Source organism: Hyperolius riggenbachi, chromosome 6 (assembly GCF_040937935.1).
Source record: "Hyperolius riggenbachi isolate aHypRig1 chromosome 6, aHypRig1.pri, whole genome shotgun sequence".
Taxonomy (NCBI): domain Eukaryota; kingdom Metazoa; phylum Chordata; class Amphibia; order Anura; family Hyperoliidae; genus Hyperolius; species Hyperolius riggenbachi.
The window spans coordinates 52,411,234-52,699,591 of NC_090651.1; the positions used below are offsets into that span (position 1 = coordinate 52,411,234).

The 288,358-nt window shown below is 45.6% G+C and overlaps 2 protein-coding genes across 2 annotated transcripts; one reads left to right on the forward strand and one right to left on the reverse strand.

The window, feature by feature from the left end:
• Positions 1-24,707: 24,707 nt before the first annotated feature.
• GNG12 (G protein subunit gamma 12) lies at positions 24,708-229,634 on the forward strand. Its single transcript, XM_068239261.1, has 4 exons — positions 24,708-24,849; positions 113,552-113,611; positions 227,318-227,422; positions 229,490-229,634. Exons 3-4 carry the CDS (start codon positions 227,330-227,332, stop codon positions 229,613-229,615), a joined length of 219 nt encoding a protein of 72 aa, XP_068095362.1. The 5' UTR covers positions 24,708-24,849; positions 113,552-113,611; positions 227,318-227,329; the 3' UTR covers positions 229,616-229,634.
• A 30,910-nt stretch (positions 229,635-260,544) lies between these two features.
• On the reverse strand, positions 260,545-267,841 carry GADD45A (growth arrest and DNA damage inducible alpha). Its single transcript, XM_068239262.1, has 4 exons — positions 267,617-267,841; positions 265,323-265,424; positions 264,285-264,498; positions 260,545-261,231 (listed from the first exon to the last, which is right to left on the reverse strand). The coding sequence occupies exons 1-4, from the start codon at positions 267,655-267,657 to the stop codon at positions 261,118-261,120; spliced, it is 471 nt and encodes a 156-aa protein (XP_068095363.1). The 5' UTR covers positions 267,658-267,841; the 3' UTR covers positions 260,545-261,117.
• Positions 267,842-288,358: the final 20,517 nt, after the last annotated feature.

Consider the following 288,358-nt stretch of genomic DNA (forward strand, 5'->3'; position numbering starts at 1 on the left):
AACAGCCCCATTCACTACCATGAGTTGCAAAATTAATGCGAATTTTCTGCAAATTTTCTGAGAGAAAATCTGACTCAAAACGCACAAGTGGCAACCAGGCCTTACTCACCTGTCCTGCCGGGGCTGCAGCCATGTTATTATTGATCCTGTGAGTCCCCAGCTATTTGTAAATACTGGTGAGAAACGGTGACAAAGTGCCATCAGGTGACTGGAGTGCATTGATTGGGCAGGAGGAAGGAGAGTTGTGGCATGATGGGTAATATCACTATCCATTGCCACTTACTCTGCATTCAGAGAGGCACATATGTTTAGTAGTCACAGAGGCAGGACAGGTAAAACAAAGTTTATATCCAGCTGGAGGCTGGATAGTGTAAGGGCTCTGCCTCTGACATTGACCTGGGTTCAAATCTCGGCTCTTCCTATTCAGTAAGCCAACACCGATTCAGTAAGGAGTTCTTTGGGCAAGACTCCCTAACACGCGTACGTTAAAAAAGGGCGCCGGGAAAAAAGTGCGCAGGGTTTTAAACGATAAGCATGAATAACGTTTAAAAAAAATTGTGCTATATTTCATTTAAAAATAATGTTTTATAAAGTTATAAATCATTAAATAATGTGTATGAAATCGGCAATTGTAAAAACGTTAATCTTCCCTGTTTAAAAAGTCAAATGTATAATAACATTTTATAAAAGATTAATAAGAATTTTACTAAAACTATACCTAACCCTACTCTCACACAGAACCCTCCCTGTACCTACCCCTAACCCCTAGACCCCCCTGGTGGTGCCTAAACCTAAGACCCCCCTGGTGGTGCCTAAACCTAAGACCCCCCTGGTGGTGCTTAAACCTAAGACCTCCCTGGTGGTGCTTAAACCTAAGACCCCCCTGGTGATGCCTAAACCTAAGACCCCCCTGATGGTACTTAAACCTAAGACCCCCCTGGTGGTGCCTAACCCTAAGACCCCCCTGGTGGTGCCTAAACCTTAGACCCCCCATGTGGTGCCTAAACCTAAGACCTCCCTGTGATAAGCATTAATAACGTTTAAAAAAAATATTGTGCTGTTTTTTGTTTAAAAATAATGTTTTAAAAAAAATATTGTACTGTTTTTCGTTTAAAAATAATGTTTAAAAAAGTATAAATCATTAAATAATGTGTAATCATGAGAAGCAGTTATAAAACATTAAAAATCTCCGGGCGCCGCTTGTAAAACGTTATTTTTCTCTGGCGCCCTTTTTTCCTGTTGGGCGCCCATTAAACGATATTTATTATGGGAGTGAAAGGCAGCGCCCTTTTTGTAAACCTGCCTCATGCGCCCAAATTTCCTGCTTCCCCCTAACACTGCTACTGCTTACTGAGTGTGCTCTGGTGGCTGCCTTGCAACCACTTTGAGTCCGACAGAAGAAAAGCGCTATACAAATAAAGGAATTATTCTTATATACAGGATTCACCAGCCCTCTATGTAAGCAGCATCTCACTCTGTGTCTCCTAGCCAGCAGAAAACAGGAACCAATGACCCACCACAACAGTACAGATAATCTTATCAGTTTTACAAGTAGCACAGTGCCATCTACAGGCCGAATAAATGAATACCACAGCACAACAGCATAGCTAGGTAACTCTGAAATCTGGGGGGGAGGGGGGGGGGGGAGCACAAAGCCGATCTAATAATATCTGAGGGCCGAGATGGATTAAGATGTAATTGGTACCCTAAGCAAAGTAATGAATTTGGGGCCCCCTTGTGGTCTTTCTGGTAAGCTGAAGTGGAGAGAGGTCAAAGAAGGAGGCTGATGGGCCCCTTGACTCCCACTGGGCCCCAAGCACCCGCCTAGGTTGCTTGGTGGATAATCCTGCTCTCTCTGAGGGAAATGGTTCAAAGGCTACCTAAATGTCTGGGCAGGTGAGGGGCACAAAATCTACTTAGACTTAGTACTAACCTATATCTGAGGGGAAGGTGTGTGTGTATGTGTGTGTGTGTGCATTTCTGGTGCATAGCCAAATTCATGGAGAAGCATGTGATCATTCTGATCAGGTGATGTCTTTTTAAGGTTCTTATTTGCTGGTCTTGTTCACGTGTTGCTTTGGTTTCCTGTGCAGGCTAAAGCAGGAAGGAAGAGCTCGCAGCAAATCAGGGCTTTACAAACCTGTCACCTGATGTCAGAGGTCACATGCTTCGCCATGCATTCTGCTACATACAAAATGAGCAACTCTGGTTTGTTTCTTTTAAAAAGACGTCAGTGATGGCTCCCTGTCTGTTCCTCTCGCTTGTGGTTTGTAGAAAAGCCTGAATACAAATCTGCTTGGCATTGTACATGTTCACATCACCATGCTAGATCCTCCTGCGCACATAACATAATAAACTCCTATGACGTCAGCACTTTTGTCCAGCGTGCGTATTGTAAACCTTTTAAATGCAATCTATTGCTGGCTTGTGCTGGGCAAATAATGGCAGTTCTGCAGCAGCTAATTACATTTCTTTCTCCATTAAAAACAGCTGGGCGGCTTTTGTTATAAGGAGATGAGGGCTGTGTGATGGAAGAATGACATTTGATGAACTTGTGTCACATGAATTGTTTACACGGGGAAAAAATATATTTTGTATGCTAAACATTTCTATTTGAGTCTTTTGTGATTGGACTGGTTGGCACAATCTAAAGCTGGCCATACACTAGGCCTATTCCCCGCCGATCGACAGCAGATTCGATCACTGGGATCGAATCTGCTGTCACATCGTTCACGCTAAATTTCGATCTATTTCGTCCCGAAATAGATCGATCGCTCCGTGCGTGAAATTACCGTCGATCGCCCGTGGGTAGGAAGCGCGTCGCTAGCGGCGGTCGAGTGCCCGACGACCGACGCAATACAGCAGCAATACATTACTTGCTCTGCAGGCACGACTCCCCAGGTCTCCGCTGTCTTCTCCGCTCTGGTCTGGTCTCCTGGTCCGGCATGCTTCACTTCTTTCTGTCCCGGCAGGAAGTTTAAACAGTAGAGGGTGCTCTACTGTTTAAACTTCCCCCGGCGGAGCAGGTAATGTATGCGGGGGGGGGGGGGGGGGGAGCGGCGGCAGCACCACCACCGATTGTGAACGGCTTCATGCTGAAATCGATTCACAATCTGTTTGCAGTAAAGGCAGCCATATGATCCCTCTCTGATTAGATTCGATCAGAGAGGGACAGTGGCGGCGCCACACTGGGGCTTACCCAGGCTTCAGCCCCAGCTGGCGACTTATCAGCCCCCCCTGAAGCCCCCCCCCCCCCCCCCCCGCTGTGGCCACCGCAAGTTCCTTCAGGAGGAGGACTGTCTGGACACGTGAGGAGGGCCTGGCGCTGACTGTCACCACCAGCTATCAGTCACCGCCCCGGCCCGGGACATATACATAATGCTGGTACACTAGCAGCCACGCAGAGCGGCCTGCATATAAAAAATTCTGTCACGTGACGACGTCCAGCGTCACGTGACACTTGCAGCGCGCTTCCCTCGCCTGGCCCGCACAGGCAGCACCAGCAAATTGCCGCCGAAGAGGCGAAGAAAAGAGACTGCGTGTCTGCAGCATGCCCAGCACTCACACCCACCCAGCCCAGACACCCTCGGACAGCACAGGAAACGTCCGAGCGGCGTCGGACTGGAGCCGGGCCAGCCAGAGCTGAGGAAGCAGCAGCAGGAGGAACTCGTTACTCTGAGCGAGGAAGGAAGGCTCAGTCAAGGCAGCTCAAGGTGGGTGTCCTCCTTTCCTGTGTCCAGCCAGCCAACTGCCAATTTTTTTTTTTTTGCACAGGCCTGAGCTCAGCTGCCCTGGGGGGCCCCAGCCCACCACACCAGCCAGGCTTGAGGCCTTCCCACCCACCACCAGCCAGGCCTGAGGTGCCCCAGCCCACCACCACCAGCCAGGCCTGAGCTGCCCTAGCCCACCACCACCACCAGACAGGCCTGAGGTGCCCCAGCCCACCACCACCAGTCAGTCCTGAGCTGTCCTGGGGCCCCCAGCCCACCACCACCAACCATGCCTGAGGCCTTCCCACCACCAGCCAGGCCTGAGGTGCCCCAGCCCACCACCACCAGCCAGGCCTGAGGTGCCCCAGCCCGTCACCACCAGACAGGCCTGAAGTACCCCAGCCCACCACCACCAGCCAGGCCTGAGGCCTCCAGCCCACCACCAGCCAGGCCTGAGGTGCCCTGGGGCCCCCAGCCCACCACAACCAGCCAGGCCTGAGCTGCCCTGAGGTGCTCCAGTCCACCACCACCAGCCAGGCCTAAGCTGCCCTGGGGCCCCCAGCCCACCACCACCAGCCAGGCCTGCGCTGCCCTGAGGTGCTCCAGCCCACCACCACCAGCCAGGCCTTAGCTGCCCTGGGGCCCCCAGCCCACCACCACCAGCCAGGTCTCAGGCCTCCAGCCCACCACCAGCCAGGCCTGAGGTGCCCTGGGGCCCCCAGCCCACCATCACTAGCCTGACTACATATACATATACATTTACTCGTTTCCCCAGTAAATACATGTAATGAGAGACAGCGTTTCACCAGTTAATGCACATAATGACAGACAGCCAGTGTCCCCAGTATATGTAGCCAGGCGTATAGCTGTCCACGCCTGGCTACATATACTGGGGACACTGGCTGTCTGTCATTATGTGCATTAACTGGTGAAACGCTGTCTCTCATTACATGTATTTACTGGGGAAACGCTGTCTGTCATTATGTGCATTAACTGGTGAAAAGCTGTCTCTTATGTGCATTTAATGGGGAAACTCTGTCTGTCATTACGTACATTAACTGGCGAAAAGCTGTCTCTTATGTGCATTTACTGCAGAAACGATTTCTGTCATTACGTGCATTTACTGGTGAAAAGCTGTCTCTTATGTGCATTTAATGGGGAAACGCTGTCTGTTATTACATGCATTTACTGGTGAAAAGCTGTCTGTCATTACGTGCATTTACTGGTGAAAAGCTGTCTGTCATTACGTGCATTTACTGGTGAAAAGCTGTCTCTTATGTGCATTTACTGGTGAAAGGCTGTCTGTCATTACGTGCGTTATCTGGTGAAAAGCTGTCTCTTATGTGCATTAACTGGTGAAAAGCTGTCTCTTATGTGCATTTACTGGGGAAATGCTGTCTGTCATTATGTGCATGAACTGGTGAAAAGTTGTCCCTTATGTGCATTTACTGCGGAAACGCAGTCTGTCATTATGTGCATTAACTGGTGAAAAGCTGTCCCTTATGTGCATTTACTGCGGAAACGCAGTCTGTCATTATGTGAATTAACTGGTGAAAAGCTGTCTCTTATGTGCATTTAATGGGGAAACTGTCTGTCATTACATGCATTAACTGGTGAAAAGCAGGCTCTTATGTGCATTTAATGGGGAAATGCTGTCTGTCATTACGTGCATTAACTGCTGAAAAGCTGATTCTTATGTGCATTTACTGGTGAAAGGCTACCTGTCATTATGTGCGTTTACTTCATTTTTTTTTCCATGTAACTACGTTAGCTGGTACAACTACATTACAGTTAGCCCCGCCCACATGACATCATGACCACGCCCAATTTTTCGCTGCGGCGCGCTCAGGCGCCGCAAATTCCCCCCCCCCCCAGGCCCGGCCTGCCAGCCCTCGTGCCCCCTTTGACCCCCCCAAAAAAATTTGAAGCTGGAGCCGCCACTGGAGAGGAATCTATCTGTTGGTCGAATCTGATGGCAAATCGACCAGTGTATGGCTACCTTAACTTGTAAAAGTTTATTTTTTTTCCATTTGCAGTAGTGAATTGAGCATGGTGGTATCATCCTCATGGCCAGGGGTGTTGCTAGGATTCTAAGATATCCAGGGCACTTTTGGGTACTCCAGATGGAAAATGGGTGTGGCCACACACTAAAATGTGGGTGTGGTCATGGGTGAAGCTAAATTTACATGAACTTAACAGTGGTCTAAGTAGGCCTGCCTGCTTTGTTTACACAGAGGGCCAGATTTTGACAATTTACCGCCCAAGGCCCACTGTCACCAACCCCGCCCTCCCAACCAACTCATCCTGTGCACCACCCATTCTGTGTGCTGTCTCTGTCCCATTTGTTCCCTTGTTTCTGTGCTCTCATCTTGATCTCCATTGCTCACACCTGTGTAAGCAGGGCAGCCACTGACTGGGTATGTGACTGCTGTGGTTTACATGTTTGTCAGTTTAACTGCCTTAGTGTCCCAGCCCACCCCTTGGTTCCTGGTGCCTTAGGCCATGGCCTTTGTGGCCTTATCTCAAATCTTGCCAAGTTCACACACCTGATTTAAGTTGGCTGAGGTGGCTGATAACGACCGCCTCAGCCGAAAATCAGGGGTGTGCATGACACCTGACGACCTGATGACAGCCAACTAGTGAGGGATCCGCCAGACAGATCTACCCAACCCCAGCAATGCCATTGTCCCCACCTATCCCATTGTTCAAGCCGCTACCCCGCCCCAGTGATGTCATCCATGCACTGCTCATTGTCCCTCTGTCATCCCTTCCACCCCACCGCATAGAAACACAGTGCATTGTCAGCTACACAGCTGACACGCGTGTGTGCAGCCCGGCCCAGCGATATCGCCCAAGGGGATCCGCTCCTGATCCCCGATGGGCAACATTAGTTGGGCATGTGTGGGGGCACAAAAGGGTAAACTGGGCAATTGTTAAGGCCCTGAGCTACTTAGGGTGCCTCAAGTCAGGGATTGCAGTGGCCAACAACATTCATGTCAGTACAGTGCTGAAGTCTAAGAGTCACCACATTCATTTTTGCTCGGGCCTCCATTTTGCCTAAAACTATCCCTGACCACATTAAGCCCAGGGGACACAGTCAGCCATGGGGTTAGAATGGATATACTGTATATACTCGAGTATAAGTCTAGATATTTAAGTCTGATTCACTTCATAAATGTATACGTGTCGACTTATACACAAGTCACTGGGCAACACTGAGCACACTGAGTAATGTGTGTATTAATAATGGCATAATGTGGTAAGTGATACTTTGAGGAAAGGAAATGAAGTCTGAAAGTCCTGGCCACAACAATTAACAAGGAAAGGGACAGGGGGGAAATACTGGGCTGCATAAAAGGGAGAGAATAACTGCAGCACTTGGGGCCCTGGAGGCGGTATTAGCTGCTCTTAAGGGACAGGAGGGTTTAATGGCCGCATTACTTAATGCAGTGCAGTCATTAACCCCTGCTGGTCCCCAAGTACAACTATTAACTTTGCTGGGTAGACTTATACTTGAGTCAATAAAACATTCCAGCTTGAGAAGGTTGAATATTGGAGTCGACTTATACATGAGGTCGACTTCCCAAGTCAAACTGCCATGTACTCACTCCTCTAGTAGTCACTACTTTTCTATGCAGCTGCTCCATAACTGCTGGTTCGCACGGGCTTCTGCTGAGCTTCTGCTCAGCGTCTCATTCAAACACTGTGTTTTTTTTTTTCCCCAAGAATGTCAGCGGGTGTACCACAGCTTTAGGAAGCGGCCCCACCCCTCAGCCGGAGCCAAAGAGACAGTACACTATGGGAGAGGTACAGCATGATCCAAACCAGACCAAGACATTACCACTACCAGAAGCCATGTAAGAGCCTACCCATCGCTCACTACCTACCACTTACTACAACTTGGCAGCCAACCACTATTGTCACTTGCTACTTCACTTTCATCCACAACTACCCACTACTTGTCACTCAGTAATATTTGCACAACCACCTGTCACCACCACTACTAGGATTGGCCACCTCCGGCCAGTGAGATGCTAATCCTTTTGGCCTGCCTGAAAATGTAACCCTTTCCAATCCTATGTCGGAATATGTCCAACATCAACCTGTTCCAGCATAAGTCCAATGTCGGACATTGGGAAAATGGCTGCCGCTAGGGGGCGCTGTTTCCAGATCAAAGTGTCAGACTGAGTCTGACACTTAGATCACTGCCGCACCCATCTTCCACGTCTGTGCCAAGTAACTTAGATATTACTTGGGTGCAACTGGGCTTGTCACTAGGGGTGCTGCTGACAGCTCTAGTCTGATATAACGTCACCCTATGTGTTGGAAAAAGTCAGTTTCATCCCTTCCAGCACCATGCTGCATGGGGTAATTACCTAATTCTGCTGAGGCGTGTGCAATGGGGGCAGAGCTACGGCGCGAGAGATGGTGCCTGCCCCGCCCCTTCCCACTGATGCCAGTTCACCTTCTTGCTGTAGTGGGAGCAGGGGCGTAAAAGACCCTGCAAGGGTGCAGCCGCAGGGGGGCCCAGAAGCCATGGGGGCCCCATGGGGGGAGAAATTTATTTTCCCTGTCCTGAGAGACTGACAACTAAGGACACAGAGATAAAAAGCTTTCTGCTCTCTGCACAATTGTTCCAATGACTGCATCTGCTCAGCCACTAATAACTCATACAAAGTTTTGTAGACAAAAGATTTGTAGACAGTCTCTATTCAGTGTGCAGCAATAACTTGTGTACAACACCCCGCCCTCAGCCTCTCCACCCCCTTCACAAGGGCTGTGCACTGTAATGATGCTGGAGCAGTCTGCAGAGCAAGTTTTGCTTCATCAGAAGAGGTCAGAGTAAGCGTAATAAGCTGAGGCTGGGAGCACACTCCTTCATCAGTTTTTTGTATGCATTTTTTCCTGTATGCATTTTCTGCACACCATGTGTGTCTGCATGTGTGAAAACATGCACGTTTCATCACAGAAGCTAATGTAATTGATAGGGAAAATGCTCCCAGGGCTTCTATGCTGTTTTTATCTGCATGGAGAAAACACATTTAAGTGTGCACTACACTAGCCAATTGAATAACATTGTTTCTCAGTTTACCTGTTTAGAAAGTAAAGATGGGGGGGAGGGGGGACAGAGGGAAGGATCCAACGTTTTGCAGGGGGGCCCAGTGATTTCTAGTTACGCCCCTGAGTAGGAGGAGGTATAGACCAGGGGCGTAACTACAGGGGAGCCCCTGCAAACGCAGAGGTGACCAGAGCTGTAAAGGAGCTGCAACTACTATTTAATTCCCTCCAATATAGGGGCGCAGCCTTCAGATCAGGTGTTTTTGCGGCTACATTTGTTATGGGTGGAAGGATTAGGATGGCCATACTTGTTTTATGACCCTTGTAAGATGGGCCCCCAGGCCGTGAGTGTCAGCAGGGACTGGCAAGGGAAGGGGTGTGAACATAGGAGCACCACATCAAAGTTTTGCTGGCGGGGGGGAGGGGGGCAGGGGCGTAACTAGGCCCCACCGGGCCCCCCTGCAGAATTTCAGAGCGCCCCCCCCCTCCCTGGGGCCCGCTCGTGGCCGTTTTGTGGGGGCTGAAGGGGTGGCAGCATGAGGGGAAAGCCTTGGCCACAGTCGGCTGGGAGAGGGGAAGTTCCCCCCCTCTCCCTCACCTCGGGGCTCTCCCCTCTGCGCTCCCCTCCAGCTAGTTACAGTGTGGGCAGCGGCGGGCAGATACATACCTTCTTCCGTGCGTTCCACCGCATACTCCTCGCTCTAGCGGCTGACGTCACTTCCGGAAATGACGTCACTTCCGGAAGTGACGTCAGCCGCTAGAGCGAGGAGTATGCGGTGGAACGCACGGAAGAAGGTATGTATCTGCCCGCCGCTGCCCACACTGCAACTAGCTGGAGGGGAGCGCAGAGGGGAGAGCCCCGAGGTGAGGGAGAGGGGGGGAACTTTCCCTCTCCCCGCCGACTATGGCCAAGGCTTTCCCCTCATGCTGCCACCCCTTCAGCCCCCACAAAACAGCCCCGAGCGGGCCCCAGGGGGGAGCAGGGGCTGCAGGGCCTATTATTTCGCCAGTGGAGGGGGGGGACCATGACTTGTAGTTACCCTCAGGTAGAGACCCTCCTCGCCGCTGCAGCACTCCCTGGATCACCCCGTCCCCTGAAAAAAGTAAGTGCTGAGGGGGAATAAGGTGGTCCACAAAATGGATTTGAACGGATTTAGAGTAAATTGTACGCAGGTTGGCTAATGGAATGCACTTCCAACCAATTTTGATTGGCCCAATTCCAAACTGCAAAAAAATTGCATTAAATTTGCTTAGAGCTGTAATTATTAGCATCTCATTAGCCCATCTATAGTTGTCATGCAGTTGTCATGCACTAGTTAGTGTCACTGTCACCCAGTACTTTTCAACCCCTACTTGTACTCAGCATTTGTCACCTACAGCTTGTCACCCACTATTTGGCAACCCAATATCACTAGACAAATAGAAAAACGAAATAGATTTTCCGTTTCCCCCTCTCTGTATAATAAAACCAGAAGGAAGTAAATCTTTGGCTGAATTTGCACTTGAAGAAACCTTCCTGTGGAATACGATGGCTTGGCTGCGTTCCTGCAGGTTTAGCACGCAAGACATCATTCTCTCCAGGAACTGTGAGAGGCCACTGCGGACTCCATGAGACGTTACTGAAGACAGCGATGGGATTTTGGCTGCTGATCACTGAATCAGGTTCTGCCAGTTAGGTGACAGGGCGGGGCTTCCTGCATCGGACATGCTTGATCACTTGCAGTGATAATGGCCTGTTGTCATGAGCTGACATTTACAGAAACCACAGCACCAAGTAAAAGTGAGGGAAAGCTGCGGAAGTGCATCCTTTATAACTTTAAAGTGAACCACTCTAAATAAGTGCATGACAACCTAAAACTGAATACTCACCTTAATGACACATGGAAATGGATCACAGCAACGTACCCTGACGACAAGCATTCCCCGATCGTTTTTATTGCCCGCAGGAACACGCGATGGCACACGAAGGGCGCAAGCGAGAGTTCAAAGGACAACTGAAATGAGAAGAATATGAAGGCTGCCATATTTATTTCCTTTTAAACAATACCAGTTGCCTGGCAGCCCTGCTGGTCTATTTGGCTGCAGTAGTGTCCGATAGAGTGGGGCCGAACCTCCGATTTTCGGTTCGCGAACCGGGTTCGCGAACTTCCGCGTAAGGTTCGGTTCGCGTAAAAGTTCGCGAACCGCAATAGACTTCAATGGGGATGCGAACTTTGAAAAAAAAAAAAATTATGCTGGCCACAAAAGTGATGGAAAAGATGTTTCAAGGGGTCTAACACCTGGACCCCCAGGTGGAGGAGTGGGATACATGCCAAAAGTCCCCGGGAAAAATCTGGATTTGACGCAAAGCAGCGTTTTAAGGGCAGAAATCACATTGAATGCTAAATGACAGGCCGAAAGTGCTTTAAAACATCTTGCATGTGTATATATCAATCAGGTATACAGTGGCGGGTTCACTGAACAGAACAGGTATGCAGTGGCGGGTTCACTGAACAGGTATACAGTGGCGGGTTCACTGAACAGAACAGGTATACAGTGGCAGGTTCACTGAACAGAACAGGTATGCAGTGGCGGGTTCACTGAACAGAACAGGTATACAGTGGCAGGTTCACTGAACAGGTATACAGTGGCGGGTTCACTGAACAGAACAGGTATGCAGTGGCGGGTTCACTGAACAGAACAGGTATACAGTGGCAGGTTCACTGAACAGGTATACAGTGGCGGGTTCACTGAACAGAACAGGTATACAGTGGCAGGTTCACTGAACAGAACAGGTATGCAGTGGCGGGTTCACTGAACAGAACAGGTATACAGTGGCAGGTTCACTGAACAGGTATACAGTGGCGGGTTCACTGAACAGAACAGGTATGCAGTGGCAGGTTCACTGAACAGGTATACAGTGGCGGGTTCACTGAACAGAACAGGTATACAGTGGCAGGTTCACTGAACAGAACAGGTATACAGTGGCGGGTTCACTGAACAGAACAGGTATGCAGTGACAGGTTCACTGAACAGTACAGGTATGCAGTGGCAGGTTCACTGAACAGGTATGTAGTGGTGGGTTCACTGAACAGGTATGCAGTGGTGGGTTCACTGAACAGGTATGCAGTGGTGGGTTCACAGTACAGGTATGCAGTGGGGGGTTTACAGAACAGGTATGCAGTGGCGGGTTCACAGAACAGGTATGCAGTGGTGGATTCACTGAACAGGTATGCAGTGGTGGGTTCACTGAACAGGTATGCAGTGGTGGGTTCACAGAACAGGTATGCAGCCAGGAACAAGCTAAGCCTAACTAATCCTTCCCTATGAGAGACAGTCTGCAGCAGCTCGCCCTACTCTCACTAACGCAGGCACACGAGTGAGCTTAATGGCCGCCGCTGCCTGCCTTTTATTAGGGGGGAGTGGCTCCAGGGGCTAGTGTAGCCTAATTGGCTACACTGGGCCTGCTGACTGTGATGTAGAGGGTCAAAGTTGACCCTCATGGTGCATTATGGGGCGAACCGAACTTCCGCAAAACTTCGCCTGCGGGACGCGAACGCGAACCACTGAAGTTCGCATGGAACCGTTCGCAGGCGAACCGTTCGGCCCAACTCTAGTGTCCGAATAACACCAGAAACAAGCATGCAGCTAACCTTGTCAGACCTGACAATAATGTCAGAATGTCAGAAACACCTGATCTGCTGCATGCTTGTTCAGGGTCTGTGGCTAAAAGTATTAAAGGCGATATCCAGGCAACTGGTATTGCTTGAAAGGAAATATATATGACAGCCTCCATATCCCTCTCGGGTCACTTGTCCTTTAAACTACTTGTCATCTCTGTTTGCCAGGTAATGTCGTTTGACTGATGTTTTAAAAGCATGGATCTTCTCTCTGTCCTTTTCTTCATTTTGAGCATTGAGAAGACATCTACATATACAAGGCCAATTTTGGGGAACCCGATCAACTTATCCGCAATGTTTTTGGAATGTGGCAGGAAACCGGAATGCCCAGAGGAAAGACATGAGGAGAAGATACAAACTCTGTGCTAGTGGTGTCACAGGTGGTCACGGGTGGAGCCAAATTTACATGAACTTAGCAATGGTGGAATATTAGACTAGGACTATAGTAGGATTTAGATTGTGAGCACCTCCAACACAAGTGCCCCCAAGTTTGGGTAGTGACAAGTGCCCCGCAGTTTAGGTAGTGGCAGGTGCCCCCAAGTTTAGGTAGTGACAAGTGCCCCGCAGTTTAGGTAGTGACAGGTGCCCCCAAGTTTAGGTAGTGACAGGTGCACCCCAGTTTAGGTAGTGACAGGTGCCCCCCAGTTTAGGTAATGACAGGTGCCCCCCAGTTTAGGTAATGACAGTTGCCCCCCAATGTATGTAGTGACAGGGACCCCCACTCACCATCGTCTCAGCAGCCAGCCCAGCATCAGACCTCAGAATCAGCCGGCGACCAGTGAGTCGGGCGCACGGTACCCCCGTGGACATCACGCTGCATATGCGGAAGTCATGTCACCTCCGCATATCAGTGCAGTGTCCGCAAGGTCCTAGCGCCTGCCCTCACTGGTTGCCGGCTGATCGGAGGTCTGACACTGGGATGGCTGCTGGGACTTGGCAGCGGGACAGCCAGGGGGGGGGGGGGGGGCTGACGGCCAGGAGGGGGACGTCTGCCCCATTCTGCCCAGCGTGCGGACGCCCATGACCCCGAAGTCCCAAGGTCGTGGGGGGGGGGGGGAATCTGGGGACTTGGGGCTTTGCAACAAGGATCACCTGGTAGTGATGCTGAATTTGGCAAATACCGCATGGTGCAGCTTGGCGAAGGAACAGTAATGCTCAGCATTTGCAGGTTCATAAATCCTAACATAATCGTGATATTACAAAATCTATTTGCCTTGCTGAAACGCCATCTCTACTGCCACCATATTAGTAACACTGAATAACAAAATAATTTGTACAGAAACTACACAGAATTAATGCAAACCTGAACTGAAAATTAAAAGTCAGAATAAACGTACACACGTCATACTTGCCTCCTGTTTAGTCCACTCCTCAATCTCTTTCTCCTCTCCTGCGTCCTGTTTGTCCACTGTGATCAATGGAATTCTCTGTCCTCCATTTTGAAAATGACCATTACCCCATAATAGCTTCCTGGTCAGCACCCCATAAAGTTGCCCATTAACGGTACAATTTTTTCATCTGATGCAATCCTTTTATGTGATTTGTACGATCGTAACTAATGGGAAGGCAATTATCGATTGTTCCAACATTCCGATTCGATCGTAAAATCCAACTTTCGGATCGATAATTTTTCCTTTTCCAACCAACCAAACAATCGTATAACATCGCGCCACAAAGGGGCGTTTTTAATACAATTTGATCACAAAAAGTGTGTCGAAAAATCGAATCTGAAGGAGAGATTGTATTGTTAATGGGCACCTTTAAATTGTAATATCGCCCACTTGAGCCATAGGGAAACATGGACATTACCTTGCTCATCATTTGTCCTTTCAGTTATAACTGACAGCAACTGATATAAAACTGACAGCAATTGATATCTGACAAAATCTTGTCTGAACTGGAAGGGATCACTGTAAGAAGAATATGGTAAGCTTCTGAGAGGAACTGACAGTGAGGCAAGTATGTAATATTCACTTGCAGGTACATCACGTGTTTATTTTAACCACTTTATCCACCACTACAGTATATTTACATCCTCTGTGACTTCAACTAAGCCACGAGGATGTAGATATAAGTAGTGTAGCTGAAGCACAGCTGTGTACGATTGGGCATTGCTCCTGTGCACACCTCCAGCACCATCTGCTGCAGCACTGATTGGTGAAAAGGAAGATATGGTCCCTGAGCCAATAAAATTGATTTTACCATTCAAAATGCTTTGATTTTCTCAGTACATGGTGAAAAATTCACACTGTACCATTATTTTAGAATCAAATATCCTCACCATAAATTATGACAGGAACAAAATCTAAGTTTTGTGATAAACGGTAGAAATAGCAAAACATAAATTGTGTTTTTTATCTACAGAAGCACTTTTTATTTTTAAACAATTAGATGGTTACCTAGCGCTGGAGGGGATTACCTTATCTAATCAGCAGCGTGCACGAATGAGGGATCCCTTCAACCCTCAATTTAGGACTCAGTTAGAATTCACAATTGATCGAGCACGCGCTAAACGTAAAAATTAAAACACTCTTTATTGATTCAATTTACATAAAAAAACGTCAACAACAAGGATTTTCTACCTTCTCTTACACTCACTACAACATTCTTACATCCACACCATAGAAGGGCCCTTCTAAAAAATGTATGCTAAAAACCTTTTTCCTCTATGTGAAAAATAAAAACTCTAAAATATTTGCAAAAAGCAAAGAAAACAAACAGTCACCCCAATCCAGAATATGGGCAGCTCAAATAGATAAAGTGATCACTCGTTTTCACTGGGATATTTCCCACTAATAGTCAATGTCCCATATATTCATTCCACACTTCTCATAGAAAGGGATTGACCAGCTCCGTGTTACTAGCTGCTATTGAGTTCTTCCAAACTATACAGATTGTACAGTTACCAGCTCCCCCTATACATCCAACAAATGCAAGGTGCTGTTTACTCACTGTTCATCCGTATTTTCACGCTGGCGCCTTGTATCGCTCCCAATACTCACTAACGGTGCTCACAGCCGCAGGTCTTGAGCTGTATGCTCTAGGATTATGTGCACACTGCGCTCCCGCTGGACTTTCCGTAGAGTCCACGTCACTTCCGTATTGAAGATACTCCGTTCACCCAGCCACACTTCCGTAATGCTTCCTCTTACTCTATTGATTTCAGGTGACGTCACCACTCACGGGGTTGCTGGATCTTGGTTACTAGGTGGCTGCTGCGCGCTCCTTGCAGTACACCTACGTTCCACGCTCTCCCCCAATCTTATTTAGAGTTCTCAGGAGTCAAACCTCTACGCGTTTCAGCCACTAACGGTGGCCTTCCTCAGGAGGAATCTCATCCTGAGGAAGGCCACCGTTAGTGGCTGAAACGCGTAGAGGTTTGACTCCTGAGAACTCTAAATAAGATTGGGGGAGAGCGTGGAACGTAGGTGTACTGCAAGGAGCGCGCAGCAGCCACCTAGTAACCAAGATCCAGCAACCCCGTGAGTGGTGACGTCACCTGAAATCAATAGAGTAAGAGGAAGCATTACGGAAGTGTGGCTGGGTGAACGGAGTATCTTCAATACGGAAGTGACGTGGACTCTACGGAAAGTCCAGCGGGAGCGCAGTGTGCACATAATCCTAGAGCATACAGCTCAAGACCTGCGGCTGTGAGCACCGTTAGTGAGTATTGGGAGCGATACAAGGCGCCAGCGTGAAAATACGGATGAACAGTGAGTAAACAGCACCTTGCATTTGTTGGATGTATAGGGGGAGCTGGTAACTGTACAATCTGTATAGTTTGGAAGAACTCAATAGCAGCTAGTAACACGGAACTGGTCAATCCCTTTCTATGAGAAGTGTGGAATGAATATATGGGACATTGACTATTAGTGGGAAATATCCCAGTGAAAACGAGTGATCACTTTATCTATTTGAGCTGCCCATATTCTGGATTGGGGTGACTGTTTGTTTTCTTTGCTTTTTGCAAATATTTTAGAGTTTTTATTTTTCACATAGAGGAAAAAGGTTTTTTGCATACATTTTTTTAGAAGGGCCCTTCTATGGTGTGGATGTAAGAATGTTGTAGTGAGTGTAAGAGAAGGTAGAAAATCCTTGTTGTTGACGGTTTTTTATGTAAATTGAATCAATAAAGAGTGTTTTAATTTTTACGTTTAGCGCGTGCTCGATCAATTGTGAATTCTAACTTTTTATTTTTAAACTGGAATTGCTAAAACTGAGAAATAATGTGTTTTTTTTCAAATTGTTTCCTCCTTTTCCTATTAAAATGCATAGAAAACAAAATTGTTCAAGGGAAAAAATGCCATACAATGAAAGCCTAGTTTGTCTTGAAAAAAAGATATATATTTAATTTAGGTGTTGTAAGTAGGGATAAAGTTATTGCTGATTAAATAGGGACATAACTAAAATGTCAATACTGCTCTGATGCATAAGGGGGAAATAAGGTCTGGATACGAAGTGGTTAAATAATTTATCCTTGGTTCAGGTTCCCTTTAAGCTCCTCTGCAAATTTGGAAGGCCAAAATATATTGTAAATATTGTCTGCATTAACAAAGTGTCAACACATCACTGCAAATACTGGAATAGTTAAACCATCTATTGATCTTTATACACTGGCTCTGTATAGTTCAGAGGATGTTGCACCATCAAAGGAATCCTACTTCAAGGGGATGGAGCTCATTGAAGGAAAATGTGTATTATTAATGTCACAGAGGAAATGCCATTATCTCCTTCAGATCTCTCCAGGTCTGCCCACTACCTGTAAAGAACTACCAGCCGAGCAATACAAAAGACAAGAGGATACAAAAATAGCATGGGAGGCTGTGTGATAGGTCTCACACTATGTCCGCTGTTGTACATTTTGACAGACGCAAAAAAGAGAGGTTGAGGACTGCAGTGAATTTTTATGGGCCAGTTCACATGACCCGTTCCCTGAGTCCATGGCGGAAAAATATGAACTGCATGCATTTCTTCCAGACAGCAGATTGTGTTGTCATATCTCCCAACTTTTTGAGATAAGAAAGAGGGACACTTAAGCCACACCCCTGGCACACCCCTAATCTCACCCCTGACACACCCCTAGTCAAGCATTCCATAAAGTTTTCATAAGAAAAATAGGTTGTTTTATAATTCAAACCACACTGGTCCTTTCTATCCTGATTAATTTCCTTTCATATTATCATATGAAAATAAGAAATGTATTTGTAAGGCTTGGTGGTGTATTCTCCACAGTCAGCATGCAACGCATGAGCTGACGTGGAGGAGGTACACACACTAGCACAAGGAAACAGGCTATCCCTAGTATAGTGGAGGGGAGGACTGACTCCAATAGGAGATTGTGGCGCACAGAGCTGGTGCAGATCCGACAGCCACAAACAATACTTTCGCTATAACGTCTCAGCGCAAAGTAGCGCTGAGCGCATAAACCAGAACTGAGGAGATCAGGACAGGTAGACAGAATGAACGCTTGCTAGCTAGCCGCTACTTAGTGACAGCAAGCGTCCACAACAAGACAGACTGGAATGAGGCAGCCAATGCGTTGCAGCGATGGCGTGCCTCACAAAGACAGGACAGGATAGTCAGGAAATAGCAGGATCAAGATAGATGAACGTAACACAGACAAATATACAATAGGTATGTTTTCCTAGCGTATTACAATTACAGCTATCAATGAAACTATTTGTAACGTCTGACTAACATATGTATATATCGGCAATGAACCGATATATGACATAAGCAGGAACACTGACTTAGACTGGAGCAATACAGGGAACAGGACTCAGAAGGATTCGCTATCTCTTCGCAGAGATGAACGCAATCCACAAATGGTAACAGAACAGGATTCAGAAGGATTCGTTATCTCTTTGCAGAGATGAACGCAATCCACAAACGGTAACAGAACAGGATTCAGAAGGATTCGTTATCTCTTCGCAGAGATGAACGCAATCCACAAACAGAACCAGGAGCAGGGTAACTACCTCAGCATGGGTGATCACAGTACGCGCAACCTACCAAAACGTGCTGGAAAGCTGACTAACTGCACACAGGATATAAACAGTTCGTGTACGTATACATCAGCGACACTGATGTATCAACGTAACACGAATACAAGGAAAATAATAAACGTGCTGGTATGCATATATATTGGCAATGAACCAATATATGATGCAAAGACCAGCAAAGTATCTTTAGAACAAGAAACACGATCGGGGGCTGAAGCGACAGCAAGACAGGCTTAAACTGAAGCTATGAAAACCCGAGAAGTCCTGCAGGAAGCAGATCTTTATACTGAGGTCATCCAATGGGAGCAGACATGCAGATTCCCACACAGGTGAATGATAATCAGTCACAAGCTGACAGCAGGGAAAGGCAGACAAAGCTATGCAGCTTGCATGGAAAGAGATCAGAACTGCCTGAGCTGCAGCACTACTACTTCCAGCAATACCTGCTGCAGCAGCGATCATGACAGTATTAATTTAAAGGATTGGAATAAAGTATAGAGTCAGTTAAACACATTTTTTCCAGTCGAAAAATACATATATTTACATTAATCGGTACACCATTTTTAAAAGAGGGACAAATGAGGAAGAAAGAGGGACAGAGGGGTTTGGTCTCAAAAGAGGGACTGTCCCTCCAAAAGAGGGACAGCTGGGAGCTATGCATTGTTATTAAATTGTTGAACAGCACACCTGGGGTCTGGAGTGGTACTGGACCCTACTAGCAACAATTTCCCATCTGTTTAATATGGATACAAACAATAGCATAAACTGAGCCTGAAGAAGCCCACACACGTTACAATTTTTTTTTCGATTCAACAAAACTGATCCAATTTTTTAGTTGATTGAGCAGGGTAAACCTGTGTTACGTTACCCTATTTTGTTGCAAGGGGCTGCAAAAGCAATAAAAGTCTATGAAGACTTGCCCACTTATTGAGGTCTGTTGCGGTGCGCCGGATATGCCCAAGTCAAGGGCAACAGCGCATTACCACAAGCACCACACTCAGCGCACGATACTTGGGGTAATGGAAGGCAATGGGTGATGTACTATGTGTGAATGATGGAGCGCAGTGGGCATGCGTGGACCAATGGGAATATCAGTGACGTGCTTCCTGCCCAGGAGTACGTCACTGAGCAGGGGGTGGCGCTGTGTATGACCCTGTTGGCGCACTCTGCCGCAGGATCATAAGATTGGCGTTTCTTGCATTGCGGTGGGTAGCGGCAAGATCATCGCATCCCACTGCAACGCAAAAATAGGAGTAAAAATTGCTTGATGCCGGTTTCAGAAGCCAGCATTTTGGTTGCGGTGCAATTGCATGATCGCATTGCACCGCAAAGTTAAAAATAGCCTTTGGAGATTACCGCAGCAATGCGCGGTAATCTCCCTTCTGGATGCAAACCAAGCAATTAGTTAGGTTCTCTAGCGCTCACCTCCTGTGGCTGAAAAACAAATTGCTCGGAAGCGTATTAAAAAAAAAAATACGCTTATGCGCATGCGCACCACAACGTGAACAATAAAAATGTTAAAATACATGTGTCATTGACTTACAGGACTTCTGGTCGCCGCATGTCATTGCGCATGTTGGTAGGTAACCCGCTGTTGCTTTTGCGTCAAATGTAACGCTTCCGACGCATCGCAACGCACCACGGCAGGTATGTAAAGTCCCATAGGTTTTTATTGCTTTATCGTCACTCTGCAGTAAAATGTAACGAAAATGTCCCAATGTGAGAGGGGCCTCAAACTTCCAAGGAAGTTATTCAAAGTAGCATATGCGTATGTCTGAGATTGCCACATGTGGCAACAAAGTTGGTTGGATTGAAAAACATTTTACTCAATAATCAACTTTTGATTTTTTTGATTTTTAATTTATCACATGCCTTTATCTTTCTCTGTTTTAACATAACAATTTTCGCTGAATGCTACAATGCTACATAAGGCCTAGTTCACATTGGGTGTGTTGAGAAACGTGTAAAAGCGCATGATACAAAATGCATGCGTTTGTGCGCGCTTTAGTGCGCGTTTCACTGCGTTGCAGTGCGCTTCTTTTAAGCAGATTTTGCTTTTTGTAGCAGTTGTCAATAAAGCTTTGTTTTCATTTGAAAATGTATTTGTTTTTCAATTAGGGGTAAAAAACGCATGCACTTCTATGCACTAAAAATAGTGCACCCATTCACTTGCATTGATGTGTGCTTTACAGCTCAACGCACAGAAATGCATGCAACACTAGGTTTTATAGATGTGAACCAGGCACATTCAATTACATGGGAAAATCAATACCTTGCTAAACGCACAGGGCAATGCGTTGTGAAAAGCGCACAGAAATGGCCCTGGTGTGAACAAAGACTTAAAATTGAACACACTTTTTTATGCAACCACTCATTGATTTCTGTGTTCTGTTTATTAATTAAAATAAATAAATAAACCAAGTACAATACAATTACATTTTATTATAATTTTACTTAAACAAACACTTTTCCATACATATCATTTTCACATTACATACTATACTATTTCCATTTTTTTTAACTCATTTCATGTGCACTTGTGATTGACAAATTGCGTGTGATCCAAAATTAGATTGAAATCCGGCCAGTGAAAATGACTTTAGTAAATCAACCACTATGTTACTTACTTTGCTGCGTTCTTCATGCTGATCACTGCATAGAGGAGTACAGCTTCACAGAAATGGAGGGCTGTGTTACATAATGAGGGGACACTATAATGGGGACAATACAATGTTGGCATATTGTGGTTCTAATGACACAGCCTATACTGGGGGCACCGATACCTGGCTAACCTATACTTTGGGCACCTATGCTTGGATACCTACACAAAGGGGAACCTATGCTTGGCTAGCTATACTGGGAGCACCTATACCTGGTTACAAATACTGGGGGAACCTGTACCTGGCTACCTATACTAGGTACACCTATACCTGGCTTACCTATACTGGGGACACCTATGCTTGGATACCTATACTAAAGGGCACCCCTTTAGTCTTTGAGGTTAGAGATGTCCCGAATGCAGGCGAACTTCCGGTGGTTCGCGTTCGCCATGTAACGCAAACTTTTCCGGAAGTTCGGTTCGCCCCCATAGTGCGCCATTAGGGTCAACTTTGACCCTCTACATCACAGTCAGCAGGCACATTGTAGCCAATTAGGCTACACTCTCTCCTGGAGCCACTCCCCCCACCTTATAAAAGGCAGGCAGCGCTGGCCATTACACTCACTCGTGTACCTGCTGTTATTAGTGAAGGGACAGCTGCTGGCATACTCTCATAGGGAAAGATTAGTTAGGCTCTTGTGGGCTTATTAGCTTGCTGCTCCTGGCTGATTGTTATTGCTAAAATAGCACCCCTCAGCCCTCAACAGCTCTTTTGAGAGCTAATGTTCTCCTGATGTTTTTTTTTTTTTTTTTTTGTGTTGCCCACTGACACTGCATTATACAGCCCTATCTGTTGCAGCTGGACCTTGGTAATTGCTATTTCTGTGCCAGCCAGGCCCTGCCTAACTATCTATACTGGGACACCTACCTATGCCTACCTACCTACCTATACTGGGGCACCTACCTATGCCTACCTACCTATATGGGGTCTCCTACCCATGCCGAGCTAACTACTGGGGCACCTACCTATGCCTACCTACCTATACCGGGACTCCTACCTATGCCTAGCTAACTACTGGGGCACCTACCTATGCTGGGACTCCTACATATGCCTAGCTAACTACTGGGGCACCTACCTATGCCTATCTACCTATACTGGGACACATAGCTATGCCAACCTACCTATACTGGGACTCCTACCTATGTCTAGCTAACTACTGGGGCACCTACCTATGCCTACCTACCTATACTGAGACTCCTACCTATGCCTAGCTAACTACTGGGGCACCTACCTATGCCTATCTACCTATACTGGGACACCGACCTACCTATACTGGGACTCCTACCTATACCTAGCTAACTACTGGGACTCCTACCTATGCCTAGCTAACTACTGGGGCACCTACCTATGCCTACCTACCTATACTGGGAGACCTACCTACCTATACTGGGACTCCTACCTATGCCTAGCTAACTACTGGGGCACCTACCTATGCCTACCTACCTATACTGGGGCACCTACCTATGCCTACCTACATACAAGAAGATAATCAGGTCATTGCTTCATTGTGGACAGACCAAATTTGATCAGCTGGACAGTCACTGTTGTTCTATCATTGAGCTACCACAACCCGGCGACCATATGGGCTTGAAAACCGCCACGGCCTGCACTCTCGCCATGGTGCGCACCAGTCCAGCACGGCCGTCACTACGCAAACAGCTGTTTGCGGTGCGTTACACAGTGAGTTTGGTGTGTCAGTGTGAAGCAGTACTCTACACTCCCTGATTGATGTATACACATGCAAGATGTTATAAAGCACTTTAGGCCTGCAATTTAGCATTCAATGTGATTTGTGCCCTTAAAACGCTGCTTTGCGTCAAATTCAGATTCCCCCCGGGACTTTTGCCGTCTATCCCACTCTGCCATGCCCCCCTCCAGGTGTTAGACCCCTTGAAACATCTTTTCCATCACTTTTGTGGCCAGCATAAGTGTTTCTAGTTTTCACAGTTCACCTCCCCATTGAAGTCTATTGCGGTTCGCGAAAGTTCGCGCGAACCGAACCTTTCACGGAAGTTCGCGTACCGAAAATCTCTACTTTCTACTCCTCTTCCAGTCGCCTCCGTTAATGGCTTGCTCTCCAGTTTGAATCCCCTGCTGCAGGAGACTTCAGAAGTCTTCGGGAGACGAGTCCTCCCAGAAGACAAGCCGCTCCATACTGCGCACGTGCGAGTGGGTGAGAGAGGGCGTTTGCACGTGCGCAGGTTGTCTTCTGGAGCACTCGGGCTCCCAAAGACTTCTGAAGCCTCCTTCGGCAGCTGAGAAGCAGTATTTGAACAATTTGACCGAACACTATTATTCTATAGGACCCAGAGCCTTCCCTCTTCTGAGATATTTGCCTGTGTTTTTTTTTTTTTTCAGTTCCCATTGACTGTTGACTTTAGGTTACCGGACTGCCCTGTGTCAAAATGTGCTTTTTATGAGGGAAAACAAGTAACATTTTACAGAACATAGAAAAAAAAGTCTACTCCACCACTGAGGACTCCCCAAAAGCACTGCATGGGTGGGTCATTTGCAACTATACTCCCCCTAGTACCATACGTCTTGTCTGGTTTCATTCAGGTAATGTGGTTTTTTTTGCATTTTGGATCCCATATCTCGGTTGTTTTAAAGTGAACCTTAAGTCAGGAAAAAAAAAGAGTTTTACTCACCTGGGGCTTCTACCAGCCCCCTGCAGCAGTCCTGTGCCCTCGCAGCCCCTCACTACTCCTCTGGTCCCCCTCTGCCAGCTAGTATCATTTTTGCCGACAGGCCCGTCAGGACTGGCCACGCGTAGCTTTTTCCGCATTCCCGACTGTAATTAGCGCTATTGCGGGCCGCAATGCGTACATCTATGCGTGCGTAATGCGGCAACGCGTATTTTCGTATGCATTGCGGCCCGCAATAGCGCTAATTAGTCGGGAATGCGGAAAAAGCTACGCGTGGCCAGTCCTGACGGGCCTGTCGGCAAAAAACGAAACTAGCTGGCAGCGGGGGACCAGAGGATTAGTGAGTGGCTGCGAGGGCACAGGACTGCTGCAGGGGGCTGGTAGAAGCCCCAGGTGAGTAAAACTCATTTTTTTTTTCTGGCTTAAGTGTCTCTTTAAGTAAACAGTCACTTGTTTATGACAGTATTTGGCCACCAGGTGCCTTTAGCCAGTGGATGGTTCAGGCTGATTCCTTCTGCCACACACTCTCAGGTGGATTTCAGGAAACATGAGAACTAAAATCATAGCAAGCAAAAGCTATAATCATCCTCCGCGTCACTCGCGATGTCACTTTTACTTTTCTACTTTTGTTTTATATTAGCAGTCCAACGTCACACCCCTCTCACTCCTCCTTAGCTCCTCCCTTTCTTGCTACTCCGCCCTTCCGTACTCATCCCGCCCTTAGTCCCTCCCTTCTGTATTCATCCAGCCTAAGCTCCTCATGTCCTCGCTTCCTTCCACTTTGCTCCGCCCCCTTAACTCATCCCCTCTATGGCCATCAAGCCTCAGCTACTCCTCCCTCTCCCTCCTCATATTCGTACACTCCTCCCCCTCACCACCGCCTCCTCCCTCTTCTTCATCCCTCCTTGCTCCGACCACACCCCTTAAGGGCTGAGACGAAGGCGTGGCTCCAGGAGTCTTCTCCTGACGTAACAATCCTTCCCAGCATTCCCGAGCATTCACTGCCTTAGCAACGGCGGAGTGAGAGCGAGGCGCGGCCGGGTGAGAGGTCAGCGAGCGGAGAGACACCGAGCCAGGCAGCGGGCGGCGGCTCGGAGTCACCGGGAGGAGCTGAGGTGAGCCGGAGCTGTGTGCGTGTCGCCTGTGTGATGATCACCTGTAGATCGCCTGAGTGTGGTGGAGCAGCGCCGATCCTCCTCCTGCCCCTCTCATTACATACAAAGTATGCCTGCCTGTCACTGAGGGATCAGCCTCACCGCTCTTCCCCCTCATCAGATCACCTGTAGATCTCCTGTGTGCCTGTCACTGAGGGATCAGCCTCACCGCTCTTCCCCCTCATCAGATCACCTGTAGATCTCCTGTGTGCCTGTCACTGAGGGATCAGCCTCGCTGCTCTACCCCCTCATCAGATCACCTGTAGATCTCCTGTGTGCCTGTCACTGAGGGATCAGCCTCGCTGCTCTACCCCCTCATCAGATCACCTGTAGATCTCCTGTGTGCTTGTCACTGAGGGATCAGTCTCGCTGCTTTACCCCCCCCCCCCCCCCCCATCAGATCACCTGTAGATCTCCTGTGTGCCTTTTACTGAGGGATCATCCTCGCTGCTCTACCCCCTCATCAGATCACCTGTAGATCTCCTGTGTGCCTGTCACTGAGGGAGCAGCCTCGCTGCTCTCCCCCCTCATCAGATCACCTGTAGATCTCCTGTGTGCCTGTCACTGAGGGATCAGCCTCGCTTCTCTCACCCCCTCATCAGATCACCTGTAGATCTCCTGTGTGCCTGTCATTGAGGGATCAGCCTCGCTGCTCTCCCCCTCATCAGATCACATGTAGATCTCCTGTGTGCCTGTCACTGAGGGATCAGCCTCACCGCTCTCCCCCCTCATCAGATCTCTTGTGTGCCTGTCACTGAGGGATCAGCCTCACCGCTCTCCCCCCTCATCAGATCTCCTGTGTGCCTGTCACTGAGGGATCAGCCTCACTGCTTTCCCCCTTCATCAGATCTCCTGTGTGCCTGTCACTGAGGGATCAGCCTCGCTGCTCTCCCCCCCCCTCATCAGATCACCTGTAGATCTCCTGTGTGCCTGTCATTGAGGGATCAGCCTCACCGCTCTCCCCCTCATCAGATCACCTGTAGATCTCCTGTGTGCCTTTCACTGAGGGATCAGCATTGCTGTTCTCCCCCTCATCAGATCACCTGTAGATATCCTGTGTGCCTGTCACTGAGGGATCAGCCTCACCGCTCTCCCCCTCATCAGATCACCTGTAGATCTCCTGTGTGCCTGTCACTGAGGGATCAGTCTTGCCACTCTCCCCCTCATCAGATCACCTGTAGATCTATAGTGCCTGTCACTGAGGGATCAGCTTCACCGCTCTCTCACTCATCAGATCACCTGTAGATCTCCTGTGTGCCGGTCACTGAGGCATCAGCCTTGCTGCTTTTCCCCTCATCAGATCACCTGCAGATCTCCTGTATGCTTTTCACTGAGGAATCAGCCTCGCCGCTCTTCTCCTCATCAGATCACCTGTAGATCTCCTGTGTGCATGTCACTGAGGGATCAGCCTTGCCGCTCTTCCCCAATTGTCAGGTCAGTGGGGGAGGGGGGGTGTTATCAGTCCTCCTCTTCTCATCCACCCTAATGTATGGTCTGGTAACGTTGTATACATTTTATTCCATAAGTCTTTGAATTTTTGAAAATGATTTCTTATATTTGATTGGATCTCAGTTCCTTCTGTTGATGAGACAATTGCACCTGATCTAAATATTGTTCTTGTCAGTTCTGTGGATTCAGACGTGTCCGTTTCTCTTGCTCCACAATGAGCAGTTACTTCCCTGGGCTGAACCAGAACTATGCATCGGGCTAATCAGATTCGCAAGGTTAATGATTGATACCTGACAGTTACTAATCAGCTGTCAAGTGATTAATGATTAGTTTCTCAATCTGTTTTCCCCTTTTCACAGTTCCAGGTCTATCACAGGAGTTCTTCCTGTAGAGTAGAATACTCCATTCTGCATATGTTTGGATAAGTTTATTGGAGCTAATGATTTCAATTGAAAAGTGTGTTTCAGCATAATGTTTGAGGGCCTGAGCCCACTGCTGCATTTAAAAACAAAAAACAAAAACAGCAGTGGGCTCAGGCAACGTTCAGATCAGTTAGTTAATGTGGCTGTGTGATTGGAAAGCACTGTGTATGATCTCACACCATCTGCACTGCTGATCCCATTTATTATAGTGAATGGGTTAGCGCTGTGATTTCTGAAAAATGCATGGGGCAGTACGATAGCGCATCGCACTGCTGCGCAGAGCATATGATAGGAATGGTAGAAGGGCTGTCTATGCCCTTCTATCGTTCTTGTGTGTCGCACACTATACAAGCTGCTGAAATGTGCACGGCAGCCAGCGCGTATAGTGGGAACGAGGCCTCAATCAGAGCTGTGGAGTAGGAGTTGGGGCCATTTTGTGTACCTGGAGTTGAGTCTGTGATTTCATAAACGGAGGAGTCAGTCGGCTGATTTCTGTACCCACTCAATAGCCATGCAAGGGCTGTGGAGTAGGAGTCGGAGTTGAGGCGTCGAAGCAATTCTGGGTACCTGGAGTCAGAAGTTTCATAAACTGAACAGCTAAAATGAGTAAGGCCTCTTGCACACTGCATACATTTCCGATTCCGCTTTTTAATCTGTTTTTAAATCCGATTCAGATTTTTAATCTTTACTGCATGCTGCGCTTTTTGATCTGTTTTTCTGTTGAATGTATTCAGGGAAAATCGGAATTGAAAAACGGAATCGGAAACGGAATCGGAAAACGGATTTGCAGTGTGCAGGGAGCCTTACAGTTAACTTGTACTCTAATACCATGTTTTCCTGAGAATAAGACAATTATATTTTGCACCAAAAGAGGACTAAGGTTTATTTTAAGGGGATGTCTTATATTTCTATGAACCTTCAAGTTCCTATACCGTGTGTCCTGCCTTCCCCACTGCACTGCCTCTTTCTCTGCTGAAGCCACCTCTTGTGTTCTCCTGTACCCCCCTGTACCTTTAGTGTCCTCCTCTGTCCCCTGAGTCTTGTGTTCTCCTTCCCCCCCCCCCCATCCTCCTTATCCTCCGGTGTCTTCTGCTGTCCCCATGTCCTCCTGGTGTCTGTCATGTCCCCATGCATCCTCCTCTTACTCGCAGCTCCATTCTGCACTGTCCCTCAATGTGCCCCAGCATCCTCCCCTTACCCCCAGCTCCATGCCAGTGTGTCCCCAAGCTTCAGCCTATGAAGAAGTATGGCAACTTGTGTTTCTACCGGAGCAGATGGTCTCGCAGATGGGACCATGGCTCCATTATTGGGCCAATTACTGCAATCGCTGATTAGCAGTGAGTTCAGCGATTGGCCCAATGACAGAGCCATGGTCCCACCCGCGAGACCATGGGCTCCAATAATAACACTAGTTGCCACACCTTTTCCCCCTTACTGCTGCTAGGTCTTACTTTCAGGGTATGGCTTATATTTCAAGCATGCTTGAATCTCCTGCTAGAGCTTACTTTCGGGGATGTCTTCGTTTCGGGGGAAACTGGTACCACAACCACAAAGTAGGGCCAAGTTTTTGTGGCACGCGAATCTTACTTGCATGGCTTGTGAGAGGAAAGTGCCGAGGGAAATCACATGCACACATGAGGAGAGCGGACAGGCAGTGGCCCTAACCGGGATTTGGATCTAGGACTGTTCTAATTCAAGGTGAAAGTGCTATCCAGTGTGTTGCCATGTTTTGATAATTAGATCCTGGCCTTTGGCTGCACAGACAAGCAAAATTACATTTGCCCACTTCTTTATATGTCTGTCACTGATGGCATCATCCATGTGTCTGTAATTGTGGGGCTCATCTGCAACTCCTCCCCCAGTAGTCTGTTACTGAGAGGATCCCCTGTAGCTCCTCCCCAATGTCTGTTACTGAGAGGATCCCCTGTAGCTCCTCCCCAATGTCTGTTACTGAGAGGATCCCCTGTAGCTCCTCCCCAATGTCTGTTACTGAGAGGATCCCCTGTAGCTCCTCCCCATATGTCTGTCACTGAGTGGATCACCTGTAGTTCCTCCCCATATCTCTGTCTCTGAGAGGATTCCCTGCTATCCCTCTAGGCTCCCTGCACACTGCACATCCGATTTGCGATTTCAATTCCAATTTTCCCGGAATGCTATCAGCAGAAAAATGCAGAAAAAGATGCATGCAGTAATTTTTAAAAAATCGGAATCGCATTTAAAAAAGATTAAAAATCGGAATCGTGTGCAGGGGGCCTTATGTCTGTCACTGAGAGGATCCTCTTGCTTTTCTCCTGTCACTGAGTGATCCATTGTAGCTCCTCCCCCATGGTTCTCTCACTGAGGGGAATGGCCTCCAGCTCCTCCCCATGGTCCTGACATTTTAGCAGAAAGCTGGTTGAATATGGATCATAATTTACACTGCTTGATGTGTGGCTATTGGTGGCGTAATTCATATGTTATGAGCATGTGTATTTCACTTCAATCTAGTTTATCCTGTGTAAATCTATTTGTATTTTATTTTCTGGCTAGATAGCTCTTTGAATGGCTTTTGCTGATGTAGAAATCCATTCAGAAATGTAATTCGCTTTCAAGTCGTGCTAAATAAGGCATGGGCAAACTTGGCCCTCCAGCTGTTACGGAACTACAAGTCCCACAATGCATTTGCCTTTATGAGTCATGGCTGTGGCTGTCAGACTCCTGCAATGCATTGTGGGACTTGTAGTTCCTTAACAGCTGGAGGGCCAAGTTTGCCCAAACCTGTGCTAAATCCATTTTTTTATCTGCTTGTGTGTTTTTTTTTTTTTTTTTTATTTGTTTGTTTGTTTTTGCCTGTATTAAAGGTCCCCTGAACTGTCAGGGATATAAATAGAGCCTGCTTTATTTATTCCATTTTTAGCAATACCAGTTGCTTGGCAGCACTTCTGATCACTTTGGCTGCAATTTATTTATTTATTTATTGTATTTATAAAGCGCCAACATATTACGCAGCGCTGATTAGTGTCTAAATCACACACCTTGAAACAAGCATACAACTAATCCAGTCTGACTTCAGCCAGGGACACCTGATCTGCATGCTTATTCAGGACCTATGTAGAAAGTATTGGAGGCAGAGGATCAACAGGACAGCCAGGCAATTTGCATTGTTTAAAAGGAAATAAGTGTCATCCTTCAGGCTGAGGCTGCAACTCCCAGATCACGTACAGGATTTTATCCACTGGTTACGCATTACTGTAGTCTTGTGGATAGACTTCTTAAAGGGCACCTGAAATGAGAGAGATGAGATGACTGCCACATTTATTTTCTGTAACCCTCTGGGGACAGGCTGCCTGACCCCCCCCCCCCCCCCCCCCCAAGGACCAGACTATTTTACATGTGGGGAAGGGCGTGTTTGGAGGGGGGTCAGGCAGCCGGATCCCCACAATAGACAGCTAGGCATGGTGTCCCCTGTATTGCCATGTGTCCCCCATATTGCCAGCAGCCTTTACTCGCCTCCCATACTCCAGTGATGAGCAGCTCTAGCCCCCCCCCCCCCACGTTGTGGCTGGCATCCCCGCTAACAGCGCCGTTAAGTTCTGAGTCAGAGCATGATGACATCATCAAGCCGAAACCCGACACTTAATGCAGAGCAAGCAGGGATGCCGGCCAGAGTGGGGGGGTGGAACGTCACGAAGGTAAGTGGATCCTCTTCTTCCCCTCCTACTGCCGCTGTTCTAATAGTGATCACAGCGATCATAATGATCAGGAGACAATTGCGATGGCTCCTGATTACTGAGAGGAGATGTCAGCTGTCATATGACACCTTAATCTCCCCTCTCGGGTGCACACGATCGCATCTGGAGCGGTAGCGAACAGCCACAAGTGCGGCGTAGGATTTACTTGCGGCGGCCCCCAAAATGTTAAACAATGCAAATTGCCCTGCCTTTCCACTGCTTTTAATACTTTTATCCATAGACCCTGGACGAACATGAAGGATCAGATGTTTCTGAGGACTGGTGCACACGAAGAGCGCTTTTGAAAACGCCAGCGCTTCGAAAAGCGCTTGGCTAATGTATTTTGTATGGGAGGGATCACACCAGAGCAATGTGATATTATTTTATTTATTTTGTCCCAAATGCAGATGTGAGTCCTGCAGCATTTTGGAGGCGATCCAGCCTAAATGTTAAATATAGGAAAAGTGGAGAATTGCTCTAAAAACGCAGTTTTCAAAGTTTTTTTTTTTTTTTTTTTTTTTTTTTTTTTTTTTGTGCAAAAGCTGATCACTTCCAGCTGTAAAAAAATCTCGACACCAAAACACTCCAAAAATCGCTAGGCACATGCCTGGAATTGCTTCGAAAAATCACTTCTAAAAATGCTTAGCGTTTGCGATTATGCTAGCGATTTTTGGTGTGCACCAGCCCTGCCTAAAGTCTGGAGCATACTTTTTTCAGGTGTGTGTGATTCAGACAGTACTGATGCATGAAAGATCAACAGGATGCCGAGCAATGTGCATTGTTAAGGAGAAAATAAATAAGGCAGTCCCCAAATCTCTATCACTTCAGACTCCCTTTAACCTCCCTGGCGTTCTATTAAAATCGCCTGGGAGGCTGCGGGAGGGTTTTTTTTTATAAAAAAAAAAAATTTCATGCAGCCAACTGAAAGTTGGCTGCATGAAAGCCCAATAGAGGGCGCTCCGGAGGCGTTCTTTCGATCGCCTCCGGCGCCCAGAATAAACAAGGAAGGCTGCAATGAGCAGCCTTCCTTGTTTTGCTTGTATCGTTGCCATAGCGACGTCATGGACGTCCTGACGTCAGCCGCCTCCGATCCAGCCCTTAGCGCTGGCCGGAACTATATGTTCCGGCTGAGCAGGGCTCGGGCGGCTGGGGGGGAGCCTCTCTCGCCGCTAGCGGCGGCGATCAGGCAGCACACGCGGCTGGCAAAGTGCCGGCTGCGTGTGCTGCTTTTTATTTCATAAAAATCGGCCCAGCAGGGCCTGAGCGGCGACCTCCGGCGGTAATGGACGGATATACTCGTCCATACCGTCAAGGAGGTTAAAGAATTAATTACACCCATGCTAACCTAGAAATAAAAAACACATATATATAAGTAGATAAATACTAGTTCTACTTGCATAACAGATGCATTGCACTGTCCACCTTATGATTCCTGTGAATTTTATAAAGGAATAGCAGAGAATCCTATTCTAGACAGTTTCCATCTTGGTACCCTTTGAATGAAGCTAATCCTGACATCATTTCCTCCCTCTCTGTTTTCTCCTCTTGCTAATTGGGTATTCGTTACCCGTCCTCCTCCCAGAGTCTTCAGACACTCCCACTGAGGTCTGTACTAGGAAGTGCACTGTCTTATGTCATTAGAAGGGGGAATACAGGGAAGAGGAGGAATATATTATAGATAGACTCCTCAGCATGCAACTGTTTTGCCAGCCAATGGCAATTAAAGGACCAGCGCTCCTAAGGTATGTGATAACTCCAATACATAACAGCAGAAAAAGTTTTGAATGCAGGATTAGCATATTTATCACTTAATACACTCAGACCAGTTTCTGTTGATGTTTGATTTTGATGGTGACAATCCTGCTTTAATCCCCGTGTTGTGTTTGATCTTTTGGCTTGGCCACTGTATATGAGGAAGCCCAAACACTCTCTGTAGCGTGAGCTTTTTTTTTTTTTCCCCCTGCTAAACAAGTCTGATAACTGTCACCCAGTAGCGCAGGATGTCTTGTAATGGCAGGAGACCCAGGGCGTCTGTCACCTGTGTAACTGCAGCATGTCGTCTGCGTGCAAGCACATGTTCACCGAGCTGGCTGTGGTGTCCTGTTTTCCGTATGGGAATATCTGCATTGTGACTGATCTGACTTGTGCATGGAATGAAGTGCATCCATCTGTTACATTCCTGGAAATCTAACAGTGCTAAAGAAATCTCTTCTGCAATTTGTTATAATTTATCTTTCCACTGGATGGTGTACTGGTTATCTGCCTCTGATGCAGGAGACCTGGGTTCAAATCTAGGCTCTTCCTGCTCAGTAACCCAGCACCTGGTCAGAACGGAGTTCTTGGGCAAGACTCCCTAACACTGCTACTGCCTACTGAGTTCGCTCTAGTGGCTGTCTTTGCAAATTATTTGAGTGCAACAGGAGAAAAGCGTTATACAAAAATCAAAATTATAATTACAGGTAGTCCCCGACTTACAAACGCCTGACCAGCCGATATGAACGACATGGATTGTGTGTTTCCATGGGAACAAGTCAACATTTTTCAAATTGGACTTGTAGTTTTTGAGAAAATCGATTTTTAAAAAATTAAAAGAAAAAATGGCTTTTAATGTTGTACAGAGGGAGACACTGGAGGTACAGGGGACAGAGATGGCACAATGTTCCGACTTAATAACAGATTCAGGTTAAGAACGATCCTACAGTCCCTATCTCGTTCGTTAACCGCGTACTACCTGTTCTGTATTATTATTATTATTATTATTATTTAACAACTGGTCGAAGTGTGTTTTTTTTTTTTTTTTTTTTTTTTTTTTTTTCTCCTCCTTAGTGGTAATCCCGAGTCAGGCTTGGAATGGAAATCCACAGCTCAGAGCGGTAATCCCATGCCTGAGTGAGTTATATGCAGGAGCTGCTACAGGTGTCTCTGTGGTATTCATTTTTTGTTTTTAGGATCTAAAAGCTTGTGAAAAAATTGCACGGCTTTTAGACCCTAACTCTGGAAATGATCATAACGCCAGGGAGTTTGATCTAAGAACAGATTGTGTGAGTATGGGTCATACAGAGCAGGAGTACTTATTGCTTGTATGAAATGCATGCTTTAAATCAGCAGGGCAGCCAGGCAACTGGTATTGCTTAAAGGGTACTCACCTCGGGAGGGGAAGCCTCAGGGCTCGTTTCCACTACAGCAAATCGGCATGCAGGCACTGCATGCGGATTCGCATAGTCAATACAAGTGGATGGGATAGTTTCCACTTGTGCGGGTGCGTTTTGGCGTGCGGGGGAAATCAGATTTCGCGTGCGGCAGAAATGCGGGCGAATCGCCCGCAATGCTTTTAATAGGGAAATCGCATGCAGCTTTGTCATGCGGATTTCCCCGCGATTTTGCGTGCGATTTCGCATGAAATGCAATGGAACTTTGCACAGGCAGTGACATGGTTAAATTTGCCTGGCTCCTTGCCGTGCGAAATCACGGGGAAATCCGCATGCGGAAACGCATCCGCTTGCGATTTCGTCCGCGGTGGAATCCAGGCGATTCCGCACCGCAACAGTGGAAATGAGCCCTCAGGGTCCCCCATCCCTGTAGCTGCAGGCAATCCAGCGCTGGCTCCCCCGAAGTGTCCCGGAATCCTCCCTCGACAAGCCTGATAAGCGATGATTTATTTAACTTTTTTCCTGGCTCCAGCGGGGGCGCTGTTGTGGCTCTCCGCATGCAGATAGGCGAAAATTGCTGATCTGTCGGGTCCGCTCTAGGAGACTTGCGCCTGCGCAGTAGAGCGGCCCGACAGCGATCGGCTATTTCTGCCCATCTCTGAGCGGAGAGCTGATCCTGCGCTGGAGCCGGGAAGGTAAATATTTACATTCCCGCTGTTAGGGGAGCTTTATCGCCGCAGGACCGAGGAAAACTGGGGAAGCCTCAATATTATCCGGAGGCGAGGTGAGCACCCCCCAGGGGAGTGTTTTTTTCTGTTTTTTGTTACAGGTTTTCTTTAAAAGGAAATAAATATGACAGCCTCCATAGCCCTCTCACTACAGTTGTCCTTAAAGCTTTTAAAAGAAAAAAATAATGAATTGATAAGATCTTATGATCCTATTGTAACATATGGGGTAGAGAATAAATGGTGTTCTCTCTGGATCTGGCTTGCGTTGTACCTGGACGCAGCATGATTGTCAGCTGTGTCTCGCTGGCTCTGAGGAGGGGAAACGCCTTCTTTTTCATAGACTTGGATACAAGCAGACTCTTGTTTCTTTAGGAGATTATATGTTGTAATATTTCATTAATTATTATAACACAATCTCTGGTCTGTCTTGCAGCCCTTTACTTGGTATCGTACATCTGGCTGAGGCGTCTGTCGTTCTTGTGCGGCAATCACTTCGGGATTTAGAAATGTATAGAGTATGTTGAATCCAGGCAAATACACCTGCATTCCCTGCCAGGATATTAGGTTATAATTTGAACAGAGGCGCCAGTGTAGAGTAAAATATTTAAGAACAGTTTGAAAAGGGAGTTAGCGGTGGACTTGCCTCCCAAACCAGACTCAAAAGTCAGTTTTCAGTAGAAAGTTTTATTTTATTTGTAACTCCAAAATTCAACAGGTTTCGTGGGTCTATACCCGCTTCATCAGGTTATAACAGGAGCAACTGTTTTGTAGGTCTGAGCCAGCAAAGCGCCTCTGCTGACTCAGTCCCATATAACAGTTGCTCCTGCTATAGACTGATGAAGGGGTTATAGACCCGCATTAGGTCAAGTGACCTGCCAGGGGGCGTGGACGGATGCTGGAAAGCTGCTAGGAGCGACAGGAAGGCTAAAAACTGCACTGGACACTTGGTGGGTATTTGAATCCCCGCAAAACCCACCAAAAACCATCCCCATTATCCTCCCCCCCAGGCATGCCTGTTAGTTGAGACTTCCAGTTGCCTGAGCTCCGGATAACGGGGGTCTTTGCTGTATTTAGGGTCGTCTTTGTCAAATCAAGGGCAAAGAAAAGGGTAGTGGTTGCTTGTAGAGGCAGATTAGTTAGATTTAAAGGGAACCTAAAGCGAGAATATTAGGCTGCCATATTTCCTTTTAAACAATACTAGTTGCCTGGCAGTCCTGCTGATCTGTTTGGCTGCAGTAGTGTCTGAACCACACTAGAAACAAGCATGCAGGATAGCCAGGCAACTGGTATTGCTTAAAGGGACCCTAAGCAGTAGATGGGCACTTACCTGAGGCTTCCTCAAACACACCGTAGGCTGCGAGGTCCTCCTGGCTTCTCTCCCGGTCCCGCTGGTGACTTAATTACCGGCGACACCTGGGCCGAGTATTGGCCCAACACTTCCTGAACGGTGACTCTCCACGTCATCACACGGGCCGCTACGTGTTCTCACGGCGGCCGGCGTGACAGTCTTGTGCATGGGCGGTTTTCTAACTCTGAACCGTGCATGGGCAGGGCTGTCACGCCGGCTGCTGTGATGACCATTCAGGAAGTGCTGGGCCGGTAATGTCTTGGGTGTCGCCGGTAATGGGATCGGGAGAGGAGCCAGGAGGACGCAGGGGGACCTTGCGGCCTACGGTAGGCTGGAGAAAGCTCCGGGTCCCTTATAAGGCCTGTTCTCACTTGAGCGGGAATCGTGCGATTCACGCTCAAGGCAAACCGCTACATATAACACTATGGCAGTGTTCTCACTGCTGCGTTTGTGGTTAGCGTTAACCGCAAACATGATACATGTAGCGGTTTGCTGGCGATTCGCGATTAGTGTTTAGCGATTACCATGCATAGCACCGCTAATCGCGATCGCTCCAAAACTGCCGCAGTGTCCATTGATTTTTCCGTGTTAATCGTGGAAAAATCACCCCCGCAAAACGCCAGCAGTAATCGCCGGCGTTTTGCGGTTTTAGATGTGAACGGACCCTTAAAAGGGAATAAGGAAATTAATTTGGCAGCCTCCATATACCTCTCACTTCAGGTGTCCTTTAAGCTGAGGAACTTGCTGACTGATGCGCTAGACATCTGCCCCCTTTGCTCCAGTTCTCCTTGTATTGGTTATATGGTATTCCTGTCTCTAAAGTCAGCCATCCAACATTGCTATTGTATCCTGATAAATGCCGTGCCTGAATTGGGGCTTGAACTTACAGAGAGATGTGCGAAGACAGCGCATAAATGAGAGGTCAGTCTGTTGTCTTTCTCTGAATTTTTCCATTCAGGAATTGAGGTCAGGCAGCACAGGTTCCTATACTACACAGCTGTTGAAGCTACAGTTGCAGAATTTGATGGATACATTATTGTAACAGGCTGCTGGCTGTGTGGTCTAATTTATCGAACTCAAGACACATTTTAAAGGGAACCTGAAGCGAGAGGGATATGGAGGCTGCCATATTTATTTCTCCCTAAACAATACCAGTTGCCTGGCAGTCCTGCTGGTCCATATGGCTGCAGTACTGTCTAAATCACACAAGAAGCAAGCATGCAGATAATCTTGTCAGATTTGACAGGAATGTCAGAAACATCTGATTTGCTGCAAGCTTGTTCAGGGTCTATGGCTAAAGAGGATCAACTGTCAGGCAACTGGAAATAAATATGTCTGCCTCCTTCATTTGTTAGGGCCAGTTTCTACAAGGGCTGAATGAGGCCCAAATTTGTGCTGTATCGGCAACATTTCCCGCCCTCATGCTTGTTTGCTGTTGAATTGCGCTGTGGTGGGATTTTGGACAGCATGCTGTTTTCTGCAGCACGCACCTGAATCCCAAGCTGTGCATGGCAGGGCTAAGCAATCTGCATGTGTGCTTGCGTCACTTCAAGTGCTGCCATGCATGACACACCACGGCTATTGGAAGCTGGCCTTTAAACCATGCAAATGTGGGTTCGTTTTTCGTCTTTTCTTTATCTTGGTTAAAAACAGAATATTTGTATTACACTACGGGTTTCTTCTGTACTAAGCGGCAGAGGGAAGATGAGAAATCTGCCAGTCCAGTCACGGGGAGGGGGTTGAGGGGAGGCATTGGGAACCAATGCACACACTCAAGATTCTTGGAAAAGGTGGTTTTTAATTTAAAGAGACTCCGTAACAAAAATTGCATCCTGTTTTTTATCATCGTACAAGTTCCAAAAGCTATTCTAATGTGTTCTGGCTTACTGCAGCACTTTATACTATCACTGTCTCTATAATAAATCAACTTATCTCTCTCTTGTCAGACTTGTCAGCCTGTGTCTGGAAGGCTGCCAAGTTCTTCAGTGTTGTGGTTCTGTGATGCATCTCCCCCCTCCAGGCCCCTCTCTGCACACTGCCTGTGTATTATTTAGATTAGGGCAGCTTCTCTCTTCTCTCTTATCTTTTACAAGCTGGATAAATCCTCCTCTGAGCTGGCTGGGCTTTCACATACTGAGGAATTACATACAGGCAGAGCTGTCTGCACTCTGCAGGAAGAAACAGCCTGACACTTCAGTGGAAGATAGCTGCAGGGGGAAAGAAACACACAAATGATCTCTTGAGATTCAAAAGGAAGGGTGTATACAGCCTGCTTGTGTATGAATGTATTTTCTATGTGTGGACATACTGTACATCAACCTACTTCCTGTTTTGGTGGCCATTTTGTTTGTTTATAAACAAACTTTTAAAAACTGTTTTTAACCACTTTTAATGCGGCGAGGAGCGGCGAAATTGTGACAGAGGGTAATAGGAAATGTCCCCTAACGCACTGGTATGTTTACTTTTGTGCGATTTTAACAATACAGATTCCCTTTAACCATGGGTCACAGGTTTGCTTTTAAAGGGAACCTGAAGTGAGAGTGATAGGGAGGTTGACATATTTCTTTCTTTTTAAACAATTTCAATTGCCTGGCTGTCCTGCTGATCCTCTAATACCCTAAAAAGCCTGTATACATGCATGACTACAGGCGGCTGATAAGGACCTCCTCAGCCGATAATCCAGTGTTTGTGGCAGATCAACTCAGCCGAGCGATGGCGGATTGCTTTGTGCACGCTGCTTGCCACGTCTGCGCCTCTGTCGGCCCCTCGCCTCCCCGCATAGCAACAGAATGCGTTGTCAGCTGTGCAGCTGACTCCGTGTCTGTACTGCATCGGCCTAGCGATGTTGCCTGAGGGATTGAAAAAAGTCCTGCATGCTGCATATTTTTTTTTCTTTTCTATGCGTTTTTGGGCCTGTTTCCACTAGGCGGCGGCACTTCCTGTTGTGCGAGTACGCAGCCGAATCCAGGAAGCTGTGCCATGCACTGCCATGGCATTCGCTGCCACTTGCACGAAAAAATACTGCAATGTCTTCTGAATCGCTATGGCAAGCGATTCGGACGGCTGCTGCATTATCACCCTATGACCGTGTCCCCTCGCGATTTGCCTGCCAGGAAACTGTGGAAACGGGCCCTTTCTTCTTGTGTTGCTAGCATCCAGTGAAAAACGGAATTGGGATTTGCAGTGTCAAAGAAGCCTCAGGCCCTATTTACTCTTAATGGCCTGGTGCACACCAAAAACCGCTAGCAGATCTGCAAAATGCTAGCAGATTTTGAAACGCTTTTTCTTTTTTCTGTAGTGTTTCAGCTAGCGTTTTGCAGTTTTGTGTAGCGGTTTTGGTGTAGCGGTTTTGGTGTAGTAGATTTCATATATTGTTACAGTAAAGCTGTTACTGAACAGCTTTTGTAACAAAAAACGCCGGCAAAACCGCTCTGAACAGGCGTTTTTCAGAGCGGTTTGCGTTTTTCCTATACTTAACATTGAGGCAGAAACGCATCCGCAATCCAAAATCTGCAGCAGCCCGGGAGTATGCGTTTCTGCAAAACGCCTCCTGCTCTGGGGTGCACCAGCCCATTGAAATACATTACCCTAGCGGATCCGCACCCGCAAGCGGATCGCAAAACGCAGCCGAACCGCTCTGGTGTGCACTAGGCCAATCAGTTTGTACACTTTTTTTTTTTTTTTTTTTTTTCCTCCATAGCAGTGCATTATGAAAAATCTTTCAGTTAAAATGTGTATAGTGTGAACTGTGTGCCATAGGAAGAGAGGCCTTAGTCCTGGGGAGCACGTTTGGCGTTGGGTTGTTCTTCCCTGTATAAATGAATATTTGGCAGTATTCTGTGGACTGTGCTGAGCACTGGCGAACTGAGGGGGCTGTTCCGGGTGTCTGGAACCACCCCCCTGCACTGAGCTGTGTATTCAGCCAGGGAAGCCCGCATAATATAAACAGCCTCATTCTCCCTCCCTTCTTACTTCTGGTGCTTCCCTCCAGCTAATAGAATGAGAGAGGCAGCCCAGCTTCCCTCACAAGAAGATGCAGCCTGCAGTGAGAGAATGTTGGTTATGGAGTCCTGGACTCTCCACAGCACAGAAGTGTCCGACATGATGAAATTAGAGTGCAGGCAAGCTGGTAAATATGCACAGCATGATGCAGAGCTTGCCTGGACTCAGGGTCTGTGGGCAAACATCTGTCTGGTCTCTCCCCATTGTTATAATGACTGCATGTGTGGCAGGGGCGGCGCCAGGGGGGTGCAAGGGGGTGCTCGAGCACCCCCTAGAATTGTCCAAGCACCCCCAAAGCACCCCCTGGAGTGAACTGACTTCAGGCGTCTAAAAGACGCCAAGTCAGTTCACACAGCGGCAGCACGGAGCAGCAGGCAGGGCTACGGTAAGATGGCCGCCCGGAGCCCTGTTCTGCAGACTTCGAGTCTGCAGTGCATGGCTTCGGGCGGCCATTTTCCCGTAGCCCTGCTCTCTGCATGCAGGCAGGAAGTCTCGTCGTGACGTCGGGAAGGAAGAGGATCGTGGGCGCGCGGGCGCTGCGCGCCACAATGAGGTCGGGACTCGGGACAGGAGGTCGGGAAAGAAGGTCTTCTGGCTGTAGGTGAGTAAATGGGTTTTTCTTTTCTTTTTCAGGTGATGCTGATTGTGCATATTGGGGTCATATCTGCTACGGATTGTGCATATTGGGGTCATATCTGCTACGGATTGTGCATATTGGGGTCATATCTGCTACGGATTGTGCATATTGGGGTCATATCTGCTACGGATTGTGCATATTGGGGTCATATCTGCTACGGATTGTGCATATTGGGGTCATTTCTGCTACCGATTGTGCATATTGGAGTCATTTCTGCTACCGATTGTGCATATTGGGGTCATTTCTGCTACCGATTGTGCATATTGGGGTCATTTCTGCTACCGATTGTGCATATTGGGGTCATTTCTGCTACCGATTGTGCATATTGGGGTCATATCTGCTACGGATTGTGCATATTGGAGTCATATCTGCTACCGATTGTGCATATTGGGGTCATATCTGCTACCGATTGTGCATATTGGGGTCATATCTGCTACCGATTGTGCATATTGGGGCCATATCTGATAACGATTGTGCATATTGGGACCATATCTGCCAACGATTGTGCATATTGGGACCATATCTGCCACCGATTGTGCATATTGGGACCATATCTGCCACCGATTGTGCATATTGGGACCATATCTGCTACCGATTGTGCATATTGGGACCATATCTGCCACCGATTGTGCATATTGGGACCATATCTGCTACCGATTGTGCATATTGGGACCATATCTGCCACCGATTGTGCATATTGGGACCATATCTGCCACAGATTGTGCATATTGGGACCATATCTGCCACCGATTGTGCATATTGGGACCATATCTGCCACCGATTGTGCATATTGGGACCATATCTGCCACCGATTGTGCATATTGGGACCATATCTGCCACCGATTGTGCATATTGGGACCATATCTGCCACCGATTGTGCATATTGGGACCATATCTGCTACCGATTGTGCATATTGGGACCATATCTGCCACCGATTGTGCATATTGGGACCATATCTGCCAACGATTGTGCATATTGGGACCATATCTGCCAACGATTGTGCATATTGGGACCATATCTGCCAACGATTGTGCATATTGGGACCATATCTGCCAACGATTGTGCATATTGGGACCATATCTGCCAACGATTGTGCATATTGGGACCATATCTGCCAACGATTGTGCATATTGGGACCATATCTGCCAACGATTGTGCATATTGGGACCATATCTGCCACCGATTGTGCATATTGGGACCATATCTGCCACCGATTGTGCATATTGGGACCATATCTGCCACCGATTGTGCATATTGGGACCATATCTGCCACCGATTGTGCATATTGGGACCATATCTGCCACCGATTGTGCATATTGGGACCATATCTGCCACCGATTGTGCATATTGGGACCATATCTGCCACCGATTGTGCATATTGGGACCATATCTGCCACCGATTGTGCATATTGGGACCATATCTGCCACCGATTGTGCATATTGGGACCATATCTGCCACCGATTGTGCATATTGGGACCATATCTGCCACCGATTGTGCATATTGGGACCATATCTGCCACCGATTGTGCATATTGGGACCATATCTGCCACCGATTGTGCATATTGGGACCATATCTGCCACCGATTGTGCATATTGGGACCATATCTGCCACCGATTGTGCATATTGGGACCATATCTGCCACCGATTGTGCATATTGGGACCATATCTGCCACCGATTGTGCATATTGGGACCATATCTGCCACCGATGGTGCATATTGGGACCATATCTGCCACCGATGGTGCATATTGGGACCATATCTGCCACCGATGGTGCATATTGGGGTCATATCTGCTACCGATGGTGCATATTGGGGTCATATCTGCTACCGATGGTGCATATTGGGACCATATCTGCTACCGATTGTGCATATTGGGGTCATATCTGCTACCGATTGTGCATATTGGGGTCATATCTGCTACCGATTGTGCATATTGGGGTCATATCTGCTACCGATTGTGCATATTGGGGTCATATCTGCTACCGATTGTGCATATTGGGGTCATATCTGCTACCGATTGTGCATATTGGGGTCATATCTGCTACCGATTGTGCATATTGGAGCCATATCTGATAACGATTGTGCATATTGGAGCCATATCTGATAACGATTGTGCATATTGGGGTCATTGGACGTGTTTTTTGTTAAAATCTGCTCACATTACGTGTATTTTCTTGAGAAAACCTGCACAATTATGTGAATTTTCTGGGAAAAGGGTCACCAAAACTTGGGCCCTCTGTCTTTGCGTTGCACTTTTAAAGGGAACCCGAGGTGAGAATAATATTGAGGCTGCCATATTTATCTCCCTTTAAGCAATACCAGTTGCCTGGCTGCCGTGCTGGTCCTCTGCCTCTTATTCTTTCAACCATAGACCCTGAACAAGCATGCAGCAGGTCAGGGGTTTCTGACAATATTGTCAGAACTGACAAGATTAGCTGCATGGCTTGTTTCTGGTGTAATTCAGTTCACTACTACAGCCAAATAGATCAGCAGGGCTGCCAGGCAACTAGTATTGTTTAAAAGGAAATAAATATGGCAGCCACCATATCACTCTCACCCTGGGTTCACTTTAAATTACAGTTAGCCCCGCCCTCATCCGGTCATGACCACGCCCATTTTTTCCGCCATAGCCACACCCATTTTTTGCAGGTCGTCAGCTCCCCCGGAAATTGGTCCAGCACCTGCATAGCACCCCCTAAAAAAATTTCCTGGAGCCGCCACTGATGTGTGGGTAAGGTGTTTAACAAGCTGAAAAGTTTTTGACAGTCCCTAGACTCCAGGAGGGCTTCTTTCTGACTTGTGTGAGAGACTGACAGGGACAGGAGTCCGATTACAGGCAAGTAGCCTGTCTGATGTGGGACTGCAATACAGATAAGTTCTCTGCTCCATCTCAGGCTATTCTCAATTTCTCCACTCCTCTCTCTGGGCTAGTGCAACGCCAAAATGACAATAGCAATCGCTAGCAATTTGTGAGTGTGATTTTGTGAAGTGATTTTCAGAGCGATTTTTGAATGAATTGCTCAAAAACATGCTACATGCAGTATACCTGCGATTTTGAAAAAATCACAACGCTGCTGTGGGAACATCCACATAGGGTAACATTAGTCAAGCGCTTTTCAAATCACTGTTGATTTGAAAAACGCTCAGAAGCACTCTTGGTGTGCACCAGCCCTCCCTCATTCACCTTTGTTTCCCTCTTCCCCTAGAGCTGGCTGTGTGTTCTTGTCTTACAGGAAAGCTAAATAAAAGTGCAATCCTGGTGAGGCAAAATATTATTATTTAGTATTTATATAGCGCCGCCATCTTCCGCAGATGCATATATCCCTGCATCATATGGGTATCGCTTGCGCTATGTGACACTATGTAGCATATTCCACTGAATTGTCCAAACTAAGTCTATCTCCCGTTCCTCTCTTGGGGAGTTGTTCCAGCGCTGTACCCCGTTCACATTTGCTGCTACCAGAAGCCCTCAGAAACACTCGTGTCCTTGAGTACTTCCAAAGATAGGCAGCTCCGTAATACGCCAGCGCACGTTTGTGCATGGGCAGTATGGAGCCACCTGTATTCGGAAGCACTCGGGGACATACGTGCTTCTGGACCTTTCAGGAACCCCCCCCTTAAAAATCCTGCGTTTGCCCCTGCTGAGGTACTTGGCTCATCTCTGCAGTTTGTGCCAAGCTGGGATGGGAGACGTCGGCACTGCACTCTTGTTTGTTCCTTCGTCCTGTAGTGAATTGAAGGTTGCTGCTCGCTGAGTGAGATTTTAACCTTGAATAGTATTACGACACACTGGCCCGTCCCTGTCTTTGTAGAAAGGAAGCTTTCACTTTTGACATAAACAGTCTTCTTGAAAGGTCCTTGCGGCTTAGTCGTCGTGCTGGACAGTTTCTCAATGTTTGCTGCGTGGAGATTTCCACACAGAGCTGAGGCTTGGAGATTCAGCATTCTCTGTTTTGTCTGCTTAATCCAAGGCTGGCCAAGTCTCAGGTGTCAGGCAGGCAGTGTTTGTTGTTAGTGGAGCTGCGTACTAAAGGTACTAAAAACAGTTCCAGCTGGATCCGGAATCGCCCATCTGTATGTATTTGTCTTAAAGCGTTAGGTGTACAGTATATATTAATCTGCTTAACTGGACTGTCTGCCACAAAGTTAAACCCACTAACTAGTGAGGTGCTGGGATTTATTGGACAGTATTGACAGAGTTCCTGAAGTGCTGGCAAATAATGGCACACACACACACACACACACACACACACACACACACACACACACACACACACACACACACACACACACACACACACACACACACACACACACACACACACACACACACACACACACACACACACACACACACACACACACACACACACACACACACACACACACACACACACACACACACACACACACACACACACACACACACACACACACACACACACTCACTCTTCACTTGCTTAACTCTTTTGTTTAGTTTATCAAATTCCTTTCACTCTAATCTCAACCGCAGTGTGTGTGTGTGTGTGTGTGTGTGGGGGGGGGTGGGGGAGAAAGTCCCTCACAGTGCATCTGTTAACCCTGTGTGTGTGAGAGAGAGAAAATCCTGTGTCTCTGACTGAAGAGAAGTTGAGGAAATGAAACATTTGTAATTGTCTGTGACACCACAGCTTTTCATATGTTTTTTGCTTTCAGAGAAAAATGCTCTCTAGTCTGATGTGCAAAAAACAACACTGGCTGTGCATTGAAGCAGACACCCCTTTTGAAAATGATTTGTTCCACTAGAGCTAAATCCTACACACAATGAATTAAAGCTTTTGCCTCTGATATTTAACATGAAAAGTAGGAAAATGTTTACCCAGCTACTTTACACATGTACATTATTTGTACATTGTCATTCTAGAACACTTGGTTTGATAATGTTCCTTTAAAGGACAACTGAAGTAAGAGGGATTTGGAGGCTGCCATATTTATTTCCTTTTAAAGAAAACCTGAACTGAAGATTAAAAGTCAAAATAAGCATACACAAGTCATACTTACCTTCCATGTAGTCTACTCCTCAGTGTCTTTCTCCTGTCCCGCGTCCTATTTGTTCACTGTGATCAAGGGAATTTTACGTCCTCCATTTTGAAAATGGTCATTACACATAACAGCTTTCTGGTGAGCACACAGTTAAACTGTAACATCGCCCACTTGAGCCATAGACAAACATGGACATTACCTGGTACATCAGTTTTCCTCTCAGCTATAACTGACAGCAACTGATATTTTACTGACAGCAACTGATATATTTCAGATCTGACAAAATATTGTCAGAACTGGAAGGAATTCTTGTCAGAAGAAAATGGTGAGCTTCTGAGAGGAACTGATGGCAAGGTAACTATGCAATGTTCATTTGAAGTTACCTCATGTGTTTATATTAAATATTTTTACTCAGTACAGGTTCTCTTTAAAGTTTACCAAAGAGTTTCCAAAATAAAAAAGTTAGACACTTACCACCTTAGAGGTGTATCCTAGAGGTAGATCTGGATCCTCCTCCTTCCTGCGAGCTTGGGGTTCGATGGAAAAAAGCCGAACCTGATCGGTTCCATCTACTGTGCAGGCGACGTCGGAACTGGGGCACCGCTTTTTCTCTTAAGTCAGAGCGAAGTCTTGCATGAATCATTGACAACTCCTTGAGGACTGTTTTGCAATATCGCTGGAGAGACCCAGCGAAGGAGTACAGGAAAGCCCCTCACCCAAGCCTCGTACACCAATTGTGGCACTTTTTTCTTTTTTCCTCCCCTCACATGTTTCGTTTAGGCCTCTTTTCCACTTGCATTGAAAACATGCTATATTACACTGTTTTACCACAGGGTAACTCAATGGCAATGCAAGGTAGTGGGGCCTAGCACAGTTAACGCGACAGGTTGTACCGGAAGTACCTGATCCGCCACCAAGCCGACACGGGCAATAGTGCGTTATCGCCGGACTTTCGCGGCAGAGGTTATATAAGTCAATTGGCGACACACCCCTGTTAAAAAGGTTGCTGGCATTGTGGCGCGCATGCACCGAACTACTGAATATGACTGGAATCCCAGTGACAAACTTCCTGTCCAGCAGGAAGTATGTCACTGAGTGAGGGGTGTGCGGGTAGCGGTGCAGCTCAGCTTCCTGGCTACTGCCTACAAGCGCCATATATGGGATACAACTTAAAATGCACCCGAATGGCAGTGTTTGTAACACTACGCATGGCAGCACTGGCAGTGGTGTTACTAAGTGGCAGAGCATCGCGACATGTCACATCTGAGAGGTCTCCATGAGGGGAGGTACTGAGCGCTAACCAGTACATGGCCAGTGAATTCACCGCCTTCAGCTGATCATATGAAAGAGGCCTAAAACGGGTTATACGCAGGTCACTGACTTTCAGTTGATCGGTCGTGTTGGTAAATCGCAGTGCAGCGGGCGTTTCATGGCCTCATAGCATTGATGCTGAAATGCTCAAAATTGGGCTTGCCGCGTAATGTAGGAATTATTTGATCGAATTCCAGTTGGAGAGGGATCGATCAGCTAGGCATATCGGACCAATCACGCACGTTTAGCGGTAAGTGCTGTATGGGACGAGACCGCAAACACGTTGTAGCGCAATGGTGGTGTATTGCAGTTCAGTAAGCTGCGTTACTAAGCAGCTGTTATACCACACCGCGACGCACCACTGTGAACTGAGACTAATGCTGGGAATACACCGCTCGATTTTGAGCCATTAAGATGGCTCGATAGATAATTTCCGACATGTCCGATCTCCGGCATTTCGCTGCTCGATTCCTAGAAAAAGAAGTGGAAGATAAGAGAATTGACTGCAAAATTGAGCCGTGTATGCCCAGCCTTAGAGGCAGAAGCTCAGCTAGGCAATTGTGTTTTTTACAAGGAATTACCAGTAAATATGGCAGTCTCCATAATTCAGGGTTTCTCAATCCTTTCCTCAAGGACCCCCAATAGTGCATGTTTTGTGGAAATCCACAGAGGTAGATAATGGGCTTTGCTGAGACACGCTTTTTACTTGTGAATGTTTGTGGTTTTCTGCACAAGCATGCATGGTTGGGGGTCCTTGGGGACAGGGTTGAGAAACTGCTTCGTATCTTTTCCACTTCAGGTGTCCTTGTAGGGGCTGCATTTGTTCCATACCGCTTGCGTTAAAGGACACTTGAAGTGGGACGTATATGGGCGCTGCCACATTTATTTATCTTTAAGCAAAACCAGTTGCCTGGCTGTCCTGCTGATCCTCTGCCTCCAATACTTTTAGCCACAGACCCTGAACAAGCATGCAGCAGATCAGGTGTTTCTGACACTGTCAAATCTGACTGGATTAGCTGCATGCTTGTTTCTGATGTGATTCAGACACTACTGCAACCAAATAGACCAGCAGGACTGCCAGGCAACTGGCATTGCTTAAAGCGTACCTGAACTCAAACCTTCCTATCTGCTCTAGAAGATGAGCACCTGCATAATAACCTTTAAAGGACAACTGAAGTAAGAGGTACATGGAGATTGACCTATTTATTTCCTTTTAAGCAATACCAGTTGCCTGGCTGTCCTGCTGATCCTCTGCCTCTAATACTTTTAGCCATAGACCCTGAACAAGCATGCAGCAGATCAGGTGCTTCTGCCATTATTGTCAGATCTGACAAGATTGGCTGCATGCTTGTTTCTGGTGTTATTCAGACACAACTGCAGCCTAATAGATCAGCTGGGCTGCCAGGCAACTGGTATTTTTTAAAAGGAAATAAAGATGGCAGCCTCCATATTCTTTTCACTTCAGTTGTCCTAAAACATTTATTTGTTAAAGCTGATCTAAATCTGCAGTGTTTCTACTTCCTACTTTCTTGGAAGCAGAGAAATTAACATCCTGTGTTTACAAATTAGCTGTGCTGCTGTAGCAGTCAGGTGACACAGCTGAGGAATCAATTTACAACTTGCGAATAGTGACAGATAAGGGGGAATTAGGCTAAATTCTCTAAATACATACAGGGTGCATTTCTCGGTTTTCCTTCTGTCCTATGCAAGAGTTCAGGTCCACTTTAACAGGAAATAAATATGACAGCCTCCATATCCCTCTCATTTCAGTTGCCCGTTAAATTTGCAAGCAAGCCAGAGTTATTCGCATCTCATTGACCATCTTGGTTATCAGAATGGCTACATGTGGATTGTTTCAATATCCTGACCCCGCCCCAGATCGTGTTTTGAACTCTTGTGTGGGCGATACGACCTTCATTCACAACTTTGTGGTTTGCGTAATTGTCGAGCTTGTCTGTGATTATCGTTCATTTGTCTCCATTTTTTTTCCAAGCCAAGATTAATTAACATCTGCAGACCGTCTCATCTACAGCCTGATCATAATTAATCCAGTTTTCAGAATCATTCATGTGAATTCTGCGGGATTTAAATGGGGATTAGTATGCAGTTAACATGACTTTTAATCTACGCTGCACATATTAAACCAATTACAGATTGCTTTAATCAAATGCTGAGCTGTCAAAACATATTATTTATCTCTGTGCCCTGCCAAGCATGGATTTAAACACAAGTATTAAAAAAAATTATGCTATGCGATGTGTTACATATAGGGTTGTTTACTTGTTGTTTAATGATTGTTGTAGAATTATTATTATTATTATTATTTATTTGTATAGCGCCATCATCTTCCAAAGCACTACAATGTACAAATAAAGCGTACAAGTTCATTTAGTAAAGTCCATCAGAAACGCTAGGGGGAGGTCCCTGCCCTTGCAAATTTACAATCTAGAGGGGTGTAGACACTCTGGCCCATATTCACCCAAAAGGTGAATTGCATATGGGCCTCTGGGTGAATAGACAAAGGGGTTAGCGCAGTGTCCACCAACCGTGCATGTTTTGTACACATCCGAACAGGTAGTTAATCAGCTCTTGTGAGACACTAATTACCTCACCTGTGCATGTTTGTGGTTTCCTGCAAAACATGTACTGTTGGTGGTACTTGAGGACAGGGTTGGGGAGCTCTGGGTTAGCGGATGAAGCAGTAAGTTTTCTATTATAGCTATAATAAATTATAAGCTTGTGTGAAGAGGTATTTCTTGAGGGTACGTTAGAAAATGTCCATACTTGGATCATGATGGACAGGCATAATACTCATTGATAAGTAATTACAGCCATAAAACACTTTCCTGTCAGTAAATGGCTTCTGAGAGCAGGAAAGAGATAAATGGGGTCAATAATTCACAGATTTGAGCTCTGGCCTACTTCAATGAAGGTGTCATTGAGCAGAGTCAATGACACAGTCAAAACTTGAAAAATAGTTTTAAATATAAAACTGTGGGATAACTAAAAGTCATTTTTAGGAAAATGAGGACTGATACAAGTGTTTTTTCTCATCAGTTTATTTTCACTTCGGATGTCCTATAATCCTAAGGCAATTTGCTGGGTTCAGTTCTGTTTATTTAACCTTGGGGAGCGAGGTCCACTGGCTATATATTAGCTGATCCTATTCTAGTGTACATGTAGAAAGAAGCAGGCGTGACCTTCTGCTTCAGTAACCTGACCTAAAACTCCAGGGAAGAATGTCTTCATGTTCTGGTCCCTTTAACAGCTTGTGTAATGCGCTCCACAATAGAGGCAGTTATAAGGGGGCCAGCTGCAGATGTCTTTTGTCACAGTAATGCTCTTCCTCTGGAGATGATGTGAACACAGCGATTAAAAGCTTGCCACAGGCTGCAAGAATGGGAAAAAAAAGGGGAAAGTGACCGGTGTCCTCATTGAAGGTCCATAGAGAGCCACTCTGCTGCTTCATGCTAGCTGTTAAGCTGCACCTCTCTGGCGGAAGTCAGGCGCCCTTGGGGCAGCCCCCTGCCCTCTGGCTGCTGAGGTACTCTTTAGGAGGACAGATCTGTTAACAATCACCTGACCTACAACAGGCAAAACACCCAGCAGGCAGAGGGGGAGCCTTCCTCTGAGTTTCTGGATTGTGGGTAGAAGGCCACATGAATAAACCCCACCTCCATCTGATGTAGTGTACAACATACAAAAAGGCCTGTAATAAATAGGCCAGTGATTAAGTAAATAGGCTTTTGCTCTCTATTACACTTGTCGATTTCAGCATTCGATCGTTTGCAAAATCGATGCACGATTGAACAGCCGATCGATTTGCGGCCGGTTTTTGTTCGATTTGATCTATCTGTCAGGATGGAAAATCTAGGTTGATCAGCTGCTGGCAGCAGATCAATGGCCCATAGAGCTGCTTCGGATCTAATGGTGCAGTAATGCCTTTAGATCGTGTGTTTTTTTTTTTTTTTTTTTATTTATTTTGCTTTTTTGGTACGCTTTAACCCAGGTGCTTGGTGTTGCTATGGAAAAGTACTCATACAGTGTAACCGTAACGAGAGAACACAAGTAAATGGCTCAGTCATCCAGGCATTAGTGTTGCTGGATATTGTAAGAAATGCGATGTACTTTGTGTTTCAGCTGAAGAAAACGGATGTCTGTGTGAGCTTATTAGGTTTCCAAGCGTTCTGGATTAGCCTCTTTCTGCTTTGTTTGTTCCTCGGTTTTTGGATTTTAGATTTTTTTTTTTTCTTTCTCTTATTTAAACAGTAAATCTGTTTCTAGCTGCACACACCCTTCTCACACAGCTGCCTCAGAGAGTCTGAAATGAGGCCCGATGGGCTCAAGCTCAGGAACTGCAGACAAGCCTCAGTTCAGACTTAAAGGAACACTCTAGCGAAAAAGTAAGCAGTTAAAACCTGTCAAAAACAGGTTTTGGACTAGTCCATCTCATATGGGGGGGGGGGGGGCATTTCCTGAATGGCAATTGCTCAGTCTAGCTGACAACATCATATGCAAGGCAGTAGGGAGGATGGCAGGTATCTGTCTGTTTTGCCAGTTAAACTGCCATTCAAGAAATGCTTTTGAAAACAAAGAAAAACCTGAGCATTCCCCCATGTGGAGATGGATTAGTCCAAAAAAATTCACCATTTATGAAGGCAATCGATAAGTAACAGTTGTTTAGTCGATTGCTAAATAGGATAAAATCAATCCGAAAGTTGGATTTTATGATTGATTTTGAAGAAGGAATTGCACAGTAAATATGAGCAATCGATAATTATGTTCAGATTAGTTACAATCATTCAATACAGTTAATGGGCTCCTTAAACGTGGCCACACTCCATACTATTTTTTTAAAATATCTTTTCAATTTAAGAATTGCAATCACTGATTCTAACATTTCAAAAAAATCTGACCAATGTACCACACGAAACTATATTCAATTTTTTTTCCCCTCAAATTATGTAAAAAAGTATTTAAAACTCAGAAAAAATTGCTTGGGTCTGTACATCAATTAATTGACAATCTAGGACACACCATAGAATTTTGATAAAAGTTGATCAGAAAGAGCCAACACTTCTGATCTTCTTTCATCAAGATTTCTTGAACGAATGGGGAAAAAAAAAAAGCTTTCGATTTTTTTTTTTCGGGACAACAGATCGTAATTATCGAATTGGTATAAAATTGGATCTTCTATATGTTGTGTGTCAGAAAAAATGGTTATAAACCTGCTTATACTAGCATCTGTTTAAAACTGTCATTTTGTTGCTTTGTGCAGTGGACTGCCTGTGAATCTGTACAGGCGAATGAGTCTGGACAGGGATGAAATATAATAACCTAGGAAAGAGGTTTGTTGTCCTCGGCAACCAGTTACATTCCAGTAGTAAAAATGAAAGTGGGCAGCTGTTTGTTTCTGTGAGGAAATCTATAGTTTATTATTTTCTCACAGGAAGTGTGTTGTGTGTATTCCCCGGAATAGATTTCCTTTATTACCAGTAGGTGATATGGGCTGCGCGCTCTCTATCTATCTCTCGTCTGAGCTGAACTTGGTGCAAATAATGGGGTGTTTCCTGTATATTCCAGCATGATTCTTGATGCCGCTGCCACTTCCTCCTCCCTTATGACAACACCCTGGAAGGTTTAGTTTGTGTGTTTTGGCAGCGTAGGTTCCTCTGATTGCCTCATGAAACACTTCCTACACCCCATCTGTGTGTTTATAGCTTCTGCTGTGCCTCAGACGAAGCAGTGATATCATGTGTGAGTCAACTGCTCAGGCCTTCAAGGATATACTTACAAACTTAAAGAGAAACCATGACCAAGAATTGAACTTCATCCCAATCAGTAGCGGATACCCCCTTTTACTTGAGAAATCTATTCCTTTTCACAAACTGATAATCAGGGGGCTCTGTATTGATATTTTGGTGAAACCCCTCCCACAAGAAACTCTGAGGACCATGGTACTCCTGGCAGTTTCCTGTCTGTGAACCTTGTTGCATTGTGGGAAATCACTGTTTACATCTGTTTCCAACTGCCAAAAAAGCAAGCAGCAACATCACCTGCCAGCAGTAAAAATGTCATGTGATAAATGTCAGAATGTTAATCAGGGATTTAAAAGATTTCACAATGGGCAAACACTGACTAAATCATTTATACATCATTATTGTAAAAATGAAGCACTTTTTTGTATTACATTATTTTCACTGGAGTTCCTCTTTAAGTAATGGTTGTCCTTGTTCCCCTCAGTGTCTAGATGCTACTGCCTGCCCCATTACCATTACGTGTGGAATTAGTTGGGCGACACAGTTTGTATGTTCTCCCTGTGTCTGGGTATCCTCCGGGCACTCCTGTTTCCTCCCACAATCCAAAAACAAACAGATAAGTTAATTGGCTTCCCCCGAAATTGGCCCTAGTCTATGATACACATACTACACGATATGGACATATGACTATGGTAGGGATTCGATTGTGAGCTCCTCTGAGGGACAGTTAGTGACAAGACTATATACTCTGTACAGCACTGCGGAAGATGTCAGCGCTATGTAAATACATAATAATAATAATAATAATAATAATTTACAGAAGCAACAGGGGCAGGGCTTTGCAGATTTGCCTTTGACCATAACAATGGTGTGCATTGAGGGGGATTTCAGCTTCAGGCAAACTTTATTTGTTTGTGTTTTTTGCTTTTATGTAGTGTGTATATAGTCATGACTCTAACTGTTCCTTAGAAAAGCTCACAATCTAATGCCTGCCATAGTCAGTCATTGTCTAAAGGGGCCCATACACTGGTCGATTTCAGCGATCGATCGGCTGCAAATCATTGCACGATTGGCCAATTGATTTGCGTCCGCTGTCGATCGATTTGAAATCTAGGTCGATGTGCTGCTGGCAGCATATCTATGGCCCATAGAGTTGCATTGAATCTAATGGTGCAATAATGCATTTAGATCGATTTTTTTTCAAAAGATTTCATTGTGAAATATATTGGAAATCTGTTCCTAGTGTGTGGCTGATTGTCGAACCTGCTGCAAATCTATCAGTGTACGGCCACCTTTAGGATCCCATTGTATTCCAAGGCCAATATTTGAGGGACCAGTTAAAGGAAACCTGTGTGAGTTGTTGGTGAAAAAGATCAGATACTTGCCTTGGTAGAGCTCCTTTCCAACCCCCCCCCCCCCCCAAAGCTTTCAGCCGCGCTCCTGTACAAGAACATGCACGACCACACTGCACAGGACAGTTTGCACAGTAGCCGCCACTCAGGCTCATTGTAAAAGCTGAGCCCATTCGCCTCCATGTCAGAGCACAGGCGCAGGCCATGTGCACTTGCACAGTGCGGTCGAGTTCTGTGCAAAAGCAAACTCCATTCAAAACATTGTATTATCAATGTGCTGACACTACTGTGCAGATGTAATTGCTCAGGTGTGTGACTGAAGGTGTGCACTGCCTCAAAAATGTAGTCAAGCATGATAAATCAGTCCTTACTCCCTTGTTAGTGATGGTTGTTCCAGCTTGACATAGATGGCCTTTTACCCTTCATGTGAACCAGTTTTGTTCATCGAAAATGTGCATCTTCTTCCTGATTTGTAGTTAGACTGCAAAGCCTTGACCAGTTATATGCTGGGCCCGGCTCCTCGGGACACTGGGCTGCACACTCCAGGCTCCTCGGGACACTGGGCTGCACACTCCAGGCTCCTCGGGACACTGGGCTGCACACTCCAGGCTCCTCGGGACACTGGGCTGCATACTGAGCTGCTTTGTTTGTGTTTGGTTATCTGTCTCCAACCTCATAAGGTCGTCTGAGTCCCATGCCGTTCAGCCGCGATCAGCCCTGGTAACTGGCTCTGTTGCATCAGTCTCAGTCTACTGCATATGCGCAGAAGACCCAGACTGGACTCGACTGAGCCTGTTGCTGGGGCTGATTGGCAGACTGCGGGAGTACGGCAGGGAACTCAGACGAGCTTATGGGGCTGGAGGAAGCCCCAGGTAAGTATCAAATCTTTAGCCTTTTAAGTCTCTGGTACACTTTAAGGCCTCAGATCCACTCCTGACTAAAGTCGAGAATGACCGCTTTAGCCTATAGTCGGGCATGTGTACAGGGGCCCCTGACCAGTAACGGACGCTTGGCAAGTGATCCACCCAGTGCGTCAACTTGGCCGAGCGACAGCCAACTTTTTTAAAGGCGCTGCTCCCCCACCCACCTCGTGACGTCATGTGGCTCCATCATCCCAGCGATGTTGCCTAAGGGGATTGGGTCCCGAACCCCTGACATCAGTTGTCACATGTCTCTAAACATTAAAGCGGGATTGTCACCATAAAAAACAAATTTCAACAGCAACTGGTCTGTGTATTAAGTGATAAAGATGGTAATCCTGCATTCAAAACTTTCAGAACTTTTTCTGCTGTTATGATTTGGAGTTATCGCATATTTTTGGAGCACTGGCCCTTTGGTAGACGTTGCCAAACAGTTGCATGCTGGGGGTTCTTTTTATCTATAATCTATTCCTCCTCTTCCCTTTATTTCCCTGACTAGCTGAAACCTGACCCCCACTCACTTGTAAACTGTGAATACACGGGAATACACGGTACAGAATAATGCTGGTAATACACGGTACGTTTTCGCGGCTCGATTCTGCCGCCCGATCGATCCCCCGCTCAATACCGCAGGCGATTCTCTTATCGTCTGCTCGTTTTCCTTCTTTTTCCATTGTCCCCCATGCGGTATCGAGCGCGGAATCGATAGGACGGGTGATTGGACATGTCGGAAATTATCAATTGAGCCATCTACATGGCTCAATCGAGCGGCGAAAACGTACCGTGTATTCCCAGCATAAGGCAGAGGTGACTCAGCGGATTGGAGGAGAAAAGAAAAAAAGTTTAAGGGAAGAATGACCTCAGTATTTAGCCTCAGCTGTGAGCAAAAGACATGGCCCCCACCAGGAACAGAATTCTCTTCATTTTACTATATATAAAATGTACTAAAATCAAAACATGAACAGTACAATAGATGTGTTATGTAAGTAGATCAAGTATTTAACTATATATGTGTTTTTCTTCCTGGCGTAGTATGGCTAATCCTACTGCTTTAACATGTACAAGTTTGTCTCTGTTGCTAAGTTTGGAAAAAGTAAAAAAAAGTGAAGTTAAAGTTTCTTGGGACACTTCATTTCAGCCAAGCACATTAGACAATTAACATCTGCATAATGGTGTCAATTAGCTAAACTGCTGGCTGCCGTAAGTGGATTACTTGTACTTATGAAATGTCAGGGAATCTCAGCAACCTGTATTGGAACTGAAGGGGGAGTGACGAAACCTCTACAACACAAAGGTTTCTGTTTTAATTCACTGTACTTCTCTTTGGATGATGATAATAATGGCATTATGCATTAATAGAACGCTGCCACATTTTCCACAGCACAGTACGTTGAGCAGTCTGCAGCAGTAAAGCTAGTTACACTATGAAACATTTTGTAGAGAGATTGCCTTTGATACGATGTTGAATGTATTGAAAATGCATTAAAAGTGAAGACCCTCCTGATTCTAGTTTGATTGGGTTATTTTCTTTGATCAAACAGAAGAAGGGCCTTATCTTTAGCTTCTGCAAGGGTGGGGGCATGCAGGACAATGCTGGGAGGACTTCTGCATTGGCCCTGCGTTGCATTGTGCTCTGCCAGTGGTGCACACCATATTAAAGAGGAACTCCAGCCTAAACAAACACTGTCATTAAGTTACGTTAGTTATGTTAAAATAGATGGGTAATATTATCTCTTACAACAACAACAAATAACATTTGTAGAGCGCTTTTCTCCCATAGGACTCAAAGCGCATAAGCATGGCTCAGACCATCATGGTACAGAGGAAGAATTTTATAAGTCTGGAAATGCCAGGCTAAACAGGTGGGTTTTCAGTCTGGATTTGAATAGCTCCAGGGATGGTGCTGTCTTTACTGGGTGTGGCAGGGAGTTCCAAAGAGTAGGGGCAGCATGACAGAAGGCTCTATGGCCTAGTGCACACCAGAGCGGTTCTGCTGCGGTTTGCGATCCGCTTGTGGGTGCGGATCCGCTAGGGTAATGTATTTCAATGGGTTGGTGCACACCAGAGCGGGAGGCGTTTTGCAGAAACGCATACTCCGGGGCTGCTGCAGATTTTGGATTGCGAATGCGTTTCTGCCTCAATGTTAAGTATAGGAAAAACGCAAACCGCTCTGAAAAACGGCACTTCAGAGCGGTTTTGCCGGCGTTTTTTGTTACAGTACTAGTTCAGTAACAGCTTTACTGTAACAATACATATAATCTACTACACCAAAAACGCTTCCCAAAACCGCAAAATGCTAGCTGAAACACTACAGAAAAAGAAGAAAAAGCGTTTCAAAATCTGCTAGCATTTTGCGGATCTGCTAGCGGTTTTTGGTGTGCACCAGGCCTATCTCCAGATTTTTTTAAGGTGCACTCTGGGAGTGACCAAGTTTATGGAACCTGCTGATCTGAGGTTATGAGAGGTGTGGTACAGCTTCAGCAAGTCCTTTATGTATCCAGGGCCCAGATTGTGCAGGGATTTGAATGTCAGCAGTCCAATCTTGAAGAGTATTCTCCATTCTACTGGTAGCCAGTGCAGTGAGCGAAGGATCGGTGTAATGTGACAGTGGCGAGGCTGGTTTGTTAGCAATCTGGCAGCAGCATTCTGCACTAATTGCAGGCGACGCAGGTCCTTTTTGGGAAGGCCAGCATAAAGGGCATTGCAGTAATCCAGCCATGATGTGATGAAGGCGTGAACTAGGGTTGGAAGATCCTCTGGGGGAATCAGATGTTTAATCTTTGCAATGTTCTTCAGATGAAAGTAGGAAGATTTAACTACAGATGAAATTTGGTTTCTGAAACTCCAATCCCCATCGATTAGTACGCCAAGGCTGCGCACAAAGTTGGAGCTGTTTATGTCTGAATTCCCAATCCTGATTGGTGTTGCTTTAGGATAGAGCTGTTTTGATGGCGAGCACTGGCTTTGAACAAAAGGGGCCTCAGTTTTGTCAGCATTCAGTTTCAACCAGTTATCATTCATCCATGCCTGTAGCTCAGCTAAGCAAGAGTTTATTTTTGGAGTAGGGTCTGTTCCACCAGGTTTGAAGGACAGGTATAGCTGTGTGTCATCGGCGTAGCAGAGGTATGTCAGGCCATGACGTAGGATAAGTGTACCGAGTGGCAACATGTAGATTGCAAACAGCAGAGGGGATAGGATTGATCCTTGTGGCACTCCGAATTGTAGAGGTGCAGGTTTGGACATTATCCTAGGGATACTCTTTGTTCTGTCAGTCAGGAATGATCTGAACCACTGAAGGACTGATCCACTGATGCCACAGTACTCCTGCAGTCTGTTAAGCAGGATTTCATGGTCAACTGTATGAAAAGCCGCTGAGAGATCCAACAGGATTAGGATGGAACATTCCCCTCTGTCCCTTGCCATGAGCAGATCGTTGCAGACTTGCATGAGGGCTGTTTCACAGCTGTGGTGTTTCTTAAAGCCAGATTGTAGAGGGTCCAGGATGTTTACTGACAGCCTTGTTTCAAGTATCAGATAGACCGCCTTTTCAATAACTTTACCTTAAAGAGAATCTGTATTGTTAAAATCGCACAAAAGTAAACATACCAGTGCGTTAGGGGACATCTCCTATTACCCTCTGTCACAATTTCGCCGCTCCTCGCCGCATTAAAAGTGGTTAAAAACAGTTTTAAAAAGTTTGTTTATAAACAAACAAAATGGCCACCAAAACAGGAAGTAGGTTGATGTACAGTATGTCCACACATAGAAAATACATCCATACACAAGCAGGCTGTATACAGCCTTCCTTTTGTATCTCAAGAGATCATTATACACAGGCAGTGTGCATAGAGGGGCCAGGAAAGGGGAGATGCATCACAGAACCACAACACTGAAGAACTTGGCAGCCTTCCAGACACAGGCTGACAAGTCTGACAAGAGAGAGATAAGTTGATTTATTACAGCGACTGTGATAGTGGAAAGTGCTGCAGTAAGCCAGAACACATTAGAATAGCTTTTGGAACTTGTAGGATGATAAAAAACAGGATGTAATTTTTGTTACGGAGTCTCTTTAAGAAGGGGAGGTTGGAGACAGGTCTGTAGTTACTCATTGTATCTGGATCCATGGAAGGTTTTTTTAAGAAGGGGCTTGATGTTTCCTTTTTAAAGAGGTAGGAAACCTCCCTGCTTGCAGAGAGCAATTTACTATTTTGTGAAATGCTGGACCAAGCAGGTCAGGGCATTTCAGCATATGTTTAGTTGGTCCAGGTATAATCTCTTACCCACACTTTTTTAAAAGAACAGGCAAATGTTTGATTTCATGAGGGCAGCCTTTTTTTTTTTTTTTTTTTTTTTTTTTTTTTTTTTTTTTTTGATTGAAAGGAGGTGACAGGGAGCATGAGATACAGTTCCAACTGTCCTGTGTCCTGAGCACCTCTCCTAGTTGCTAGGCAACGTGAACAACATAGGAAATCCCATCATGCCCTGCACAGCAGCAGGGAAAAAAAGCCCGGGCTTTTTTTCTTTGATGGGTGGAGCTTAGCTAAAAAAAATGCAGCTAAAAATGATGCTTGGGTAAGAAAAACAAAGTTCTGATGCTGTGAAACTGTTAAAGAAACACCAAGTCTTTTCAGTTCTGCTGAGTAGATTTTTAGTCCGGAGGTTCACTTTACGTTCTTACTGCTGAGATCTGATAAAGCCTCAAGCAGGGAAATCTTCCCTATGTTTACAACTTCTAACTGTACACCTAGCCTCAGTGCCCTTCACCAGGACTTGTACTCTGTCTCCCCTGCAGTCTTAAAGAGGAACTCCAGTGAAAATAATGTAGTAAAAAAAGTGCTTCATTTTTTTTTTACCATAATTATGTATAAATGATTTAGTCAGTGTTTGCTCATTGTAAAATCTTTCCCTCCCCGATTTACATTCTGACATTTATTACATGGTGACATTTTTACTGTGGGCAGGTTATGTAGCTGCTCCTAGCTGTTTTGGCTGTTAGAGACAGCTGTAAACAGCTAATTCCTGTCTGTGAACATTGTTACATTGTGGCAGTTTGCCCAGAGTACCGCAGTACTCTGAGCTTCTTGTGGGAGGGGTTTCAGCACAAAATCAGTCATACAACGCCCCCTGATGGTCTGTTTGTGAAAATCATTACATTTCTCATGTAAAAGGGGTATCAGCTACTGATTGGGTTAAAGTTCAATTCTAGGTTGGAGTTTCTCTTTAAGCTAGCTGCACATGCTGGAGTAAACTCTGCTGAGGTGGCTGTTAAAGTGATCCTTAGTGTACCTGAGATGGTACTTGTGGTCCATGGGCTCCCTCCCCAGTAGCTGCGTTGTCCCGTGGTCAACTCCGGTTATTTAGCTAGTGGTGGTGTTGTGTGTTGGCTGGGAGCGCGATGGGGGTGCACACACATCTGTGCATGCCCAGAAGACCATTGCGTTCCAAATTTACTGGAGGTGACCATGGGACAAGAGAGCGCTAGAAGCTGCACTATCATGTGCTGCGCGTTGTTCCTCCTCTATAGCAACAGACACCAGCGATTACTCTGCAGGCTGTGTGAGGCCTGTCTGTATTCCCGGTCTGTCACTGTAGCTATAGGCGCACTGCAGTCTGTGTGAGGGCCAGTCTGTCACTGTGACTATAGATTAGTGTGTGAGGCCTGTCCTCATTTGAGAGCCTCTTTGTAGTTTGACAGATTTGTATGTTGCCCTTCAGGTTATCAGGCTGCATCCGCCTTCATCCAGGTATTATCAGATTACTGGCTGGAGTCATCATCCCCCTTCAGCGGGTCGGTGGCAGGCTCTGTCCCAGGCTCACACGCCCTGCTGTTTACATACACCAGCAGCACACAATGCTCACTTTCCTCTTTATGACACAGGCAGTAATAAAGCACTTGGATTTAATAGCCATCTTTGGTCTGGGATCCTTGCAACCCCTGGCTTTGGCAGAAGTTTATGAATGTTTGTAATAAAAAGTGTGTGCTGTGCAGTGATTCCGAGCGGTTTTAGCTGGAGGATCCTCCCACTTCTTGTCTTTCTAGCTCTGTTGTCAGCAGAAGGGTCGCATTACATGTGGTCACATTGCACAACTCAAGCAAAATGTAACTGCAAAGTAAAGGTGGCCACTAATGATCCAATCTTTTTCATCCAATCTTACCATTTCTATGTAATATAAGGTACTGCCCACAGTATCCATTCAAAATATTCACTCATTTTACTCTTCTACTACAGAGATTTGGTAAGATTGGATGAAAAAGATTGGATCATTAGTGGCCACCTTCAGATTACTGCTTACAGGTTAGCTTGAAAATGCACATTCATGTAGAGCGTTGGCTAACCTTGGCACGCCAGCTGTGGTGGAACAACTACAAGTCCCATGAGGCATTGCAATACTCTGATAGCTCTAAGCATAGCTTGGGGAGGCAGAGGCATGATGGGATTTGTAGTTTTGTCACAGCTTGGGTGCCAAGGTCAGCCATCACTGATGTAGAGAATGTGTCTGTATTGTTGCTTTGTCTTTTTCTTTTAATAGTTACAGTAAGCTTAAAGTCAAATTGCCTAGCTGGCTAGCTAGTGTAATGGTTAAAAAGGAACTTTAACCTTGGATTGGACTTCATCCCAATAAGTAGCTGATACCCCCCCCCCCCCCCCTTTACCATGATAAATCTTTACCCTTTCTTGAATAGGTCATCGGGGGAGGGGGGTCTATATGGCTGATATTGTGGTGAGACCCCTCCCACAGTGTGTCAGTGAACATCAATGCATTGTGGGAAATAACTGCTTTTTCCAGCTGCCCAGCAACTGGGTATCTCCCGCTGTGCATAGAACTCTGTGACGAACATTCCGTACAGATCACCTGGCAGGACTAAAGATATCACCATCGGTGATAAATGTCAGAATGTAAATGAGGGAGACAAAAGATTTTACAATGGGCAAACGCTGACTAAAAAAATCTAGCGATGAATCCTATACAATAAAACCTAACTTTCCCTGCGTCATTCTCTTTCCCTGCGTCATTCTCTTTCCCTGCGTCATTCTCTTTCCCTGCGTCATTCTCTTTCCCTGCGTCATTCTCTTTCCCTGCCTGTGTGTCCGTGGTTTTTTTGTACAGCGCATCTGCACAGTACAGTCAACCGTGGGGACAGGAGGACGGGCCAGGGAGCAAGGCAGGTGCGCGCGCACTGACTGGCAGCGGTGGCGCGTGAGGAGACCTAGAGCCCGTTTTTTAAACGGGCTTAGGTCAATTAGTATTGTATAAAATAAGCAGTTTTATTCATTGTTGTTTTCACTACAGTTACAGTGACACAGGCACAGAGCAATGACACTTCAGTGACATTCTTCCTGTCCAGCAGGCAGCACATCAATGAATGAAGGGCGGAGCTTTGCATATTATCCAGTTGGCACAGTTTGCTGCAGGCTAATGTGCTAGGAGAAATGGTGCGGTGTGATTGTCCTGTGGCAAGCTCTCCCGCCACAGAAGAATAGCACCACATCATGTAGGAAAGTAGCCTTAGCAATCCCCCATGGGGCAGTTGTATACATGTAATGGCTCATACACACGGGGTACGGCTGTCGCCGCAACCACGTGGCACGTGCGTGTTGCGGCGACAGGTCGCCCGTGTGTATGACGCGCGCGCCCCGAACCGTCGCCCGTCGGAGCTGTCGCCAGGTGATTGATATGTTCAATCGCCGGCTACAGCTTTCGCCGCAACTGTCGCTAGTCCGTGTGTGTAAGCGGACTAGCGACCGGAAACACAATGCAAGTGAATGGAGCATCCGGCCGGGGGATGCTCCATTCACAGACAGCTTCCGTCGCGTCTCTGCCTTTCTGGCGAGACGTGTGGATACCTGTCGCTCCCTGGTCCCTTGTAGCCATGCAACGGGGGACAATTGTCCCCCGTGTGTATGTAGCTTTAGATACTCGGTCAAGACAGACCAGAACTGCCTCTGGTAAAGATCAACTAGCGTGTACAAGGCCTTGCAGCGCCAGTAACTGCTGTGATTATTGTGGTTTTATACAGTTCATCAGACCTTTTTGGTACTTTGGTGATCAGCTGTGTTCTCGCAACAGAGAGAAAATGGATGCGGCCGTGCTGCATGCATCTTGAAACGGTCAAGCTTACCAAAGCTAGCTGGTGCTGTTTGTTTTTGGCTCCCGTCCTGTTGATGTCAGCACTATGCTTGTCAAAACCACGCGCTTTCTCTGAATAGTGAATTCAACTCCATTGTGAATCTACCTGTGAGGAAAACTAAAATGGATACCTAAGATGGTCCTTGACCCCCATTGTTGCTGCCCGGGAACGCTATTCTTGTTTATGGCCACAGTCCAATCAGTTTTCTAGCGCGGCTGTACTGTGCATGCATGAGTATGGTCCCTGCCTCTGCAGTAGCACAAAGTCGCTCTTGCACAGAAGGAGAAACCTCACAGACTCAGACCATATCTGCGCAGTGCGGACAGTGAGGGATAATCCTCTAGACCAGAGGTGTCAAACTCAAATACAAAGTGGGCTGAAATTGAACATTGGGACCTAGTCATGGGCCAACCTCAATGTCTACTGGCCACCTTCGTCCCTTATAAAGTTCTCTGGTGTCTAATGGCCCCCCTGACTCTCCTATACAGTTTTATGGTGTCTAGTGGTCCTTCTCCCTCTCCTATACAGTTCCCTGGTGACTAGTGCCCCCCACACCTCCCTTTTACAGTTCGCTTGTGTTTAGTGCTTTACCCCGACCTCCCCCAAATGGCTTCCCTGGTGATCTAGGGCTTCACCTCCAATATTGCTTCCCTGGTGGTTTAGAGAGGGCCAAACATAATGCAAAGTGGGTAAACCACTTGGTGGCCAAATTTAATGGCTCTGAGGGCCAGATTTGGCCCGCGGGCCGGAGTTTGACATGTATGCTCTAGAGACTATCCAGAGTCTACTAAGAAAAGTGTCTGATCATGATGTTCAGTTTACCTTAAACCTGAAGTGGGGAAGCTATGAACTCCAGAACATTGAAGATATGGATTCAGTGGCAAACATTCGCACAGCTGTTTGAGAAGACAACCAATCTAACGTCAAGTACAGCCAGCCAAGCGCAGTGAACACCCCTTATTCAACACCCCCAACTCAGGAACATTGTATCGCATCAGTGTTGGGCATGGTGCAAATGAAGAACAAGGTTCTTGGCTTTCCAGCAATATGTAGATTTCCAAAGGGGAGTAAATATCTTTTAAATAGGGGGCAGTCAAATTCGGGAGATGGTATAATATGTAAGTACCACAAACCTTTTAAAGGACCTCTGCCACAAAAATCTTACAATATAAAATATATGTAAACATGTACAATTAAGAAGTACGTTTCTTCCAGAATAAAACGAGCCAGAAATTACTTTTCTCCTATGTTGCGTTCACTTACAGTAGGAGGAAGAAATCTGACGGAACCAATAGGTTTTGGACTAGCCCATCTCCTCATGGGGGGGTTCACAGGGATTTTTCTTTTTTTTTTTTCAAAATGCACGTAGTGAATGGAAGTTGCTCTGTCCAACTGCCTAAAGTGTACGGTGAGCAGGGAGGCCTGTCAGCGTCTTTGTATAAATCTTTTTCAGACAGTGTCTTTATAAAGTATAAAGGCCAATGCGGAGACTCCCCTATGGAGAGATGGACTAGCCCAAAACCTGTCGGTTCTGTGAGATTTCTACTACCTACTATAAGTGAGGCCTAGTGCACACCAGAGCGGTTCGACAGCGTTTTCAGATCCGATTGCGGATGTGGAAACGCTAGGGTAATGTATTTCAATGGGGTGGTGCACACCAGACCGGGAGGCATTTTGCAGAAACTCATACTCCCGGTCTGCTGCAGATTTTGGATTGCGGAGGCGTTTCTGCCTCATTGTAAAGTATAGGAAAAACGCAAACCACTCTGAAAAATGCTACATCAGAGCGGTTTGCCAGGCGTTTTTGTTACAGAAGCTGTTCAGTAACAGCTTTACTGTAACAATATCTGTAATCTGCGGTACCAAAAAACGCAGCACAAAACCGCAAAACGCTTCAAAATAAGAAAAAACGCTAGCGTTTTGCGGATCTGCTTGCGGTTTTTGGTATGCACCGGGCAACATAGGAGAGAAGTAATTTATGGCTCATTTTACTCCGGAAGAAACTTACTTCTTATTTGCATGTGTTTTTACATTTTTAAGATTTTTCGCAACAGTTCCTCTTTAAGTAATCCAGTTTGCAGTCTTAATTTAAAGCGAATCTTAACTCAGAACTTCCTCTGCTCTAAAAGATGAACAGCCTAATACATTTTACAAAAAACATCTTTGTTACAGCTGATTGAAATCCTGCAATAAATCTGCAGTCTGTCTACTTCCTGCTTTCATGGGAGCAAACATAGGGTTAACATCCTGTGTTACATATTGGCTGCTCTGCCAAGGTAGCAAGCTGACACAGCTGAGAGATCAAATTACAGTCATACTTTTTTTTTTATAAGAATTTTTATTAAGTTTTTTTTTTAAACATACAAAACAGCTCCGGAAAGAGCATCAACACAAACAAAGACATGACAAACAAGAAAAATTAACCTGAGTGGGTTACAATCCGATCAGTTATAGAAGTTGACAGTTTTACACGTCATTAAATGTGTACAGATATAGTACAATGTCAATATGTGCCAATGAGGTATGCATAGGTAGCATGAAGTGCAGTTGAAATCTTAAACAAACATTAGAGACTCCTACTAAATTTGGGCTCAAGAAATGTATGCCATTATTGCACAGTATCCTGTACTGAAACAGTGATGTCTAGGTTGGGTATGGTTGTGTCTGAGGAGTCGACCCATTTAGACCAGATTTTATCAAATTTATGGGGTTGGTGGCTAGACTGGTAAGTTAGCTTAAAGAGGGGTAATGCTTGATTTACCAACTTCTTCCAGTGATGGAGAGTTGGCACCGTGTTTTGTTTCCACTGTAGAGCCAGAGTTTTCCTTACATAAAAAATTAGGATCTGGAGCAGTGTGGTTTCTCTCCGGCTACATGGAACATCTGATAGCATACCAAGCGTACAGGATTTGAAGTTAAGGACGTCAGGCAAATTTAAGGAGTCTCTAAGAAAGTGGGTTACCGCTTTCCAATAGTTTATTCACCTGAGGGCAGAACCATACACAGTGAAGAAAGTCAGCCTGCTCTTGACCGCACTTAAAGGGATACTGTAGGGGGGTCGGGGGAAAATTAGTTGAACTTACCCGGGGCTTCTAACGGTCCCCCGCAGACATCCTTTGTTGGCGCAGCCACTCACCGATGCTCCGGCCCCGCCTCCGGTTCACTTCTGGAATTTCAGACTTTCAAGTCTGAAAACCACTGCGCCTGGGTTGCCGTGTCCTCGATCCCGCTGATGTCATCAAGAGCGCACACCGCAGGCCCAGTATGGTCTGTCTGCGCAGTACACTCCTGGTGACATCAGCGGGAGCGAGGACACGGGCGTGCAGGCACAGTGGTTTTCAGACTTTAAAGTCAGAAATTCCAGAAGTGAACTGGAGGCGGGGCCGGAGCATCAGGGAGTGGCTGCACCAACACAGGATGTCTGCGGGGGACCATTAGAAGCCCCGGGTAAGTTCAGCTCATTTTCCCCCGACGATACATACAGGGTGCATTTTTGTGTTTTCCTTATGTCCTGTGCAAGAGTTCAGTTCCATTTTAAAGGTTTTCTTTTATTCTGTTTTTTTTCCCTGGCGAAAAAGTTTAGTGTTAAGCACAGTGTAATATTTTTGCACCTAGTAAATTTCAGTAGTAATACTACTACTAGACAGACTTGCACAGAACCTTGGGCCAGCCCTGCTGATGTCATCAGCTTGCAGTTTCCTCCAGGAGACATGTGAGCACACAGTTGGGCAGTCAATCAGTAAGCTGCATGAGAAGTCAGGACTCAGGCAGAATGTGTCATCTCCAGAAGATCCGCTGCAGATAGCCGATCCCCCTCTGCCTCACTTGCTGAAACATGGAGCTGCCATGGCGGATGCAATTATATAAATAAGGTCTGGGGAGAGGGACAGGAAGTGACTCCTGCTCTTATTTCTCCCCCCTCCCTGCCTGGAGCTGGTGGCTGTGTGCTCACATCTCTCTCCCATGAAAACTTCTGACAAATAAGAGTTTAAAGGAGCATGATCGTGAAAAATAACATTGTAAATCCACGCATATGAGCTTGGTTTTGTCCCAGTACAGTCATGCACTATGATTTTTTTTTTTCTTCCCATAAGAGTACTAAATATGGCAGCCTCCATAACACTTTCATCTCGGCTTCACTTTAATTTTTTTTTTTTTTTTTTAAAGATGGAATTTTACTGCAAAGCAGTATATTGTCTCACCTTTGCTCTTCTGTTATCTATTGTATTTTTCTGCAGAAAATCAGCCTGACTCCACTTCCTATTTGACATAACAGCAGTTAGTTATTGTGAATTTACTCTTAGCTATCATCAGATGCCCAGCAGTGCTACAAACTGTTGCCAGGTATTGCTAGCATTGTCAGCTAGGTATTAGCAGGGATCATGGGAAGTGTAGTCCTGTAGCTGGTGCAGGAGGCCACATTACCCACTGTTAGTAGCTCTGATGCTAGGAGGAAGATGTTACTAGGTATTGGCTGGGATCATGGGAAGTGTAGTCCTGTAGCTGGTGCAGGAGGCCACATTACCCACTGTTAGTAGCTCTGATGCTAGGAGGAAGATGTTACTAGGTATTGGCTGGGATCATGGGAAGTGTAGTCCTGTGCTGTACTCAGGAGGCCATATTACCCACTGGCAGTATATCTGATGCTAGGAGGAGGCTCTTACTCTGTATTGGCCAGGATCATGGGAAGTATAGTCCTGTAGTTGGTTCAGGAGGCAGCATTACCTAATACAGATGGCTCTGATGCTAGGGGGAGGCTGTTAATAGATATTAGCAAAGATCATGAGAAGTGTAGACCTGTAGTTGGTGCTGGAGACAGCATTACTTATTGCTGGTAGCTCTGAAGCTGGGATGAGGCTGTTACTAGGTATTAGCATGGATCATGGGAAGTGTAGTCCTGTAGTTGGTGCAGGAGGCAGCATTACCTATCACAGATGGCTCTGATGCTAGGAAGAGGATGCTAGGATCTGAAAAACCTTTCTGTAGCCCGTACAGTTGTCTGTCTTCAGGAAGGGGTTTATGTTGGGGAGAGGAAGTTAGGACTGTTTCCCACACTCTGCACTAAAACCACTGGTGCTGCTATTGGCTGTACTCGTGTACCAGGATTTTCTGTGCTGTCTGTACCCGGCTGGCACTGTGTTCTGCTGCCTCTGTAAACAGGTGTGCACGTTGTGCTAGCAGAGCAGGATTGGGCTGTGCTGTGTATACAAAGCAGTCTGTGCTTCCATGCTGCATATAAACAGGCCCAGAGAGAGTTGCTGTTTCCCAGCATCTGTTGTACTTGGAGAAAACATGCCTACCTTGAGGCTGGGTTCACAGTGGTCAGTTGCATAACGCATGCATTATGAGTGTGAACTGCAATGGAGATTGGCCATAGACTTTTTAATACATGCAGCGAGATAGAATAACATGATCTGTGACACCGCAGTATTGTGAACACGCCCATAGAATTGTATGGGCAGTGAGCTGTTATGCAGAATTATTCTGCAATGCAAGTGAGCACTGTGAACAGGGCCACAGGACCTGATCCTCGTACGAAAGTGTCTCAACCAGAATGGAGAGTGTGGGCTGATTGTTTGCGGGGAGATATTACTGGTATTTCTCTTTCGCCATGTACAGTAGAATCTTGTTATAGTAAACGTTGCTATAGTAAACCCAGGGCTGTGGAGTCTGTACAAAAATCATCCGACTCCAACTCCTCAGTTTATGAAACCTCCAACTCCGGGTACCCAAAATTGCTCGACTCCAACTCCAACACCCTGAGTAAACCTCTGGATCTAGTAAATTCAATCCTCAGGTCCCAGCAAATGCGTATGCATAAATACACAATGTATGGCAAATTCTGATATAGTAAACTATTTTCATAGGCTTATTTTCACTTCAGATTCCCTTTAAAGTGTAACGGTCGGGCATGAAATCAAAAATCATTTCTTTATTTTTTTTATCTTGTTTACTAGATAAATAAAATCAAAAATCAATTATTTTTATTTTTTTTTTTTGCTTCTTTAGTATCCCCTCAGACTTAAAGGGAACCTTAACTGTAAAAAAAACCAAACAAACAAAAAAAAACGTTTTACTTACCTGGGGCATCTACCAGCCCCCCTGCAGCCATCCTGTGCCCTAGCAGTCACTCATGGCTCTTCTGGTCTCCCGCTGCCAGCTAGTTTCGTTTTTGCCCACTGGGAGTCGGCTGGCCGCCATGCGTACGTTTTTACGCATCCCTGCTGGTGCAAGAAGCTATTGCAGACATCAACAAGTACATTTTTATGCGTTACGGGTGTAATGTGTAAAATGTTAACATTTTACCAGAGTAAGGGAGGAAAGGACATCAGGATTGGTTTCAGTCAGAGGGAATTAAGATGGCAAATGCCTGAAACAGAATTCTTTTTATTTACTACATTACATTCCCTGAAATCAAAACGTGGACATTACAATACATTTGTTATGTATGTAGAGCAAGTATTTATCTACTTATGTGTTTTTTTTTTTGTTTGTTTTTGGTTTTTTTTAAATGGTATAGCTGACAGCTCCTCTTTAAATCTTCTAGTCCAGAAAGGCAGCTGCGGAGCGATTCTGTCCACTTCCCAACCCCCATGAACATTATCCTGCTTATTAATACTGCGATCGCTTGATAAAAGATTTCTTGGCAGGGGGAATATGTTGATGTGTTCATGCACCGTGCCGTATCTGTTCCAGGGAATCGCTCAGATATGGGCACTTGTACTCTGACTTGACTTGCCAGCAAAATGGTTCTGACAGTGCCCCATTGTGCACCTTTAAAACTAGATGGGGTCAATTAGAGGCTAATGATTCCACCTTGCATGCAAATTTCATGCAGATTGCATGCCGCTTGGGATTGGCCCAATCGGATGCACTTCCTGTCCTCACTCCAGGTCCAAGTTGAGTACAATTTGCATGCAAGCTGTATTTATTAGCATCTCCTTGATCTCTGTGGATTGCCTAGCAACATCTGTTGCCTTCCGCATCCCAGCACACCACCTGCTCTTATGCCACCCACTGTCCCTCCTCCCCTCTCTGCCAAACAGGGCTATACTTTGCTCATTCCCGAAAGATCGTGAAGGGAGACTGTTATCGAGCATGTGTATGAGGGGTTTGCATTGGTTGGAGCAGGGTGAAACGTTTTGTTTTTGCTGCTTTTTGGACTTAATTTTTTTTTTCCCTCTTCCTGATTTATTTTTAAGGCTGGGAGCACACTTGTCTGTGTGGGAAAACCAAAAACATTTGTGTAGAATCCATGCAAGATGGTGTCATTTTCAAATGTAAAGATAGGACTACCCAGTTAGAGCAGGGTGACCAAGAACCACTATCCTATACAATAAACCCTGTGTCCCTGCATCCTCTCCTGTCCCTGTGTCATGCTCTACTGCGCATGGGTGGTGTGCGGGAGGCCTTTGGGACAGGAGGACGGGGCCAGGGGGCGTGTGCGCGGGCGTGTGCATGCATGCTGACATGCGGCTGTGATGGGCGGGAGGGGGGTTGTGAGGGTCGCCTAGAGCCTGTTATTGCACCGGGTTAGGGCCCTTTTCCACTAGCAATTGCAATCACAAATCGCCAGCGATTGTGATTTTTTTTTTTTCATTTGCATTGCATTATACCTCATAAAATTGCTCCAGAAAGCGATTTGCCATTTACAAATCAAATCACTATAGTGGAAAATACTTCTCATGATTTCTATGATAAAGTAGCAACCCTAGAGATTCGCAAAATCGCAAATCGCTAGTGATTTTTAATTCAGCTGTGTAGTGGAAAAAGGCCCTTAGGCCTACTAGTAAAAAGTATAAAGGAGTAAGAGACCAACAAGCCCTCCATGAAGGCTAGGTTCACAGTAGGGCGTTGCAAAGTACAACATTACAACGCAACACAACAAATAGTGGTAACGCAGATTAACACTGTGTTACTGTCTCATACAGTAAGTACAGTGAGGCATACAGGCAATGACAAGTATGCTTTCCTGTACCTGGTAACGTGTGCATGTGAAGTAACGCACTGCAGCAGTTACCATAACGCTACACGTTATAATGCAATGCTAACATTGCACTGGGAGCATCGGCTAGACTTTTTTTTAATTACAGTGCAGTAAGCTGCGTAGCCTAAAAAAGTGAAAAGTGTAATTTTGCCTTCTTAGAACAGATGGTGTTTTCAGTAACTCAGCTGTAAGTGAGCACCTGGTTTCCCATGAAGCATCACTCCCAAACAGGCAAATCCTCTCTCTATGTCCCTGAAAGCCAGGCTGTACATCTAGAACTGCTGGTGTGTGGTGAGCCTGTAGCTTATAAATTCTACAGAGCCTTTTATACTTTCCAGGTGGCTCTGAGTCATGAGCTATCTGGGTATTCCTAAAGCTTAGTACACACTGTCAGTTATGATTGACCAATTTTACCACCTCCACATAGTATAACGGTCAACAGATATTGAATACTATTAGCAGATTGTGTAGTTAAACCCTCACACAACACAGAGGTGGTAAAATTGGTCAGTGATTGGCCAATCCTAATTAAGGGCTGGGGCACACAGAGCGGCTTTTTGAGTGTTTCTGCAGCTGCTTGCGCCTGCGGATATGCTAGGGTAATGTATTTCAATGGGGGTGTGCACACCACAGCGGGAGGCGTTTTACAGAAACGAATCCTCCCGGGGTGAGGCATTTTTTGGATTGCGGAGGTGTTTCTGCCTCAATGTTAAGTATCGGAAAAACGCAAACCGCTCTGAAAAACGGCAGATCAGAGCGGTTTTGCAGGCGTTTTTGTTACAGAAGCTGTTAACAGCTTTACTGTAACAATAGATGAAATGTACTACACTGAAATCCGCAGCAGCAATCAGCAGATTTTGAATCGCTTTTTTTGTTTTGTTTCTGAGGCGTTTTGCTAGAATTTTGCGAGCATTTTGCGGATCTGCTAGCGGGTTTTGGTGTGCACTGGGCCTGAAAGTTTGTACCAGGTCCAAGCCCTATCCCATAGAGCGGTGGTCATCAAACTAATGCACGCAGGCCAAATGCGGTCCTGAGGCTTTTTTACCGCCGTGGTGGTATAATAGCTTCACATGCAGTGTTGGGGGGCATACTATCTGCACATGCAGTGTTGGGGGGCATACTATCTGCACATGCAGTGTTGGTGGGCATACTATCTGCACATGCAGTGTTGGGGGGCATACTATCTGCACATGCAGTGTTGGGGGGCATACTATCTGCACATGCTGTGTTGGGGGGCATACTATCTGCACATGCAGTGTTGGGGGGCATACTATCTGCACATGCTGTTGGGGGGGCATACTACCTGCACATGCTGTGTTGGGGGGGCATACTACCTGCACATGCTGTGTCTGAGGGCATACTACCTGCACATGCTGTGTCTGAGGGCATACTACCTGCACATGCTGTGTCTGAGGGCATACTACCTGCACATGCTGTGTTGGGGGGGCATACTACCTGCACATGCTGTGTCTGAGGGCATACTACCTGCACATGCTGTGTTGATTGCATAATATCTGTACTTGCTGAGTTGGGGACATACTGTAACATCTGCTGTGGTTAAATGGGAGACATGAGGGCTGCCCATGTTAATAGGCGATGTCTTCAATACCTAGGCTCAATGTTATGTTTTTCTACATCATTGCATGTATACTCCGGCCTCCTAGCAGTCTGAAGTATGTTGACCCAGCCCTTGACCAAAAAAGTATGGGGACCCCTGCCATAGAGCTATATTAGTTGAGCACTCATGAGGACAGATTGAAACGGTCTGTATGTATGTTGGATCGATGTTGCTCAGTAAAGTTTATTCTGTATGTGCAGCCTTGTGTTTAGGGGCAGCAAGAGCTGCTTTTTTATATTTTAGAGTGATGCATCATGGGGAACCACCTAAAACTGAATCAACACAAATACATTTTGTTTTAAAGTGGACCTGAACTCTTGCACAGGGCAGAAGGAAAACCGAGAAATGCACCCTGTATGTATCTAGAGAGTTTAGCCTGTCTTAATTCCCCCTTATAGTCTGTCTTGATTTCCCCTCATGTAACTAATCAGTGTTATATGATCTCTCAACTGTGTCAGCTGGCTGCCTCAGCAGAGCAGCTAATTTGTAAACACAGGAGGTTAACCCTATGTCTGCTTCCATGAAAGCAGGTAGTAGACACACTGCAGATTTATTGCAGGTTTTGTATCCGCTGTAACACAAATGTTCTTCTGTAGAGGTTATTATGCTGTTGCTTCTCTTTTAGAGCAGCGAGGAAGTTATGAGTTCGGGTCCGCTTTAAGAAGGCAGATATACACTTAGGTGTAAATGTATTTAACAGAGCATAAAAGCTTTCACGGCTGGTGATGTAGTATGGTTGTAAGCAAAGAGGTTAGCGCTGTAAGATTCTGTAGTGGCACGAGCTGCAATCTGCGCGCTTTCAGCTGCTCTCGGCGCTCGTTCCCTCCGTCTGCTCGTGTTTGGGTTTTCCCTGGAAATGTTTGAGCGGAAGCCAGTGCTGGGGAAAAACAGACGTTTGTCTGTATCATAATGAAATATTTAAACTATAATAAACATGCAGCATCTTGAGTTATTGGCTTTTGTGCTTCAGAAACCAAGCTTGACTTGAAGTTATGAGCGGTCATTTGACTGCGGTTGCTATGGTGATAGGTTCTCTTTTTAAAGCGACCGCTCCAAGCAACAGCTGAAACGAATCGATGAGCTGTGAAGGCTTTCCAGGAAACGTGGCAACTGTCGTAACCAGAAAAGTTAAAGAGTAACTCCAGGTGGAGGAGTCGGTGCCCAGTTATCCTTACCATTGGTTCACAATAGCAAGTTCAAGCTAGGTGGGCAACAGTAGTCCAACGGACATGTGGAATGGACTTTCTCTTTCTTATGGGAAAGCATGTACCTATTAACACACATTTTTGTCTGATGCTGTTTGGCGATATACAAACCTGACTTGCATGACGGACATCTGCTCCCAGAAGCTGGGGGACTATCATGGACCACCACACTGGAACAGCATATCTATGTTGTATAGATAAGCTACCGGTGACCTCGTACGTCGTGTTGTTGTTGTTGTTTTTTTTTAGTATTTATATAGCGCTGACATCTTCTGCAGCGCTGTACAGAGTATATTGACTTGTCGCTTAATTCTCCCTCAGAGGGACTCACAATTTAATCCCTACCATAGTCCTATGTCTATGTATGTATTGTGTAGTGTGTGTATTATAGTCTAGGGCCAATTTAAGGGGAAGTCAAAGAACTTATCTGTATGTTTTGGGGGGTGTGGGAGGAAACCGGAGTGCCCAGAGGAATTCCACACAGACATGGGGCAAACATGCAAACTCCATGCAGATAGTGCCTGGGCTGCCATTCGAACTGGGGGCACAGCGCTGCAAGGCAAGATCGCTAACCACTACGCGACCATGCTGCCCAAAAGCATACCTACAGTCCGTTCATTGTATTCAAAATCTGTTAGGCCTCATAGTACATGGTGTTAAAATTGGCGAGTCATCTACAGGTTAAAATTGTATGTGTGTACGGAGCCTAAAGGTATGTACACACGTCTGATATTTCTGAACGTCTTGTCGTTCAAAACAGATTGTTTAAAGTCGTTCAAATGTCCGTTTTTTTTTAACGACAATCGGCCATAAAATCAGACGTGTGTAGGCACCTGAAGGTTTGCTAGAAGGGCTCACATTGAACTCCTAGGTAGGGAGTCATGGCATACATCGGATGGTCTATTTCTGAAGCAAGTTGAGGGCCTGTTTCTTGGAATGGCTGAGAGGCAGCATGGTAGCCATGGGTGCTATTGAGCTGGATTAGGAGTAATAGATGTGTTGTGTGTATTTGTATAATTTCCTGTGCGAGGGCTTCCTGTGATATGGCACGGAGTGTTGGAGCTGTGCTCGCTATCGCTCTGCTTCTGGAAAGGTAAACACTAGGCGGAGTATCAGAACCTCACCTGACTCGCCTCAGAGGCTGGCGACAGCTGCTGCGCTCCCATACCTCCTTTATATTACCAGACGGTGATAGCTCCATGCTGATCAATACATGAGACCGCTAACAAGCACACTTATTTACGGCTAGATTACATAGAAGGGGAACTTGGACAAAAAAAACAAAAACACATTTAGTTTGACTCATTTGTTAACAGCTCTTTCCTGTTGTTTGCTTTTGCCGATGTTGAGGTTGGGGTGGATCTCAACTGGTGCACGACCACGTCAGGCCGATGGGCGTGATCGCGGCGGGACCGCCTAACGCCGATCGGCATAAAGTTCTGAGGCAGGGATTTGCATGTGATCGTGCGCACATCTCAAGTTGGATGACGAAGCTCTGCTCCGTCATCAGTCTCCCAGCGGCGATCGCCGCTAGGAGACTGTTAGACAGCGAAACTGCTGTCTATTAACTCTGTACATCGCTGCGATCTACTGCAGCGCTGTACTGGGGACAGCCGTATGACATGGCTGTCCCCCTGGGCGGCAAGGAAGCGATCCACTGTCATAGGCTGAAGCCTATGAACGCCGATCGTGCTGATTGGCTGGCGGGGGGAGGGAGGGCTGGGGAAATAATAAAAAAAAAAAAAAGCATTTATTTAAAAAAGAAAGAAAAAACATACTATTTAAAAAAATAAAGAAACCTCCTGGGAGCAATCACAGCCCACCAACAGAAAGCGCTTTTGGTGGGCAGAAAGGGGGAAGGGATCACTTGTGTGCTGAGTTTTATGGCCCTGCAGCGAGGGCTTAAAGCTGCAGTGGCCTATTTTGTAAAAAATGGCCTGGTCACTAGGGGGGTTTAAGCCCAGGGTCCTCAAGTGGTTAAACCAAATGGATCCTGGATAGTGATGGTCATGTCTAGGAGAACTCATGGAGACACGTGACCAGTTTGGTCAGGTGATGGGCATGGAAGATTTGCTAGGCATGATCACGTGCTAAAGCAGGATGTGATCACAGCAAATCCGACCTTGGCAAATCTATCAGCTGATCAAACAAATCACATGCTTGTCCAGGAGTTCACCATCTATATTCCTCGATTGGTAAAAGAAACAAAATATCGCTACAACCATCACACCAGCTAGACTAGGGAGCAGGATCATGGATCAAACACTCAAGAATGAAAAAATCGATAGCATAAAAGTCCAATCTTTATTTACGTATCTGTGGACATGCAGTATAACAGCTGACGCGTATAGGAGCAAAAGATGGCTCCTTAATCATAGCTTCATAGTATCATTCCTGGATAGGTGAATGCCTTCCCTGCACTGAAAATCCACTTTAAAGTGTACCTGAGACGGGCACACTAAAAGATTTTATACTTACCAGGGGCATGAGCACTGATGTGTCCCTCGCCATCCTCCCGAGTGCCTCTGTTCGCCTGGTATTGGTCCCGGTAATCTGGCTCAGCCGCGTGCCAGTTGGCTCTTCTGCGCATGCGCGGTCGACTGGTGCAGCCGAGCCAGATAACTTTTTTTTAAAGGGAACCAGATACGAAGCACCCTTGTGTATTTTACCATATATATCAGTAAGAACATTAGAGAAAACACCTACCCTGCTCTCTGTTTCATCCTCACTGCTAAGTGTCTTATCAGCTGTGATAAGAATCCCAGACTGAGCATTCAGTCTGGCTTTGCAGGGAATAATTATGTCTGAGTCATTATAGCAGAGCCACAAGGGGGCAGGCTTGGGCTTGAAAAGACAACAGAGAAGACACTCAGCTATAATCATTCCGTAGCAAAGCTAGACTGAGTGCTCAGTCGGGGATTCTTATCAGAGGTGATAACAGTCAGGTTAAACAGAGAACAATGAAACAACGAGCAGATTAGGTGTTTACTGTCATGTTCCCACTGATTTATAAGGTAAAATACAAGAGGGTGCTTCATCTCTGGTTCTCTTTAAGCAATAACATTTGCCTGGCTGGATCACTCTGCCTCTAATACCTTTAGCCATAGACCCTGAACAAGCATGCAAATCAGATACTACTGCAGCCAAAGATCAGCAGGGCTGATAGGCAAACTGATATTGATTAAAAGGAAATCAATATGGCCACCTCCATATCCCTCTTAGTTCAGCTTTCTTTTAACACCCTCACAGCTCTACCATCCAATAGAGGGGCACAATTTATCCCTGGGCAGCACGGTGGTGTCGTGGTTAGCGCTCTCGCCTTGTAGTGCTGGGTCCCTGGTTTGAATCCCAGCCAGGGCACTATCTGCACAGAGTTTGTATGTTATCCCTGTCTGTGTGGGTTTCCTCCGGGCACTCTGGTTTCCTCCCACATCCCTACATATGAATATGGTAGGGATTAGATTATGAGGTCCTCTGAGGGACAGATGTCGGCTAATAATAATAATAATAATAATAATAATAATAATAATAATAATAATAAGCAGGGTTGAGGAGTCGGGGCAATTTTGGGTACCTGTAGTCAGTGGTTTCAGTAAATTGAGGAGTCTGAGTCGGATGATTTTTGAACCAAATCGATAGTCTTTGTAAAAATGATTAGACTAAGGAGTCTGAGTTGAGGAGTCGGAGCAGTTTTGGGTACCTGGAGTCAGAGGTTCAGAGGTTTCATAAAATGAGTCGGATGATTTTTGTAATGACTCCATAGCCCTGATGAGAAGTATAGTTTGTTATACACTTTTATTTTTTTTATGGGTATACCGAATGTTTTCTTATGCCATCATTGTAGTATAGAACCATTTACATTAGTCCCAGTTCACCTAAAAACCTCTCATCAAAGATATTGGGATCAATAATTTCTTGTTCAGAGTAGCACAACTATGCGGAAGTATGACGGGTGCTGGAGATATGGAGAGAAGCAGACCTTCACAAGCATGATATTGTGCTTTTCTAATGAAAGCAGGTTTGCATTGTGTATGTCACAGATTGTCCTGCGGCTTTGGACTGTACTGGCTACACATTGCTGGGCTTTGTAGTACAACCTGATTCCTACAATATAAACTTTGTTGGAAAGCAGTTATTGGGGGTATTGGACGCCTCATTGGTCACTTGCATATGGAACATTTTATTCGTATTCATTGGCAACGGCGGAAATGTATTAAAGTGATGGGAAATCTGAATGACTTGTTTTTAGAACATAATTTGTTTAAATTGAGCATGTCTGTAATGCTTACTAAGTAGAAAAATGTGTTATTTTGCTCAGCTTTTGAGCATGGTGTGCCAAAATGTGCATGTGGGACTTATTATTTTTTTATTTTTTATTTCCTGTTGTCGGAGGTAGAAATTCTTTTTAGGGAAGACCTAGATGGCAACAAATGGATCAAAATCTAAGTGACCTTGTAGTATGAATTCATAGTTGTATTCTAAAACAATGGGGTTTGTTAAAGGCACTCTTACATTATCTTAAAAGGAACCTAAAGTGAGAGCTATATGGAGGCTGCCATATTCATTTTATTTTAAACCATACCGGTTGCTTGGTAGTCCTGCTGATCTCTTTGGCTGCAGTAGGGTTTGCATCACACCGCTGAAACAAGCATTCACCTAATCTTGTCAGATTTTTGTCAGAATCCTCTGACCAGCATGCTTGTTCAGGGTCTGTGGATGAAAGTACCAGAAGCAAAGGATCAGCAGGACAGCCAGGCAACTGGTATTTAACCACTTAAGGACCGCCTAACGCCCATAGGCGTCGGCGGGTCGTTAGTGGTATAGCATGGAAATGGCCGCTCGATCGAGCGGCCTTTCCATGCTAGTTCACGGAGACTGTCTCCCTGAACAGTGTGCGAGCTGCCGATCGCGGCTCGTACGCATAATGTAAACATGCGGGGAAGAAATCCCCCGCTGTTTACATCACACGGCGCTGCTGCAGAAGCCTATCCTATCAGGCGCAGGACGGATATCCGTCCTGCGCCGCTCACAGGGTAAGGGAGAGGGAGGGAAAGCCGGGTAGGGCGGAAAGCACTGCGGAGGAGGGCTTTGAAGAGCCCCCCCCCCCCGGAAAGTGCGGGTAGCCGGCGGCGATCAGACCCCCCCCCCCCCCAGCAGGAAATCCCCCTAGTGGGGAGAAAAAGGGGGGGGGGGGAAGTCTGATCGCCCTGGCTATTTCCTGATCGGTGCTGCGGGCTGGAGAAGAGTCCACGCAGCACCGATCAGAAGAAAATCCCGTGGTCCTTAAGTGGTTAAAATTAAATAAATATATCAGCCTCCATATTCCTCTATCTCCTAGTGGCGTATCCAGGCGGCCTGGGAAGACAGCGAGGGACCAATGAGCTTGAAGGGGGCTTGAAGAAGCCCCAGGTATGTATAATTTTTTTTTTTTTTCCCATCGATCTCGGGTGTCCTTTAAAGGGCAACTGAAGTCAGAAGAATATGGAGGCTGCCATATGCATTTCCTTTTCAACAATACCAGTTGCCAGGAAGCCCTATTGATCTATTTGGCTGCAGCAGTGTCTGAATAACACCAGAAACAAGCATGCAGCTAATCTTGTCAGATCTGACAATGTCACCTGAGCACCTGATCTGCTGCATGCTTGTTCAGGGGCAATGGCTAAAAGCATTAGAGGCGGCGGCTCAGCAGGACTGCCAGGCAACTGTTATTGCTTATAAGGATATAAATATTGTAACCCCCATATCCCTCTTGTCACAGTTGTCCTTTAACTAGTGTGGAAATCTGGAGTCCGCGGACAGACCTGCCCAGTCCTTCGGCCCTACCGCTTCAGGCTTTTTGGAGAATTCTTCCCTGAATAGCATGTGTGAAATCAAATGGCAATTTTACCTCCGATTTACTTAATCCCTTAAATACATGTTTACTGTAAGGGAGATTACACCGTGTAGTTCATGCCTCCTTTGCAAAATGTGTACTGTATATTTTGATGTATTACTGTAGTTTCCACTGTCACTACTTCCCTAGACATGACTCCTCCTTCGTGTTCTATGTACTGTGCATACTGCTTGTAATCTCGCTATGCTCAACTGTCTATCTGCAGTGTTTCCACCTTGCTCTCTGCAGTAAAGTTTTGTACACATGATTGATAACCCCGGGCTGAGGTGATCGATCAGTGCAGTCTTGGCTTGGAATCCAGCGTTCGCAGTTACCCCATGACATCACTTAGCGGCCTGCCAGGATGGTTTGTTAAACAATGAAATTATCCACCTGCCAGACGCTGCCCGGCCACCCCCCTTTTCATTGCTCACCTTGCAATAACTGAAGCTATAGCTTTAAAGAAAACCTAAACTGACAAAAGTCAAAATAAGCATACACAAGTCATACTTACCTTCCATGTAGTCTACTCCTCAGTGTCTTTCTCCTGTCCCACGTCCTGTTTGTTCACTGTGATCAAGGGAATTTTCCGTCCTCCATTTTGAAAATGGCCATTACCCATAACAGCTTTCTGGTCAGCACACAGTTAAACTGTAACATCGCCCACTTGAGCCATAGGGAAACATAGACATTACCTGGTACATCAGTTTTCCTCTCAGCTATAACTGACAGCAACTGATATATTTCAGATCTGACAAAATATTGTCAGAACTGGAAGGGATTATTGTCAGAAGAAAATGGTGAGCTTCTGAGAGGAACTGATGGCAAGGTAACTATGTAATGTTCATTTGAAGTTACCTCATGTGTTTATTTTAAATATTTTTACTCAGTACAGGTTCTCTTTAAAGATGTTTCTGTTTGTGATGCATTTAGGAAACTAAACTGGAGAGGAAAGATTACATAAGCATTTACATGAGTACATGGTGGCTTCTTGGCAGAATACATCTTCTGAGGGTAGGGGAGATAAAATAAATGAACTATTGACCCTTTTCTAACCCTGGACACTTAATAGGCTGCCACTGATTAGAGACAGTCAGGGCCTGTTTCCACTATCGCGAATTCGCATGTGTTTGCCACATGTGAATTCGCATAGCAAGTGGATGGGACTGTTTCCACTTGTCAGGATTCCTTTGCGGTTTTCTTTGCAGAAAAAATCTGCACGGCAGAGCCATCAGAATTTGCATACCGCTATGCGAATCGCATACAATGTATTTAATAGGGAATTTCGCATGCGGCATTGGTATGCAAATTTTCATGCGATTTTTGCATAGAAACAATGGAAATGCCATGGTTAAATTTGCATACATCGCAATCCATGCGAAATTGTATGCACATACCCATGAAAATTTGGATTCAACCGCATGCAAAATTCGTATCCGCATGCGAATTTTTACCGCGGTGACTCCCACCACAAAAGTGGAAACGGGCCCTCAGGGCTCATTTCCATATGTGCGAATTTAGCCACACTTATGGAAACGTGATCTCAGGGACATCACACATAGACTGCACTGTCTGATGTTTCCATACATGCCCTTCACCACTGAATCGCAGTGCATGATTGCCTGCATTTTGGCCCCTTTGCACCTGCAATCCCATTCATTATAATGAATGTGATCGCACGCGCCACCCCGCGGGGAATCGCGCGCAGCTCTGCATTGCATATGGAAACGAGTCTTTAAACATTCAACCTACTTTGTAAATGTTTAAATATAAATTAAAACCCTGCGGTACTTTAAAGTGAACCTGAAGTCAGAAAAAAAAAGTTTACTCACCTGGGGCTTCTACCAGGCCCCCCTGCAGCAGTCCTGTGCCCTCGCAGCCACTCACTAATCCTCTGGTCCCCCGCTGCCAGCTAGTTTTGTTTCTGCCGACAGGCCCGTCAGGACTGGCCACACAAAGCTTTTTCCGCATTCCCAACTGCAATTAGCGCTATTGCGGGCCGAAACACGTTGCCGCATATCTATACGTTCGTAATGCGGCAACGCATATTTTTGTATGCGTTGTGGCCCGCAATAGCGCTAATTACAGTTGGGAATGCGGAAAAAGCTACGCGGTGCCAGTCCTGACGGGCCTGTCGGCAAAAACGAAACTAGCTGGCAGCGGGGGACCAGAGGATTAGTGAGTGACTGCGAGGGCACAGGACTACTGCAGGGGGCTGGTAGAAGCCCCAGGTGAGTAAAACTCATTTTTTTTTTTTTCTGGCTTAAGTGTCTCTTCAAAATGGACCTTAACTCAGAACCCCTCTCTGTTCTAAAAGATATGCAACAGCATAGTAACCTTTACAGAAACATTTCTTTGTTACAGCTGATATAAATCTGCACTGTTTCTACATCCTGATTCATGGAAGCAGAAATGTTAACAGCCTGTGCTTTCAAACGGGCTTATCTGCCATCTCTGCCGTGGCAGTCATGTGACATTGGGAAGAGCGCAAATTACAACTAGAGATTATACACACACGAGGGGGAATTAGACAGGCTAAACTCTCTAAATACATACAGGGTGCATTTCTCTGTTTTCCTTTTGTCCTGTGTAAGAGTGCAGGTCCAGTTTTTTAAAGTCTTTTTAGGAGTAGCAGGATAAATATAAATGTTTATTTCATCAGTTTTATTTTCCCCGCGGGTTCACTTTAAGCATGTTATGAGTTATCAAGTTGACATGATATATCCATAAGGAAACTAGGGCCTCCAGTAGAGATCAGAACACGGTTTACCAAATGCAGCTGGGAAGTGAAATGACCAACTGGAGATGACCACTCTTAAGGTGGCCATACACTGGCCCGATTCCCGGCCGTTTCGACAGCAGATTCGATCCTGGGATCGAATCTGCTGCCAATCGTTCGCGGTAAACGCCGCCGACGATCCGATTTCCTCCCGAAATCGGATCGGTCCGTCGATCGCGCCGTGCGGGAAATTACCCTCGATCGCCCGCGGGTAAAGTGCGCGTCGCTAGCGGCGGCCGATCCGATGAAAAATACATTACCTGATGCGGGCTCCCGGGCGTCTTCTCCGCATCTTCTCAGCGCTGCACCCGCTCCATCCCGGCGCTTCCTGGGTCACTGCAGTGACCCAGGAAGTTGAAATAGAGGGCGCTCTATTTGAACTTCCTGGTCATGGAGTGACACAGGAAGCGCCGAGATGGAGCAAGAACAGCGGTGCGGTGCAGTGCGGAGAAGATGCCCGGGAGCCAGCTTCAGGTAATGTATACGGGGGGGGGGGGAGGACAGGCGGCAGGAGCAGCTGAACAGATTGTGATCGGTTTCAGGCTGAAATCGATTCACAATCTGTTTGCAGTAAAGGCAGCCATACGATCCCTATCTGATCAGATTCGATCAGATAGGGATCTGTCAGCTGGTCGATCTGATGGCACATCGACCAGTGTATGGCTGCCTTTACTGTTCTCAAGTGAGAGTGTAGAATGGGGGGAGGCATATCTGCACATCACATCTTACATCATCCTAGGAGGTCCAGTGTAGATCTTTGAGGTTTATCCTTTATGGATCGGAGCGATGCTTGTTGCTCTAGGTCAAGTGGTGTGGTGATCACACAGGGCTCAAGTCTGTCTCGGTACTTCATCATTGAGGGGTCCTGCTTTTCCTGATGGGGAATTTAGCTCATTTAGTCAGTTTGCATGCAGTTGGTGATTAGCTGAGTGCTTGTTTGATTTTAGAGTTAAAAGCTCTGGCATGGTCCTTCAATCAATAAGAGCCTTGTTTCGCTAATTGATTGTTGCTGTTCCTCTGTGCCATACTCGGCTATTGTACCAGCACAGGAAAATGAAGATGTCTGCTTGTGAAGACATTGATTTCGGTTTCCCAAAGAGGCTTTTGGCTGCGGTGCCGGGGGAATTCTGTTAATGGATACAGGAAGTCTTCAGCCCCTTCTGATGTCGTTCGTTTTAAACCACCTCCATTGTTGCTTGATATATTTTTGGAAGTATGGAATTTTTAGGGGAGAATGGCTAGGTGATGGGCATCAAAGGACGACTTCTTGCCAGTTTTGATCAGGGCTATGGAGTCGGTACAAAATCATCCGACTCCTCCTCAGGTTGTGAAACCACCAACTCTGACTCAAACTACCCAAAATGGCTCTGATGCCTTAGAACTTACCAGGGCTGTGGATTTGGTACAAAAATCATCTGACTCCCGATTCCTCAGTTTATGAAACCTCCGCCTCTGATTCCAGGTACGCAAAATTGCTCCGACTCCACAGCCCTGGTTTTGATAGGCGTTTAATGGGTCCTAAGCTGAGCATACATACACGAGTCTACGCTGCCATGTGTGCGACAATACGTGTTCAATAATGTTTTCTGATGGAATTTGCCACATACACTAGCAATTGGTCCCAGGTATTCATAGACCAGTGACAGGCAAACTTTACTCTCCAGCTGTTAAGGAACTACAAGTCCCACAATGCATTTGCATTCATGAATCATGACGGTGACTGTCAGGCTCCTGCAATGCATTGTGGGACTTGTAGTCCCTTAACATCTGGAGAGCCAAGTTTGCCGATCACTGTCCTAGACTGATCTTGCAGTAGCTGGTGATTTTGAGACTAGCCCAATTGAAAACTGCATACAATTAAGACCAGGGACAGAACATTTATGATGTGCTTTTCTCCTGACTGACTAGAAAAGTGCTTGAGCTGTAGCCACTAGGGCACGTTCTGTAGGGGAGTCTTGCCCAAGGACTCTTTACTGAATAAGTGCTGGCTTACTGAACAGGAAGAGCTGAGATTTGAACCCTGGTCTTCTGTGTGAGAAGCAGTCTCCTTAACTAGTACACTATCCAGCCACTGCTGGACTTTCTTATGTAGGTGATGGGTCATATACTTATTAACGTAAGTATATGACCTACTATACTTCCTGTTTTAGTGCCTTGGCCGGGAGAGCTTGGCGTGTTCTTGAGCTGTTGCATTTGAGTCCTCTGTGATTGGTTGGCATGTTTGCCTCATACACTGGATAGGAGAGCTTTGCTTATGTATCTAGTTCCCCTGTGGCTTCGGTGGGGGCCCAGCCAGACCACCGTGGGACAGAGGACAACTAGGAAGCCTACAATCTGATCCATAGGCTTCCTCCTCCCGAGGTAAGTACCCCCAGGGGCAATTTTTTTTGATACAGTGTCTCTTTAAAGATCCGATCCGCCGTGACCGATGTCATTGCCGTGCATCACAAATCGCGCACTAGTACCCTCATTGCGAGTTCACCGAAACAATTGCTCATCACTCAAAAAATTAGCGTTTGTCTGAAGAATCGTACACAAAATCATGACGGTGGGTATGAGCCATTAAAGATCCGATCCGCTGTGACGTCACGATCGTGAAAATGAACGCTCTTTGCTCAAATAAAGCGTCAGTTGTGAGAAGAATCTCCCACAAAATCGTGACGTGGGTATGAGCCTTAACACAGGATTGCTGCACAGAATCTGAGCACAGGTTCGCTGCAGGAGCCAGTTGACCCCGCATGGGAGCCAAGGACAAGTTTCCATAAATAAGAATAGAGAAGACCTGTAAACCAATGGGTGAAAGCTGTAATGTTTAGGTTACAGATGATCCCCCAACTCCCAATATTTATCCGTTCTATATTTTGGCAAGAATAAGGAATTTTTCCCTTCAGAGCTCTCTAAGCTCCAAAAAAACAAAAAGCGCCTTAGTCATCCTAACGAGGTGTCCCACTTCTTGTGCAGTTTTTGACACATTTTCAGGTCTAATTGTCTTTTTTACTCACCGTCTGCAGAAGAATGTCAGCTGAACTCCCAGTGATCCAGCCGGGCCCAGCCAACATCCTTCTGGTATTAATTAGTGTGAGCCCTCAGTACATTGCAGCGGAAAGGGGGGAGATGCATGGCAGACACCAGATCTTGCACGGGAGGCTGGGAAAGGACTTTTGTGTAACTGAGGCTTTTTTCCCCCCACATATGAAGCTGTCGGAGATATAATCTCCCCTGCCACAAACATCACACAGCCGTGCTCTCCGCTGTTCCTGATCCGATACTGTGAAATGTTTGTCGTTTTAAAGGAACACTATCAATTTGAAATATTTTTTTTTTCAATTAAAATGGGAATTGTTTGGGAAGTGTTATGTACTGGTGTATACATTTCACTGGAAACCTCTTTGTTTACTGTTATCAAAATAATTTCACACTTAACTGATGCCAAAACTGAGGCAGAATGAACCATGAGAAGGGGGGGGGGGGGATCCCCTCACACTTTGTCTGTTAACCCTGTGTGCGTGAGAGAGCTCTCCGCAGCTGCTGTGTCCTGTGTCTCTGACTTAACTGTCTGCAGAGGAAATGTGACTTGTTATAAACATTTGTAATTGTCTGACACCACAGCTTATCATACTGTTTTTGCTTTCAGAGAAAAATCCTCTGTAGTCTGATATGCAACACTGGCTGTGCATTGAAGTTGACACCCCTTCTGCAGTTGATTTGTTTCAAATAAAGCTAAATCCTACACTCAAATTAAAGCTTTGGCCTCTGATATTTAACATGAAAAGTAGGAAAATGTTTACACAGCTGCTCAGACAATAGTTATACATTGTCGTTTTAGAACACTTGGTATTGATTGTGTTTTTTAAATCAACTTTTCTCCTATTCTCAACTAGCTTGCTTTGTATTGAAACTTCAGTCTTCCTTAATTTAGTGCTGTATGATGCAAGGCTCAAGGGTAAGCATTTATCTCAGCACACTTGCATTACTTTTCCCCAGGCAGGCAGATGGGAGTATGCAAGCCATGACAGTCGCCTGGGCACATGTTGAATGGGAGTCACCAGGGCTCTTGTGCTGGGCAGCGAATTAATCCTGTTAATCGCCAGGCTGTCTGAGCATACATATGCCTGCTAAGAAATGCTGTTAGAGCTTGCTGCCAGTTTTTGGAAATTTGGGAATTTTATGTAACTGGCTGTTAGTTGAAATGGAAAAGTAAACTCCAAAATGGATACAGTACAGTAAAACCTTGGATTGCAAATAATTTGGTTTCAGGGCCATTTGCAAAATAAGCACATTAATGAAATTTTGACGCAATAAGCAAGCATCATCTTAATATACAAACATAAAACTTATAAAGTGTGTCACATCATTATAACTGAGCTGATTGCACTTAATTGTACTTCACTTAAAGAGGAACTGTAATCAAGGATTGAACTTCATTCCAATCAGTAATGCATACCCTCTTTCTCATGAGAAATCCTTACCGGTTTTCTGGAATACATCATGACGGTGGTCTGTATGGCTGATATTGTGGTGAAACCCCTCCCACAGTGTGATGTCATGTCTGGACCTTGGTCTTGACAGTTTCCTATCTGCAAGTCTTGTTGCATTTTGCGAAATTACGTCTGTTTTCAACTGCCAAGCAACCAGCCTCTCCCTCTATTCATATGTCGATCTATAAAAATACAGCCTTTTATCCTATTGCATTGTTCAGGGGGTGTGGTTATATATGATGGTAGTTTTTTTTGTTTGTTTGGTTTTTTTTTTGTGTGTGACTGCCAGTAGTAAAAATGATTACATACAGGCTCTTTGTGGATCAAACAATATGAACAAATTACAGGGCACCTATTCTATCTTTGTAACTTCTCACTTTGAAATGTTTTGATTTATTTCTGTAAATTCTTCCAAAAGTAGGCAAAAGCAACTATTGTTGGTTAAAGCCACACACACAAAAAGGATGAGTTGACCCAACAGATAGCAATAATTCTGTTTGTTAGTTATAGTGAAAGTCGGCACTTCCGACCGTGGACAAACTGTTCTACACTGGGCATGCGCGTGTAAGGTTCATGCCTGCACAGTAGAGTGAAGTGCACAGGGCAAGGGGAGAGGGTTAGAAGATGAGCAAATAACAGAATGATTGTTCATGATTGTTTCATGTTAAAACAATAAAGTTTTACATCTAAACATTGGCCAGCTGACCTGTGACAACAATCAGAATGGCATGTAAACCTACAGCGTGGGTCAGCCAAGCATCTCTCTCTGGAGAGCGGACGAGTGGTGGGAGGCAGAGGATGGTAGATCACTCTGTGTGTGGCCATCAGAAGTGCCTGCAGGACAGAACTACAACTGCGTGTTACATAACCTATAATCTAGCATGATGTTTACATTTGTACTCTTTACATACACCAGATTAGAAACCTTATATAACTTCACTGCTGATGCCCTTTCAAGCTGTCAAGGTTCTTGTTTTTGAAGCCCCAAAACATACTAAATCCAATTAGTTTCCTAATAGTTCTGCTAACAAACTCATCCCCCCCAATCAAACTCCTTCCTTCCCCTGAGGTTGGCTTCTGGGTGTGAGGTGAAATTTTGCGCTTTCATTAGCTTTGCTGGTAATTACACTTTGTTTGACTGGAGAAATACCTCAGCCCACTTCAGTAACGTCATCTCTGCAAACCTCTGGCTGTAACTCACGATGAGTCGGGGCCTTGCCCATTTTTATGTGTCCCAACAGGAAAAACTTGTATTTTCGCTTACTTTGCTGTGGTAGGCCGGACCTGCTTCGTAAGGTGACATGTTTTATCCTCGGCTCCAGACTCAGTAGGTTAATTGCCGCTTGTGCATTCTTTGAAGTGTATTTAAAATTCCATCCTCTACTGTTTCCCCCACACTGGGAGAATTTTAGCTATACGGTTCATGACCGCTCATAGACAAATATTTGTCGCTGTGATGGTAATTAGATTTTGTGTTTGCAGATGTGTGTGTGAAACCTCGGAGTCCAGGCAGAGATTGCTCCAGAGAATGTTTTGTGTATTAGTGTGCTTGCGTTTAGCTGTGAGTTGGCATTGCACAACCTTCGATAAAGACAAATTAGTCAGTGGAAAATAGTGCAAACTTCAAAAAAAGGGTTTATTTGTACACTGGCCAGCTGGAATAAGTGAAACCACCTGCCTAATACTGCGTAAGTCCTCTTTGTGCTGCCAAAAGCAACTCTGACAAGGCATGGTCTCGACAGGATCTCTGAAGGTGCTCTGTGGTATCTGGCACCAACACATTAGCAGCAGATCTTCTGAGTCCTGAAAGTTGTGAGGTGGGGCCTCCATGGATCAAGGTTGATTTTGCAGCACATCCCACAGATACTCAATCAGATTGGCCTAGACATTCCCCAGACCTCAAAGAGCTGTCTTGTATTGTTATCCGGAAATGTTTCACCAATCCATTTCTTGTTCCTTTGTGCTGTTCCTGGATTTGAAGGTATGCTACTGTACTGATCAGACACCTGCCTTGTCATCTCTGTACACAGCTGATAACCTTGTTGTGTGCTTGGATTACAGGACTGGTGCCTGACCAGCCCTGCACCACTGTGTCCCCACTTGCTGGCCGCCTCTTCCTCCTGTGCAATGTACTGATCATCAGGCACCTGCCCTTTCATCCCTGCACACAGCTGATAACGTGGCTATGTACTGGGATGACAGGATCGCTGCCTGATCAGCACTGCACTGTTGTCCCGGCTTGCCTCCTCCTCCTCCTTTTCACATCTGCAAAATGAGCCAAAAGGATCCGGTCTCCGCTTCACCGGATCCAGATGGCTCAGTCCGTGGCTCAGTTCGCATATGAAAATGGATCTGATCAATGATTGATCGGATCAGTTTTCACTCAGCATATACATACCTAATCTTCTGCAGCAGCCGGCGATAGAGGGCTTCTCTTCTTCCGCTGTGACTACACAGCGCCTCATGTTACTAGTCACATGACGCGGAAGAAGACTGAAGCTAGTACGGCCGGCTGCTACAGAAGATTAGGTATGTATAAACCCTCCCTAGCCCACCCGCCTGGCTGCTTCACCCTCCCGTCGCTAGATTTGCGTCGGCCCATGCCCCCATCCCCCGTGTGAAGAAACGTTCCGTTTCCCATTGCCCCCAATGCTGCTGCATTTTTGTCCGGATCCGTTCCGCTAAGCAGAACGGTCCTGAAAATTAGGGCCTGCAGCAATTTTAAGGTCTGGGGACCAGAACGTATCCGTACCAACGGACGCATGTGAATGGATCCATAGGTTAACATTGGAGCCATTCACTTCCGTTTGTACAGTATACGTTCCAGTGGACCGGACCTAACATCTGCTAGGGCTTATTTTAAATTTTGTGCTTTAAAACACGATGCATCTCTATTGGGTTTGGTTGAGCAAGAAGTAACTCCTGTTGATCAGGTCTGTGGAGTCAGTGCAGAAATCATAGGACTCCGACTGCTCAGTTTATGAAGCTACCGACTCCCACTCTAGGTACCCCAAAATTTCTCCAACTCCTTGACTCCGACTCCACAGTCCTGCTTTTGATGCATCACTTCTGCCATATGAACGTATATGCAAACCATTTCTTAATGAAACCGAGCATCTAGTGTTCCTACCGTGTATTTTAAATAATCGTGCCAATCCATCTTGCAGACAACTGTTTTAGGGCTTGTTTCCACTGTTGCGACGCGATTTCGGCCGCATTCCGACGCTTGTAAAAACGCATGCGGATGAGTTTCCGCATGCGTTTTTACCCGCGATTTCGCATGCGATTTCGCATGGCAGGGTGCCATGCGAAATTAACCATGACACTGCCAGGGCTAAATAAAATTGAAAAAGGTGCGAAATCGCACGCGAAATCGCGGGTAAAAACGCATGTAACAAACGCATGCGTTTTTACTATTAAATACATTAGCGGCGATTCGCACGGATTCCCGACGCAGGCGAAATCGTTGGCTCTTTTGTGCGTTTTTTTCACGCTGAAAAAAACGCACCTCAACAACGCTACAGTGGAAACAGGCCCATCCACTTGCATTACATGTGCGGATCTGCATGCGTTGGACGCATGCAGATTCGCGATAGTGGGAACGAGCCCTTAGGGTTAGGCTGGGTTCACATTCCAGTCGGGTTGTGCAATGGGTGGCCACAGCAGACCGAAGGTCCATGGCAGGACCTCGTGGTTCCCACCACTCCGTGTCTGTTGTAATGGACTTCTCATAGGTAGCAGTTGGCTGATGATGTAATGGTTAAGGGCTCTGCCTCTGACACAGGAGACCAGGGTTCGAATCTCGGCTCTGCCTGTTCAGTAAGCCAGCACTAATTCAGTAGGAGACCTTTGGCAAGTCTCCCTTACACTGCTACTGCCAATAGAGCGCGCCCTAGTGGCTGCTGCTCTGCTCTGGCGCTTTGAGTCCGCAAGGAGAAAAGCACAATATAAATGTTATTTGTCTTGTCTTGTCATAGGTGGGATTGCCATCTATGATGTATCCGACTTGCTTAAGCTGGCTTTTAGTGTGAACTTAGTCTTAGGGCCGGTTCACATGGATGCTTGGCGGGTGTTTACTGCCAGCGTCCGGGACTCATTGTTAAATGCTCCCGTTTCAAGTAAATGGGAGCGTTTGAATCGGGCGGCTTGTATAGTTTACCGGCATTTGCAAATCCAATCCCGCTACATGCGGTGTCCAGGGTCGATTATCGCCGTGTCTTCATGTCCACCTACGGGGATGAAAACCGCTGATCGTGACTGGAGACCACTGAAAGCCCGCGCACGCCCCCACGAATGAGACGCCGGCTAAAGTGATGCCGCTGGGAGCAGGGCAGAAGCCTGTGTGAACTGACCCCTAAACTGGACTCCTTCGGTGCAAGGTATGGACTGGTACAGTGCTAAGGAGGACTTTATCCTAAATGTAGTAATTGTCTGTACATGACTGCTTCTTCTGGTTAATGTATTCCACTTCTTAATCACTCACCATTCTACAGTGGTTACTCTGCCTTTCTAAGCAGGCAGTAAAATATCCTTGTACAGTCCTAACGATGAAATGCTCATTTTACCAAGCGTCTGCATTGCCCTTGGATGTGTTTATGCATTGTAATTGGCCTCCAAAGCTGTGTACAGATTCTCAGTACGTCCCTTGTGGAATAAATGTTGGGGGGTTCTGGGTGACTGTTTAGGAATGAGTAGTGTACAGACACACTGCTGTTGTGTTCTATGGAGAGAGAGAGGTGCAGAACCATAATGGAGCCTCTTGTTAGGCATTTAGTGGTCTTGCATGATATATCGCTATAGGACACCTACACTGATAGTCCTGTCATCTCAGGCATCAAAAATCAACTGCCTTTTACTTGGCTTAAAGTGCACCCAAGGCAGTTCTTAAAGCAAAAAAAAAGGGACACAGAGGCATATCCCCATCTGAAGGACATGCCTCTGTGTGCCCTCCTCATACCACTTGTCAGCCCCCTCCTGTGCTGCGCTAGCACCACTGATTCTGGCGAAGACGCGTCCCTTGCAGGAGAGGATTTCCTGCATAACGCCCCTTCCCCGCCTCTAAGACCCTTCTCATTGGCTCTCATCTGCCTTTTCCCCACCTCTCTCCTGCCCTTCCCATGTCGATCACCGCTTTATGTTGTCGGCGGAGAACACAGAGCTGTATTTGCAGCATCGTGACCCCAAGGGTCACAGAAATGAAACGAAGGTAAAACAGCACATTGGAGTGGTGGGGAGAGGCATACATATGAAATTGCTGCTGGGAAACTTGGGTGCATGATACAGCCAATATTTTGGCCGGGCTTTGACGATGGACTATCGTGTTTTTTTGTGACTTTGTGCAACATCATTTACCAAAAATGTATTAAACGATGTTTAAAGACGTCCAACTACCCATGATATGACAGTCATCATATCACAATCGTTAAGATTTCCATTGACGTTTAAACAATCTCTTGCGTCCCTTAGTTAGTTTTTGCCTTGTGCGATCATTATATGATTTTAAAAGATGGATCGGGCAACAATTGTTCGGCACAGATGCCCCAATCCATTTTTTCATTGCTACATAGCTTTAGACCGCCTTGACACGGACAGCAATAAAACTTCTAAAAGCCTGAATTTGGCTCCTATCTGTTTCCATTCTACCTCTAACTCTTTGAGTTTCCTTTTAATGCCAGGTGTCTTTAGCAAGCCATTGAAATGCTTGTTGTGTATTGAGCAATGATGTAGTTCCAGGTTGATCATCCATAATGAGGGTTTTCCAGAACAAGCAAGCTGTTTTTCTAGTGACCTGTGTCCTCTGCCCTCCTGTCTCTGCAGGGATGATTATGTCCATCGCCTTAGGTGATAATTGTACAGCTGTACTTCCAGCGTGGCCTACTGGCTGCTGAAGGTCATTGCTTCCCTATTATTTTTAATGACTTTTCCTTCTAGGAAATGCCATCCCATTTTACAGCCGCATCCACTGTGCAGGTCAACCAATAGCAGACATGGTATAATTGTGTGGCTCGGCGGGGTTACTGGTTGACAATTCCAGGCTGTGCTGTCCGTATACCATAATAATCACTTAAGGTCCATACACACATCCAACTTTGATTGCCCAAGTTTACCACCTCCATGCATTACGAAGGCCATCTGATTTTCAATACTATGAACAGATTGTGTAGGTAAGATCCTATACTACAAGGAAGTGATCAATTGAGTTTCAATTTGAACTCTGGTACTCTTTAGGTGCATACACCATGTCCAACTTTGTGCCTGATTGCCGTTTGGATCGGTCGTTTGAACTGCTTGTCAGGCAAACATGTCATTTAAACATCACATACACACGTCCAACAAAACTGCTGACGAAATAATGTACATGTCGCCTGACAGACTGGAACGTTCAGTCATAAAAGACCTGCGTCACCACGTTGATAGAAATCCTGGTATCTTGCACCTCATTACACGCATGTGCCGACTGATTAGTTGGTCAAACAACCACTGGTTGTTGGTACACCTGTATGGACCAGATAGTCGTTTGAACGACAGTTGGTCCAACCGATCCGCTGAGCGGGTCGGGCAAAACAGCTGTTATCAGTCCGACTAAGTTTACACACGTCCAACTTGCCACTCAAATGACAAGTTGGATGGAAAAGTTGGACGTGTGCGCGCCATATAAAATGTTCCTCTTAAAGTGGACCCAAATTAAAAATACAAGATTTCAGAAATAAAACCTATTTTCTAATTTAGAATAATAGCAGCCTTTTTTCATCTGCATGATGACAAATATGAAATATTTTACATTTATTGGAGGAACCCCTCCCTTCTTTTCAAATTGCCGGGATTTTTCCAGCAAACTGGTGGAGTAGATGGTGTCCGGCAATGGAGGAATTGCTAATGGCTGCCCCCAGTATAACCCTAGATATAAAAGGAGAAGGGTGAAAAGCATGCACTGAAATGATCATGGGCTTGAAGGAGTGTTTATTTATCTTTGTATGTGTCAGAGTGGTGCAACTATAAATATTTTTAACAAAAAAAAATGTTTGGTTTGGGTCCGCTTTAAATTGATTTGTCTTTGCCTTTTTTTTTTACTATTTTCCTTTTTTATTTTTATGTATGAGGTTTATTACTACATACAGCATAAAGATAAGTCCCATGTGTCCTACAGAGACCACGCTATCTAGACAGCGGTTGAAAGACATTCTGCTCCCCTTCTACCTTGTTGAACAAGTGACCGAGCAGGTGTTGTGGCTGTAGTTCCTCCCGGCTGATGCTGGGCCTCTGATAAGAGTGACCGTTGCAGTGACATTAGTTCCGCTTGTACAATGGTGACTTGCCTGAACTTCTGCATTTACAAATCAGCAGATCGCTTCTGTTTTTATTCCTATAGACAAGTCTCAGGGGTTACGTGTACATACCGGTAGGCATTGGGTTTAGGTGGCCATACATTGGTCGATGTGGCCAACAGATACCTCTCAGATCATAATCTGATGAGAGGGATCTATATGATGGAATCCATCCACACACTGTACACAGGAAAGTGTAAGCTCCACTGCCTACACCTGTCTGCTGGTGCGTGTCTTTACGCCAATGCTGGGCACACCTCCCTGTCTCTTCTTATCCATGGCGTCTGTTTTCCATGATTAGAGATGTAGGCGAACAGCTCACGTGCTGCTCGTTGCGAACAGCAGGCCTAGTACTACTTCTGGGTTGCAATGTCCCGGAGTAGTGCGCATGCCCCTTGTCTGCCTGGCGGTGCGCATCGTTGCAATCGGGGACGTGCACTGCTGGTCCAGGGCATGCGTACTACTCTGGAACATTGCGACCCGGAAGTAGTACGCGGCCAGACTGCCAATAGAGATTCGCTGGTGAGCTGTTCACCAGCATCTCTACCCATGATGCTAGAGGTCAAACACTAGAGCCACCATGGCACGTAGCTTACACGACCACTAGAGGCCTCTAGTGTTCGTCACAGGACACAGGCGCCCCAGAAGATGGGAGGAGCACCCGGTGGTGGAGAGAATACTCAGGAGAAAGTGCTGGTAGACAGGTGAGGGTAAGCTCTGCTGCTGCATGTGTAGCCCTGAAATTGAATGTCGCTAGCGACTCGCTCCCAACCTGCCGCCGATCAAGCAATACATTTTGTCCAATGTGATTGACTGAATCGATTGAATTCTGACGAGGATGGTTTCTGAATCGCTTGTGGCATCGATTTTTATCTGGATATCGATGGAAAATGCTGACCAATGTATAGCCACCTTGACACTACTCCAAGTTCCTTCATCAATAAGGAATTTACAGTCCATTCGGCCTTGTCCACATTGCATTCCGATCGTGTTAGCGTTCGCGTTGGGCATTTTTTGATATGATTTTGTTTTTAGATTCCCGGCGCATGGGTGGGCGGTGCGTTTTTTTTCTAAGCGCTTTTTTAATTCCCTTCCTGATGCAAGTCAGGAAGTGAACTCTTTGACCCAGAAAATAATAAATACAATGCATTTATTCATAAAAACGAGAACGTAATCGCTGCGTAATGCAATTTTGTGAGCGTTTGAGTTTTTCCTATATCTTCCATTGGGGTGGAATCGTCCTGAAAATGGTCCATGCAGTGCTTTTCAGATCGGAAAGAGAACGGAATGCCACAATCTGAGCTAGCGCATAGGAAAGCATGGTGTAAGCGCTTTCACAGCGATTTTAAAAAATCGCCAGCATTTGAAAAAAATGAAAAAGGCTCCCCTAGTGTGAATGAGCCCTCAGGCGTTTTTTTTGAAATTTTTAAACACAGGTAATTTGTAAAAATTACCCTAAAAGCGTTTACACTATGCTTTCCAATGAGAGAGTTTGCTTGCCACTGACAAAAGCGATGCATGGACCATTTTCAGGGCGATTAGCCCTGCATGGAAAGTATAGGGAAATCGGAAAAGCGCTTTGAATAGAGCTTTCCCCAGCACTTTAATGAATAAATTGTATTTATTCATTTCCGGGGGCAAAGTAATCACTTCCTGACTGACCTCAGGAAGTGATTTTAAATAATTGCTCTGCTAAAGTGCTTACAAAAGCGCTTATAACACGCAGAGCGATTAGAAGAAAAATAATCTCTCAGCGTGGGCGATAGTGCCAGCACAACGCAATGTGAACAAGGCCTTACTGTTACTCTGAAGAGAGCTGAGAACCCTCCTGGCTAGCTGTTTATTAGCCCCTCCCTTGCAGCAGTATTCCATCTGTGGGTCTGCCTGCTGAGTACATTTGAAATCGGCGCCGGTAGACTTGGGCACAGGACACAGCCAGTATATGGCTGATCCTGCTTCTGCACAAGTCCCGGCCGATTTAATTACTATTCCCCCTCCAGGCCGCCATGGATAGTGGGGGAATGATATAATTCGGCTTCCAGCGATTGCTGGAGGCCGAATTAAGTTTTTAAGCAACCTCGGCTCCGTCTGTTGATGGCTCCGACGTTACTCACTGAGCGCTGCAATAGGAGTGATTCCTATTGTAGTCTATGGAGGCGCCGGCTGCGCCCAAATCTAGCAGCGCTGAAAAGCACTGCTCCGCTGCCTGCTCCTTTGAGAGCCCATTCTGCCTCTTTGCTGGTTACCTCCCATAAACTGATTGTCAATGATATGCTAATCATTTCAAGTTGCTGCAAATATATGCAGTTGAGAAATTACCCAATCAGAAAATCTGCTCACATTTGCATAACATTTAATCAACTTAACATTTTTAGTTCTTCAACTATTTCTAGTGAACCAGCCCTATACCATAGCAGTTGTCCTGGTATGAAAAGTTGTGTTCTAGCGCAGTCTTTATGTAGCACTCAGTGTGAGCTTAACCTAAAGTAAACACAGCACTTATAGGTTCACTTTAAGGTTCTTTAACCCTCCTGGCGGTATGAAAAATTCCGCCAGGAGGCAGCGCGGCAGTTTTTTTTTTTTTGTTTAAAATCATGTAGCGAGCCCAGGGCTCGCTACATGATAGCCGCTGCTCAGCGGCATCCCCCCGCCCTCTTCGATCGCCTTTGGCGATCTCCGATCAGGAAATCCCGTTCAAAGAACGGGATTTCCTGGAGGGCTTCCCCCGTCGCCATGGCGACGGGGCGGGATGATGTCAGCGACGTCGTGACGTCATTGGGAGTCCCGAACCACCCCTCGGCGCTGCCTGGCACTGATTGGGGGTTACCGCCAGGAAGGTTAAAGAGAACCTAAACTGAGAAGGCTATGGATTGTTCCTTTTAAAATAATACCAGTTGCCTGACTCTCCTGCTGATCCTGTGACTCTAATACATTTAGCCACAGCCCCTCAACAAGCATGCAGATCAGGTGCTCTGATTGAAGTCAGACTGGATTAGCTGCATGCTTGTTTCAGGTGTGTGATTCAGCCACTATAGCAGCCGGAGAAATCAGCAGGACTGCCAGGCAACTGGTATTGTTTGAAAGGAAACATCCATATCCCTCTCAGTTTAGGTTCCCAAGTTTTTTTTTTGTTTTTGTTTTTTTTTAATGAATGAGGGTTAAGTCTGGTACACCCCATGCAATTGTAACTTTAGATCCTATTCAAACGAGCAATGTGATCGATATTCAAATCTGACATCAGTTGGATTTAGAAGAAAGCTAGCGTACACAATTATGCTGTTTTTTCCCTCCAAATTCTATTTGATTTTCCAAATTTTTATATTGATTGAAAATAAATCTAAAGCAAATCAGATCAAACCTGTCCGAAATTATCGTTTCGGACATCAATCTGATGTAAAATTTTCAGTGCAGATCCTATTCCAAATCGAGAAAATGATCTGATTGGGCTATTTTCTACTATCTGATGGGAAATTGCATGGTGTGCACCAGGCGGAGAATTTGCTGGATTTGCACCTGGCTCATTGGATAGATTAATTTGGAAACTGAGGTCTGTGAAGGGAGGGCAAGCAGAGGGATTTGTGATAATTCACCCTTGATAAGAGCTCTTGGTGAATACAGGTTGTCCTCTGACCCCTCAGTGACTTTCTGCCTGTCGACTCCTCCCATATCCGGTTCTCATGCTGGGATCCAGGCTCTCTCCATTACTGATCCAGCTCTGATTACTGAAGGAAAAATGCTAAGAAATCTGAGCTATACAGGTAGGACAGGACATCTCTGTACCAAGAGTTCTGCTGAGAAGGTGGAAAATGTCTAAAAAAAGAAAAAAGCTAAAGTGCGTCTCCGGTTCCAGAATAGAGCCTAAACCGCTTTCGTTGTGGACACACTGGATACAATAGCTTCTTATGATATGGAATTGTGATCCTTCAATTACCCTCTGAAAACTGCTGTAAACTGGACTGATGTACTATTTCCATAGCTTCTGAATGAGCAGCTGAATGGATCATGGCTTTACCTTGTGTGATCGTGTATACCTCAGCCCTGTGGCAATACAGCTGAGCTTGCCTTCACCTTTCCTGACCTGCTCAGGAAAATCCACGCAGGTGGAAGGAGAGAAAGGCCTATATACTCTTACAGCTTGAATGTCCGCGATGGTTCCCAGTACCTCGTCCACATGTGTGCAGGTGTCCCACAATATCTGCACGTTGGTAGTGGGGCTTGCTGGGAAGCTAATATACGATTGCCCGTCTACAATCTAGGTTATCAACGCGTGGTACGCGTACCCCAGGGGGTACTTCTGATGGTTGCAGGGGGTACTCGGGCTTGATATACTTAACCAAGAATAACACATTTAGAGTTTTAGAAAATGATGCATCTTATTTTAACACCAAATTAGTATTTAATAACAATAGTAAATGCTTGGAAATTGTTTAGAACCAATTATCATGTACTATGATTATATATGTGTCAAGGGATACGGGGGGGGGGGGGGGATTGGGGGCGGTTGGGCTAAAGTCCCTGGCCCATATGTTATTCACTTTTTCTCCTGAGTTTTCTCCTTGGTGGCATTTTCACAACTTGTCATAAAACGCCTTTTAAACCTCCAGTAAGCAAGAAAATAAAATCATTTTGATATGGCTTTTTCACCAACTTTTGGATCCATTTTTAATTGTAAAATGCTGAAAAGTTATTTTAAAGAGAAGGGGAAGATTATCACCTAGGAGAAAACGTTAATTGCATATGGGCTCCTGTGTCTTAAGGGGCCCATACACTAGTCTATTTCAGCCAGCCATCGATCAGAAATTGATTCTGTCAAATCGATCAATCGATTTGTTACCGAAAAAAACTGATTTGATCTGACAGGATGGAGAATGTAGGTTGACCTGCCGCTGGCAGCAGACCGATGGCCCATAGATTTGCAGTCCAATAATGCATTTAGATTGATTTCCAATAGATTTCATTCTGAAATCTGTTCCTAGTGTGTGGCACACATCAGATTCCTGTCAGATTCAACTTGGCAGGCATCTGCCAGAAATCTATCGGATGGACGAATCTGCTGCAAATCTAGAAGTGTATGGCCAGCTTTAGTCTGAATAATAGTTTGGACCAGTGCCACATGTTCCTCGATCAATCAGAGACTTTAGTGAATGGGAACGACATTTAAAAAAACGAGACAGATACTTACCCAAGGAGAGGGAAGGCTCTGGGTCCTATAGAGCCTTCCGGCTCCTCTCCTGGTCCCCTCGTTCCAGTGCTGGCTCGCCCGGTAGCAGTTTTTGACTAAATTAGTCAAATACTGCTTTACCCGGCCGAAGGAGGCTTCAGAAGTCTTCTGGGAGCCCGAGTGCTCCTGAAGAAGGGCGGCCCTGTACTGCGCCTGCGCAAGCACGCTCTCTTGCACGCTCACGCCTGTGCAGTATGGAGCCGCACGTCTTCGGGAAGACACGGCACCCGAAGACTTCCAAATACCCTTTCAGCGGGGGATTGAAACGGGGGGGGGGGGGGGGGGCAGCATAGGATAGAGAGCACCGAGAGAGGAGACAGAAGGTTCTATAAATCCCCAACCCTATCCTCAAGGCCCACCAACAGTGCATGTTTTGTGGAAATCCGCAGAGGTAGTAAATCAGCTCTGCTGAGACACTAATTACCTCACCTGTGCATGTTTGTGGTTTCCTGCAAAACATGTACTGTTGGTGGGCCTTATTACATTATTTTCCTCTTTAAAATAATGTCCATGTTTTCCTATGCTCAGTTCACACTATACGCCTTTTTAACTGAAAGCTTTTTCACAATACACGGCTATGGAAAGTTAAAAAACATACATTTTTCAGAGTGTAGTGTAAAAGAGGCCTAAAGGATTGAATCTGCAGGGAATCAAACAGGAAAATCGATGCGTGTATGGACACCTTATGCCTCTTGTTTGTTGGAAGAGGCTGCTCTCCTGGGAAGGTCAGTATGAAGATTGTGGGGTCCTGCTGGAGAAGGGGGGGGGGGGGGGGGGTTGAGAGTACATCATGCCTTTACCTTATGATGCCTGCAAAGTACTGTATCTTTATTGCTGTATACACCAGGGCTGTGGAGTCGGAGTCGTGGAGTCGGGCAATTTTGGGTGCCTGGAGTCGGGAAAAAATGCACCGACTCCGACTCCTAATTAATTTGTAACTGTAATTAAAATAGAAAATATGATAAAATGTTCTATTTCTCAGATAATAGTCATTAAAAATAATGTATATATACAGTAATAGCTGTGCTCAGTCCACAAAAATGAAATAAACCAATTAAAATTAGTTACTTGTGCTGCTTCAATAAAGCAGTCCCCGTATTTTTAAGGTCAGATATACATATCTGATTGTGACTGTATATATGATGTGTACACAGGAATCTCTTATATATACTAAATAACATCTATGCTGTAAGAATAAAGCCTGATGTGTAGCCGTGTCACTAATACAGATTGTCAATGAGATGGAAATAATTCTGCACTGATGCTGATTTATGCAAATGTATGCACTCCCTTTGCTGATGAAATCAAATAATTTGATATGTTGTTAAAATTTGGTTTGGTGACTACAAATTAAAGGGTACCTGAGACGGATGAAAAGTAAAGTTTTATACATACCTGGGGCTTCCTCCAGCCCCCTTCAGGCTACTCAGTCCCTCACTGTCCTCCACCACCCGGATCTTCTGCTATGAGTCCTGGTAATTCAGCCAGTCAGCGCTGTCCGGCCGCATGCCGCTCCCACAGCCAGGAACATTCTGCACCTGCGCAATAGTGCTGCACAGGTGTAGTATGCTCCTGGCGGCGGAGTGTGTGCATGCGCACTACGCCCGACTGGCTCAAGTACCTGGACTCATAGCAGAAGATCCAGGTGGTGGAGGAGGACAACGAGGGACTGATTATCCTGAAGGCGGCTGGAGGAAGCCCCAGGTATGTATAAAACTTTAATTTCATCTGTCTCAGGTTTACTTTGTTACACAGTAGTACTATACTCTACATATGCACTCCCCACAGAGCTGCAGGGAATCCACTGAGAATGATGTGCACATTGAACACAGAGGTGTTGTCTGTCACCCAGAATCTCCTCATTCCCCTGCAGAGTACCTGCACATCATTCTTACATGTACCCACACTTACATTGCTTAGGGCCTGATAGATGTTCTTTGTTCCGGTTTGTACCTTTTACAAGTACTCTTACCAAGGACTAGTTTTAGTGTAAAGGGAATAAATATAGTAGTCTACATATCCTTCTCACTTCAGTTGTCTTGTAAAATTCCTAAGCATTGGCAGTTAAGAGACAGATTTCATGTTACATACTTTTAATCAACACAATTGTAATATGCAAATTAGAGGAGTCGGAGTCGTGGAGTCGGAGTCAGTGGAATCCTAAACTGAGGAGTCGGAGTCGGTGGATTTTTGGACCGACTCCACAGCCCTGGTATACACTTTTATTTTCCCTTATTTTCTCTGCCTTCCTCTATACATCCTGTGTGCCTGGTGATCTTATGCTATAGACCTGGATGTCGGATCAGACCTCAACTTTCCTGTCTATCGACCGCTTATCCCGCTAATAAAGAGAAATGCATATCCGCTGCTGCATTGAAAATATCTTCAAAGGTTCCAGCACAGCCAGATTAATTGCCTCTAATGATGTCCATTTATGGAAAGCGCACAATCCATAGTCTATATTTGTGTCTATCGCTAATTTTAGCTTCAGAAGAGCTATACATTTTTATTATGGATAATACTGCTTCCAGTTGGTATTAAAGTGTCATGTAGTAAATTATTCAGACTGGCTATATATCTATATCTGCTTCAGGATCAGTTTTAAGAGTCTTTTCTTGGCCTACAAATCTGTTGCCAAGACCTGCCCAACTTGCATCTCTGAGCGTGTCCACAGATATATAAATACTGCCCGCCCCCTCCGGTCCTCTAATGGTCTCCGACTGACCGCCCCATGCATTTCTTACTCCCATGCATGCCTACAGGACTTCTCAAAAGTGTCAAGTCTTCTGTGGCTATAGCCACCAGCTCTGTACATAAAGGTTTTCTGAAACATCGAAATTACTGATACCAAAGGCAACTTTATTATTGTGCTAGTGTTGCGATGCCACACATTGCCAACAGAGGGAGCTGCAGGTGAAAAATACCCTGTGTTCACCTGAAATGACGATGGACAGGCTTCCCTTGCAAACCCCCTCATGGAGTCACATTTTGAGTGCAGCTGTGCTCAGACGTGACATATTGCAGTTTTCTGGTGCTGGGTAATGCCACCGCATGTCAGTGACTGACGCACTCGGCGTTACGCTGCTATTCAGCTGCGTTTTTAATGGCATCTGTGAGCGGGAGAAGGGGCACTGACCTGTCCGATAAGTGAGTAGTTCAGCCTCCCATCTGAAAGAGGCCTTGGGCTCCCTGCACACTGCATGCGATTCCGATTTGTAATCGTTACAGCATGCTGCGGGTTTTTTTCTGTGTCTTTTTCTGTTGATAGCATTAAAGAGAACCAGAGATGAAGCACCCTCTTGTATTTTACCTTATAAATCAGTGGGAACATGACAGTAAACACCTAATCTGCTCTTTGTTACATTGTTCTCTGTTTAATTTGCCTGTTATCACCTCTAAGATAAGAATCCCGACTAAGCAGTCGGTCTGGCTTTGCTACAGAATAATTATAGCTGAGACTGTGTTCTTTGCTGTCTTCAAGTCCAAGCCTGCCCCCTGCTGGCTTTGCTCAGGAATCATTTTAGCTGAGTCATTATAGCAAAGCCAGACTCAATGCTCACTCCGGGATTCTTATCTCAGCTAGATAACAGACACTTTTAGCAGTGAGGATGGAACAGAGAGCATGGTAAATGTTTTCTCTAATGTTCCCACTGATTTCTATGGTAAAATACATAAGGGTGCTTCGTCTCTGGTTCACTTTAAAGTGAACCTCCAGACTAAAAATCGACTGAGCAGCACTGAAAAGGCTTGGTGTTTCTTTAACTGTTTCACAGCATCAGAACTTTTTTTCTCTTATACAAGCCTCATTTTTAGCTGCACAGAAAAAAACTGCCCGGGCATTTTTCCCCTAATGCTGTGCAAAGCATGATGGGATTTCTGTTGTTCTCGTTCTGCTGTTTTGGTACAATTTTTTTTTTTTTTTTTTTTTTTTTTTTTTTTTTTTTACACTTTGAATTTGACATTTGAAGCCTAGCACGTGCAGCTGGGAGGGGTGATCAGGACACTGTCACCTCCTTGTCACCTCCTTTCAACCAAAAAGATGGCTGCCCCATGACAAAGATGGCAGCCCCCATGAATCACAAGCATTTGCCTGTTCTTTTAAAACTGGGTGGGTAAGAGGTTATATTACCTATCTATTCGAATTAACATAACTAATGTAACTTAATGACAGTATGTTTGTTTAGGCTGAAGTTCCCCTTTAAGGGAAAATCGGAATTGCAAATCGGAAATGGAATCGGAATTGCAAATCGGATTTGCAGTGTGCAGGGAGCCTATAGCTGTTAAAGTTCCAGGGATATGAGGGAAGGTCATTGCAGGAAGTACAAAAATGGCATTAAATCCAGATGCCTTTGCATCATCCAATGATAAAATACTTCCTCCCCCCCCCAACCCCCCCTGCAATTGGGATCAAAACTCCAACTGGAAACTGTGACCTGGGAGAAGGGGGACCTCATCCAGTATTGGCCGGGTCTCTCTGGTGTAACCCCCAGTGATTGGAGCAGGGCTCTATGCTGTCCCCATCTGTATCCATTACTATTCTCAGTGTTTCTGTTTGATTGAAGTCTTCCTTTAATGAGAATCCGATCCATTACTGGGCCGCGTTCCCCACAGTCCTTTCATCTCCCTGCCGAGTGTCACGCCAGAGCTAAGCGGGAGTGAGCACGGAGATATATCGAGCGGAGTCACCGCATACTGCATGGAATGCAAATGACTGGCGCAGGCAGACCGTTATTGTGTGCCCGCAGCTCTTTATGGAAATACATGTTTAAAATAAACAGCAGGAAAGCAGCTTTTCATTCTCGCTGTTAAGCAACATGCGGGAGAGGAATTCAAAGTCCTTTTAAAGTCAGTAGACTTCTGCATCGCTTTGTGGGTCCCTGTCAATTTTCTGCTGGCAACTCGCGGTCAGATCTATACTCTGATTGGATGAAATAGTTAGCGGCACTGGTTCCTGCAAACCCCAGCATGGAAGTAATGTTGCCTTTAGCAACCAATTACATCCCTTGGTTTTGTTTCTTCGTACAAGGTAGTGACTCTTCTCATGTTGTCCATGGGCTGTTTTGTTTTGAAGTTTTCATATAATTTTTGTTAATGTCGTAAGGGCACATTTCCACTGTGCGCATGCGTGGAAACGCGAAAGGATCGCCCATAGTGGGAATGGGCCCTTAAGGCTGCGGTTTTGTAGCATTTGTCACCCTGTTCACCGACAAACTGTCCCATCCAAGGAACAAATATAATTCTGGTTGATTTGACGTGGGGGGAGCTGCGGTAGATTGACTGCCCACATCGTTGCACGGCATAGAACAGTGCAGTACTGCTGTTTGAGCGATTTTTCAATGGAGCACTTCCGGGGTCCTCTTCACTCACCTGTCTGCTGGAGCACTTCCGGTGTCCTCTTCACTCACCTGTCTGCTGGAGCACTTCCGGGGTCCTCTTCACTCACCTGTCTGCTGGAGCACTTCCGGGGTCCTCTTCACTCACCTGTCTGCTGGAGCACTTCTGGGGTCCTCTTCACTCACCTGTCTGCTGGAGCACTTCTGGGGTCCTCTTCACTCACCTGTCTGCTGGAGCACTTCTGGGGTCCTCTTCACTCACCTGTCTGCTGGAGCACTTCCGGGGTCCTCTTCACTCACCTGTCTGCTGGAGCACTTCCGGGGTCCTCTTCACTCACCTGTCTGCTGGAGCACTTCCGGGGTCCTCTTCACTCACCTGTCTGCTGGAGCACTTCCGGTGTCCTCTTCACTCACCTGTCTGCTGGAGCACTTCCGGGGTCCTCTTCACTCACCTGTCTGCTGGAGCACTTCCGGGGTCCTCTTCACTCACCTGTCTGCTGGAGCACTTCTGGGGTCCTCTTCACTCACCTGTCTGCTGGAGCACTTCTGGGGTCCTCTTCACTCACCTGTCTGCTGGAGCACTTCTGGGGTCCTCTTCACTCACCTGTCTGCTGGAGCACTTCCGGGGTCCTCTTCACTCACCTGTCTGCTGGAGCACTTCCGGGGTCCTCTTCACTCACCTGTCTGCTGAAGCACTTCTGGGGTCCTCTTCACTCACCTGTCTGCTGGAGCACTTCCGGGGTCCTCTTCACTCACCTGTCTGCTGGAGCACTTCCGGGGTCCTCTTCACTCATCTGTCTGCTGAAGCACTTCCGGTGGCCTCTTCACTCACCTGTCTGCTGGAGCACTTCCGGTGGCCTCTTCACTCACCTGTCTGCTGGAGCACTTCCGGTGTCCTCTTCACTCACCTGTCTGCTGGAGCACTTCCGGGGTCCTCTTCACTCACCTGTCTGCTGGAGCACTTCCGGGGTCCTCTTCACTCACCTGTCTGCTGGAGCACTTCCGGGGTCCTCTTCACTCACCTGTCTGCTGGAGCACTTCCGGGGTCCTCTTCACTCACCTGTCTGCTGGAGCACTTCCGGGGTCCTCTTCACTCACCTGTCTGCTGGAGCACTTCCGGGGTCCTCTTCACTCACCTGTCTGCCGGTGGGGGCGGCTCTTGAGAAATCCTGCAGGCGCGCATGGGAATGGGGTAGGTAGGCGAAGGTTGTTGGAGGACCAGAACGGACAGCCTGGTATATACCTGTGAACAAGCTCCAAGATGTGGGTAGGGCAGGTTTTGTGAACAGATTTATAGACAAGGCATATGTGGTAAAACAAATGTGATTCAAACAAGCATGCTCTCTGCTTCAGTCTTCTAAAATTTAAAGAGGAACTGTATGACTATTCACGCCATTTTGTAAGTGAACATTATGGAGGTGCCGCTGGCACTGTGTGACGCAGGTGGCCCAGTGTTATACACACAGCTTAGCACAGATCCCATTCTAGGATTCTGAATAGGTCAGTGCTGCTGGCAGACATGTGCAGCAGTGCATACTGATGTATTGCCCTTCATTCATGGCTACACGTTGCTAACCAAAACGTCAGCCTGTTTAGAAAAAGGTCAGGCTTATTTGTTTGTGGCTTTTTTTCTTTTCTTTGTGAGAACGATCGTTTTATTGCCGTTGATTTAAATTGGATCAGTTGACATTGGAAATGCTATGGAATTTGAGAAACCAATGAGAGAGCAGGAGGTTATCCCGCCCCTCCTAAAAGGAAGAGCTGTAATTGGTGTTCGACCGAAGATCAGTTCTCTGGTAGGAGGGGCTTCTTTGTGCCCCTATAGACTTAAATGGCGTTCAACACTGTAGAATAGCTAAACGGTTCTTGCTGAGGAATGCATTTGGGCACTAGCCCTGTTCCTGTGACATCTTTGTAAATTGGACCCTGTTAATTCTCTGTATTACATTCACTATCAACAGCACTACCATCCGCCCTACCTCCCAGGCCCGCTGCCTGGGCGTCACCCTAGACTCTGCCCTCTCCTTCAGTCCACACATCCAAAATGTTACCAGAACCTTCAACTTCCACCTTCGAAACCTCTCTAAAATCCGCCCCTTTCTGATCCCCTTCTCATCCATGCCCTCATCATCTCCCGCCTTGACTACTGCAATGCCGTACTATCTGGCCTCCCCTTAAAACGCATTGCACCCCTTCAATCAGTCATGAATGCAGCAGCTAGACCGCTCTGCTTCCACTTCTCCCCAATGCAAAGCCCTATACTGGCTCCCTATCTGCTTCAGGATCAGTTTTAAGGTTCTGTGCCTTACCTAGAAATCTGTGCACAAGACCTGCCCAACCTACATTTCTGAGCAAGTCAACAAATATATACCTGCCTGCCCCCTCCAGTCCTCCAATGATCTCCGTCTGACCTTCCCACGCATTTCTCATTCCCACGCACGCTTACAAGACTTCTCAAGAGCTGCCCCCACCCTATGGAACTTCCTTCCACTCACCCTTAGACTCGCTCCTTCCTTCAACACCTTCAAGCAAACCCTCAAAACACATTTCTTTAAAATGGCCTACCCCACTTCTACCACGCTCTAACTCTCTGTCAAGCACCTTTTCCACAGTCCTACCTTATGTGTCCCTCCCCCACCCTTTAGATTGTAAGACTTTGGCAGGGCCTCCCCCCTCCCTTAGTGTGTCCTTCTTAATTTTACTACCCCAGCAATGACTCTCTTCTCATGGACTAACTCGGACTTGTTTTGCCGGGTCTCTGTAAAACTCATTTTATACCCTGATTGCATGTATAACCTCGTTGTATGTTGTATAACCGCTTGCTACCTCTCTGTCACCCCTTGTTGCAATGTATGTATCCCTATTTATTGTCCAGCGCTGCGTAATAAGTTGGTGCTTTATAAATACAATATATAACATTACATGCAGCCGTTCATACTTGGCTGTACCCTGTCCAGTGACCAGCCGATGGAAGGGCCAGTGTTGCCTGCTGCAAAGGCTTTTAGTGCTGTCTCCACTTGTAGTTATTAAAGCGGGATTGCCGGCCACAAAATCCAATTTCATTTACATGTTGCTCTGTGTTTATTATGTAGTCTTTCGTGCAAGCTTTCCAATGTAATTCTAACTGTTTCTGCTATAATGAATCTTATCTCGGTTAGCTTGGCTCTATTTGGAACATTGCCAGGGAGACGGAAGCTTGTCATCTCCCCTCCCACATTCTTGCTCCTCACTGATTAGCTGATGGTAGTTCAGTGTGATACAAGGCTGAGAAGGGAAATGCACCTCACTCTACTGCAGAAGCTGCTGAAATGCAATATATCCTGTGCTCACGTCTAAGTACGATCTATCCTGTGCTCACATCTAAACGCGATCTATGTTGTGCTCACAAGTCTTTGCAAAGCAAGCTAAATACTGTATGACAGTGCAGTTTCTAGGAGAAAAAAAAGAGTAAAGGAGGAAATTACATCAGGATTGGCTTCAGTCAGAGCCATTAAAGATGAAAAATGCCTGGGACCATTTTCTCTTTGAAAAATTCACTGAAATCAAAGAGTTACTTTTACTGTTACTTTTCTTTCCTCTCTTGCTGTCACTTACGGTAGGCTGTTAAAATCTTACCAGTTTTAGACTAGTATATCTCCTCATGGTGGATTCTCTGGGTTATCTTTATTTCTAAAAGCTCTAACTGAATGGCAGTTGCTCAGTCTGTCCAGCATCCTTTATATAAAAGCTTTTCCTTGGAGAGCTTTTGTAACGAATAAAGGAAATAGAAAAAAAGTCTATCTATTATGTTTGGTGCTGTAGATACACATGCTTATCGCATCATGTCACCTCAGGTACAGTTTATCATTTGTGTCTGGGTGGCTTTGCATTTAACGAGCACTGTACAGACGCTGTTTGGCTATACCTGAGCAGCATGTACTACGGAAAGGGAAGGATTGCAATGGGGTCTGCAGTGTGCAGATCAGGGCATTGTGATTCGGCAGGCGAATGCTATGCAGTCTTCTCTCCTCAGAACGTTCTAGTAACCTCTCATTACTATGAATGTTTAGGTGGGGTTGGTGTGACTACTCTACAAATAGTTGAGTTCTGTACTGTTCCCGTTAGAACCTTGTCCTTTCAAATGTTTTTTTTTTTTCTGGAAAAATGCAGAAACTGCAAAATACTGACCAAACCAACCTGACAATTTCCACAAATGAATTGTGTAGTGTGTTTCTTGTCAACTTCCTTTTGCATTGCTTTCTAAGTAGAAAGATTTTGCACATCTGTAAAAATCTTAGTACTCGGAGGGCTCGTTCACACTAGGGGCATTTTTGGCCTTCGATTTTTTTTTTTTTTTTTTTTTTTTTTTTTTTTTAAATCTCCCACAAAACGCTTGTGCAATGGATCTCTATGAGATGGTTCACATCAGCGCGGTTTGTACGCTGTGCTTTCAGCAAAGCGGTGCCTGTACCATTTTGGGGGCATTTTTGCTATAATGGTAAGTATAGGAAGAGCGCTGAACGCTCACAAAATAGCTTTTTCACGTTTTTTTAGAATACATTGATTGTATTATTTTCCGGGTCAAAGAGTTCACTTCCTGACTTGCGTCAGGGAGTGAATTACAAAACCACTCTGGAAAATCCCTTAGAAAAGCGTTTTTACCAGAAAAGCAGCGCGCAGTGGGGCGCTGGGAAGGGGGGAAAATCGCACAGTTTCTATTTTGGGTGTGAATGACGCCTGAGTCTCCATATTTTATTTTATTTTTTCATTTTAAGCAGTACCAGTTGCCTGGCAGCCCTTGTGGCATCGGTACATTCTGAATCACAAACCTGAAACAAGCATGCAGCTAAACCAGTCAAACATCTGATCCGAATACTTGTCCAGGGTCTATGGCTAAAAGAAAGTAGAAGCAGAGGATAAACAGGATAGCCAGGCAAAATGAAAAGGAAATAAATATGGCCGCCACTTAAGGGCCATTTTACATGGGCACCTGCTGGACTCTTCCTGCGGCCGTGGTGCTCGTTGTTAAAGTGCTGGCCATTCAGTGCCTGTTTCATGGTTTTCTGCCGTTTACCATCATTTGTGTGAATGCCATGCTCTGAGCATGATTTTTCTCATTTCTGGTGAGCCTGGAAGCAATGTTCTGCTTGCAGGGTCGCACACCACCGCATCCGTGTCCTTTTTTTGCCTGATTAACTCCCCCTCAGGCCATGCTGTGGAGCTGAATCAATTCATACCTTGCCCTGAGGAATGTCAAAACAGCCTAAGGAGCAGTCCACACTTGTGGCTGTTCTCCATAGGCCAGCCAGAGCAGACAGTGCGGTATCCACTCTAGTGGTCCTTTGTGATCCATTTGGAGTCTAGAGCAGGTGTTTCCACCATAGGCTTCTATGGGAAACTCATTCGCTTGTCAAGAATCAGGTCGGGCAGTTGTGTTGCGCTAACTGTGGCAGATACAAGGGATGTGTGAGCGGATCCTGATGCGGTGGCTGGATAGTGTGCTGGTAAAGGGCCTCTGACACAGGAGACCAGGGATCCAATCTCTGCTCTCACTGTTCAGTAAGCAGCACCTATTCAGTAGGAGACTTTGGGCTAAACTCCCTAACACTGCTACTGCCTATAGAGCATGTCCTAGTGGCTGCTGCTCTGGCGTTTTGATTCCGCCAGGACAAAACTGCAATATAAGTGTTACTTGTCTTGCCTTGATAAACTAGGATCAGTCGACCTATATCCATTTGGTAATCTGTAAAACGGTCTATTTTTTTTTAAATTTTTATTTTTTTTATCTGAAGTGCGAACCGAGCCGTGCAGCAGAGGTTTGATCAACTGGATGCAAATCATTCCAAGTTGATGCAGGATTATGCAAATTCTGGATGCAAATATATGTGGCTTGAAAATGGGCCAATCAGTATAAACCTTGGTGGGCTTTGATTGGTTCATATTAAAAGATGCCTACATTTGCATACAAAATGTTAAATAATCCTGTATCAACTCAAAATGATTTGAATCTCATTGACCATCCCTGCCTCACACTGTGGTTTGCAAGTTGTGCTATAATCCTGCTGTTGTGATTGTATTTCTGGCTTTCCAAGGACGTATAGGAACCATTTGTACGTCTGCTTGCTGACCTGCGCGGTGTTTTGGGAATCGTTGCTATCTTGCATGAAGCAGATTATTCACAAATACTTTCTATTTTAGGAAGGCAGAATTGTTTTTGTCCTACAGAATAGAAGCGAATGTGAATGGGTAACGTTGGTAACACAGTTGACGCTCTGTTGCTGTCGTGACTGTGGCTGTACTGCCACCTAGCTACTGAGAGGGGTCACTACAGATAGTTACTAAAAGATCAACACTTCTTCAAAGTCGCTTATCTAAAAAGGCCTACGATAGTTCTTCGCTAGCTGAATCGACTGGATCTCTATTTCCTTTTTTATATCGAGACAACGGCCTTTATTTAATATTAAGTTTACTCCTAGGTGATATTTTTACACCTTATCAATAAATTGCCTTTTAAAGTGTACCAGAGATGAAGAAAAAAATCATCTATCTCTATATATCTATGTCTTTATCTCTCCTACATACGTGTGTGTGTGTGTGTGTGTGTGTGTGTGTGTGTGTGTGTGTGTGTGTGTGTGTGTGTGTGTGTGTGTGTGTGTGTATATCTATCATTATTATTTATTTATTTTCATCTCTGGTTTCCTTTGAGCCACCAGCAAGCAGGAAAATACTCAGAATTATTGCCACAGAGCTTTTTCTCCTCCGGTTTTTGGTCCTGTGGGTTGTTGCTGCACTTAAACTGACTGTCTCTGCATGGAGGGAAATCTACAAGTTTTGCTTTTTTGGCTTGTACCAACTTTTCTCCTTAACCATTTAGTGGCATCCTAACGCATTAATACGTCATGCTTTACCCTATTAACGGCAACATGACGTATTAAGTCGCGCGTTCCCGCCGCTGCTACCGCCGTGTGCGCGCCGCTACGGCCGCAGTTTCCGTCAGGATCCCGTGCTAATGGATTGGGAAGGAGGACCAAACGGTCCTCTACCCAATCGCAGTGCCTGGAGTGAATGGACGTGACCGCGAACAGCGGCTACGTCCATTCACAAAAACAGGAAATGTAACAATTAAATAAAGTGTAAAAAAAAAAAAAAAAAAAAAAAAAACTTACTATAACAAGTGTTCACTAGCACCATCTTGTGGCCAAAAAGTATATGACACGTACAAAATACATACATACATTTACAAGTACATACACATGAGTAATAAAATTAATAAAATTCCACTTCCAACACTCCCCCTCCAAAAGAAAACACTTGTAAAAAAAAAAATCAGCTTAAAATAAATAAATAAATACTTGCCTTAGGGACTCAGCTTTTTTTAATCTATATTTTATGGGGGAAAATTAATTTTAATTTATTACATTGGGGCTTGTAATTATGGCCAGAACAAAAAAAAAACAGAACAGAAAAATAACACCTATATTTCAAAATAATATACTGTCGCCATACATTGTGATAGGGACATAATTTAAATGGTTTAATAATCGGGACAACTGGGCAAATACAATGTGTTTGTTTTATCCACAGGAGAATGTTTAATTTTAAAACTATAATGGCTGAAAACTGAGAAACAATGATTTTTTTTTTCTATTTTTTTGTTTTTTTTTCTCATTAAAATGCATTTAGAATAAAAAAATTCTTAGCAAAGTGTACTACCCACAGAAAGCCTAATTGGTGGTGAAAAAAACGAGGTATAGATCATTTTTCTTGTGATAAGTAGTAATAAAGTTATTAGGGAATAAAAGGGAGAAGCACTGACAAGTGAAAATTGCTCTGGTCCGTTAGAGTAAAAACCTTTGGGGGTGAACTGGTTAACATATGTAGGACTTTTGGTGTCACTACCATGTATGGGGCTTTGCTATTCACTGCCAAAGTCAGCACAAAATTACGTGAAATTTTAAGAGAAATTATGAATAACTATACAAAATCAATTGAATTTACAAATTGTAATTACATATAGTCGTAAATGCTAAAATTTACATGAAATTTTGCATAATCGTAATTCGCTGATTGAAATCATCATTGTTGAGCACACCCATAGAAAACGAATACAAAACTGACAGGACTGGACTGCACCAGAAATGTACAGATTTAATGTATGAACCAAGCCATAGAAACTCATACAAAACTGATGCCAACTGTCAAAAACTGACAGGACATATTTTGTGTGAACCAAGCCTTACTCCTTTATATAGTGACAAATGTGTGAAAATGCAATCTTCTTGTTTGTTTTGTGTTGGTCTCATTAGTTGGAGGTTTCTGAAAGATTAGTGAAGTCTGGAAGGTATTCATTGTGCCCCCTACAGGTCAGTTCTCAAATAGTCCTCTCCATATTACCAAGTGTCCAGTGGGAAGTGGCTCTTTGCACTTTTCTGAATCGACGTCTTTGTTTCCTTTGATTAGACATTTTAGCGTTGCGGCGTTGGCAGCTTGTCACGCTCCAGTTTCTTGCATCGTCACGCCTTTACAATTGGTTTTGCAGTAAACGGTCGATACTTTACATCCCTATGATCATCACTAACTGGTAGGGAGGGGCAATGAGACGCGAAGAATTCCGAGATGATGCAATTTTCATGCTAATTTTATGCATCTTGGAAATGAACCAATCGGATGTAGCAGCTGCTGCAGGTAACTTTCCTGGAAGTTTGCATTAGCTCTAAATGGTTGGCATCTTGACTTTCGCAGCTCATTGGTGGCTCTGGCCTGGCACTCGCTTCTGCCGGTAGATCCATTTTTTGGGCACTTGTAACAGTGCCCAGTGTAACTCTTGTGAATCTTGAAATAATGTTCTTGTGGTTTTTTTTTTTTGTGTGTGTTTTTTTTTTACTTTGTTTTTGCTAACCTTTGCATTTTTTCCATCTCCAGATTCCCCAGAAGACGAGGAGGCAGTGAAGGCATAGGAGCATCTGTTATAACCTCTTCTAGGTGAGTCTTGTTGGTTTTCGGTTAGTCGGGTGACACAATGACAATCATCTATAGCATTTGATAAAATAAAAAACTTGTTTCCTGGAACTTTAGGCTGAGAGCGCACTTTGCTCTGCAATATCGTAGGCTGTTTTTTATTTGTGCTTTGCTTAGTTATTGCCCTTTTTCATTTGCATTTCCTGTGCAAGTGTTTTTGGATTTTTCTTCCCTTTTTTTTTTTTTTTTTTTGCCTTCCACACTGTGGAGAAAAACGCCAAAAAAAGAATGTGGACGAAAGCAGAGAAAAATCCGGGTTCCCGAGCAGAGCAGCCTGTTGACTTTAAAGTGAACCAGAGACGAAGCACCTTGATGTATTTTACCATATATATCAGTGGGAGCATTAGAGAAAACACCTACCCTGCTCTCTGTTTCATTCTTTTCTGCTAAATCTGCCTGCTATCAGCCCTGATGAGAATCCCCGACTGAGCATTCAGTCTAGCTTTTCCCGGAATGATTATAGCTGAGTCAGTCTTCTGTGATGTCTTTTCAAGCCCAATCCTGCCCCCTTGTGGCTCTGCGTTGCTGCTTCGAGGATAAATAGCAGGAAAAACAGAGCCACAAGGGGGCAGACTTGGGCTTGAAAAGACATCACTGAAGACTGACTCAGCTATAATCATTCCGGAAAAAGCTAGACTGAATGCTCAGTGGGGGATTCTTATCAGGGCTGATAACAGGCAGATTTAGCAGAGAAGAATGAAACCGAGAGCAGGGTAGGTGTTTAATGTCATGTTCCCATTGATATATATGGTAAAATACATGAGGGTGCTCAGTTCAGGCGTGATGAAAAGAAACTCGCGCGAAATTCCCGCGATCAGCAGCACAAATCAGTGATAACTCTGCTAGTGCAAACGTTATCACGCCTAAAGTCTTAGGCGTATTAACTGGGTTATCACCGCTTTGTGAATCAGGCCCAATGTGTTTAATTTATATCTACAGTTCCGCTTTAAAGAGACTCTGAAGCGAGAAAAGCGAGAATAAATCTCGCTTCAGAGCTCATAGTTAGCAGGGGCACGTGTGCCCCTGCTAAACCGCCGCTATAGCGCCGCTAAACGGGGATCCCTTCACCCCCAAACCCCCCACTGCGACACTTGGTCGCAGACTTGGTCGCTCCTGGAGGCTAACGGCTGCAGCCCTGCCTCCAGTCGCGTCTGTCAGCGGCGCATCGCCACCTCTACCCCGCCCCTCTCAGTGAAGGAAGACTGAGAGGGGCGGGGGAGAGGCGGAGATACGCGCTGACAGACGCGCGTGGGGCAGGGCTGGGGCGGTTAGCCCTGCCCCAACCAGGAAGCGCTCCCCCGCATTACGGAGGGGATTTGGGGGATCAGGGACCCCCGTTAAGCCACGGGATAGCGGCGGTTTAGCTATCTATCTATGAGGTCTGAAGCGAGATTTATTCTCGCTTCAGACTCTCTTTAAAGCTTGGACGCACGTTACATAAAAAATAGGTAGGGAAAAACTCAATCCAACACAAAAAAAAAAATTATGATCAAACATGAGAAAATATTAGTAAAATGACACAACATATATGGTAACATTTTAACTGATTAGTAGAATAGATTTTAGGATGTTTTCGGGTTAAGGGCTATGTCTTGTGTATTCTTTTTAGTCACAAACTGTATCAAAAGCCATTAAATGTTTGTATATTCTGTACCAAAACCGAGACTTGTAAAATGAAAACTAAGAGACAGATTATAAAAGAAAATAACTATATTGCTACCTTAAGAACTTGGGTTTTTAAATATGTATGCCATGAGGGTATATTACTGTTATGTTTGCAAATGAGTTCTTGTAATCATCGATGGTATACAATAAGAAAGCAAAAACTCAAAACGCCTTTATTTCCAAATACAATATTGTTGCCACACATTGTCCTAGGAACATAATGCTAAATGTTGTAATAACCAGGATGGATAAGCAAATTAAATGTGTGGGTTTAACTTATGGTTAGCGTTTTTTTTATTGTAAAGCTATAATGGATGTAAAGAAATGGTGTGTTTTTGTTTTTCACTTTTCCCCTTATTTTCCCTTTAAAATGCATAGAAAATAAGGTAATTAATAAACAAAAATACCACTCACTAAAAGCCTAACTTGTTCTGAAAAACACAATATATAGATCATTTAGGTGTGATAAGTAGTAATAAAGTTATTGGGGAATGAATGGGAGAATTGCTGATATGGGAAAATTGTTCTCGTCCTGAAGTGGTTAAAGCTCGATTATGACCTTTTTTAAGCTAAACTGATCTCTGAATGGAATTTGGATAATAGATAATTTTCCTATCATAACATAACAATCTATTTGGCATCAATCAAGTGGCAAGTGTTGCCCTTTTGATGCAGTACAATGTTAGAGGCCATCAAATGCAGCAATATATGCGTATGTGTCCCACAGCAATGTTTATAGTTTTCACGTGACAGGCAGACTTAATATTCTCTGCCTGCGGCTAAATAACTGGATAGACCTGAATAATGTTTACACACCATTAAGGGGAATGAAATGTAATTAGAAACATATTTACTGTCCTCTGTGGGTGCGGTGCTGTGTTCTTAATCAGATTGCTTGAGATTCTCCAAACTCAGAGGGACTTGCATAACCTGGATAGTGATTGACATTGTCCTTTAATGTCCTAGCCTTGATTTATTTATTTATTTTTTCCCTCTCGCCCTATAGTAATTTCAAGTATTTGTACAGTACTTGTTCCTTTTTGTCCTGTAGATGGCAAGCTAAGCACTGCTTTTTTCTTTTTTTTCTTTTCTTTGAAAAGCGCTTGGCTAATTGAATTTATTTGAATTGTATTTGAATGGGATGGATCGCAACTGAGGAATGTGATTTTGATCCCCCCCGCAAACGTGGGTCCTGCAGCATTTGAGGCAATTCAGCCTCAATGTTAAGTATAGGAAAGTGTAAAATCGCTCAAAAAAGCGAGCTAGAATAGAATGATTTTCCAAGCGCTTTTGTGCTTTTTGTATTTTTGTAAAGAAAAAAAAATCAAAACAAAAAAAAGCTGTAAACTTCCAGCTCTACTGTGCAAAAAAAATCTCTACACCAAAACGCTACAAAAATCGCTAGGCATACCTAATAAATCATAATTCACACTCAAAGAAAACGAGCAAGCATAATTACCATTGTATTATCTAAATGATCTATATAGGTATCAATAATGGGGGGGAAGAGGTCATCGACCTCAAAAAATGACATTTAAACAAAAAAGAGAAAAAGAACCCCCTCCTTTGTGGTCTAATAGTGAATAAAAGCGATCAACCAGGTATAACTCAGAACACCAGGACTAACGAGAAATAAATCGTTAGGCATATTTTTGGAATCTCTTAGAAAAATGGCTACAAAAACGCTAGGTATGCATCAGTCCTTAGAGTGAGATAATAAAAACATTTTCATCTTTTTCTTTAGCTGTCATCGTAGCAGAGGCGCAGTTACTCCTTTTGCCAAAGGGTGGCAGTAGCAGACTAAGTTTGCAGGACAGAAAGTTTAGTTGGCTTGCCAAATTGATCACTTTGATAGAATCTGATGGTCCTCAATTGCCCCAGCAGGAAATACTTGAAGAGTCGCCTACAATAGAATAAAATAAAAACCGTTTAAAGAGAACCTGAACTGAAAATAAAAAGTCTAAAGAACCATACACAGGTCATACTTACCTCCTGTGTAGTCTACTCCTGAGGCCTCTTTCACAGTGGGACGTTAGTCGCACATTATAAAAATAATAAAAAATAAACGCAGACTAACGCACAGCAATACAACGTCTGTGCGACATTCACAGTGCACACGTTGCGTTGTTTGTAACGTGTAGCAATATTTAGAAAGTGCTGCATGCTGTGCGTTTAGCAATAAATTTGCTGCGTTATGTGTATTGCACATGCTCTGAAATTTTTTTTTTCTTTAATGTAACGCATGTGCTGTTTTCGTTCCATCAGTATGCGACAAAACGGAGCACCAAGGGACACAACGCAGTGCAAAATAACGTCCAATTTCATAACCTACATACGCTGCGTTAGGGGCACGTTGTGCGACTTTACCGTCGCATCAAACGCAACGTCCCACTGGGAAAGAGGCCTTAATCTCTTACTCCTCTCCTGAGTCCCATTTGTCCACTGTGATCAATGGAATTCTCTGTCCTCCATTTTAAAAATGGCCATTACCCCATAGCCGCTTCCTGGTCAGCACACAGTTACAGTATACTGTAATATCACCCACTTGAGCCATAGGGAAACATGGACATTACCTTGCATATTCAGTTGTAACTGACAGCTGCTGATATATAACTGACAGAAACTGGTATATTTCAGTTCTGACAAAATATTGTCAGAACTGGAAGGGATCACTGTAAGAAGAAAATGGTGAGATTCTGAGAGGAACTGACGGTGAGGTTAGTGTGTACTATTCATTTGCAGCTACGTTATGTGTTTTATTTTAAATATTTTTCCTCGCTTCAGGTTCCCTTTAAGGTGGCCACTAACGGTGCAATTTCTAGCGAAAAATCGTTCGAGCGATCAGAAATTCCGATCGGACGAAAAATCGTTCACTACACCATCAACTAACCAATCATTGCTTCCTATCGATCACGATCAACAAGAAAATCCAAATTTTGGTTCGTCAAATTCAATCTAATGATTTTTTTTTTTCTATAATCGTTCATTATCGATTGTGCCCATCAACTGAGTTTATTTACAACCAATCCGATCAAAATTTCTGATCGCTTGAACGATTTTTCGCTTGAAATTGGACAGTTAGTGGCCAGCTTAATTTCACCACAGAAGACTTGATTTTGTCCTATTCAGAGACGAATTGACTTTGACTCCTCCACTATAGCCACTCGTTTCAGTTTTGGACAGTTCATCCCCTGAAAGCGAGATTGGATATGTTGAAATGTTTGTGAACAAATAACGGGGGATTCTGGGAGATTGCTGGTCTCGGCGGTACAACTCCTGCAGTGCAATTCATGCTTGGTAGAATGTACCTGAAATCTTTTAAGATGGAGCGTGCCAGGCGTTGTGGGACTCTCCAACTGAAATCAGATCAGATTTTGATAGAGGGATTGGTTGGTTTGGCATATCGTGATGTAATTTCCCCATATATGGCTTGCTTTAAGCTACATTTTTACTTTAATTTGGTTAAAAAAAAAAAAAAAAAAAAAAAAAAAAAATCTGCATAAAGGGGCCCATTAATGATACAACTTCCCAGAACAATCAACCATCTGATCCAATCATTATGATCGATCACAACCCACCAATTGGTTAGCGATTCAGTCAGACACAAAGAATCTTTCTAAAATCCGGTTCGATAGAACGAGGAATAGAACGATCACTCGTCAGCAGTCGGCACCATCAATGTCATCCAATTGATTTTACGGTTGATCGTTCGGGAGATTGTACTGTTATCTCTCCCTCTAGTATGATAATGTTACGTTTCCACTAGAGACCTGTAAATTCACTGCTTAAAATGCATTTTTTTCCCTCTTCAGCGTTTTCAACCCTTTCAGACCCTACATGACCCAATAAGGAATGACTGGCCGACTTTATTGTATGCCAACATGCTCACGAAAATGCATGAAAAAAATGCACACTTAAAAAACGCACACAAATTTCCTATGAAATGTATTCAGGGCAGTTTTTAGGCTAAATTGTACCCATAGTGAGGGTGTGTTTTAAAAAAAAAAAAGGGGGGGGGGGGGGGTGTCAGGTGAGCCACAGCCACACTGATGAGACTCAGTCACGTAGAGGGAAGTTGGACTTCTCCCTCCCTCTCCCTGGGGCTCCCAATCAACCCCCCCCCCCCTCCCGTGCTTCCCCCCTCTTTACAGAGTAAGCGCAGTGGGAAGCCTCGCATGCACACCTCACCTCCCTGCCCGCTCTAATCACCGGCTACTTGCCGCTGATCTCCGTCTGCATAGTCTCTGATGCTCTCTACTTCCTGATTAGCAGGAAATAGTGTATCAGCGGCTATGCAGACGGAGATCAGTGGCAAATGAGTGACGATTGTAACTTGGAACGGGCAGGGAGGTCAGTTGCGCATACCAGGCTTCCCTGCGCTTACTCTGCAAAAGAGGGGGGGAGCCACAGGGAGATGGAGGGAGGGAGCAGTTGGACTCCCCTGTACACAACTGAGACCCATCAAATCAGACAGGTTGGAAATAATCGATCTGGCATGTAAATCTGCCAGAAAATTGTATGGTTTGTGTACCTAGCATAAGACTCTGGTCTGACTCTACGGGCTGCATACTTGCTGCAGGTGTGTGACTTAAAAATAAAAAAGGGATCCAAGAAACTTTTTTACGCATTGCACAATTGTGTTCCTTTCATATAGTTTATAGGGAATTCCTCAAGCCATATTTTTTTTTTTTTAATATTCTAATTCCCTATAAACTAAACAAGCCTCGCCCACAGCTCCTTTTGTGCCTTGGCACTGTAGCAATGGCTTATGGGAGCTCAGTCTGGGCAGGGGGAGGTGTTACTATCCAGAGGCAAAGGGAGGAGGAGAAGGGACTGAATTTACACACAGGCAAGCTGATGGCATCTCCAGCCCTCAGTCTGTGACAATGTGACAAACAGAACATGGCTGCCCTCATTGTATCACAGGAATAAATAATCACAAACTGTTGAAGCTGTTTGCAGTTAGATTTTCTGTATAAACTATCTAAACTTTAGATAAGCTGTATAGACAAGTTACTTGTTATAGTTAGTTTTTCATCTCGGATCCACTTTAAGATAACAGCCTCCCTTTTCTTCTCACTTCAGGTTCCATTTTATCTAGTCAGTGCCTTTCTCATTAGTGTGTAGTCAGTTTCAAACCTCCATGTTTAGGCATGGCAGTAAATGATCAGTGGAGATCTGTGGCTGCCTAGTTTTGTAGTATTAGAGAACTACAAAGGAAGGTGCAATTAAATTTCATTCCCTTTTCAACAAAAAATGTGATTGGCATCCAATGCTGCTCTGTAGTGGATTGCCATCAGATTGAACAATTACCTGAGTAATGATTGGTTGGGTATCAATTAACCTGTGTGTAAAGCCACCTTTTATCCTCCACCTTACATAGAACAGCGCTGCTGTGTATCTGTGCTCCAGCTAAATAATTACAAGCTTTGTAAATTGTCTGTTTGCAAACCGTCTCATTACCTGATGTCTAGACCTGAACTCAGCAGGTAGAATGCTGCATTCAGACGACCACAGCACCAGGTGTTTGGAGAATCCCATGACCTTTGCTGAACCACAACACTTGACCCATGGACCGTGCTGTATTGGCCTCAGGGTCTCTCCTCTCGGTGGGTCTGGCTGATCTGGACTACATGTTACCCACCGCAAGAATGTCCTCCTTTACAAGCCAAGTCTTTGTTATCGAAAACAAGCATGTCTGTATCGCTTGCCTGCAGATGGACCTGCTTAATGCAGAAACATTTGGTTGGATTCCTTTTTTTTTGTTTCTCTGGTGATTGTCGTCGTCCATCTGAAAGACAGGATATAAAAAGTGAAATTAGGAGAAGATAAGACAAGACACAGAACATTTATATCGCGCTTTTCTCCTGGCGGACTCAAAGCGCCAGAGCTGCAGCCACTAGGGTGCGCGCTCTATAGGCAGTAGCAGTGTTAGGGAAACTTGCCTAAGGTCTCCTACTGAATAGGTGGTGGCTTACTGAACAGGCAGAGCAGAGATTCGAACTTTGATCTCCTGTGTCAGAGGCAGAGCCCTTAACCATTACACAGCCCAGCCACTCTTGTTCTCATTGTATCGTCTCTTCTCACTCTGTGTTTTTGGTCTGACTCTAGACCAAAAAGTCCCACAATGCATTTGCCTTTGAGTCATGACTGTGGCTGTCAGACTCCTGCAATGCATTGTGGGACTTGTAGTTCCGTAACAGCTGGAGGGCCAAGTTTGCTCATGCCTTGTCTAGACTATAGTGATAAGAGAAGGGGACCAAGAGCTTAGCCTTGTGGCCCTCCCATCAGTGAGGGGACATGGGAAGAAGAGGCTGTGAGAATTGCCAGACTTTTTTCCATTGAGGTAGGAGTAGAGCCAAGATAGTGGATCGCTCCTAGAGTGATTTGGATTGTGTAACAATAAATGTCTTTACGGAGCATAGGTCTATACAATTCAGAGTGAACCCATTGGCTCTATGGACATTTATTAACTAGAAGTATGTGAGCAATGTGTGACTTCATGTGCTTCAGTCACCCATGTCATCCAGACTTTCCTCTGTACTCCCCGACCCTGACTCCTGCAGCTCAGAGCTCTCCCTGGTGTATATTCCACCGAGAGGTACCCTGTGGGCAACTGTACAGAAGCCTGAAATGTGGGGCGTGATTGCACGGTTTGCCCAGGCTTAGTCAGTACTTGCAACTGAACAGACCACTGAGGTTTCAAAGATAACCGAAACACGCCTACAGCTTTTGGTGACACCATGAGTTTGAAAGGACAACTGAAGTGAGAATAATATGAAGACTGCCATATTTATTTCCTTTTAATCCATACCAGTTGTAGTAATCCATTAGTTGTAGTAATACTACTGCAGTATTATTACACACCTAAAACAAGCATGCAGCTAATCCAAGTTGGATTTCAGTCAGAGCACCTGATAGTCATGCTTGTTCCGTGTCTGGCTAAGGCCAGGGTCACACTTGGCAGAATGCATGAGTTTTCCCATGGAACATAGTGGAAAAGTCATGTGATTCTGCCAAGCGTAACCCTGGCCTTAGAGTTATGCTTCACACTTGCCAACATTGCAGGCATTTTCCACAACACAAAAAAACAGCCATGGAAAAGAACATCATGCTTCCCAAATCAGAATGACCGTGCATTGGGAGCAATGTGCGGTTTTCTGCAGCAGGGGGGAAAAAAGCTGACACTGTTGCTTTTTCACCCAACGTGTGCAGTTCCCCTTTGCCGACAGTCAGCTGCGGCCGAAAGTGTGGCCCTACCCTTAGATGCAGAGGATCAGCAGGACAGCCAGGTAACTGGTATTTTTTTTTTTTTTTTTAAAAGGAAATAAATACATTTGGCACCCTCCGTATCCTTCTCACTTCGGGTGTCCTTTAAAGAGACACTGAAGCGAAAAAAAAATATTATGATTTGTATGTGTAGCACAGCTAAGAAATAAAACATTAAGATCAGATACATCAGTGTAATTGTTTCCAGTACAGGAAGAGTTGAGAAACTCCAGTTGTTATCTCTATGCAAACAAGCCATTAAGCTCTCCGACTAACTTAGTTGTGGAGAGGGCTGTTATCTGACTTTTATTATCTCAACTGTTCCTGGACTATTTACTTTTCCTCTGCCAGAGGAGATGTCATTACTTCACAGACTGCTCTGAAAGAATCATTTTGAATGCTGAGTGTTGTGTAATTTGCACATATTAGAAAATGATGCAATGTTAGAAAAAACACTATATACCTGAAAATAAAAGTATGAGAATATTTTCTTTGCTGCTAATCTTCTAGTAATTATTCATAGTACACAACCAATTCACTATATCATATATTTTTTTTCTCGCTTCAGTGTCTCTTTAAGGGTGCATACATACATCCAACTAAACACTGACCAATTTTACCTCCTCCATGTTTGAGGTACTTACAAATCAGACTGAATAGTATGAGCAGATTGTGTAAGCAAGCCCTCACACTACATGGAGCTGCTAATATTTGCCAATCAGAATTGCATTTTGTGTACCAGGCTTAATGTATTAGAAAAGTGATGGCCCAGATTGTGTTTTTATTTTTTTAAATTGCTTTATGTTATTGGAAATACTCCATGATATTTATTAGTTTTTTATTATTTGTATAACGCCAACATCCACTGCAGTGATTTACACACAAAAAAAAAAAATATTATACATACATATATATTACGCACACCACGCTCGCACACCACGCACACCATACACACACACTTCACACACACACACTTCACACACACACACTTCACACACACACACTTCTCACACACACACACTTCTCACACACACACACTTCTCACACACACACACTTCTCACACACACACACTTCACACACACACACACACACACTTCACACACACACACTTCACACACACACACACACACTTCACACACACACACACACTTCACACACACACACACACACTTCACACACACACACACACACTTCACACACACACACACTTCACACACACACACACTTCACACACACACACACTTCACACACACACACACTTCACACACACACACACACACACTTCACACACACACACACTTCACACCACACTCACACCACACTCACACCACATCACACACCACATCACATCACACACCACACCACACACCACATCACACACCACATCACACACACACACCACATCACACACACACACCACATCACACACACACACACACCACATCACACACACACTCACACCACATCATTCACACACACTCACACCACATCATTCACACACACTCACACCACATCACACACACACACTCACACCACATCACACACACACTCACACCACATCACACACACACACACTCACACCACATCACACTCACACTTCACACACCACACCACACCACATCACACTTCACACACACACTTCACACACCACGCACACTCACACCACATCACACACCACACACACACACACACACACACACACACACACACACACACACACACACACACACACACACACACACACACACACACACACACACACACACACACACACACACACACACACACACACACACACACACACACACACACACACACACACACACACACACACACACTACACACACACACTACACACACACTACACACACACTACACACACACACACACACACACACACACACATCACACCACACACTCACACCACATCACACCACACACTCACACCACATCACACCCACACTTCACACCCACACTTCACACCCACACTTCACACCCACACTTCACACCCACACTTCACACCACACACACACACACTTCACACCACACTCACACACACTTCACACCACACTCACACACACTTCACACCACACACCACATCATACACACTCACACCACACCACATCACACACACTCACACCACATAACACACTCACACCACACTCACACCACACTCACACCACACACCACACACACTCACACCACACACCACACACACACACTCACACCACACATCACACTCACACCACACTCACACCACACACACACACTCACTCACTCACTCACATCTCACACACACACTCACACACACACACACACACACTCACACACTCACACCACATCACACACACACACTCTCACTCTCTCCCTCAGAGGAGCGCACGTTCTAATCCTTACCATAGTCCTATGTCTGTGTATGTACCGTGTAATGTATGTATGATAGACTAGGGCCAATTTAGGGGAAAGCCAAATAAGTTTTTTTCTAGGTTTTTGGGAAGTGGGAGGAAACCGGAGTGACTGGAGGAAACCCTGCTGAAAAGCGACTGTTCTGAAAGCAAGTAAAAATTTCCTTAACAGCAACAAGCTATATATTTAAAACAAAAAAGCCTGACAAGGGTTGTAACTCTTCATCCTAAACTAAAAATTTAAGATGTGCCGTTAATTACTTATATAGTAAGGGAGAAGAGTTAATGGATAACAAAGGTAGAAGTTAATGGATAACTGTACTCCAGAGTAGTGTTGCCATGGTTGTAGAGTTGCTATGGTTTCAGATTGAAGGGAAAAGACCATTTTTAATTGCCTTTAAATTACAATTTTGCAGCACTTGTCTGTCTAGAGCAATTTTGGAAATCGATTTTAATTTACCTGAGCGTTTTGGCAGAAATGAGTAAGCTTTGAGACACACCAGGAACTTCGCACATAGGCATTCGGTAGGATATACCTACATGTGCACTAGGCCATGGTCACAACCACATTTCAGGGTCAGTAAACTCCTGAGCACGAACGCCATTTATACCAGACAGGATTTGCTACATTTTGCAACTAGTTTCCAATCCCATGAAAATCGCAAAACCTAAGGATATCTCAAAGTACAGGAGATCACAGGAACCCTTTGATACCACTGCGGTCCGATTTTGGTAGATTGCGGAAGTCGTGGATGCTACATTATAATATTATATGTATATAGTGCCATCATATTCCACAGTACTGTACAGGGTATATTGTCTCGTCGCTTAACTGCCCCTCAGAGGGGCGCACAATGTAATCTCTACCATAGTCATATGTCTATGTATGTATGGTGTAGTATCTTAGTCTAGGGTCAATTTCTAGGGTCTAGGGGGTAGCCAATTAACTTATCTGTGTGTCTTGGGTGTGTATGAGGAAATTCGAGTGTCCGGAGGAACCCCACGCAGACATGGGGATGACATGCAAACTCCATGCGGATGGTGCCTTGGCTGGGATTCGAACTGGGGACCCAGCGATGCAGCCAGAGTAAATCGCAGAACCCAGTTGTGGAAAATCGTCTTCCTGTTCATCCGCATAGTGACTACAGGCTCCAGATGGTGCGATCAGCACCTTTGAAGCTACGAAAACGTTATCCACCCCCCAAAATTCTCTCAAACGTTATATTTATATTGTCCACTAGATGGAGCCTTTGCTTTATAAAATTACCTTGTTAGTCTTGTTCCCATTGACTTCACTTGTGCCATGTTACTGTAATTTGTTGAGTTATTAGTGTTTTATTTTCTTACTGCCTTTCAGTGAAACCTGGAATCTGAAACTGCTGCAAGGCTTTGACGTTTTATGATGTATGTTCTCTTTATCAGTCTTTGAACTTGCTGTGAATGTTGCCCTGACTCCAGTTCTGCTGGGAGAAGAGAGTTCTTGTGTTTTGCTTTGTGTGTACTGTGATGGTTTTGGTGGGGATCACACAGGGATAAGTCCAGTCTGTGAACCCCGGGGAGAGGTCACTAACTATCTCACCAAATGTCCCGCTATTTATTCTAATGGAGGTGTGAAATTCTACAAGATCCCTGTTTGCTTTTTCTGGGCCCGCAGACTCAGATGTCATTAGCCGGGGCTGGGGGGAGAAAGGTGGAGGCCCACCACGCCAGATCCATTGCTCACAAGCACAAGGCTCCCTCCACCCAAAAGCTAACATTTTCAGGGGGTCACATAATTCGCAGCATCTGTTTCCCACTTTCCCACAGTCAGTGGCGTAACTAAGGAGCTTGGGGCACCAGTGTGAGTTTTACATGGGGCCCCAAGCACTCTAGTAATGTGCAGCCCCAAAACCTACTAAGGACAGCTGCAGTGTCTGAGAGGTGTAGTCAGTGTAAGGAAACTGTTTAAAGAAAACCAGTAACTTCAAAACCTCCCCGGGGGGGGGGGGGGGGGGGTTACCCGCCTCGGGTGGGGGAAGCCTCCGGATCCTATTGAGGCGTACCCCGTCCTCCTCGGTCCTACGGAGGCGGTGATAATGCTCCCTGAACAGCGGGATGTAAATATTTTACCTTCCCGGCTCCAGCGCAGGCGCAGTATCAGCTCTCCGCTCGGAGATAGGCAGAAATAGGTGAACACTGTCGGCTGCTCTCCTGCGCCTGTGCAGTAGAGTGGACCCGACAGAGATCGGTTATTTCTGCCTATCTCTGTGCTGAAAGCCACAACCGCGCCACCCGCTGGAGCCAGGGAAGGTAAATAAATCATCGCTTGTCGAGGGAGGATTCCGGGACACTTCGGGGGAGCCAGCGCTGGACTGCCTGCAGCTACAGAGGACTGCCTACCCCTACCGAGGTGAGTACCCCCCAGGGGAACTTTTTATTGTTACAGGTTCTCTTTAAGGATTAGCACTATTCAATGCACTTATAGAAGTGTTCATTACCAGCACAGTACCGACTAAAAACTAATCAGACGGATGAAGGAGGGCCCCTCTGGTCCATAAGCCCTGGTGCGGCCACAACCTCTACATCCCCTATTGCTACGCCGCTGCCCACAGCTGATAAATGTTCCCAGTTCAGGGATTTGTGTTGCTTCCAGCACAGCAAAGCCATAACTGTGTCACACGGGACTCCTCAGAATGATATATACAGATCTACAGCACATCAGTTAGGGAGAGGGCGACCCTATCAAGTGGCTTTATGATTGGGTAAAGACTAGGTAATCTCCCTGTGGTGCTTTTCCACCAATGGCTGCTGGCCCAGCTTGGAGGGGATTACCTATGTTGTCTGGTATCAGGGATTGGAGGATATGACTGCTGGGGGAGTCCTGCTCCATGGGATTGGAGGGGATGTCTCTTATAGGGATGATCAATGAGATGCAAATATTTCAGAGTTCAGGCAGGATTATGTAAATGTTTATGCAAATATATGCAGCTTGAAAATGGAGCATCAGTTTAAACTTAGGTGGGACTTGATTGGTCAAGCTGCATAAATGTGCATACAAAAGGATGAGGGGGGGGGGGGGGGATTGTGTTCTGCTCCCTGGGATTGAAAAGGATGCCTGCTATGACTGCTGGAAGGGGGGGGGGGGGGGGGGTGGAGTGTTCTGCTCCCTGGCATTGAAGAGTACGTCTGCTATGACTGCTAGAGAGGGGGAGGTGTGGGGGGGGGGGGGGTTCCTGCTCCCTCGCATTGAAGAGCATGTCGGCTATGACTGCTGGAAGGGGGGTGGAGTGTTCTGCTCCCTGGCATTGAAGAGTACGTCTGCTATGACTGCTAGAGGGGGGAGGTGAGGGGGGTTCCTGCTCCCCCGCATTGAAGAGGATGTCGGCTATGACTGCTGGAGGGGGGTGAAGGGGTTCCTGCTCCCCGGCATTGAAGGGGATGTCTGCTATGGCTGGTGGAGGGGGGAGGTGTGAGTGCGGGGTTCCTGCTCCCTGGGATTAAAGATGTCTGCTATGGCTGCTGGAGGGAGAGGTGAGGGGAGGGTCCTGCTCCTTGGGATTGTAGATGATGTTGGCTATGACTGTTGGAGGGGGTTCTTGCTCCCTGGGATTGAAGAGGATGTCTGTTATGACTGCTGGAGGGGAGAGATGTGGGGGTTTCCTGCTCCCTGGGATTGGAGGGGATGTCACTGATGACTGCTGGAGGGGAGAGTTCCTGCTCCCTGGGATTGGAGGGAATTCCAAAAACGCTAGGCTTATAAAAGTCAATGGAGGTGATTCCACAGGAGTAATTGTGATTTCCTCGAATCGAAGTCTTGGGTCCTGCAACATTTCTGGAGTCATTTTACTGCCCCCCCCCCCCCCAAACAAAATTCAATCGCTGTACAAATTGCTAGCATGAAGTTTAAAAAGCCCTTTATAATCACCAGAAATCGCTGCAGGAAAACAATGCTGACACATCTCTATAAAAAGCGCTGTGCAAAACACAATCGCTATTTCTTGTGGCCCTCAGCCCTTACTCTCTACTGGAGTCCCCGTGAGTTAGATAAAACTGTTATGATGTGTGGTTTCACAATAACATCTGAAATATCAGACTGAGGCGGAGTAACCCTTTAGTGTCTGCCAGTGACCTGGTACTGGCTGAGGAGCGGAGTTGGTTGCTATGCACTATCTGTGCTGTAATCTGACTCCAGCATAAGAAAGCACAGCTGCAATGTAGGTCATTGTCGCTCCACACCTCTCTGACTGTGCTCCAGATCTGTCACATGTGATGACCTTGTGTAAGGAGGCAGATTGCTCCTCTGGCGGCAGCAGGCCAGGCCTGCCGCTCCAATCATATGTTGCCTCTTTACAGGAACACGTGCCACAAATTGGCTGTAATTATCCGGCACGAGACCAGGGCTGGGGCCTTACATATATATATACTAATGAGTGCTGAGGTATGCCTGAAGTATCCATTCTTGCATATTTGTTTATATATGGAAATAAGGAATTCATAAAAACATGCAGATAGTTCATACCTCTCAATATTGATGCATAACTCTGAATATGAGCAAGCGTACTGCCCCTCCCTCTGCCTAGGCACAGATCTGCACGGGGATTACCACCATTCTCTGATGAGATCTGACAGTAAAATCAATATGTGTATGGCACCTGGCTGCTGGCTGCTCCTCTGCCTTTAATACTTTTAGCCATAGACCCTGAACAAGCATGCTGCAGATAAGGGGTTTCTGACATTGTGCATGCTTGTTTCTGATGTTGTTTTTTTGACACTATTGCAGCCAAATAGATCAGCAGGGCTGCCAGGCAACTGGTATTGTTTAAAGGGGAACTGAAGAGAGAGGTATATGGAGGCTGCCATGTTTATTTCCTTTTAAGTAATACCAGTTGCCTGGCAGCCCTGCTGATCCTCTGCCTCTAATACTATTAGCCATAGCCCCTGAACAAGCATGCAGCAGATCAGGTGTTTCAGACTTTAAAGTCAGATCTGACAAGACTAGCTGCATGCTTGTTTCTGGTGTTATTCAGATACTACTGCAGAGAAATAGACCAGCAGGGCTGCCAGGCAACTGGTATTGATTAAAATGAAAAAAATATGGCAGCCTCCGTATACCTCTTACTTCAGTTCCCCTTTAACAAGAAATTAATATGGCAGCCTCCATATCACTCTCACTTCAGTTGCCCTTTAACCTACCAACAAAGGCAAAGCAATACACATGAAGGGCTTGTTCACACCTAGGTTGGTTTGGCCCTCCTTTTTTTTTTTTTTTTTTTTTTTTTTTTTTTTTTTTATAGCGCCGACGCTTTTCAAAATCGCCCTAAAAGCGCTTGTGCATTGATTCCCTATGAGAGAGATCACATCTGAGTGGTTCGATTCCGATCTGCTCAGCAAAGCGCTGCCTGTACCGGTTTCTGGGCGGTTTGCCTCAATGGAAGGTACAGGGAAATCGCAAAATGCTTGAAAAAAAACGCTTTGTATAGCGATTTCCCGAGTGCTTTCATGAATAAATACATTGTATTTATTCATTTCCGGGTGAAAGAGTTCACTTCCTGACTGACGGCAGGAAGTGAAAAAAACCGAATCGCTCTGCAAAAGGGCTTAGAAAAGCGCTTTATACAAAATCGAAGTGCGCAGGCAAGTGCCTGGAGGCGCGAAAAAAATCAAAAATCGTTGGCGTCAGATTTCAATTTTAGATGTGAAGAAACCCTAAAGGTGCTTATTCATTAGAAGAGGTATGGGCAGATTGACCGAGAGACAGATCTCTCTCTGATCGAATCTGTTGCCAGGCAACAGAGATCTGTTGCTTGCTCATACATTGCAGGCCGATCCCCGATCGATTTCATGCTGAAGTCTCTCGGGAATCAGCCGCCTCACCGCTGTTCTAGTGTATAAAATGTACCTGTAATGTGTGCATTTATACAATACCTGCCCTGTGTCGCGGGTCCCGTCTGTCTTCCGAATCCGCCGCTCTTCATTAGCCCCTATACATGCTGCCGGCGTGGCGCGTGTGTGATGTCACACGCCGGCGTGCTATGCGTCAGCAGCGTGTATGGGGCTAAGAGAAGCCTAATGTATAAATGCACACATTACATGCACATTTACACTGTGGGAACAGCGCCGGGGGTTTAGCCGCATCCGTCACTCATCCCGATATCGCTCTCTGTTACCGCCGTGCACCTGGCCGACCACGACAGCCCTACATCTCGCAGCATGTCCGAACGACATGCTCGGTCCGAAATTGGTCACATCGTCGACTGGATGGTGGCCAAGTTGCCCGATGTATGACCACCTTAAAGGTGCCCCCCCCCCCCCCGCCAATCTGCTGGAGATCGGTGCCCTAACATGTCCCCTCCTTCCCCACCCTATTGGATTTTTACAGCTGGCTGTTCACCTCTCCTTCTTTTTGGATTTAAAAGTTTATCAGAGGGTTTTATTACCTACTTCCGAGGCCTGCCCAACCGCAGAAGTTTCAGGCCGATTAGGACTGATGTAATTATTTTATTACACACATTAGCAGAGAACAAACAAAAGCTTTCATCAGAAGGAGGTGGGTATGTAGGACACTGTGCTTTAAAGGGGAACTTCAGCCTAAACAAACATAATGTCATTAAGTTACATTAGTTATGTTAATTAGAATAGATAGGTAATATCATTTTTTACCCACCCTGTTTTAAAAGAACAGGCAAATGTTTGTGATTCATGGGGGCAGCCATCTTTTTGGTTGAAAGGAGGTGACAAGGAGCAGAAGACACAGTTCCAACTGTCCTGTGTCCTGATAACCCCTCCCAGCTGCACACGCTAGGCTTCAAATGTCAAATTCAAAATGTAAAAAAAAAAAATTGCACCAAAACAGCAGAACGAGAGCAACAACATCAGAACTCCCATCATGCTTTGCACAGCATCAGGGGAAAAAAAGCCCGGGCAGTTTTCTTCTGTGCAGCTAAAAATGAGGCTTGGGTAAGAGAAACAAAGTTCTGATGCTGTGAAACTGTTAAAGAAACACCAGGCCTTTTCAGTGCTGCTGAGTCGACTTTTAGTCCGGAGGTTCACTTTAAAGAGTTTAGACAAGTCACAGATGCTATCTTCACACCTTCCCCTGGATAAATAATGGGCAGCTAGAAGGGGAGGGTGGAACATGGAAGCTCCTATAGCTAATAGGATCCAGCAAAAAATAAGTGGTGCTTGGTTACCTTTAGAACAATCTAGGTGCATCCAGGGGCCAGAAATGAGATGCTGCAAACAGCGAAGGAAGTTGTCCCAAAATTGCTCCTTCTGTATTCTCCAACTATAAAGTAAAAATCATCCTTGGAGTTTGGATTAAGTTTGGGAGGAAGCAGCAAAAAGTACCCGATTCCTTCATGTTATTATTTCTAGCTCCTTGAAGAGCAGCGACAGGCATTTCTTAGAAACATTGGTCAAGACCACAAGCTGCTGACCACAATGACGGCATCCGGCCCTCCTGGGCACGTCAGAGTGTGGGAAAGATGCTGCGCTGGTTTGCTGAATTGCCAACCAGGGTGATGATGGGAAATGAGGTGACATAAATGTGTCAGCTTCCTGTTCTCTGCTGCTTTCACTGCTGTATATGCCCTCTTCCCTGCCAGATAGAGAAGCTGAACTCTCATCTCTTACAACAGGAGCGTGTATGTTTTTCCGTGTAACTGCGGTGATGAGCCACTTTTTGACATGTTAGAATTCTCCTCCCAGTAGTGCAGTGTCATTGCATCGCTGATATAACGCCACACTTTCCATTGCTTGCAGGCAGCTTGGCAGACTCATTTCTGTAGATCAGGCATGATCACTTGACTTGAAGTGTAACTGTCGGGCATAAAATCAAAAATCAATTCTTTATTTTTATCTGGTAAACAAGTAATAAGGATGCTAATCGGGCAATCCACAAGTTAAAATCACTATTACTTTTCTTGTTGATAAATGATCATTCCCCAGTTTACCTGACTCTTATCTGGTACACACAAAATTTGATACACAAAAAGGAAGTTGCAGGGCATGCTGGGTTGTCCTTTTTTGCTTCTCTACTTCCCCTCAGACTCAACTAATGCAGCCTGATTGGCTGAAGCCTCTTTCCCTCCTGTTTTCCCCTCCCACACCTCTGTTCCTCTCTGATTGGCCAATATTTTTCAGGCTGAGACAATGCACTTTTTATAGTGAAGAGCGGGCAAATCAGGCAGAGGAGAGTAAGGGAGGAAAGGACATCAGGATTGGCTTCAAAATAGCCACAGCTAAAATGGGAAAAGCTAAGAAGGATTCTCTTTTATTACTGTAGAAAAATCACTAAAAGCAAACCATGCACCTTGCAATACATATGATATGTAAGTAAAGCAAGTATTTACTTATATATGTGGGTTTTTTTTGCTGAGATCGTATGGCTCCTCTTTAAAAAGCAACTTAAAGGGACTCAGAGGAAAGATGACAAAGATGTTATACATACCTGGGGCTTCCTCCAGCCCCATCCGCCTGGATCGTTCCCACGCCGCCGTCCTCCACTGCCTGCAGCTACGAGAACCGGGTCCCGTCACTGACTTATTGGGAGCCAGTCTACGCAGGAGAAGTGCGCCCTCTACGTATCTCTCCAGAGGCTGCAGGAGAGAAACGCAAACCGCGCACTTCTTACGCTAGACTGGCTCAGACTGATGGAAGTGCGGGGACCCGGTTCTCGTAGCTGCGGGCAGTGGAGGACGGCGGCGTGGGAGTGATCCAGGCGGATGGGGCTGGAGGAAGCCCCAGGTATGTATAAAATCTTTCATTTTCAGCTCTGGTACACTTTAAACCCAGGATTGAACTTTATCCCAGTCAGTAGCTGGTACCCCCTTTCCTACAAGAACTCTTTACCTTCTCTTGAATAGATCATCAGGAGGTCTGTATGGATGATATTGTGGTGAAACCCCTCCCACAGTGTGATGTCATGACCAAGGTCCTGACAGTTGGCTATCTGAATCTCCTTGCGTTGTGGGAAATAACTTTTTTCCAACAAGCAAGCAATATCTCCCTCTGTGCATAGAACTTTCAGTAACGAACATTCCATACAGACCGCCTGGCAGGACTAAAGATGTCCCCACCAGTGATATTTCAGAATGAATATCTGGAAGAGGAAAGCTTTTACAATGCCATAATATTGACTAAATAATCTAAAATATTGTAAAAAAAAAAAAAAAAGAAATGATCAATTTTATTCATTGTTATTTTCACCACAGTTCCTCTTAAATACTATGTTTTTAGGATGTGAGAGAAAACCAACCACACAGAAATTGGGAAAACCATATGTGTGATCGGCATAGGGCTTGGCACTCATGCATGTTTGTGTGGGTTTCTTCAAGGCTCTCTTTCAGGCATGGGCAAACTTGGCCCTCCAGCTGTTAAGGAACTACAAATCCCACAATGCATTTGCCTTTGACTGGCTGTCAGACTCCTGCAATGCATTGTAGTGCTTCAACAGCTGGAGGGCCAAGTTTGCCCGTGTCTGCTCTATTTCCTCCTACATCCCAAAAACCTTCAGGTAGGTTAATTGGCTTTCCTCTGAATTGGACCTAGACTACAGTGGACATATGGCTATGGGGTGGGGTGAGAGATTAGATTGTGAGCTCCTCTAATGCTGGGAATACACTGCTCGATTTTGAGCCATTAAGATGATTGATAATTAAAAAGATTGATAATTTCCGACATGTCCGATCTTCCGCCCGATCGATTCCGCGCTTGATTCTGCATAGGGAACAATGGGAAAAGATAAGAAAAACGAATAGAAGATAAGAAAATCACCCGCATAATCGAGCGCGGAAAACGATCGGGGGCAAAATCGAGCCGTGTATGCCCACTATTAGGGACAGCTAGTGACAAGACTATATATTCTGTTAGGCTCTGTCCCACTACAGAGGTAAAGGGAAAGTTTTTGGTCTATTTTACCGTGTTGCCAAACGCATACTGAACGGATCCTATTTTATAAATCTGATCAGTTCATACTTGTCAGTCTGCAACAGATCTGTTGCTGCTATCAGACCGCACTTCTGTACTGTGCGCTATTTTCCCGGACAGGCGGATGCGTTTCCTATAGCTTATAGTTGAAACGCATCCGCCCTGCGCTCCGGCCAGACTGAGAGCAGATGCTACACTGTCCCCTCCCGCTGGCCAATCGTGGTCCAGCTGCAAGTTGGAACCAAGTGCACTACATAAATTCTAAATAATATAAACTTGCAGATTGTTTCCTGGTCGGGGACTGAGCTCAGGATTTCGGTGCTGCACGACAAACGTGCTCATCACCATTCCACATTACTCTCCATTTCTGTTTTGGGGTAAAGAATCCTCAGTTTATGTGATTAGCGCCTTGCTGCGTGTGAGAATCGTGCAGGAATGTGAGGAAGCGCTAATAAGCATGTGAACTCCTCTGTGCTGGCGTTCTGCTGTGCTCCTCGGCACTGAAGCCGCAGCACTGGTTCTGCAGACAATGCTGTGGAGATTGAGGTTAATAGGAAATGTTCCAGATTCTTGGATTGCGAGTCACGGCACGTGGCTGTCATTATTTGCATTGGACCCTGATCAGATCCAGCCCCATCACATGCAGAAAACATACCCGCCTGATCCCTGCAGCAAAGGGTACCTGTCCTGTGTACACGGGGAGTGTGACCGACATTTACTGCAAATCTGAATCCACATGATCTCATTCCTAACATTCCTAAATAACATTGTTGTACTAAATGCACATGGCTGGCCAGAGGTGCAGCATGCATCGTCTTTTATGGGGGCAGCCATATTCTTACTTGCATCTGACCTATTGTCTGACTTTAAGTAGACATGAACGGAGAGGAATATGAAGGCTGACATTTTTTAATGTATTTTTTTATGTATATTTATTTACTACGCTGACCTATTACGCAGCGCTGTACAGAGTATATTGTCTTGTCACTAACTGTCACTTGGAGCTCACAATCTAGTCCCTACCATAGACCTATGTCTATGCATGTATCGTAGTCTAGGGCCAATTTAGGGGGAAGACAATTAACTTATCTGTATGTTTTTTGGGTGTGGGAGGAAACCGGAGTGCCCGGAGGAAACCCACACATACATGGGGAGAACATACAACCTCCTTGCAGATGTTGCCCTGACTTGGAATCGAACCGGGGACCCAGTTACCTGGCAGCCCTCCTTGTCTACTTGACTGCGGTAGTTTCTGAAGCACACCAGAAACAAGCATGCAGCTAATCCAGTGAAACTTTAAGGGAACAAGAGGTATATGGCGGCCGACATGTTTGTTTCCTTTTAAATAATGCACATTGCCTGGCTGTGCTGCTGATCCTCTGCTTCTAAAGCCCCGTCTACATGGGGAGATGTTGGGGCGATCGGCGGCCTCTTGCGCGTCCCCCGCATTCGATTCCCCGCTCGTCCCCGCTCGTCCCCGCTTATCTCCCGCACGATTCCCTGCCATTGTCCCCTCGTGGGGATCGAGCAGGGAATCGGCGGTGCGGAGATCCGTCCTATCGGATCTTATCAATCGAGCCGCATCAGCGGCTCGATTGATAAGGAGCATCGCGGCCGCATCTACTGGTGTAGATGCGGCTTAAGGCCTCGTTTAGATCATTTGGTGCAGATGGCTGTGCAATCGCAATGCAACGCGTACGATCGCATGCCATCTGCGCTACTATGCACTGCAGATTCCATTCACTATAGTGCATGAGATCTGAGCTGTAATTCCTGAAAATGCATGATGTGATGTAGACCCAACTGGCCAGAAAGAGCAGCAGGACTGCCAGACAACTGGTATTGTTTAAAAGGAAATAAATATGGCAACTTCCATTGGCCTCACACCTCTGGTTCCTTTTAAGTCAAACATCCGATCTGCATGCTTGTTCAGGGTCTATGGCTAAAAATATTTAGAAGCCGAGGATCAGCAAGATGGCCAAGGAACTTGCGTTGTTTAAAAGGAAATAAATATGACCGCCTCCATATCCTTCTCACTTCAGGTTCCCTTTAAGCATGGTTACCACAATGTTACTGCTGTTGTGTGAATTGGGCAGGCCGCTGTAGATCCCCTCCACAATGTGTGACCGGCACTTTAAAGAGACTCCGTAACAAAAATTGCATCCTGTTTTTTATCATCCTACAAGTTCCAAAAGCTATTCTAATCTGTTCTGGCTTACTGCAGCACGTTCTACTATCACCATCTCTGTAATAAATCAACTTATCTCTCTCTTGTCAGACTTGTCAGCCTGTGTCTGGAAGGCTGCCAAGTTCTTCAGTGTTGTGGTTCTGTGATGCATCTCCCCCCTTCAGGCCCCTCTCTGCACACTGCCTGTGTATTATTTAGATTAGGACAGCTTCTCTCTTCTCTTTTACAAGCTAGATAAATCCTCCTCTGAGCTGGCTGGGCTTTCACATACTGAGGAATTACATACAGGCAGAGCTGTCTGCATTCTGCAGGAAGAAACAGCCTGACACTTCAGTGGAAGATAGCTGCAGGGGGAAAGAAACACACAAATGATCTCTTGAGATTCAACTTCCTGTTTTGGTGGCCATTTTGCTTGTTTATAAACAAACGTTTAAAAACTGTTTTTAACCACTTTTAATGCGGCGGGGAGCGGCGAAATTGTGACAGAGCGTAATAGGAGATGTCCCCTAACGCACTGGTATGTTTACTTTAGTGCGATTTTAACAATACAGATTCTCTTTAAAGAGGAACTCCAGTGAAAATAATGTAGTATAAAAAAGTGCTTCATTTTTATAATAATTTATCAATGATTTAGTCAGTGTTTGCCCATTGTAAAATCTTTCCTCTTCCTGATTTACATTCTGACATTTTATCACATAGTGACATTTTTACTGCTGGCAGGTGATGTCAGTGAAAGAAGTTGCTGCTTGCTTTTTTTGGCATTTGGACGCAGCTGTAAAAAGCTGTTATTCCAGCCCGCAACAAGGGTCCCACAGTGTGATGTCAGAACCATGGTCCTGACATCCCACTGTGGGAGGGGTTTCACCACAATATCAGCCATACAGAGCCCCCTGATGATCCTTTTGAGAAAAGGAATAGATTTCTCATGGGAAAGGGGGTATCAGCTACTGATTGGGATAAAGTTCAGTTCTTGGGGTTATGGTTTCACTTTAAGTTCTTGTCCTGTCAAATGTTGATCTTTTTGTTATTTGTGCCAACCAAGCCAGATCCTGGAAGCGGCTTTTAGTGCCTTGATATCCTGTTCTGGAGAGCGTCGGATGGCGTCAATGGAAAGGATTTATTCATGCCAATATTTTTTTTTTCTTTTAAAGTAAACCAGCGGCTATAAATAGAGAGTAAACTGTAGCGGTGTGACGGGAGGCACTACAAGGTGGCATTGTAGCAGTCACGCCTGGAGCACACATATCTCTGGCAACTGCAGTATCTGGTTACAGGCTCTAGGCTGGATTCACACCAGCATCTCCGAAATACAAAAATCAAATGCTGGGTAATGCCGGATCGATGATTGCCGTGCGTTCCACTACTGCAACAGATAACTTTAAGAACATGTGACAGGGGATTGTTTGAAGCCCAAATTAAAGGACCACTGAAGTGAGAAGAATATGGCAGCTGCCATATTTATTTCCTTTTAAACCATACCAGTTGCCTGGCAGCCCTGCTGGTCTATTTGGCTGCAGTAGTGTCTGAATAACACCAGAAACAAGCATGCAGCTAATCTTGTCAGATCTGACAATGTCAGAAACGCCTGGTCTGCTGCATGCTTGTTCAGGGGCTGTGGCTAAAAGTATTAGAGGTGGAGGATCAGCAGGATGGTCAAGCAACTAGTATTGCTTATAGGGAAATAAAAATGGCCTCCCTCTTGCTTCAGTTGTCCTTTACAGAACTACAACAAAAATGTAAAATGCATGCATACATATAAAAAGCAGATTTCTTCCAGAGTAAAATGCACTAGAAGTTACTTTTTGTTCCTGTGTTGCTGTCACTTAGTCAGGATAGAAATTCTGAGAGCTTTGGATTTAGTCCATTTCCTCAAGGGGGATTTTCAGGTGTTTATTTACTAAAGCACTTACTGAATGGCAGTTTCTCAGTCCAATTGGCAAAATAGCGTGCAAGCGAGTAGGCTAGCTGCTCTTCATCTTTGTATAGAGATTTTCTAGAGCGTGCTTTTATAAAGTAAAGGAATTACTGAGACTCTGCCGTGGCAAGATGGGCTAGTTCAAAATTTGACAGATTTCTACAACCTACTGTAAGTGACAGCAACCTAGGAAAAAAGTAATTCATAGTAAATTCTATCCTGTGAGAAACGTACATTTTAGTCTGTATTTTAAATTTTAGATGTTAGATGACTCGAAAAAGCCCAACTAAAGTAGTTACAGTGGTGGCTGGATGGTAGGGTTGCTGCTCCGGTGGTTGGTGGTATGCTATGAGATGCAATTCATTCCCGTTTGCCTGCAGATTGTATGCATATTTGAATTGGGCTAATCAAATTCACTTCCTGTTAGTTTTGATTGGTCCAGATCCAGCCTGCATTATATTTGCATGTAGGCCAGAATTATTTGCATATCATTGATAATCCCTAATCATGCTTTGAGGGCAAAGAGGGTGGGGCACACTGAGTTCTGAGAGGATAGTTGTCTGCAGCTGTAGAAGCCTGTGCTGAAGGAGTTAACGGCAGAATCTGTAGGTGGGACTAATGCTGTGTGTGGAAGCGGATATGCTAGATTGCAGCCTGCAGCTTGGTAAGTCTTTGCTACAGTAAATGGCTAGATAATGACTTCTGACAAAGTAGAACTGACAATAAATCTATAAATTGTCCACACCGGTGTTGGTATTACGGGGTGCTTATACTTGCCTGTCCCTCAGTTTGGCTTGATTTTCCTCTGTTAGCTGCACAGAGAGCAGAGCATACTCTGTCCACTTGTGCACCCAGTAATGTCATGCTCCTGCCCGGCTCGTGCAAGAGTAGCACTTCTCACAGTTTTGGTAAGAATACCTTTCTTAGGTGAGGTGTTGCGGTACTACTGCCTACCAAGCATGAGGTTGTGGGTCCAACTCCAAGCTCTAGCCGTGGGCTTGACCCACATCAAAGCTGCCTCTTGCTTTGTACCAGCTCCAGTCATGGGCTTGACCCACATCCAGGCTGCCCTCCAGCCATGGCCGTGATCCATGTCAAAGCTGCCCATGGCTTGATGCAAGCTCCAGGCACGGGCTTGACCCATGTACATGTTGGCCATGGCAGGAGCTGGGAAGTTGTGCTATTCGGACTCCTCCCACAAGGAGGTTTGAGTCACTCAACCTGGCCATGTAACAAAACAAAAAGCTTTCATGGCCCAAGTTCCTTACTGCTGCTGTACAACTTAGCTTCCTCCCCTCACTGGATTCAGCTAGTGAGCACATCGACCAAATATGACCATGTGACATGCAAAGTAGGAAGTATAAATACCAGATGACTTATCCCAGCATCCCTGCATTACAGTATAGAGCATATCTGTATGGGGGGCAGATGAGCACCTGGTGCACTGCTGCAGGCAAATAGATTTCAATTTGTAATACTTAGAAATGACACAAATATATGTGCTTGAGATTGGTAATTTTAGGTTTTAATTGAAATTTATCCACTTAACGACCGCCTAATGCCGATAGGCGTCGGCAGGTCGCAAGTGGTTTCCCATGGAAATGGCCTTTCCATGTCAGTTCATGGAGGGTGTCTCCGTGAACAGCCTGCGAGCCTCCGATCGCGGCTCGCAGGCTAAATGTAAACACGCGGAGGGAGAAATCCCCGCTGTTTACATCATACGGCGCTGCTGCGCAGCAGCGCCGTAAAGGAGATCGGCTATCCCCAGCCTCTGATTGGCTGTGGATCGCCGCAGTCTGATAGGCTGAAGCCTATTAGAGGCGGTGCAGGACGGATCTCCGTCCTGCGCCGCCCAGGGGAAGGAGGGAAGGACAGGGAGGCCGAAAATTGATGCGGAGGGGGGCTTTGAGGAGCCCCTAGTGGGGAAAAAGGGGGGAAATCTGATCTCCCTGGCTGATTCCTGATCTGTGCGCTGGAGAGCCCTCGCAGCACAGATCTGGTAGAAATGGCCTAGGCCTTAAGTCAAACATGGCAAAGTATAGAAATGTTGCAGTGGAGAAACTTTCTGTGAGATTTTTATGGCTCTCTGTGTCCCTACTGTAGGTGACCCCTTACTTCCTGTCTGTAGTAGCGCCAACTGAAATAGCGGGAACATTTTTGCTCCGCCACGCATCCAAAAGTCAAGATTTATTTTTTTTTTAACACGCTTATTTCCTTTTGTCCTTGTGGCCACATTGAACAAGCCATGCAGTGCTCCAGGTCGCGGCATGTTGCATTGCTCAAGTGATTGGGCAGCACAGAGGCCACACATACTGGTCACAGGTGTGTAGCGACTTCTGGGAATACGGTGCTCTGGCGGATCAGAGCGATCTGCTCTGTGTGTTCAGGTTGCGTGTTGTGAGCAGGGTGTGCCCGCTACCAGCGTGTCGGGTAAACATTGCTGGCTGCACAGTGCCAGGCTCTGCCTGTCCAAAACTTCCCTGTCCTCGCTTGGCAATAACTGCTTGCTTGCTGGTGCCTCTCTCAGACCAACTTCTTTTCACATGTACAAAGCAAACTGGTTGCTCAGGACAACAGTGTTAGGTGAAACGAGGATTCTGATTGGTTGCTCAGGGAAACTACCGCTACTCTGGTCCAATATCTTTCTGAACTTTTTTAAAATCGTCCACATAGGTTATAATATGTAACCAGTGGGGAGATATTTGTGTGCGGTGAGGATTCAGCCTGGCTCTGTCAGACGTAGTGCAGGTTCCCAATGCAGTTATTACTGAGTCCTGTTATTATAATAATTGCTGTTTTCATGAATGCAGATTAGCTTTACCAAATCACATTATTATTCTGAGTAAAATCTCTGCTGCTAGGAATTGAGAGGGAAAAATAACTGTATAAAGAGCTTTAGTTTTGTGTGTCTGCCACCAAGGCAACAAGGGAAGGCGGGTGGAAGGGTTTCCTGATTTTAGTGGCTGCCAGCATGAAGGCTGCCACATTCTAGAAAACCCTGCGCGGCCACAGCCCCTTCAGCACAAGTATACACTCTGAGGGGCCTTTCACACTGACGCGGTGCAGCATTTTGCTGCAGCCTAACGCTAGTGCAATGAGTCTATGGGCGGCACTCATGAAGTCATGCAAGTCTGTGGTGACCTGCATGTTTTAAACGACCGCCGCAAGTTTTACGCGTCGCGGTAGAGTATTTTGTGACTACACTTCCACACACGTCATCAATTCAGCCACAGGAAGTGAGCGCTATAGAGCCTCACTTCCTGCTGCCAGATGGGGATTACCGCTTATTAATGCGGTAATCCCTAAAGGTCTGTTTTTGGCGGTGCGGTGCATCCGCCAGACCGCCACCTTGCTGCTGTTACCTAGTGTATAAATGTGCATTTATACGTTACCTGTACTGTCGCGGTGCCCGTCCGTCTTCGGAATCCGTAGCTCTTCCATTAGCCCGATACTCGCCACTGGCTTGGCACATGTGTGACGTCACACATGTGCTATGCGCCCAGCAGCGTGCATAGGGCTAACAGAAGACTGACGGGCACCGTGACAGGACAGGTAGTGTATAAATGCACCTGTGTCCCTGCTATAAGCAGCAGCTGTAGTTGGAGTTGTTCTTTAGTCATGCAGCAATTGCATTGGCCACAGGCACGTGTTTGCATCAGCCACACAGAACAGAAGCCTCAAATTGCTCCTGTGTTCCTGCTATAAGCAGAAGCTGTGGTTGGAGTTGTTCTTTAGTCATGCGCTGCAGCGATCTCTGCATTGGCCACAGGCACGTGTTTGCATCAGCAGCCGCTCTTATTGTTTAGAGAGAATTCTTCAGCATGCTGTAATTGCTGAACAATGCGAGAATGCCATGGAACCGGCTCAGCTAAAGCGATCTGCTGGATTACATACACCGCCGGCAGAGTTCAGCTGGGGCGTTCTTCTGTCATGTGACTGATCTACTGCAATGTGCTGCAATGTCATCTCTGTTCCAGTGACCTGCAGGGGAAACCCCTGAATATCAATGCTGTGTCACCTGTCACAAGGTCTCTTACTGGAACCTTGCACCACCCTCCTCCTATCACCACTTACCTGCTATTGCTGAAGGCAGGCTGTGTTATCTGCTAGCTGGGAACATTCCTGCAGGATTGTAGCAGGGGGTAATTGAATTCCCAGCTTCGGCCACATGTATTTTCCATAGCTCTGTGGCAGAAGTTTTTGATTGGCTGATAATAAAATACTGTTTAAGATACCTGGTTTAGACCCCCCCCCCCCCTACCAGAGCCGGAACAAGGTCTACCAGCACCCAAGGCTGAGTCACCAAAGTGCGCCCCTCCACCCCCCCCCCCCCCTCACCCCAGCCATCACACACTGATTGCTATTAGACTAAAAGGTGCCCCAGGGCCCCCAATCCTCCCAACACCTTAATCTCTAGTTATCTGGCTTGCAGTCACTGCCATGTATCCCCTTTTCTTATTTCTCTCTGCTTCATACACAATAGGGGAATGGTAGCTGAGTGAGTTTTGTGCCCCCTCCTACACTGCGCCCTGAGACTGGAGCCTCTTTCGCCTCTGCCTCAGCTCGGCCCTGCTCCCTACACCAGCTATTCTCCAGCTGAGAATTGTTACTGACACCTCTGTCATGTTACTGCTGAGCCAATCAGTGGCATCAGCCAAGCTTGGAATGCTGCTACTAATAGTCATGTGGCCACTTTAAAGGACAACTGAAGTGAGAGGGATATGGAGGCTGCCATATTGATTTCCTTTTAAGCAATACCAGCTGCCTGGCTGTCCTGCTGATCCACTGCCTCTAATACTTATAGCCACAGCCCCTGAACAAGCATGCAGCAGATCAAAGTGTTTCTAACATTCTTGTTAGATCTGACACGATTAGCTGCATGCTTGTTTCTGGTGTTATTCAGACACTATTGCAGCCAGTAGCCAGGACTGTATCCAAAAATACTAAGTGGGCCGAAACTGAACACTGGGACTTAGTCGCGGACTAAACTCCATGTCTACTGGCGAGCTTTTTCTCCATTATAAAGTTCCCAGATTTCTAATGGCCCCCCTCCAACCACCAAGTTCCCTGGTGTCTAGTGGTCCTCCCTCACCTACACAGTTCCCTGATGTCTAGTGGTCCTCCCTCACCTACACAGTTCCCTGGTGTCTAGTGGTCCTCCCTCACCTACACAGTTCCCTGGTGTCTAGTGGTCCTCCCTAACCTACACAGTTCCCTGGTGTCTAGTGGTCCTCCCTCACCTACACAGTTCCCTGGTGTCTAGTGGTCCTCCCTCACCTACACAGTTCCCTGGTGTCTAGTGGCCCTCCCTCACCTACACAGTTCCCTGATGTCTAGAGCCCCCCACCCTCCCCTATACAGTTTCCTAGTGTTTAGTGCTTTCCCCCTACCTCCGCCATATGGCCTCCCTAGTGATCTAGGGCTTCACCTCCAATATAGCTTCCCTGGTGGTCTAGAGTGTGCCAAACCATAATGCAAAGTGAGGAAAACACTTGAGTGCCAAATTTAATGGCTTTGAGGGGCAGATTTGGCCCACGGGCCGAAGTTTGACATGTATGGCTTGAAAATAAACATGGCAGCCTCCAATTACCTCCCACTTAATTTGTCCTTTTTAAAGGAGTACTGTGGGGGAGGGGGGGGGGAAGAGTTGAACTTACCTGGGTCTTCTAACGGTCCCACGCTGACATCTTGTCCCCGCGAAGCCAGTCACCGATGCTCCGGTCCCCGCCTCCAGTTCACTTCCGGAGTTTGCGACTTCAAAATCAGAAAACCACTGCGCCTGTGCAGCCGCATCCTTGCCCCCACTGACCTCACCGAGAGTGTACTGCACAGGCCCAGGACTGCCTACGCAGTACGCTTTCCCCCCCTACCCCTCTACAGTAGTCCTTTAAGGCAGAGATTTAGCTGCAGATGCCTAATCTGACACACAAGGAAATGTAACCTTTTGTACATATTCACACTAAGATATCAGGTGAACTCTGGGCTACAGCCAGGATGTCCGCAATGGAATATCTGAGTCAGATTGTCAGTTTGCCATTGGTTTACATTTGGATGCTTTTCATTTGTGTGGTCGCCCCCAGGTGGTATAAAGAATGTTCAGCTGCCTGTCGCAGGTCTGCCAGTGGGCTTATCCTTCACACTCTAGGGCTGGGGCACACTAGAGCGATTTGGGGTGCGTTTTTGAAGCTCCGACATATGCTGCGCTTTCAAAAAAATAAAACCGATAGCGTAAGCCTATGCTGTTAAGTCCACTAGCGTGCTTGCCATTTTGGAAATCACAAACACAGGACATATGCAGATTTTTGTTTAAGCTCCAGTACATAATATATGAGAAACACAGAGAAATCCACCTTGGGTGTATTTATAGAGAACAGCCTGTCTATTCTCCATTCTCAGCAAGTAATCACCAAGTGTAATTTGAGCTGTCCGCTCTGTCAAGTCAGTTCTGAGCTAATAACAGGAAGTGAACCCTTTCTGGGCTCCCAGGTACCAGGAAGTAACCACACTGCAGTATCTCTGTTGGAGCTAGATTAGCCTGTAACAAGGATATGTTTTTCTCTAAATGTTGTTATGCTGCTGCTTATCTTTTAGAGTAGAGAGGAAGTTCTGAGTTCCTCCGCTTTAATCACTGGAAAATGCAGCAAAAACAAGAGATTTCTTCTTACTAATCCATTTCTTACTCCTCTCTCCAAACTTGCCTTTGTACACCTCACAGTGCAGCAGCCCCACCTCCTGAAGCCACCTCTGGGAGAGGGCGGGGCAGCAATGTCACCGCCCCCAACACTGACCTGCACCTCTCCCAAGTATATTAGTCTGAGAGAGGGAGCATGGCTGGTCTTTATTGGGTTCAACTGCGTTTACTCTGCTTTTACTCACAGCCAGTATTCCTGGAACAAATAGTTTTGGCATGTAGCTTATTGGCTTGTAACCTCCGTGTAATTTATGGTAATGCCCAGTCCATATATCCTAGCTTTGTAACGTAGTCTCCTACTATTATGTATGCAATAAATATGAGAGTTTCTGCTCTCAGTACATGAAGTGTAAGCAGTGCGTCGGCTGTGACGTCACTGAGCCGGGTTCCCGAGCTTGGCACACATCAAGGCAGCGCAGGAAATCGCTGTTCGTGTCCCTTCGCATGGCCCCCGTGCAGTGTGGGAATGAGAGGCTTGCCAGGGAATGACAATGAGCAGCCCAGCCTCCTCTCAGGATCCCCAAACACATGTGGAATACGCTGGAAAGCTTGCCTGTCCTGACTGAGGCGGATGACGCCATACGTGGGGACTCGTTCCTGGACCCCAGCGCTGATCTATTGAGATTTCCACCTCAGTCTCCTGAGGGCAGCTCATGTGAGTCAATCAGGGGCTTTCTGTTTCCCTGTCAGTGACTCACAGTCAGATGATCCCATTGTAGTCATCCTGCTGCTGCGACACAATCGCTTCAGACATCGCCTTGTACGGAAAGGTCGCACGGTGGCCGTCTGCGTTGTCTGCAGAATACGCTCTTCCTGACTTAACACTTTCTTTCCTATATTGCAAGACCCCCTCACGGAGACACACTCCCCATTCCTGCATACAGTGCCATAGAGGTGCATGCACTAAACTGCTTTAAAGGGAACCTAAACTGAGAAGGATATGGATTTTTCCTTTTGAAATAATACCAGTTGCCTGACTCTCCTGCTGATCCTGTGTCTCTAATACTTTTAGCCACGGCCCCTCAACAAGCATGCAGATCAGGCGCTATGACTGAAGTCAGACTGGATTAGCTGCATGCTTGTTTCAGGTGTGTGATTCAGCCACTACTGCACCCAAAGGGATCAACAGGACTGCCAAGCAACATCCATATCCCTCTGTTAAGGTTCCCTTTAAAGGCCAACTGAAGTGAGGGAAATGGAGGATGCCATATTTATATCCAGTTCCTGGCAGTCCTGCTAATCCTTTTAGCCACAGCCCCTGAACAAGCATGCAGCAGCTCAGGTGTTTCTGACATTGTCAGATCTGATAAGATTAGCTGCATGCTTGTTGCTGGTGTGATTCAGATGCTACTGCAGCCAAGTAGATCAGCAAGGCTGCCGGGCAACTAGTATTGCTTAAAAAGAAATAGGGCAACCTCCATATCCCTAGCCCTTCAGTTGTCTTTTAAAGGGAACCTAAACTGAGGATATGGATTTTTCCTTTTTAAAAGAATACCAGTTGCCTGACTCTTCTGCTGCTCCTGTGTCTCTAATACTTTTAGCCACAGCCCCTGAACAAGCATGCAGATCAGGTGCTCTGACTGAAGTCAGACCGGATTAGCTGCATGCTTGTTTCAGGTCTGTGATTCAGCCACTACTGCAGCCAAAGAGATCAGCAGGACTTGCCAGGTAACTGGTATTGTTTAAAAGGAAACAGCCATATCCATCTCAGTTTTGGTTCCCTTTAAGCAGAACACAGTGCCTAAAGTATTTTACAGCACAATGAGTAGAGCAGACTTTTGTCTCTTGCACCACATGCGATTCCGATTTTGATGCAGCTTTATGTGCAATTCTGATTTTGAATCTGTCCAGCATGTGGAGTTTTTCTTCTTGTGATGATGGCATCCAGGAAAAATCGCAATCGCAAATTGGCATTGGAGATCATATTTGCGGTGTGCAAGAAGCCTTGTGCACATCATAAATCACAATCGCTGATGCCAGCATTTAGCAATTTTGTGCGCAATTTCAGCGCCTCCCGGCACTTACCTGAGGGTTAGTGTGTTTTTTTGTTTTTTTCTTACAGCATGTTTTTTTTTTTTCTTTCTTTCTTACTGTGAACACTCTCATAGGGGATCATTGCACCAGCGCTTTTAGGGCAATTTTAGGCCCGGTTCACATTAGCGGTGGCCGTCCGGAATCGCCGTGCCGGAGCTGGACCGCTTGCAGAACGGAAGGAACGGACGCACGGCATAGCAATGAAAGCCTATGCGTCCGTTCACATGCGTCCGTTCTGCCGGGCCGGAGCCGGACCGGATCCGGACTCCGGCGTCCGTTCCAACATGCGCTATTTTTTGGTCCGGCTCCTCCGGCAGCCGTATCCAGAGCGGAGCCGGACTGCACCATCCGGCCAATACAAAGCAATGAGAGCCGGAGAGCGCACAACACACTGGCTACAAAAACCGGACGTTCTACCCCACTTCCTATGCATTTTGGATGGGGACCACATGGGCCCAGCGTTCAAAGAGTGGGGCAGCAGCGATTTCATGCTGGAGCTCTTTTTGGCAGCAACATGTCTGATATGTCTGACAAGGAGGCGAACAGGAAGGAGAGAATTCCCAGGTTTACGAGTAAAAAATGCCTGGATCCATGGTCCCAACTGCAGTCTCTGTATCCACGGATGGTCTCCACACGTCCACCTGTCTCCAACAATGACCCCAGACCCTTCTGCTGACCTCCCAGACCCCAGGTATTTACAGGATGTTATCTCCTTAAGAAACCGGATCCGGACCGCAACCGTGTTCACACCGCACGGAAACCGGATGCAAACGGACCGGATCCGGACCGGATCCGGATAGGAACCGTACGGATCAGGTCCGGTCCGGATACGGTGCGGTCCGGACATCCGGTGCGGTTTTTACTAAACCGCAAGTGTGAACGGGGCCTAACAAAATCTCCGGCATTTTAAAAAAAAAAACCCTAAAGCGCCCTTAGTGTGAACAACCCCTCACACACATTATTCTGCCTAGCGCAGTTTAGTGCTTACACCCCATGTCCTCTTAGGGCTGGTCTACACCATGCAAGCTTACTTCACATTCTATGTCAGGACTGAAAAAAAGATGGGATCAGGCAGGGAAACAAAATATACCGACTGCCATCAATTGATCCCTTTCTCGATAGGACAGAGATCTGACATGCTGGAAATTATCTATCTAAATACAGGCCATCGTTCTGTGTGCACGTCCTTCCAGTCCATTTTTAAAAGATTTCCAATTGGAACAATGATCGGAAATCTGATCAGAATTGGAAGAAAAATCCCATACATGTGTATGCGCACACCTTTACGTCCAGTCGATGTCTGTTCTGAATATCGATCTGATCACTTGCTCAAATTGGATCTGAAATAAATATTGCATGGTGTGTAGCAGCCTTTATTGTACTGTACTTGCAGAGGAAAAAATAGTTCAACACTAGAGGTGCTGTTTAGCCACATGCTGGTACAGGAGCAAACTGACTGCTGTCGGCTTTTGTTAGCTTTTGTAAATCATATTGAAAATACGACCCATCACCGGGTTAAAGAAAACCTGAAGTGATAATAAATACAGATTAATTACAAATTTGTATCTATACTACTAATCCAAAAAAAAGACAAAATCCATGGTCTTAATTTGTATCTAATGGTTAAAAATGCAGGTTTGACGGTTCTACTGTCTCATGTGAATGGCAACTGTTTAAAGGACACCTGGGGTGAAAATAAACTAATGAAATAAACAATAGTATCTTGCCTCCTTCTCCTAAAAATGACTTTTTAAGATAAAATACAACTGTGGAATATATTTAAATCTACTTTTTAAGTTTTTACTGTTTTTATTGTTTTTGCTCAATGGCACATTCATTGAAGAATGCCAGAGCTAAAATCTATGCACTATTTACCCTTTTTCTCTTTCCTGCTCTCAGAAGCCATTTTCTGCTAGGAAAGTGTTTTTATAGTTGGAAGTTCTTATCAGTGAGGGTCACACTGTAGTCTGACCCAGTCCTGACTCAGACAGGAACTGCCACTTACATACCTGATGTTTAAGGGCTAGTTCACACTGGGCGATTTTTCAGCGATATGCTGATCACGGCCGATCAGCAAAAGGCTTCGAATGCAAGTCAATGGTAGTGTTCACACTGTAGCGATTGCCAGTGATTAGCGATGTGCTGATGGTGCATGCAGCATTTTTGGAGCGATCGCATTTCAATGTTATCGAACTCTAAAACACGATCCCTCCTCAATCGCTTTCCTGTGCAGTTAAAAAACAGCTTTTTGCTGATCAATGGTGATCAGCACAACACTACCAAAGCGCCCAGTGTGACCTAGCCCTAACTCTTTCAGGTAGAGAAGAAAAAAAGGAACACAGCATAGTTATTTGTGTGCTAGACACTGTACATACACATGTCTATCTCATCATGTCACATGTCACTTCGGGTATCCATTAACCATTACACTATCCAACCAACCAGAGTAACGCTGATAGGTACGGGTTATAGTCCCCTGTCCTGCTTTCTTCAAGATCTGTAGGCTTCTTGACCTCAAGTCCAGACTCCATACCCATCACCTGGACAACCCGCATCATGTGACGCTACACATCTGGTATCCAGGAGACCAGTACTTATGGCGGCTAAACAGTGTTGTGGGGCACCTGAACACCCACTAAATCGACGACTGTCACCTCAAAGAACATTCGGCTCAGCCAAGTTTTTTTTTTTTTCTAGCATATGCAGAAGCTGTGAGATGGTTTGTTGGAAGATGCCCAGGCAAATAAAAATGGCCATGTCAGGTGTACCCATGTATGTGTGTGTATATACAGATCACAATCTGTGGAGTGCTTGAATATTGTATAGTTTCCTGCTTGTAATCTGCTCCTGTAAAACACTGTGTAAATTGTTGGTGCTTTATAAATAAAGGGTAATAGTACTAGTATAAGCAGCGCGGCCTCATTGGCTGGGGGTTCCTGGGAATTGTCACCTTGTGCTTGCTGTTTGCAGATAGGCAGGCGGGGGCGGTGTTGCATTCTGTTCCCAGGGAGGTTACAACCCCACATGTGTTTGTATAGCTGTGCTGAGTGAATGGCTGTTCACAGGTGACCAGCTCAGGGGGCTCACAGTCCTGCTGACCTTTTTACCCGCGCCTTAACCCCTTCACCGCTGTAAGAGTCACGCCTGGTAAACCTGTGGGAAAAAGGAAGAACCTTGCAGAATGGCCAAGTGCAGGGAAAGGCTGAAGCTATGTCCGTTGTGTATTTTGTAGATGGGGAGATCGACAGCTTGGGAGACCCCAACCTGCTGGTGTCCATCACATTCTCTTCATTCACTCTTTCAAGCCAAACCCCCTTCTGCAGCTCTGTGAAGGTGCCCATACATCAATGTATGGGCAGATCAACCAAGAGACAGATCACCCGGGGGGGGGGACAGATCCTGGGGGTTCTTTGCGCATCCCAATGTCGCTTGCTGTTACCACTGTGCGCCCGATTCACCACGACAGCCCGACATCTTGCAGCATGTTCAATCAACATGCTTGGCCCCGGAATTGGTCGCATCGTCAATCGGACATGCAAGTGGGGGCACTGATTTTCATCCAGTTCGATAATAATCGAATAGGATGGTCGATCGGCCGCCAGTTCTCTAGATATATGGACATTCTTACCAGTAAAAAGCACCCGTGACACTGACCTGCAAACTACCTCACTTCCAGGCACAAGCCTAATATCGTCTGCTGGCTTATCCCAGCCATGAAAGCATCCACTTTTCTTCTGATGGATTTCTGGATCACTTTGATTGGATCTGCTGGTCGTCTTACTCAGTTCCCCAATTGACTCACTTTTGATTGCTTGAGGTCTGATGAAATATTTTGCAAAATCTGTGCGGTGGGGGAGAGATTGCAGATAGCATTGCATCACATCGAATGCTATTACACTTGTGATTTGATCAATGTCAGATAGATTTCTGGTCAGCTCTATTGAAATTAAGTTTGCCTAGCAGTGTAAGATTCCATTGCTATGCAATCGAATTCCAGTTGATTAGAGAGTTCGATTAGTTTGGCATGTCAGACCTGAATCTACTCAATTATGGCTAGCTTTAATGTATAGAGTGCCTATATGTTACACAATGTGAGTGCCTGCTGCGTGTTATACAATGTGAGTGCCGGCTATGTGTTATACAATGTGAGTGCCGGCTGCGTGTTACACAATGTGAGTGCCGGCTGCGTGTTACACAATGTGAGTGCCGGCTGCGTGTTACACAATGTGAGTGCCGGCTGCGTGTTACACAATGTGAGTGCCGGCTGCGTGTTACACAATGTGAGTGCCGGCTGCGTGTTACACAATGTGAGTGCCGGCTGCGTGTTACACAATGTGAGTGCCGGCTGCGTGTTACACAATGTGAGTGCCGGCTGCGTGTTACACAATGTGAGTGCCGGCTGCGTGTTACACAATGTGAGTGCCTGCTGCGTGTTACACAATGTGAGTGCCGGCTGCGTTACACAATGTGAGTGCCTGCTGCGTGTTATACAATGTGAGTGCCTGCTGCGTGTTATACAATGTGAGTGCCGGCTGCGTGTTATACAATGTGAGTGCCGGCTGCGTGTTATACAATGTGAGTGCCGGCTGTGTTCTACAATGTGAGTGCCGGCTGCATGTTATACAATGTGAGTGCCGGCTGTGTTATACAATGTGAGTGCCTGCTGCGTGTTACACAATGTGAGTGCCTGCTGCGTGTTACACAATGTGAGTGCCTGCTGCGTGTTACACAATGTGAGTGCCTGCTGTGTGTTACACAATGTGAGTGCCGGCTGTGTTACACAATGTGAGTGCCTGCTGCGTGTTACACAATGTGAGTGCCTGCTGCGTGTTATACAATGTGAGTGCCTGCTGCGTGTTATACAATGTGAGTGCCGGCTGTGTTATACAATGTGAGTGCCGGCTGTGTTATACAATGTGAGTGCCGGCTGTGTTATACAATGTGAGTGCCGGCTGTGTTATACAATGTGAGTGCCGGCTGCGTGTTACACAATGTGAGTGCCGGCTGTGTTACACAATGTGAGTGCCGGCTGTGTTACACAATGTGAGTGCCTGCTGCGTGTTATACAATGTGAGTGCCGGCTGCATGTTATACAATGTGAGTGCCGGCTGCGTGTTATACAATGTGAGTGCCTGCTGCGTGTTACACAATGTGAGTGCCGGCTGCGTGTTACACAATGTGAGTGCCTGCTGCGTGTTATACAATGTGAGTGCCGGCTGCGTGTTATACAATGTGAGTGCCGGCTGCGTGTTACACAATGTGAGTGCCGGCTGCGTGTTACACAATGTGAGTGGCGGCTGCGTGTTACACAATGTGAGTGCCTGCTGCGTGTTACACAATGTTAGTGCCGGCTGTGTTATACAATGTGAGTGCCGGCTGCGTGTTACACAATGTGAGTGCCTGCTGCGTGTTATACAATGTGAGTGCCGGCTGTGTTATACAATGTAAGTGCCGGCTGTGTTATACAATGTGAGTGCCTGCTGCGTGTTACACAATGTGAGTGCCGGCTGCGTGTTACACAATGTGAGTGCCGGCTGCGTGTTACACAATGTGAGTGCCGGCTGCGTGTTACACAATGTGAGTGCCTGCTGCGTGTTACACAATGTGAGTGCCGGCTGCGTGTTACACAATGTGAGTGCCGGCTGCGTGTTACACAATGTGAGTGCCGGCTGCGTGTTACACAATGTTGGTGCCGGCTGCGTGTTACACAATGTGAGTGCCGGCTGCGTGTTACACAATGTGAGTGCCGGCTGCGTGTTACACAATGTGAGTGCCGGCTGCGTGTTACACAATGTGAGTGCCGGCTGCGTGTTACACAATGTGAGTGCCGGCTGCGTGTTACACAATGTGAGTGCCGGCTGCGTGTTACACAATGTGAGTGCCGGCTGCGTGTTACACAATGTGAGTGCCGGCTGCGTGTTACACAATGTGAGTGCCGGCTGCGTGTTACACAATGTGAGTGCCGGCTGGGTGTTATACAATGTGAGTGCCTGTGTTACACAATGTGAGTGCCTGCTGCGTGTTATGCCATGTGAGTGCCTGCTGTTTGTTACACAATCTTAGTGCCTGTGTTACACCATGTTCGTGCCTGTGTTACGCCATGTTAGTGCCTGCTGTTTGTTACACAATGTGAGTGCTTGCTGTGTGTCATACCATGCGAGTGCCTGTGTTACACAATGTTAGTGCCTGCTGTGTGTTATACAATGCGAGTGCCTGCGTGTTATACACAGGGCTGTGGAGTCTGTAAAAAAAAAAAAAAAAATTATAATAATAATCCGACTCCTCTAATTTGCATAGAACAATCTTGATAATTGAAAGTATGTAAGATAAAAGGCATTTCATTGCTGCCAAAGCTTAGGAGTTAAGTGATATTAAGATGGCATCTGCTTTTGGGAATAAAAAGCCTCTGGCCAGGTAGCTGACACTCTATCCATTTCAATTAGAAAAATTGGGAGACCAAAAACCATATCCTCAATGGTGCGCCACAACACCAATAATATAACCATAGAAGTACAAGGATATATAGTTAAAAAAGTATTTTTGAAGACAAAAGTTTCAAGATGATCTTAAATTTTAATGTATCAAAAAGTTATTTTGTAAAAACAGAGTTCACAAATCTTCAAGCGAATTCATCTTTGCAAACATCCCATTATCAAGTACCAAAAACATATGTTGAAATATGCAATTGTTTAAAAAGGCAAAAGCCAAAAACTTTTTGATTAAAATTTAAGATCATCTTGAAACTTTTGTCTCTTCAAAAATACTTTTTTTTACTGTATATCCTTGTACTTATATGACTCTATCCATTTCAACCATCCTGGCCTATCATTGCCAGTTTGAATACCTCAGCATGTTGTCTGTATAATAAGATTCTCCGGAGCCCCATCTGAGGTGGGATCCAGCATGTAGCCCTGCTATCTTTCAGGAAAAAGCCTGTAGCTTTTTATATCTGATACAGAAAAAAGGCTAGGGCCATTTTCTGCAAGGGGGCAGATCTGTGCACCAGAACCCAGCTGATACGGGGTTCCAGTGAATCTTATTAATTGTGTTGGGACAGCCGGGTGGCATGAAAAAGTAGCCGGGTGGGGACAGCCGGGGAATGCAGGGCCGACGCAACTTCCAGCCTCACGCTGGCGCACTTACTAATTCCAGCTTGAATAATGTATAGGGGAGGGAGGACCACTAGACACCAGGGAACTATATAGGGGAGGGAGGACCACTAGACACCAGGGAACTTTTTAAGGTAGGAAGGTGGCCAGTAGACATTGAGGTTGGCCCGTGACTTGGTCCCAGTGTATAATTTCAGCTCACTTTGTATTTGATTGACACCTTTTGATGTCAAAGGTGCAGACAGAAATAAAGAACATATATCGGGCCCTAGGCAATCTAACTGCGGATTCATCTTAAGCCCCGAACCCTCGGCTATCTGGATCTGGTAACGCTCAGTGACACGGCCTGAGGAACAAGCATTCCATGACCCATCTTCTTACCTGCGATAACAAGCGACGGTACACGACGGGCGTGAACTAGAGTTCAAATGATCGCAGCACTTTACATGTCTGGGATCTAAGATCCAATCTGCTGTGATGGTCGTCATCGTTGCGCATTGCACAGTGTTGTTTGCCTTATCGCGCACACTTACCCACGTTGTGAGAGTGCTTAAAGAGAACCTGAGGCGGAATACTGAAATCTTAATGAGACCCAGAGGCATGTCATTTGCACAGTGACATGCCTCTGTGTCTCTCTATTGCTGCCCCCCCCCCCCCCCCCGAGCTCTGCTGTCCCCCCAGAAAATAGACTGTCAATAATATTTCCAGCATCGCCTCCCCCAGATTGTAGCTTCTCCAATCAGAAGCTAAGCAGCGACCCAGGATTACTTCCTGGGTCGTAGCTTAGCTTCTGATTGGAGGAAGCTAGTGAGGCGGAGAGCAGCAGGGGGGGGGGGGCAACGATCTGGGGGAAGCGTTGCTGGAAATATTGACAGGCTGAAAGGTAAACATCAGGTTAGCGACAAGCAGATTGTCTCTATCTTGCCGATCTTTTCAGGGGGGACAGCAGAGTGCCGGGGAGGGGGTCTGGCGATGCCAATAGAGCGACACAGAGGCATGTCGATTCCATTAAGATTTCAGTATTGCGCCTCAGGTTCTCTTTAAGAATGATGTGCAGGTACTCTGCATATGGGGATTTTTCATCTACTACACATTCTCCATGCACAATCTGAACCAGGTTTACGGATGATAGACAACACCTCCTGTATTCAATGTGCACAACATTCTCTGTGGATTCCCTGCAGCTCTGTGGGGAGTGCATATCCTGTAGATATATGTATAGTACAACTGTCTAACTTAATTTGTAGCCACCAACCCCAAATTTAACAAATAAAATGCACTTCATGGTGAGTACATACATTTGCATACACATTTTGCCTAAGCCTGCATCAATGCAGACATTTTTGTTTCTCAGGCTTTATTGTTGCTGCAGAGATGTTGTTATATGTAAACGATTCCCATGTACACATCAGATATACAGTCACCATCAGATATGATTTTAATAATACGGTGAGTGCTTTATTGCAGCAGCACACATAACTTGTTTTTTGATTTTGGTTTATTTTGTTTTGCGGACTTGGAATTCCAATTACATTATGAACACTTTTTCATATTTTCTCTTTTAATTACAGTTTAAATGTATTAGGATTCTGAGTCTGAGTGCATTTTTCCCCCTACTCCAGGGCCCAAAAATTACTCCAACTCCTCGACGCCCACTCCATCTCCTACTCCACAGCCCTGGTTATGCAATGTGAGCGCCTGCTGCGTGTTGCGCAGTGAGCGCCCCTGCTGCGTGTTGCGCAGTGAGCGCCCCTGCTGCGTGTTGCGCAGTGAGCGCCCCTGCTGCGTGTTGCGCAGTGAGCGCCCCTGCTGCGTGTTGCGCAGTGAGCGCCCCTGCTGCGTGTTGCGCAGTGAGCGCCCCTGCTGCGTGTTGCGCAGTGAGCGCCCCTGCTGCGTGTTGCGCAGGGAGCGCCCCTGCTGCGTGTTGCGCAGTGAGCGCCCCTGCTGCGTGTTGCGCAGGGAGCGCCCCTGCTGCGTGTTGCGCAGGGAGCGCCCCTGCTGCGTGTTGCGCAGGGAGCGCCCCTGCTGCGTGTTGCGCAGGGTGAGCGCCAATATGTGACACAGTGTAAGTGCTTGGCTAATGAAGACTCCTCCCTGTAAATACAAACCTTGGCCTGCAGGTACCAAAGCCATGGAGACTGGCTGAACTAAAGTGCTGCAATGACCGCACTCCCTTGCCGCACTGGCAGCACTCCTTATTCTTTAACCATTTAATTAATTAAGATGTTATGGAGCCCTGGGCAAGGTAGTAGATTTGGGGCTGACTTGAGGTCCTTTTGGTAAGCTGAAGTGGAGAGAGATCAAAAAAGGTGGCAGGTGGGCCCCTGGACACACCCACTAGGCCCCGAGCACCTGCCTGGGTTGCCTAGCGAATGATCCTGCTCTGCTTATGCCTGGTACACACACATGCAATTTTCCCCTCCGAAGGATCCATTTCCAGCGTATCCGATTTTCTTGCGATTAAAGGCTCAGCCACACTATAAGCGATTTTCTGAGCGCTTTGTGATTGATTAGCGCTTTCTGCACGCTTTTTAAAAATCTCTCCCATTTACCTTTAATAAAATCGCTGTAAAAATCGCCGCAATCGCGTACATGAAAAATCGCTGCGATTTTTACGCAATTTTTTTACTAAGATTTTAATGAAAGTGAATGGGATTTTTTTTTTTTTTTTTTTTTTTTTTTTTTTTAGTGCTAATCTATCACAAGCGCTCATAGTGTGGCTGATCCATAAGAAAGGGATTGGTGTTGTACAGTACTGATCTCCAGATCGATCATTTCCGATCTGCCTCCAATCGAGAAAGGGATCGAACGACAGGAAATGTCCCATCAATCTGATGGGCAAATTGCATGGTGTGTAACAGGCATGACTTGGAGATCCTCTCTAGCAAAGATGGCGTCGGGCCTAAAAGTTCTGCAGAGCTCTGACACAGAAGCCTCCATACACCATATACTCACTTTCCCCAGTCCTGATATTTTAATTACATAAGATTGCCTGGGGACGCTGCAGCGAAACTTCCCATAGAATAGACCCGGCCACCTCCAGCCTGATTGTTGCCTAACCGGCTGACCCCTCCTGCTTTTATGATGCTCTTTCTATAAGCAGCAACTGAAAGGGACTATTTTTAGCAGTGGATAATTGAGACGCTTGGAATGGAACAGTTGCAGGAATGTCCTGGCAGAGCTGTGTGGCTGGAATTTATCACACAGGGCTTGGCAATGCCCATTCTTCTGCTGGTATTTCTTCGTTGGTTGCTTATTGGTGGCCTATATTATCAGTTTGCTTTAACTATACAGATTTACACATTCTTCTCTCGCAATTATGCATTTAGGCTGATCCACCTTTCTGGACACACCCCTTTTCCCTGTTGCTACAGGTGATCTTTGTAAACAGTGAAACCATCTTATGCAACATCGACCCCTATTATGTGCAGCAGATTCGCCCCAGATTGCAAATATAGCAGCTTCCTCTTGTACATGCAGCTGCCTTGAGGTGTAGCATTAACTACAGCATTTATCATGTGATAAATGAATTGTGATATGCTCTGGCAACACGTTTCGGGGTTCTGTGCCTGCTTCCTCAGGCCGATTAAAGTGCCTAGAATCATTGAACACAAGGCGCTCAAGCACTAATAGAACATATACATATACTGTATACTTAAAACAATAACATAAAACTGCAAATGATAATTCAATTGTAACACAAGGGAAACATGTAAAAATTGCAGCAAAAGATACCATAAAATCGGAGACAAATACTATCAGAAAAATAAAAAAAGAACCTCTCTAAGATGTGCATAAATCTCTCTTTTATTAAGCAGTCCTCAAACACCCCCTCCCCATAAGTAGACACACCCCTCTTCCATATGATTTACAGTATGCATGGACCCTCTTCATCTTCCCGGCCTCCCCTCAGTGTACAAGTGTGTCCCCACTGCACAGGCACCAGTGGGGTTGTGCGTGTGCAGCAGCACGGAGCCACGCCTACTCAGAAAAAAAAGCTGTGCACAAGCGGCTCAGTGGTTCTGCACAGGAACGGGCCATACTTTGCACTGGCGCAGTGCAAAGGGGAGGGCAGCTTTTGGCATTCTAATGCTGGGTACACACTGAGATTTTCTGGCCGATTTACTGTCAGATCGATTAGAAAGCAAATCTGACCTGCTGTAAATGATTTTCGAACATTTTCCGATCGACTTCCTATTAAAGTGAACGGAAATCGATCGCAAAATGCTCGGAAATAGATCGGAAAGCAGTTCGGACATGTTGGAAATAATTGATCTGACAGTAAATCGGCCTAAAATCTCATAGTGTGTACCCAGCGTTAGACTTTAATGTGGAAGATTGTGTTTAGAGACTCCCAGCACAGTGCAGGAGGGACATAGACAGACCTGGGAAGCTTCTGGACCACCCAGAAGCTTCACCTACTGAGGTAAGTATCCACACTCCGGATTTATTGCAGGATTTGTATCGGCTGTAACAAAGGAATGTTTTTCTTTAAAGGTTGTTATGCTGTTGCTTCTCTTTTAGAGCAGAGAGGAATGTCTGAGTTCAGGTCTACTTTAAAGGGAACCTAAACCGAGAAGGATATGGATTTTTCCTTTAAGGCCTCTTTCAGAGTTTGACGTTGCGTTTGATGCGACGGTAAGGTCGCATAACGTGCCCCTAATGCAGCGCATTGAAAGACTATAACTTGGACGTTATAGTACATTCTTTAGCCCTGCGTTTGGTGTGCGGTTTCGTCGCACAGTGATGGAACGAAAACGGCGCATGCGTTACATTAAAAAAAGAAAACCTTACTGAGCATGTGCAACACACAACGCAGCAGATTTATTGCTAAACGTACAGCATGCAGCACTTTCTAATAACGCCTCACGTTACACACAACGTAATGTGTGCACTGCGAATGTTCCACGGACTTATTGCTGTGCGTTAGTCTGCGTTAAAACATTTTCTAACGTGCGACTTCAACGTTGCACTGTGAAAGAGGCCTTAAACCAGTTTATACCAGTTGCCTGACTGTCCTGCTGATCCTGTGTCTCTAATACTCTTAGCCACAGCCCCTGAACAAGCATGCAGATCAGGTGCTCTGACTGAAGTCAGACTGGATTAGCTGCATTCTTCTTTCAGGTGTGTGATTCAGCCACTACTGCAGCCAAAGAGATCAGCAGGACTGCCAAGCAACATCCATATCCCTCTCAGTTAAGGTTCCCTTTAGGCCACTTGAACAGTGCGACGTTAGTCGTACGTTAAAACATTCAACGCAGAATAACTCACTGCAATGAAAAATTAATGCCCTGTTCACGGTGCACACGCTGCCTTGGTGACTAACGTTGCACGTTAAGTGAAAGTGCTGCATGCTGTGCGTTATACAGGTTATTAGCTGCGTTAGACTGTTTGCACATGCTCAGTAATAACTTGGAAGCATACTTTTCATTACCTGTATGTTCTACTGTATGCGACGATAATGGGGCATTAAGTTGCGAAGCGACTTTTTTGAGGCGTTGCATTGTAATTTGCATTGCGACTTTAACGCCGCATCAAAACGCAACATCCTACTGTGAAAGACGCCTCAAGGTTGCAGGTGCACTTTGAGTCCAGTTGCGCTCCTAATATTAGTAGTGCAATGCAAGCCCCACATCATGGAAATCTGTGTGGCGACAGGGTCCTATGCATAGCGCCACCCCAAACGATTGCCTATAACATCAGCTCGAGTACAGCTAGCTTGGAATTGTCTGTGTATGTGTAGAATCTGCTCTTTAGTCAGAGGTGTCAGGTAGCATGAGAAAGGATTATGAGGAAACCGAGACCTGTCTGTACATAGACCTCTTATCACTTCCAATTTGCATAAACGAATATCCTTGACTCCCAGCCTGAAGCCATGTAGGAAGGTACATCTTGTCTGACGTTACTCTGTTGTTTCTGCCATTTACTGCGTATCTGGCACCCTAGCCTGGATTTCCACAGACTGCCTCACAGACTTCACACGCAAGAGTGATGCCATTTATTGGCTAAGTGTAAAGCTCCTGCTTCAGCTTCCCATGTGTTTTTTTTTTTTTTTTTTTTTTTTTATTCTTTTAATGCAAATGATAATGGGCAATGCACACAGCTTTCACATTGGTACTTTTTTAGGCTGCATCCATCAGCTCTTTGTTGCTTTTAGCATGCAAGGTGCTCCCTCAGCACAGAGCAGATCACCAGACTCAGTCCACCACCTCCCACTGCTGATAGATTTTTTTTATTTTTGTTTTTACTTGACCACTGCAATGGTCAGAGCAGCTAATTTGTAAACACAGGATGTTAACCCTATGCCTGCTTCCATGAAAGCAGGCTGTAAGCACACTGCACATGTATTGCAAGATTTGTATCATTTTTAACAAAGAAATGTTTTTCTTTAAAGGGTATTATGCTTTTGCTTATCGTTTAGATCAGAGAGAAAGTTCTGAGTTTGGGCCATTGCACACAAAAAACGCTAGCGGTTTTTAAAGCAGTTTTTCTAAGTGATTCTAGGCATGTTTAGAGCAATTTTCTAAACATGCCTAGTGTTTTGGGGGCATTTTTGTGTAGCAGATTTGATATTTTGTTACAGTACAGCTGTAACTGAACAGCTACTGTACCAAAAACGCTTGGAAAATCGCTCTGATCTAGCGCTTTTTAGAGCGGTTTTCCACTTTCCTTTACTTTGAGGCAGTCGTCTCAGAAAACCTGCAGGACCCGAGTTTGCTTTTGGGGAAAAAACGAACCGCTCTGGTGTGCACCAGCCCATTCACTTTCATTAGCCAAGCGGTTTTCCCCCCGCAAGCGTTTAAAAACACTCGGAACCGCTCTTGGTGTGCACCAGCCCTTCAGGTCTGCTTTAAATGAAACTCCAGACAAGACTTGCTGCTGTTTGCTGTGGAAGGGGTTTGGAGAGTCTCTCAAGTAGAGACAGACAGCAATAAAATCCAGACAGGTGCTCTCCTTTTTTTGTCCTGTACAGAAACTGTGAGCGTTATCTGGAGTTTCTGTCAGTTATCCGGTCTCTGCTGATGTCTTGCACAATCCAGAGGTCTGCAGCTACAGTATAGGCTCAAGTAATAGACACCTAGGGATGCTGACGTCAATTTTATGGAGAAGTCTGTTATACAATAGTGCTAAGCCAAGCCCAAACTACACACACACATCTACGCACATAGCGGCCTTTGTCTGCTGAGGCAGTTGTTAATACATTAACCAGTGCATGCCCACTTCTGGAAAGCAGCTTCTATCTGAACAGGGATGAGTATGTAGTTGAAAGTGATAATTAAAGCAGGAATTATTGGAAGAGCAGTGAGTTTACAGTACAGCAGGCACCGAGTCTCCTGAACCTGCCACACTTGCATGTTTATAGATCTGTCACAGGCAGAATGCAGCAGCTGCTACCTGCCAGAGTACAAAGGGCCCAGTGTACTGTACCTCATACAGTGGTTTTCAGTTTATAGTCTTGTACACACATGCATGCGCTAGATGGTTCTTGTTCGGCGCCGCCTCTGGAGAGAATTATAACGCGTACATCGGCAGTGGCATAGCTAGAGATTATGGGGCCCTATAGCAAAACTTTCATGGGGCCATAAGATGTAGGCACTCTTGAGCAATGCCACTTGCCCCTACCCCAGTGATCTGCAAACTCTGCTCTCCAGCTGTTAAACTACAAGTCCCACAATGCATTTGCCTTTATAAATCATGACTGTGGCTGTCTCCCGCAATGCATTGTGCAACTTGTAGTTCCTTAACAGCTGGAGAGCCAAGTTTGCAGATCACTGCCCTACCCTATGAAATGAGTTGATTTGGCACAGTGTTCTCCCCAGGCTTTTTTAGCTGGGTGCTCCACCCGGCTAGTTTTGGTGAGCACCCGGCAGTCATTGGCTCACCTCCTCCTATTCTGTAAGCAGAGTTGTGTAGAGAAGCACCGGCCCTGCATTCTCTCATCTCGCCCCACACTGCTACTTTTTCGTGCCACCTGGCTGGAAAAAAATTTCTGGGGAGAACCCTGGGGCAATTTCCATTTCCGCGCAATCTACACTTCACATAGTCCATGGCACTAAGGCTATGTTTCCACTATAATGTGAAATTTTCACGTCCAAAAAATCGTATAAGATTTTTCTGATTGCTGAAAAATTGCGTGTAAATTTGTATGCATTTTATGCGGATTTTCGAAATTCGCCTTAGTCAAATATAACATAATCTGCCTAGTAACAGCTTAGTCATGACTGCTGACAACTTCCTGTTAACCATAGATCTAATGTTAATTTTTGTGCAAATAACGCGAAAATTTGCATTATGCAAAGCATTGTACACGAATCGTACGCGATGTCCCTAGCTGTTTCCCTAAAATGATCAATTTAACCAAGGACCTAAACAGATAAGTAGAATACCACTTCTTCATGCGGTTCATGTGGTGGACTCGGGTGCTTGTCGCAGTCAGTTCATTGTACCCCATTATTATTATTATCATTATTATTATTATTATTATTATTGATTTATAAAGCGCCAACATATTCCGTGGCGCTGTACAAAGTAAGAAACAAGCATGAGGTACATAATAATACAGACAATGGTGTACACTAATATACAAGATACATAATTAGTGACAAAATACAAAAAATGATACAGCATACAGAACACAAAATACAGAATTGGTAGTGGCAGTGATAAAAGTAACATGATGAATAAAATGTATAATGTTTTCCAAGACACAAAAGGGGGAGAGAGCCCTGCCCTTGCGAGCTTACAAATCTAAAGATTGTAACTTTGGAACTTTAGCAATGATACGTTGTTAATGAATGAAAGTGAAACAAGTATTTTAAGTTTTTCTTGAAGCTGTTAATTAAGAAATATGCTTCACTTAATTCTCCCCCTGACTCATTCACATAGCGCAAGTCTGAGTGATTCAAACTTCTGCAAACGATCACTTTTGATGGCCGGGAAAATTTAGAAGGCATTGATTAAAAATGATGGTATGCTATGAAGTTCCCATGTTGCTATATCCCATAATGCAGTGTGCAGGGAGTAAATTCTAGGTTTGTCTGAAATATAAAAGCAGTAACCCTGCCAGGGGAACAAACCACGTATGTTTTAGAATGTCCACAAGTAAATGGTTAATAAAATGCACCTTATATGGTGTAAAAAAAATAAAAATTAAAATTAAGCTACGCCCCTCTTCCATAAAATGGCACAGTGGTTATTTAGCCTTTGCAAGGCCTCTGGGAGTGACAGCAGCAGGTGTACTTCCATATATGGGAAGCAGAAGTGGTCTATGAGAGGCAAATCATTTTAGCTTGCGTGCTAATGACATGCAACTTGTATGCAATTTGGAATTGAGAACGGAGAAAGCAAAGAAATAGCAGCAGTGCAGTACCGGACACAGCACTGACATAGCAGCCTAGTGGAGAGCAGAGAAATAGCAGCAGGACAGGATCATACACCGCTCCGGCACAGCAGCCTAGTGGAGAGCAGAGAAATAGCAGCAGTGCAGTACCGGACACAGCACTGACATAGCAGCCTAGTGGAGAGCAGAGAAATAGCGGAGCAGCCTAGTGGAGAGCAGAGAAATAGCAGCAGTGCAGTACCGGACACAGCACTGACATAGCAGCCTAGTGGAGAGCAGAGAAATAGCGGTGCAGGATCATACACAGCTCCGGCACAGCAGCCTAGTGGAGAGCAGAGAAATGGCAGCAGGACAGGATCAGACACTGCTCTCCACTAGGCTGCTATGTCAGTGCTGAGGACTAGCAGCAGCACAGGATCAGACACAGCACTGACATAGCAGCCTAGTGGAGAGCAGAGAAATGGCAGCAGCACAGAATCAGACACAGCACTGTCATAGCAGCCTAGTGGAGAGCAGAGAAATGGCAGCAGCACAAGATCAGACACAGCTCTGGCATAGCAGCCTAGTGGAGAGCAGAGAAATAGCAGCAGGACAGGATCAGACACAGCTCTGACATAGCAGCCTAGTGGAGAGCAGAGAAATAGCAGCAGCACAGGATCAGACAGAGCTCTGGCATAGCAGCCTAGTGGAGAGCAGAGAAATAGCAGCAGGACAGGATCAGACACAGCTCCAGCATAGCAGCCTAGTGGAGAGCAGAGAAATGGCAGCAGCACAGGATCAGACACAGCTCTGACATAGCAGCCTAGTGGAGAGCAGAGAAATAGCAGCAGGACAGGATCAGACACAGCTCTGACATAGCAGCCTAGTGGAGAGCAGAGAAATAGCAGCAGGACAGGATCAGACACAGCTCTGACATAGCAGCCTAGTGGAGAGCAGAGAAATAGCGGTGCAGGATCCTACACAGCTCCAGCACAGCTGCCTAGTGGAGAGCAGAGAAATGGCAGCAGCACAGAATCAGACACAGCTCCGGCATAGCAGCCTAGTGGAGAGCAGAGAAATAGCAGCAGTACAGGATCAGACAGAGCTCTGGCATAGCAGCCTAGTGGAGAGCAGAGGACTAGCAGCACAGGATCAGACACAGCTCCAGCATAGCAGCCTAGTGGAGAGCAGAGGACTAGCAGCAGGACAGGATCCGACACAGCTCCAACATAGCAGCCTAATGGAGAGCAGAGAAATAGCAGCAGCACAGGATCAGACACAGCTCCAGCATAGCAGCCTAGTGGAGAGCAGAGAAGTGCAGGATCAGACACAGCTCCGGCACAGCAGCCTAGTGGAGAGCAGAGAAATAGCAGGTAAAGAGGTAAAAAGGAAATTTAAAAAAAAAAAAAAACTCCTCTAGCACTGCGTGCCAGTAGTAAGCATGATTTCTCCCATCATAATCCCCTTTATTTGCCACTTTTTTACATGACACCGACAGGGTAAGAGGATTTTTTTTTTCCTCTTTTGCTCATCTCTTCTTTTCCATTTCCTCAACACACTTTTCCTTTGTATTATAAAAAAATCTTATAGTTCCTCTTTAATAAGAATTCAGCTTCCTATTAGAATGGTAATGCATTGAATAGACAGTTTGTACTTTGCTGGAGGAAGTTTCACCATCCTCCGCTTCTAAGCCGCTTTACTGAAGGTGTCAATCTTCTGTGGCCTGTGATTATGGGAAAGTGCTGCAAGACGACTGAGAAGTGTTACACAGAGCACTGTTTCCACAGAACTCCGAGTCTTACAGAAGTGATCACTGTGACACCTGCAAATCCCTCCACACGTTCTGCACTGAGCCAGCCGTTTCACTGGTACATCTCTGTATCACTTCTTTCACAAGCTTTATCAGAGCATGGAAACAGCCATTCTTCCACTGATGAAAGCCAAAACAGCCTGAAACAACTATGTGCAAGTTGGGTTAAATGGCACGGTAACAGTAAAGCATATAAACCAGCAGTTCTGAATGCGCCTGGCATAAGGGAATTAACGTACGGCTCCTTCAGCTGATCTTAAGTAGTGTAGGATCATCCTTTTTAGCCCTGTGGAAGCAATGACCTGCAGTTATCGCCTGTATTTCCATTTTTCTGTTGTGTTTTTATGTAGAAAGCTAAGACTGTACTCCATGTTGCTTTCGGTGCGTTTGTAGGCCCCATTATGGTTCACTAGAACATTCCAGGTGCTTCTGATCCTCCCTTATGGCCCATACTCACAGGCTACAAAAGTGGCCTGTCGCCAGGTCCCTCCGCGTACACACGCGGAAGAGGGACCAGCGGTGCGACGGAAGCTGTCGCCGACGTTCCACCCCCCCCCCCTCTCGCCGGTAGCGCCGTCTTTTTGCAATTATGTTGCTGTCGCTAGTCCGCATGCTCACGCGGACTAGCGACAGTTGCAGTGGCAACTGTCGCCAGGCCATTGACCGCGTGTTGCGGCGACATTTGTAGCCCGTGAGTATCTTCAGCCTAAACAAACATACGGTCATTAACCTCTTGAGGACTGCAGTGCTAAACCCCCCTAGTGACCAGGCAATTTTTAGTAAAATAGGCCACTGCAGCTTTAAGGTTAAGCTGCAGGGCCGCACAACACAGCACACAAGTGATTCCCCCCCTCCCCCTTTTCTCTCTGTTGGTGGGGTCTGATCGCTCCCCCATGTTTGTTTGTTTTTTTTTTTTTTTTATAAATATTGTTGTTTCGTTTTTTTAAAAAACAAACAAACCCTGTTTCTTTAAATATCAACCCTCCCTCCCCACAGCCAGCCAATTATGGCGATCGGCTGTCATAGGCTTCTGCCTATGAGAGACGATCGCTCTCTTGTCCCCCAGGGGGACAGCCGTGTCACAAGGCTGCCCCCAGTGCAGCGCTGCTGCTGATCGCAGCGCTGCACAGAGTAAATAGACGGCGATCATGCCGTAAGTCTCCCGAGCGGCAATAGCCGCTCGGAGACTGAAGGTGGGGCGGAGCTCCGCCCCCCAAGCAGGAGATCTGCGCGCGATCTCCTGCAAAACAGAGTCCCAGGACTTTACTCCAATTGGCGTTAGGCAGTCCTGGGGCTGCCACCGCGGCCACGCCCGTCGGCGTGACACAGTCGGCAAAATGTTAAGTTACATGAGTTATGATAATTAAAATAGATTGGTAAGCTAATCTCTTACCCACCCTGTTTTAAAAGAACAGGCAAATGTTTGTGATTTCATGAGGGCAGCCATCGTTTTGGTTGAAAGGAGGTGACAGGGAGCATGAGACACAGGGGGAGATTTATCAACGCATTACCGACAGTTTTTTCTTCTTTATCTGTTCTAACCAGCAGGGAGAACAGTTCTGCATAAGAACCTTCTTAAATCCTAGGTAATAGTGGCAGTTTAGTGTGAATTTCTAGAGCTGCACTACATCCCTAAACTGCTGCAGATTAAGAAGTGCTTGATAGCAGTTCTACAGATGTAGAACTGCAGGGTAGACATGATTGTAGAGTGCAGGCTAGACATGATTTGTGATGTGCTCCTCCCCTGCTGAATTCCTCCTCAGAGCCTGCTGCTATCAATACAGCAGGTGTGCTGGTTACCTCAGCAACAGCAATTCCCCTCACACACTGCACTGTCTGAGAGACCTTCCTAGCTCCTCCTATTATACAACAGTTTTAGAAGGAATCTGCACTATGGCCCAGTGCACACCGAGCGGTTTTTGGAGCGATCCGCCGGCCGCATCCGCCTATAAAAACGCTTGTCTAATGTATTGCAATGGGATGGTGCACACCGGCGGTTTGCGGTTTTTGCCAAGCCGCAAACGCGCCTCCTGCTGCGCGTTTGCGGTTTTCGGAAGCGTTTCGTCCTCAATGTAAAGTATAGGAAAAACGCAAACCGCTCTGAAAAACGCTAAATCAGAGCGGTTTGCCAGGCATTTTTGTTACAGTAGCTGTTCAGTAACAGCTTTTACTGTAACAATGTGTGTAATCTGCTACACAAAAACGCACCCAAAACCGCTAGGTATGTTTAGAAAACCTCTCTAAACATACCTAGAATCGCTCTGAAATCAGCTCCCAAAACCACTAGCGTATTGCGGATCTGCTAGCGGTTTTGGTGTGCACTGGGCCTTAGTAATGATTTAAGATGCCTGAGACAGTTCTGCATGGATTTCTAAAAACCTACTAATATTTAGTCTCCGACACTCTTGATACATCTGGCACATTGTTCCAACTGCCCTGGGTCCTGATCACCCCTCCCAGTTGCTAAGTAACGAGAACATCAGAAATCCCATCTGCTTTGCACAGTATCAGGGGGAAAATGCCCGGGCAGTTTTCTTTGGGGCTGAGCTTAGCTTCTGTGCAGCTAAAAATGAGGCTTGGGTAAGAAAACCAAAGTTCTGATACTGTGAAGCTGTTAAAGAAACGCCAAGCCTTTTCAGTGCTGCTGAGTAGATTTTTAGTCGGGAGGTTCACTTTAACAATCCTGTAATCTGGAACTTGAAGTGAGACACCTATTGAGGCTAATATTTTATTTCCTTTTAGGCAATGCATATTGCCTGGCTGTTCTGCTGATTGTCTGCCTCTAATACGTTTAGTCCTAGACCCGGAACAAACCTGCAAATCAGATGTTTTGACAGCAATCTGACAAGAATATCTGCATGCTTGTTTCAAGTCTTTGATTCTGACACTACTGACCAGAGAGATCAGCAGGACTGCCAGGAAACCGTTCTTGTTTAAAAGCAAATATGTATGTCAGCCTCCAGATGTCTCTTACCTCAGGTTCCTTTTAAAGTAGAACTCAGAGGTAAAATAAAATGTCCTTTTAAGGGGAATCCCCATACATTGCATTGACTCTTCACAGGTCATGTGATCCTGCTCTGCCTAGTAAAACCCATCAGCCTCTCACCTTCACCCCACACGTCATGATGCAGGTAGGACAAGTGCAAGTAATTCTAAGCTGATGCAAATGTTATAATTGTAAGCAAATCCATGCAGCTTGAAAATGAACCAATCCTATTGGTCCATTTTCAAGCTTATTGACCATCCCTAGTTACAAGGTAAAAGACCAATGGCACTAATGGACAATGTGCTGCACTATCTTGCATTAATTTTCATCTAAACCCCCCTGTTGTAAAATCTTTCCTCTCCCTGATTTACATTTTGACATTTATCACATGGTGACATTTTTACTGCTGGCAGGTGATGTCACTGGAAGCTGTGTGATGTCAGTACCTCAATTCTGTGAGGCGCTGAAATCACACTGTGGAAGGGGTTTCACCACAATATCAGCCATACAGACCTCCCTGATGACCTATTTGAGAAAAGGATAAGATTTCTCATGGGAAAGGGGGCATCAGCTACTGATTGGGATGAAGTTCAATTCTTGGTTACAGTTTCTCTTTAAGTTCGGCTCTCTAGCGCTCACTTCTTGTGGCAGAAATACTCATTGCAAGCAAGTTTATTTTACAAACTATCGCACATGTGCACTGCAATGCGAATACAAAAAAGATTAAAAATAGTTGCGGCACCATTGACTTGCATGGCTTCCAGTTACCGCGGATGTTGACCCATAACGCGCTGATGCTTTTGTGTCTGATGCAATACTTCTGGCGCATTGCACTGCTTCGCATCATATATGAAATGTCCCGTAGACTTTCATTGCTTTAGTGTTACCCTGCTACAAAAACGGGTAACGCAACACAATGGAAACGCACTGGTGTGAAAGTGGCCTAACTGTAGTTCCCTCCTGGGTATGCTTTATTGGGCACCTGGAGTCCCTTGGCTGTGATTTGCAGGCTCTTGTGCACCGTTTACTCTTCTGTATGTTTGTCTTATAGAAGTGAGGTGTGGAGCGGCTGCAGCTCTCCAGCTGTTGTTGCTGGTCAGACATGCAGCGACTTATTCCACAACAGCTGGGGAGCGACCGCCGCCTGTCTTCTAGAGAACTATTAAGTTTAAGGATAAGATGCTCCCCGTCTGCTGCTGTGGGAACGCTGCCTGTCCGAGGTAACGTCTGCATGGAAACAAGCAGATTCCTCATAGCGCAGCCTCTGATTACAAGCCTACCTGAAGGCAAATGTGAGAAGAAATGGGAGGTGGGCCTTTTAGCCATGCTTGAAGCTGTTGATTCTTGCTGTGAAGCATCATGTGACTGGACAGACAAGCAGATGGGATATACGTGTGGTAATGGCTCCTTACGTTTTATCCATGTGGAATTTATACCCCTAGACGTGTAATGATTTTGGTGGATGAGGCAGCTGTCTTGCATATGGGGGCTTCCTGCAAACACTGATAGACCTATATCGCACCGGAGGATGAGCGGTGAAACCTACCATTACACCATGGGCAAGAGCTGGCCATTCATCACTCTATGTATGGGCAGATCCACCATTAGATAAATCCCTCTGTGATGGAATCTGATTAGAGATGGATCTATTGCCCACACACAGTGCAGCGGCTGCATGAAATCTATTGGAAATTGTCCTTGCGCTGCTGTTACCTCCCGGGATCCCATTTCTGTGCTCAGTGTTTGTTTCACCTCTCTACCGACATGACTCCTGGTGTCTGTCACCACAGAGCACCAGTACCACATGACTTGGCACATGTTGTGATGTCACACATGCGCCAGTACCACGTGATGTTCTCCTAGTGATGGCAATTAGGAGGCCAGGCGTCTCTCCAGCAGAGAGATGAGACTTTAAACTGAGCATGGAAACGGGGGACACTTTAAACATGGACCTCTGCTGGTTGTCACAGTATCAAACGATTTTACCACCACAAACCTGGTCCAGCCCTTGTGAAGCAGATTTTTCTGCCATTCCCCATCAATGCATTCAACTAATTTCAGCCAGAAATTGATCAAAATATTGATTGGGCAGCTGTTGCAGCACAGATTTTCTTACATTCTGCTAAACTGATCGAATCAGGTCAATTGGGCTGCAATTTCAAGGGATTAAGACCTCTTTTCCATGGACTGTTGATAGGCAGTGAAATGCCTCTCAAACTCTCTCAACTGCTCACAGCTGCCTGGTAACTGTTTGCTGAGCACACAGCTCAACAGTCCGTGGAAAAGAGGTCTTATAGGCACGCTAAGGCCCAGTGCACAACAAAAACCTCTAGCAGATCCGCAAAACGCTAGAGGTTTTTGAAGGAGATTTCAGAGCGATTCTAGGCATGTTTAAAGACTTTTCTGAACATGCCTAGCGTTTTTTGGGGCATTTTTGTGTAGCAGATTACAAATATAGTTACAGTAAAGCTGTTACTGAACAGCTTCTGTAACAAACGTCTGGAAAACTGCTCTGATCTAGCGTTTTTCCACCGTCTCAGAAATCTAAAAATTTCTGCAGCCCCCGAGTTTGCGCTTGTGGAAAAAACTAACCTCTCTGGTGTGCACCATCCCATTCACTTTCATTAGCCAAGCGGTTTTCCCCCTGCAAGCATTTTAAAAAAACTCTTCAGAACCGCTCTGGTGTGCACCAGCCCAAAGGGTGTGCATATGCGTTCTTATTTGATTGGCCAACAGTCATTGGCCAATTAAAATTGGATGATTGGAATTGTGTACAAACCCTAAAGCTGAATTCAAACGGATGAGAACTATTACCTGCAGGGCTTCGGAGTCCATCCCTTGTGTGACAGTTTGGGGCTTAAGCAAAGTACACACTTTCAATTATGATTGGCCATTCACTGACCACTTTTACTACCTCCATGTAGTATGAGGTGCAACAGATATTGAGGACTATGAGCAAATTGTGTAGGTAACCCATCATACTTCATGGAGATGGTAAAATTAGTCAGTGATTGACCAATCATAATTGTAAGCGTGTACCAGGCCTTATGTACAGACTTGTTGCTAGGGACTAGCGGCACATCTGTTTCTATGGTGCCAAGTGGTGGGACGACCCACAGTGGATTGGTTTCCAATGGGCAGGGTGAGCTGGGGAAGATGTCAGACGTTGCTACGGTAATGGCAGGAATAAGGGGGGGGGGGGTGGAAGGAGTGAATGTATCCTGTAGACATATTTAATTAATGGCTTACGTAAATAAGAACCTTTAGGGAAATTACTCTTAATTGCAATTAACAGTCACATTTCCTAATAGATTTGCGTTAAATTACAGCTCTCTGTCTGCTTATCTGCAGCAGACACCAGCAATGGTCTCCAGCTTGCACAGTGATGGATGTGGAAAGCAAGAGGACAGGGTCTCTTTCCCAAGACACTTAGCAGCCATGTGCTAATTGAGTCTTATCTGGCTGTTTGCAGGACCTGTAAAGAGGGGAGATGGGCTTTTAATGATCTCAGCAGGTGGTCGTCTGATGAGCATGTCTGAGCTGTCCCCCATGTGCTGGCTGCAGCTATGGCACACCCTGGAATGACAGTGACCACACACTGTACTGTGACATCCAGCCTGGCCACTGAAACAAAGGCTGCTGTGTTTCCAATCTGACACCCTGCTAATGGCGATAACCCCTCCAGCACAGATTGCATCAGGACAGAAGTGGGGTGTGTGTGTGTGTCCTGATTTCCACAGATATGATCATCTGTTGCAATGATCCTTTCTGCTCATTTTTATTTTAGATTCACAGATGCCAGCTTTCCAGGGTATGTAAATTTCCTTTTTGGACCTGAACTCTTGCACAGGACAGAACAAAAACAAGAGAAATGCACCCTGTATGCATTTAGAGAGTTTAGCCTGTCTAATTCCCCCTCATCTGTGACAAATCACAACTGTAATTTGATCTCTCAGCTGTCATCTGGCTGCTGCAGAAGAGCAGCTAATTTGTAAACACAGGATGTTAACCCTATGTCTGCTTCCATGAAAGCAGGAAGTAGACAACAAGGTTATGTCGTTCTTTATCTTTTAGAGCAGATAGGAAGTTCTGAGTGCAGGTCTACTTAAAGAGACTCAGAGATGACAAAAGGGGCTTCCTCCAGCCCCATAAGCATAGATGCGTCCCTCGCTATCCTCCCAAGTGCCTCCGTTAAGCCGCAATCTTCTCCGGCATTTGGCTCGGTGTCGTCAGCAGGGGGGCGTTCTGCGCATGCGCAGAAGAACCCGCAGGGGGTGACTGCGACTGGAGGATTGCGGGAGGACCACGAGGGTCGCATCTGTGCTTATGGGGCTGGATGTGGCACCGGCTAAGTAAAAAGGGCTCCTTTTGTCATCTCTGAGTCTTTTTAAAGGCAAGGTTGTACATGAGTTCACAAGTAGAAACGCAGCATTGCATAGTGTGAACGTACTGCTCATACAGATGTATCGGCATACTCTCATCTCTGCGTTGTAATGAACCTCCTACAGTGTGTGTGTGGGAATTCCTATGTAATGTGGTTGATTTATTATTTCAGCTGTCACTTAGGAGCGTGCGTAAGTAACCAGCGCATGCTGCGTGTAACGTGCGCATAACTCGCGCTTCTCTCATTAAGCTGCGCTGCTGAATCAAACCCCATTGTTTAGTTTCTGCATGCATTTATGCAGCTCTTTAGGAAAGCATTGTATGCGATTTGCATGCAGTATGAAAATAAGCAACAACAAAAAAGTACATTTTAAAAGGTGCATTGAGAATCGGAGAGCTGCGATTTACTGTGTGGCCCATTGATTTTCATGAAATGTGATTTTGAATGTATTTTTACTAAAGAGTATGCTCCAGCCTTAAAAGCTTTAGTGTTTATACTAATAAAAAGGATATATATAGCAAAAAACTGAAGAAACTTGAAGAGTTTATATGCAAAAATACAAAAGATTTTTATTGAAGACAACACTTGTGCAAAAATATTCATAAAAAGTTAAAAGCTTTAGTGCACAGCTCCCTTGTATTTCTTGAATCATCTGGTGCATTGTGTGATCAGATCTGCCTGTGTATGGGGGGGTCGGGCAGACCATCTGGCAGATACAGTTTATTGCTTGTCCCCTTCAGTCCTGGCATCGGTGTGACTGGTGCATTGTGTGATCAGATCTGGCTGTGTATGGGGGGGGGGGGGGTCGGGCAGACCATCTGGCAGGTACAGTTTATTGCTTGTCCCCTTCAGTCCTGGCATCGGTGTATTTGGTGCATTGTGTGATCAGATCTGGCTGTGTATGGGGGGGTCGGGCAGAATATCCGGCAGGTACAGTTTATTGCTTGTCCCCTTCAGTCCTGGCATCGGTGTGACTGGTGCATTGTGTGATCAGATCTGGCTGTGTATGCGGGGGTCGGGCAGACCATCTGGCAGGTACCGTTTATTGCTTGTCCCCTTCAGTCCTGGCATTGGTGTGACTGGTGCATTGTGTGATCAGATCTGGCTGTGTATGGGGGGGTCGGGCAGACCATCCGGCAGGTACAGTTTATTGCTTGTCCCCTTCTGTCCTGGCATCGGTGTGACTGGTGCATTGTGTGATCAGATCTGGCTGTGTATGGGGGGTTGGGCAGACCACCCGACAGGTACAATTTACTTGTCTCCTTCAGTCCTGGCATTGGTGTGATAGCTGCCTGATAAGATAACGAGCCATTGATGGTGTCACAGAGGATTCAGTTCCTGCAGTTGGTTTAGAAGCCGCCCACACTTGTCCTTTTAGTGGCGTTGATAAACGTGGTTGTGTAACTCTTCCCATAGTGTTCCATTCCAGGAACACAGCAGCGCTGATGCAACTACAAGTGCTAATGAGCAGGTGGAAGTGGAACTAAAGTTCAATAACCAAACTAATCTCCAGTCAGGCAACTTTTTTTTTTTTTTACACTAAAAATAGTTCAATTCTTGGTTACGGTTTCTCTAAGTGCTCGTGGCATTATGGGTTTCTGTACATCTGAAGCACCTGTATAGGAGAATGCATAGTTTAAGGGCTCTTTCACACTTAGACGTTGCGTTTGATGCAACGTTATGGTAGCATAACGTGCCCGTAACGCAACGCATGTTAGCTTTGAAGTTGGACGTTACATTGAACTGCGTTATGCGTCTCTTGATACGTACTTTTTGACCAATGCTGATCGAACGAAAACGGCGCATGTGGCACATTTAAAAAAAAAAAACACAAAACATTACTGACCATGTGCAAACATTCTAACGCAGGGAAATAAGAGTATAACGCACAGCATGCTGCACTTTCATTTAACGTGCTGCGTTCTACTCCAACGCAACGTGGGCACTGTGAACAGCCCATTGATTTTACATTGCTGTGAGTTGTTCTGCGTTACAGGCTGCTGTGAAAGCAGCCTTAAAGGGATACGGTAGGGGGGGCGGGGGAAAATGAGCTGAACTTACCCGGGGCTTCTAATGGTCCCCCGCAGACATCCTGTGCCCGCGCAGCCACTCACCGATGCTCCGGCCCCGCCTCCGGTTCACTTCTGGAATTTCTGACTTTAAAGTCAGAAAACCACTGCGCCTGCGTTGCCATGTCCTCACTCCCGCTGATGTCACCAGGAGTGTACTGCGCTGACACAGACCATACTGGGCCTGCGCTGTGCGCTCTTGATGACATCAGTGGGATCGAGGACACGGCAACGCAGGCGCAGTGGTTTTCAGACTTTAAAGTCTGAAATTCCAGAAGTAAACCGGAGGCGGGGCCGGAGCATCGGTGAGTGGCTGCGCCAACACAGGATGTCTGCGGGGGACCGTTAGAAGCCCCGGGTAAGTTCAACTCCTTTTCCCCTGACCCCCCTACAGTATCCCTTTAAGCAAACTTGTATAAAAATAATGGTCAAGATGCTAATTATCATTGCTCACATGCACATTTTATTCAATTGTATGCCGTGTGGAATCGGGCCAATCAGAATCAGCAGGAAGTGTTTCCGTTGGTTCTGCTTCAAGCTGCATGCAGTTTGCATTAAATTAGCATGCAAATTGGGAAAGAAAAAAATCGCTATTACTGACCTGTGTTCCAGGGGGTGATGAGACAATATGTCTAGTAGGGATAGCCAATGAGATGCAAATTGCTTGATGCAGGATTATGCAAAGGTATGCAAATTTATGCAGCTTGAAAATGGACCTTTCAGCCTCTTTTCCACAAACTGTTTGCAGGCAGTGAAATGCCTCTCAAACTTTCACAACTGCTTGCTGCTGCCTGGTAACTGCTTGCTGCTGCCTGGTAACTGCTTGCTGCTGCCTGGTAACTGCTTGCTGCTGCCTGGTAACTGCTTGCTGCTGCCTGGTAACTGCTTGCTGCTGCCTGGTAACTGCTTGCTGCGCACACAGCTCAACAGTTCGTGGAAAAGAGGCCTTAAGGTGGCCATACATCAGGCGACTTGGCCGGCTGATAGACCATCCAATCCGATGATTATAATCAAATCTGATGAAAATTGGTGCTGCTTAAGTGCATGCCCGATCGATGATGCAACTCATTTTGGGCTGAGCATTTCAATTGGACAAGCTGCTTGATGTCGGGCCATTGTGGTTGATCAGGTGTGTAGCGGTAATGGCAAGCGATATTGGGACGAACGACAAACACAACAAACCTCAGGCGCTGTTTCCCTGGTGTTTAAACGTCCATGTAAGGCCCAGTGCACACCAAAACCGCTAGCAGATCCGCAAAACGCTAGAGGTTTTTGAAGCAGATTTCAGAGCGATTCTAGACATGTTTAGAGACGTTTTCTAAACATGCCAAGAGTTTTTTGCAGCGTTTTTGTGTAGCAGATTACAAATATTGTTACAGTAAAGCTGTTACTGAACAGCTTCTGTAACAAAAACGCCTGATGTAGCGTTTTTCAGAGCGGTTTGAGATTTTCCTATACTTTACATTGAGGCAGAAACGCTTCTGCAAACCGCAAAAATGCTTCAGAAGCCACGTTTGCGGTTTGCTAAAAACCTCAAACCGCCGGTGTGCACCATCCCCTTGAGATGCATTAGCACAGCGTTTTCACAGGCGGCAGCGGTTTTGATAACGCTACCGAAACCGACTGGTGTGCACCAGCCCTATGTGTGTAGTTATATACTACCTGTCCTGTGTCGCGGTGCCCATCCGTCTTCCGAATGTCCCGCTCTTCTTCTATCAGCCCCATACACGACACCAGCGCATACCACGTGAAGCGCGTGTGACTGTACGCAGGTGGTGCCTCAGCAGCATGTATAGGGCTAATGGAGGCCCTGGAGATTTGGAAGACAGATGGGTACCGCGACACAGGACAGGTAATGTATAAATGCACACATAGGCCTAGTGCACACCAGAGAGGTTCTGCTGCGGTTTGCGATCCGCTTGCGGGTGCGGATCCGCTAGGGTAATGTATTTCAATGGGCTGCTGCACACCAGAGCGGGAGGCGTTTTGCAGAAACGCATACTCCCGGGCTGCTGCAGATTTTGGATTGCGGAGGCGTTTCTGCCTCAATGTAAAGTATAGGAAAAACGCGAAGCGCTCTGAAAAACGGCACTTCAGAGCGGTTTGCCAGGCGGTTTTTGTTACAGTAGCTGTTCAGTAACAGCTTTACTGTAACAATACATGAAATCTACTACACCAAAACCACTACACAAAACCGCAAAATGCTAGCTGAAACGCTACAGAAAAAGAAAAAGCGTTTCAAAATCTGCTAGCATTTTGCGGATCTGCTAGCGGTTTTTGGTGTGCACCAGGCCATACATGCAGTGCACATTTATACACCAAGGAAACAGCTGCAAGGAGGCGGACTTGGCAATACCGCCAAGTTAATAGTGCTTCCAGTATGTATGGGTTTGTAATGTAATTTGATGCTTTTCTGAACACATCTGCCTCTGAAGAAGCGCACTGTGAGCCGCGATACGCATGTCAGGCATTTATTAACAGCTGAATTGATGAACAAAAAATATATTTGTATCTGTACACAATATTTTTATTGTACTGTAATAAATTAACTCTGTTTAGTGCCAGTTAAGTTATGTTATAAACACTATTTTGTTCTGCTAACCCTATTTGTAGGTTGTGCATACAGCAGGTTTGTTTGGTTATTATTTGCATTTCCTTGACGATCCCTGCCAGGGAGTAATGTCAGCATGTGGGCAGATGGTGCAGAGCCAGCTAGTGGATCCGGATCGATTTCGGTGCGACCAGTGCTGATAAGTGTGTTTGCAGAGAACTCAACAATGTGAGATACTCCACTATACCAGTGATCTGCAATCTTGGCTCTCCAGCTGTTAGGCTAGTTACACACCAGGACGTTGCGTTTAGGGGACGTTATAGGGCACATAACGTGCCCCTAACGCAACGCCTGGTGCTTTCTGGTGTGGACGTCGGAGTAAGCCACGTTGTGCAGCTCTCTGGCGTCCCTGATGCGTACTCTTGGACGCATGCGGCATCACGTGGTCCCGCCCGGCTAATCTCCGCACAGAGCGGCCGCTCCAGGAAGTAAACCCTGCACGTCACTGAGTGCAGTGAATATTAATTAGCCATGTGCCTGGCCGCTCTCCGCTCCTCCCCAACATGACTGAGCATGTGCAAACAGTCTAACGCGGCTTAGCCACGGAGAACGTACAGCATGCAGCACTTTGCTGCGCTACAATGTAACGCAACGTGGGCAGTGTGAACAGCCCACTTGTGTTACATTGCTGTGCGTTGGGGGAGCGTTACAGGCTGCACTAACGTGCGCCTGTAACGTCCCTGTGTGGAAGCAGCCTAAAGGAACTAAAAGTCCCACAATGCATTGCAGGAGTCAGACAGCCACAGTCATGATTCATAAAGGCAAATGCATTGTTGGACTTGTAGTTCCTTAACAGCTGGAGAGCCAAGTTTGCAGATCACTGCAGTATACTAATGTGAGTCAGCCAAGTGGTGTCCATAGCCCTCCCACAGTACCTATAGGAAAGGTTGTGATGAAGCAGACACCCGCACGCTGTCTTGTGGCCACTTCTAGAGATAGTCAATGAGATGCAAATCATTACTGCTTGCATACAAATTGTATGAAACGTGGACTGGACCACTGAAAAGCTATTTCAGTAATTTTCAGGTTTGTTTTTCCCCTGAAACTAAATGCCCTGGCTGTCTATCGCTTACACTTCAGTTCTGCTCTAATCCCTTCTGAGCAGGGTGTAGCAGTATTCTCCTTGCAGGGGCTCATTCAGGCGAACATAACAGCAGCCATTCCCATCGACTGCACACTGCGTACCGCCAGTCTCTGCTACGCCTTCATTCCTGGAACTGCATTGTGTTTCTGAGGGCCGGGCGAAACCATACTACAAATGCAGGAATACAGGCCAACACCACGCACGTTCAGACGTCCGCTGCCCTTCACAGGACAACTGAAGCCAAAGGGATATGGAGGCTGTCATATTTATCTCCTTTTAGGCAATACCAGTTGCCTGGCTATCCTGCTGATCCTCTGCCTCAATACTTTCAAGCATAGACTGTGAACAAACATGCAGCAGATCAGGTGTTTCCGACATTATTGTCAGATCTGACAAGATTAGCTGCATGCTTGTTTCTGGTGTTATTCAGACACTACTGCAGCCAAATACACCAGCAGGGCTGCCAGGCAACTGAAAGGAAATAAATATGGCAGCCTCCTTATTTTTCTCACTTTAGTTGTCCTTTAATTTAAAGGACAGGTCCGAGGAGATTTAAAAAAAAATAAAAAATAAAAAATGACTACTTACCCGAGGTTTCCTCCAGCCCCTGGCAGCCGATTATGTCCCTCGCCACAGCTCCAGGGTCCCCTGCATTGGAAATGCTGACCTTGCCAGGTCGGCCTCTTATGCTCATGCACAGAAGATTGAGATCGGAATCTCCAACGGAGGGGATCCCAACTGCTTTGTTGCCATGCCTAATGAATTCTGTCCCCAAATGCCTGGGGGAAACTGTCCAATGTTCCCGGTGTTTACCCGTCTTATTTATCCGCCGCTCATTAGCCATGCACACACCGCCGACGTTCTACGTATGACATCACACACGTGGCGCGCGCTATGTGCTGGTGGCGTGTATAGGACTAGTGGTAGAGCGGCGGATTCGGAAGACAGATGAGCACCACGACACAGGACAGGTAATGCTGGACATTTATACACCGGGGAAACTGCGCTGGGGGTTTTGTCACGGTCGTCTCTATCGCTCGCCTTTACCGCCCGCCGCGCACCCAGTCGCCCACAACGGCCCAAAATCTTGCAGCATGCCCGAAATTTGTCGCATTGTCGATCGTGCATGCACTTGCGGCACTGATTTTCATCCGATACGATAATTATTAAATGGGAAGCTCAATCGGCCACCAAGTCGCTATATATATGGGTACCTTAAGGCCTGGTTTCCACTTGTGCGTTTTGTGTAAGATTTTTCTCTCAGAAAATTCGCATTGATTTTGCAACTAATGGTAGTGAATGGGGCTGTTTCCATGCAATGCAAATTTTTGTATGCGTTCATATGCGTGGAAAAATCTGAGGTCCTATATAATTTATTTGGACATCGCGTACGGTTCACGTACAATGCTTTTTATAGGCAATGTGACTTTTCGCGTTATTTCCCGGAAAGTTCGCATTAGATCCATGGTAACAGGAAGTTGTCAGCAGTCATGAGTAAGCCGTTACTAGGTAGATTATGTTATATTTAACTAATGCAAATTTTCACGTACAAAAATTCGCATAAAAACACGTAAAAATTTACATGCGAGTTTTCACCAATCAGAAAAATCTTATACGATTGTTTGCAGGCGAAAATGTTACGCTACAGTGGAAATAGTGATAGTGTTATAGCCCTCAGATGAATAAGCCCCTTCTTTCTCACCGCTCTCTGTGGCGACTGTGTTCCATTCTGGTGAACAGTAAATATTATGGATTAGGACAATTGACCATAAGCAGACCTGACTTCTCACACAGAGTCCCTCATAAAGGCAGTTCAGGGACAGTGTGTCAGTTGGGGTGTGTACACAAGCTCTATTGACTGTAATCAGCCATAGTTCTGTACGCTACAGGGGCCTCAGACAGGGCTGTGCTTATCACCTGGTCTTGTGTAAGGTTCCTGGAAGATGCTAGCGATGCTGTGAGCTACTGCTGTGTCGTGCCGGGCTCGCATGGATTTTTCCTGCTCTGTCCAGCTGTGGCCACCCTGTATCCAGCCTCCTAATGTGCGGTCATTACCTAGAAACAGTATGGGGCTGTTCTCAGGAAACCGCGGCTTTCAAAGATCCGAGCTTCCACGAATAACTGACGAGATGGACGGTTCCCCAGAATCTGGTCTGCTGCCAGGCTGTGACCATGTGACCCGTCCAGCCTGTAATAGATCACTCACAACACTGCTTCATGCTTCTGCTGTCCACACAAGATTTACCAACACACACCCTTCCACACATAACCAAATTTGTGTGCAATTTGTCTTTTGGTGAATTTGTGCTGCACACAGTGCCGGATTTTTACTTTTTACCGTCCAAGGCCAACTATACCGTCTGTTTGGTTGTTATGTATGTGTGCCCCAATGAGAATTCTACTTACTTTCCATCATTGGATGTCACAGACAATAACTATTTTAGTAATATGTGTATAGATTGTTTTCCTTAAGAACTTTTATGTTATGTTTGCCATCTCCTTAATGCTGGACCCATTGTGTCACCATGAGAGTTAAGGTACATACACACATCAGACTATAGTCTTTGGAAATTGAAAGATCACAGACCAATCTTACCACCCTTCATGTAGTATGAGAGCCATACCTACACAGTCTTTCCTATGGAGCTGAACTCCCCATCAGAAAAAAAAATCTTTGCAAGATGCTGCACACACAGATGATGTACACACTCAAAAGATCAGTAGCTGCAAAAGCTCTGTTCCTGCAAAAGATCCATTCCTGCAAATTGCAATGATAGTCTATGAGATCTGCAGATCATCATACACACATGATTTAACTGACATTCATCTGCAGATCAGATCCACCAGGATGGATTTTCAGATCTGCGGATGATTGCTTGATCTGCAGATGAATGTCAGTTTAATCATGTGTGTATGATCTGCAGATCTCATAGACTATCATTGCAATTTGCAGGAACGGATCTTTGGCAGGAACAGATCTTTTGCAGATACTGATCTTTTGTGTCTGTACAGCATCTGTGTGTGCAGCATCTTGCAAAGATTTTTTTTTCTGATGTGCAGTTCAGCTCCATAGAATAGACTGTGTAGGTATGGCTCTCATACTACATGAAGGGTGGTAAGATTGGTCTGTGATCTTTCATTTTCCAAAGACTATGGTCTGATGTGTGTATGAGCCTTTAGGCTGATGTGTACCTGCAGGATAGAGCTTAAAAGGTCTTGCAGGGACAACACAAGTACAGGACAGAGTTCAAAGGGTAAATCTGGCCTTGTAGATAGAGATGGCTGCATAGAACAGCTTTACTGCCCCTCACTGAGCCAAACCCTAAATTTCTGGTGCCCTAGGCCATGGCCTATCAGGCCTTGCCAGAAATCCGGCCTTGGCTGCACATCTAATGCAAGTCAATGGCATTGCATTTGATTTGCGTTTGATTTTTCAGATGCAAATTCTCTGCAGAAAAATTTTGGTTGGCATCTGTGCTTTTTTCCACTATGGAATGGTTATTCATTTATCAATGCAAATTGAAGGACAGGCAGAAAAAATGTAATTTATCACAATTAAATTGCAGCTGATATTTAAGTTGCATACAGTCTCATGTAGAGAAAGTTCAAGTGTGTGCAGAAGCGTTTAAGTAATAGGTCTTCTGTCATTAAGCTTCATGGATGGGACAATTGTATTGAGTCTCTCACTCAAAACTTGATCAATGATCTTGGATAAAAATCTAGTGCATTTAAACTGTACTTCAAATATTCAGTAGCAGTGTGCAACTAAAGGACAACTGAAGAGAAGAATATGGAGGCTGCCATATTTATTTCCTTTAAAAAAAATACCAGTTGCCTGGCAACCCTGCTGATCTATTTGGCTGCAGTAGTGTCACACCAGAAACAAGCATGCAGCTAATCTTGTCACATCTGACAATGTCAAAACAAATGATCTGCTGCATGCTTATTCAGGGGCTTTGACTAAACGTATTAGAGGCAGAGCATCAGCAGGATAGCTAGGCAACTGGTATTGCTTAAAATGAAGTAAATATGGCAGCCTCCATTTGACTCTTGCTTCAGCTGTCCTTTAAAAGGAAATAAACATGGCAGGCTCCATATTCTTCTTGCTTCAGTTGCCCTTTAAGGGCCTGGTAGCTTTGTATTGCAACAGTACAAAACTTGCAGTGTTGGAGGAACATTTCATACTAGTTCAGATTCTGTTAATCTGATTGACCATTGAGCGGTGCAGTGTAGTTATTAGTTACTTAATTGTTCCCCAACCCTGACCATCAGGCCCACCAACCGTGCATGTTTTGTGGTAATCTGCTCTGCTGAGACACTGATAAAGTTTAGTGAATTGAGGCCATATTCACAGGTGATGTAATCAAACACTTTATCGAACGTTTGATAATTTACCTCATGAGTAAAATCTAATTTTGAATTCGCTAAGGTGTTATACATTTGAACATTTTATCAATAAAACATTCGATCAATTTATAACACCTTAGTGAATTCAAAATTAGATTTTACTCATGAGGTAAATTATCAAACGTTTGATAAAGTTTAGTGAATTGAGGCCTATATAGTATGTGTGGTTCCCTGCAAAGCCTGCACTGCACTGTTGGTGGCCTTGAAGACATGGTTGGGGAACTCTGGTTCACCTGATGTACTATAAATTACTAGTGTATGGTCACCTTTAGCCTATACTAGGAACAGCACACTGTAGTGGAGTCGATTGTGTGCTCGTTTGAGGGACGGTTGGTGACATTGTACTGTGTAAAGCAGTATATAGAAGCATATTAATCTCCTCAGACTTCCTTGCCGGCTCGTAGGCGGCTGAGTACTAGATGACAGGACAGGTGACAGATTAACCAGAGTAACAATGAAATGCTTCACATTCCACAGACCATCCTGTTTCCTAGAAACTGCTATTAAGTGTTTTACAATATCAGCTTATTCCTGAGAAGTGTGTTTCCTGCTCTCAGCTTATCTCTTGCACCACAGCCCATGTGTGTGTGTGTGAAATACCTAAAGCTCTTTCCATTGTTAGTCAGGCTTGTCAATCTAGTGACCAGTGACACCGTCCATATGGCCAAGTGACAGAGACTTCTGACTCCAATCAGACCAGGTTTATGTATTTATGTAGCGCTGACAGTTTAGGCCAGTGTCACATCTGCAACCAGCGTTTTCATTACGGTGCGATTGGAGGATCGCACTGCACTATAAAAAACAAGCTCAGTAGATACCTGCATAAATGACTGGTAATATCCATGGTGGTGCAGTATGCAGTGACTCTGGTGGTACCGTCAGTTTCCACTCTCAGCACAAAATGGCTTTTAAGTAAAAAATTGTGCTCCTGACAGGAATTGAGGCAAACAGAGATATACTGTAGTCCGCTATCTTGCACATAATCTTTGGTAAATCGCACAATGTTGCTTTGTTCATCCTTATTTTAACTTCCCCCTGAGAAAACATGGGTGAGGAATTCGGTTAAACTTCTATGCTGGATGCCACTGTCCTGTGGGGGCTTACTGAGCATATGTGCACTGAATATATCGTGGGCAGCACAGTGCCATGGATTCAGCAAATTATGACGGTCATAAGGATTGAGTAATTTGGGTGCCGGTGATTGCCAGAGCTAAAGTTAGGGGGGAAAAGGGTAATCGGCCGCAGGCAATACCCACTGTAGGAATTACATGTCCCCCGAGTTGCAACAACATGGAGGGGGAATAGTATTTAACATGGTCCCCAGTTCCAGTGGGAGCAGGGTGAGCTGTCTTTCTTCTTCACCCTGCACCCAAATTTGCCTGCGGTCAGCTTAAATGCAGATGGAACTCCTAGCACTCGCGCCTTGCATTTCTCATCTGGTTTCCTCCCTGTGCCCAAAAACATACTGGTAGGTAGTTAACACCCCCCCCCAAAAAAAAGGGCTTTAGGCTCCCTGCACACTGCATGTGATTCCAATTTTTAATAGTTTTTTTTTTAATGCGATTCCGATTTTTAATTGTTACTGCATGCTGTGTTTTTCTGTTGATAGCATTCAGGGAATGCTGATAGCATTGAATCAAAATCTGAATCACAAATCAGATTTGCAGTGTGCTGGGAGCCTAATGCCGAGCATACACTGCTGCAATTATGCGCCGGATTGAGCCGCTGGCTCGATGCCGGCGCATCCCCACTCGTCTCCGCGGGCGACTGCTAATCAGCCGCTTGTTTATTCTATTGTTCTCCCAGCCGGTATCGAGCAAAGTATCGATCCAGCGGGGTATCGGACACGTCGGATATTATCAAACGAGCCATTAGGCTCGATTAATAATCCTCCCCAGCAGCCGTGTATGCCAAACATTAGACCGCAATAGGAACATAAGACAATGGCTAACTCGTGGTTCCGGCAATCGCCAGACCCCCAATTGCATCTTCCTCCAAGTGGCTACGACTCGGAGGGGGAGTAGTATTTTACACAGCCGGGGATTTGTATGGCAGCAGAGCAGCCTATCCACTATGTGACCATGCTGCCCACTGTATATGAAGGGGGCGGGGGAGGAGTACATGCTCAAGGCGAGCAGCCATTGTATCACCTTCACCAGTCAGGTATTTGCGATAATTCAGCTTAAATTGAACATCTGTGGTTACCCACAATGCGCTGAATATGCCAATTATCTCTTTATGCCCCTGAAGCTAGGCTTACATCCAGAACAGCTGGTGTATAGCAAGCCTATAGCTAATACATTTTACAGACCCACATCAGTCCAACATGGCTCTGTAAAATATATTAGCTATGGTCTTGCTATACACCAGCAGTTCTGGATGTAAGCCTGGCTTCAGGGGCATAAAGAGATAATTTGCATATTCAGCAGTGGTGGATTGTGGGAAACCACCATCCCTCACTTAAAGCTGAATTATGCAAATACCTTCTGTTTTTAAGGAGGCAAACTACACTAAGCATTGCTTTTTAGTAGGAGGGCTTTTCGGTGTCTTTTAGTCCCCTATACTTTCCTTGTGCTTTTGGGTCACCCCGAGCTGCTTGGGTACTCAATCTTCACCAGTCAGGTATTTTAAGGGGTGACTGAACAGGTTCAAGCCACGCATCTCCTCCCCTTCCCACCCCACTCACCCTGAGCGGATGTGAAGGGACAGCAGATACTCAATCTAGCGGTGTCCTCTGACATGATGATCCATAAGGTAATTCTCCAGTCAGTGAAGTGTGACTCTCTGTAAAAGAAATGCGGCCCCTTCCTGAGTTATCCAGCTCTGTTCGGTGTCTGAGTTTGACATGCCCATTTTGTGTGATGTATAGGAGGTAACCTCCAGCTAATGAGCTGTGCGCTCATGACTGGTCTCCCTGGGAAAGGTCAGCTGGTTTTCTTGTATAACAGGAGATCTCCACTTCAGCCCTCTGCTCTGGTCTGGATTGGACCATAGGTCTGCAGGCTTATGACTTATTGGGATCGCTTAAAGGACAACTTTAACGAGAGGGATATGGAGGCTGCCATATTTATTTCTTTTTAAACAATACCAGTTGCCTGACAGTCCTGCTGATCCATTTGGCTGCAGTAGTGTCTGAATAACACCAGAAACAAGCATGCAGCTAATTTTTTCCATCTATCTATCATTTCTATCTTGTGATAGAAATGTCAGAAACACCTGATCTGTTGCATGCTTCTACAGTGGCTGTGACAAATATTAGTCAGAGGATCAGCAGGACAGCCAGGCAACTGGTATGGCTTAAAAGGAAATAAATATGGCAGCCTCCATATATCTCACACTTCAGATGTCCTTTAAAGGGATACTGTAGGGGGGTCGAGGGAAAATGAGTTAAAGTTACCCGGGGCTTCTAATGGTCCCCCACAGACGTCCTGTGCCCGTGCAGCCACTCCCCAATGCTTCGGCCCCGCCTCTGGTTCACTTCTGGAATTTCAGACTTTAAAGTCTGAAAACCACTGCTTCTGCGTTGCCGTGTCCTCACTGCCGCTGATGTCACCAGGAGCGTACTGCGCAGGTCCAGTATGGTCTGTGCCTGCACCGTGCGCTCCTGGTGACATCAGGGGAAGCGAGGACATGGCAACGCAGATGCAGTGGTTTTCAGACTTTAAAGTCTGAAATTCCAGAAGTGAACCGGAGGCGGGGCCGGAGCATTGGGGAGTGGCTGCACGGGCACAGGATGTCTGTGGGGGACCATTAGAAGCCCTGGGTAACTTTAACTCATTTTCCCCCGACCCCACTACCGTATCCCTTTAAAGCAATACCAGTTGCCTGGCTGTCCTGCTGATGGGGGCATCTGGGCAAAGTGCTCGTATGCCACGTTTTTATGTCTGAGGAATCCGCAGATAAGTCCAGGCTTTTTTTTTAATCTATGTAGCTTGGTTCAGCCACATCAGTGTGTATTTCTCCTAAAGTTGGCCATACACTTATAGATTTCAATCCAATGTTCTAAAACGATCAATTTCTATCAGAAAGAAGAAATCGTTTTTAGGAGGACTCCTACCACTCGCAGGATATACATTTTGGATAGATTCCAGCAGGGAATTTATAGAAAATTGATGGAGCCAGAGCATTGCACTTTTCGATTCAATGCAACCCTATGACCTATCGATCGTCTGCTGCTCCTGCCCCGCCCCTTATCAACTTAATTTTCCATCCTCTCCGAACGATACTTTAGATCGATTTATGGTCAAAATCTATTGAACTGAACTTTAGAAGGAATAGATTCCCATCCCATTCTATCAAAATGATCCGATCTGAAAGGAGTCGAAAGGGAAAATCGATGTGGATGGGTGGAGTGGGCCGCAGGCGGGATGGGTGGAGTGGGCCGCAGGCGGGATGGGTGGAGTGGGCCGCAGGCGGGATGGGTGGAGTGGGCCGCAGGCGGGGATGGGTGGAGTGGGCCGCAGGCGGAATGGCGGGATGGGTGGATTGGGCCGCAGGCGGGATGGGTGGAGTGTGCCGCAGGCGGAATGGCGGGATGGGTGGAGTGTGCCGCAGGCGGAATGGCGGGATGGGTGGAGTGGGCCGCAGGCGGAATGGCGGGATGGGTGGATTGGGCCGCAGGCGGGATGGGTGGAGTGGGCCGCAGGCGGGATGGGTGGAGTGTGCCGCAGGCGGAATGGCGGGATGGGTGGAGTGGGCCGCAGGCGGGATGGGTGGAGTGGGCCGCAGGCGGAATGGCGGGATGGGTGGATTGGGCCGCAGGCGGGATGGGTGGAGTGGGCCGCAGGCGGGATGGGTGGAGTGGGCCGCAGGCGGGTTGGTGGCGGATGGATGGAGTGGGCTGCGAAATGATTGGCCATGAGGTGTAAATTTTCTGGTCATAAGCCAGTGACTTTCCTGCAGCTATAACTATAGTGAAGTCAGCTGCAGAGCTTTATCTGTGTATAAAGTCTATGATTAGCTCATAACTGGCCAGAGGGGACTGGGGAAAATATATTGGCTATTTTCCATATGATGTCAACAAACTTACACCACTTAACCTAATCAGATTTTATAACTTTCTATGACAGTCATTGCTGAGAGATAAGATTACATCACACAGCAGACATGACTCACATAGGAGGATACAGCCATCCCCTCACCGATTAAAAGGAAATCGGTTGCACTTGGGCTTACTCAGCCTCATGCAGAAAGGCCCAGTGCACACCAAAACCGCTAGCAGATCCGCAATACTGTATGCTAGCGGTTTTGGGAGCTGATTTCAGAGCGATTCTAGGTATGTTTAGAGAGGTTTTCTAAACATACCTAGCGGTTTTGGGTGCGTTTTTGTGTAGCAGATTTCACATATTGTTACAGTAAAAGCTGTTACTAAACAGCTTCTGTAACAAAAACGCCTGGCAAACCGCTCTGAAGTAGCGTTTTTCAGAGCGGTTTGCGTTTTTTCCTATACTTTACATTGAGGACAAAACGCTTCTGCAAACCACAAACATGCAGCAGGAGGCACGTTTGCGGCTGGGCAAAAACCTCAAACCGCCGGTGTGCACCATCCCATTGCAATACATTAGCCAAGCATTTTTACAGGCGGATGCGGCCGGCGGATCGCTCTAAAAACCGCTCTGTGTGCACTGGGCCAAACTTCTGTCACTGAATCTGATTGGCTATGAATAGGTGCGGTTGGATCCCACAGAGCCTTCCTGTTCCTCTATCTGTCCAGTAGTTCCAGTGCTGTCCCCCCTTTGAAATTATTTGAATTGCAGGTCGAATATGTCTTCGTCCACCTCAGGCAGACTTAATTTCAGGAAGTCGTCGTGTGCGCGTGTCTGTGCATGCATAGTATGCAGTAGAGGCCTGTGCGGGACTCAATTTTTCAGACCCGCTACCTGCACTGCATCCCACTTTCTGGTGAATCTGGTATTTTTTTTATTTATTTTTTTTCATTTTATTATAAAATATACATTGGAAGGCTGGGAAGTAAGTGAAACCTCTTTTTATACACAAACCAAACCAAAGTGTTTTTTGTTTTTTTTTCTCTTTTGACTAAATTCTCTCATGCTTGCTTGCTTTCACTACCCGCGACTGACACCTGCAAGCCACTACCAGCAACCTGATTAGAATCAGAACGGGTACCCAAACCCGACCCGCAATTTGGGTAACCTGCGGGTAACCGACCCGATGCAGGCCTCTAGTATGGATACACTCATCTCTGGAAGCACTCTGGGGATGTAAGTGCTTCCAAAGGCTTCTGCGGGCTCACAAAGGTCAGAATTTTGAAAAGTAGAAATTTCAGAGCAATATCTAGAAGGTATCAATCATTTACATCAGGGGTGTCAAAACTTTTTAGGCCAAGGGCCATATCCCTGTTGAGTGCTAGGGGGCCAAACTTGCGAAATTAAACACAATTATTTGCGGACTGCCGTTAGGTACACTATGCCTGTGATATTTTGTCAAATAAAACATTTTCACAGAATTAACCCATGTGCCGTGTGCAACTAGCATGTTCCTATCGGTATGCAGGTATAGTGATGAGGCCTAGTGGCAGCTGCTAGTCAGAAAAGGATTAATATGAAATGGCGCCATAGGCAAGATTGCAGTTTTTGCCCACCGCTGATGGTCACCTGGATTTTTTTTTTTTTGGAGGGGGGGGGGGGGGGGGGGCGTGGATTTAGAGGGAGCTTGCGTCCACCGGGCCCCTAGACTCTCTCCAGGCCCTAGGCAACTGCCTAGGTTTGCCTTGTGGAAGTTCTGGCTCTGCAGCTAATCAGTGACTGCCACTGCTACCGTGGTGGCTGATAACCTGCAGGCGTGCAAAGGGGGAGGCAGACACAAGGTGGGTACTGCATGTGGCGCTACAGCCTACGGGCCGCATGGAATTAAAGGGAACCTTAACTGAGAGGGATATGGATGCTTCATTTTAAAAAAATACCAGTTGCTTGTCAGTCCTGCTGATCTATTTGGCTGCAGTAGTGGCTGAATCAAACACCTGAAACAAGCATGCAGCTAATCTAGTCTGACTTCATTCAGAGCACCTGATCTGCATACTTGTTGAGGGGCTGTGGCTAAAAGTAATAGAGACACAGGATCAGCAGGAGAATCAGGCAACTGGTTGGAAAAATCGATATCCTTCTCAGTTTAGGTTCCCTTTAATGACTGTAGAAGACTTCAGAGACCACCAGAAAAGGCTTGGTGAGCCGCAATTGGTTCCCGGGCCAGACATGCATGATTTACCTGATCTACTACTAACTGAATAGTGTATGGCCACCTTTAGGACATGGGGGCGGATCAAAACCACTGCGACAAAACAAAAGCTGGAGCATTTTCTCAGTGTGGCCAGTGTGTGCTGGGTGTCTGCTTTATTGTTGCACCAGTTTTTCTGCCACTGTTTTGTTTATACACCTGCCCCATTGAGTTTACAAACATGAAAAATACTGAGATTCATATATAAGATGTTGTGAATCCCCTGCTGTCACTTAGAGGTGTGGCAGTGCTATTGCACATACTGCAGCGCACTGCTCGTTGTATTATGACAAGGAGAGGCTGGAGGGGAGACCTTGCCACAAGTCTCAGGAAGATGAGAAGCCAGAGGGAGAGGTTTATCCCATTCACATGTAATCCTATCCACAATACAAGCTGCAGGTGGGCTTGCCAGTCATGTCACCCATGTACAGAGGGCTGACCCTCCGCCCTGGCTGTCTGCCTGGAAGGGGTTTTGTGGGAGAGATGACAATGTATAGAGGAGGAAGCGCACAATCTCATGCAGGATTTAATATGCTTCCTCCCTTTCTCACTATTATAAAAGAGAGACTTCTTCTCTGGCCACACAAAGCCATTCACACGCTGACAAATATAGAATAATGGTGTATAGTCTTCTGTGGAGATTTCTCAGTATTCTCTCCCCGTTACCCAGCATCCTCTGGGGTCATCCATACACTCAGCACATTCTGACTGACAGGCCCGGACTCTGTGCAGGTGAGCTTTTTAAAGGGGGCACGTCGGGGTGTTTAATATTTATAAGCTGTCACTGGACATAAAGGAGTATTGTCCTATGTGGCAAGTGCCCTTCCATGCATCTCCTTTATACATTTTTGAATATCCCTTCTAATTTACTTGCAAAAAGGTTGTTAGAAGCAGAGATGTCATTGCTGGGGGAGGAGTCCCTGCAGGTGCAGGGGGCGGGTCTGTCTCTCCTATACAAACCTCTTTCTATAGCAGGTCTTGTGGCTTACCGATACAGACCATCCTCTGTAGCAGCTATTGTATGAAGGACGCTATATGTTTCCTCAGGCCATTCAGGTCATAGGGGGCCCCCAAGTGTAGCAGCTACCCCTCTGGCTAATATTGGGCTTTCTAGAGCCTGTAATCTTATGTCACTGTTAAGTCTTTTGCCACTTCAGGTTCACTTTAAACTTACAGGAGCGGTTTCAGTTGCACTTTCAAACCGCCGGTGAGTTCAAATGCGCAAAGCAAGTGAAATTGGAGTGATTCCTCAGGAGAGCCTGCAATTTGCTTAAATTGCAATTGGTTTTGGAGAGTTTGCGCTACCATACAATGTGTGGCATCATTGCAAAATCGCTTTTTAGACGCTGTACAGTGATTTTGCAGTGATTTTACTACTTTGAACCAAAAAGGAGAAAATAAAAGGGAAATCGTAATCACTGTATAAATCACCAGCAATTCATTTAAAAGCGCTTTAAAATCGCCAGAAATTGTTTTGAAAAAACCTGCCAAAGGTGCTTAGCGATTTCTTGTGGGCCCCATCCCTTAAAGGGTCCCTGAGCAGGTGATAAAAACAGAATTTACACTTACCTGGAGTTTTCTCTAGCCCGCCGTAGGCAGCGAGGTCCCCCGGCGTCCTTCTGGCTCCTTCCCTGGTCTCGGCTCCGGTTACAGGACAACTTCAGCCTGAAGTCATCAGGTCTGTTTCCCGCTTCCGTGGTTTGCGGCAGTACACCGTGAGAGTCCTGCGCATGCGCGGTTCTCTAAGATTTAACCGCGCATGAGCAGGACTCTCACGCCCGAAGCCGGCCGGTGTAATGCTGCATTCCACGGAAACGGGAAGCAGACCTGACGACTTGAGGCCGAAGGCGTCCTGTAACCGGAGCCGGGACCAGGGAAGGAGCCAGGAGGACGGCAGGGGACCTCGTGGCCTACAGTGGTTTGGAGGAAGCCCCAGGTAAGTGTAAATTCTGTTTTTATCACCTGCTCAGGGACCCTTTGAAGTGTACCTGAGGCAAACCTCGGGAACAAAAAATAAATGCCTAAGAAGGAAGGCTCTGGATCCTATAGAGGCCTCCCACGCTGTCTTCTGGTCCCGCGATGCCAAATGCAGACCCCACAAAAATTTGAGAAGGGCTTGTCAGTAGGAACCTCAGTGCCATGCGCCTTTTCAGGCACGAGCTAGTATTGCCACGCTTGCGCTGTGGGTGGAGCATTGCCCCGATGTTGAGGAGGGTCCCAGGCAGTGGCTAGTGGTTAAACAGTATTTTATTGTAATAGGTTTCACTGCATCCCCATTATTAAGTTTTACCCCATCATTGACCCGTGGTTCCCACCCCCTTCAAAAAGTTTTCCCTGAAAGCCGTATGCTCCCATGGCAGGGTCGGCCAAGGTTCTCCAATACCAGGGATTCTGTGGAGTCGGTACAAAAATCATCTAACTCTGACTCCTCAGTTTATGAAACCTCCAACCTCCGACTCCAGGTACTCAAAATGATTCCAACTCCTCGACTCTTTAGTCTAATGCTACGTACACACATGCGACAACGATCGTTCGTTAAGAACGACAAACGAACTTTTAATTGATGAAAGAACGACCTAAGTAAAGGTAGTTTTAAAATGTGTGTAACGATCTGATCGTTAGAACGAACGTTACATCACAGAAAGCAACTATTGCGCCTGCGCATAAAAATGAGAAGTTCCATGGAGAAATAGTGAAATGCGCATGTCAAGCCTAGTACGAACGATTGTTTCCAACGATGTACTACTTTTGCAAACGATCGTCGTTGGTTAAAATCCGCCGAGACAGAACTTTCTTTTGTAGCGATTTGGCTCGTTCGTCGTTTGCCTTAACCTCCTTGCCGGTCTAAAAAATCCGGCAAGGAGGCAGCGCCGCACTTTTTTTATTTTTTTTAAATCATGTAGCGAGCCAAGGGCTCGCTACATGATAGCCGCTGAGCGGCGGCATCCCCCTACCTACTCCGATCGCCTTCGGCGATCAGAGTATGCAAGAAATCCCGTTGAGAACGGGATTTCTTGCAGGGCTTCCCCGGTCGCCATGGCGACCGGGCGGGATGACGTCACCGACGTCAGAGGGAACCCCGATCCGCCCCTTAGCGCTGCCTGGCACTGATTGGCCAGGCTGCGCAGGGGTCTGGGGCGGGGGGGGCGGCTCGGCGCGGCGGGTAGCGGCGAATCGGCGGCGATCGCAAGTTACAAGCAGCTAGCAAAGTGCTAGCTGCTTGTAACAAAAAGAAAATTATGCAAATCGGCCCAGCGGGGCCTGAGAAATCCTCCTGCGCAGGTTACCCCGAACTGTGTTCGGGATAACCGGCAAGGAGGTTAATAGTCGGTGGTTCGTTTTTTGTAACGATCATCGTTGGTAAAGATCGGGGAACGATCGTTACAAACGACTATAGTCGCATGTGTGTACGCACCTTTATACTTAACAGGGATGTGGATTTGGTACAAAAATCATCCGACTCCTCAGTTTATGAAACCACCGACTCCAGGTATCTAAAATGGCTCCGACTACTCAACTCAACTCATCTGCTGCATCTGACAGTGTCGGGGGCGTACACTGGAGAATGCCCGATCGTGCACTGCTGTGCCTGTGCCCCAGATAAAAATTGTATTTCTATGTCCTTGTGGCTTGGAAGGAGTCACAGAGGACGTAGTTATACTGTATTGCTGGCTCAAGTGATTAAAGGACAACTGGAGGCAGAGGTATATGGGCGCTGCCATGTTTATTTCATTTTAAGCAATACCAGTTACCTGGCAGCCCTGCTGACCCTCTGCCTCTAATACTTTCAGCCATAGACCCTGAACAAGCATGCAGCAGATCAGGTGTTTCTGACATTGTCAGATCTGACAGAGTAGCTGCATGATTGTATCTGGTGTTCTTCAGACACTTCTGCAGCCAAACAGACCAGCGGGGCTGCCAGGCAACTGGTATTGTTTTAAAAGGAAATAAACATGGCAGCCTCCCTAGTCTTCTCACTTCAGTCCTTAATGACAGCGCAGGCTCTGGCATGACTGACGTGACATCATAACCTGTAGTGCTGTTGAAGTTTTGGTTGCCCTTCAGCTGCATTTCTCCCTTTAGTTTTGCGATGTAGGTTGGAACAAAAAGCAGGTACCTAATTGGCTGACGCTAATGACTCCTTTAGTTATTGCAGTCCAGTAAGGAGGTCTTGTGACTTTATCTGTGTTTGTTGTGAGTGAGCAGTTGATGTAAGCAGTCAGGAGATCAGTAATGATGGGGGTGACTCTGTTCATCATAACGTTGCGGTCACACCGGAGCAGGTGACAGAACCAGACGTGGGGTGATGAAACTGCAGGAAAGAGCCATTCTGTTCTCCCGTTACTCCACCTCTGGTTATAGTCCACACTGCGAAGTTTAGACATCATGTGACTCAAGTTATCTCCTTCTGACTCTGTTTATGGCAGTGATTGATTGATTGATTGATTGATTATGCACTGCAATTTGCCAGATCTGAAATGATTTGAAGATCAATGGTTTTATTCTTCTGACAGTTAAAACCCATCCCAAATGTTTTGATCAAAACTGTTACCCAACCTAAGTGAGTACATGATTGTTTATACTTTATAACTCACTTTAATCCAGTAAATTTTTTTATAGCAAATGCCATCTTCAGCGCTTTAGAGATTACATAGTCACGTCACTGACTGACTCCCTCCCTCAGAGGGGCTCACTAGTACTCGCTGCCACTTACATTTTTTTTTTGAGGGGGGGGGGCAGTAAAAGTATCTGTTTTTGACATGTCGAAGGAAACCCAAATAAACTGGGAGAGAACATACAAAATCCATGCAGGTTTGAACCAGGGACTCAGCTAGTGAAGAGTGCCATCCACTGCAGCACTGTGTCTTCAGATCACCCAGGGAATGAGCCCTGTATAGTCAACTGGTAATCATTAAAGCAGAACTTCCTCTCTGCTCTAAGGCTACTTACACACTAAGACGTTGCGTTAGGTGCTACGTTAAGGTCGCATAACGTGCATCTAACGCAACGTATGGTGGTGCGGGAGAGGACGGTAGAGTGAGCCGCGTTAGGCGGCTCTATCCGTATAAGGTCTCCCAGAGTGGCCCTGATTGGCCGGCGGGACCACGTGATGCGGAGCGAGACACACCGCATCACGTGGTCCCGCCGGCCAATCAGCGGCCGCCAGTGCAGTGCATATTAAGTAGCCATGTGCGCGGCTACTGTAGCGGCATCTCCCCGCCTCCTCTCTGCCCCCCACTGAGCATGTGCAAACAGTCTAACGCGGCTATAGCCGCTCTAACGCCGTAGCATGCTGCACTTTCACTACAACGTGCAGCGTTACATGTAACGCAACGTGGGCAGTGTGCACAGCCCACTTGTGTTACATTGCTGTGTGTTGGGGAAGCGTTACAGGCTGCACTAACGTGCGCCTGTAACGTCCCTGTGTGGAAGCAGCCTAAAAGATAAGCTACAGCATAATAACTTTTAAAGAAAAACATTTCTTGGGTACAGCTGTTACAAATCCTGCAATAAATCTGCAGTGTGCCTACTTACTGCTTTCATGGAAGCAGACATATTGTTAACCTCCAATTTGCTCTCTGCTGTGGCAGTCAGCTGACACAGCTGAGGGATCAAATTACAGTTGTGATTAGTCACAGATGAGTGGGAATTAGACCAGCTAAAACCCTCTAAATGCATACACAGGGCACTTCTGTCTTCCTTCTGTCATTTGCAGGTCCACTTTACAGCAGAACTTCGGGGAGGAAAAAGGATCATTTTGGATAAAGTGGAAATTAGTTAAAACCTCTAGGGGCTTTATTGCTGTCTGTTTCCATGTGTGACTGATGCATTAGTGTTCTTAAACTTAAGGCTGGTTTTACACCAGGACGTTGCGTTTTAGGGGACGTTATGGTCGCACAACGTGCCCCTAACGCAACGCCTGGTGCTCCCTGCTTTGGACGTCAGAGTGAGTCGCGTTGTGCAGCTCACTCTGGCGTCCGTGATGCGTACTCTTGGACGCATGCGGCATCACGTGGTCCCGCCGGCCAATCGCCGCACAGAGCGGCCGCTCCAGGAAGTAAACACTGCACGTCACTGAGTGCAGTGAATATTAATTAGCCATGTGCTTGGCCGCTCTCCGCTCCTCCCCAACGTTACTGAGCATGTGCAAACAGTCTAACGCGGCTCAGCCGCTTACAAAGTACTGCATGCAGTACGTTATATTATGACGCAGCGTTACAATGTAACGCAACGTGGGCACTGTGAACAGCCCATTGACTTTTCATTACTGTGAGTTGGAGTGCGTTACAGGCTGCTCTAACGTGCGCCTGTAACGTCCCATTGTGAAACCAGCCTTAAGCTGGCCACTAACGGTCCAATTTCTAGCGAAAAATCGTTCGAGCGATCAGAAATTCTGATCGAACGAAAAATCGTTCACTACACCATCAACTAACCAATCATTGCTTCCTATCTATCACGTCCACCAAGAAAATCGAAATTTTCGTTCGACGAAAATTCATTCTGGCAAAAATTTTTTCACTCGTTCATAATCGATTGTGTCCACCAATGGAGATTTTTTACATCCAATCCGATCAGAATTTCTGATCGCTCAAACGATTTTTCGCTAGAAATTGGACCGTTAGTGGCCAGCTTTAGTGTTAATAAAATGGGGCCTTGATCAGTAATGCAATTATTTGCTTGCATTATTTTTTTTTTTTCCTCATTTTTAATTCCGATCCAAATATAAAACTTGCATCCAGTCATACTGGAAGAAAGTGAAAGGAGCGCTCTATGGTGTAGTTGCCTTAAGACTCGACTTGCACTAATAAATATACATACAGAAAATGAAAAGATTCAGACCCGTATGTTACAATCGCAGGACCCTGTGTATGGTCAGGCTTCAACATTCTTCTCCAGCCAACCAAAATGTTTCTTTCAGAACAGTACAGGGAGGGCTATGGTGGCCACTAATGATCCAGTCTTTTCCATCCAATCTTACCATTTCTATGTAATATAAAGGAACTGCCTAAAGTATCCATTCAATATATTAACTCATTTACCCTTCTACTACATAGATTTGGTAAAATTGGATGAAAAAGATTGGCTCGTTAGTGGCATCCTTTAGACTCTCTGACTTTTCTGTGCTTGCTGTGGATACTTCACCTATTTCCTGTCCGAGTGATGAGGACTCTGAAGTAATTTCTTCAGTGAGAACACAGACGGCAATAAGAAAAAATATGTAGTAAAGGTTATGAGTTATTTTTATTTTTTTTTGCTGTCTATTCCCCTTGATATGCTAGACCTCCCCCTACGTCCCAGTAACCGTCACCAGGAAATCTCAGCAGTGGGGAGGCAGACCACATTAAAGCAAGCCTGAACTGAAAATTCAAAATAAACATATACACATCATACATACCTCAAACATAGTCTACTTATCACTTTCTCCTCAGCCACGTCCTGTGTATTCACTGTGATTGATTAAATCCCCCCCCCCCCCTTCCTCCTCCATTTTAAAAATGGCCATTACCCCATACCAAGTACATTTGAAATCGGCGCCAGTAGACTTGGGCGCAGGATACAGCCAGTATATGGCTGATCCTGCTTCTGCACAAGTCCGGGCCGATTTAATTACTATTCCCCCTCCAGGCCGCCATGGATGGTGGGGGAATGAAATAATTCGGCTTCCAGCGATTGCTGGAGGCCGAATTATTGTGTTTTTTAAGCAACTTCGGCTCCGTCTTCTGACAGAGCCGACGTTACTCACTGAGCGCCGCTATAGACTGATTCCCATTACAGTCTATGGCGGCGCTGGCTGCGCCCAAATCTAGCAGCGCTGAAAATCACTGCTCCGCCCATACCCGCTTCAGGGTCAGCACACTGTTAAACTGTAATATCGCCCACTTTAGCCTTAGGGAAATATGGACATTACCTTGCTCATCAGTTATCCTTTCAGTTATAAATGACAGCAACTGGTATATTTCAGTTCTGACAAAATCTTGTTGGAACTGGAAGGAATCATTGTTAAAAGAAAATGGTGAGCTTCTGAGAGGAACTGACAGCGAGGTAAGTATGTAATATTCATTTACAGGTACATCATGTGTTTATTTTAAATAATTTTACTCGCTTCAGGTTCCCTTTTAAACTTTGCAAGTTTTTACCCTTTTCCATGCCAGTTCAGATTAAAATAAAACGATTTTTGGGTGGAGGTCCACTTTAAAGTGGACCTGAACTCAGAACTTCCTCTCTGCTATAAAATATAAGAAACCGTATAATAAACTTAAATGAAAAAATGTTTTGGTTACAGCGGATACAAATCCTGCAATAAAACTTCAGTGTGTCTACTTCCTGCTTACATGGCAGCAGACATATTGATATCATTGTGTGTTTACAAATTTGCTGCTCTGCTGTGGCAGATGAGACTCCTCAGCAGACACAGCTGAGAGGTCAAATTGCAACTTGTGATTAGTCACAGATGAGGGGGAATTAGACAGACTAAACTCCCTAAATACATACAGGGTGCATTTCTTGGTTTCCTTTCTGCCCTGTGCAAGGGTTCAGATACACTTTAAGCAAAACTGTCCTGTTGTTGTAAACCTGTTATAAGCAGTTTAGTTTTGGTCCAGGTGACATGTATGGGTCGGCAATGACTAGGCATTATTGGAGTGTGACCGTAACACGGATCTGAACTCGGTGAACAAGCTTGGCTGTCTGCCCGTTCCATTTCCCGGCATCTACAAACTCGTATGACTTTTCCTCTCCGCTGCAGCCGCTCTGCCCGTCATTTGAATAATTGCACAACAGGAAACGGGAGGAATTTTGTTTTATAGACTTTCAGCTGTAACTGTTTTTCGGAGATGTTTCTCCAGGCAAAAACAAATGGCTGTTCTTGTACGCCGGTCTCTCGCACAGTTGGCAGCAATCCCCTTGTTCCACACTCAGGCTGGGATTGAGTCAGGCTAGTTTGTGCCTGAATTTAGGGCTCATCCAGCGCAAGTCGAGTTGATGCTCCTGTATTGCTTGGTTTGCCCAGTTTTTGTTGTGACTTTTTACTCCATGTTGCATTTATAGCAACTTCTGAAGCCAGATATTAGTGGTATTAAACTCAGCATTTCCTCTTTGTGGTAAAAGATTTACAGCATAAAATCTACTACCACAAAAAATTGTAGCAGAACAGCATATTAACTGTTAAACACAGCACTTTCTTCTTTAGTGGAAAACTTCTTGCTTCAGTGAGCTGCTTCTGGCCACGTCCAAGAGGAGATAACGTTTTCTTTTGTTTACATTCATTTGTCAGATACATTTAGTAAACATTAGCAAACTGCTAAAACTGAGCTCTCTCTGCATCTAGTATGTGTGCAGCTGAAAAGTGATCACTAGATAGATTTTAATTTAAAAATACAGCAGCTATGCAGTAAAATGCAATGGCAGCTTTCAGAGCAGATAAACTGTACTTTAGGAATTTGTAGACAGACTGTATTACTTGTGCACAAAAGCAAATATAACTGTATTACGGATAATTTAAAAGTAGTAAAATACATTTTTATTAAATGTTATGTTCGTTTTATCCCACTTTAAGCATTGTTACAGGCATTTACCATAAAGACACCTGAATCATTTGGTCTAGGGGCAGCACTGACCACATCTTAATATGCAGAAGGACCACAGCGCAATTACCTGGTCCTGGTGCTTTGCTGGTCTCCCACTATGTAATTTGTACCCCCAGTGCTTAGCCAGTCCCCCCCCCCTCATGCAAAATGTACCCCCAGTGCTTTGCTAGTCTCCCCCTATGTACTATGTATTCCCAGTGCTTTGCCGGACCCTCCAACCCATGCAATATGCACTCCCAGTGCTTTGCTGGTCTCCCCCTATGTACTATGTATTCCCAGTGCTTTGCCGGACCCTCCAACCCATGCAATATGCACTCCCAGTGCTTTGCTGGTATCCCCCTATGTACTATGTATTCCCAGTGCTTTGCTGGACCCTCCAACCCATGCAATATGCACTCCCAGTGCTTTGCAGATGTCCCCCATGGAACATATACCCCCAGTGCTTTTCTGGTCTCCCCTTCCCACCACCATGCAATATGTACCCCCATTGCTTTACCAGTAACCCCCCCCCCATGTAATACGTGTACCCCCCCTCCCCCAGCTTGCAGTATGTAACCCCAGTGCTTTACCGGTTTCCCCCCCCCCCCCCCCCCATGTAATATGTACCCGTAGATCTTCGCCAGTCTTGATGTTCTCTGCTCTGCCACCCCCACCACCCACCGCCGTGTAATATGTACCCCCAGGGCCAGTTTGAGACTTTTTGCTGCCTGAGGCAAACTTGTGAGGATGCGCCCCCTGCTCAGTCGGGACAGCAGTGCCACCTCCTCCCTTCTGCTGTGCAAGTCACATGAAACACTGCTGCTCTCCTGCCTCTCCCCTCCTCACTCACTGCCAGACTCCTCACACAGCACAACAAGCTGCTTTTCTCCAATGAACCTCTTCACCTCACTCTCCTCCCGCTTCTCCTCCTACTCTGACTGTATGCTGTTACAAAAATGCCGCCCCTGTAATCTCTGCATCTGATGCAGTGGCGTAAGTAAGGAGTTTGGGCCCTGGTGAGAGTTTTTTACGTGGGGCCCCATGCACCGTATTGATATGGAGCTTCAAAACTTACCAAGGACAACTGTGGGGTCAGAGAGGTGTATTTTGAGTAAGAAAACCGCGTGTTAAGGCTTACAACTGTGCAATGCACATAAAGAGGTGTCCATTAGCAGCAAAGCAACAATGAAAAGTTCATGAGATGGATAAAGGCGGGACCTTAGTGGGCCCCTCTTGTCCAGGGGCCCCGGTGCAGTGGCTACCTCTGCACACCCTATTGCTACACCACTGGCCTGATGTAAATGTTTCACCTTGCTTCATGAGAACCGGCCCTGTGTGCCCCCAGTGCTTTGCTGGTACCCCCCATGTCATGTGTACTCACAGTGCTTTGCTGGTACCCCCCATGTCGTGTACTCACAGTGCTTTGCTGGTACCCCCCATGTCGTGTACTCACAGTGCTTTGCTGGTACCCCCCATGTCATGTGTACTCACAGTGCTTTGCTGGTACCCCCTATGTCATGTGTACTCACAGTGCTTTGCTGGTACCCCCCATGTCATGTGTACTCACAGTGCTTTGCAGTGTGTTGCAGGCTCACCTGTTAGCCAGCGCGTGTGTACTAACTTTCTCCCTTGCTGGCGGGGCACCTGTACCATGTGACCCTGCTTCAAGTGCTGAAGCCCTGTGCATGCCTCAGGGTCACAGGGTCAGCTGGATTTTGAGGCCGCAAGTCAAGTAATATATGTACTCCTTAATTTGTGTGAGAAGCTTTACAGTCCTGCCAGCGGTGCAGCTTGTAGGAACTATTACCAGCTGTAGAGCTTTCCCCCCTCAGAGCAGCCTGAACCATGAGGGGATTCTGCATCGCTGAGAAGAGTCGGCGCTCAGCACTGCGTAGCCTGAAGGTATTAATCACACTTCTGATAATCTGAGCTTTCCCCTTCCCATCTGCTTCCACCAGAGTCTGGTAATGAGCCTGTATCATTTCCCACTCCTGGCCTCACACAGGAAGATTGCTGGAAGAAGCTGTTCTGTGGTGAAAACTGCTCACTTGCTGAGACAAGCTCTTAATAAAGATCTCAAGCTTAGTGGGCCCACTGGGGCAGGGCTACAAAGCATGCCTGTCATACTGGTGAATGTGTGAGCTTCTGTCCCACCGCCACACTGCTGAGAAACCGCCCTAAAGGGTAACTCTAACCCATCCATCTCACACTGGGGTAGGGATACAAAGCATGCCTATCATACTGGTGAATGTGCGAGCTTCTGTCCCACCGCCACACAGCTCAGGAACTCTAACCCAACCATCTCACACACTGGGGCAGGGTACATAGCATGCCTATTGTTCACACTTAAGTGGAACTAAGTATCCTCCTATGTCAGTCACTGTAAAGGGGAAACCCTCTGCATAGTGCCTTAAAGGGGAACTTTAGCCTGAACAAACATGCTGTCATTAAGTTACATTAGTTATGTTAATTAAAACAACAACAACAAATAACATTTGTAAAGCGCTTTTCTCCCGTGGGACTCAAAGCGCATAAGCATGGCTCAGACCATCGTGGTACAGAGGAAGAAATTTTATAAGTCTGGAAATGCCAGGCTAAACAGGTAGCTTTTCAGTCTGGATTTGAATAGCTCCAGGGATGGTGCTGTCTTTACTGGGTGTGGTAGGGAGTTCCAGAGAGTAGGGGCAGCATGGCAGAAGGCTCTATCTCCAGATTTTTTGAGGTGCACTCTGGGAGTGACCAAGTTTACAGAACTTGCTGATCTGAGGTTGTGAGAGGTGTGGTGCAGCTTTAGCAAGTCCTTCATGTATCCAGGGCCCAGACTGTGCAGGGATTTAAATGTCAGCAGTCCAATCTTGAAGAGTATTCTCCATTCTACTGGTAGCCAGTGCAGTGAGCGAAGGATCGGTGTAAAGTGACAGTGGCGAGGCTGGTTTGTTAGCAATCTGGCAGCAGAATTCTGCACTAATTGCAGGCGACGCAGGTCCTTTTTGGGGAGGCCAACATAAAGGGCATTGCAGTAGTCCAGTCGTGATTTGATGAAGGCATAAAAACAGGTACTATAATCTCTTACCCACCCTGTTTTAAAAGAACAGGCAATTGTTTGTGATTTCATGAGGGCAGCCATCTTTTTGGTTAAAAGGAGGTGACAGGGAGCATGAGACACAGTTCCAACCGTCCTGTGTCCTGATCACCCCTCCTAGCTGCACGTGCTAGGCTTCAAATCTCAAATTCAAAAAAAAAAAAAAAAACTTTTTGCACCAAAAGAGCAGAAAGAGAACTGTGCTTTGCACAGCATCATGGGAAAAATGCCCGGGCAGTTTTCTTCTGTGGAGATAAAAATGAGGCCTGGGTAAGAAAAACAAAGTTCTAATGCTGTGAAACTGGTAAAGAAACGCCAATCCTTTTCAGTGCTGCTGAGAAGATTTTTAGTCTGGAGGTTCACTTTAAGCTTGACCAAGAAGTAATGGTGTCTCCACTTTTCTCCGCCCACGTGAGATATCACTTCTTACCCACTGTCCCCTCATGAAGCGCAAATGGGCTGGAAGGATAGTGGACAGGAAGTGATGTCATAGAGTGGAGCTTGTGGCCACTGCATCTGGGTCAAGCTCTGGCGACCTTTGCATGGCGCTTTACTTAGGAAGTACTTCTCTATATTAAAGCTCGTCATACACTTACAGATTAACACCCAATGTTCCAAAACGATCAAATAATTTCTGAATTGCTACCACACACAGTACATCTATCTTTAATGGAGTTCAGCAGGGAATCTATTGAAAATCGATCAAACCGCAGTGTTGGACTGTTTGATGCAATGCAAAATCAATCAAATTGAACATTCCAACCAATTAGGTCAGAGTGATCGAATCTGCCGGGAAGCGAATGGGAAAACCTATGTATGCATGGTCACCTTAACTCAGATGAGTAAACAGAAGGCACTGACTGTACTATATGCTGCTGTGTCATTTAGGTACTTTTATGTCAGTGCAGGGACACTTTTTTAAAACAAACACAAGGTGAGAGACTTATGGAGGCTGCCATATTTATTTCCTTTTAAACAACGCCAGTTGCCTGGCAGCCCTGCTGAACTATTTGGCTGCAGTAGTCTGAATCACACACCTGAAGCAAGTATGCAGCTAATTTAGTCAGATTTGTCACAAACATTTGATCTGAATATGCTTGTTCGGGGTCTATGACCAAGGCCTTGTTCACACTAGGGACGTTGCTGTTTGCCTCTCATAGGGCATTGGGCTTTGCTAGGTACAGCTTTGAAAACATGGTAGCAATGGAAGTGAAAGGGTGCGCTTATTTAGCGCACAGAAGCGCACAGCAATTTTTAATTCCTTTCTCTGAGTAAGCAGCTTCTAGGGAATGAGCAAAAAAAAAAAAATGTTTAGAAGTATGGAAAACGTATAGGTCCGTTAAAAAAAACAAACGCACCAACGCATTGAAATGTGTTATGAAACGCGCATCAATGCATGCGGTTTTTAATCATGTGCTTAAATATGTTTCTGAATGCACCCAATGTGAACAAGGCCTAAAAGTATTAGAGGCAGAGGATCAGCAGGGCTGCCAGGCAACTGGTATTGGTTAAAAAGATATAAATATGTCAGCCTCCATATGTGTGTCACCTCAGGTTCTTTTTAAGTCTGTTACTATTTCTGTCCTGCAGACACACTCCCTTTGCTAAGAAGGCAACAAAACTTTATGTAACACTAATAAGTTGACCTGTTTCAGAAGGTAACCTGTTTCCCAGGTCATAAGTATGGAATAATGAAATAATACAGTATCATTGCAATCAAGTAGGTTAAGCGATGCCATACGAGAGTTGTATGCTTTTTTCCTAGCAACAAAGCAACCACTAGTATCCCAGAAATCTCTAGTGCTCATGGGAAGTCCTTTCCATGACATAAATCGTGTAATTCCGATCTCGGGTGGCCAAAACGCATATGGGTCATGACATTCTCTTAGTAGGTTAATCTTAATTCTAGTATGACCTACATTTACCCACGTAATTGCTATGATATAACTTCATTGTTTGGCTGCTTATCCCTGTGCATACCTGTGTGGTTTAAAGAAGTGGGTTATCCTGCATAAACGCATCTTCATCTTACTAGTGTGCCTTTGCATCCTATACAATAAAACCCCTGTGTCCTCCTCTGTCCCTGTGTCCATGCTTCCAGACCTGACAGTTTGCTGTCTGTGAACCTCATTGCATTGTGGGAAATAACAGGTATTTTCCAACTGCCAAGCAAGCAACATCTCCCTGTTTGATGTACTTCGGACAGCTGTGGGGGACGGGCGAGCGGGACCAGTCTATACACATGTTGCTGGGGGGGGGGGGGGTAGCGGCCCGTGGCCTATCGCCCATTTTTTTAACAGGTGGGCCTTTTTATGGTATTGAAGTAAAAAGGAGTGTGTACTTGGGATTTATAATGTAACTGTTAGATGCAGTAGAGTCTCGATTAGCCGGCACTAACTGGGATCGGCTGATGCCGGTAAAGTGCTTTCTGGTTACTTGAGAATCAATGTTAGAAATAGACCTGTACTCCACTTTATATGCATACCATGAACTTTGATTTAAATGGTAAAACACATTAAATTGGACCTGAACTCCTGCACAAGATAGAAGGAAAATGGAGAGAAATGAACCCTGTATGTATTTAGAGAGTTTAGCCTGTCTGATCTGTGACTAATCACAAATGTAATTTGATCTCTCAGCTATGTCAGCTGGCTGCCTCGGCAGAGCAGCTAATTTGTTAACACAGGATGTTTCTCCTATGTCGGCTTCCATAAAAGCAGGAAGTAGACACATAAAAGCAGGAAGTAGACACACTTCAGATTTATTACAGGATTTGTACAGCTGTAAGGGCTGGGACACACTAGACCAGCAGTGTCAAACTCATATAGAAAGTGGGCCAAAATTGTACGCTGGGACCTAGCCGTGGGCCAACCTCAATGTCTACTGGTCACCTTCCTCCCTTATAAAGTTTTCTGGTGTCTAGTGGTCCTCCCTCCCCTATATAGTTCCCTGGTGTCTAAAGACCCCCAGCCTCCCCTATACAGTTCACTAGTGTTTAATGCTATCCCCCTACCTCCCCATATGGCTTCCCTGGTGGTCTAGAATGGGCCAAACATAATGCAAACTGGGGAAAACACTTGAGGGCCAATTGAATGGCTCTGAGGGCAATATTTGGCTCACGGCCGGAATTTGACATGTATGCACTAGACATTGTAACTGCTTTGCATGTGATTGCAACTGTGATTTCTGGCGATTTGTAAAGAGTGCCAGCAATTTCATAGCGTTTGCAATTATCGATTCTCAATTTAATTGCATTGTGCTTCTGGATAATTCCAGCACTTTAAAATCACATGCAAATTGCTTGCAGTTACAATTTTATGCGCGTTGGCCTGTGCTCCTTGACTTCGCATTGAAGCAAAAGCGCTCCCCAAAAGCTGCCTGTCCTGCGATTGTCTCCTATCGATCACCTCCATACACTTTCATTAGCAAAATGTTTTTAAAGGTGCCGGTGATTCTAAAAAATCCAAAAAACGCTCAAAAAAGTGCTCCAGTGGGCCCCAGGCCTAACAAAGAAATGTTTTTATTTAAAGGTTATTATGATTATGCTGTTGCTTGTTTTTTAGAGCAGAGAGGAAGTTCTGAGCTCAGGTCCTCTTTAATTAAAAAGTCTATTTACCTTGGGGGAGCCAGGGAACCGCAGAGGCCACAAATAGCCTAAGAAGTTCGCTTCCACCACTGGGAGTACTGCCGGTGATTTGTGGTAATTGGTTCAGACTGCTGGTTAGTGGAGTTCTGCATAACTGTGACTCTACTGTGCTCACCTCAGTAGTTGAAAGTCTCTGGACAGTCCAGAGGCTTCCCCATCCTCCTCCAGCCCACCAATCCAACGCTGGGTCCTCTGAACATATTCCACAAGAGCTGCTAGAGTATGCTGCCATGGCCATGCTGCTGTGCATCTGTACTGGGCATGGGTGAATACAGTCCATGTATGCCGAGTAGGACAGATCCTCTCCTTGCACAAGCAGCTTTGTTCTTCGGACTGTACTTGCTCATGTACGGTATGGATGGGCTTGTACAACGTAGAAGGTCTTTGACAGCAGCGGTGGGTTTGAGGAGGATCTGGGAAACCTCAGGACCATCCAGTGGTTTCCTATTTTACTACTTGGGTAAGTACCACTACTCCTGGGTACTAGTTTAATTTCAAGTACCCTTGAACTGAGAGGTATGTGGAGGCTGCCATATTTGCCTCCTTTCAAACAATACCAGTTTCCTGACATCCTACTGATCACTTTGGCAGCAGTAGTGTCTGACTGGATTAGCTGCATGCTGGTTTCAAACATCTGATCTGCATGCTTGTTTGGGGTTTATGGTTAAAAGTATTGAAGGCAGAGGATCAGCAGGACAGCCAGGCAAAGTGCATTGTTTAACCACTTGCCGACTGCACGCTTATACCGTGCGTCGGCAAAGTGGCAGCTGCAGGACCAGCGACGCAGTACTGCGTCGCCAGCTGCAGGCTGATTAATTAGGAAGCAGCCGCTCGCGCGAGCGGCTGCTTCCTGTCAAATCACGGCGGGGGGCTCCGTGAATAGCCTGCGGGCCGCCGATGGCTGCTCGCAGGCTAAATGTAAACACAAGCGGAAATAATCCGCTTTGTTTACATTGTACGGCGCTGCTGCGCAGCAGCGCCGTAAGGCAGATCGGCGATCCCCGGCCAATCAGCGGGGATCGCCGCCATGTGACAGAGGACGTCCTGTCACTGGCTGCACAGGACGGATAGCGTCCTGTGCAGCCCGGATCACTGGGGGGACAGGTAGGAGAGGGAGGGGGAGGGAATGTCGCCGCGGAGGGGGGCTTTGAGGTGCCCCCCCCCCGCAACATGCCACCAGCAGGAGCGATCAGACCCCCCCTGCACATCATCCCCATAGGGGGGAAAAAAGGGGGGCGATCTGATCGCTCTGCGTGCCCTCTGATCTGTGCTGGGGGCTGCAGAGCCCACCCAGCACAGATCCCATCAAACAGCGCTGGTCCTTAAGGGGGGGGGTAAAGGGTGGGTCCTCAAGTGGTTAAAGAGGAGCTGTCAGCCATACTATCTAAAAAAAAAAAAAAACGTATACATAAGTAGATACATACTTGCTCTACTTACGTAACGTATTGCACTGTCCACGTTTTGATTTTAGTGATTTTTCTACAGTAAAAAAGAGAAAAAATATTAGCATTTCCCATTTTAAGTGTGGCTATTTTGAAGCCAATCCTGATGTCATTTCCTGCTCTACTCTTCTCTCTGCCTGATTTTCCCACCCTTCACTATAAAAAGTGCATTGTCTCAGCATGAGAAATATTGGCCAATCAGAGAGGAACAGAGGTGTGGGAGGGGAAAACAGGAGGGAAAGAGGCTTCAGCCAATCAGGCTGTTTTAGTTAAGTTTGAGGGGAAATAGAAAAGCAAAAAAGGACAACCCAGCATGCCCTGCAACTTCCTTTTTGCGTACCAAATTTTGTGTGTACCAAATAAGAGTCAGGTAAACTGGGGAATGATCATTTACCAACAAAAAAAGTCATAATGATTTTAACTTTTGGATTGCCTGGTTAGCATCCTTATTACTTGTTTACCAGATAAAAATAAAGAATTGATTGTTGATTTTATGCCCAACAGTTACACTTTAAGGTAAACCTGAGGTGAGCCTTACAACAAAAGCCAGATGCCTGCTGGAAGCTTCTGGACCCCCCAAAGGCTTCCCATGTCCTACTGCAGATCACTGCCGCTGCTCAAGACCCTCTTGTAAATCTAGACCGCACTTCTCTCCAAGCAGCTCTCTTATTGCACAGGCGTGGTTGTACTCTCTCCTGCATAAAGAGGGGCGTGGCCACATATACTATCCGATAAGCTCTTGTTGGTTGTGCTCCAGTGGTCTGTGCATGGCAACCGTGGGGGTTAGGAGGATGTAGGAAGCCTCTGTATATGGCTTGGTAATAATTAGTTTATGCCGGTACTTTACAAACACATTTACATTAAAAAATATTTTCCCTAAACTACCGATTTCTCATTGGTGCTCACAAAACGAATTGACGTAGGTACCCTCCTGCTCATGAAAGTGGGTTAGGGATACAAGAGTTGCCTTGTCTGGGGTGCAAAAATGGCCAGCAGCAGCCCTATTTCAGGTTTGTACTTCCAGGATAGAGTTGGCTGTTGCCATATGGGAACTATAGAAACCATGACCAGCTTCTGACTATGAACATTCCACAGCTAATTGTAGACAGTTATAGAGCGGTTCTCACTGCAGCGTGCAAGAGTTCTAAACTTTCCTGGAAGAGGATAATGGATACTTTGCAAGCCGGGAAAGTCAGAGGATTCCTAAGGTTTATAATTATCATTATTATTTTGGATCCATTGGTTGTGTGACTGCAGCACCATTTTGTGTCTTCCCCATTCCATATACTTCTAGGGCTGCATTTGCAATAGGACAGTTCAATGCACACAAACACATAAGAAAACCACATTAGGCCGGGCGCCCACTTGCGTTTGCAAAAGGCTGCAAGCGATTTTGCTGCGTGATTTGTGCAGTGATTTAGAGGAAAGGGATTTTGAGCCCCGCTTTCCTCTATTAACCCTTTAGCAGCCAATATATTTAGCAGCTTGCAAGTGCCCCAGGCCAATTTTATTTTTAGCACTGTTTTTATTTACAGTATTTATTTCATTTCCCTGCTTCTAATTAGTACTGCTGTAATGTGTATTTTGTGAGACAATAGCAGAGGACCTTGTGCTTTCACGTTCTATATTTTCTGCTAGTAGAGAGAGATCAAATCATTCTAAGAATTTACAGCACAATGAGTTCTGCTGACTGAGGTCAAAAGCACTGCAATCAAATGAGATAATTTTATTAAAGCTGCTAATGGGTTAAATCTTTGAAACTGCTGCAGGACCCGCAATTGCAATTAAGGCAAATTGCAATCACTGATGTGGGCTCACCTCCATATTTATTTTTTTTAATTTTTTTTTGTGTGCAATTGCAGTATGTTGTTTTTTTTTTTCTGGACAATGCTCATTTGAACAAGGCTATGGAGATTGCATGCACTTTAACACTAATGTACGAAAAACTGCCCACAAAAAACTCACCTGGACACTGCAGGCCCTAAGTATGGAGAGGAGTACCATTTTTTTTATTTTTTTGTTATATATGTCCCTATTGAGAGGGGAACACACACACACACACACACACACACACACACACACACACACACACACACACACACACACACACACACACACACACACACACACACACACACACACACACACACACACACACACACACACACACACACACACACACACACACACACACACACACACACACACACACACACACACACACCCTCTGCCCATATCCATTTGAGTAATTGGGAGCATTTCAAACTGAGGGCCAGTGCACACCTAAAAGCGCTAGCATAATCGCAAACGCTCAGCTCTTTTAGAATTAAATGCTCTTAATGCTTCAATGCAAATTGTATGCAGCTTGGAACTAGGCCGAACTATAGTTATGCTGATTGGCTCAATTACAGGCTACATACTTGCCCTTTCTAACTGCAATCTATTTAACTTAGCTAGAGCTTCTTCTAGCCCCCTGTAGTTATTCTGGTCCCTCGTAGTCTCATCCCTGCAGTAGCTGTAGCCTGCGGAAGGTTTGGCGACTGCGCCAGTCGTCAGCCACTGCGCCAGTCGTCAGCCACTGCGCATGCATAGGCTCTGCCGTGCACCTTCCTGTTTGCGCTCCCGTGGTTGGGAGGGGTTTGCGCAGCTAGTAAAAATTAGAACTGTGTATGCGCCATACACTCTCGGATACCGGAGTGTGATCTCTTAATATTCCCTTTATGGCCTTGTTTCCACTTTTGCAATTTCAGCCACAGTTTCAGCAATCCGCAAGGACATCACACAGTGCAGTGATTGCACTTCCTGATGTTTCAAACCATGTGTTGCGAATCACCAGGGAAACGCAATGTGTGATTGCCTGCAGTTCTGCATGTTCGCGGTGCAATCCCATTTGCTATAAATTAATAGGATCACAACCGCACCGGAGAGAGAACTGTGTAACACGCAAGCACGATCGTGGAAACCAGACCCGTTGCTATTATTGGATTGAGTGGTCAATAGTCTATGAAAATTGCACGGTTATTGTTCGCCTTTGGAGATTGAGCAGCCATTGCTGGGGCCCATTTGATGCAGAAGCCCAGTGCTGCACTGCGCATGCATAGGATCGGCCATGCACCTCCCTGTTTGCTGCACTGTAAACTCCAATCCGCCCCCCTTGGTTCCCCAGCTGCGTCAAAGGCAGTTGCCATTTACACAGTTCCGCTTCCCTCCCTACCCCCTCAGGCATCATGCTACTCGTCATGGTGTTTTTGTTTAAGGAGTGAGCTGATCCAGATCACCTTGCGTATTCCTATACACAGGCAGGTGTATTTCCAGCTGCATACCAGCACCTCCTATATACACAGCATGTGACATTATTTGTCACTGTACATATTCTGGCTCTGATGCATTTTATTTTTGCTTGTGTTTTTGTGAAGAATGAATCACTGGCCTGTGCGTATTGATGAGTATTACCTAGCAATCCCCAGAAGTGTTGTTATAAACAGTCTCTCCATTCTGCTGCTTTGTAAGCCCTGCTGGTTTATCGTGCCTTCAGGCCCATCAATGGCTTGTGTGTGTCGGTTATTTTTATCATGTTGTTCTACCTTTTAGGCAATATCCCATTTTCTGCTCCACCTCTGTTTGCGTACTTTCAGTATAGGCTTCCAGGCTATTCAAGGTGAGTGACGTAAAGCAAAAATGTCACCAAGGAGGGATCAAAGCCAAGCGCATGCGAGTCTCCAGCCAGCCTTTTTTAAATGTATTTACCGTATTTATTTATTTTTATTTTAATGTTGACTAGGGGAGAGGAAGGGGGAATTTTCAACTTGAGGGTTTTATTGTTGTTGAGGGTCCAGTTGGAGAACATTTTTTCTTCCTTTTATATTGTGACGTCTGTTGTTGTGCCCCTGGGAACACACTTGGGGCACAGTTTGCAGTGTTTCCCACACACAATTTTCCGCAAATGTTTATGATTTTCTGGGTTGTGTGACGCAATGGCCTCAATTCAGGTAGGGTTATCAAACAAATTACCTCATGTGAAGTAAATTACCTCATGAGGTAATGAAATTTAGCAATTCTGGTAGGTTTTAGTCATGTTTTACCACATGAGGCAAATTAACTCATGAATTACCTCAAAATGTACATTAATTTTACCGAAAACCGCTATCCTCATGGAAATTGGGGGGCATGTTAGCACATAACTTACCGATCAGTTTAAGACCTGCCTGTACCTGGAGGTAAAGTAAATTTGTATGCATTTTGCAGTTTTTAGTCTGCTTTCACAGTGGGACGTTACAGGCGCACGTTAGAGCAGCCTGTAACGCATCCCCCACCGCACAGCAATGAAAAATCAATGGGCTGTTCACAGTGCCCACATTGCGTTACACAGTAACGCTGCACGTTCGTTTGAAGTGCAGCATACTGTGCGTTTTAGCGGCTTAAGCCGCGTTAGACTGTTTGCACATGCTCAGTATAGGGTTTTTTTTATTTTATTATATTGTAGGCGGAGAGGAGGCGGGGAGAGGCCGCTACGTATCCAGGCACATGGCTACTTTATATTCACTGCACTTGCAGTGTTTACTTCCAGGAGCCGCCGTTGATTGGCTGGCGGGACCACGTAATGCGGAGTACTCCTCTCACGTGGTCTCCGCAGCGCATCCGACCGAGCAGGTGCACCAAGAGCTGCTTGTAACGTGGCTCTTGGTAGCGTCCTGCTCCAACACCACTAGGCGCTGCGTTAGGGGCACGTTATGCGCCCTATAACATCCCCTAAACGCAACGTCCTGGTGGGAAAGTAGCCTTAGTGTCGTTCCAATTCAGGCTGTGTAATAGAAAAGAATAGTTGAAATAAAACTCCAAATATTTACTGGATTTTTTTTTAAATAAGGGATGCTTATAAATATACTTTTCATAGGTTGTTACATGATCAATTACACCTCCCCCCCCCCCCCCTCAAAAAAAAAAAAAAAAAAAAACTCTTCCAAAGACTATCCTAACTTATGGAAGACGATTAAAGACTTTTATTTACTGCATGCTTACCACTCAAATACCTCATGTTCGGAAATGGAGAAAAGTCTTTCAAAATTGCTAAAAAGAAAAGAGGAAAATACCTAATTTACCTACAACAAAATATTTACCTCACATAGCTGCCAGAATTTAGGCCATGTAGTTTATTAAGAAACACATGGAATTAAAGAGAACCCGAGGTGGGTTTGAAGTATATTATCTGCATACAGTGGCTGGATCTGCCTATACAGCCCAGCCTCTGTTGCTATCCCAAACCCCCCTAAGGTCCCCCTGCACTCTGCAATCCCTCATAAATCACAGCCACGCTGCTGACAAACAGCTTGTCAGGGCTGGCTGTGTTTATCTCTATAGTGTCAGTCTGCTTCTCTCCCCGCCTCCTGCAGAACTCCGGTCCCCGCCTGCATCCCTTCCCTCCCTGCTGATTGGAGGGAAGGGACGGGGGCAGGGACCAGAGCTATGCAGGAGGCGGGGGAGCAGCTGAGACTGACACTACAGATGTAAACACAGCCTCACACCACGGCTGTGATTTATGAGGGATTGCAGAGTGCAGGGGGACCTTAGTGGGGTTTGGGATAGCAACAGAGGCTGGGCTGTATAGGCAGATCCAGCCTCTGTATGCAGATAACATTCTTTAAACACACCTCGGGTTCTCTTTAAGCAGAATGCCGTTTGCTTTAAAATCTATCAAAAAAAAAATGCAAACAAACCCGTACGGCATGCGATTCCCAATTGGGCTATTGACTTAAATGGCAAGTGTAATTGTGTGCGTTTGCTGAGTGCGGCAAACGTGCGCGATTCAAAACAAGTGTGCTGAGTAGAGAGGGGGGGGGGGGGGGGGAGTCATCCAGAGAGGAACACGGCTTTTGAACTCCACAAGAGGAATGTAGACCACCACTACCCCAGTCCTACCTCAACTTCTCCCACCCACATTGAAAGTCTGTCAGTCATGTCTTTGGGGGGCTTCCGTAAGCTGGGCATTAAATCAAAGCACCCATCTCTTTATGCAGCTTGAACATGAAACAATCAAATCCTGCTTTTCAGGCTGCATACATTTGCATAATGCTGCATCAACTCTAAATTATTTGCATGTCATTGACCATCCCTACCCATCTCCTGTGTTATCTCGTGGGAGGGGTAATGGCACTCACAGCCTTCTTCCCACTGCTGTCTATGGAGGGTGTGTGTTTACGACTCCTCTTCTCTTAGTTTCGCCAGATGGGGGGTCACTGCAAAGGCTGCCACTTCTCCTCCAACCTCTTTTCAGGCTGAGGGGAGAGAGATGGCACAAGGAAAGCCAGGCCTGGCAGGTTGTCACATGACCACCCAACTTTGGCCACAAGCTGCAGTTGGCATCTGCAATTGTGTAGTGGGTTCACAAAACTTGATACTACACAAGATACCCATGGGTCATGCAAGACCCATTTATCAAGTCATGTACTGTGCAACTTTCAGTATGTACATATACTGTAGAGGAATAATGGCAGTGCATGGAAAGAGCTATACAGGGTTTTTGATATAGCACCAGACAAACTCTGTATTCAGTCTGATGCTGGGGTCATCATTTTGTGAGGCTTTAGATTTTCCAGATCAATAGTTGTAAGTAAAAACTGCAATGTTTCTTCTTTCTATAAATTGTTTCTTTGTTTTGACTTGTAAGGTCACAATAAGTGGATAGTGGCGAGGACAGGAGGTAAGGAAAGTCAGAAGGCCGCCTATAATATAGTTTAGTGCCCTTTACTGCATAGCAGACGATGAAACCAAGGAATGTCCATATCTGTATAAGTGACCTCAGCCTGATTATATTACATTCACCTTTTTTAGATTTCTGTTCTAAAGGCTCATCTACACCATGAGTTTTTTTTCGTGCGATTCGACTTCCGATCGCATGATCTTCTTCGGTATGATCGAAGATCCGATCGAACGAAGAATTGAAGTGCCTCCACACGTATGCGTTTTTTTTAAATCAATTTCGATTGGTTTATCAATCGTAAAGGAATCGACTTTGGTTTTGGAAAATGCAATCTTTTTTGCGATCGATTGTAAAAGGGCGTGTTTAGACAAGGGATGGGTGGTGCTAAGCGACTGAACATCTGACTGGAAGAACGCCCTGAAGTGCCACAAATACTTACCTCCCATGACAATATCTTCTGAAAAGTCCCACGCCAATATCCTCTCTTGTTGATTGAAGAACTGCACGCTCCCGCCGCCGCCACACACTGCCGCTATCCGCACAGCTCTAACTATACAGAGTTGTAAACATCTTTACAATTGGCACCAAGGCTCCCCATTGGTCTATTCACAGACCAATGGGGATACTCCTGACCATGTGCTCCAGCCTTCCCACTTCCTTCATGAGCACCTCCCACAATTGATGAAAACAGATTGTGGGCTGTCTAACCGGGTCGAACTCATTAACGATCGATTAATCGATCGTTAATAAAATAGCATACTAACGGTTCAGTTTCAGCTATTGCATTTGATAAAATCAGATAACCTCCAACCTGTCCAATTCCATCTCGCTCGATCGAAATCGACCTAATAATTGCAAAGAAACATTTACCGCATTCTATCGCAAATTAGATTCGATCAGATGTGTCGATCGCAAGTAGGATTGAAAGACTCACATTGCATGGGGTAGAGGGGGCTTAAGATTTCAAGGGTAGGTGAGTGCTAACGGGGTCATGGGCATTCCAGAACAGGAGAGAGGCTCATGAGAAAATCCTGTGTGTAGCATCAGACAGACAACAGACAAGAGGTGGAGAATGTTTGTAAAGCAGAGGGTTTCATCTGGGGTGGTGCATGATTGTTGATGCACATTCCACAAATCAGACAAGTATTAGATGTTTAGGAGGACATTTCCATGGCTTGCATTATGGCGTAGTAACCTTAGCAGTGTACTTTGTGCTATTGCCCTGCAGTGACTTTGCAGAACTCCTGCGTACCTGGAACTGTTGACAGAGCCTAGTTTCACGCTGTAAGTAGCAGGCTGGGTCACAGCTTACGTCTGTTCAAACAGGTGGAACGACATTTGTCCGGGTTTTCTTGCACTTGTAAAGTGATGCAGTTTTCAAACAGAAAGCTTAGTTCAGTGTTAAATTGACAGGATATAAATTATGAGATGTCCGCTGGGATGGGCAGCTGACACAACCCAGTGCAATGTCTCCTGACGCTGTCACTGGTTTCAACTTTGGCATTTGTGCAGACTGTCCATGTGACAGTGGCCAGTAATTGGGAGAAAATCATAGTGAGATGGTGGAACCTTCAACACCTGCAGGTTTTTATCACTGTCTGTATTTTTGTTTGGGGAGAAAACCTGACACAGTTTGTAAAAAGCCCTTCTACACTCAATATGGGCTGGTGCACACGCTTGCAGGGGGGAAACTGCTTGGTTAATGAAAGTGAACGGGATGGTGCACACCAGTGCGGGTCGTCTTTTCCACAAACGCAAACTCGGGGGCTGCAACCTTTTTTCTGAGGCGTTTCGGCCTCAATGTTAAGCAAAGGAAAGTGGAAAACTGCTCTGAAAAATGCTAGATCAGAGCGGTTTTCCAGGCGTTCTTGTTACAGAAGCTGTTCTGTAACTGCTTTACTGTAACAAAATATGAAATCTGCTACACAAAAAATGCTCCAAAACATGCTAGGCGTGTTTAGAAAATCTCTCTAAACATGCCTAGATCCCTCTGAAAATCTGCTTCAAAAACCTCTAGTGTTTTACGGATCTGCTAGAGGTTTTTGGTGTGCACTGGCCCTATTTCACACTACAAAAGGCATGCGCAAATGTCATTTGAAGTATCCATTGCCGATGCATGCATGTCGCGGCTGCAACACAATAGAACCCGGCGGGAAATTGCTTGCGCTGTGCGATAGAATTCTGCCAACTGTGTTACGTTGCACCGAGCGGGTATGTGTATATATACACCACCGGTGAGCTGGTGGGTGCAGGGTGAGTCAAATGACTGCTCGCCCTGCTGCAGTTCAAATCCCCACTCGTTAAATACTATTTTCCCTCCGAATCGTAGCTACTTGGAGGGAGAAGTAATTTTATGGTTTAGCAATCTTCGGAACCCCGAATTTTACCTCGCGCACTGTAGCATTAATGCTATAGCTGCGCCTAGTTTCAGCGCCATGCACCAAAATAACCTGCTTCGCCGATCGGGAACGCTGAGCTCTACTGTGAACAGTAACATGAGTCTGTGGCCTTTCATGTTGCCGTGCGGATCGCACACTGTGTGCAACTATCAGCAATGCACTTAGGCTCACCACACCATACAATCTTGGTTGTTCAATCTTACCACCTTCATGTAGTATAAGAGCTTAACAAAACAATCCTTCCAAAGTATTTTCAATCTGTTGGCTCTTATACTACATAGATTTGGTGAATCTGTACTGTAATTAAGATTGCATGGTGTGTGGTGAACCTCAAGGTGGCCATACACTGGTTGATTTGCCATCAGATCGACCAACAGATAGATCCCTCTCTGATCGAATCTAATCTATGGCTGCCTTTACTGCAAACAGACTGTGAATCGATTTCAGCATGAAATCTATTCACAATCTTTGAAGCTGCCGCCGCCGCCGGCCCCCCTGCATACATTACCTGCTCCGCCGGCGCGAGTCCCCCGGTCTCCGCTGTCTTCTTCTCCGCGCTCGGCTCCAGCTTCACTTCCTGTCCGGGGAAGTTTAAACAATAGAGGGCGCTCTACTGTTTAAACTTCCTCTCGGGACAGGAAGAAGTGAAGCCAGCCGGAGCCCAGTGGAGAAGGAGCAGAGGGGACACGCGCCGGCGGAACAGGTAATGTATTGCAGCTAGCGCCGGTCATCGGACATTCGAACGCCGCTATCGTCGCACTCCCGACCCGCCGGCGATCGAGCGAAATCTTCCGGTCGGACGGATCGACGGGAACGATCGATTTCGGATGGAAATCGATCGTTCGGTCAGCGTTTGCGCAACGATTTCACAGCAGATTCGATCACAGTGATCGAATCTGCTGTATATCGGCGGGAAAATAGGTGAATGGGCCCCTTTAGAGTGAATGGGCCCTAAGGCAAATACAATTTTGTGCTTGTGTTTTCTGATGCGCTTTATAACGCAAACCTCTGTGTCCGCAATGCAATACAACTCAGCGAAAAATCTGTCATCTGCAAAGACTATTCTCAAGTGCGTTCATTTGCAACGTGTGGGAACACAAGACATGACCGGGAACGGTAAGTGCTTGGTTCACACGGACAGTTCTCTGACGTTACACGATGGCCTCACTGCTCGTTGTATTTAACGCTGGCCGTTTAGATGAATGAACAGCCATTGGTGAGATCACTAAACGGCGTTTGCGCAAACGCCGCGTTTTTATCCTAATTTTCGCCGTCTTCTGCCCAGTGTTCAGCCGATCCTTGTTGCTTCCAGCATTGTTTACCGCCCCACTTCCTTGTTCCCCTGCGTCTGTCAGAACCAGCCCTAACATGAGTGTCTATGACGTTTCATGTTACCATGAAGATGTGCAGTGCATCAGAACTGACAGCATCGCACGTAGTGTGAACAAACCCTGACGCCCCTTTTATTCTTACTGGGTCACGGCATACCGCAAATGCCTCATCCTGCTGCAGAACCGGTGATAACCATATGGGGCTATTACACTAGTGCGTAGTGCATTGTGGTGCATGCAGTGCGTTTCTGGCCAACTTGCATTGTCTGCGGTTACCGCTGACACAAGTGTGAGGCAGGTGTCGCATTGTCTGCTTTCGTGCGCATTTTCTGCACAGTAAAACTGAGAACTCATGTTAATCAATGGGTTAGGTCAACCCTGAATGCAGATTTTGCGCGCAGAAAAAGAACTGACAAAATGAGCAGAATTAGCCTGCCGGATGTCAGTTTTATCTCTAAATTACTTTAGTTGCTGTGAGAATAAAAAGTCTGTGTGTCTCTGTGTGTCTCTGTGTGTCTCTGTGTGTCTCTGTGTGTCTCTGTGTGTCTCTGTGTGTCTCTGTGTGTCTCTGTGTCTGTGTGCATACAAACGCATATGTGCTGAAAAGAAACATACACAGACAACTGAAAGACAAGTGTGACCCCTGCCTGATCCTTTCCGAACAGTTTAGTCTGTGCCCCGCCCCCTCAAATAGAGGAATGATGTTACAGCAGCAGCACTGCCTACAGAGCTTGAGGATTTAAAGCAGGATTTTTAGCTGCAGACACCTCCTTTGATACAAGATATAATTTGGGCACCTGCATACCAACCTGGCAGATGCTCTATTTAGATCTGTGCATCAAGATAGGTGATAGTAATGCTGGGTACACACGATGTGTTTTTTCGGTCGATTTTCCGTTTTGACTGATTTTCGATTTGATTTCCCATTCGATTCTCTTATCTTTTCTTATCGATTTCAATTCACTTCTGAGAAATTGAGCAGTAAAACGATCTGAAGTAATATCGGACATGATGGAAATGATCTATTGAAAGCAAAAACGCAACGTGTGTACCTAGCATAATGCTAGGTACACACCATACAATTTTCTAGCAGATTTAACTGCCAGATCGATTATTTCCAACCTGTCCGATCTGAATTTCGATATATTTTTCAATCTCTCAATTGTTTTTTAATCGTGTTGTTTTTTAATCAATTTTTCATGGAACTGAAATCGATTGATCGAAATTCCGATCGGACTTGTTGTAAATAATCAATCTGGCAGGTAAATTCCCCCACTATCTATGTGGACCTGGAGGGGGAATAGTATTTAACGCGGCCGGGACTTGTGCAGCAGCAGAATCGGCCATATACCGGCTGTATCTCCCGGTGGTGAATTCTCTCGGACACAAATCTGCCAGATAATTGTGTATGGTGTGTACCGAGCATAATCCTGGAGGCGGTGTAGTCTGCTGGGACTTGCTGTTCCTCAGTGGCTGTAGGGTGACACCAGTGATAAGTTTATGGCAGAGTGTGTTGTATTGGCGTCCTCCCCCTGCACTGGCTTTAATGGTATCATGGTGGGAGGAGACTGGCGCGGTGAGAGCGCTGCACGGCAGGCGGTGGTGATTCCCACACGCTGATAATGTCATGAGCGAGACAAAGGGGAGATTACTGGCACCTCTCTCCTGATGGTGATTCCAGTGATGCGGCCTCCATTCTGTCTCTACAGGTGTGCTGCGATCTGCTGAGGTTAGGTTTCCTCTCCTCTATTGTCCAGCATTTTTCCCTCCATTCCCGAAACTCCTCTCAGTTTCTGTGTCTGTGTGTGTGTCTCTGTGTCTCTGTGTGTGTGTCTGTGTGTGTGTCTGTGTGTCTGTGTCTGTGTGTCTGTGTCTGTGTGTGTGTGTGTCTGTGTGTGTGTGTGTGTCTGTGTGTGTGTGTGTGTGTGTCTGTGTGTGTGTGTGTGTGTGTGTGTGTGTGTGTCTGTGTGTGTGTGTGTGTGTCTGTGTGTGTGTGTGTGTGTGTGTCTGTGTGTGTGTGTGTGTGTGTCTGTGTGTGTCTGTGTGTGTCTGTGTGTGTGTGTGTGTGTGTGTGTCTGTGTGTGTGTGTGTGTGTGTCTGTGTGTGTGTGTCTGTCTGTGTGTGTGTCTGTCTGTGTGTGTGTCTGTCTGTGTGTGTGTCTGTCTGTGTGTGTGTCTGTCTGTGTGTGTGTGTGTCTGTCTGTGTGTGTGTGTGTCTGTCTGTGTGTGTGTGTGTCTGTCTGTGTGTGTGTGTGTCTGTCTGTGTGTGTGTCTGTCTGTGTGTGTCTGTGTGTGTGTGTGTGTCTGTCTGTGTGTGTCTGTGTGTGTGTGTGTCTGTCTGTCTGTCTGTCTGTCTGTGTATGTGTCGGGCATCCTGTGTGCAAAGGAAACTGCCTGTGATGCCCCCATACACAAATCCATACTACTGGTTATTTATTTATTTAGTCCGGTTATAGCTTGGGTAATGCAAAGTGCACCTTTAATCAGACATGTAAGCAGCCTTTGTCTTCTGGTCCACTTACAGGTCTGCTAAAGCACACCTGAAGTGAAAGGGATATGAAGGGTGCCATATTTATTTTCTTTTAAACAATACCAGTTGCCTGGCTGTCCTGCTGATTTCTTTGCCTGCAGTAGTGACTGAATTGCGCACTGGAAAGAAGCATGCAGCTAATCCAGTCGCATTTCAGTCACACCTGATCTGCATGCTGTTTAAAAGCGGAATATAACCCAGAATTTCTTTTTGTTTTTGTTTTTTAGTAAAACAGCATTCAAAGGGTTACATCACAGGGCTGACTCTTTCTTCTGCAGGGAGAACCAGCATCTGAACTGCTGTTAAGCTTATCTTGAGTACACATTCTTTACTTGATACATTTATGTAAACATTCTCTGGCTGTGCAGGACTTCAGCTGATGAGTCCTGGGGTGACACACAGGTCAGAAATCACTGCTGGCAGCATTCACAACAGAATGACAACCGTTATGAATAAAATGCACCAGCAGCTTTCAAAATAAAGTAACTGAACTTTGGGAAGTTATAATGTCTAAATGAATATTAATACTTGTGCACAAAAGCAAATCTGATAATTGTATGGGTTATAAAAAGGAGGAAAACACATTTTTGTTGAAAATTTTGTCAGTTTTAAACTGCTTTAAGGGTTAAATGTATTATGCTGGGAATACACAGCTCATTTAGATGGCTCGATAGATAATTTCCGATCTCACGCCCGATCGTTTCCACGCTCAATTCTGCATAGAGGACAATGGGAAAAGATAAGAAAAACGAATGGAAGATAAGAGAATCGCCCGCAGAATCGAGCGCGGAAAAACGATCTGGCGCAGAATCAACCAAAATTACAATCGATGTTGCCTCACAGAGAACTGTCAGATGTGATCATAGTGATCGAATATGGCAGTAAAAATCAATGCTTGTATTGCCAGTGCTACTATGCTAAGGAACGGACTGTGAGCTCCCTAGCGGGTGACAGAAACTGATTGCACTCTGTAAAGTGATGCAGAACATGTCCGCACTTCATAAAACTTACCAAGAGTTTCTGCAATAAGTTGCTCACCAATTAGTGCTCATGTTATCTGATAGGGATGCTAGCAACTATGGCAGGCCTTTTAGCTGTATAGACATACTGTAGCCACTGACTTGGCAGATAGTAAGTCGCTGGCTGTGACATGACCCATAGCTGTTAGCACCTGCTTGGAATAACATCGGCAGCTGCAGTCACAGCTATGTCGTCGTTCAAGTGACATCAGCCTGTGGCTCTCTAAAGCAGCTTGATATGGAAACTGGTTATAGCTGCAGAGTCTCTAATGTGACAACACACTTGCCAAAATCCTGACTGAGTTCTCTTTTCTTTTGAGGGACAGTTGGATTGCTGAGAGTTGTAGTTCCCCTCAGGTCACGGTTTTCCCAAAGCTCTTTGCAGCCTCCATACTATTACAGGCTTGTGTTCTCTTCAGCTGTGTCCACACTTTCTCCTGCCTTCCTCTTTGCTTTTATTGTTTAAACAAGCATTGTAAAAGTAAATGCCTCTTGCAGTAGTTGGCACGCATTCTGTCATGGGGTTTAGTTCTGTTTTCCTTATTCACCGTCACTGACTGTCCTCAGAGGAGCTCACAGTTTAAACCTTACTACGGGTCAGACGATTACCACTCTCATTTCTTTTCTATAATATAAATGCTTGTATGCATGTTCAATAGCTGTCATTGTAAACCAGGGCTGTGGAGTCGGCGTCAAGGAGCTGGAGTAATTTTGGGTACCTTAAGTTTGAGTTGGATTCAGAGGTTTCTTAAACTGAGGAGTCGGAGTCTGATGATTTTTGTACCAAATCCTTAGTTCTGCTGAGTATTAGACTAAGGAGTCGGAGTCGAGGAGTCTGAGCTATTTTGGGTACCTGGAGTCAGTTTGAGTCGGTGGTTTAAAGGAATACTGTAGGGGGGTCGAGGGGAAAATGAGTTGAACTTACCCGGGGCTTCTAATGGTCCCCCACAGACATCCTGTACCCACGCAGCCACTCACTGATGCTCCGCCCCCCGCCTCCGGTTCACTTCTGGAATTTCAGACTTTAAAGTTTGAAAACCACTGCTCCTGCGTTGCCATGTCCTCGCTCCCGCTGATGTCTCCAGGAGCATACTGCGCCTGCACAGACCATACTGGGCCTGTGCTAGAAGACTCCTGGTGACGTCAGGGGGAGCGAGAACATGGCAACGCAGGAGCAGTGGTTTTCAGACTTTAAAGTCTGAAATTCCAGAAGTGAACCAGAGGCGGGGCCAGAGCATCGGTGAGTGGCTGCGCGGGTACAGGATGTCTTCGGGGGACCATTAGAAGCCCCAGGTAAGTTCAACTCCTTTTCCCTCGACCCCCCCCCCCCTTTTAAAGAGGAACTGTCGCGAAAATCTTAAAATTTAAAACACATACAAATATGTACATTTCTCCCAGAGTACAATGAGCCATAAATTACTTTTTTTCCCCAAGGTTGCGGTCACTTACAGTAGGCAGTAGAAATCTGACATTACCGACAGGTTTTGGGCTGGTCCATCTATTCATGGGGGATTCTCAGCATGGCCTTTAATCTTCATAAAGACGTTCTCTGACAATTATTAATACAAAGACGCTGTCCAGCCTCCCTGCTCGCTGCACACTATTTTGGCAGTTGGACGGGAGCAACTGCCATTTACCAAGTGCTTTTAAAAATAAAGAAAATCCTCAGAACCCCCCTATGAGAAAATGGGCTAGTCCAAAATCTGTCAGTAATGTCGGATTTCTACTACCTACTGTACGTGACAGCAACATAGGAGAAAAGTAATTTATGGCTCATTTTACTCTGGGAGAAATGTACTTCTTATTTGTATGTGTTTTAAATTTTAAAGGATACCTCAACTGACATGTGACATGATGAGATAGACATGGGTATGTACAGTGCCTAGCACACAAATATCTATGCTGAGAAAGAAGAAAAGGAATATCAGGTATGTAAGTGGCTGACTCAGTCCTGACTCAGGCAGGAAGTGACTACAGTGTGACCCTCACTGATAAGAAATTCCAACTATAAAACACTTTCCTAGCAGAAAATGGCATCTGAGAGCAAGAAAGAGATAAAAAGGGGAATTTCTTATCAGTGAGGGTCACACTGTAGTCACTTCCTGTCTGAGTCAGGACTGAGTCAGCCACTTTCATACCTGATATTTAACTCTTTCAGACAGAGAAAGAAAAAAAAGGAACACCGCATAGTTATTTGTGTGCTAGGCACTTTACATACACATGTCTATCTCATTACGTCACATTTCAGTTCGGGTATCCTTTAAGATTTTAACGACAGTTCCTCTTTAAAAAAAAAAAAAACTTTGGAGTTGGACGATTTTTGTACGGACTCCACAGCCCGCGCTGATCGATCATTAGGACAACTGTTTGTACCGATGTTGTACTGTGCTGGTCAATGGCATGGTGATGGTGAGAGGGGCACGATGGAGTGGTGCATGAGTGAGCAGTGTTTGGTGCCAGTTTATCACTTGTCATTATCTGGAAGGGGCATTATTGGTCGTTGGAGAGCGGCCATGTGAACAAAATGATATGTCGCTTCTGCCCTTTACCGCGCACACAACGACCTCCGACGAGTCTGGACTCCTGTCTGTACAGTGTGTATGCTATTGTTTACCTGACTTCACTCACGCTTACTGGTAGCTGGTCGTTTGTTTTCACCGACTTCAATCTAGTGTGTACCTAAGGCTTCAGTTACATACAATTTGCATCAAACTTCATTTGATTTAATGATTTATTAAAGCGGGATTGTCACCATAAAAATCGAATTTCAACAGCAACTGGTCTGAGTGTATTAAGTGAAAAAGATGCTAATCCTGCATTCAAAACGTAAAAAAAAAGCTTTCTGCTGTTGTGGTTTGGAGTTATCACATACCTTAGGAGCACTGGCCCTTTTAATTGCCATTCAGCTGCATGCTGGGGGTTCTTTTTATCTTTAAAGGGGAACTGAAGAGAGAGGTATATGGAGGCTGTCATGTTTATTTCCTTTTAGACAATACCAGTTGCCTGGCAGCCCTGCTGATCCTCTGCCTCTAATTCTATTAGCCATAGCCCCTGAACAAGCATGCAGCAGATCAGGTGTTTCAGTGGTTCAGACTTATAAGTCTGATCTGACAAGACTAGCTGCATGCTTGTTTCTGGTTTTAATCAGATACTACTGCAGAGAAATAGACCAGCAGGGCTGCCAGGCAACTGGTATTGATTAAAAGGAAATAAACAGGACAGCCTCCATATACCTCTCTCTTCAGTTCCCCTTTAATATATTCCTCCTCTTCCCTTTATTTCCCTGCCTAGCTGAAACATGATCCTCTGCTCACTTGTGTTTACAAGCAAGGCTGAGGTGACTCAGCGATTGGAGGAAAAAAGTAAACGTTGAGGGAAGAAATTACATCAGTATTTTGCCTCAAACTGTGGGAAAAAGACATGGTTCCCAACAGGAACAGAACTCTCTTTACTTACTATATACAATTCACTGAAATCAAAACGTGGACAGTACAATACATGTCATCAGTAGATAAATACTTGCTCTACTTACATATGTTTTCTTTTTTCTTTTTTTTCCCTGGCATATTATGGCTAATCCTCCTGCTTTAAAGAGGAACTCCAGTGAAAATAATGTAGTAAAAAAAAAGTGCTTCATTTTTACAATAATTATGTATAAATGATTTACTCAGTGTTTGCCCATTGTAAAATCTTTTAAATCCCTGATTTACATTCTGACATTTATCACACGGTGGCATTTTTACTGCTGGCAGGTGATATAGCTGCTGCTTGCTTTTTTGGCAGTTGGAAACAGCTGTAAACGGCTATTTCCCACAATGCAACAAGGTTCAGACAGGAAACTGCCAGGAGTACCACGGTCCTCAGAGTTTCTTGTGGGAGGGGTTTCACCACAATATCAGCCATTCAGAGCCCCCTGAACAGTTTGTGAAAAGGAATAGAGTTCTCATGTAAAAGGGGGTATCGGCTACTGATTGTAATGAAGTTCAGTTCTTGGTCACAGTTTCTCTTTAACATATCCTAGACCACCTGTAGCTCTGAGGCCTGGGGCCCACTGCAAGGAACCACTGCGATTTGTGTAGCATATTTTGCAGTGTTTTCTGGCGAGATTTCGAAATGTATTTGAATGAAATGCCAGCGATTGTACAGCCATTACGATTTTGTTTTTTCGTGTGGTTTTGAGTAATAAAATCACTGCAAGATTGCTTTTGTATAGCAAAGCGATTTTGCAGCATTCCTATACTTTGTATTCCGAGCACAAAAGCTACAAAAATGCTACAGGACCGGATTCTGTGGAAATCGCAATCGCTACTGTGGAATTGCCTCCTTTATCTTTAATTAGCCTTGCGCTATTAGAATTGCCGGTGGTTCCAAAGTGCACTGAAACCACTCCTGCGGGTTCCAGGCCTGAGCGACGTGAGCTGTCCGATGTCTTCTGTAGAACGCTGATATGTGTGCCTGCTATAGAAATGCATAGCATCAGCACAAAGTAAATCAAACAGCAGTACTGTGGCAATTCATGACTAGATTTGCACATTAAAGCATCTGTGGCAGTTGACAAACCTTCGTGGCATTCGGAAGTCCAATGTTTTTGTGAGAAGGGACAACCAACGTCGTTAAACTGAGTAGAATCCAGTCCATTGTTCTGGAGGGGCGTGTCCTCTAAGTGGCACGAGCCATGTATGTCACATACATGATAATGGAATGTTTATGAATGCATTCTTCTCCCAGGCGTTGCACCTCTCCCTGGTGCCAGGAGCCGGGGTGTGGGTATGTGTGGCCTACATCAGCCTCATATGCCTCCTATCTCTGGAATGCTGTGATTACCGGCTATGACTCCAGATAACTCTCTCCTTCTTCTCTCTCTTGTCCTCAGACTCCACCAAAGATGTCTACCAAAACTACCAGCACGAATAACATAGCACAAGCAAGGAGAACCGTCCAGCAGCTCAGAGTGGAGGCCTCTATAGAGAGAATAAAGGTAATGCTCAGTGTGTGTTTGTTGCTCGTACCCCCGGCCGGTAAGGTGTTCTTGGGTTTAAACCGAATTGTTGTTATACAGTCGCTTCAGTATCACTTTAAAGTTATTTATCTATGAAGAACACAATACCCAAGCAGCTCGAAGTGACCCAAAACTACTAGGAAAGTATAGAGGACTGAAAGAGACCGAAAAGCCCTCCTACTAAAAAGCCAACGCTCAGTGTAATTTGCCTTCTTAAAGCAGATGGTATTTGCGATAATTCAGCTTTAAGTGAGCGGCTGTAGACTCCCACAATGCATCTTTACTGAATATGCAAATTATCTTTCTGCCCTCGAAGCCAGGCTTACATCCAGAACCGCTAGTGTATAGCAAGCCTATAGCTTAAAAAATGTACAGAGCCACATTAACCCAACATGCAGACAGCCTGCTTCGGACTTTTTGGTCCTCCTTAGTGCATGGCAGGCATTGATATTGCTCTATGGGATAGGGCTTGACCAGTACAACAAAGTAACCAAGCCGGTCTGGGTGACCCAAAACTACTATGAAAGTATAGGGGACTAAAAGAGATCGAAAAAAAAAAAACCAACGCTCAGTGTAGTTTTCCTTCTTAAAAAAGCAAATTTACAGAGGGAAGGCTCTGGATCCAATAGTGCCTTCTCTGTCCTCTCTCCATGTCCTCTGTCCAGCCTTGTCGCCCCCCGTGCAGTTATTTGACCAACTGGTCAAATAAGCCTTCAGGAATCCTTGGAAGTCTAGTGTCCCCAAGTGCTTCCGTACACAGGCTGCCCCACACACTCCAGTGCCCCACACACTCCAGAGCCTCCTGTCTTCGAAAAGCAAAAGCACTGGGGGGCACAAATGCTTCCATAGCCTTCCAAGGGCTACCAGAGGTGACAAATTAGAACCGGGGACAGGGCTGGAACGAGGACACAGAGAGAGGACTTGGAGGATCCAGAGCTTTCCCTCTCCACATCTGTGGGAGGCCAAACATCATGACCTCCCGCAGCAGGTAGAGGTAATTTTAACAGAGGCACCAGTATAGAATAAAATATTTAAAAACACTTTAAATAGGGAGGTAGTGGTGGATTTGCCTCCCCAGAAGACTAAACTGACAGTTTTGTCAGCAAACTTCACTTCATTTGTGACTACAGTTATTGCAACGCATGTCGTGGGTCAAAGCCCACTACCTCAGGCTAAGTTAAAGTTCTTGTAAAACATTAGAGTAACCAAGCAGCTCAGGGTGACCCAAACTACTAGGAATGTATAGGGGGATAAAAGGAACCAAAAAGCCCTCCTACTAAAAAAGCAAAGCTTGGTGTAATTGCCTTCTTAAAACAGAAGGAAATTTGCAATAATTCAGTTATAAGTGAACATTTGTGGTTACCCACAATGCACTACTACTAAATATGCAAATTATCCCTTTTCGCCCTTGTTAAGCCAAGCAAGCATCCAGAACCGCTGGTGTATAGCAAGCCTATAGCTTTAAAGAGACTCCGTAACAAAATTGCATCCTGTTTTTTATCATCCTACAAGTTCCAAAAGCTATTCTAATGTGTTCTGGCTTACTGCAGCACTTTGTACTATCACAGTCTCTGTAATAAATCAATGTATCTTTCCCTTGTCAGACTTGTCAGCCTGTGTCTGGAAGGCTGCCAAGTTCTTCAGTGTTGTGGTTCTGCTATGCACTCCCCCCTCAGGGGGGAAAGAAACACACAAATGATCTCTTGAGATTCAAAAGGAAGTCTGTATACAGCCTGCTTGTGTATGGATGTATTTTCTATGTGTGGACATACTGTACATCAACCTACTTCCTGTTTTGGTGGCCATTTTGTTTGTTTATAAACAAACTTTTTAAAACGGTTTTTAACCACTTTTAATGCGGCGGGGAGCGGCGAAATTGTGACAGAGGGTAATAGGAGATGTCCCCTAACGCACTGGTATGTTTACTTTTGTGCGATTTTAACAATACAGATTCTCTTTAAGTTTTACACAGCCACATCAAACCCACATGTAGACAGCCTGTTTCGATCTTTTAGCAACCCATTTCCTGTTATGTTCTTTTTACAGATTTCCAAAGCATCAGCTGACCTCATGCGTTACTGTGACGAACATGCCAAGAACGACCCTCTGCTCATGGGCATACCAGCATCAGAAAACCCCTTCAAGGATAAAAAGCCTTGCATTATATTGTAGTGTCCTTGTCACTAGCGAACATCTCTGACTTTGTGTTTTCACTTACACCAAACAGATCCTTACTGAAATTAGACTAAGGGTTCTGGTATCCACTAAAAAAAACAAAAAAATGAAAAAAGAAAAAAAAACGATATTCTTTAATCTATACCAATGATTTTGTTTTCTATTTTTTTTTTTTTGTGTTTTTTTTTTTTGTTTTGTTTTTTTAGATTTCGTATTCATGGGAACAGTCTTTCTAAAAAAAAAAACACAAACCAAATTGTAATTTACTTACTGGGGAAGTGTTGGGGGTGGTAAATCTTTTTGTCAGCATTTTTGGTCGGGTTGTATTTTATTATGGATCTATTATTTTTGTTTTTTAATGTGCAGTGTCTACTCGTCTTAGTTAGTCTCGCTAGTACTCTTACCAAGACCAAAGTTGCCTCCGCCTTCTGCGCAAATTAGCGTTGCAGGCCGTGAACGGTGTAGCGCAACTAAGGGTCCGTTGCCATGTAGAATTCGTAGCTCTTGATCTGCCATTCCAATGTCTTGTCTGGTTTTTACTTTCATTCCAAATCCAGGTGATAATGGACTGTTTGAAGGAAGGGTGTATATGTGACGTATGCAAGGTTTGGGCAGCCATTTTGTAAGTTAGGCTGGTCTTAAAAAAAGAGAAGGCCCAGTGTGCACAGCTGACTAGAGCGTGCTGTCATTGGACAGTTTTTGCTTCCCAGTTCTGGTGCTAGTCTGAAATAATTACAGAGTAACTCCAGAATTTTTTTTTTTTTTACTGTACGGAGACCATCTTGGTCTTACCACCAGATGTTTGTGTGATTGGCTGGGCCTTTATAACTTCACTTATTTGTGTAGGAAATGGAATATGGCCAACACCATGGAGTGGGCCATATACCCAAGCACTTGATATTGGGAGGAAGCCAGTTTGTCCTGATGCTAGTAGGTAGCATACAAAAATGGCCACCCCATCTTGCTGCCAGGTGGTAGCCTTCAAAATGGCCACCCCATCTTGCTGCCAGGTGGTAGCCTTCAGAATGGCCACCCCATCTTGCTGCCAGTAGGTAGCCTACAGACTGGCCACCCCCCATCTTGCTGCCAGTATGTAGCCTACAAAATGGGCGCCCAATCTACGTAAACAAGCATGTACACTTTGAATGTCTTTAGGCCTCAAATCTGTATTTTCCTCCCCCTTCCAAACCTTGCTGTTTGCCTAGTTTGTATTAATCCTATGTAAGATCTCCATTTTTTATTATATGGTCAGCATACCTATACAGTATGGGATTCTTATCCGACACAAAGGTGTACTCTAAAGCTGAAGCCTTGCTCACATTGAATAGTGTTGGCCTCTCTTGGGGCAGTTTAAGGTATCTATGAAATCGTATTAAGTAGTCTTCTGGGTCTAGCCAATGCCCAGCCAGTTTGTCCAGCCAGTTCAGAATTACGACACAATTTGTGGTATAAAAGTTTGTGGCATTGGAACTGATGTATAGAAGTTCCCTAGTAATATCTTGATCTGAGTAGTTGCTAGAAGGAGCACTGTGAGTTTCTATTTGACTCTCTTTTATACGTGAAGTCCACTTATGGTGCAACACTGGCTGCTAGTTCTCAGATTTCTGCACCAAAGAACGCCGTTCCCTCCATAGTTTTATTACTTATGTTTGCACAGTTTCTTCTGGTGAATGGACAAGAACATTCTGCTTAGAATCACGTTCAGTATGTCCACTGGGTAGAAGGCCACGGAATAAGATGTATGGTAAATAATGGCAATTTTTTTCATAATGTCCATTATCTGTTCCAAATGTCTGATTCTTGAGGGTGGAATGTATCATCCTACCAACGCTGGCGTTTTCCACTTTCTGGTAACTTAACCGACTTGTACAAGCCAACCCCACAGCGTTAACACGTAGCCTTTTACCACCGAATACAGGTCATCTGTTTGGTAAATCGCTCCTAAGTATTTCAGTAAACAGTATAAAGAATTGCACTATTGGAAGTTGCAGGAAAGCTTGTATCAGGTGAAGTTATTGGAAGGGGAAAATATCTCTTCTCTAAACTTAACCGTGGGCCAAAATTACTCACTTTTGCTGTTGGTTTGCTTTTAGCTTTGTATGTATGGTACCTGAAACCAAGTATTATAATCATGAAGCCAAAGGTCCTTTATCCTTGGACCAACCCCCCCCCCCCCCCCCTTCTTGTCAATAAGATTTAATATTTTTTGGGGCAGGTCTACGAGACTCCTAACCTTAAGACTAGTCTGAATTCAATTTCTACTCACAATACAGGATTTACATTGTTGCATGAATAATTATATAGACATAAAGCTTTTAACTGCACTTTTTGCATTGTGTTTTTTTAAGTATTTGTCAATTGTCTGTGCTTACGAGCACCCAAAATCAGCCAAGTAATTCCCTTTTTGGCAATAAGATCCCTCTAAAAAAAATAAAAAAATGAACTGTTAAAATCTACGAAGCAAATTGGTGCTCTGACCTAACGCCATACTGTATATTTGTTCCCAAAGAAGTGGTGACACTTCACTATATATATATTTTTAATAAAACTTTTCTCAGTGCGTGTGTGTTAATTGGTTTCCAAGGCATATATATAAATATAAATATTTTATGAAATGGCAAAATAGTTTTAAAATGGTTTTAAAAAGTGAGTAAATGTGAGGCTTTTAAATGGGCACTCTAGATTATAGCGTATCTTAAGGATTAGTTTGGGGAGGGTGGGGTCAGGGTTCATGTGTTTAATTAGTACACTCCTAATGTGCCATAGTGAACAGTGTTTGTGTATGTGTGCTTAACTCCGCCTCCTTCCTTCTTCCTCCTCCTTATCCTCTTCCTCCTCCTTATCATCTTCCTTCTCTTCCTCCTCTTACTTCAGTGTTGCGAAACTGGCTGCACTTCTGCTGCACAGGACTAATCCGGTTGTGAGTCATAGATGGCCATTGAGAGGGCCACAGAATACCTAATTTACTATCGGTATGAGTGGATATTTATATAGACCAGTGTGATTACTTTAATTGCTTCCAAAATGTTTCCACATCATCAGCCATTCCACTTCTTATTTTGAAAATTAGATTTAGTCATTATCCGCACGCAATGAAGGTAGATGTTCTCTGGGCGTGGTCAGTAACAGACAGCCTATCGGCTTCTTACAAACTGGTGATATCACTGAAGTAGAGAAGACAAGATCAGCTTTACTGTATTCTCAGCAACAAAATGGCCGCCTCAGTTACCTTTTACTATGCAGTGTTGGGTTAACAGTGTAAGAGTGTTCTTTAATAAATAAGCAGTTTAGAGCCTGTCTCTTGTTATGCCTAGTATTTAATATTAATTCAGTTAGGAATATGACTGTTCCTATAAAAAGCCTTCTTTGTCTACTTTTTGATATTTTAGACAAGTTTTTAAGTGAACACTATATCAGACAGCATTAATGTGATTGCATATTGAAGTATTGTTTCCATAATTAGTAGTAAGGCTGTGTAGTATACAGCCTTACTACCTCAGCAACACAGGCTCCTGTCACAGACGAGGGTCTGTTAAAGAGGACGCACATTAAAAATACAAGATTTCAGAAATAAAATCTATTTTTTAAATTATAATAATAAATGGCAGTTTTTTTTCAGCTGCATGATGACAAAAATAAAATATTTTACATTTATTGGAGGAACCCCTCCCTACCTTTCATATTGCTGGGACAGAATCCGACAGACTAGTGGAGTAAGAGGTGTCCAGCAAAGCAGGAATTGCTAATGGCTGCCACCTGTATAACCCTAGTTATGAAAAGAGAAGGGTGAAAAGCATGCACTGAAATGCTCATAGGCTTGAAGGAGCGTTTATTTATCTTTGTATGTGTCAGAGTGGTGCAACTAAATATTTTTTTAATTTAAAAAATGTTTGGTTTCGGTCCGCTTTAAACCCCTGAAAGTTGCCATAGAGGAATCAGACCAGACCAGATTGGGTCATCAACATGGGCCAGGAAGGGTGTGGTCTGCATGGGAAGAGGTGGGGCAGAAGAGGACATGGCTGGCCTTCCAAACCAGGAAGTCCAGCAGACTCCCAGGACTCGACAGAGTTTAGCTTCGTTAGTGGGAATAATGAGTGCAGTTAAGGTGGGAAGGGCGTAGACATTACTGCCAGATAGGGAAGCAGTGACCCACACAAAGTTACTATATGGCATGATCTCAACATGTCTTTAAACCGTATTGGCTTTTAGCATTAATCTTCTTTTTTTTGGGGGGGGGGGGGGGGGGGGAGGCATGTTAAGCAAAGTAGCTGCTGGCACGTCGCCATATGTCTGGTTTACTTCAGGTTATTTTTACAACTTTTAAGGGTATGGTCTGTAGTCCTTACCCATTTTCTAATTAAAGTTTGGGTAGATTACAGGTTGTCTCCTATTTCCTGTATTAGGTATATTTAGTTTCCTATTCCTTGCTATGTTCCTTGCCTGATGGCTTTTTCTGGCGTCCAAAACATGTATTATGTCTCTTAAATGTTAACTTGCAGCAGTTCACACAGAAAACATTTCTTTTGTGTTTAGTAGTTGTCTATTAGACATACAAATAACTAGGCTGTGTTCTTTTTGTGCCTGAAACAGTTCAACATTCAGGTATGCAAGTGACAGCTTCTTTCCAGTTGGGACCCCTAGTCTGACTATAGCATGGCCTCTCTGATAACGAATTACAGTCATAAAACTCTTGCTTGGCAGAGAACAGCTTCTGAGTGCAGGGGATAGATGGTAAACAGATCCTAGATTTTTATCTCTCTGAGACAGGTCGTGTCATTGAGCATAGACAATAAAACATTTAATCTGTTTCAAATTTTAAAAATACAATTAAACTGTGAGATGGCAAAAAAAACACATTTTTAGGTGTAGGATGATAGATACAGTTGTTTATCTCATCCGTTTATGGTCACCTCTGGTTCACTTTAAGCTGCGTGACATTGTACAGCCAAATCTGGTCTAACATGTTTCACGCACAGGGGGCTGGTGGGTGGGGGGGGTGTAGCCAGTATAAAAGCTGAGCAAAGCACATTGTAGATCTAAGCGCTTTGGTGGTGTTTATTTGTGATGCAACAAGCTACCAGGGTGGTGGTGCTAGGATGCTGCTTTGGTAATAAATTGATTAGTCGGGATGGCCAGTGAGATGTAAATAATTCAGTCAGTGTAGGATTATGCAAATTTATGTAACTTGAAAATTGACCAATAGAATCCCTTCTTGGTTTTATTCCATTGGGTCCATCTTCAGGCTGCATAAATGTACGTACAAAATTGGCTAAACTCTGAATCTGAGTCTCGGTTGCTTGAGACTCCTAGCCAATAAAGTACTATACCCCACTCTATACATACCATACCTATACATAACTGTGACTAAATGCATACTGTATTTGCATCTCATTGATCATTCGTAATAATTAGTTTTCCTTTAACTATAGTATGAGATTGAGGCATGCGAAACTCAGACATAAGTGGACTGTACTGTGTCAGCCACTTCTATCGCTGCTGTGTGACCAGCTGATTGGCTAGAGTTCCCCTTTAGAATGTGTCCAGCTTTTTGCTGTGTGCACATGTGGCTGAGTTGTGTGGGTTTGGCCCAAGCTGTAGGAATGAGAACAGAACAAAGCAGAGTTCTGGTGTTTGCAGTATAGTAGCGATAAAACTTCCGCCACACACAGCCAAATAAGGAGTTAGCTGGGAAGTGAAGCCGGATCAGACCTCTGCACCAGCCAGAGCGATTACCCGGCAAGTGCGAGATGTTTTCATACTTTGTGATGTAACGTCGGTTCATTTTCCCCTCGGATATCTACTGTAAACATCCCCCTTCTGCCTGCCAGCCCCGGATCCAGCCTTTCTACAAATAAGCAAGTGTGGTTTGCCTCTGTGCTGAGATTTGTCAATGAATCTCTCTCCCACTCTGTCAGGGCTGAGGAGGAACAGCGTTTAGGCGGGCTGCGGTTTCTGTACTCTTTATTTCCTGCTGGAAGTGTTAGGAGGTTTATACTGAAATGGGATTTTTGTTTTCCTATTTCACCAGCCACCGTAGATGAACTAGCGTGTGAACATGCTGAGTATTTGTGGTGCAGCCACTGAGCCGCTATTTTGTTGGTTAGATAAATAGACTATTATTGCCAGGGGCACAAGTTGTGTGAGAGAACGGCTGTCCTTTTCTCTCACAGTCTTATGATATTGCAGGTTCAAGAGAACTTTGTAGCATAGAGAACATTCTATTCATCTGCCCATATTTTATTACTTTATTCCTTTTACAATGAAACAAAATGGACACAGCTGGTTTGTGAAACTTGCTTAAAGGATACCCAAACTGACATGTGACATAATGAGATAGACATGGGTATGTACAGTGCCTAGCACACAAATAAGTATGCTGTGTTCCTTTTTTTCTTTCTCTGCCCGAGTTAAATATCAGGTATGTAAGTGGCTGACTCAGTCCTGACTCAGACAGGAATTGACTACAGTGTGACCCTCACTGATAGGAAATTCCAACTATAAACCACTTTCCTAGCAGAAAATTGCTTCTGAGAGAAAGAAAGCGATAAAAAAGGGAAATTTCTTATCAGTGAGCATCGCACTGTAGTCACTTCCTGTCTGAGTCAGGACTGAGTCAGCCACTTACATACCTGATATTTAACTCTTTCAGGAAGAGAAAGGAAAAAAAGGAACACAGCATAGTTATTTGTGTGCTTGGCACTGTACATACACATGTCTGTCATCAGGTCACATGTCACTTCGGGTATCCTTTAAAGTAAACCTGTATGGGGAAAAAACTGCCCCTGGGGGGTACTTGCCTTGGGAAGCGGAAGTTGATGCAGTATTATGCAAACTTTGCATGCCCATTTATGCTGCTTGAAAACGGACAAAGCAAGTCCCAAGGGTGACGTTCACCTGGTTGATTTTCAAGCTGCCTAAATTTGCATACAAAACAATAATCAACCCAAAATTATCTCCTCCCCATTGACCATCCCTAAATGGGCAGCTTCCTGATGACTGTCAGTATTGGGATTTACTTTGTGTACATTCCTCTAGATTACAGTCTCCCAGGGACAGGAAGGGGAGGGGCAATCTACCACTGGGGAAACAGCAGTTAATGAATCCGGTTCTGGCCCTTCCTTTTCCATCCAGAAGTAAATATAGATCTACTGTTGTAGTGAGACAGTTTTATTTCAATAATCAGGATAGGGATTTTTGTGTGTTAATGGACTTCTCAAAAGTGAAACAATCAGCAAAGTACCCCGATTTCTTTTTTTTTTTTTTTTTCTTAAACAAATATTTCATCCTCCTTTAACTGTCTACCACTCGGGCGGGTGTAACTAGATGGTGGCAGCCCCTGCATTTGCAGAGGGGCCTAGAGCTGTGGGGGGTTCCCATCTTACTAACCTTCCCTTCCTCCCATACTGGGGACTATACTTCAGATCAGGTGTTTTTGTGGCTACACTTGTTACAGGTGTTAGGATCATGATGTCCACACTTGCTTTATGACCCTTGTATGATGGCCCCTGAGACCAAGAAGGACACCAAGGGGAGGCAAGGGAACATTTTTATTAGCTCTGTGTGATTACAGTTATGTTCTTAAGTGATTTTCTAATAAAATATTTTTATTTTTGGAAATGTTGGTTACCTCCATCTTTGATGTTGCCCCATTTCCACCTTTTTGTTTTTTGATTCAACATTTTGGGGGCACATGACTTACAGCCACTGAAGAACCACTAATGACGGATCTGATCATTCGTTGTAACTTGTGCTAACATCCAACTGATCTCATTTCCTGTTCATCACTTCCTGTTCATCACTTCCTGTTCATCACTTCCTGTTCATCACCTGAATGCCAAGGATGACCCCTCAAGCAGCTTGTATAGTTCAGGCCTCTAGCTTTGTGTATGTTTCAGCGTGTATGTGTGTGTCTCTTCTATTCTTAATAAAGGTACACAGACTACAGCCATCTCTCTTACCAAAATTTGGATTAGCACCTTTCTATTCGTATGATTCTCACTATTTTTTGTAACGTTCCTTTTTGTAGTCCGCAGCGACGGTGTAATGTTTTAGGTTTTTAAACATATAACACTATTGCCATTTTGAATTGGATTCTTGGTCCATGTTTTAAACTTATTAAAATGTTGAATGTGATTTTCTAAATCCTGTTGTGTAATTGTGTTTTTTTTTTTGTTTTTTTTTACTTCTCGAACTTCATTAAAGTGGACCTGAATTCTTGTTCAGGGCAGCAGTAAAATCTAGAGAAATGCACATTGTATGTATTAAGAGAGTTTAGCCTGTCTAATTCACCCCTCGTGACTTATTACAAGTTGTAATTTGATCTTGCAGCTGTGCCAGCTCAGGAATCTCCTCTGCCACAGCAGAGCAGCTGATTTGTAAATACAGGATGTTAACCATATGTCCGCCTCATGAAAGCAGGAAGTAGAAACACTGCACATTTATTGCAGGATTTGTATCGGCTGTAACAAAATATTTTTTTTCTTTAAAGATTAATATGCTGCTGCTTATCTTTTAGAGCAGAGAGGAATTTTCTGAGTTCAGGCCCTCTTTAAAGAAACAAAAAAAAAATATTTCCCAGAAAATCAAGCGGTTTATGACATGAGCAGCCATGTTTTCCGCAACATGTGATTGAGCAGATATGTGATGTTATGCATACCTACCAACATTTTGAGATAAGAAAAAGGGACACTTTAAAACATGCCCCTACTACACCCCTAACCATGCCGCTGCTACACCCCTAACCTCGCCCCCACCACACTCACTACATACTACAAAGAGATCAGAAGCAAAATGTTTTTTTTAATTAAAACCCACACTGGTCCGTTTTATCCTCGGGTTGCATTCATTTTAACATTTGGAAATAAATATATCAATTTAAAGGGCCCCTGAGCTCTCCGTAAAATCGCAATATGGACTTACCTGGGGCTTCCTCCAGCCCCCCGTAGCCCGCGAGGTCCTCCGGCGTCATCCTGGCTCCTCTCCCGGTCCCGCTGGTGACTCCATTATTCAGCAACTTCAGCCTGAAGTTACCCATGCGCTTCCCCGGTGCGCACGCTATGCGTCATCATGCGGCTGGCGTAAGAGTCCTGCGCATGCGCGGTTCAGTCTTGCATATGGGCAACTTCAGGCCGAAGTCGCTGAATAACGAAGCTGCCAGGGGTACCGGGAGAGGAGCCAGGATGAAACCAGAGGACCTCGCGGGCTATGGTGGGGTGGAGGAAGCCCCAGGTAAGTCCATATTGTGATTTTACGGAGAGCTCAGAATTCCTTTAAATGATGGTTAAAAAAAAATGACTGAAACATTTGGACACAACAGAACACAAAAAAAAAATGAATCAACCACTTAATGCAAAATGGACAGTTATAAATGTCCTCTTGTGTGTGCACTAACTAGTGAAAATAGTGCTGTTAATAAATGCCCATTCTGCCAAAATGCACAAGATTATTTTAAACCCCTCAGTGGATGCTGTCAAGTGGCTAAACACATTTCAGTAGAAAAAAATGCATATATTTACACAGATCTGTACAGGAGTCTTGAAATGGGGACAAATGAAGAGGAAAGAGGGACTTTTCCCAAAGAGGACCTGTCCCTCTGAAAAAGGGACAGTTGGGAGCTATGAGTTATATCTGCAGCAGAGGATTATGGGTAAAGCTGGTTACACATGTGCAATGAAAGTTGATCAGCAGGGATGGGAATTTGCTCCCTCTGGTGAGAGTTTGGGCCATGTTCTGTACCCCTAGTGTCACGTTCTGTTGCTATGGAGAGCTGGGAGAAGGAGAGAAAATACCAACACATTAAGGGGGGGGATTGCTGCTATATAAATCAGTGATATATAAATACATAATATTAATCTGGTAGGACATATGACTATGCTAGATAAATACTTATAGTAATTAGGGTGACACGCTGTTGGAATTCTTTTAGAGATGGAGATATCAAGAGGGAATGAAGGTAAGATTAAAAATTGGGAAGGGAGGAGGAGGTAAAGTGGAGGGAGAAGCAGTAAGAGAAGGAGTGCAGACTGGTAGGGGATAAAGGGGGGGGGGCAACTGATCTGCTGCCTTAAGACCCAAATGCTAAATAACAAAATTCACTTATGTACTGCTATGTAATCTGACCTGTTGCTCCGCTATCAGAAGAACAATTGCATACACCCATCTTACAGGCAGTGAATATGCCTTCTGTTTATTTATGCTAAACATGTTATGTTCTGGTTTGGCTAGCCAGTGAATTAATGAGCTGATAACAGGGGAATTCAGCTCTGAATGAAAAAAAAAGTACAGGTACACAGAGTGCTGGTGGACATCATTTGTGTGCTTGAGTGTGGAATTCCTAATCTCCAAAGCTGAGACAGGTAGTTTTTCCTGCTGGAGCCTGGAAACCGTTCAATGTCTGTCACTCAACAGGGGCCCTTTACTCCTATAATAGGTGGTAACCCGTCTGACAGCAGCCCTGGGTTGCTGACCCAAACAAGCATTTACTGAAAGAGAACAAGAAAAACCCCCATTCAAAATCAGAATTCAGTATATGGGTATCCTAGACCAGAACTGAACCTGTGACCCCAGCTCTGCAAGGTCAGAGTGCTATCCACTGCTTTCTTGCAGCTCAGAATTGGGCCAATCAAAATCTACAGGAAGTGCATTTGATCGGCTTAATTACAAGCGGCATGCAATTTGCATTAAATCTGTATGCAAGATGACTGACCATCTCTGCTCACCTGTACAGGAAGTACGTTTATGTGCAATAAAAGCACACCCACAGGGCTAAGGTATAAAGGATGACACTATCAATGAGGTAATGTAAAACCACTTTAGAACTGGGCATATAGGTCACGTGACCAGCATTTTGAGGTCTGCAAAAACAGTTGTTTTTTTTGTTTTGTTTTTTCCATTTATAAAGCACCAACATATTATGTACAGAGTAGGAGACAAACCTGTGGTACAAAGTAGTACAGACAATGGTCTACACAAAATACAGATGTTAGGTGATTGGCAGAGATGTGCTGCAGCAGAGGAGAGGTGGATTAGGTAAGCAGCAGAGTTCAGTACTACTGGTCAATTAGACACCCACTAGGAGCGCTTTTCTGAGCGCTTTGTGATTTGAAAACTCTTGCTAATGTAATGCTATGGGTGTGATCCCACTTGAGCGATGTGATTTTATAAAAATCCCCCAGAGCATTGCATTAGCAAGAGCTTTTTCAGATCGCTCCTAGTGGGTTTCTGGCCTAAGAGAGGTGCCAAATTAGTGTTCGGAGTTCAGACATCTAGCTTTAGGAATTGAGGTTATTAGGGAGTTTTCTACATTAATGGTAACACTAGGTTGGGTTCTGAAAAGAGATGGAGGAAATACAATTTCTGTTTTGATCATTTTAAAATTATATGATTTAGTATTTATATAGCACTGAAATCTTCCAAATCAATTCATACACTATATAGTCTTGTCACTGAACTGTCCCTCATAGGTGTTCACAATCTAATACCTACCATAATCATATGTCCCTTGGTATTTGGGGGCCATTTTAGGGGGAAGCCAATTAACTTATGTATGTTTTTGGCGAAAAAAGCCGGCGCCGCCATAGCCCGTAATAGGAATTTATGGCTATAGCGGCGCACACTGAGTAACTTCGGCGCATTCAGAAGACTGAGCTGAAGTTGCTTTTAAAACACTGTAATTCGGCCGCCAGCAATAGCTGGAAGCCGAATTACATCATTCCCCACTATCTGTGGACCTGGAGGGGGAATAGTAATTAACGCCGCCAGGACTTGTGCAGAAGCAGGATAAGCTGTATGTCAGCTGTATCCTTCCTCCAAGTCTCCCGGCGGCGATTTCACTCGTACGCTGTTTTTGGATTGTGGGAGAAAATCCGGACTGCCCGAAGCAAACCCAGACAGACATGAGCACAGCATACAAACTCTATGTAGATAGTGCCCTGGCTGAGACTCCAACCAGGCACCCAGGCAAGATTGCTACTGACAACACCATGATGCTGCAAATCACAGCTGTTGTGGTACCAATACGTTGGATTGAATTGGGGACCATTAATTTGTGCTGATCCATAATGAACGATCGTTTTACCAATCGTCTTGTCAATCTGAATTTAGGAATGATCCTTTTAGTCTGATCAGATTGCTCATCATTTCCCCCTCTGTTGTTGAGCCCTAATGATCTTTCCAGTCGATTGCAACGGATGTTTTTTTTTTTTAAAGTCCCATGAGTGGTGGGGGAAGCAGATTAAACCTTGGAAACTGCCCATACACCTGCAATAGCAGTATTCACTGAAAACAAACACTTGACATCAGTGGGTCTTGGGCATGTGCAGATCTAAAGCCCTGTTCACACGGCTGGCTTTAGGCTTCTTTCACACTGGGACGTTAAAGTCGCACATTATAAATAATTATAACGCAGACTAACGCACAGCAATACAAAGTCTGTGCGACATTCACAGTGCGTAACGTGTAGCAATATTTAGAGAGTGCTGCATGCTGTGCGTTTAGCAATGTATCTGCTGCGTTGTGTGTTGCACATGCTCAGTAATGTTTTTTTTAATGTAACGCATGCACCATTTTCGTTCCATCAGTTTGCGATGAAAACGGCGCACAAAGAGACACAACGCAGTGCAAAATAGCGTCCAACTGCATAACCTACATGCGCTGCGTTAGGGGCACGTTGTGCGACTTTAGCGTCGCATCAAATGCAACGTCCCATTGTGAAAGAGGCCTAAAGGACAACAGTAGTGAGAAGAATATGCCATATTTATTTCCTTTGAGGCTAGGAACACACGTAGCAGAAACGCTAGCGTTGAGGAAAACGCAGCATTTTTGCTGCCAATGCAAGTCAATGGGCTGCATAAAAAACTCATACGGGTTTTGTATACAATTTCAAACATGCGTTTTTAAAAATGCTGATTTTGTTGCATGATTTTCAAAAACGCACATAATGGAAGTCAATGGTAACAATGTTATGCGTTTTGTATGCGTTTGTTTTTGATGTATTTCCGCTTCCTGTTGCCTTCCTAGTGATTTGCATAAAACGCAATTGAAAAACGCATGGAAAACGCATACTGCATGCGAACCGCAAACGCACACAAAACGCTTGAAAAACTCATATGCGGGGAAAAAACTGTAAACTCACTAAAAAGACACACAAAAACCCGCACACAACCTAAAAGTCAGCCTTTCACGCACAGCCATGTGTGCACCCAGGCCTGAAACAATACCAGTTGCCTGGCAGCCCTGCTGATCTATTTGGCTGCAGTAGCGTCTGAATAACACCAGAAACAAGCATGCAGCTAATCTTCTCAGATCTGACAATAATGTCAGAAACACCTGATCTGCTGCGTGCTTGTTCAGGGGCTATGGCTGAAAGTAGGGCCCGTTTCCACTTGTGCGGTGCGAATTAGTCGCAGAAAACGCAAAACGAATTTGCACGTGTATGCAAATTTTACAGCAAATTCGCGGATGATTTCGCATATGTTAGTAAGTTTGCGAATTTAACCATGCCAGTGCCTGTGTGGTTTTACATTGATTTTATGCGAAAATGCCCACAAATTCGTGGTAAAATTTGCATACGAAAACGCATGCGAATTTCCTATTAAATACATTGTATGCGAATCGCATAGCGGTATGCGAATTCTGAGGGGTCTACCGTGCAGATTTTTTCTGCACGGAAAAAAAAAAATGCTCAGAAATCCTGACAAGTGGAAACAGACCCCTCCACTTGTATTGTCTATGCAAATCTGCATGCAGGAAACGCATGCAGATTTGCTCTAGTGGAAACAGGCCCTAAAAGGCAGAGGATCAGCAGGACAGCCAGGCAACCGGTATCTCTTAAAGGGAAGGTTCAGGGACTAGCTAAAAATAATAAAAATCCATTTCCACTTACCTAGGGCTTCCTCCAGCCCGTGGCAGGCAGGAGGTGCCCTCGGCGCCGCTCCGCAGGCTCCCGGTGGCCGACCCGACCTGGCCAGGCCGGCGGCCAGGTCGGGCCTCTTCTGCGCTCCATGGTGCGTTCCACGCCGGCGCGCTGACGTCATCGGACGTCCTCCGGGCTGTACTGCGCAGGCTCAGTAGTTCCCCAGGTAAGTGGAAATGGATTTTTATTTTTTTTAGCTAGTCCCTGAACCTTCCCTTTAAAGGGTAATAAATATGACAGCCTCTTGCTATAGTTGTCCTTTAAATCTGCTGAGACGACCGATAACAATTGCCTCAGCCTAAAATCAGGCATGTGTACGGCACCCGATGACCCCTGACCATCTCGCTAGCCATCCCCCCCCCCCCCCACATAGCAACACAGCATGTCGTCCACTACACAGCTGACACGTGTGTGCAGCAGGGCTCAGCGATGTCACCCAGGGGGATCAGCTCCTGACCACCGACGGGGGACATGCTTTGGGTATGTGAATGAGCCCTAAGGAGGAAGGGACATGATTTCCACACAAAAGGGCGACAGATCGATATTTTATTCTTTGGGAACAAAATATTTTATGTAAGCCTTACTAGACAAGTTTTTTTCCTTTGAATTGGAATGTGGTTTTGATATCTTGATGTGGAGGCTGGAATGCAGGATGCGGTGGAGGAATTTGGTTTAGGAATCTCTGGAGTGTTGGAAAGCATCTTCAGAGCACGAGGATGAAAGGCGGTCCCTCAGCTGAGCGGATGAAGCACGTGCCAAGTGTGAGACACGGCGGTGTGAGGGTGGCATGAGCAGGTGTGACGAGGAGTCAGAGTTAGATCCAGAAAAGTTCACATGAGGTGAAGAAGCCAAAACAATGAATCTGTTTCCCTGATCTGATGGCAGAACCACACTAATGTATTATGAGTGATTCAAGGATAGTGGGGCAGATTAGCCAAAGAAGTGCATAAGTGGGCCCGTAGCACAGCACAACCAATCAAAATCCTCAAAGGTGGCTGCACTTCAGGCGAGTTGGCGGCTGAATGACCATCCAATTCGGTCATTATAATCGAATTGGATGAAAATCGTTGGCGCCAAGTGCATGCCCGACCGATAAAGCGACCAATTTCGGGACAGAAATTGGTTGCTTTGTCTGTCGCGCATGCTGCAAGATTTCGGGCCAAAGTTGCTTGGTCGGGTGTGCAGCGGTATGGCGGTGATTTCTGGGACGAGCGATGAAACGATGAAACCCACGTCTCTACCGCCGCAATGTATAAATGTGGCCCCCGTGTGCATTTATACGTTACCTATCCTGTAGCCAGGGCGGATTTAGGCCTAGGCCATGGCTTAGGGCAGCTCAAGAGGAAGGGCACCAAAGCAGCAGCAGACTAAACTGGTGCAGCATTTGGAAGCTTGCAAAATGCTGCAATGCAGGGAAATCAGGCGAGCGCCTGACCATGCTACTCTGCTGCCAGCGGCCTGTGCAGCAGCCACCTTGCTCTCTGTGCACGTTTGCATTGTGGCCGGCAGCATTGGAGACAGAAAGGAAGAGGAAGCTTCTGCACTGGAGATGAGTAGAAAAATGAGTGACACAGATGCCTACTGCGGTGTGAAGGTGAGCTGGCTACCTATACTGAAAGGTGGGGGGAAGGAGGGATTAAGGGAGTCATCTGGCTACCTATACTGTAGAGGGAAAGGGAGAGGAGTCATCTGGCTACATATACTAGAGGAAAGGGGGAGGGGTCATCTGACTACCTATACTGGAGGGAAAGGGAGGAGGAGTCATCTGACTACCTATACCGGGGGGGGGGGGGGGGGTCATCAGGCTACCTATACTAGAGGGAAGGGGGAGGGGCCATCTCGCTACCCATACTGAAGGGGGGCGGCTGGTGACAGTGGCCTAGGGTGGTAAACAGTACTAATCCGTCCCTGCCTGTAGCAGCCTCCGTGTGGTGTCCTGTAACCCTCCGGATGGCTATCCATACACGCTACTGGCGCATAGCATCTGACGTCAGACGCTATGCGCCAGTAGCACATACAGAAAACTGCCCAGGGGGTTACGGGACACCGCACGGAGGGTGCTGCAGGACAGGTAACGTATGAATGCACACGGAGGGCACATTTATACATTGTGGCGGTGCAGGCGCGGAGGGCTCAACCCATTCCCTGAAGATTTAGTGCTGAAATCAGACGGGAATCGGCCTGTACTATATGGGCAAAATCGACAAGAGACTAATTTATCTCTAATCAGATTCAATTAGAGATAAATTTGTCTCTTTGTCGATTCTGCCCATAATTGTCAGGTGTATGGCTACCTTTAGAGCTGCATCTGCTCCATTGTAGCACCATCTCTTCTACTTTGTACTGGTTTTAATAAATTTGCCCCACGGTTCCGTTCAGGTGGCAAAACATTGTTCCATCTGTTACCAGACTGACCACTAAGGTGGCCACACACCATACAATTTCTTAAATATCTGTTCAATTAAAGAATTGCAATCAATTTTTCTGACTGATTGTAACATTTCAAAAATGTGACCAATGTACCACACACCTATGTTCAATTTTTCCCCAATTATGATAAAAATGATTGGAAACTCTGAGAAAATTGCTAGGGTGTGTATAATAATAAACTGACAATCTAACACAATCATTAGAAAAATTGAAGAAAAATTTACAGCTTTCCGGATTGATAAAAATTGGAAAAAAAACAGGAAATCCGACCGGATTTTTCAGTCGAATGAAAAAAAAAGCTTTCGATTTTTTCAGGAGATCCGATCATATTCATCGAATTGCCGTAAAATCGGATCATTTTATTGTATCGTGTGTGGACACCTTAAGATAAATCCCTGTCTGATCAAATCTAACCAGTTACAACTAGTGCCTGCCACACATTGCAGACAGATTTCCAATAGATTTCAACATCCTCCTGCTGCCCCCAAGCGTATATATATGTCTGTACCCTATGACAATGGCACATGTAGTGACGTTACTCAGGGCCGAGGCGAGAGAGGCTCCAGCCTCAGGGCGCAGTGTAGGAAGGGGCGCACAATTCATTCAGCTGTCATTTCTAATTGTGTATGAAGCAGAAAGAAATAAGAAAAGGGGATACATAGCAGTGACTGCAAGCCAGATAACTAGATATTAAGGTGTTGGGGAGGTTGTGGGCCCTGTGGCCCTCTTAGTTTAATAGCAGTCAGTGTGTGACGGCTGGGGTGGGAGGGATGGAGGGGTGCACTTTGGTGTCTCAGCCTTGGGTGCTGGAGGACCTTGTCCCTGCTCTGACGTTACTACAAGTGATGGAGCTGGTGGTGGACGATGGACACTAGAGGAGGCCAGAATTCAGGGTGGCATGAAATGCGAGCCTTCAACACTGGGCACAGGGTGGGACAGATACACTTGGGAAAATGGCAGCCATCGGTCCGTCGGTCGATTGAGAAATTGTGATCAAGATTTTTCATCGATCAGGTGGCCATGTTGCGCCACCGATTCTCCTCCAATTCAATAACATTATCAGATCAGAGAAGGTCAATCGGCCTGCAAAATTGCACAATGTATGGGCACTCTTACACAAACTAAAAATGTTAAATTCAGACTCCACTCCAAAAAGCAGAGATTGCTGGTTCCACGTATCTGTAGAGGTTGCACCCAGAATCGATAGTAGCTAGATATGCAGTCCTGTCCTCCCAATCCCACCGGAGCTTTATGGAGCAGTGGGGAATATTACAGGGAACACACACTTACTAGAGATGGTCCAAACCCGGAGAACTTCGGTGGTTCGCGTTCGTGAGCAAACGTGAACTTTTCCGGAAGTTCAGTTCGCCCCCATAGTGCACCCTCTACATCACAGTCAGCAGGCACATTGTGGCCAATTAGGCTACACTCCCTCCTGGAGCCACTCCCCCCCCCCCCTTCCTTATAAAAGGCAGGCAGCGTCAGGCTTTTCACTCACTCGTGTCCCTGCAGTAATTAGAGAAGGGACAGCTGCTGCTGCAGACTCTCATAGGGAAAGCTTAGTTAGGCTCTTGTAGGCTTCTTAGCTTGCTCCTTGCTGATTCTTATTGCTAAAAAAAACACCTCTCAACAGCTCTTTTGAGAGCTAATCTTGTTCTTGTGATCTTTTTGTGTGTGCGTGCGTGTGTCCCACAGACACTTGTGTTGCATAAACAGCCTTGGTAATTCCTACTGTGTATGCCACTGCCAGGCCCAGCACATTCAGTGACTACTACCTGTGTGTGTGACAGGTGCACATTGTAATACCCATCACTGCATACAGTGGAGGAAATAATTATTTGACCCCTCACTGATTTTGTAAGTTTGTCCAATGACAAAGAAATGAAAAGTCTCAGAACAGTATCATTTCAATGGTAGGTTTATTTTAACAGTGGCAGATAGCACATCAAAAGGAAAATCGAAAAAATAACCTTAAATAAAAGATAGCAACTGATTTGCATTTCATTGAGTGAAATACGTTTTTGAACCCCTACCAACCATTAAGAGTTCTGGCTCCCACAGAGTGGTTAGACACTTCTACTCAATTAGTCACCCTCATTAAGGACACCTGTCTCAACTAGTCACCTGTATAAAAGACACCTGTCCACAGAATCAATCAATCAAGCAGACTCCAAACTCTCCAACATGGGAAAGACCAAAGAGCTGTCCAAGGATGTCAGAGACAAAATTGTAGACCTGCACAAGGCTGGAATGGGCTACAAAACCATTAGCAAGAAGCTGGGAGAGAAGGTGACAACTGTTGGTGCGATTGTTCGAAAATGGAAGGAGCACAAAATGACCATCAATCGACCTCGCTCTGGGGCTCCACGCAAGATCTCACCTCGTGGGGTGTCAATGGTTCTGAGAAAGGTGAAAAAGCATCCTAGAACTACACGGGAGGAGTTAGTGAATGACCTCAAATTAGCAGGGACCACAGTCACCAAGAAAACCATTGGAAACACATTACACCGCAATCGATTAAAATCCTGCAGGGCTCGCAAGGTCCCCCTGCTCAAGAAGGCACATGTGCAGGCCCGTCTGAAGTTTGCCAATGAACACCTGAATGATTCTGTGAGTGACTGGGAGAAGGTGCTGTGGTCTGATGAGACCAAAATAGAGCTCTTTGGCATTAACTCAACTCGCTGTGTTTGGAGGAAGAAAAATGCTGCCTATGACCCCCAAAACACCGTCCCCACCGTCAAGCATGGGGGTGGAAACATTTTGCTTTGGGGGTGTTTTTCTGCTAAGGGCACAGGACAACTTAATCGCATTAACGGGAAAATGGACGGAGCCATGTATCGTGAAATCCTGAACGACAACCTCCTTCCCTTTGCCAGGAAACTGAAAATGGGTCGTGGATGGGTGTTCCAGCATGACAATGACCCAAAACATACAGCAAAGGCAACAAAGGAGTGGCTCAAGAAGAAGCACATTAAGGTCATGGAGTGGCCCAGTCAGTCTCCGGACCTTAATCCAATAGAAAACCTATGGAGGGAGCTAAAGCTCAGAGTTGCACAGAGACAGCCTCGAAACCTTAGGGATTTAGAGATGATCTACAAAGAGGAGTGGACCAACATTCATCCTAAAATGTGTGCAAACTTGGTCATCAATTAAGACAGTGGTGCTCAACCTTTTTTGCCCCGAGGGCCGAACTTCAAATCAAGAAAAATCTCGAGGGCCGGAACACATGCATACAAAATTTGGATGTAAAACTTTTAACGTTTTTCTAGTAACAGTTAACATGGTGTTGGAAATGGAAAGAAAACGACAATATAAGAATTGTTGTACTCACTATTTGATGCACATTTTCTTAATGAGAAATTTGCGGCTGTTTGGGTGTATGCACGGGGCAGATTAATGCAGCAATGGTATCAGAGTGGCCTGTAGTGTGCCGGCTGAGGAGGCTGTCAGCTCTGTGTGGGGCTGAGGGGGGCTGTCAGCTCTGTGTGGGGCTGAGGAGGCTGTCAGCTCTGTGTGGGGCTGAGGAGGCTGTCAGCTCTGTGTGGGGCTGAGGAGGCTGTCGGCTCTGTGTGGGGCTGAGGAGGCTGTCAGCTCTGTGTGGGGCTGAGGAGGCTGTCGGCTCTGTGTGGGGCTGAGGAGGCTGTCAGCTCTGTGTGGGGCTGAGGAGGCTGTCAGCTCTGTGTGGGGCTGAGGAGGCTGTCAGCTCTGTGTGGGGCTGAGGAGGCTGTCGGCTCTGTGTGGGGCTGAGGAGGCTGTCAGCTCTGTGTGGGGCTGAGGAGGCTGTCAGCTCTGTGTGGGGCTGAGGAGGCTGTCACAGCGTGTGCCACAGTGTCTGCCCGCGGAGGAGAGGATCGGGTGGTATTACGTAGTATGGCACTCGGCGGGACGCGCATACACCAGCATGTGCTCATATTCAGCCCCGGGTAGCGCTGGGATAGTCAGAAAGCTTCGCTCATTGGTTACTGCAGGAACCTTCCTCCAATAGGAATTCGGCTGATTCCTATTGGAGGAAGGTTCCTGCAGTAACCAATGAGCGAGGCTTTCTGACTATCCCAGCGCTACCCGGGGCTGAATACGAGCACACGCTGGTGTATGCGCGTCTCACCGAGTGCCGATACTACGCAATACCACCCGATCCTCTCCCCCTCCGCAGGCAGACACCGCGCGGGCCACAGAAACTGGCTTCGCGGGCCACAAATGGCCCGCGGGCCGTAGGTTGGGCACGGCTGAATTAAGAGAAACGTTTGACCTCTGTGCTTCCAAACAAGGGTTTTTCCACTAAGTATTAAGTCTTTTATTGTTAGAGGGTTCAAAAACTTATTTCACTCAATGAAATGCAAATCAGTTGCTATCTTTTATTTAAGGTTGTTTTTTCGATTTTCCTTTTGATGTGCTATCTGCCACTGTTAAAATAAACCTACCATTGAAATGATACTGTTCTGAGACTATTCATTTCTTTGTCATTGGACAAACTTACAAAATCAGTGAGGGGTCAAATAATTATTTCCTCCACTGTATACCTACCTACCTGTTGTTCACAGTGCACCCACCTACCTACGTGAGCTGAGCGCATGCAGTGTCACTGTGCCTGTCTGTGTGTGACAGGTGCACATTGTAATACCCATTACTGCATATACCTACCTGTTGTTCACAGGGCACCCACCTACCTACGCGAGCGCACGCAGTGTCACTGTGCCTGTCCGCTACCTGTCTGTGTGTGACAGGTGCACATTGTAATACATTGTAATACCCATTGTAATACCCAGACTGTGTCAGCCGCCCTCGGGTCTGACACGTGTCGTGGGACATACACGCTTCTTCAGAGGCATAATAATTGTCACAACAAGGAGTACTTACCTAAGGAGAGGGAAGGCTGTGGATCTCCAGTGGCTTCCTACGTTGTCCTCTGCCGCTGCCCAGGACTATCGGTGGCCATGCCTGCGCAGTAGCACAGAGCCGCTAATGCATGAGCAGCTTTAGCTTATTGCACAGGCATGACTGAAACAGTACAGCCATACTTGTGCATGAAGAGGAACGTAGTCCCGATCAGATTACCAACAAGCCTTTGCCGGTAATCTTTGGAGGGTTTGCAAGCCGCAATGGGGGATGGAGGATGCTGTGGAAAACCTCTCTAGCACAGGTGTCAATCCTGCAATCCGAATGTGGCCCCTAGGCCAATTTATATGGCCCTCAGGAGCTTCAAATGTCCATCATTGTAAGCAGTAAAAGAACAGCACAGTGCCTACCCGATCAGAGGAACACACCGGTAGAGCTTAGACATGGTCCTCCAGCACCCAAGGCTGAGACACAAAGTGCGCCCCTCCATCCCTCCCACACTGATTGCTATTAGACTAAGAGGAGCCCCAGGGCCCCCAACACCTTAATATCTAGTTATCTGGCTTGCAGTCACTGCCATGCATCCCCTTTTCTTATTTCTCTCTGCTTCATACACAATAGGGGAATAATAGCTGAGTGAGTTGTGTGCGCCCTCCTACATTGCGCCCTGAGGCTAAAGCCTTTCTCACCTCTCCCTCGGGCCTGCACACCGGTGACAGTGTTTATGTCTAAAACATTAATGTCAGTTTGAGCTGGGGTGCTGCAATAACCCCCCCCCCCCAAAGAATTAGCATGTGGCTGGGAAAACACATGCACCTTTCTCCCACACCATCTCCCCACATAGCAGAGTAGTGTACACTATATTTACCTGCTCCAGCCATGCATTGTGTGTCTTCTGTTCTTCCTGGAAGTCGCACAGTCTGTGTTCTCCCATCACGTGACATACCACAGGGGCCAGAGGTATGCAGCATGGACCATGTGGCTGTCAGGAAGATCAGAGGAGACTCAAAGCAGCACTGGAGCAGGTAAATATTAAACTGCTCCACTACTCTGAACAAGGAGGAGGAGCGGCACCCACACGGTCACTATTGTTACGCTACTTTGAGACTGTTAAATAAATGCTAAATCCTGATAAAAAAAATTTGGCCAGCGACTTGGGCTATGTTTTAGATTTTAGCCCCTTACGTGAATGAATTTGACACCCCTGCTCTACAGGATCCAGGATCTTAGGTAAGTACAGTGGGTTGCAAAAGTATTCGGCCCCCTTGAAGTTTTCCACATTTTGTCATATTACTGCCACAAACATGCATCAATTTTATTGACATTCCACATGAAAGACCAACACAAAGTGGTGTACACGTGAGAAGTGGAACGAAAATCATACATGATTCCAAACATTTTTTACAAATAAATAACTGCAAAGTGGTGTGTGCATAATTATTCGGCCCCCTTTAATCTGAGTGCAGTCAGTTGCCTATAGACATTGCCTGATGAGTGCTAATGACTAAATAGAGTGCACCTGTGTGTAATCTAATGTCAGTACAAATACAGCTGCTCTATGAGGGCATCAGAGATTGTCTAAGAGAATATTGGGAGCAACAACACCGTGAAGTCCAAAGAACACACAAGACAGGTCAGGGATAAAGTTATTGAGAAATTTAAAGCAGGCTTAGACTACAAAAAGATTTCCAAAGCCTTGAACGGAGCACTGTTCAAGCGATCATTCAGAAATGGAAGGAGTATGGCACAACTGTAAACCTACCAAGACAAGGCCATCCACCTAAACTCACAGGCCGAACAAGGAGAGCGCTGATCAGAAATGCATTCAAGAGGCCCATGGTGACTCTGGACGAGCTGCAGAGATCTACAGCTCAGGTGGGAGACTCTGTCCATAGGACAACTATTAGTCATGCATTGTACAAAGTTGGCCTTTATGGAAGAGTGGCAAGAAGAAAGGCATTGTTAACAGAAAGCATAAGAAGTCCCGTGTGCAGTTTGCCACAAGCCATGTGGGGGACACAGCAACCATGTGGAAGAAGGTGCTCTGGTCAGATGAGACCAAAATTGAACTTTTTGGCCAAAATGCAAAACGCTATGTGTGGCAGAAAACTAACACTGTACATCACTCTGAACACACCATCCCCACTGTCAAATATGGTGGTGGCAGCATCATGCTGTGGGGGTGCTTCTCTTCAGCAGGGACAGGGAAGCTGGTCAGAGTTGATGGCAAGATGGATGGAGCCAAATACAGGACAAACTTGGAAGAAAACCCCTTGGAGACTGAAAAAGACTTGAGACTGGGGCGGAGGTTCACCTTCCAGCAGGACAATGACCCTAAACATAAAGCCAGGGCACCAATGGAATGGTTTGAAACAAAACATATTTATGTGTTAGAATGGCCCAGTCAAAGTCCAGATCTAAATCCAATTGAGAATCTGTGGCAAGATCTGAAAACTGCTGTTCACAAACGCTGTGCATCTAATCTGGCTGAGCTGGAGCTGTTTTGCAAAGAAGAATGGGCAAGGATTTCAGTCTCTAGATGTGCAAAGCTGGTAGAGACATACCCTAAAAGACTGGCAGCTGTAATTGCAGCAAAAGGTGGTTCTACAAAGTATTGACTCAGGGGGCCGAATAATTACGCACACCCCACTTTGCAGTTATTTATTTGTAAAAAATGTTGGGAATCATGTATGATTTTCGATCCACTTCTCACATGTACACCACTTTGTATTGGTCTTTCACGTGGAAGTCCAATAAAATTGATGCATGTTTGTGGCAGTAATGTGTGGAAAACTTCAATGGGGCCGAATACTTTTGCAACCCACTGTATGTGTACCCGAGCTTCAGGTCATGTAATGTAATATATGTCAGGGCTGGAACCCACTAGAGCGCATTTTTGAGCGTTTAGGGAGCGCTTTAAATTGCTAGCGATTTCCTTAAACGCTCTGCCAATGTAAAATGTAACAAATTCCACAGTAGGGATTGCGATGAGCAAAATCGTAATCGCAGGGCATGCAGTATTTTGGGAGAGTTTGTGCTTCAATGTAAAGTATTAAATTGCTGACAAATTGCTCATGAATCACTACACATAGCGATTTGTGCAATTTTAAATTACTTCAAACTAAAAAATTATACTACATTAAAAGGACCAATCAGAATTAAAATCGCAAATCGCTACACTATCGCTGGCAAAAAGCTTACACACTTTAATTAAAATTGCTACTAAAATCACCAGAAAACTTGAAATCGCTTACAAAACGCTAATTTAAGACACTAGCGATTTGTAGTGCGTTCCAGGTCTCATTCACTTGAGCCAGCATGTTTGCGTTCAGAATGTGCTTTGTTCAGTTTTGGCTTTAGCTGGTTCTTCGAGAGTATTACCACCAGTCACCAAAACAGGACAGTATAACGTTACAGGTCACAAGGCTGTATTCTAATCGCCTGTTAGTAGGAATTAACCTAGTCATACCCTGAAATTGTGATCCTCAAATTGCCAGATATCCACACTTCATGCTGACCCAGATTTCTGCTTGCATAGGTTGTATGCAGAGGTTGTGATGGAGCAAAGCATGCCTAAAATCACTGGTACATTTCCAGGCAGCAGAACACATCTCCCGTGCCACCTGCGCCTGAGATAAGGCCTCTGAATCGGGCAATGATATATGGTCAAGTAGGGTTGCCAGGTTGGCTGATGGAGAAAACCGGACAGGGGGTGGAGTTAGGGGCGGAGTCAGAAGCGCACTTTTATGTAGAGTGGGGCTAAGCAATGGGCTTTTTAAAAAATGTTTTTTACAGTATTTATATCGCACTGACATCTTCTGCAGCACATTACAGAGTACATAGCCATGTCACTAACTGTCCTCACCAGTACATGCACATAAGAGACCAATTTTCACCAGTAAATGCACATAATAAGAGACCGCTTTTCACCAGTAAATGCACATAATAAGAGACAGAGCAGAAAACTATTACAAAACTGGAAAACTATGCAAATAATGCAATGCATTTATGGCGTTTTTGCACAGTGAAGTGGTCGATTTCTTGCGGGAAGTTTTAAAATTTATTTTTTTTTTCCCACCAAAATTTTTTATTGAGAACAATAAAGTGGACATACATAGGCATAAAGTTAAAATCTGCGCATACATGTATGTACACATTTTGAGCAAATATAACAAATATAACAGTATAACAGTATAAATTGCGTTGTACAATAGTATGAATTCAAGTGTAAAGTATAGTAAGCAGCGGGCTCAGGCGAGATTGAATGAGATTGAAAGTCACGCCTGGACTATATGGAGGGGAGATAGAGCGGAGCCAATGCACACAAAGAGCGGAAATAAAACCAGAGAATTATGGGTCACTCACTCACCATATCTCCAGACTCCTGACCTTACCTTGCTTCCTTCGCAGATGCAGAATCGCATTGCAAATGACGTGAGTGACGCACGTCATGCGTGCGTTGGCAACGCAGCGTTGGCGTTGCCGTAGCAACGTCGGGAAGCGCGGGCTCGGGGGCGGTACTTAAGCTGGCGTAACTTACGCCGCGTAAGCTGGCTGGCTGTGCCTTTGACTGACAGCCAGGCAGCGAATCAGCGGTCGCGCAGCGCTGGCGGACGGGTGGCGGCAAGTGGCAAAAGGCATAAAACCGGACATCTTAATTGTCCGGTTTAGCATGCCTTTTTGGACAGGACACAGCGGCCAAAAACCGGACTGTCCGGTCTAAAACCGGACACCTGGCAACCCTATGGTCAAGAGATGAACGGCAGTATTCACTGGGGAGAGGGGATCCTGGAGGGCTGGAGAAGACTCAGGACACTTCCACACAGTTTAGTCAGCCCGCTGAGGTTATGCAATGATGACCAATAGAGAACATTATTCACCGTAGATCTATTTTCTTCAGTCTCCTCCATCTTCTGCCTCTGGGAGGGAGGAGAGGTAATAAAACTCCATGAAACGGTTTACACACTTAAAGGGGCACTACAGCGAAAAAATGTAAAATTTAGCATATGTGCAAACATATACAAATAAGAAGTAATTTTTTTCCGGAGTAAAATGAGCCATAAATTACTTTTCTCCTATGTTGCTGTCACTTACAGTAGGCAGTAAAAATCTGACAGAACCGACAGGTTTTGGACTAGTCCATCTATTCATAGGGGATTCTCAGCAAGACTTTTATTCTTAAGATATTCCAGAAAAAAAGGATTTAAACAATGATGCCTGCCAGCTGTCCTGCTCCCTACACAGTTTTTTGGCAGTTGGACAGGGCAACTGCCATTCACTAAGTGCTTTTGAAAATAAATATATCCCTGAGAATCCCCTATAAAGAGATGGACTAGTCCAAAACCTGTCACTTCTGTCAGATTTCTACTACCTACTGTAAGTGACAGCAACATAGGAGAGAAGTAATGTATGGCTCATTTTACTCTGGAAAAAAAATGTACTTATTTGTATATGTTTGCACATATTTTAAATTTTACAGTTTTTCACTGTAGTGCCCCTTTAATATTTTTGGTGTACACTAAAGTGGGTTATGGGTGACTGCTGATTTAAGCAAAGTTAGGTGATGACACTTTCGCAAAACCACCTGGCCCGGCATGTATGGGAGGGGCGAGGGCCACGGCAGAAAGGGTTAATTCATCTATGTCTCCAATGAGCCGCATTCTATGCTCCATCTTACCGACACTTCTGCTTGTGAAGGTGGAAGTGTCAGGGCTCATTTCCACTATCGCGAATCTGCATGCGTCCAACGCATGCAGATTCGCACATGTAATGCAAGTGGATGGGCCTGTTTCCACTGTAGCGTTGTTGAGGTGCGTTTTTTTCAGCGGTAAAAAAAACGCACAAAAGAGCCAACGAATTCGCCTGCGAGTGGAATGCATGCGAATCGCCGCTAATGTATTTAATAGTAAAAACGCATGCGTTTGTTACATGCGTTTTTACCCGCGATTTCGCGTGCGATTTTGCACCTTTTTCAATTTTATTTTGCCCTGGCAGTGTCATGGTTAATTTCGCATGGCACCCTGCCATGCGAAATCGCGGGTAAAAACGCATGCGGAAACGCATCCGCATGCGTTTTTACAAGCGTCGGAATGCCGGCGAAATCGCGCCGCAACAGTGGAAACGAGCCCTCAGGAAGATGTAGAACAGCATGCAGCATAGCAAGGAGAGGTGGATACATGGGGGAGGTTACCCCTCTCCACCACGGCCCGATCACTTCCAGCACACGCCAGATTCACGTGTCCCAAAACACTGCGCTCATCTGGAATTGTGTGACTTCCACTGTTGTGACAGCGAGTGACAAGCATGTGGAACGGTCTCTAGCAATGACATGGAAAGCTTTATTAAACAATAACACTCTCTAGGATTTTTTTTTTTTTGTAGCGTGTTTATTGACATGTGTCCCTGTTAGGAAAATGTCACATCACATCTCTACATCCTGCCTCCATTGTGGTACAGTACAGATGGTCAATAAGTTGCAAATAATTCTACCTTGCATGCAAATATAATGCAAACTGTATGCAGCGTGAACTTAAAGTGAACGTCCGGACTAAAAATCGACTCAGCAGCACTGAAAAGGCTTGGTGTTTCTTTAACAGTTTCACAGCATCAGAACTTTGTTTCTCTTATCCAAGCCTCATTTTTAGCTGCATAGAAGAAAACTGCCCGGGCTTTTTTCCCCTGATGCTGTGCAAAGCATGATGGAATTTCTGATGTTGTTGCTCTCGTTCTGCTGTTTTGGTGCAAATTTTTCTTTTTTTACATTTTGAATTTGACATTTAAAGCCTAGCGTGTGCAGCTGGGAGGGGTTATCAGGACACAGGACATTTGGAACTGTTTCCTGCTCCTTGTCACCTCCTTTCAACCAAAAAGATGGCTGCCCCCATGACAAAGATGGCAGCCCCCATGAATCACAAACATTTGCCTGTTCTTTTAAAACAGGGTGGGTAAAAAAATATATTACCTATCTATTCTAATTAACATAACTAATGTAACTTAATGACAGTATGTTTGTTTAGGCTGAAGTTCCCCTTTAAGCCAATCAAATGTACTCCTTGATTTTGATAGACCCCTTCCAAGCGACATACATATATTTGCAATGCTCCGCCCCATCGCCCAAAAAAAAATAAAAACTCACATTACCCTGCAGCAGTGTTCCCACAAGGTCATATGTATAGAGCCACCCCTTCACCCCCCCCCCCCCCCGCACAGTGACGTACCCCCTCCCGGACAGGAAGTACGTCACTTGGATCCCCGGGTTTCCCCATCCTATTCCCGTTGTTCTGACCATGTACCACATGTACCGCCGACATCTTTAAAGTTTCTGCGGCACCCGTTGACTTTTAAGGGAACCTTAACTGAAAGAGATATGGAGGTTTCCTTTTAAACAATACCAGTTGCTTGGCAATCCTACTGATCCCTTTTGCTGCAGTAGGGGCTGAATCCCACACCGGAAACAAGCATGCAGCTAGTCCAGTCTGACTTCAGTCAGAGCACCTGATCTGCATGCTTGTTGAGGGGCTGTAACTAAAAGTATTAGAGACACAGGACTGGTATTTTTTTTTAAACGGGGGGAAAAAAACCCCATATTCTTCTCAGTTTAGGTTCCCTTTAATTCTGCCGTGCAAGTCCGACGGTCACGCACTGTTGATTTTACAGGTAGTCAGCATTCGATTGGGCACTTCACACGCAACGCCGCAAGTGTGCTAGGCCCCATTGCCTTGCTTGGTCGTTGCATTAAGCCTCATCTACACGGTGCAATTTTCCATCAGATAGATGACTGCATTGTGTGTAGACGTCCAAATTGTTTCAGATCAATTTTGTGATAGATTTTGCTTTGATAAGTACCCAAAGTCTATTGCAAAATCTAACGCAATCCGATTTGACCAGTTAGAAATTATCTAATAGATCCGTCTAAGATCCGATCTGATGGAAAATTGGACTGTGTAGAGGAGGCTTAACAAGAAGAATGTTCTTGCGCTCCTCACTGGAAGCTGCAGTCCAACAAACACAGTAGTAATCTTCTTAACTGTTGGGGTCAATGTTCTATGCTGCTCCACGTAGTAGGGCAAAGAGTGTCTGTAGAAGAAATGGAGCGCACTATAGTGCATTACCTTAAAGTTTTTTTATTGCAATATAAAAGTTATACTCACAAGAGTTAAAAGAAATGACGCAAGCTGAACAGTTAACAATGAAACAGAGAGCAGGGTAGGTGTTTTCTCTAATGTTCCCACTGATATATATGGTAAGATACATGAGGGTGGTTCGTCTCTGGTTCACTTTAAAAATAAACAAACATCAGCCATCATAGGTCTCTCACCTTGGGCTCCATTTAAAAAGACACTGAAGTGAAAAAAAAAAATGATGATATTATGATTTGTATGTGTAGCACAGTTAAGAAATAAAACATTACGATTGTTTCCAGTACAGGAAGATTTAAGAAACTCCAGTTGTTATCTCTATGCAAACAAGCCATTAAGCTCTCCGACTTAGGGCTCGTTCCCACTATCGCGAATCTGCATGCGTCCAACGCATGCAGATCCGCACATGTAATGCAAGTGGATGGGCCTGTTTCCACTGTAGCGTTGTTGAGGTGCGTTTTTTTCAGCGGTAAAAAAAAAACACACAAAAGAGCCAACGAATTCGCCTGCGTCGGGAATCCGTGCGAATCGCCGCTAATGTATTTAATAGTAAAAACGCATGCGTTTGTTACATGCGTTTTTACCCGCGATTTCGCACCTTTTTCAATTTTATTTAGCCCTGGCAGTGTCATGGTTAATTTCGCATGGCACCCTGCCATGCGAAATCGCATGCGAAATCGCGGGTAAAAACGCATCTGCATGCGTTTTTACAAGCGTCGGAATGCGGCCGAAATCGCGTTGCAACAGTGGAAACAAGCCCTTAGAGGGCTGTTATCTGACTTTTATTATCTCAACTGTTCCTGGACTATTTACTTTTCCTCTGCTAGAGGAGAGGTCATTACTTCACAGACTGCTCTGAAAGACTCATTTTGAATGCTGAGTGTTGTGTAATCTGCACATATTATAGAATGATGCAATGTTAGAAAAAACACTTTGATGAATTGAAGCCTATATACACCTGAAAATAAAAGTATGGCCTGGAACCCACTGAAAACAGCAAACGCAAAACGCTACCGCTAGAGTTTTGTCTGAGCAGTTTGCAAGCGGATTCATGCGCGTTTGCGGTCGCGTTTTGCAACATTGTATTTTTTTGCTCAGCGGTTGTGTAGCGTTTTGCGTTTTTATCCTGATTGGTCCTGTGAATTATTTTTTATTTTGTTACAGTGTGCTGAACACCAAAATGCTAGCAAAACCGCTCAGTTTAAGTTTTGCTGAGCGTTTCAATACTTTACATTGAAGCGCTAACGCTCCCAAAATGCTGCATGTCCTGCGTTTGCGTTTCTGGGAAACGCAAACGCTCCTGTGGAAGTTGCCCCATCCATCATCAGCTGAGCGTTTTGGCAAAACGCTAGCGTATCGCAGCGCTGCCAAAATGCTCAAAAAAACGCTCTTGTGGGTTCCAGCCCTATGAGAATATTTTCTTTGCTGCTAATCTTCTAGTAATTATTCATAGTACACAACCAATTCACTATATCATATTTTTTTTTTTCGCTTCAGTGTCTCTTTAAGAAAAAGGGTATTATTATTATTATTATTATTATTATTATTATTAGTTTAACCCATACAGTCCAGGTCCACTTTATATAGAAGAAGGAGACTTGACAATGAAAGCCATTTGAAAGATTTTTATTTCAAACATTCCAATGGAAAACAGGTTCCACCATCTCTCATCTCATCACACTCGGCATATAAAAAAGTACCAGCTTCTGGAATTCATAAAATAAGTAACAAAGTTGCATAAATATATCTTAATATATATAGCTTAAAGAAAATAAATTAAACTTTTTCAATGGACAACTTAAACATCAGCTGTTCGTTTTAACACCATGTCAGAAAAGACCCCATCACTTCTGCTTTTACTCCAAGACCTGTGCCGACCCTCCCGAACGTCACAAAGGCACCAAGTTCTGTATCTGTGAAAGTCCCGGAATGATAATCGCTCCGCCTCTCCCCGCCATTCCTCACAAACAACCGCTTGCACCTCACTTCCAACAACCGCGCAAGGCAGCCAACCACAGAACGATGGTCATTGTTTTTTTTTAGATTTTTTTACACATTTTGCAATCCTCGCTTTACAGGCGGAAGAGTCCTCCGGAAAAAAAGAACGGACGCCACACGCGTCCCTTTTTTTTTTAATTTTAGTTTTAAAACTGAAAGTGTCCTTTGTGGCTTTCAGAGGCAGATCACCGTTCGGGCAGGTTGATGACTGGAACCCACTGGTCCAGGTAGCGACTCTCTTTGCAGAAGTTTATGACTTGGTTGATGGCGGGATCCTTCACCGGTGAAGTGTGTGGGTGCTAGAATGAAAAGAGAAAAAGAAGATTTATAAATACAGTTTTTTTTAAAGACAAAGTTTACAAAAAAAGAAAAAGTTAATGTATTCGGGCCTTGCACATAAGGGGCTTGATTCACAGCAGCAGTTATCACACGCTCTGCCACGAGCAAAAAGTTTACACGCAAACAGCATGAGCTTCACGTGATAACCGAAGGTTATCGTGCGATCCCGTGCGCTGTGAAACGTTCATGTGATCGCGCGCATTCCTTTATTGGGCTTGATTTACTAACCCGTAATAACTCATATCACGGCCTAACTACCATTTTCACGCACATTTTGTGCGCAATTGCAAATTCTCGCGCAATTGCGGACGAAAATTTGCGATTGCATGCGAAAAAAACGAGCGGATGTGATATGCGTTATCATGGTTTAGTAAATCAAGCCCAAGTGTGATAACTTTGGAAAGTTGTGATATTTGTCCTATCACGGTTTGTCCTATCACAGCCCATTATGTGAAGTGATGCTTTTCACATGAAAATGTTTGCGAGCGCCAGTTTGTGTGATAACTGCTGTGAAAGCAGTTAGCACTCTCTAGTGAATCAAGCCCAAAGTGTAATATAAGCTGGAGTATCCTTTCCCTGCACCTGTTCCTCTAGCAGGTAGCTTCTGTTAGTAACGGGACATGTCAGAACAAGCCGAGGACAGGAATGCTCTAGTGGTGATGTCACGGCCCGTTGTTTAAAGTCCACTCAGTAAAAGTGTGGCAGAGAAAAGTCACTGTGATCTAGCATTACCGAAACTGCTTCCAGGGGTGGGGAATGCATGGAGCTTAGGAATGTGGGAATGAGTCACTCTCACAGGAGCTTGGGAACTGTGCGAGAAGCTGGCAACAGAAACCAAGGGATGGGCAGGCCTATAGTACCCTCTCTCAACATCAATTGTTTGCTTTTTTTTTTTTTCCATTTTGAGCCGGAAATACTAAAATCAAGGTGTGCTACACGCCCTGAGTGGGTGGCAGTGTGAGAACAGGTGCAATGCAAACAGCCACAAGGCACTCCTGGCAGGGGTAACCAGCCACAGTGACAGGCCACTCCTGGCAGGGGTACAGCCACAGTGACAGGCCACTCCTGGCAGGGGTACAGCCACAGTGACAGGCCACTCCTGGCAGGGGTACAGCCACAGTGACAGGCCACTCCTGGCAGGGGTACAGCCACAGTGACAGGCCACTCCTGGCAGGGGTACAGCCACAGTGACAGGCCACTCCTGGCAGGGGTAACCAACCCTGGGCATGCAATTAAAGGCTGAAGGTGAGATTGTCACAGCAATTACATCCAGCCACCAAACATTGCAGAAGCTACAGCTAGAACTGGGTATATCGATTTAACCTCCCTAGCGTTCTGATTACGTGCGGCGCACGGCCGCGGGAGGGTTTTTTTTTTAACTTAATTTTTTTTTCCCCCATGTAGCTAGCCTAGCGCTAGCTACACGATTCCCTCCTCCCTTCCGATTGCCGCCGGCGATCATACCCATCAGGAAATCCCGTTCTGAACGGGATTTCCTGCAGGGCTTCCTCCGTCGCCCTCTTTCGCGGCGGGTAGCTGCGGATCGATAAAATGTATTTAAAAAAAAAAAAAAAAATGGCCCGAGCAATCCACCGCGGCGTTACTGGACGAGCTGAGCTCGTCCGTAACGCCCAGGTGGTGTTAAGTCCGAGGACCAGTTACAGCCTCTATGGTTTTTGTTTTAATGCTGTCTGTGTCCCTGTTAAAAAGACACTTTTCCCCACTTTTTGTCCCAGTGAGAGACAAGAGTTAAAAATCTGGCCAACCCAGAAATGGCTCCAGCAGGGTCCCAGAGAGCAATAATATCCCAGCAGGGACTTGAATTCTTCACAATACTGACCAAAACTAAACTGAAAACGAATAGGCTATATTCAGTGGGACGTTGTATTGTATATCCTACAAAAGGCAAGACTGCAACACAGAGAGAAACAGTTGCATGGAGAGTATTTACATGCATACAGTGAAGCTTACAGTATGCTTCACTGCACCTATTAATGGGCGTTATGCAGATACCGTGCTGCAGGCATCCTGTTATGCCAATGTATTCCACTGCGCTGCAAACATGCATCATTACAATATAACTGCACTGCATTAGCAATGCAATTATAATACCAGACGCATCACTCTACAGTGAACATAGCCTTAAGGGGAGTATGAAATAGTGGATTCCGAAGAATGTGGGATCACAAACACTGGAAATGTTGCCCACGGCAACCAATCAACCCATGTTGGAAAAGTACACATGGATGCCAAGGCGACCCCTGTATACATGGCAACAGCAAGATTGCAAAATAACCCCTGAAATGTAATAAAGCATATGTGCTATGGGCCTTAAATGACCACCACAGAACAATTTAAAAGGACACCTGAAGTTAGAAGGATACGGAGGCTGCCATATTTATTTTCTTTTAAGCAATACCAGTTGCCTGGCTATCCAGCTGATCCTCTGCCTCTAATACTTTTAGCCATAGCCCCTGAACAAGCATGCAGCAGATCAGGTGTTTCTGACTGAAGTCTGACTGGATTAGCTGCATGCTTGTTTCAGGTGTGTGGTTCAGACACTACTGCAGCACACACAAAAAAAATAATAATAATAATAATAATAATAATCAGCAGGGCTGCCAGGTAACTGGTATTATTTAAAAGGAAATAAATATGGCAGCCTCCATATTCCACTCACTTCGGGTTCCCTTTAAGAATAAAATATAGGTAGTAGTTATTGGTGAGGCTTCTGTTGAATGACATATTTAGACCCTTGTGCATGCAGGTCTATAAGTCACTTGTTTACTGTATGAGCTTTTATTTATGGGACAGAGAGATACACAAGTGACATTCCATTATCGTCACGTTACACAAGCAGTGACGTCCGTCCCAGGCTTAATAAAGCAGATACACAGTAACCAGCGGCAACCCACAGTAGCAATTCCCCCCTCAGGTATAGCCTGGAATGCTACTTGTGGGCTCCGCCCAGCTCCCGCCCCTCTAACATGCTTAGCGAGAGAAGGCCACTTACATTGATCAGAATACAATGCAGGTCGGCAGGTTCTCCAGGCTTGTCAGATCCGCCCAGGATCTCAGCCAGCCGGCTCATGTTGTGCACTCTCAGGATGTTGATGTCATTCTCACAGCAGAATGCCTGGATCAGAGTAAAGTGGATCTGCAGAGCGACATCCTGGTCTTCCGTTTCATCTGTGGCCAGCAGACAAAGCACCACGTTGTCTGGGTCCCTGCAAAGCAGACGCAGATCGAGAGGTCAGGACACAATGCAGATAGCAGTTCACAAAACACAAAAACCCCAAGACTGCTGGTATTCCCTAATCAAACAATGCAGAGCATGCAGAACTATGCAATTATCCTATATGCTACAATACACTATTGCAACAGACTGGAGGATGCTCTCTATAGCCATAGCTTGTTAGCTTGTCCTGCAGCAGAATAAGTATGTCCCCCATGTGGCTACTACAATCTTTAGAGTGGACCAGAACTCTTGCACAGGACAAAAGGAAAACAGAGAAATGCACCCTGTATGCATTTAGAAAGTTTAACCTGTCTAATCCCCCCTCATATGTGACTAATCACAAGTTGTAATTTGATCTCCTACCTGTGTCAGCTGACTGCCACAGCAGAGATCTCACTTGTAAACACAGGATGTTAACACTATGTCTGCTTCCATGAAAGCAGGAAGTAGACAATGCAGATTTATTGCAGGATATGTATCAGCTGTAACAAAGACATGTTTTCCTTTAAAGGCTATTATGTTATTTCTTATCTTTTAGAGCAGACAGGGAAGTTATGCGTTCAGGTCCACTTCCTACCAGAAGGGTAAACAATATGGAAATGCATTTAATGTAACCCATCTATATATAAAAACAAAGCATTTTGCATCAGCCACACCAGTTATGGGCAACCTACTTGCCCAGATGCAGGGGAGTTACAGAGTGCTTGAATGCCCATAGCTGCAAAACCCAGCTGCAGAGGCACTACAAGTTCCAGCATGCCCTGCAGATCTACACAAAGAAAACAATAGCAGAAGGGCAAGGGTTGTACTTACACATTGAGCAGTTTGGCAGCCTCGTACACCCCAATGGTGATGGTCCTCTGTACTTTGGCTTTGTTCAGCACCTCCTCCAATGCAGTTCCCACACTGTCCATCCTGAAACAACAAGACAGGGATTAGACAGATGAAAAACCAAAGACAGCAACAACTGACTCACATCTGATTCACAGGCAAACAGCACCGGTCACCTTTGTTTGTTACTGACAAAGGTCCCCCTCCAATACACCCTAAGAATCAAGAGGGGGGGGGGGGGGGGGTCACCCCCACACACCTCTAGATAGTCTTGTAAAAATCAGTCTCACTGCAAGCCAAGCTCAGCCTGCACACCCAACTGGCCCCCTGCAACTGTCACAGCTACAGCTTTCCCAGAACACACAGTGACAGCAGAATCACTCCAGCATGTAGGGAACCCGGAAAAAAAACAAGAAAAAAAAAAAAAAAACAAATCATCACAAAAGTTCAGGTCACTTTGCAGCTAAGAAAGTTACTTCTACCCCTCACAGTCACAGCAGGGTTACTCCTCATGCACTCAAAAGCAAGGAAGTCATCACCTCCAACAACAGCTACTACCCAGCGGTCACTGTCCAGCATGCATCAAAGGATGGGGGTCACTCTGAATTTTCCTAATTAAAAAAAAAAAACATAGCACCAAAAGGGTCTCCATACATGAGCCCCCCACAATGCATGCTACAGAGCAGCTCACCAACTGATCAGCTGCAACAGAATGGGGTTATGGTCATCCCAGGTAACCCTGCTGCCATAATGACAATCAGGTCACCCTCTGCAAGTCACAGAAACACCTCAGGTCACCCAGCATAGGGTCACATCCAGCAGAATCCACCAAGAGCAACTCAGATCGCCCAGCATAGGGTCACCGCCAGCAGAAGCACCTCAGATCACCCAGCATAGGGTCACATCCAGCAGAAGCACCTCAGATCACCCAGCATAGGGTCACATCCAGCAGAAGCACCTCAGATCACCCAGCATAGGGTCACATCCAGCAGAAGCACCTCAGATCACCCAGCATAGGGTCACATCCAGCAGAAGCACCTCAGATCACCCAGCATAGGGTCACATCCAGCAGAAGCACCTCAGATCACCCAGCATAGGGTCACATCCAGCAGAAGCACCTCAGATCACCCAGCATACGGTCACATCCAGCAGAAGCACCTCAGATCACCCAGCATAGGGTCACATCCAGCAAAAGCACCTCAGATCACCCAGCATAGGGTCACATCCAGCAAAAGCACCTCAGATCACCCAGCATAGGGTCACATCCAGCAAAAGCACCTCAGATCACCCAGCATAGGGTCACATCCAGCAAAAGCACCTCAGATCACCCAGCATAGGGTCACATCCAGCAGAAGCACCTCAGATCACCCAGCATAGGGTCACATCCAGCAGAAGCACCTCAGATCACCCAGCATAGGGTCACATCCAGCAGAAGCACCTCAGATCACCCAGCATAGGGTCACATCCAGCAGAAGCACCTCAGATCACCCAGCATAGGGTCACATCCAGCAGAAGCACCTCAGATCACCCAGCATAGGGTCACATCCAGCAGAAGCACCTCAGATCACCCAGCAAAGAGTAAATGCCAGCAGAAGCACCTCAGATCACCCAGCAAAGAGTAAATGCCAGCAGAAGCACCTCAGATCACCCAGCAAAGAGTAAATGCCAGCAGAAGCACCTCAGATCACCCAGCAAAGAGTAAATGTCAGCAGAAGCACCTCAGATCACCCAGCAAAGAGTAAATGCCAGCAGAAGCACCTCAGATCACCCAGCATAGGGTCACATCCAGCAGAAGCACCTCAGATCACCCAGCATAGGGTCACATCCAGCAGAATTCACCACCAGCACCTCAGATCACCCAGCATATGGTCACATCCAGCAGAATTCACCACCAGCACCTCAGATCACCCAGCATATGGTCACATCCAGCAGAATTCACCACCAGCACCTCAGATCACCCAGCATAGGGTCACCACCAGCATAGGGTCACATCCAGCAGAAGCACCTCAGATCACCCAGCATAGGGTTACCACCAGCACCTCAGATCATGCAGCAATGAGGTCACCCTGCAACATCCAAAGCATAAAGTAACTCTGCAATAATCCAGGAATGGGGGAGCCCAACTGCCACAGTCCAAAATTAAAATTGGGGTCACTCTCCACAGTCCAAGCAATTCTGCAAGCCTGCCAGTTGTCCCCAGAGCAGGTCAGCTCGGCACAGAAGCATCCCGGCCACAGGCACACATATGCAATGGATAATCCAGGCGCGGGGCTTACTTTCCACGGCTTTGCTCTCCGGTCAGCTCTTCCAGGGTCATATTGCAAGCGGCACGCGCAGCGTAGTCTCACACACAGTCCGCTCTATCTCGTAACTTCGTTCAATCTGACTCCTCCTCGGCCGCAGCCGGTTTTCATGTGCTAAACGCCCAGCCAACCACCGCGCTTCTCATTTACATGCCCGCACGCTCATTCGCCCATGAGAAATCAGGCTCCGCTCCCCGGCGACGCCCCCCTACAACCCCAGACAGAGTAAAAAGCACGGCAGCTGTGATTGGATTGCTGCAGGGAAGGGGCGGGGCTTCTGTGGTCAGGCCGTTGCTTGGCGATGGGTTTGGTGATGTAACCCTTTCCCTCCTGCAGGCCGCTCCAGGCAGGCAGTGGAGGGAGCAATGTCGCCCCGCTGTGTCCGCACAGAGCATGTACAGCGTATGAGTAATCCATTCCTCAGTCAGGTTACAGTGAGATCATCCCATCTTCCTGTAATGTAGCCCGTCCCGCTGCAGATCACCCGATATGGGACTAGGTCTGATGTAAACACGTGGATGCCATCATATGCCAATTGCAGATTCTCCCATGATGCCTTCTGTCACCTGATAACCTGGCATAGACCAGGTCATAGCCCATACTTTGCTGAGATCATCTATTTGCTCCATTGCAGTCCCGATAATGGAATATTATTGACTCATGCATTTCAATCAATAATTTAGATTTCCTTACACTATTTTCAAATCCGGACCATCCACAAGTCACACTAGGCAGGTACATAGGGCCTGATAGGTGTCAAGGGGCCTATCTGGCAACTCCTCAGGTCCCTTCTACTGTTCCTCCTCCCCAGATAAGCCATGTGATAAGCCAAATCTGCTATGTTGCCTTGGGCCCCTTTGATGGAGGAAAGGGGAAGGGGAGTCCTTCAGGTCTCTTGGTGTTCTTTGTGTCCCCTTTGCTGTGCTGCCGTCAACCACATTAAAATACACAGAGAGACCTGAATGGCTAAGGGGGAATGGAAGAAGCCACATATAAGTCAAAGTAAACATGGAGAAACGGATGTGCAGTGTTCAGGGTGTCCATAGTAACATTCTTTTGGGGTGAGCAGCATACATTTTTCACTAGGCTTTTACACTGGGCGTAAAAGAATCGTGGGTCCCCCTGAGCAAAATCCTAATAGAGCCCCCTTATTCACAACCTTCTCCTTTCCTCCCTTGGTGACCCTCACAGCCTGGGGGTTTATCATACAAGCTTCATAAAACAAGTGTGACCATCAGGATCTCAAAGCGATTTTGTGAGTGTTTTGCATTTTCCTATACCTTCCATTGAGGAGGAATCGCTTTCATGCAATACCTGCAAGCAGTGAGTAAGAATAATGTGATCATTAACAACACAATACTGTGAACAGGCCCAAAGAATTGTATGGCAGTGAGCTGACATGCAGAATTATCCTGCAACGCAACTGATCACTGTGAACAGGGTCTGAAGCAAAAATGGAGCAGTTACCCAGAGCAACCAATCAAAAGGCTTGCTACAGTTAACAGCTGAAACATATCTGATTGCCATGAGTGGAGACCTTTGTTGCAGTTTTCTCTGTACTTTTTTATATAATCATTCACATTTCTTTAGGGACGATTCCTGTAACACCAGATGCATTTATTAGGGTTAATCATGATTGGTTGGATCAGGGAGGGTAAATTAGTAGTTAGACTTACCTGGATGTCTTCACAGTGATGTAAAAGATGACTTTCCCTGAACAGCCACATGCAGATCCCAGCCCTGTGCAAAGCCTGTCAGCAACCAATCAGGGCTCAGCTTTCAGCTGCTAGACTGTCGCTAGTCAGACTAATAAAAGGTGGCTTCCGATTGGCTGCTGTGATTGTACCAAGTGCACTTTGCTCATTGCATCTGGTGCATACAGCAGGTCACAAGGTTATAATAACAAATATGAAGCACCTATGGGCAAACTGTGCAGACAGGCCACTGCATTACATTCAAATAACCAAAAGCTTATAGGAGTCTAGCAAAGGAAGAGACCAGCTTTAATTTGTACTGAATACATTTGTGTTTCTTGGCCATTAGAGCATTTACCTTCCATAACTTTTCATCTCCAGCTTCAAATTTTCCACCACTGGTGCCTCACTCATCTCTACTGCCAATAATGCAATATAAACATCTGCAAGGAGTTTGGATGTTCTCCCCCTGTCTGTGTGGGTTTCCTCTGGGCACTCTGGTTTCCTCCCACATCCCCAAAACATATAGATAAGTTAATTGGCTTCCCCCTAAATTAGCCCTAGACTATGATACACACACTACACAATACATACATAGACATAGGACTATGGCAGGGACTAGAGTGTGAGCCCCTTCGAGGGACAGTTAGTGATAAGACAATATACGCTGTACAGTGCTGCGTAATATGTCGGAGCTGTATAAATACTTAAAAAAATAAATAAAGTTATTTAAAGGACACCTGAACTGAGAAGGAAAAGGAGGCAGCCATATTTATCTCCTTTTAGGCCTTGTTCCTATTGTGTTCCTTTCGCGTGGCAGTTCGCGTTGGCCGTTTTTTTTATGCATTTTTTTTCCAATTTATGGGCGTTGGGACGTTTTTGTTAAGCGCTTTTCTAAGCGCTTTTACAGAGCAATTGCATTTTTTCACTCAACATCAGTCAGGAAGTGAACTCATTGATCATGCAATCGCTGCACAAAGCGTGAGTGTTTTGTGTTTTCCTATACCTTCCATTGAGGAGGAATCGCCTCAAAAATGGCCCATGCACCGCTTATCTGAGCGGATCGGAAACAAATCGCTCAGATGTGAACTTTCTCATAGAGAATCATTGCACAAACGCTTTCAGGGTGATTTTGAAAATCGCCAGCGCTTAAAAAAATGTCAAAAACGCACCCAGTGTGAACGAGCTCTCAAGCAATACCAGTTGCCTGCCTGTCCTGCTGATCCTCTGCCTCCAATACTTTACCCATAGCCCCTGAACAAGCATGCAGCAGATCCGGTGTTTCTCACATTATTGTCAGATCTGACAAGATTAGCTGCATGCTTTTTTCTGGACTGGTGTTAAGCCTCATACACACGGTACAATTTTCCATCAGATCGACAGGTGATCTGTTAAGAAATTGCATCGTGTGGAGACATCTAAATTGTTCCTGATCGATTTTGCATTGATAAGTAGCCAAAATCGATCACACAATCAATCGGAATCCGATCGGACCGTTCGGAAATCATCTGATAGATCTGTCAATCTTACGGTAAATTGTACCTTGTATACCCAGCTTTATTCAGACATTACTGCAGCCAAGTAGATAAGCAGGGCTGCCAGGCAACTGGTATAAAAGGAAAAAAAATGGCAACCTCCATATCCCTCTCACTTCAGTTGTCCTTTAGGGCCCTTTCACACTGCGCCCACTGCAGCCTAATGCTGATCTATGGGGGAGCTCACACTCCCCACGTTGTGATACACTACGCCGGAAGTGCCCTATCTAATGCACTTCAATACCTATGTTACCTCGCAGCTCCTGCGGTGATCTGCGTGGGGCCGGAAGTCATGTAAGTCTATGGTAACGCACAGGGGCGTTGCTAGGATCCTAAGAGATCCGGGGCACATTTGGGCACTCCAGCCAAAAATGGGTGTGGCCATGCACCAGAATGTGGGTGTGGTCATGGGTGGAGTCAAATTTACATGAACTTAACAGCGGTCTGAGTAGGCCTGCCCAGCAAAATGTTGGATGAAGCCCCCCTCTCCATTAATACAAAGAAATCTGTGCAGCAAATCACATAACTAGGCAGAGTTACCTGGCTTCTGTGCTGGCTGGTCTGGCTTTCTGCTAGGCGGGCTGGCCTGCTGCCAGTCCCCCCATAGCATTCCCAGACCTTCTAGTTGACCCCCTCCCATGTTCCCACGGACCTCCCATTGAGGCATCACAACTTCCAGCATGCCCCCAAAGAAGAAACACAGCTACCTGCATGCCCCTAATAAAGGCATCACAGCACCCAATATGCCCACATAGAGGCACCATAGCACCCAGCATCATAGCCTATGGGAGAAAAGCGCTTTACAAAAGTTATTGTATTGTATTATTGTATAGCTCCCAACTGTCCCTCTTTCCTCCTCATGTGTCCCTCTTTCAGGACTTTGTCCCTCTTTCTATGTAAATATATATATTTATCTACTAAAAAAAATGTGTTTGATTGACTCTAAACCTTATTCTCATCCTTTAAATTGATATATTATTAATTTTAAAATGTTACCATGAAGGAAAATGACCCAGGATAGAAAGCACCAGTGTGGTTTGAATTATAAAACAACATATTTTTCTTATGTAATCTTTATGGTATGTGTGATGGGGGCGTGATCAGGGGGCGTGGCTTAAGTGTCCCTCTTTCTCATCTCAAAAAGTTGGGAGCTATGCAGCATGGCACCACAACACACAGCAATGGGGGTATAGGGCATGCTGGGTGATATGGTGCCATGCTGGGTGCTGTATAGTGCAATGCTGGGTGCTGTGGTGCCTCTACTCTGCCTGGGGTACATCCGGGACACTCCAGAACAGATCAGGGGCACGTGCCACTGATCTTTGGTGCTGGCAACGCCCCTGGTAACGCATATACTTGCCGCAATTATCTGCTGTGCACATGCGCAGAAGCGTATTTTAGAAATATGCTTCCGCGCACATCATCAGTTGCCGAACAGGAAGTAAGCGACACTTTCTGCTTGGCCGGAAGCCAGACGGCCGGTTTCGTGAGGAGCGGCAGCACCAATATGCAGTGTAAAGCCGGCATTAAGCCATCTTTTTGTAGGTCTGAGACTTATAAACTGTTGGAGGTCGGTGATCAGATCAACTCCCAACTGGTATCTTTCATATTCATCTTGAAACTTGAGGATTTCTTTTCAAAAGCAGACAAACCAGACAACGCCCAGGCAGCCGGAGAAAATCCATAATTTCAGCCCTTTTCTCAGATCAGGTATAAATGGGCCTTCAGGCAAGCAAGGCGCTGGAATCCTCCTGGGAACAGGAGTAGAGGCACCAAAGTCACCCCCATCCCCTGCAGGTTGCTGCTTATATCACACAGTTTATTGTATGCTGTAGTATGGTCATGGTCTTTAAAGTGATTTTCAACCTCCTCAGGAAGTATCACCAGCACCTGCCTTTTCCCATAGTGTCTCCATATAAATATACATTACATTCTATATTACCAGCTCTGCAGCAATGTAGAGTTCCCAACCTACCCTGGTCAAAGTCCGTGGGAAGATCAAATACTACTACGCTTTTGCCATTGACTAGATCTCAGAGCAGGATCATCCACTGGGCAACCTAAGCAGTTGCTTGGAGACAAGTGGGTATCAAGGGGCCCACCTTCTCGGACCTCTCTCCACTTCAGCTTACCAAAAGGACCACAAAGCGGCCCCAAATCTACTACCTTGCCTGAGACCCCATTACATCTTGATGCATCACTGCTAGATCTTTATACATTGATGTGTGTGTATAGACCTGGCACCCATGGGATGTCATGGAATGATGTCACACTATTCTTCCTGTATGTACACAGCAGGTGAACAGGTTCCTGGCCACACTACATTGGTAGCCTGCAGGACAGGTAATGTAATTACAAATTCCCATAGAAGCTGATGGTCAGCAGAAGGAGATGACACATTTGGCACTGGCTGGGGGCCAGAGGATCAGCCCACCATAGGCAAGGAATGGAGCTCTGCTGAACACACCCCATCACGTTGCAGTACTGCAGAAAAGCCACTAACTGGTGCAATGGATTCTATGCTCTTGCATGGAACTTTACAAACATTCATTGCAGCTCTGCATGCTGCAATACAACACAGCACTGTGCGTCTTTCTCGTCAGCAGAAGCGCTATCATTCATTGGATGGTTCTAAACCTGGACAAAACGAAATTCATGATATTCCTGCCCCGCACAGCAATACTCCTCCTGGATATATACATCACAGCCAACAACACGACCATTACCCCTGCCTTGCAAACCTGCCGTCTCGGTGTCACCCTGGACTCTGCTCTCTCCTTCACCCAAAAGTAACCAGGTCCTGCAACTTCCACCTCAATAATGCCTGGTATACACCATGCAATTTTCCGTCAGATAGACGGGTTGAATCGATTATTTCCATCAGGTCTGATCATAGCCGGCCTTTGACCTGAGCGAACAGGGCGGTCGCTCAGGGCGCCGGCTTCCAAGGGGGCGCCTATAGCTGGTTGCCTATACCGAGGGCACCTACACCTGATTCCTATACTGGAAGCACCTATAGCTGGCTACCTTTACTGAGGGCACCAACACCTGGCTACCTATAGTGGAGGCACCTACACCTGGCTACCTATGTCGGGGATGGAGACCTTCAACTGACTTCCTATATTGGGGGCACCTATGCTTGGCAACCTATGTTGAGGGCACCTACACATGAGATCAGGGCCGGCCCGCTCATGAGGTGGGGTGAAACGTTTGCCTCACGCGGAAAACTTCTAGGGGCGGCACCCGCCCGTCCGTGGGTGCGGGAGGGCCAGCCGTCAAGCCGTCGGGTAGCGGGCAGGACAGGGGTATTGGGCCTAGCGGTGGGGAGGGGGGTCTGACCCCCCCTCCCTCGCCTGGGTCTCCCGATCTGCGTTCCCCTCCAGCTGTAATAGGAAGCAGACGATGCCCAATCGTAAGAGGCACGGGTGGGGAGGACTCACCTTATCCGCGTTCCAGCGTGCGCTCCACTGACGTCACTTCCTGCATCGCCGTCCACTTACAATACAGTGGGCGGGGGGGGGGGGGGGGGGCGGCGGCGGCAATTTTTTTTTATAAATGTGCCTCAGGCGGCAAAAAGTCTAGGGCCGGCCCTGCATGAGATCCTATACTGGGGGCACCTATACCTGGCTACCTACCTATACTAAGTCTAAGGGCATTTTTTTTGGGGGGGGGGGGGGAGCACTGTGGCTATAATGCGTGTCGCAAATTGTCGGTGCTGTGCTATCATTCTAAAAGGGGGAAGGCGGGGGGGGGGGGGGAGGGGGGTGGCTAACTGTCCCACTGATTGTTTTTATTAATATTCCTGAAAGGTTCTAGCCTTCAGTTTTAAGTGTATTCAGGATAATGCACTCTTTCCATCCATTCGTGGTTATTAATAGTATTTTTTCTATTATACATATGTGACGTGTCACGGAGATCTGAGCATTTGGCGTGATGTGTCACAATGTCAAAAAGGTTGGGAACTTCTGTCCTAGGAGGTATCTCAGGAGAAAAGGTAAATTGTGTGTGTGCATGCGTGTGTGTGAGCGTGCGTGTGTGTACGCGCACGCGGGAAGAGGATGAAGAGGGGGCACAAAAATCAAGTTTCGCTCAGGGCGCTGTGAAACCTAAGGCCGGCCCTGGGTCTGATCATTTTCCTGATGACTTTTATGATCATTTCTGCACAAAAAAGATCAGAAAAAAAATCTGAAATCAGATTGGTCCACACCTAGCCGCCCACTCCGATCCTCCAACAACCTACGCCTGACTGCCCTGCGCTTTCCCCCCTCCCATGCACGACTCAAGGACTTCTCTAGAGCTGCCCCCACTCTTTGGAACTCCCTTCCACCGCCCCCCCCCCCATTAGGCCAGCCCCCTCCTTCAAGCAAGCCCTCAAAATGCACACTGGCTTTCCCTCCCTCGCCAATGCCCTAATCCTCTCTGCAGAACACCCATTCATTGATACCCACCTCTCCTTAGACTATCCCCCACCTCACCTTTTATATAATACTTGATCATGCACCCCCATTATTGTGCACCCATCCCACTGACTGACTTGAATTACCTGGTCTCTAAGCATCACTCCATTGTCTACAGGAGCATCGCCTGACACTCATGCCCCTCTCCTTTGTGATCTTGTATTCTTCAGTAAGGAGACCTTGGGCAAGACACCACAACATTGTGGTGTGTGTGTGTGTGTGTGTGTGTGTGTGTGTGTGTGTGTGTGTGTGTGTGTGTTCTATGTCTTGTTTTGACCTAGTGCTGTTTCTAGTTATTAGTTATTGATGTCTGTAACCCCATTTATTGTCCAGCGCTGTGTAATTTGCAGGCGCTTTGCAAAAAAAATTCAATACAAATAATAAGTGGCCACAGAATTGACTCATTTCACAATTTCGATGGCTTTTATTTGCAACTTCCCAGTGCAAGTGACGGATTGCCAAAATGCAGCAACAGTATAATAAAAGGCTTTATTTCGTCACTAATGCTGGGAATACACCATACGTTTTTTCAGCAGATAGATGGTTCGAGAGATCATTTCCGACATGTACGATCTTATTTGTGATTGTGTTTCTAATCGATTTCTCCTAGAAGTGAAAGGAAATAGATAAGAAAAGATAAGAGAATCGAGCAGGAAAACGAATCGAAAATCAATCGGACGGAAAATCGACCGTAAAGACGCATCGCGTATTCCCAGAGTAACAATCATTAACCGAGATGCTGCAGCAGACAGTCAGAAGCTAACAACAACGTAATAACACGCTCTGGGACTGATTTATTGATATACCATCATTGGAAAAAGGGAAGCAGCTGCCCAGAGCAGTCAAACCTCCAGGGAAAAGTGAATGTAGCCCCCATCCCCCTGCATAGTTAGGTTACAGTACCCCACAAAGAGAAGTAGTGGTATGCAAAAATAACATTACTGAAGGTCATAATCTGGCTGCATGCAAAAATTGCAGTCACATAAACAATTAGTTCATGTCCTGGACCACCAGGTGAGGACCGGCACCATCACTGTCCAATGCTTTTCAAAGGAGCTTTTCCCATTGTATGCAAAGTTTGCATCCAGGAAAATCTGGACAGCAGTGCATTATCACCCACCACCGTGTAATCGATCGAATATAGATAGGGTAGCCAGGTGTCCGGTTTTAGACCGGACAGTCCGGTTTTTGGCCGCTGTGTCCTGTCCAAAAAGGCATGTTAAACCGGACAATTAAGATGTCCGGTTTTATGCCTTTTGCCACTTGCCGCCACCCGTCCGCCAGCGCTGCGCGACCGCTGATTCGCTGCCTGGCTGTCAGTCAAAGGCACAGCCAGCCAGCTTACGCGGCGTAAGTTACGCCAGCTTAAGTACCGCCCCCGAGCCCGCGCTTCCTGACGTTGCTACGGCAACGCCAACGCTGCGTTGCCAACGCACGCATGACGTGCGTCACTCACGTCATTTGCAATGCGATTCTGCATCTGCGAAGGAAGCAAGGTAAGGTCAGGAGTCTGGAGATATGGTGAGTGAGTGACCCATAATTCTCTGGTTGTATTTCCGCTCTTTGTGTGCATTGGCTCCGCTCTATCTCCCCTCCGTATAGTCCAGGCGTGACTTTCAATCTCATTCAATCTCGCCTGAGCCCGCTGCTTACTATACTTTACACTTGAATTCATACTATTGTACAACGCAATTTATACTGTTATACTGTTATATTTGTTATATTTGCTCAAAATGTGTACATACATGTATGCGCAGATTTATATTTTAACTTTATGCCTATGTATGTCCACTTTATTGTTCTCATTAAAAAATTTTGGTGGAAAAAAAAAAAAAAATTTTAAAACTTCCCGCAAGAAATCGACCACTTCACTGTGCAAAAACGCCATAAATGCATTGCATTATTTGCATAGTTTTCCAGTTTTGTAATAGTTTTCTGCTCTGTCTCTTATTATGTGCATTTACTGGTGAAAAGCGGTCTCTTATTATGTGCATTTACTGGTGAAAAGTGGTCTCTTATGTGCATGTACTGGTGAGGACAGTTAGTGACATGGCTATGTACTCTGTAATGTGCTGCAGAAGATGTCAGTGCGATATAAATACTGTAAAAAACATTTTTTAAAAAGCCCATTGCTTAGCCCCACTCTACATAAAAGTGCGCTTCTGACTCCGCCCCTAACTCCACCCCGTCTGGTTTTCTCCATCAGCCGACCTGGCAACCCTAAATATAGAGCACAGGAAATATGTTACATAGAACCATTTAATGCATTCCATTTCTGCACAGTTGATTTCCCACCCTTTTCTATATAGTAGATTTTTGAAATTGATCATTTTTGGTCGATTGGACACTATACAAGAATTGATTTCTGCACAATTAAATTAATAAATCGCTGAAAGTGATCAATCTGGCAAGGAGATCGAACTGTGTATGGCCAGCTTTATTCTGCATCAGTGCTGCACAAGAATGTGTTTTGTAACAGTAGATGCATTTCAATTTGCAGCCAACTATGACTTACCAAACTGGGCATAACTACTTGCGCCTTTTTGCAACCATGGCAACATTCCACAAGTATAGACTGCCCAGATCAAACATTGTCCTTCAATAAGTGCTGTGGTTGGCTGAACAGTACAGGAACCAACATTACTCTTTTTATTCCAGTGGAATTAGGCTGTGACAAAATCATCTGACCATTTCCATCAGGAACTCTATGGGAAGGCAGTTGCCTAAATATAAAATAATAGAAAGTAGTTGCTTTTCTTCTTAATAAAATGCAGTTTCACTTTAAAACTTAGCAACCAATCAGAAGTTGTCTTGCAATTAGCCCACTTTAGTAAGCTGCAGTCTGATTGGTTGCCCTGAGTTCTGGCAGTTCCTTATTGCCCCCTGCACAGCCTGCCCATGTGAAGCTGGAGCTGCTTTAGCACTTGCTGTGGGGCGGTACCTGGGACATGTCTGGACCACTATCTGCACAGTAATGGCAAGCAGCCCGGGACAAGCATGTTAGGTTGTCCGCCCCGCACTGTGCAGAACAAAGGCGCGAAGAACCTCACCACTAGTAACTATCGTCAGCCGAGGGGGCGGTGACCAGTTGTCATGGTGAGCGGGCTGACTGGAAGCCGCGTGGATCCCCGGGCAGGGAATGCAGGAAGCGTTCACGTGCTCCAGGCCAGCTGTCAATCAATGCGGCTCCTTGCTCAATGCCGGGGCTTCCTGTCAGCTCTGAGCAGGCGGGGGAGAACTGAGCCGTCACCTGATGGGTGATGTCAGGCAGCTGGCCTCACTCCTCCGCAGCCAAGCCTCATGCCAGGGTCAGGTGGCTGAGTGACAGTCACTCCATGAGGTCTCCAGTGAGAGTTTAGTGCAGAGGACCAACAGTGTATAGTCTTCTGATGTATTGGGTATGCAACAGATTATCCATCAGTAACTTACGCCTCTTTCACAGTGGGAAGGTGCGTTTGATGCGACGTTAAAGTCGCACAACGTGCCCCTAGAGTAGCGCATGTAGGTTATGAAATTGGACGTTATATTGCATAGCGTTATGTGTCTTGGTGCGCCATTTTCGTCGCATACTGATGGAACGAAAACAGCGCAGGCGTTACATTTAAAAAAAAAAAAAACATTACTGAGCATGTGCAACACACATAATGCAGCAAATGTATTGCTAAACGCACAGCATGCAGCACTTTTTAAGAAAGTTACACACTAACACAATGTGTGCACTGTGAATGTCGCACAGACTTTGCTGTGCGTTACTCTGTGTTAAAGTATTTTATAATGTGCGACTTTAACGTCGCACTGTAAAAGAGCCCTTAAAGCAAAGCTCATACCTCCCAACTTTTTGAGATGAGAAAGGGACACTTAAGCCACGCCCCTGCCACACCCTAGTCACGCATAGCATAAAGATTTCATAAGAAAAGTATGTTGTTTTATAATTCAAACCACACTGGACCTTTCTATCCTGGTTCATTTTCCTTCATATTAACATTTTACAATTAGTAATGTATCAATTTAAAGGATGGGAAAGTTTAGAGTCAATCAAATGCATTTTTAGTAGAGAAATATATATATTTACATAGAAAGAGGGACAAATGAGGAGGAAAGAAAGACGAGGCTCCCAAAGAGGGACAGTTGGGACCTATGAAACCTGTCATTAAAAATAAAACGCTAGATACTTTGAAGTGTGCCTGAAATGAAATAAAAGGAAAAATTACTTATATATATTCCCAAAATTTACCTTCAGGTACATTTCAAACACCCTGTTTCCCTTTTTGAGACCTAATATTTACCATGTCCTAATGCCCATTAATCTGTCTTTCAGGGCCAGATTTACCATAAGGCACTTTTGGCTCGTGCCAACAAGCCCCCTCCCCGAGTGCCTCCCTCCCTCCTTCCCTATGAGAGCCCTGATGAGAGTGTAAATCAGAGGTTATTAACCCAGCTCTCAGCATTCCACTGACCAGATCTCCCTTCAGTTGGGGGTACCTCTAATTACCTAATGATTGGGGGAACCTCTGATGGCATTTCTAGCTACCTAATTCTAAGGGACACCTGTAGTATCTATGGCTGGCAGGGGAACTAAGGGAGAAGTGACAGCTGGGCCAGCCAGGACACTTGCGTTGCGGATCGGCGGGTGTTTGTAGGTTCACGGAGGGCGGAGTCTAGGGTGCCAGGACATCTGTGCCTATAGGCTCCTGTGAGGTAAATCCGGGCCGGCCTTCTTTGCACCCACCTCATATGTATTGGCAGGTATACTTTCAAGTACAACTCCAAACATTCTCTTCAGCCAAATGTTACCTTTTTGGGACAAATGCTGGTTGTGCTGAACAAACTGAAGGAAGTTACTGCAGGCAAAGCTGCTGCTAATTGGCTTACCATCATAATTGGTTTACCATCATCAGGCTGTTTCACACTGGGGCATTGTGTTACACATTCTGTAAAAACAGGATCTCAGTGGAGGGAAAAGTTGCAACATGCTTTTTGTGTGCTTTGCAAGCAGTGCATAAAAAGTGCTTCAATGTAAACGTGGGGGGGGGGGGGGGAAGGGGGGAAGTGATACATTTAGTGTAGCTCCCACATGTGGGGGTAAAAACTTTTTCTGTCGGCACAACTTTTTAGCACACCGCGTGCGATTCCCATTGCGGTCTGTCAGCTACAGGCATTTTTTTCAGACTGAAGTGTGATTCCTACCTTTAGCCGCGTACACACGCTCAATTAATATCAACCGACAGGGATCAGGATCATTGCAGGGCTGAGAGTATGCAGATGCATAATCTCCCTTCATGTCCATCCAGTCCCCTCCGTTCTTCTGCCGCTGTGGAGTACGCGATTCAGCTGGGTTGCTGGTCGCTGCACATGCGCAATCCCGATTGCACAGCAGTCCCTGACTGTCAAGTTGCAGACTTTACGGGGCTTACAGCGACTCATTGGAGGGGACCGGGAGGACAGCGAGGAAGCTTGCGGACTATAGGAGGCCAGGTAAGTAAAAGTAATTTTTTCCCGTTTATCTCAGGTACACTTTTAAGTAAATGTAAAGTGACTAAAAAATAAATCTGCACAGTCAGGTAAGCAGCCAGGGACAAGCAAGTTAGGTTGTCCAACCCGTACTGAGCAGAACAAAGGTGCGAAGAACCTCGCTAGTGAAGTCAGCCGAGGGGGCGGTGACCAGTTGTCCAGTTGACTAAAAAATAAAAGTCACAATTTCCTATGTACAGAAAAGCCCCCCTTATAGAGCCTTCCCTGTCTTCTCTTGCTCCCCTCGTTCCAGCGTTGTCACCCCTCTGGGTCCTAATGAGCCTTACCTCTCCTCGCCCGGCGCCCTCGGTGCAGCACTGGCTTCCCCGTTCAAATCCCCCGCCGCGGGGGACATCGGAAGTCTTCGGGAGCCGAGTCCCCCTGAAGACAGACGGCTCCATACTGCGCGATTACGTGATAGAGGGCGCTTGCGCAGTATGCAGCGGCCCATCTTCGGGAGTACTCGGGCTCCCGAAGACTTTCCAAGGTCACCTTTCTTCGGCGGAAGGAGCAGTATTTGACCAATTTAGTCAAATACTGCTCCTGGGGACAGCGCAGCACCGCGGGCCCCGGGAGAGAAAAAAAATGAGGACCCAGAGCCTTACCTCTCCTTAGGTAAGTATCTGTTTTCTTTTTTTAATGAACGGTTCCCATTCCCACAGCAAAAAAAAAAAAAAGCACTAAAAATGAAAAGATGAAACTGATGTTACTGACCGGCATGTTTACACTTCCCTGAATCAGTTGGCTGATGGTGTAATGGTTAAGGGCTCTGCCTCTGACACAGGAGACCAGGGTTCGAATCTCGGCTCTGCCTGTTCAGTAAGCCAGCACTAATTCAGTAGGAGACCTTTGGCAAGTCTCCCTTACACTGCTACTGCCAATAGAGCGCGCCCTAGTGGCTGCTGCTCTGCTCTGGCGCTTTGAGTCCGCAAGGAGAAAAGCGCAATATAAATGTTATTTGTCTTGTCTTGAAGCTTCACTGGGATGGCTCAATAGTGCACTATTGATAGACAGGTCGATTGCCATTAGAGGGAAATAATTAGGAAGGAGTGTTGGACATCGAGTGGCAAATGAGACTTGTATGTATGTGTGCATGAAGTGTCATCCTTAATGTATTTTATTGTTGTATTTTATTTCATTTTATTTTATTATGAGACAGCTTTATTAAAATACTTTAGTATTTACTATTGAAGGCGCAGGTATCTATTTTTGCACAGTTTTTTCCAGGTGGGGATGAGAGTTAACCTCTTGTATACCGCTGCAGCCTACTAGAATTAATAGACCATTTCAGCGCCACAGCTTACACTTTGCTAACTTCAGGGAATCATTTGCCCTGCAACATTGCTGGTTGCAGGACAAATAATCAGATTGTCTTGCAATTAAGTAATTCCTGTGCAAACAATATTGAGAAAGTACTCTGCTTCCCCCTAGATACAGTTTGGTAACCCAAATTAATCTGCTAATTTAAGTAGGCATGCGCAATCTTATCAATTAGCATTTGAGTGAAGTAGGCGCTTCAGTATTAACCTTTTCCAGTAACTAATTTGGAAACCATTTATATCTTTTTTGCCATTAATTTTATGCTGTGTTTAATACTTTAGAGTTTAGACCATAGATGAGATTTGAGTTCCAGCATTGAGCAGAGAGTGAGGCGGGATCCCATAGTTTACATCTGGCTATCCCACCATCTGAATTGAAACCACCTGCTGCAGAGGCTGTAAAAACATGCAGTATCTCCGCCGAACCAAGTATTGCACAGAGCCAAACACAAGCTTACGAAATGTCCTGTAATTTCCTTGTGTTTTCAGAGCGTACACCCTACTCAGCTATTTCTGCACTACAAGTGATGTTTGCCTATAAAAGCAGGAAGTAAGAAATGTTTTCCAGATTAACACATGCAGAGATATTTTATTTTTTTCAGAGTGGAGCACAATCACAAGATCCTTCCAATCATCTGAGTAGTGGAAAGGTTGCTTTCAGTTCCTGGCTGTGGTATGTTGGGCACTCCTGTGTTGTGGTTGCTAAGATGGATGTAAGCAATGCAGAACTGTGTCTCCAGAACACTCCATCCCTGGGACCTGGTGCGACATGTGATTGGGGGCCCCGTGACACTGTATTATCCACACCAGCTGGGTCACACACGCCAGCAATGTGAGAGCAAGCCCTTCTTGGTAAAATGTTAGCATTATTATTATCATCTTCATCATTACAGAGGAACCGAAATGAAAAAACACAGCTGTGAATATATTGCACCCCACAGCATTATAAATAGAAAAACTAACATCAAAACTACCTAGCTAAGCACAGGGCAGTTTCCAGGATAAATTGCTCCCAGGGCGGGATGCAGTAGTTTGCAGCCCCAAAGTATGAGTTAGCCAGATGTGGTGATGTGGTGCCCCCCCAGTATTAGGTGGTCATATGTCGACCCCCAAAATGTGCCCTTAGTGTAGTTACCAAATGCAGCACCCTCCCTTTCCTTTTCACATATGCCTCCAGTACAGGTAGCCAGGTGTCCCCTTAGTATAATTCCCCCGCTTTCCGTAAGGTAGCCAGGTGTGTCCTTAGTATAAGCTCCCACTGTACTGGTGGCCAGATGTGCCCCCTGTATAGGTATCCCCATTCATTTTTTTCTGCGTTTTTCCTTTTAAGCTGCATAGAAAATAAAGCAATTACTAAAAACAAATATCACCCCCCAAAAGCCTTATTTGGAGCGAAAAAAACAAGATAAAGATCATTTAGGAGTGAAAAGCAATGATAAAGTTATTGGTGAATGAATGGGAGGAGCTCTGAAGTGTGAAAACTGCTTGCTTCTTTAAGATGAAAACAACCTGCGGGCTGAAGTAGTTAAAGAGGAACTCCAGTGAAAATAATGTAATAAAAAAAAGTGCTGCATTTTTACAATAATTATATATAAATGATTTAGTCAGTGTTTGCCCATTGTAAACGCTTTCCTCTCCCTGATTTACATTCTGACATTTATCACATGGTGACATTTTATGTGCTGGCAGGTGATGTTACTGGAAGTAGCTGCTCCTTGCTTTTTTGGCAGTTGAAAACAGCTGTACACAGTTATTTTCCACAATGCAATGAGGTTCACAGACAGGAAACTGCCAGGACCATGGTCCTCACAGTTTCCTGTGGGAGGGCTGTCACCACAATATCAGCCATACAGAGCTCCCTGATCATCCGTTTGTGAAAAGAAATAGATTTCACATGTAAAAGGGGGTATCAGCTACTGATTGGGAGGAAGTTCAATCCATGGTCACGGTTTCTCTTTAAATCTCCAATTAAGTTAAGATTAGCATTCTTTCTCTCTTTCCAGGAGGCCTGGAACCCACTACAAAACGCTATCGCTAATCGCAATCGCTTTGTATGAGCAGTTTGTAAGCGTTTTAGGGAGCGCTTTTAAAAAGTGTATCAATTTGCCAGCGGTTGTGTAGCGATTAGCGTTTTAAAGTCTGATTGGTCCTTAATTAATTTTAATTTTGTTACAGTGTGCAGTAACTTCAAAACGCTTGCAAAATCGCTCAGTGCAGGTTTTGATGAGCGATTACGCCAGCGATTACATACTTAACATTGAAGCGCTAACGCTCCCAAAATGCTGCATGTCCTGCGTTTGTGATTTTTCTAATCGCAATCGCTCCAGTGGAAGTTGCTCCATCCATTTACATTAGCTGAGTGTTTTTACAAAACGCTAGGGTTTTCAAACGCTCCCTAAAAGCTCAAAAAATCGCCCTTGTGGGTTCCAGCCTGGAGAGTGTGATTAGTGAGTGTATATGAGTAGCTATCACCAGTGTGGCCTTGTTCCTCCAGCACAGTATTCGGCACTCCTGTAATCCAGCACAGCTTTCCGTTATTCCGCACTGCCGCCTCACAACAATTCTCCAGTGTAGTCTGGGTGGAGGTTGTTTCACTTGATGCAGTGATGGAGGGTGAAGGTCAGAATTCGGTGATTCCCCTTTCCAGAGGAAACCACTAACAGCACAGACCGTCTGGCATGTGAGAGGATAAAAAATCCAGCTCTGTAGAATGGAAAAAACAATAAATGATGATAATTATTATTGTTACATTGTGGAGGTCAGGTGAGGTGACAGCTCAGCCAGGGTGACAGAGAGATCAGTAATATTCCACTAACTGTAAATCGTGAACCCATCCTCATTGCCCTTACCTGCTGTAACCACACCCCTCCATGCTGCATTGCTTGTGCTGATCTTTTGGGCCTGTGTGACCACGCCCCTCCATGCTGCATTGCTTGTGCTGATCTTTTGGGCCTGTGTGACCACGCCCCTCCATGCTGCATTGCTTGTGCTGATCTTTTGGGCCTGTGTGACCACGCCCCTCCATGCTGCATTGTTTGTGCTGATCTTTTGGGCCTGTGTGACCACGCCCCTCCATGCTGCATTGCATACATTTGGCGATCTTTTGGGCCGAATGACCTTTCCGATTCGATCATTTTATTGTAATGGAGGAGAATCTGTGTTGTAACATGTTTGCCCGAATTATTTTTGTGATTGCTTTAGGGCCATAATCGGCTGAAAGCATTGATCGGACATGCTGGAAAATCTTGGTTGTAAGTGCTGGATCAGGTATGTGGCAATAACGGCATTCAATATCACAACGAACGACGGACCCCTGGCCTGGTGTGCCCTCTGCAGTATAAAGTGTGCCTGTGTGCAGTCTCTTCTCTCAGCCAGTGTGACTCCTGGGCCCGTATGCAATTCCCTTTTTCTCCTCAGTTTCTCCTAGGAGATAATTATTCATCTTCAATTCAAATTAACTTTTTAGCACTTTGCAATGGAAAAAGTACCACAAAGTAGGTGAAAAAGTACTATAAAAATGATTTTGTGTATTTGCTTGTTGGTGATGTAAAAGGCATTTTATTTACAAGTTGTGAAGATATCACCTAGGAGAAAACTCCGGTGAAAAAGTGGATTGCATATGGCCCCTGGCCTCCTTTGCCATGTCCACTGTCATCACAGGCGCCTGTACCACGTAGCCCCAGACGCTTGCAATACATGCCAGGCGCTCACAATGACAAGAGGAGGGAAGCCTTTGGATCTTGCAGAGGCTTTCCATGCTGTCCTCGGTCAACCTTTGCCGAGCCTGGACCCCGCAAAGAAATCCGACAAGCTCTTGTCGGATTCCAAGCTAGTGACCGCGTTCCTTTTCAAGAACTAGCGCAGCCACAGTGCAACTGCGTGAGCACGGACACGCCAGTAAGCTGGAGCTGCTCGCGTGGGTGCAGTGCGGCCATGCTCGCACGGGTGCAGCTTGGCTGCATTCATGCATGAAGAGCAACATGGTCGCAATTTACAGGAGGGTCCGGTAGGATGGCGTGGGAAGCTTCTGGAAGGTCCAGAGGCTTGCCACTCCTCAGGTAAGTACTTGACCCGAGGTTTACCTTGCGTTCTCTTAAAAAATAATAAAAAAAGTAGGCTACTTGATCCGGGGGGCTGAGCGGATCAGGTAGCCTTAAAAAAACGCCACTCCCCAATTAAAAAAAAACAAAAACGCCGCTCCCGTGGGCCGCAATGGCCCACTTTCACTTTTGTGAACGGAGAGACTCTGCTGCACGGAGTAAGAGAGCTGCCCAATGGCAGGAACGCCCTTGGTGGGCGTTTTGAACAGGGAATCCCTCTCCCTGTGTTTACCTCCGAGATGGTGACAAATATTGTCGCTAATCTCGGGGGGCTATATTGCAGTGGTGGGGCAGAGAGCGGCGGTGTGGGGACTAATGTCAGTAGGCAGAGGACATGCTTCTGTGTCCCATCTGCCCACCTCTTTAAGAGCATTGCTTTGTTTCGCATCCAAAATGCAAGTCACAGACTTCGGGATAAGGGATTCGGGTCACCTCTGTCTGTGACTTGTATTTTGGATGTGAAATGAGCATTTGGATGTCATACTGCGCAAGTGTTTGGAAGTGGGGTTTTGTCTGCTCCGCCTCATCCTGAAGGTCCGGCTTCTAGGGGGTAGTGAGTGTTTTGTCTTTTACACATGTGGCTGCCTCTCACTAGGTACAATTCACTGACCCTGGATCTAGTACAACAGCCCGAGACCATCTCACTTCCTCCCTAATGTTTGACAGTTCATATTACACAGTGAGGAATCATCCTTTAGCCTACTTGAGGGCATAAAAAAAATCCTGCGTGATGAACCAAAGATGTCAAATTTTGATTCTAGAGTCCAAAACACCTCTCCAGTCTTCAGGAGTCCATTGGCAGTGTTTCATGCCCCAGGCAAGCCTCTTTTTTCTATTCTGAGGTGTTAGCAATGGCTTTCTTGCTGCAACTTGACCTGTCTAACCTGCGTCTCGAAGTCTCTTTCAGTTGAAACTGAGCCTCGCTTACCACGAGAACTATTGAAATTCTGGTCCCGTGAGCTGCCTGTCACGCAAGCTTGACTCTTAGAAACTTGTCTTCTGATGCTGTTATGTGTGTTGGGCCTGCCAGACCACTTCCTTTCAGAGTTTTCCCCAGTTTCTAAGTGCCTTTTGATGGCGGAGACTGTACTTACTGACACCAGAAAGTATTATAATGACCTGTCTCTCTTCCATTGTTTCCTCTTTTTTTTGCCATGTTTATAGAACACACTACTTTCTTCAATACAATATAGCTCAAATAATGCTCATGAGTGTGTTCTATGCAGATGGGGTTGTCAGTAATAATTAAAAGTTAGGATACCTGTAGTGAATGATAGCAACAGCGTTCAAGGCTTTAAAGGATTTCCGAGGCGACTGCCTTTAATAAAACGTAATTACCGAATATTCCGGCGTATAAGACGACTTGGCGTATAAGTCGACCCCCATCGTTTTCCAGTTAAAATATAGAGTTTGGGATATACTCGCCGTATAAGACTACCCTTCTTCCAACGCACACCAAATAAACATTTTAAAAAATCATACTGGTGCTATTTATGAACAGATACTGGTGCTGTACTGTATGTGGTACCCAGTATATAACAGTATACAGGGGATTAACTGGTTGGATTGGTCAACTCTCCCTTGGTGGATTGGTCATCTCTACCTGTCTCCAAGTGGATTGGTCAGCACTCCTTGTCTACCTGTTTATCAGAGAGGTATGGAGGAATAGATTGTGCTGTGCCCATAAAATGCGCCTCTTTCACCCGTCTGGCCCACCCTTTTATCCTATTTACCTCCTTCTCTGCCTCTCAGATCTCGCACACGTGCGCCTGCGCCGCTTCACTACAGTCCTCAGCAGCGAGATCTTAGAGTTGGTAACAGGATAGGGCGTATCACCCAGCATCAATGACACTCAGAGTATAAGAATTTCAAGGGTTAAGAAAAAAGTAGTTGGAAGTATTAGTCTTATACGCCAGAATATACAGTACCTATTTCGATGCTAAACCTCCTGGGACACGGTCTGCGTCCCCCCCCCCCCCTTTTATTCCAAGAGCTTGCAAAAGTGTCCAGACTGGGCCATTACCTTCCCCTGGGTTGGCATCCTTAACCCAGGGGAAGAAGTCCGCAATAGCCGTTGTGCCTGCGCAGTTCGCTTGGCT

Excerpts from the sequence above, each read along its gene's own strand:
- GNG12 (XM_068239261.1), top strand. The coding sequence starts at position 227,330 with ATGTCTACCAAAACTACCAGCACGAATAACATAGCACAAGCAAGGAGA. Across the intron at positions 227,423-229,489 it reads CCTCTATAGAGAGAATAAAG|ATTTCCAAAGCATCAGCTGA; the intron begins GTAATGCTCAGT and ends TTCTTTTTACAG.
- GADD45A (XM_068239262.1), bottom strand. The coding sequence starts at position 267,657 with ATGACCCTGGAAGAGCTGACCGGAGAGCAAAGCCGTGGAAA. Across the intron at positions 265,425-267,616 it reads GGAGAGCAAAGCCGTGGAAA|GATGGACAGTGTGGGAACTG; the intron begins GTAAGCCCCGCG and ends TTGTTGTTTCAG. Across the intron at positions 264,499-265,322 it reads GCTGCCAAACTGCTCAATGT|GGACCCAGACAACGTGGTGC; the intron begins GTAAGTACAACC and ends TCTGCTTTGCAG.